Genomic DNA, 288,358 nt, shown 5'->3' with positions numbered 1-288,358 from the left:
ATCTTGCTATAATACGGTCTTTAAATTATGTTATAGTTAAAAACGACTGCATTCTGCAATGGTTTCAGGAGGAGGAGAGAAATCATGGTAAAATTCACCTTTCTTTCCTTATAGAGTTTTAACCTTTGTAGCATATTAATAAAAAATCACTAGTAAAGCAGAAAATAGATATCAATTTTTACGTCCAAATATTGTGGCCAATTTGCTCAGATATGCCTGCTGAAGTCTGACTGAGACCAGACATTGTTTTCTTTTACCCAAGTAAGATTTCAGGCCTGATGCAAACTCCCCTTTACAAGAGAGGGTTACTTTGTGGGTCTTTCTGCTGGGAAGAGTGAAGAAGTTATGCTTGTATATGTCTTAGAGGTGGACATTGGGCTTGGGCGGGGAGGAGAAAGAAGTACAAAGCCTTAGTTGTGTATAAACCAGAAGTAATGTATTGACCAGAGAACAAACTTGCAACAAATTAAATTGGAGAACTTATGATACCTGTTTTCAACACTCATCACAATCTTATAGTAAACAGTGTTCCACTGGCTTAAATGTAAATAAATACATCAACAACAACAACAAAATAGAGTGCAGAACAGGCACCCAATCACATAATTCATTGATTTTTTAAAATAAAAGTTGCCGAAGTGATTTAATGAGAATAGAATAGTCTTTTGAACATAGGATAACGAAAAATTAATAGCTGCCTAAAAAATAAAATGACCATATTTTATATCAAACACAAAAATTGATTTGCAATGGAATATAGACTTTAGTGTAAAAGCTAAAAGAAATAAGCTTCCAGGAGGAAAGAAGGTAATTTCTTCATGGTCTTGGAGTATGCACAGTTTTGGTTTTTTGTTTTTTTGTTTTTTTTGTCTTTTTGTTTTTTACAGAAGGCAGGTGCAGTACATATATCCGGCAGAAGGCTTCTATTTTGAATATATAAATACCTCCTACAACTCAATGATAAAAATGTCGACTGAATGAAAAAGGTAATTAAGTGGGCACTATACAAATAAACAAATAGAAATAATTCAAAAGCACATGCAATACTGCTTCACATGACTAATCATTAGAAAGATGCAAATTAAAACCACAGTGTGATACTCCTTTTCACCCACCAAAAAATGTCTGCAAATTAAAGGCCTGATAACATTCTGTTTATGTACGTCGAGCAACTGGAACTCTCACACCGTGCTGCTGCACAACCATTTGGGACACCATTCTGGTAGTTTCTCAGAGAGCTAAACATACATCCTTATGACCTACCAATTCCATATCTAGACATTCACAAAAGAAAAATTAAAACATATCCATAAAAAGACTTATACAAAATGATTATATCCTCTTTATGCATAAGAGCCCCCAGCTGGGAATTACTCAAGGGAACTATCAAGGGAGGAATGGATAAACACTTTGCATTAAGTCCATACAATGTGTCTTCTTGGTTAGCTCCAGTTGCTATCACAAAATACCTTAGACCAGGCAGCTACTTACCACAATTCTCAAGGCTGGAAAGACCAAGATGAAGGGGCCAGCCGATCCAGGCTTTGGTAGGGCCCTCTTCCTGGCTTGCAGACGGCTACCTTCCCACTGTATCCTCACATGGCAGCGAGAGGAAGCTCTGCTGTCTCCTGTCCCATCCAGAAGGGCAATAATCACATCATAGTGTGTCTCTACCCTCATGGCCTCACCTAATTACCTCCTTATGTCCACACCTTCAAAACCAGCACATGGGAGTTTCGGCTTTCAACATATGAGTTTTGGGGGAACACAAGCATTCAGTCCAAAACACCCAGCAGTAATAAAAATATGCTACTAAGATATGTAATAATATATATGAATCTCAAAAAACATGCTGAGTAAAAGGAAACGTGTACAAACAATACTTACTTTATGACTCAATTTATATGAAGTTCTAAGTCAGACAAAGCTAATCTATGGTGGAAGAAATTAGAACAATGGTTGTTTATTGGGTTGGGGGCCTGGGAAAGAAGGGGCACAAGGGAACATTCAAAGGTTCTATATATTGGTAAGACTGTGACTTACGAGTCTGTTTATCAAAATTCATCAAACTATACTCTGTATTTCATTATAATATAAATTATAATTTAGTTAAAACTTTAAAATATTTTCCATTCAGTGAAAAATTCTATGATAATAATTAGGTAAAAAAAAAAAAGAAACATTAATATACTTGATCAAATCCACCACCTATCGTAACTACAATTTTACCTCAAAATACACCAAGATCTAGCCATTTTCCCCCACTTGTGCTATTGTAACTCTCCCAGAACAATATCTTTATTAGATCACTTTATTAACCTCTTGATTTGACCCAACTATTTCAATTCTTACTCCCCTATAGTTATTTTATTCTTCAAGTAGTGTCAAAGATAAACAAAGCCAGACACTAGTTAGAGCAGGAAGGATAGATTATTCAGTAATAACTGTCATAATAGGGTTGAGGATCCAGCATAAACTGAATCCAATCAACTACTGTTGTGTAGACGTTACCGGACATTTTAAAGGGAGGGTGAGGGAGTAAGAGGAGCTTGAGAAGATTCAGGGAAATGAAAACTTTCAAAAAGTGAGAAGGGATATTGGTTAATGTGATTAGGCCATTTGAGTTTGTTAACAGTTACCTTCTGAAGTTATGCTTTTACCTCCCCACAGAGCCTGGGAGACAAAGGTCCTATCTTCAGGTGTTAGCTGGAACAAACAGTAAATTCTTTGGGCAGCCCTTGAGCTTTCCCAGGCAGGAAATTAAGGGGCCTGCAGTCATGCAGGAAAGGAGCTTTGAGCTATTAGAAATCGCTAGTGTTTGTTTAAATCTTACTGCTTTTGCATTGCTGGGGACAATGTGGATGGAGGTCGATGGACAGTCAGTAGCTTTTATAGGCTAAGCTTGAGACCTAGGTAAGGAAATAGCTCAGAGGATCCTGAGTAGAGTTTGGTTAGGGAGACAGTCTTTGTCACAGCTGGAGAAATCTTTTTGGCTAAGTCAATCAGTTTCCGTCATGCCCTACAAAAAATTCTCCAGTGGCTTGCCATAACACAGAGAGTTATCAAACCCCTTAATGTGGTATGCAAAAATTTAAATGCTCTTTCCCAGTCTGTCCATCCCAGATCAAATCCAACATTCTCGGGGCGCCTGGGTGGCGCAGTCGGTTAAGCGTCCGACTTCAGCCAGGTCACGATCTCGCGGTCCGTGAGTTCGAGCCCCGCGTCAGGCTCTGGGCTGATGGCTCAGAGCCTGGAGCCTGTTTCCGATTCTGTGTCTCCCTCTCTCTCTGCCCCTCCCCCGTTCATGCTCTGTCTCTCTCTGTCCCAAAGAAAATAAATAAACGTTGAAAAATAAAATAAAAAAAAAATCCAACATTCTCTTCTTGATTATTCTGTTCCAGCCAGCCAACCTTCTTTTTACTCACTGAATATACCAAATCTTTTATTATCTTAGACCTGTCTTACTTGTTGCTCCTTTTTTCTGCAAGCTTCTAATTTGTGTCTTTACATAGCCTGCTCCTTTATATCCTTCAGGATTACTCAATCCTTGTTATTCTTTAATCCATTTTACTCAATCCATTTTATTATTCAATTCCATTTTTCCTCCTAATGGCATATACTCCTAAGGACAAGAATCTGTCTCTCTTTTTCACAGCACTATTCTCTGTTTTTAGAAGAGTACCTAGTACTTAGTAGATGCTCAGTAGATATATGTTGAATGAATGAGTTTGCAATATGTGGTTTTATACTTTTACTTGAAAAAAATTAGTGATGCTACATAAAAGTATGACTTCATATCAAATTTCAAGTTAGCAGCTTGCTAGTCATTTAGAAAAAAGGACTGTTTTTGGAGAAATTGGTTTAAAACCATTTCCAAAACTTACATTGGCAATTTGAAGACATTATGAATAAGACATATTGAATCTGATGAAAATTTCATGAAGAATTAAAACATTTTTTATTAACAATACACTGATTAGGAAAATAAGTGGTAATCCAAACATGTGAGAATGGCAGGTAATGGAAAACATTTAGCTTACCCTTGTTCAGCGATATACTTTCCTGAATTAAAAACTCCTTTCTGTTGAGTCAGATTTATAGCACTACCTGTCCAGGATTTTGTTCTTATCTGATATTTCCTTATTTAGTAAATTAATAGAGTTATTCTGCCTACACAATGTCCATCTTGGACTTTTTTATCAACTTGAAATAAAGTAACCATTTACTTGAAAGAAAAAAGAATTGCCATTTGATGGCGGTGATAATGACTTCCGTACATTACATTTCGGTAGGATTAATGATTAGATATTCGTCCCAGGGACATGGATGCCTCCTGAATGATCATTAATCCCCAGAAAACCACCTGCACTTTGATTGTTATCCTTAAATTAAAACTTGGGGGCAACACAGAGGACAAGGCAACTGATCACGATTCTCTCAAATTCCAGCACCAAATTATGTTCTGATAAAGAATTCTATTCTCATAGAATCTCATAATAAATGACTGAAGAAAATAAATGAATGTGTTTTTTTTAAAGCTCTGGGTCAAATGATTGAGAAGTCTTGGTACACTTAAATATCTAAGCAGTAGCATGTTGTGTATTCAGATATTCTTAAAACTTATATAAAAATCACTTGATATATATTTTCTTCTCTGTTTTACTTAATTTCAGGCTTTAATAAAGGGATGTCTCTAAGAGAAAATATGTTTGAATGGTGACTATAAGAGTGGAGTTGCAGGATGGATAAATAGGGAAAAGGTCAGAGACAGAAGATGAAATAATGGCCATCTTTCTATAAGATGTCAATGCTAGGGGCGCCCGGGTGGCTCAGTATGTTAAGGGATGACTTCCACTCAGGTCATGATCCCAGGATTTGTGAATTCAAGTCCCGCCTCTATGCAGACAGCTCAGAGCCTGGAGACTGCTTTGAATTCTGTGTCTCCCGCTGTCTCTCTCTCTCTGCCTCCCCTGCTAATGCTCTCTCTCTCTCTCTCTCTCTCTCTCCAAAATAAACAAACATTAAAAAAATTAAAATAAAAAAAAAAAAGACGTCAGGGCTAAAAGGTAATAGACAACAGGAAGGCAAGGGCATTTATCTGCCCTTGAGAGCCTATTTGTGAGTCCGTACTCCTGTCTCTACCCCCAGATCTTTATTTCCCTTTTATGGTTTACTATTTTTCCAGAATATTTGTCACTATCTACATGCTATATATTTTATTACTTACTTTGTTTTAAGATAAGTTACTTCGTTGGGATTTTTGTTTCCTACTGTTTCTTTATCAGCTGGAAACTGACTGTTACATAGTGGAAACTCAATAAATATTTTTTGAATGAATTAATGAAGAATGTTATTTGTCAACTTCTACAAGATGATCATCAAATTCTGTGCCAGTTTTTCTTTAAAATAATATAACCAAATCACTCAAAGAGACTTCATCTTTACCATTAAGCATGGTTTGATTATCAACAAATTTTATGAAAATATGACAACAGTATCATCATTTGACCATTTAAAATTCCTTTTAAAATTTTTATTCTTTCCCTTAAAAAAAACATTTCCTCACTCTCTAGAATTTTTTACTCTCAGTCAATTTGTTAAATGGGCAAAAAATACTTGAAAGATCATCCATCTGATATGTATTCATGGAAATTCAAATAAAACAACACATGGATGTCATTTTTACCCTCATAATTTGACCAAAAACTAAAGGCAGACAAATTGCTGAGGGAGATGTAAATGGTAAAACAATTTTTAAAAATAAATCAACATTATTTTGTGATACGGAGGTATATACCTCATAAACTAGCAGCTCCAAATCTAGGTGTATCTGCCTAAAATAAACTCGTGGCCGTGAGAACCAGGACGTATTTACAATCCATTGCGTTGTTTATGATAACAAACAGGAAAAGTTAAGTGGAAACTGTTTGAAGTTATTTCTATTCTTCATTTATAATCATTTTCCTTCCTGCCCTTGCCACATTTCCCTGAGGGTAGGGTATATTTCCTACACTATTGATTTTAGGCTTTGACACATGAGCTTACATGACCAATAGAATGTGATCATAAACAACATAAGGTCTGTTAAATGCTTTCATTTAAACCATCTGAGGTCAATTATCTTCCTTTCTGAGATGTGAACTTCCTTACATGCGGTGTTTCTGAAATGCCATGATTTGTTTACCTATAGAATAATAATTGCACAATTTATGTTTAACTAAAATATGAATAAACTTGTCTAAACTGAACTAGAGGCCCTATTAAGTAAAGCTTCTGAGAGGTGAGCATACTGAAAAGATCAACAAATACATAAATGATTTATTACCAAGTAGTGTTTAGGCCCCAAGTCTTAAGAAGCTAGGATAGATCACATGAAATTCTCTCTCTCTCTCTCTCTCTCTCTCTCTCTCTCTCTTTCTTTCCCTTCTCTATTTTTTTTTCTTTGAAAACTAGCAAGTTTGAAAACTAAATACAAAGCTGGCTAAGTAGCTTCTTAGCTCTTTTCCATCTAAACTCACAAGTAGCCCTTGATATTGTATGTCTTACCAACCGTATAGTAAGGTAAGGTGATTTCAAACAAAATGAAATCAGTCAATGAGCAGGATAAACACATATTTATCCCCAATGCCAAAGAAGAGGTGCTGGTGTTGGCACAGCCTGGACAGCAATAACAGCCCCTTGTGTGACCCAGCCAGCCTATGTAGGAGAAAGAACCAGGGACAGAACTCTCTACCTCACTATGGGCAAATGAGTGGGAGGAATCAAGAGAAACCTTGAGTCATGTCTGACATAATAACGGTATCCATGCCTATTTCTAGGTCTTCAGGTCTCAAAAATAAGGCTGGTAGAGTTACTTCAGGTAAACAACTCATTAGATTAGCAAAAAAACTAATAGAATAGGTGATGGAAAAGAAAAAAAAATCCATATGGACTGAAGGTCTCTTTTTAATTCTTTGCATTATTAAAAACAATCCATGTATTTAGGCCAATAAAAGACTAGAGAAAGCTCAGTAGAAAGATAATGCTAATCACTTTTTTATAGGCATTAGATAATCAGGCAAATAACATGTAATTCTGCGTTCTTACAAGAAACAGAAACACTTGGAGATAGATCGATAATCTAATCTATATCATCTCTATCACTTACATCTATCACCTATCTATCTATATCTTTCACAAATTTGTCGTAAGCAATTGACTCACATGGTTATGCAGGCTGAGAAGGATCTGCAGTTTGCTAGCTGGAGACCCGAAGATGGTAAATTTTAGCCCAAGTTCAAAGGCCTGAGAATCAGGAGAACAGTCAGAGTTAAGTTCCTGACTGGAGGTTGGGAAGTTTAAGATCCAAGTAGGGCTGATTTTTCAGTTGCGGTTTGAACCCAGGGAAAGACTGATCTCAGTTCAAAAACTAATCAGAGAAAGGGAATTGTTTTTTTCCCTTTTTTTCCTGTTCAGGTTTTCAATGGATTGGATGAGGATCACCCACACTGGGAAGGGCAATCTTCTTTAGTCAGTCTACTGATTCAAAAGTTAGTATCATCTAGGAACACCCTCACAGATACATCGAGAATAATGTTAAACCTAATACCTGGACACCTGTGGCCCAGTCCAGTTGACACATAATATTAACCATCACACTCAGGCATCCATGGAAACACAACTTTTTAGGAAAGATTGTATCCTGTGTTAAGAAATCCTCAGTTTATGTTTCCATCACTACTTTTTTTCTAAGTTTTTCTTTTTTACTTCTAACATGACATATTTTCTTCATATGACTTTTATCACTCACAAAGAATATATTATGTTCAACAAAAGGACAAAAGGAAGTGAAAACTAAGCCCTAAAGTTAGCAATATTTACTTTAGCCTAGCGATGTGCCAACTAACTTGGATCCTTTGGGAAGTTTTATTAATCTTTTCAGGTACCATTTAGTATCTTATAGTTGTTCTTGATGGTGTGAAAAGATCATGACTGATAAGGAATGCACAAATTGAGAGATTGTCCTCTAAGGCTGATATTTAGGCCCTTCCATAATCTGCCGCGGATTATGTTTATCTCCTTATTTCCTGGTACGACTTCTCAAGAGTCTCCCTGTCACTCAGTTTGGCTGTCTCACTGTCTCTCGCTTTTGACCCTTGTCCTTGATTCCTTGGCACATATTTTCCCTGCATGTGGAGCTGTCTACTACTGATAGTCATAAAGGAAGAGGCACTTTAAACGGGTTGAGTGAGACTGGACTTGTGTTTCGGCACCACCAATACCACCTGCGTAATTCTGTGCATAGACATCTCCTAAGTGGATGCTCTTTTCTCCAGTCAGAATAAAGTTAGTTTGTATAAGTCCAAAGCTTTTTGGAAACAAAAAAAAATTCATTATTACCAAATGTTACTGCATTTCCATTGCCATCATGTTCTTGTCAATCCTATTAACTCCATATTAAAAAAAATTTTTTTTAATGTTTGTTTATTTTTGAGAGAAAGCAAGCATAAGTGGGGGAGGGGCAGAGAGAGAGGGACACACAGACTCCGAAGCAGGCTTCAGGCTCTGAGCTGTCAGCACAGGTCCCGACGTGAGGCTCGAACTCACGAATTGAGACAACATGACCTGAGCCGAAGCCAGACACTTAACCTACTGAGCCACCCAGGTGCCCCAATGAATTCTATATGTTAAAGGAGCAGAACAAGATTTTGAGTCATTTTAAGTCCCCCTAAAATAGCAGCCAAAGAAAATAGTAATTTAATTAATAAAAGATAGCAATCTTTGGTGATAATAATGGGAAAAAGTGACTTGAAGTATATAATTTTTTCTTAACAACTGTTTTGGAGAAAATGTGTTTTTCTTAATTCAGTCTAATTCTAGAGTAGCATGAAAGTTCAATAATATAATGACAAAGAACAGATAAAGAACAGATTAAATTCATCTGGAAAAATAAATATGTCTGGATTTATTGTCCAATGTAGAATACACAGAATGGTGACTATATCTACTTCTATGTATAGTATTGTATCTACCATATTAATAGGGTTCCATAAAGGTAGTAATAAAGTGTTCACTTTATGTGAAAGTGTAAAAGAAAGTTCTTGGAGTGGAATCACTTGATTCTACATCTTAAAATTTTATAGGATGGTGGGTGTATTATATCTCCAAAATAGATTTCAAAAATCACTGGTGCCTTGAATTTTAAAATGATCTTTCATGAATTCATGCATGAGTCACTTAAAGAAGTTACTATATCAAGCATTTCATTTACAAAGCAGCTATTTCTGCAGAGATAGAATAGTCAGAACTGTGAAAAGCTACAGCACTAATGATGATACAGAACTCAAGTTTATGTAGATAAAATGGATTTTGGCAACAAATAAAGCACAAAGTGACCGTAAAAGTAAATGTACACAAAAAAATTGTAATTAGGAATATATATATTTTTTGTAAAACCACTGACAATATGACAATACTCAGGAATTAAAGATTTGGAAGAAACTCTTTCCATGTTCATATCCACTATTGCTAATATCTCACCTGTGTCAGGCAGACATAGAACTTTTTCTTGCAGATTTTTTAAAACTATAAAAGATCTATTCTAAATGAAATGTAGAGTGACATATTTGTTTATAATTATGTAATTGATATAAAAACATCAGTTGTACGCAATTTTGAAAATGATAAATTATTTAAAATTGTTTTCAAATGATTACATTTTTAAATATCTTTAATATTAATTTGCCTCCATAGTAGGTGTTGTATGTAAGTGCTGAGTCACTAAATTCTACACCTGAAACTATTATTACACTGTATGTTAACTAACTGGAATTTAATAAAACTTGTGTAACGATTTCAAAAAAAATATTAGTCTGGCTCTAAATATGACATAAGCAGGTGACAAAATTCATTATTAAGAGATAAGATGGTTTCCTAAAATTAAATCATAGTATCCTTTATAAAGTGCATCATGTTGGTTTATGTTACAAAAGAAATACATAATATTTTCTCAGTATGACATTTCTTGACTAGCCAAGCATGGAATCTACACAGTTATTTCAAATGAGTTTCTTGAACATTAGAAATTATATTTCTGTGGTGCAGGAAACAATAGTCTTTTTTTCCAGAGAGGGTCATTCTCCAAAGACAGTTACTGAAATTGCCTTTAATTATTGAGCTGAATAGTTCAGGAAAACAAATTCATTTTTACTCGTGCATTGTATGCATATTTGCTATTTCTTATTTAAAATGCTGCGAGTCCCTTCAGTGTTCTGTTGATTACAATAGATTCCATCAAATTATATAAATCAGTGTCTGATCCAGTGAATAAACATAAGTAAGCATAGACTTGCTAATTCTTGGAAAAAATCCATAAACTTCTGACCTAACAGAGCATTGGAACACATGCGTATAATTCTTTTATGCCTTGGATCATGCTGTTTTCTGTTGTAGAAGGCTACTGTTTCTATTCTACACCAATTTGAACATGACATTGACACTGAATTGTTTCCGACTTCCTGGAGCAGGTCTGCTGCTTCCTTCCATATTGCTCCTGAGGACATTTGGTCATATCATTATTGCAGCATTTCTCATGTTATGCTGTCCTATTCTGTTTAAAAATATGACTCTCTTAGACTTGGACATCTTAAAGGCAGGAACCCTGTTGAATATGCATAGTCATGATGCCTAACACAATAAAGGAAAACTAGTGTTATACAATAAATAATGTTTAAGTATCTTATTTGTTAGATTTAAGTGTCTTATTTGTTATATACATATATGTGGAGCAGAACCTCAATGAAATCATTTTTAACAAAAAGAAAAGAATACTAGACAGATTTTGTAGATCTTGAAACATATACATTGGGGATCTTTTTAAAGAAAGAGGATGTGAAATTGTAAATAAAAATGATTAATGAAAATAGGTCATTGTTGGTTCTCAATCTCAGGAATTTCTCTGGTGAAATCTGAAACTGGCATCCATACATGGAAGGCCACTCCAGGTTGGTAGGTGGCAGATTTAATAAACAAGGGAACTTGTATACAAAGCTTGCCTTCAGTTGCCCCAAGACCAATAGATATCTGCATTTGTCCACCAGAATCTTAAAAGTTTTATATAGAAGCTTTAACTGCGTTAAGGCACATATATTGTCCAGAGGGTCTCAACAACACATTGCTTCTCAGGGCTGTGTCATTGAAAATGGCTCCCATTGTAGATTTGGTGGACAAAACATATATTCCAAGGACGGGGGGCAATAAGGAGCTTCCAATTGCTTGAGTCTAGCTCAAGAGTAAACTTGCCATCACATCCTCTTGAAGACCTCCTACAACAGTCATTAGAGCATTCTTTGTAGCCATTGCTACTTCCAAAAGTCCAGCATTAATAATTCATGGAAGGGACCAAAAGCCATATAGATATTCTCCATAAACTGAGCTAAATGTATATCCAACTCAATTTAGCTGATTGCCAAAAAATGTACTTGACCTCTGCAAAGACACTTATTGGAGAATGTGATGAAGGGAAGGTCAGAATGGAAAGAAATAGCATTATTAAATGATTGAATTAAGATCACTTCTGCAAAATTTACAAAACAAAAACAAAAACATATTTTACGTGAACACTTTGCTTGACATCTCCCAGGGCTTCAAATGGAGCCAGAGAAGGCCAAGGAACCTGAAGCTTCACTTTTTTTTAGCTTCACAATGTTGCTACCTCTGCCAGACAAGAAGCTAAGAAACTTGTATTCAAGTTCCAGTTTTTTCACTTAATAGTGTTATTAAGCTTTTTTTCAAGGTTCAGTTTTGTGCATTATCAACAATAGCCAAACTATGGAGAGAGCCCAAATGTCCATCGCTTGATGAATGGATAATGAAGAGGTGCTATATATATACAATGGGATATTTCTCAGCCATCAAAAAGAATGAAATCTTGCCATTTGCAACAATGTGGTTGGAGCTAGAGTGTATTATGTTGAATGAAATGAGTCAATCACAGGAAGACAAATACCATATGATTTCATTCATATGTGGAATTTAAGAAACAAAACAGATGAACATATGGGAAAGGGGGGGTTAGGAGAGAAGAGAGGGAAACAAACCATAAGAGACTCTTAACAACAGAGAACAAACTGAGGGTTGATGGAAGGGAATGGGTGGGAGATGGGCTAGATTGGTGATGGATATTAAAGAGGGCACTTATTTATGAAGAGCCCTTGGTGTTATGTGTAAGTGGTGAATCACTGAATTCTACTCCTGAAGCCATTAATACACTGTATGCTAACTAAAATTAAAAAAAAAAAAAGTTCAGTTTTGTTTTGTTTTGTGGGTTTTTTTCCCCCTATAGAATGACAAACTCTGAAGTCTGTTCTGATTTTGGTATTCTCTATCACATTATAATGCTATCACAACATTTTACTGTATTTTCAAGTTAGTTGAATCCTAATCAATTGAGAACTTAAAACTAATGCATTTAGTATATAACATGCTGCCTTCTATTAGTTGAACTGGAAATTTTATAAAATTAAGTTGCAAAAAAAAATGATTCACCTTCTGAACCAATGCAATCAACTTTTTCAATTCTTTCAGGTAACTTAAATATACAAAGAAATATAATCATTCTGTGTCACTCAAAGAAACTCAGACTTCCAAGTAAATACAATTCTCAATAGCAATTTAAAAGCTAATGTTTATAAATAAGGTATTGCCATAAAAATTGGAGATTGCTATTCTGTTACTTGCAATTTCAAATGATAATAGTATGTCTGCAAAGTATTTTATATTATAAATGCAGAGGTACATTGTTATTTTAAACTTAAGTTTTGTATAAATCTATAATCATTTATCCAACTAATTTCCCATTAATTGTCATATAATCTATGTTGAATTTTCAGTATTATAAATAATGATGACACTGTGCTAACGTATCAAAATATAACTTTCTAAGCCATTTTTTTTCCTTTGAGATCCAAATCCATACATTGAGCTACTTTCCTTACCTCCCTACTCAAATATAATAACGGGACTGGAGACTCAACATGTTCATAACCAATGAATGATATTCCATGTCTATCCTTGTCTTCTTCCAGGGCTCCTTCTCCATTTCCAAGAATAGAGCCACCATTACATTTTTGTAGAAGCCAAACCTTAAAAAATTTGTTATTGGAATTTCCTTTTCTGTTAAACTCTATATGCAATTAATATGCTACTGATTTTATTTTGTATATAGCTCTCCAAACCATTAGCTTCTCTCCATGCCCACAGCTTTCACGCCTGTTAAAGTCACTATCAGATTTTGGTTGGTTTCCAGGAAGTCCTATAATTCCAGCAAGTCCCTTTCTACCCTCTAACAACTTCAAATTATAGTTTATACTTCAATAAAGGTATTTTTGAAACACAACTTTGTTTTCACATATTGTGTGAAAACACAAAGTGATCATGTCACCTTCTGCTTAAAACTCTCATAGGTTTCTCCCTTGTCATTGGACTGAAGTAAATATTCTTGGAATAGCTTATGTCTTTGCATGGTATGACTCCTCCACCCCTTACCCGCCCTCTTCTCATAGCACCACCACCACACTGTCTGCACCATTCAGAAGAGCTTTGTTCCTCACCTTCACCATTCTCCTGCCTACTTCAAAATGTGTGGTCCTACTTTGTTCCGTTAACATTCTTTTCCCCCTTAACAAAGAGATCAATTAATTATTGTACAGTCTTCAACTGAGCACAAAAAGTGAAATTAATAAAATGCAGACCAAACAGAAATAGTAGGAAAGATAAAGAAATCTAAATGATAGGAGTTTAAATGACAAAATAATAAAAGAGTCACAAGTCTGAATTTAAAAAAAAAAAAAAAAAAGATTGAAAAAGAATGCTATTAAGCAAGATGGCAGAATAGGAGTTCCTGAGTCCTCATCCCCTCAGAGAAACAAAGATTTGGCAACTTTCCACAGATGACAATACCTTTGTGAAAGTTCTGGAACCAAGGGATGAGGTTGTGACACTGGGTAGAGCACAAAACACCTTAAAGAGGGTAAAGGGAACATATTCACGTTGTCATCATTGCCTCTCCCCCACCACAGGGCTTGCTGACAAGGATCTTTCTGGCTTATGATTTCTCTAGTGGGGAAAGAGAAAACAAGGTTCATGTCCAGCTTTCTTAGCAGTTTGGGGCACTGCCTGAGAGGCCCGCTCTGCCTTGCCTCACACAGAACACTGAGGAATTGGAACATGGACTATCCAAGGACAACAGGGAACAAAGAAATGGTGCAGGGACTCTTAGCCATCCTGTGGTCCAACAATCCCACTTCTGGGATATCAAAGAATTGAAATTAGGATGTGAAAGAGATAATCTGTGCTACCATGTTCAATGTAACATTATTCACAATAGACAAGATATGGAAACAACCCAAATGTCCATCATTGGATGAATGTCCATCATTGGATGAATTGGATGAATGGATGAATTTATATGCATAAAATGAAATATTATTCAGTGTTTTTAAAATAGGAAATTATTTGCAACAAGGGTGGACCTGGAATACACATCATGCTAAATGAAAAAATACATCAGCCACAGAAGGACAAACACTGCATAATTCCTCTTAGATGAAGGATCTAAAATAGCCAAGATATAGAAATAGAATAGAATAATGGCTCCTATGGCATGGGGGGTGGGGAAGGAAATTGGGGAGTTGTCCAATAATTATAAAGTTATAGCCATACAAGATTAATAAATTCTAGACACGTATGTATACCACAGTACTTGTAGTAATCAATAGGTATCATATACTCAAAATTATGTTGAGAGTAGATCTCATGTTAAGTATTCTTACCATAATAGCAATAACAAAAAATTCACAATGAGACTCAAAGCAACTTTTGTAGGTGAGGGATATTCTCACTACCTGGATTTTGGTGAGAGTAACCTGAACGTATACTTATGTCCAAACTCACCAAGTTGTATATATTAATTATATGTAGTTTTCTGTGTACCAATTATATTACAATGGAGCTGTGAAAAATTTAAAAGATTAAGAAGAGGGGCACCGGGGTGGCACAGTCAGTTAAATGTCTGACTCTTGATTTCGGTTCAGGACATGCTCTCATGGTTCATGGGATTGAGTCCTGCATCAGGCTCTGCACTGACAGGTGGAGCCTGCTTGGGATTCTCTCTCTCCCTCTCTCTCTGCTTCTCCCCTGTTCATGCATGCACAGGTGTTCTCTCTCTCTCTCAAAATAGATACATAAATGTATAAATAAATAAATAAATAAATAAGCATGATTAGGATAGGGAAAGAATTCTAAACAGCAGATATTGATGTGATTAAAATAATTGTGAGATAATTCTCAGTGCAAATATATGGTCAGAAAAATCAGTGGATTAATGAATGCCAAAGGAAATGATCTCTTGAAAACTAAAACTAACAAAATTAATCTCCTCAAATCATAATACTCGATTAGACCATTTATCATTAAATACAATTGAAAAGTTACTAAAGATCTACCTTTAAAAATAGCACGAAGGCCAGAGACACCTGGGTAACTCAGTTCAGCGTCCAAGTTCAGCTCAGGTCATGATCTCACAATTTGTGGGTTCAAACCCCGTGTCAGGCTCTGTGCTGACAGCTCAGAGCCTGGAGCCTGCTTCACATTCTGTCTCCATCTCTCTCTGCCCCTCCCCCACTTGTGTTCTCCCTCTCTTTCTCAAAAATAAATAAATAAATATTTTAAAAAATAACATTACAGCCAAAGACCAGTTAATTCTAATATTTTAAACAATATGAAGCCCTAAAAGATATAAAGATACAAACTACTATCATGGGAATGTTTGTGTACCCCCAAATTTATTTGTTAAAATCCTAATCGCCCCAAATGATGGCGTTAGAAGGTGGGGCTTTAGAGAGGCAATGAGGTCATAAGGATGGAGTCCTCAAGAATGGGATTAGTGTCCTTAAAATAGGTTTCAGGGAGATCATGGCTGTGAAAACAAGCAAGAAGTCACCAGCTTTGAACCCTCACCAGAAGGCAACCTTGCTGGCACCTTTATCTTGTACTGCCCAGCCTTCAGAACTGTGAGCAATGAATTTCTATTGTTTATAAATTAGTCAGTTGTGTGTCGTTATAGCAGCCTGAACAGATGCAAACATGAGTAACAAAGCTTGACTAAATAGTTCAAAGGGGTGCCTGGGTGGCTCAGTTGAGTGAGTGTCTGACTCTCGATTTTGACTCAGGTCAAGATCCCAGGGTCGTGGGATCAAGCCCCATGTTGGGCTCCTGGAGCAGACTTAAGATTCTCTCTTTCTCCCTCTGTCCCTCTCCCCCACTTACGCCCTCTCTCTGTAAAATAAAAATTAAAAAAAAAAAAGTTCAGTGAAGGAAATCTACATGTAAATTTATAATTCTTGTGATGAGTAAATGATTTGAAGTATACAGTTTTTAAGACAAGAAAACCCAAGGTATGATAGCTAAAAACCTCTTCTTTTTTTTTTATTGCTTATTTAATTTTGAGAAAGAGAACACATGTGTGAATGGGGGAGGGGCAGAGAGAGAGAGGGAGAGAGAGAATCCCAAGCAGCCTCCGAGCTGCCAGTGCAGAGCCCGAGCTGAGCCTCGATCCCACAGAACCTTGAGATCGTGACCTGAGCTGAAATCAAGAGTTGAACACAGCCGACTGAGCCACCCAGGTGCCCCTAAAAACCTCTTCTTTTTAATAGGAATGCTAAGACCACAATTACAGTATCAGCAAAGGGAATTGTACAAGGTATGAGAAGAGCATGTTATGACAAAACCAAGGTTTAATCCAGGAAACAAGGATAATTTAATATCAAGTATATAACATTTATATGAACAAATGAAAGAAAATGATATCAAATATTAAAAAGGCAATGTACAATTTGTGGCCATTCAAAAAATGTAAGTGTAAGAAGCATTTCTTATGTAAATATAATACTTGCTATTTACCCCAAATCAATGGCAAATGCCGCTACATATTGAAACTCAAAAGCCATGTAAAATAAAGCCAGAAACTTGGCAGGGATTTCTCATTATTACTTAATATGTACATGGAGATTTTAGAAAATGCCATAAGGCATTTTATTATTCAAAATAATAAATGCCTGATATAAACACTGGAAAAAATAGACAAAATATATTTTTTTCCGATTATATGGCTAAAGACCTTAAGTGATAGAGATGAAAAACAAAACAATAAAAAATGGGGCACCTGAGTGGCTCAGTTGGTTGAGTGTCTGACTCTTGATTTTGGCTCGGGTCATGATCACAGGGTCATGGGATCGAGCCCCGTGTTTAGCTACACACTGAGTGTGGAGCTGGAACCTGCTTGAGATTCTTTTCCTCTGCCCTTCTCCCCCATGCTCTTTCTCTCTCTCTAAAATTAAAAAAAAATTAATGAGACTTTGGTTAGTGGCTAGAGTCAACGCAAGTATCCATAAATCAATAATATTTCTCTACTCGGTGAAAAGTAGTGCATGTGTGAAATAAAGTGCCCATTAAGTAGCAAAAATATTACAACTTAAGAATATTAACATTTTGAATTATAAGATACCATGTTACATATCATGTATGTGCAATCTGAGCGATAGAAAGACATACCAAATTCTGGATGAGAAGACTTTATTTAACAAAAAAGTGAATTCTCCTTAAATTGACAAGGAATGTGCTAACATTCCAATTATATTCCTAAAAGGCATATTGCTGGAACCTGGATGGATAAAAGGATCTTAAAGTTTACAGGGTAGAATGAATGCCAGAGACTAAGAAATAAATAAAAAAAGAACTATGAGGGGGGCACTTAATTAACTAAATATCAACATGTATTATACTAATAAATCAACTGTATTTAAATCATTTGCTTTTGGCCTGGAAATAGACCAAACCAGAGCAATAGAATGAAGAATTAGACATTGATTCTAGAATTTCGAAGAATACAATATATGGCATTTTCAACAGTTCAATTCAGGAAGAAAATACATAGATTATTTCATAAAATTTGATGGTATACCTCACCAGGAGAAGGAGTAAACATTAACTAAATTTGAAAACTCATAATTAAGATTATAGTTTTTCTTTTAAAACAGGAAGTATTAAAAAAAAGACATGGAAAGATATATAGGAAAGGAAATATATATATTCACCCATACTAAATTTTTTTTAATATTAAATGCTAAGGTCATTAACAATATCATTAGACAAAGCCAAAAGCTAGAAAACATGTAATATAGAAGACAATGAATCAATAATCTATACTCTACAAAGCATCAAGTTGACACATGTCCAGACAAATTAGTAGAAAAAAAGAACTTAAGAAAAATAAATTTTTTAAAGAAAAGATGAGTGAGAAAAAACGTTCCTTATACTCAGGAAATGTAGCTTTATAATCTTTATATCCAACAGAGTAATAATAATCAACAAGGTCTACATCACTATTCTTGGAGGTGATGTGTGGAAAAGTACTCACATGTTACTAGTAGAAATGTAAAGTGTTATAGACTTTTCAGGGAGCAATCTGGAAATATCTACAGAAAATCACATATCTTCAATCACAAGTATTGTACTCCTGGAAATGTAGCTCATAACAATGATATCTATTAATCAATTGATAGATACACACAGAAAAAAGAATATTTTTGTAGCCCTTTTCAGTATCTGAGAAATGAAATAAAGTATATTATAATGAGCAGGGGATCACAGAATAATCTATACTATATGTACTCTATGTCATGTTATGCAATGATAAAATGAAGAATTAATTAAATCATACTAATTGGCAGGATTTCTCACTAGATAATGCTGAGCAAAAAAACTGTAAAAAAAAGTATTTAATACGACTAATTTTTTGTAACACTGAGTAGATGTTTTTATATTTTGTAAATTTACACTACATTGTAAATATGCATTGTATGCAATGCATACAACTGTATGCAATGCAAAAATATACAATGTAAATATGTTATCTGCATATTGGCATATATATGTACTTACATGTATACATACTTATACTCTCACCCAGAAACAAATACCCCATCTATATATGTACTTTTTTTTTTTTTTGGTTAGCTAATGTTGGTGAAGAGAAAATGAGAGAGGAAGCCAAGTAAAATAGCATTTATGGGGAAAAATAACAAATGTCATAATATTTATGCACCCATGCAAAATTATGTGAGTTTATAAATAATAAATAATTAAAATTATTATGATTAAAAAACTTCAGACAACTATACTAATAAGAATTGGTGAGTGACATGTAAAGCAGTAGAAACAGCAAGTGTAGAAAACGAGTTGTTCAAGGGCTATGATCAGGAGAAGCAAAGAAATTGGACTAGAAAAGGACAGATTTTTAAGATGAGCAAACACTATGGTACATTTTTACATTCACGAGAATGAGTCAGTAGAAAGGGAGAGAGTGACGGCACAGAGAGGGCCAGGTAAGAACTGGAGGAAAGCCCTTGCAAAGTTGAGAGGGATGGAAATCAAAGTGCAATGGAAAGATCCTCTTGAGAATTTCTGGTCCCTTCTAGGGGCAGAGGATCCCCCAGGGAGACCTTTCCTTCTTGTTTGGTAACAAGAAAGGGGAAAGTAAAATTGACCACTTGCATAAGCAGTCCTTCAGAAATCATAATGGAAAGGAGGGAGGTATGCCTGGTGGCTTATATTCTTTCACTGAAACACACATCTTTCCAAACCTTGAATTTAAACTCATAAGAAAATCACATGGGAACATGAGGTTCTTCTCCACATTTCTTTCAACAGTGACTATTATCAGTCTTTCAAATTTTTGCTAACTTGACAATCTAAAACTTCTATCTCGTTTCATTTGCATTTATTTGTTTACTACTTTGATGAGTGTGAGATAGAAGATATTATATATATATATATATATATATATATGTATCTGTCTCTGAACAGAGCTCTTGAAACCCTTGTAAATTCCTGACTCCTAAAAATGCCAGAAGTGTCCTGGTTCTCATATTAGGTCTTTGACCCTGACACAAGGTACTAAGCCCTTGGAATTTTCTGGGTGATAGCAGTGTCTTTGGTTCCAATGAGGTGGTGGCTCCAGGTGAGCTCCTGGATGGATCCTGGGTGGGATTGGTCATCTGAAAAAACAAGCCATGATTAGAAGCTCGGAATTTTCAGTCCCACTCCTCATTCTCATGAAAAAAGAAAAGGGCTAAAAGTGGAGTTAATGATAGGTAATGACTAAGTGATGAAGCCTCCATTAATGTCCCCAAAGTAGAGAGTTCAGAAGAGCTTTCAGGTTGGTGAACACATCTGTGTACTAGGAAGGTAATGGACGCCAGTTCCATGGAGGACAGAAGTTTCTGAGCTAAAGAACCTCTCAGACCTTACCTTATGTATCTGTTCATCTGGTTTTCATATGTGTCCTTTATCATATTCTTTAATAACCTGATAAATGTGTTTCCCTAAGTTCTGTGACCCTCAGTAGCAAATAATTGACTCCAAGAGGGAAAAGGTCACGTGAACCTCCAATTTATAGGCAAGTCGGACAGAAGTTGTGGGTAACCTGGGACCTACTACTTTTTAAAAAAATTCTTTTAAACATTTATTCATTTTTGAGAAACAGAGAGAGACAGAGTGTAAATAGGGGTGGGGCAGAAACAGAATCCTAAGAGGCTTCAGGCTCTGAGCTGTTGGCAGTGTCCGATTCTATATACCACAGGGAAGATAGTGCTATTTATATGGGGTGTGTGTGTGTGTGTGTGTGTGTGAGAGAGAGAGAGAGACAGAGAGAGAGAGAGAGAGAGAGAGAGAGAGAGAGAGAAAGAGAGAGAGATTGATTCTGTTTATATCCTTTTTTTTCAATATACGAAGTTTATTGTCAAATTGGTTTCCATACAACACCCAGTGCTCATCCCAAAAGTTGCCCTCCTCAAAGCCCATCACCCACCCTCCCCTCCCTCCCACCCCCATCAGCCCTCAGTTTGTTCTCAGTTTTTAAGAGTCTCTTATGCTTTGGCTCTCTCCCACTCTAACCTCCTTTTTTTTCCCTTCCCCTCCCCCATGGGTTTCTGTTAAGTTTCTCAGTATCCACATAAGAGTGAAACCATATGGTATCTGTCTTTCTCTGTATGGCTTATTTCACTTAGCATCACACTCTCCAGTTCCATCCTTGTTGTTACAAAGCGCCGTATTTCATTCTTTCTCATTGCCACGTAGTACTACATTGTGTATATAAACCATAATTTCTTTATCCATTCATCAGTTGATGGACATTTAGGCTCTTTCCATAATTTGGCTATTGTTGAGAGTGCTGCTATAAACATTGGGGTACAAGTGCCCCTATGCATCAGTACTCCTGTATCCCTTGGATAAATTCCTAGCAGTGCTATTGCTGGGTCATAGGGTAGGTCTATTTTTAATTTTTTGAGGAACCTCCACACTGTTTTCCAGAGTGGCTGCACCAATTTGCATTCCCACCACCAGTGCAAGAGGGTTCCGGTTTCTCCACATCCTCTCCAGCATCTATAGTCTCCTGATTTGTTCATTTTGGCCACTCTGACTGGCGTGAGGTGATATCTGAATGTAGTTTTGATTTGTATTTCCCTGATGAGGAGCGACGTTGAGCATCTTTTCATGTGCCTGTTGGCCATCAGGATGTCTTCTTTGGAGAAGTGTCTATTCATGTTTTCTGCCCATTTCTTCACTGGGTTATTTGTTTTTCGGGTGTGGAGTTTGGTGAGCTCTTTATAGACTTTGGGTACTAGCCCTTTGTCTGATGTGTCATTTGCAAATATCTTTTCCCATTCCATTGGTTGCCTTTTAGTTTTGTTGGTTGTTTCCTTTGCTGTGCAGAAGCTTTTTATCTTCATAAGGTCCCAGTAGTTCCTTTTTGCTTTTAATTCCCTTGTCTTTGGGGATGTGTCAAGTAACAAATTGCTACGACTGAGGTCAGAGAGGTCTTTTCCTGCTTTCTCCTCTAGGGTTTTGATGGTTTCCTGTCTCACATTCAGGTCCTTTATCCATTTTGAGTGTGTTTTTCTGAATGGTGTCAGAAAGTGTTCTAGTATCAATCTTCTGCATGTTGCTGTCCAGTTCTCCCAGCACCATTTGTTAAAGAGACTGTCTTTTTTCCATTGGATGTTCTTTCCTGCTTTGTCAAAGATTAGTTGGCCATACGTTTGTGGGTCTAGTTCTGGGGTTTCTATTCTATTCCTTTGGTCTATGTGTCTGTTTTTGTGCCAATACCATGCTGTTTTGATGATGACAGCTTTGTAGTAGAGGCTAAAGTCTGGGATTGTGATGCCTCCTGCTTTGGTCTTCTTCTTCAAAATTACTTTGGCTATTCGGGGCCTTTTGTGGTTCCAATGAATTTTAGGATTGCTTGTTCTAGTTTCGAGAAGAATGCTGGTGCAATTTTGATTTGGATTGCATTGAATGTGTAGATAGCTTTGGGTAGTATTGACATTTTAACAATATTTATTCTTCCAATCCATGAGCACGGAATGTTTTCCCATTTCTTTATATCTTCTTCAATTTCCTTCATAAGCTTTCTATAGTTTTCAGCATACAGATCTTTTACATCTTTGGTTAGATTTATTCCTAGGTATTTTATTCTTCTTGGTCCAATTGTGAATGGGATCAGTTTCTTTATTTGTCTTTCTGTTGCTTCATTATTAGTGTATAAGAATGCAACTGATTTCTGTACATGGATTTTGTATCCTGCAACTTTGCTGAATTCATGTATCAGTTCTAGCAGACTTCTGGTGGAGTCTATCGGATTTTCCATGTATAATATCATGTCATCTGCAAAAAGTGAAAGCTTAACTTCATCTTTGCCAATTTTGATACCTTTGATTTCCTTTTGTTGTCTGATTGCTGATGATAGAACTTCCAACACTATGTTAAACAACAGCGGAGAGAGTGGGCACCCCTGTCGTGTTCCTGATCTCAGAGAAAAAGCTCTCAGTTTTTCCCCATTGAGGATGATGTTAGCTGTGGGCTTTTCATAAATGACTTTTATGATCTTTAAGTATGTTCCTTCTATCCTGACTTTCTCAAGGGTTTTTATTATGAAAGGATGCTGAATTTTGTCAAATGCCTTTTCTGCATCGATTGACAGGATCATATGGTTCTTATCTTTTCTTTTATTAATGTGATGTATCACATCGATTGATTTGAGAATGAATCCCATTTGATCATGGTGAATAATTCTTTTTATATGCTGTTGTATTCGATTTGCTAGTATCTTATTGAGAATTTTGGCATCCATATTCATCAGGGATATTGGCCTGTAGTTCTCTTTTTTTACTGGGTCTCTGTCTGGTTTAGGAATCAAAGTAATACTGGCTTCATAGAATGAGTCTGGAAGTTTTCCTTCCCTTTCTATTTCTTGGAATAGCTTGAGAAGGATAGGTATTATCTCTGCTTTAAACGTCTGGTAGAACTCCCCTGGGAAGCCATCTGGTCCTGGACTCTTATTTGTTGGGAGATTTTTGATAACTGATTCAATTTCTTCGCTGGTTATGGGTCTGTTCAAGCTTTCTATTTCCTCCTGATTGAGTTTTGGAAGAGTGTGGGTGTTCAGGAATTTGTCCATTTCTTCCAGGTTGTCCAATTTGTTGGCATATAATTTTTCATAGTATTCCCTGATAATTGTTTGTATCTCTGAGGGATTGGTTGTAATAATTCCATTTTCATTCATGATTTTATCTATTTGGGTCATCTCCCTTTTCTTTTTGAGAAGCCTGGCTAGAGGTTTGTCAATTTTGTTTATTTTTTCAAAAAACCAACTCTTGGTTTCGTTGATCTGCTCTACAGTTTTTTTAGATTCTATATTGTTTATTTCTGCTCTGATCTTTATTATTTCCCTTCTTCTGCTGGGTTTAGGCTGCCTTTGCTGTTCTGCTTCTATTTCCTTTAGGTGTGCTGTTAGATTCTGTATTTGGGATTTTGCTTGTTTCTTGAGATAGGCCTAGATTGCAATGTATTTTCCTCTCAGGACTGCTTTCGCTGCATCCCAAAGTGTTTGGATTGTTGGATTTTCATTTTAGTTTGTTTCCATATATTTTTTAATTTCTTCTCTAATTGCCTGGTTGACCCACTCATTCTTTAGTAGGGTGTTCTTTAACCTGCATGCTTTTGGAGGTTCTCCGGTCTTTTTCCTGTGGTTGATTTCAAGCTTCATAGCATTGTGGTCTGAAAGTATGCATGGTATAATTTCAATTCTTGTAAACTTATGAAGGGCTGTTTTGTGACCCAGTATATGATCTATCTTGGAGAATGTTCCATGTGCACTCGAGAAGAAAGTATATTCTGTTGCTTTTTGTCAGAGTTCTAAATATATCTGCCAAGTCCATCTGATACAATGTCTCATTCAGGGCCCTTGTTTCTTTATTGACCGTGTGTCTAGATGATCTATCCATTTCTGTAAGTGGAGTGTTAAAGTCCCCTGCAGTTAACATATTCTTATCAATAAGGTTGCTTATGTTTGTGAGTAATTGTTTTATATATTTGGGGGCTCCTGTATTTGGTGCATAGACATTTATAATTGTTAGCTCTCCCTGATGGAAAGACCCTGTGATTATTCTATAATGCCCTTCTTCATCTCTTGTTACAGACTTTAATTTAAATTCTAGTTTGTCTGATATAAATATGGCTACTCCAGCTTTCTCTTAACTTCCAGTGGCATGATAAATAGTTCTCCATCCCCTCACTCTCAATCTGAAGGTGTCCTCAGGTCTAAAATGAGTCTCTTGTAGACAGCAAATAGATGGGTCTTGGTTTTTTATCCATTCTGATACCCTATGTCTTTTGGTTGGCTCATTTAGTCCATTTACATTCAGTGTTATTATAGAAAGACATGGGTTTAGAGTCATCGTGGTGTCCATAGGTTTCATAGTGCGATGTCTCTGGTACTTTGTCTCATAGGATCCCCCTTAGGATCTCCTGTAGGGCTGGTTTAGTGGTGGCGAATTCCCTCAGTTTTTGTTTGTTTGGGAAGACCTTTATGTCTCCTTCTATTCTAAATGACAGATGTGGTGGATAAAGGATTCTCAGCTGCATATTTTTTCTGTTCGTCACATTGAAGATCTCCTGCCATTCTTTCTGGCCTGCCAAGTTTCAGTAGAGAGATCGGTCACGAGTCTTATAGGTCTCCCTTTATATGTTAGAGCACGTTTATCTGTAGCTGCTTTCAGAATTTTCTCTTTATCTTTGTATTTTGCCAGTTTCACTATGATATGTCGTGCAGAAGATCGATTCAAGTTACGTCTGAAGGGAGTTCTCTGTGCCTCTTGGATTTCAATGCCTTTTTCCTTCCCCAGATCCAGGAAGTTCTCAGCTATTATTTCTTCAAGTACACCTTCGGCACCTTTCCCTCTCTCTTCCTCCTCTGGAATACCAAGTATGCGTATATTATTTCTCTTTAGTGCATCACTTAGTTCTCTAATTTTCCCCTCATACTCCTGGATTTTTTTATCTCTCTTTTTCTCAGCTTCTTCTTTTTCCATAATTTTATCTTCTAGTTCACCTATTCTCTCCTCTGCCTCTTCAATCCTAGCCGTGGTCATCTCCATTTTATTTTGCAGTTCATTTATAGCATTTTTTACCTCCTCCTGGCTGTTCCTTAGTCCCTTGATCTCTGTAGCAAGAGATTCTCTGCTGTCCTTTAAACTGTTTTCAAGCCCAGGGATTAACTTTATGACTATTATTCTAAATTCACTTTCTGTTGTATTGTTTAAATCGTTTTTGATCAGTTTGTTAGCTGTTGTTATTTCCTGGACGTTTTTATGAAGGGAATTCTTCCGTTTCGTCATTTTGGATCGTCCCTGGAGTGGTGCGGGACTGCAGGGCACTTCCCCTGTGCTGTCTTGAATATCTTGCGTTGGTGGGCGGGGCGCAGTCAGACCTGATGTCTGCCCACAGCCCACCACTGGAGCCACAGTCAGACTGGTGTGTGCCTTCTCTTCCCCTCTCCTAGGGGCGGGATTCACTGTGGGGTGGCGTGGCCTGTCTGGGCTACTTGCACACTGCCAGGCTTGTGGTGCTGGGGATCTGGCATATTAGCTGGGTTGGATCGGCAAGGTGCACAGGGGAGGGAGGGGCAGGCTCAGGTCGCTTTTCCTTTGGAGATCTGCTTCGGGAGGGGCCCTGCGTCACCGGGATGGAGTCAGACCAGCCAGAGGGATGGATCTGCAGAAACACAGCATTGGGTGTTTGCGCGGTACAAGTAAGTTCCCTGGTAGCAACCGGTTCCCTTTGGGATTTTGGCTGGGGGATGGGCGAGGGAGATGGTGCTGGCCAGCACCTTTATTCCCTGACAAGCTGAGCTCTGTCTTCCAGGGCTCAAAAACTCTCCCTCCTGTTGTCCTCCAGCCCTCCAGTTCTCTGAGCAGAGCTGTTAACTTATAACCTACCAGATGTCAAGTCCTGCTTGCTGTCAGATCACACTCCATCCAGCCCCTCCGCTTTTGCCAGCCAGACTCGGGGGGCTCTGCTTGGCCGGCGGGCCGCCCCTCCACCCTGGCTCCCTCCCGCCAGTCCGTGTAGCGTGCACCGCCTCGCCGCCCTTCCTATCTTCTTCCGTGGGCCTCTCGTCTGTGCTTGGCTCTGGAGAATCCATTCTGCTAGTCTTCTGGTGATTTTCTGGGTTATTTAGGCAGGTGTGGGTGGAATCTGAGTGATCAGCAGGATGCGCGGTGAGCCCAGCATCCTCCTATGCCGCCATCTTCCCAGGATCTGTTTATATGCTTTCTTTGAGATGTTTCTTTTTTTTTTATTTGCCAATGATGATATTATATCTGCATGAAAAATCATTTTCAAATTTGGTATCTAGTATGAAATTAGTTCCTGTCAAATAAAATGTAATGTGAACACCTTGAAATAGTATCCAGTGTTAGTGAAACAAAACTACCTTTCCAAACTAAACACTCACTCTGTGTGTGTGTGTGTGTGTGTGTGTGTGTGTGTGTGTGTTGAATTCAATTTAACCCTCTATGCTCAGAAGAAGGCAGAGCAGTAAAGTTGATAATCAACTCATCCCTTATTTGCCATGTGATCAGATGTCTTTATAGATTACTTTTTCAAGCACATGAACCATATTATATCTTCTTTTTTTTAACCCTTACTGTGTTTAGGATAATTGGTTAGTTAGTTGTGACATGTATTTTCTCAGTGCAAAATATTTACTAGATTCTGTCACTGTAACTGCTAGTTGGCCACTAAGATTGTCCCCAATTATCTGAGTCTCTTGGAATTCACACCTTTAGTAGTCCCCTCCCATATTTTACACACAGAGTTGGTCTGTGTGATCAAAAGAAAATGGCAGAAGTGACAATTTGTCACTTTTGAGATTAGGTTATTAATACCACTTCAGCTTCTGTCATTCTTTCATATTTTTTCTCTCTTTCAGATCACTTGCTCTGAAGGAGACCAGCTGCTATATCTTGAGGACACTCAGGCATAACTGTGGAGAGACTCATATGGTGAGAGACTGAAGCTTCCAGCCAAAAGCCAGCAAGGAACTGAGGACTCCTGGTAACAGCTATGGGAGGGAACCTTCTTGCAAGCAGGTTCACAAACCTCAGCCAAGACTTCAGCGCATAATGCAACCCAGTTGAAAAATTGACTTCAATCTTAGGAGACACTCTCAAAAAGACCCACCCATCTAAGTTACTCCAGAATTCCTGACCCTCAGAAACTGAGATAATAAATTAGTGTTGTTTTGAGCCATTAAACCCTGGAATAATTTATTATACTGCAATAGATAACTACCACAGTCTTGGTAGGTATAAAGAAAAACAGCCATAGACTATGTTTTCATCTTTAAAATGGGAACGATAGGACCAGACAATACAACATTTGAAGATCAGTAGATGAAAGACCTTTTTAATTAGAATATATTTATTTTAATTTTAGCACACACTGCTTGTTTTATTAGCATCCAGTATGTTTCAAAAATATTAAAGGAAGAACTTGAACTTAAAGTTAATTGACTAAATGGTTTGCATTTTATTTAAGTTTTGGGGTATTTTTTGACCATTTGACTTCCTTTTAGTTACCATAAGAGACCAACCGGTATTGGGTCGCCTGGGTGGCTCAGTTGGTTAAGTGTCCAACTTCGGCTCAGGTCATGATCTCGTGGTTCACGAGTTCGACGCCTGCGTTGGGCTCTGTGCTGACGCTCAGAGCCTGGAGCCTCCTTCCGATTCTGTGTCTCCCTCTCTCTCTGACCCTCCCCCCATTCATGCTCTGTCTGTCTCTGTCTCAAAAATAAATAAACATTAAAAAAAATTAAAAAAAAGAGACCAACTGGTGTCAATTCCACAAAATATCATCTTTCACTATCACCCCAAAAGTTTGGCAGGTCGGGCTACGGAAATCATCTTGGGAAGTTCCCAGCACAGGTTAGTGATAACAGGGCCTTTCCATTTCTGTGTTTTCTTGATCCTATCACTGTTACCTCAGTCTGTTTATTGTTTGCCTTCTCCAATTATAAGGACTATCCCAGCTTGTGCTGGGGCTCAGACAGGTTTTAACTGTCTTCTATATTCTGTTGACTTACCACTAATTAAGTGTTAAGGTTTTTGTAGTATCAGAATCAAATCCAGGCCCATGCATTTATTGGTCATAAAGACTCTCTTCCATGAAACAAATTTCCCCTACAGTTTGTTCTAATGATCGTTATATACATAAAATCTGAATCCTGAAGTTCATCTGCAAAAGCCGGCAAACATAGAAAAAAATACTATGTTGGATGATAGTAATTGGGTAATACAGATTTATTCTAAAACCTCAACTAGTTAAATTTTGGGTCAGAAGCCAAACTAATAATTTGACAGTCTTTAAATTGTGTGTTCTATAAGTGGTGAGTGACTTTGTCACTAAAGCTGTGAAGCATAGTTTTCAAATTTCACCAACCTCTATCATATAAATTTGATTATGCATCTACATTACCATAAACTTCCAGGAGTTAGAAGTTATCCTTGGTATTAATCTAAATTTGTAGTGATTTATTTACTATTATTTATCTTCATATTCAAGAGAATGCACAATATCCATGGGCTTATCAAGAGCTTTGTTTGTGCAAGTACCTAAATCTGTCATAGTAAATGTTTGAGAAAAAAATATAGAGGAAACTTAGAAACACAGAACCATTCAGCACGCTCCAGTGGCAGTATATATAGGAATTTAAAAATAGGCTGCAATGCACCCTTCAATGTCAAAAATTCATTTGTTTGTAAGTTTTGTCTCTCAGAGACCTTTGATCTGAATCCTATTTTCTATCTTGCAACTTCAATATGTATAATGTTGATTCATTATTTTCTGACATTTTGCTTCCTAGTGAGCAGGTAGAATTCTAAAATGGAATAAAAAAGCAATTTCTAATGGTGATTCCAACACATAACAGGCAATCAAATTTTCAATGGCTCATTTGAATGAAGAATCTCAGGTTTTGAGGCTCTGAATTGAAGATTTCAGAAAAATGGACTTTTTTTTTATCTAACCACTCAAAGGGATTTTGATGATTTAAAAAAAATCTAAGTGTGTACATTTTTACTATGAGAATTGGAGGCTATACATACTCATATTAGCTGACACAAAGTTTGGGAAGCCATTATTGTTGCCCTGAACATATCTGTTACTTTATAGTGAACAATCCTGAATTTATTTTATAATATTGTCCAGATTTCACTGGTTACAGAGAATACGAAATATAAAGTAAATTATACTTGATTAAATATGAAAATAAAAATGCTGATTATCAGTTAATATGGTTAAGAAAAAATACTTATAACTTGGAAGCAATGTAAAATGATGGCAGTGTATACTTCCAATGTCATCCTTCGTCATTGTTTATCGGGTCTACCTATGGCTTATTCAGCTTTCTAGGATAATGTATCTGTGTTTGACTTAGCCATTTACTCTTGGTTAGAGCTCACACCGTATGGAATTATAAATTAATTTGTAGATTTTTGTCTGATAGTTACGCAAATCATTTCTCTCTGATAGAAATAATAACCTCAAAGGTTAGGGTTATGACATCACTGCCTTGGTTATTAACTAGTTTTATATACAATGTAACAATTTTACTCTCTTGTTTATTTTTTATTGCTTATAAATTACTCATTTCAACAAATAATATTTGAATCAGCTTTAACATCTCACTGGTTTCTTCATAAATCAATGCAATAAATTTTTGACAAGTTTAAGTTAAGTTCAGTGTGTTTCACTACAAATCTACAAACATTCTTCAAATCATGCTACATTTACATAAGAATCTTTAAAAACTTTGTTTTTGAAAATTATAATTGGCATTTTTAATCATATTCTGGTAATTAAATATGTTTAAGTTTGATGCAGCCTTTCTGAACTTATTTCACCATGGAAACTTTTCATGTAATATGTATGAAATTCTGTAGTATTAGTAATGTAAAACTTGCCTGGAATATGGTTAAAAAGGCAGGCTCCTGACCGTATAACTTTTGTCACACTATTGCTACCATAGTGACTAAATGCCTTGGTCATTACAATTATCTCCTAATGCCTTGTTCACCACCTGCCCTCATCCAATGACATCCTACTGATAATTTTTATAATGATTCTTCCGCATGCAAGGATTACCAGTGCCTCATTTCCCCCAGGAAACAAGTTACAAGCAGTCATCAAACACATGAAGTTGCCAGATATTACCAGAAATATTTAGTACTCCTACTATTGATTACTGTTTTGAATTGCCTGGCAGGGAGAAGATAGATGCTTAAGTGGGATAATGGGAGAAAAAATTAATGGACTATTCATTAAAGTATAGCCAGAATGAAAGGGAACCAATAAGGAGGGTTGACCCACTCCCGGATTAGCAATAATAGGTGCCATTACCAATCCTACACCTGAAGGAACAATGAAAGTGGTGCACCTGGAGAGAGTTAAAGTTGTAGCTACAAAGACAAAACTGTTGTTTTTGAGAGAAAAGCCCAGCGACTGTCCACCTAAAGCCTAGTGGTAAAGAAGGCAGGGGTATGAACTTCCCTTTCCTGTGGCACTTCATACTGGAAATCAGAAGTCAGGAAGGTCCAGTTGCTGTAGCCCACAGAGGTCAGCTTCACAGGACATGGAAACATGTAGAGCATAGAGCTATAAGGACAAACAGAATACCCAGGAAAGCTCTCTATGACCTAAAATTTGCACAAATTTCCCTTGTCAGACAACATTTCCTAGTTAAATTCCCAATGTCTTAAAACAGAAACAAAGAGAGAGAATTGTGAACATAACAGTGACATGTGGGCAATGTCTTAACTAGAAAAATCTGTCAAGAGAATCCTACTCTATACCAAAATGTCCAGATAATGATCCATCAACCATGGAGAAAAAAAATACAAACCTATGCTTTAGTTGATTAACCTTTTTCACATGCAAAGAAAGAGAATCTCAAGCTAATCAAGTATATTTCTGTTTAATAGAATAGATTGCTCACTTCTCATAGCAGTATCCTGCTAATGGGTGACAAGAGGTGAATGCTTATCCAAGATCTAACCCAACATGTTAGTTAAATTAGAAAGATATCAGAAGTAGTATGATTTGATCTCCATATGAAAGTTAAATAACGCTGGAGACAAATGATAAGGAAATACAGAAATTGGTATCTGTGGAGTCACTTTGACATCTGCTCACTAGCTCATTCATTATCTTTTTGTCAATAAAGCCTTTGGGGGTTGAAGATTCAGGAAACTGTGTGACACAAGATCTTCAGAGCAGCAGGTCCCATAGTCTTCTGCTTTTATGGCTTTGTCATTCTCTTCCTCCATTTGTAAGGTCAATGAGTCATACTTAGCATCAAGTATCAGAACAAATTAAAAATCCACTAAGGTCCTAAATTTTGATCAATTTACCATTTCCAGCCAAAATGGTAATACAGGTAAAATTTGCCTATATGACTCATTTAGAGTTCTCCAACTCTTCTGTGCTATGGCTTTTTCTATTTTTTTCCCTCCATAATAGTTATTTCATGTCATTTTTAAAAAGTCCTATAGAATCCAAGAAACCTGATTAAAAAAAAAAATCAAACTAATACGTTTAGGGTTGACAAGGAACAAACATGGTACTTTTACAGATGGTTATTTTTCTTTTTAATATATTTGAATTTTGTTACTGGGCTCTGATGGATAAACCTGAAGCATAAGTATTTTGGAATGTCCAAGAACTTTGGTGAAGATAACCCCTCTGTGGCTGGGAGATGTTTTTTGTCCACCAATTAGAATGAGCAGCCATTTTGGAGACTGGGTAATTCTAGGCAATAGACGAGCGGCTGTGACTCATTCCTGGTAAATAATGCAATGCCCTAAATGAAGAAAGTGCCTTCGAAGTAAGAATAGCACTGTTTTAATAATAATAGCATCATTCCAGTACTTTTAGAAAACAACAAATGATATTTAATTTGTCCTCCCTCCATTTTTTAATTTCATCTTTCCCCTTATTAACACTTGTTTCACTTATTAACTGTAATCATTTTGCTTAGTACAGAGATATTTTTAATATAATTTTTAATATATTTTTAATATAAGCTCTTAGAGTTAACATAAACTTCCCTGTAACTAAATCATTTTATTTCCAAAGTAAAATCCTTTCCAACGTATACCACTTATTTTAGAGGCTGCTATTTAAAAAAATACAGCCTTGGAACAAATTGGATCTATAAAAAGAAAGAAAGAAAGAAAGAAAGAAAGAAAGAAAGAAAGAAAGAGGTAGGGAGGGAAGGAAAGAAAGGAAGGATGGAAGGAAGGAAGGAAGAAAGGAAGGAAGGAAGGAAGGAAGGACTGATAAATATACCTATATGTCAATCCATAGAAAACTTATTGAGATTTGTAATTTGCTCATTTTTGCATAATGAAAAATACTTTGGTGATCTAAAAAATGTATGGCAGTTTATAAACATGAATTGTGATCTGTAAATACATAATTGTGACATATTACACCTTACATATTACACAAATGTGACACATTATACACCTTATTAGTGCAACTGATTTTCGTTTCTGGATTTCTACATAATATGATACAATCAACTTCTTGTAATTTAGCACAATGTGCTTACATGGATTTTTAAAATGGATAATGTTTTGTAGAAAAAAATTTTATTACTAAAATGGAGATGCTCATATTATAAAAAGTTGTTTGCGTTACTTTCTTTACTTTCTAGAAGATTGCATCTTATCACTTCTTTAAAACTTTCTTCCAACATTTTTCATTTTTAAAGTAAACTCTTATTTTAAAGTAATTAAAATACATGAGTTTGTGTAAATGTATATTTCAAAACTTAAGAGATATGTCCCCCATATCAGCCACTTTTCAAGAGAGCTTTTATAGTCATTTCAGCCATACAACAAAGGTCACACTTCTTAAACTCACTATTGGAATATTCCAGAAGTACAGAGTACATGCAAATGGAGTGGAGATATGTTTTAATTTGGAAGTATAAGGAAAAGGAGGAATTCTTTAACATTTTAACACACTTAACAAAAACATATTTATTGTATAATAACTTCAAACTTCAAAGTTGGAGGAATAGGAATACTCATATACTCTTTACCCAGATTCACTACTGTAAACGTTATACTATTTGGTTTTAACAGAGATGTCTTTCCTCATTTTCATTTGCCTGGTGTTTGGCCATGATTAAACTCAGTTTATATGTTCCTGGCCAGAACATCATAACACAAATCTATGTCCTTTGCGGGTATTGCATCTAGAGACACTGTATCCATCTGACCTTTACTGGTGATGTTAATTGGTCAAGGTGGTGTCCGATTTGTCCATGTATAGGTACTATTTTTTTCTTGTAATTACTAAGCAATCTATCATGAGACAAATATCCTTCTTCTCATCAAAATTTCACCCTAAGTTTATTGTCCATCTATGATTCTTTTCAAAAAAAATTTTTAAAGTGATGTTTACACCCCATTTCTTCCTTGTTGGCATCTAATATCAAGATGTCTCCCTTTTTCTTGTATCATCTATCTATCTATCTATCTATCCATTATTCAAATGTATGTGTGTATGTATTATGTATAACCAAGGAAATAAATGTATGCATATTAATATAAACTGTATATGTTATATATATATATATATACACACACACATTGTTATGCACATTGTTAAAAAATCAGTTTTTTCCAAAAGGCAAATGCATGTTTCTTTTCAAACATAAAATGAATATGTGTCTTATGTAATTTTATTTGTTTTATTTAATTTATTTGTTAATGAGGACACAAGTAATATATTACCAGTTGGTTCAAACAGGGATTCAAAGAGCTGAGACATACAGGAATCCTTTTGTTTCCTGAAAGGTTGCATTACACTATTTCACTTTTATGAAAGACCTACGTTAATACATGTTTTTGCTAGTGGAAAATAATCTGAAGAGGGTTTTTGCTTTTACAAAAAAAACCTTTACCTTAATAATGTAGTGTTATTTATAAAAGCAAAATGCCCAAACGTGAGCTTTTGGAAAGCGGGCGGGGGAGATGAACACAAAGCTTGTTAAGATATTGCCACTTGCCAAATTTGCCTCCATAAAGGTTGAATTCTTTTGCATTTCTACCAGCAATGTATAGACGGCCTGTTTTCACGCAACCAAATAAACATAGTGGATTGTAAAGTTTTTAAAATTCTGATAGACAAGAAGTGATACTTCTCTATAGTATAACTTGCATTTCTCTTATTATGAGTGAAGTCAGCGTCATGTAACATTTAAGGATCATTCTTAAATCTATTTTTAAAAATTTTCATGTGTTTTGTCCATTTCTATACAATTTTTGGTCATTATTTTATCAATTTTAAAAGTTTCTGTAAATTAAGGCTATCAGTTCTTTATGTTGCAAATATTTTTTCAGCTTATCATTTCTGTTCACTTTGCTTACATATTGTCTTTAATTTTTGTAGTCAAGTTTATCAATCTTGTTTTTATATTGCATTTGGTATTTGAGTCAGAAGTAGAAAAGATTTTCCTCATTCAACTTGCTGTTAAATTGTCTTATTTTGCAAAAGCAGTTATCACCAGTTTCTAAATTAGAGGTCTGAAATCAAGAATTATTAATTATACTGCAAGAATGTACACATTAGCAGAGGAGAACGTATCAAGGAGAACAGTCAGAACAAAGAAGAATTTAGGGTATCCTAAAGTTCTATTATTTAGAATAGAAAATCTCCAAATATTTAAATTCTCATTTCTTAGAGGATCATATTAGTCCTGAGCTGCACCTCAGTGTAAACAAAGAAAATCTCTCTTTATAGATCATTAGGTATAATTCTCTAATTTCTCAGCTTCCTGTTGTCCTATCCTCTATGTAAACAAACAAACAAACAAACATTCCTTGGACTAATAACATTGAAATTGAATCTCAATTTATATTGCTTCTTAACTCCTACTCTGCTCAAATTATCAACTCACTACTCAAATTGAATTAATTCATACTTTCCCCTCCAATGCAATCTTTATTACTGCTAAATTGTCACTTTCAATTTTGTTCCTTCTCTTCCTCACCAATCTAAATGTCCCATAAGAACAAAGTTACCTTTATCTTTATCTATAAAGCTTTCCTAATGAGAAAATGGCAAGACCAAGGCTATCTAATTTAATTTACTTGACGAATTGTTATGAATTCATGCATCCCTCAGCAATTTAATACTAATATTGATGCTTAACCATACACTGAACTGTATTGGTGTCTTAACATTTTATTCCGCACTATTTAAAACCATCCAAAATAGAGAGTTTCTTGAAAGAAAAGAAAGTGTTTTACACTTCCTTTGGGGTAGTGGACATTTGCTAGTTTTGACTGGTTGTGGCAAAAACTCTCCAAGCTCTCCCTTTGCTTCACTGAAAGCTGATTTTCCTTTGAGGTAGGCATGACAGTCTGGCCTCAGCAAATGGAATAATCTCTCTCTTAGGCTACAGAAATAGGGGAAGAATGTCATGGAAACCCTACACTAAGTTGATCAGACTACAGCCCAGAACTTGAGTTTGAAATTGGTGGCAAAAGCATTCTCTTTTCTTAGACAAGAGTGAGGAACAATTTATCCTAGGGGTCATTGACAGTCAAGTTGGCTTCAAAAGTACAGATATTAAAATACATAGATGATATAGATAGATACAGATATAGATATAAATATAGATGTAGATATAGATATAGATGATATGGATATAGATATTTGAAGTGTATGGATTCTAGGCTAAGGCAGAGGAGTCAAAAAAGCAGAGTATCCTCCAAAGCTAGTACTACCTCTGGAAGTTCCATCTGTATTTCTAACCACTCAACTACTCACTTTAAAAAAAAAAAAAAATTAGACTCTGGCTTAATACAAAAATAACTTTATTTCTATTAACAGGTTTCTCTAACCAGGATTATTATTAGGTATTGCTGTTAGTTAACACTATGATATATTAAAATACTGGGCTATGATTTTCTGAAGCATACTTTCAAGCAATGCATAACATTTCCTTTGAAGTTTTGTGAAATAAAAATGTATTCCAAAGAATCAATGGGCCTAGGAAAAAATATAGTTTTGAAGGTTCCTAATGGGGAAGTAAGCTCTTAAATTTAATTTTTAATTAAGTAAGAATATGGCCTTGAAATTTCCCCCCTTCTGTCTCTATAAATATATTGAGAGAGGGGCGCCTGGGTGGCGCAGTCGGTTAAGCGTCCGACTTCAGCTCAGGTCACGATCTTGCGGTCCGTGAGTTCGAGCCCCGCGTCAGGCTCTGGGCTGATGGTTCAGAGCCTGGAGCCTGCTTCCGATTCTGTGTCTCCTTCTCTCTCTGCCCCTCCCCCCTTCATGCTCTGTCTCTCTCTGTCTCAAAAATAAATAAACGTTAAAAAAAATTAAAAAAAATATATTGAGAGAAATTGAAAAGAAATAGCATATTAATGTATATGTTATCAAATTTACATCATTTTTAAAAATTACAAATTATACATCAACATATAGGAAATCATTGATAAATCAAGACTCTTTTATTTACTGAGATAACGACATCTAAATTTTTGCTCTCAGAATTTTTTTTAACTTGATTTAAGGCTCACTGGCAACAGAATTCACTGGCGGAAGATTAGTAAGAGACTTAATATCAATTACTCCTAATATGATCTGATGTTTTTCAAGAGAGAATTGTGCTAATTATGATTATCATATTTTTGCTCCAGTTAAGGCCAATCTTTCTTGCCGTTTTCTCTTCTCTGTGCACTTTACACAAGGCATAAGCCCCAAAAGAAAATCTTGCTTATAAGTACAGCTGGTTTTCTCACAGAAATTAGTGTCATTCTTGATTCAATGAATTCAGATTATTGTATCTAATTTATTGCAAAGCTTCAAGCTGATTAACTGGTAAGAGAAAATGTGTCATCGCCTCAAGGGAAATTCTTTGATCAAAACTGTTTCTTTAAACTCTACCTGCACTGCAAATATTTCAGTAGAGAATAATTGAATATGGTATTGACAGTATGCATGTCCCATAAACAAATGCATGATTAAAAGTCAAGTAATCATGAGAACTTAAAGAACTTAAAACTTCAGAAATGCATGATGAAACCCAACAACAACAGAAAATTCAGAAATAGTTCAACGGAATCAGAAAATTAATTTTGTAAAGCTCACTCAGATATATCTCTTTAGTATTATGGCAAAGTAGGAGCCTGGAATAGAGTCTGGCTTTCTGCCAAATGAGGTTTTTAATGCTCTTGAAGTGATTAATTTTCACACATAAAAAAAGCAAAGAGAACATGATTTCCAGCCTTGGAAAGATACCATCAGTGCATAGAAGTTTCTACACTTTTTAAATTAAACTTTGTTGGATGTTAACACAAAAATGATCGGTAACGAAAATCTCATCTTTTAGAAGAATTTTGGATGGCATGGAAGAGAAAGTCTGGCTACAGTGAGTGATACTTCACTGAAAGTGGATTACTATTGTAATTTTCATTTTCTTTTGTCTAGAATTGTACATTTTAGTTGCCAAGTAATACTGACATCTTTTGTGAACACCAGGATAGACTTGGGGCCAGGTCTTTTCATTTCCTTTCTTGTTTTCTTTTTGGCTACTGAATTCCTAAAGAAAGAGTGAAAACAATCACCTTACTTAAAAAAAAATATTAAAAACAAAACAAATAGACAAAAGACTTTACATATATGATGTTTGAAAAATTAACCAGCCTTAAGTTTGGCTAAATACCCTCTTAGAAATGACCTAACTGAATAAAAAAGGACACTTTTGTGGCATGATATCCATTTATTGTATTTAATTTAAAAACAAAAAAGGAAACCTATGAAACATTAAAGAATGTTAGCAACTCTTGATCTTGGGGTTGTGAGTTTGAGCCCCACATTGTGTGAAGAGATTACTTACCTAAATAAACTGTGCAAAAATAAATAAATAAAATAAAAAATAAAACAAAAAAAATTAGTTTTGTTGCCATCAGATGTCACCGGAGTTATGCTTAATTCTTTTCAATACCTATTTCCATATCAGAATATAGTATAACCTCTAGCTCTCACTACGTGGGTTTTTAATTTGTGTATGTGTGTGTGTGTGAGTCCTGAGGCCTTTATTCCCTCACCTCCAAGCGTATTACATCAGTGTTTTCAGTACAGTGAAAGAGTTGGCCACTTAACTGCCTAAGCTTCCCAGGAGCCACACACTCATTTTTATTTTTTTTTAAACAAGCCATGTTTTAATGGCCTTCATTTTATTTATTTATTTATTTATTTATTTATTTATTTTAATGTTTACTTATTTTTGAGAGAGAGAGAGAGACAGAGTGTTAGCGGGGGGGGGGGGGGGCAAGAGAGAGGGGGACACAGAATCCGAAACAGGCTCCAGACTCCGAACTGTCAGAAGCCTGATGCGGGGCTTGAACTCACGAACCATGAGATCATGACCTGAGCGGAAGTCTCTCTAGGTTTCAGATTCTTTCTCTATGAAATAAATAAAATAACTTCCTGCAGCTCTGATGAAGGTTTACATGAAGATACATACATATATTACCTAGCACAATGCCAAGCACAAAGTAAGTATTCTATAAAAATATATATTATTAGTTTTAGTATCAGATTTTGGAACATTATTTGAGATTTGTATCTGTAACCAACTACTTAAGTTTTAACCAAACCTTAGTTAAGAGTCAATTCTTTTTTAAAAATTTTCTTTAATGCTTATTTATTTTTGAGAGAGAGAGAGAGAGAGAGAGACAGAATCTGAAACAGGCTCCAGGCTCTGAGCTGTCAGCACAGAGCCCCACATGGGGCTCAAACGCAGGAACTGTGAGATCATGACCTGGGCCTAAGTCAGACACTTACCTGACTGAGACACCCACGTGCCCCTTTGGGTCAATTCTTAAAAAGTTTTTTGAAATTGGAATCTTTCGAAAATGTGCCACATATAGTTTTTTCCTTTTCTCAGTCAATCAAGATATACAGTAAAATAATTAAAATTGTCCTTGATGTTTGGGTCTTTTATGGGGAGTAAATATCATGGGACTCTTCATAGCTGCTTACTCTATGCCATGCCTTATGCTAAACACTTTACACTAATTATCTCAGTTATTCTCAAACAGATACAATTAGATATTGATAATACATTTAGAGGCAACATAACTGAAGGTCAGAAAGATTAAAAAACTTGCTTAAGATCAAATAGAGGGAATAAACAGTACAGCTACATTTCAAATCCAGATTTGTCTAATCTAAAAACTTGTGAGTTTAATTACTATAACATCTGTTAAACTTTGAAGTAAATAGTGAACATCATTATTTTTTGTGATTTTTTTTTTACAAAGGGCTTTCATGATTTTTTATGAACAGGCAATTGGAAGCAGGCACACTTTGTTCGTATAATGGAAAAACTGCAATTAAAAGAGAGTATGTGTCTTACCAAGCTTATGTAACAATTGGTAGATATATTGTCACTTTTACCCCAATATAATATGTGGTCTAATTAAAAGACAGAATGTGTGAGAATATGTGGATCCCGTTTTCACCGAAGCAAATGAGAAGCATGTAGTTCTGAATTAAACTGATGCTTACTTGATGCCTACTTAGTGTAAAAACTAATTGTGAACTTGGACTATATTGATACATACATAGTGCTGGGGTTAAGGAAGTCCTTTGTCCTAATGGATAAGAGTAATATTTACTGCTGTTGGCACGCGTTTCAATAGGACACAGAGAGTGGAGATAAACTAAGAGCAGCGTGAACAATAGGATAAAGTACTTGTAACGCCTGTCATTGGGAAACAGTTACAGGTACCGAAGATACTCAGCCTTAGAGGAGTTGGCAGCACGATTTCTGCCTTCAAATATTTGAAAATCTGAAACGTGGAAGAGGAATTGGAATTTATGTTCCATCCAGGTACAAGAATGAGTTAGAAGAATTGAATGGAGACAGACTTTGATTTCAGTAAAAGGAAGAGCTGCCTGGCAGAGCTAGTCAGCAAGGTAATGAGTTGCTTATGTGACTGGAAGGGTCTTGTCCCTAAAATGTTTTGCCTTCTCAGTAAAATATGCTGCAAGTTATATAAAATTTAATGGTGCATAAAATGTATTCTTTGGTGACAGTTTTTTTTTTTCCTTCCTGAACATCAAATCTGTGCTCGTTACTCTCAACCCTTCATTCCCTGTAGAAATGGAAGGTAGGTATAGCCCATTAATGAAATCTAAAGCAAATCCCAAATTTCATTTGAACAATTAAATTCCAACCTTCTTCCCTTATCAAAATCTTCCTGGAGCTGTTAACAAGCTGGCCTACCAAATTGATTTACACTTCAGACTTTTTCATGTATCTGGTTTAAGTAAGGATGGGGGAAGGGGAAGATAAACAACAGAAAACAAACAAACAAATAAACAAACAAACAAAAATCCTGAAGATACCTGTGTTTGTACATTAACCTTCCGTAGTATAAAATCTACATTCTTATGTTTTTCTATTAATATATGTCTGAAAAGATTAATTGATATTATTTTACTTGCTTTCCCCTTTGAAAACACCTCTCATTTTATTTTGTCTTTTCCTCTTCTGAATATTTTCTAGTTTTCCAAGCCACTATTTCTCTGCAGATGACCTCATGCATAACTTAATAAGGAACTTATCGATTCTTTCATAAGCAATGTTAATTCCCACTCTTAGATCTTAACCTGTATATACTTGCGTCTTGAGTTGACTCAAACTCTATGCCATTGCCTCTCAGTGAGTGGTCCCAGGACCAGCAGCTTTACCATCACCTGGAGCTCGTTAGAAATGCAGAACTTCAAACCCGAACCCAGAAATTACTGAATCAAAATCTGGATTTTAACAAGATTCCAAAATGACTCCATTTTACAATTAAATTTGAAGAGCAATTCCATATGCTTATCCTCAGATGCTTTGGAAACTGTTAAATTTAATCAGTTTCTGCTTCTATGCTGATTTGTTAGTTCATTCAGTCATTCCTTCATCCAAGAAATACTTTTTGAGGACCTATTACGTGCAGAGCACTATTCTAATTGTTAGGCACACTGTTCTTAAAAATATAAACAAGACCCTGGCCCTCTAGTAGCTTATAGCAATGAAAAAAAAAAAAAAACAAGCAAACAAAACAAAAAATAGTTTCAGGTAAATGTTGTGCAAATATGTGTCCCAGTCTGTGATATGTCTTTTCATTCTCTTAATTTTTTTTTTGGAAGAGCAGCAAAGCTTCTAATTTTGATGAATCCTGGTTTACCAAATTGTTGTTTTATGGATGGTGCTATATCTAAGAACTTTGCCTAATCCAAGGTAAAACATTCTATTTCTCCTAGAAATTGTATAGTTTCAGATTTTATATTTAGATGTGTGTTTCATTTTGTGTTGTTGTTGTTTATGGTGTGCAGGATGCATGGAGGTCCATGCTTTGTTTTGTACATGAATATCCAATTAATTCAACACCATTTGTCAAAAAGATACTTTCTACACTGAATTAATTGCTTTGTACTTTTGTTAGGAATTAGTTGTCCATAAATGTGCAGGTCTATATTTGGGCTCTGTATTTCGTTCCTTTGATCTGTTTCACTACTTTTACACCAACACTGGATTCTTTTGATCACTGCTGCTTTATAGTAACCATGCCACTATTCGTGGAATCAGGAATCATGTAGCATTCACCTTCCAAATTTGTTCATCTTTCTCAAGGGAATGATACTTTTGTTTCAGCAGTCCAGACCCTGAGCATTTTGAATTTTAGAATCAGTTTGTTGATTTTTATGAAAAAAGAAAAGCAGAAACAACACAACTGTAAAAATTTTAATTGGTATTGTGGTGAATCTATACATCAGTTTGGGGAGAATTTATATTGTAACACTAATGAGTCTTTTGACTTATGAACAAACATATTTCTCTCTTTTTGTAAGATTTATTTAATTTCTTCCAGCAATAATTTGTAGCTTTTAGCATATATGTCTTGCACAGATTTGGCAAATTTATATATAAACATTTCATATATTTTGATGTCAGTTTACATGGTATTTTTTTTTACTTTCCATTTCTGATTGTTGCTAGTATATAAAATACACTTCATTTTTATATCAATCTTGTATTCTGCAATGCTGCTAAAATCATTTATTAGCTCTATGAGTTTTTTTAGTAGGTTCCATCACATTTTCTACATAGATGATCCGGTCTTCTTCAAATAAAGGCAGTTTCACTTCTTCCTTCCCAATCTGAATGCCTTCTGTATATTTTTTTTCATTTTTGTCTGAGGACACTTACTAGAACCTCTAGAATGTGTATTAAATATCATATATATATTATATTATAGAATATATATTATTGCAAATATACAATATATAACATATATATTATATATTGAATATAGTCTATATATTCATAAAACTCGCTAATAAAATCAGTACAATTAAAAATGGGCAAAAGATTTTAAAAATTTGCTATATAAGTGATATATGATGGCATATAAGCATGTGAGAATATACTCAATGTCATTAGTCAAAGGCAAAAGCAAATTGATAGTGCGGTGAACAATCAGTACACTATTAGATCACTACACTATTAGAATAGCTATAATTGAAACAACTGGCCATACGAAGTGTTGGAAAGGATGTGGAGGAAGCGGAAAACTGATGCATTGCTGCTGGGAATACAAAATGGTGCAACCACTGGAAAATTTGACATTTTCTTAACAAAGCTACAATGCAGCCCTGCCATGTAATTCAGACATACTGCTTATAAGAATTTCCCAAGGGAATGGTAAGCGCATGCCCATGCAAATACTTTTTACACGAATATTCAGGGTCGCTTTCTTTGTGACTACTCCCCAACTGAAAAGAACCAAATGTTCATCAACAGATGAGAGGGTAAACAAAGTTTGATATATCAGTACAGTGGAAGACTCAGCAAAAAAAAAAAAGTAATAAACTATTGATACATGCAAAAACCTGACTGAATCTCAAAATATTTATGTCAATTGAAAGAAGCCCCAGACAAAAGAGAGTGTGCACTGTGTGATTCCACGTGTACAAAACTGATCCGTGCTGATGGGAAGCAGTTCAGTTGTTGCCTATAGGTAAGAGGGACCAGAGAGGGGATTACAAAGTACTAGGAAGAAATTTTTGGGTGAGATAAACGTGTTCGTTATCTTGATTGTGGTGATGGTTTTCACAATATACATGCTGTCCACACTGAAGTATACAACTTGATGTTTAACACATATAAAACCACATACATGATACACATAACATTATATATGAAGCTATATATATATATATTTCTATAGATAAATATATACACGTCTACACATATACATATTTGCATATATGCATGCATGTAAATATATACATGTCTATACATATACATATTTGCATATATGCATGCATATATATATATATATATATATATTTGGCTTCATTTATGTCAAACATCAAATTGTAAACTTCAAATGTGGGTAGCTTTACTATAAAAAATAATCTCATCCTTAGATGATATAATATAGAATAACAGTTTTGGGGGAGCAAGAAACATTGGGTCATTGATTAACTATTTTGCTATAGTTTGAAGAGTGAATCTGAACTAAGGTTTTGTTAGAGTCTATTTTGGTCTCTCGAGCCTCAGAGCCATTTCCTACTGTATATGTCCTGTTTTGACATACCACATGCATCTACAACTTGTGCTCAAATCTGAACTTGTCATCTTTCCCCAGGAAACTGATTTCTCCATATTATCTCATTTAAAGTTATGTCTATCTTTTTAATTGCTCACGTTGCTAATTCATGTTGCTATAATACAGTTAGGCTAGGCAGTAAATGTTATTTGAGGAGGGACTTGAGAGAAGAACTCTTAAATTATCCTGGGATTTTCTCATTCTGTCTAATTCCACATCAAATCAGGCACTAAGTTCTGTTGCTTCAGCTCTGGAATGTCCTTCAAATTTGTACACCATTTGCTTTAGTTCAGAACGCTTTCCTTCCTCTGTTATAGGACCAGCTTCCTAACTGATATCCTGTGCCCTATTTAGTCTCTGCAATCCATTTCTAAACTGCAAATCTAATTATTCCAAGAGCCAAGAACAGTGCTCAATCATTATTTGTTGTATGAAAGAACAGATGAGTGCCACTCTCCCCATTAAAATTCTTCATTAGCTCAGCATTGCACCCAGGTTCAAATTAAAATTGTCAGTCGTAGCCCAAAAGGTCTTCCCAATCTAATTCCTTGTAGCATAATGATTAACAACATAGCTGCTGACCCCAAACTGCCTGGGTTCACTCCTGGTTTTGCCGTGTGCCGCTGTGTGAGGTTGTTGAACCTCTCAGCTTCCTCTATTTATAACCGGGCTAATAGTAGTAGGTGCCTCCTAGAGACTGTGTAGACCTCTAAAAGGCATTAAATGTTTTTAATATAAGTTAAGCATCTACCATGCCAGTTACTACTGAGTAAAAGATTCCACTGTTTATTTATTTAATACTTAGGAGCAGGCTTTGCCTTTCATAGCTTTAACACTCCGTCCCATTTCTTCCTTTTATTTTCTCTCTGGGTATACAAATTTAGGCACCTAGATGGCTCACAAAACATGTGTCTGGGACCTAAAGGGAGGCATTTGCAGCTGAATGAATTCAAATTCTCTGTAAGCACTAGGTGTAGAATGATATAATCAAATGGGAAAGAGTGTTAGTAGAAAAGCTCATCCAGCCTTTTTCTCCATAAAAACCTATGAATATAATAAATGATGCCTTCACAGCTGAAAATCAGCAGGCATTATAAACAGTCACAAAGTGGGTTAAGGAAATGTTTTTCTTCTTATGGGAACAGCAGTTTAAAAGGCCTAATGATGCTAATTATAATAAGTAGCTGGTAAATGTTTCATCAGAAACAGTGACCCACAGTCTTAGCAGGTGCTCATTAAATGTGGTAGATTTTATTCTTAATAACCATTTACTCCCTTGTAATGTCTACATATGTAGTAAAGAAAAAGAAAGCAATGAACGTTTTACTGGGGAGACTCATGAGGCTGTGAAAAATAATATGAATGCTATAGGAAAACGTTTTAATGTCTCAGGCATAAGTACTAAAAGTTAAGTCTTATAAATACATACCCTTGAACCACAAGATGACTTTAAGAGAATGCCACTTTTAGATAAGGTATTTAAAGCTCTGGCATTGTATAATTTTAAAAACTATACCAACAAATATTTGATTAGACAAGAGACATTTTGGAAGCAACCAGGATCTCAGTTCTTGTTTTATCTTATTTTTATTTAGGATTTATAGCATAAATTCTTTAAAAAAAAAAACAAAAAGAGTGGGCTGACTTAAAATTTATCATGCATAACATGTAAAAAAATAAAGTGGTTTTTAAAATATGTCATGCAGGATGCCTGGGTGGCTCAGTCATTTAAGCATCTAACTCTTGACTTTGACTTAGGTGGTGATCTCACCGTTCGTGGGTCCGAGCCCCTCATGGGGCTCCGCATGACAGCACGGTGCCTGCTTGGGATTCTCTCTCTCTTCTCTCTGCCTCACTCTCTGTCTCAAAATGAATAAATAAATAACTTTAAAAAATAAAATAAAATAAGTAATGCATTCACTTGTCTAAAAATGAAATAATATATAAAAGTTTACAATGAAAATCCTCATTCTCACCCCATCCCCTCCTACTTCACTACCTATAACTAATTTTACCAATGTCTCTCTTTTCAAGGAAATACAACCACACAAAACCATAAATTTCTTCATTTCTTTCACAAAAGTTAGCATAACATAAGCATTTTCTGTATAGTTCGCTTGTTTTAGAATAAGTAATATGAACCACAAAAAAATGGCCCAAGAACTATTACATTTGACTCCCCAATTTCATACGACCCAGCATATCTTCGAAATCTACTCACATTAGCACATGGAGAATTCCTTAGTTTTTCTTTCCTTCATGCTTTCCACAGTTGCAGAGCATTTCACTGTGTGGATATTTCATATTCTCCTTAATCAGTCCCATAACACTGAACCCTGGGTTGTTACCTATCTTTTGGAATTATGAATGAGTCAGCTAATACACTCTCAAGTGCATTTTAATCATAGGAAACAATATCTGTAAGATATATTCCTAGAAGTGGAGTCATTGGGTCCATGGTACAATGTATTCAGAACGTAGATGGAAAATGGTAGGATTCTTCTGTTTCTCAATTCAGTTATAACTAGAGTTAAAAACTAAAGCTACACAACCATAGCAGCATCCCCTGGGCAGCACTTCCAACTTTTTATTTTTTATTTTTTTTTTAATGTTTATTTACTTCTGAGAGAGAGAGAGACAGAGCACAAGCGGAGGTGGGGCGGAGAGAGACAAGAGACAGAATCCGAAGCAGGCTCCAGGCTCTGAGCTGTCAGCACGGAGCTGACTCAGGGCTCGAACCCATGAACCCTGAGCTCATGACCTGAGCTGAGTCCGATGCTCAGCCTACTGAGCCACCGAGGCGCCCCGGGACTTCCAGCTTTTGTCCAAGTACCTTGAGGATGGACTGGAAGTCTCTCTGTTATAGTTATTTTGGCCTCATGTATGGCAAGAGCTGTTTCTTGAAAAGTAGATAAATTTCTGATAATTCTTTCTTTTCATGTATTTGGTTTAACAAAACTTTTCTACACTACTGAAATATTTTCATCGGGGAAGAGCTCATAAGAACCTGAGTTTTCTTCTTAACCAGGCCACATAGGAACTCAAGCATAAACAAGCACTATCTAAATTAGGCGTTTGGGGACCTGCTTTTAGCCGATGAGGGAAATTACAAATTAGAATATCATTGTTTACATATAAAACGGTGCATCAAAATCTGTTAACAATGTTTATATTGTCAATTTTAAAGTAAAGCTATGCTCCCTAGGTAATGATGAGTTCCTTTCAAATTTATCACAAATTCTGACTAAATAGGGCTCAAGTTAATAACTTCTATTCAAGGATCAAATGATTTACCACCCACACTATTACCGAATTGACTTCTGAAGGACATCTTCACCTTATAAATCTTATTACATAAGATTCCAAGGGAACAGTTATTTTTATTTGTAATGGTGACTTTTTCTTTCATCTAGTAATGGGTGGGAATTTTATTTATTTTTATTTCCTATTATCTTCCACACAAGGAACTACTACTGATATATTTGTAAGTAAAATGGGAAATAATTTATAAAATATTAAATTATAATTTCAGAAAATGAGTCTGAGTTCTCTTTGTATTTGAAGGAGTCAAGAAACAAGGCTTCTTTGATCTTGTTTCTCCTTGGTGCTCCAATAACTTAGTTCAGGAGGGTGGCATTTACATTCCAGGAACCCAAGTTCTAAGCAGCAGAATGAAAGAATTGAAGATTACAAATTTAAAACTTACGCTCTTAAGAAAGGCCCCTGTAATCTGCTACGTGGCAATTTCCATCAACCTCCCACTGGCCAGAACTTAATCTTTTGGCCATAGTAACAAAAAAGCAATCTGGGAAATGGACGTTTGTGGCTGAACAGACATTTTCCAAGATAAATATGAATATGACTAAATAGAAGAGGCAAACTGCTGTTGGAGACCGCAAACAATTCTTTCCCCATGTCTTTACACAGTTCTTGAGAAAATATCACACATACTTAACAGTATATTAGAACTAGATTTAATCCCAGAAGATGGTATCTTGAAGTAATCATAAAATCCTACACAAAACGTGTATATCGGGGCGCCTGGGTGGCGCAGTCGGTTAAGCGTCCGACTTCAGCCAGGTCACGATCTCGCGGTCCGTGAGTTCGAGCCCCGCGTCAGGCTCTGGGCTGATGGCTCGGAGCCTGGAGCCTGTTTCCGATTCTGTGTCTCCCTCTCTCTGCCCCTCCCCCGTTCATGCTCTGTCTCTCTCTGTCCCAAAAACAAATAAACGTTGAAAAAAAAAAAAATTAAAAAAACAAAACAAAAAAAAAAATGACCAAAACGTGTATATCTTCCAAAATAAAATGTATAGCTAGCAGCCTCTGAAGTTCTGGAAAAACAGGGAGGAGGGGAAAATGAAACATGAAAACATTAAAAAGATAATAACTCGTGACAGCACCAAAAATCAACATGTTTTGTCAGTAAATTCTTCAAATCTGGGAAGAATTTTCCTTAATGAAAGAATTTCACTGGAACTCAGATGTGGCAAGCTTAACCACTTCCTCTTATTGGATTCCTGCCATCCCGAACTGTCCAAGAAAACTGGCCATCAATATATAAGGTTTTGAGTCTTTAGGTTCTGCTCCGGTCTCCAAATTTTCAGATGACAATTCCCACAAAAAATCAAAGTGGTGAACCTGCCTATGGTACAAGCAATACGGGGAAATGGAATCTTCACAAGTAAAGCCCTAAAGAATTCAGTGAAAACCTTAATAAGACCACATGGTAGGGATTGGTGTGTGTGTGTGTTAGTGTATGTGTATTTTTGAGGACAGGGTGATTATTTTTGCTTATTAACATCACATGGCCATAGAGCTATGCAGTTGGTAAAGGGGGAAAGTCAACCTCACATCAGTAAAGATGAATGCCTGATGGATACCATTAATTCCACTAGAAGCTGTGCATATCAATTGATTCTTCAGTTAACTAAAAATGAAATTATTATTCATCTATTCAAGAACACATTGAACACTTTTGGTAGAAAGTAGGTATACGGTGGTGATCCAATTAGCTATGGTCCCTGACCAACTGAAAGTGTCATTTATTTTTTTGGCAAGAGATAATTTACCTACTTCTTACTCTTCATTGTTTTGCAAATATTGGCAAAATCCTGTACCAGATAAAATGATGTTGACTTAAAAAAAATAAACCACTGTGGATTCTATGTCACCAACAATTACTTATGCATGATGATATAATAACGTATGAATGAGGCTATGGATAAAGAAAACACTTTTAGTGAATTTTACTAAAACCATAAGGAGAAAATTGTAGAAAGTTGTATGATGATTTCACTAAGATGAATAAAAAGGGATAGCAATAAAAAGAGAGAATGGATTGAAAATCAATTCTTAAATAGAAAAAGTTGCCTGAGTTCAGAAAAGTATTTAAGAGCACACAAAATGCACTAGGTACATAAAATACAAATTAGGAAATGTAGAACTAATTAACACTGAAGAAAATGAAACAATAAATGTGTAGGATAAAATTATGATTTTTTTATAAAAGTAGTGGTAAAAATATTAATGAAAATAATTGGATAAGATATATACACAAAAAAGACAGTGGAGGTCAAAGTCAACATAAGACCTACATATGGCTAAATGGGTTACAGTTGGCAAAAGACTTTAGCAGCTAAAATAGACCTGAGTATTTATTGTATTTTAGGTAAAATTAATAAAAGACATGTAATCATTATTATTTTCAGGCAGCATTACTTGAGCCATAGAAAGTCAATGGAATTCGATGGAAAAGATATTGAGAATTATTAAAAGTTTACTAAAGTGTCTAGTAATAAGACAAATACAAACACACCAAATAATAACAACAAGAAACTTTCTTATGTACAAGCAAAAGAATAGTGAAAATCATAATTCCACTTAAAATTACAAAAATAAACATTAAATACCTATGCGTCTATCTAGTAGGAAATGAATGGATATTATAGAAAGAAATTTATGAAACATTAGTGAACTCTCTACAAGATTTTAATACGTGGAAAGATAATGCCTCCTACAGAAACCTATGGCCATGAACCCCCCTTTCAGATTGGATCATGTGGATAGCACAGTCATTTTAGAGCCCACACCAATTTGCTGTGCTCCTTTTACTTTTGAGTAGGTGGTATTCACAATCAGATTAAATCTTTCAATCCCATCTGCCTTTGGCCTCATCTCTTTTTACCCATTCTTCTACTGCTGCAGTTTTGGCTTTTCTTTTTTTTTTTTTTTTTTTTAAATTTTTTTTTCAACGTTTATTTATTTTTGGGACAGAGAGAGACAGAGCATGAACGGGGGAGGGGCAGAGAGAGAGGGAGACACAGAATCGGAAGCTGGCTCCAAGTTCTGAGCCATCAGCCCAGAGCCTGACGTGGGGCTCGAACTCACGGACCGTGAGATCGTGACCTGGCTGAAGTCGGACGCTTAACCGACTGCGCCACCCAGGCGCCCCAATTTTGGCTTTTCACGGCTAAGTACACAAGAATGAAGTATCGGAGAAGAGACAGACGAGGTATAATTCTAAGACTTTATGTATAATATATATTCATTTATTTACCTAAGAGACTCTTATTTCTCCCTTTAAAAACAACTTTCTCTAAGTACATGCAAAATAATGTGAGCATCAAGAGCCTAAAACTAGAATTAGACAGACCTTGGTTGGAATCATGACTCATCATGTGATGATTTCATTATTTTTAACATTTTACATAGGCCCCTAGGCCTTGGCTCTTCCTCTGTAAAATGAGAACAACCTAACATATTAAAATCATTTCCCAGAACTGTTGCTACTGAATGTCACAATTATTAGTACTAGGGGGTGTTTGGGATAAAGAACAGATCTATATAACACCAAAATCACTATTCTTGAATGTTTTACTACAAATTTTGTGATATTTTCCAATTTTTCAGAGTTAAAGTTTTAAATCTTTGAAAAAAAGTAGAAATGGAAGAGTCAGTTGTAACCCAAATTCATCAGCATCATGGCAGAATCCATTTGCTCTGTAAAGTATTGGACAGGCCAAACTTTATGAGATAAACTAAGAATAAAATATCTCTAGTTGATAATCTTATAGTCCTATCAAAATGTGATGCAATCTATGTAGTCTTATGTTTAGAATATGTGGCACCAGACCAAGTGCATCTGGTTGATACGAAAGACCTTTATCAAGCTTTAATTCTAGAAATATTTATGTCTTTCTTAGTAGTTGGTTTAATTAGAACCAAGATTCATAGATTTAAATGAACACTTTTATTCTTTTTTTTTAAATTTTTTTAACGTTTATTTATTTTTGAGACAGGGAGAGACAGAGCGTGAATGGGGGAGGGTCAGAGAGAGAGGGAGACACAGAATCTGAAACAGGCTCCAGGCTCTGAGCTGTCAGCACAGAGACCGACACGGGACTTGAACTCACAGACCGTGAGATCATGACCTGAGCCGAAGCCGGATGCCTAACTGACTGAGCCACCCAGGCGCCCCTAAATGAACACTTTTATATAATATGAGCTGTGTTACATCTAGAACTACTTGAAGCAAAGTTTGTGGTAAATAAATAGTTAAGATATGTTATGAATCTCACCTAAGCAGAATAAGGTGAGAAAAATAGATGGACCATTGGCATCAGAAGAATTACCAGAAGAAAATGGGTTATGAGGGCAAAGAATGGAGAATGCTAATTGTTCAATGATTTAAAAAGAGCGACAATTGTCTCTAATAAGGAATTAATGTGTATTCCTCAGATTTCCTTGGGTCTGGAAAGCTACCCATAGGTAGGAGTAGGAATCAAGCACAAGAAGTAAAAACAGTTAAAAGTGGTACACTGAGGGTTTGGGTATTTAAAATTGTTAAATTAAACTTGAAAATTTTTATTTCTAACAAAGTAATTAATGACATTGTGGCTCCTGATTAAGGAATCTGTGATCAATTAAAGGTTAAATAAGGATTATCATGGTTTTATGATTTTGACTTAAAGTTGTATAATGGTTACACAGATAACATATTTTTAAGGTATATGTATATTTTAAAAGAAACTAAAATCAATGAAAACATTTCTTCTTGTAAGAGCATCCCTCTGTATCTCACACTAGAATGTGAGTGTCTTTCTGGCAGGGGCAATGCAAGTCAATTCATCTTTGCACCTGCAAAACTGGACACACTGAGAGTGCTCAATAAAGATTTGATTGATCAACCATGAATGAATGAAAAGCAACTGAAAGCAGTTACTTATGCCACACCAGAGCTGTGACTTTTCTCTTTTGAAAGGAATCAATCATTCCACTTTTTAACCATGAACCACATTTCTTCTAGATTTCTTATGACATTATGACTACTACAACTCCAACCCTTTGACACTTCTCCTTTATTTCTATATATATTTAATTCCTTACTTACTGAAGATCCTTACTTACTTATTGATGACCTTTCCATATCCATTATTCTTTTGGGATATCCCAAATTTTCTTATTTGCTGTCCTTGATTCCAAGACCCGTGATCTATGACCCTGCGCTTGCTCTGAACAAATGTAGTTAAATCCAAGTATACTTTCCGGTCTTACCCCCAGATTAAACTTGTCAGAGAAAACTCCCCATCTATACAGATTCATGGTTACAGTCTTCAACTAGAATCTCTGTACCTGCCCATCCAGACTGCCTTTTATGTTTTAGATTTTGTTCAGTTGCTAGAATACAGGAAGAAGGGTAAGACTTTTACTGAAGTATTTATAGTATAGAATGAGAGACAGCTAGCTAACAGACGTACAAGCAAATACATGTATAGGACAGAGACAGGTATTAACGAATGCCGTAAAGAACATGAAATAAGATGTTTGCAGTAACTCTCCTAGTTGGTGGACAAGGAAAAGATCTAAGAGGAGGTGTCATTTGAACTGAGACCTGGACTGGAAAATATAGGCAGCCTTGTGGAAAGAGCTTGAGAAACAGGAGAAGCAAATTTGTAGATCCGGAGATAGCAACATGTTTTTCATGATTAAGGAAAAAAAAAAAAAGTTAAATTTGCTGAAGTATAATGACTGATGTCAAGAGAGGAGGAAAATGAAGTTAGCGAAGCTGTCCGAGATGAAGTTCCAGCCATTGTTAGGGAGTTGGATTTATTTTAAGAATAATGAGAATGTTTATGAGGGTGTTCAGTGGAGCTGTATCAAGCTCTGATTTCTATTTTAGAACAATCATGCTGGCTCACACTTGAAGAGACAATAATGGTAGCAGGGAGATTAAGTGATAGACTATTTTTATGTTAGATGTCAGAGAGCGTGGTGATTTGAACTATAATATTAGTAGCTGAGACTTTGAGAATTGGTTGTATTTTGAAGACATAAATAGTATGACTTGCTAAGAGACTAAGAAAATACAAAAATATTTGTGAGAAAACTAGAAAAATGAAAGATGAATCAACTGGATAAATGATGGTATCATTTACTGAGTCTTAGAAGACTTTAGGTAGAGAGTAGTTTCAACGAGAAGAGATGAAGACTTCAGTTTCCATCATGTTTAGTGAAGATATTTATCAAGTATTAAAACAGAGTTTTCAAGTATATTTATGCATATACAATTATATATATGTAACTATAGCATATATGTTTCAGGAGCTCAAGGCTCAGGGGAGAGGCCAGGATGGAGAATCATATTTGAAGCTATAAAACTGGATGAAGTAATTTAAAATGCAGAAAATAAACTAAAATGCAGCTAAAAAAAGGTAGAGACCGAATATAAGGCCTCGGTTGCTATAATATCAAGAGGCTGATTAAGGACAAAAAGCCAACAGTAAAAGCCATGTGTAAGAAGGAACCCCATGGCAGAACAGGAAAAGAAGGAACACTATGGCAAAGTGATATCCTAGAATTTAAGGGAAGAAACTATTTAAATGAAGGAATTGTCATCTGTGTCAAATGTTGAAGAGGATTTAGGGAAGATAAAGTCAGACAACTGACTGTTGGCTTTTGCAAGAAGGAATGACATCCAGAAAAACAACAACAACAAAAGAAAGGAAGGTAGAAACACCTCTTGCATTATAATAAGAGGGAAGATAAAATATGTGGTACAGGTATCAGTGACTTGTTGGAATTAATGAGAAGAAGTCATCCGATACTTATATTTTCCTATGAAAAATAGAAAAGTCCATTACCAGAGATTCAGGGGAGCAGGAAGTGATTAAGAGTTAAGAATACGAGATTTTAGGGGGGTCGGTGGCTCAGTCAGTTAAGCATCGGCTCAGGTCATGATCTCACAGTTTGTGAGATGGATCCCAGAGTCAGGCTCTGTGCTGACAGTGTGGAGTCTGCTTAGGATTCTCTGTCTCCCTCTCTCTTTCTGCCCCTCCCTCGCATGCTCTCTCTCTCTCTCTCTCTCAAAATAAATAAATAAACTTAAAAACAATCTTCCCCAAAAAAGGAGATTCTAAAATCTTTTAAAAAAAAGAGAGAGAGAAGATGAGATTGTGTAAATAATAGTCATAGATTCTGGGAAGATGAAATTTTAAGGAAAAAGGCAGTAATATTTTCTGGTAGTATAGATTATTTGGTATTTGCAATCATAACTGCAAGTGATTCCAGTCAAAACTTCTATATACTTTTCTACAGCAACTTTTGGCTACACAGAAGTGAGATCCTGGATTTAATCTTGGAATTTTCTCAGGTAAGAAAGAAGAAGGAGAGAGAAGGAAGGAGTTGTAGGTGTTTGCAAAGGAATGAATGTAGTATGGGACCACAGAGGTTAGGATGAATTCAGAGGGAAGTGAAGATATGAAATTGTAATGTTTACTGTAAAAGTCATTGTGTTTACACTTGTCAGAATGGAATAGTAGCCAAGGGAGATAAAGGATAAAAATGGTGGCCAAAAATGGTACATTTTAAAATGAGACTTTGATGTATAGTTACAGAGGATAACAGTAAAGGTAATTAGATGATTAATTGAGGATATTAAGAAACTGTGGGTTATAGGGAATGGATCTTCAATGGACTTCAATGTTCAAATTACCATGGGGGTTGATCTTAATAGTAGGGCAGTGAAGGGAGAGTGTCGGTGATAACACGTGCAGGAGTATCCACTCAAGGATGGAGAACGACTGGAGCACCTGGGTGGCTCAGTCGGTTGAGTGATTGACTTTGGTTCAGGTCATGATCTCATGGTTCATGGATTTGAGCCCCACATCGGACTCTGTGCTGACAGCTTAGAGCTTGCAGCCCACTTCAGATTCTGTCTCTGACTCTCTGTGCCCTTTCCCTGCTTGTGCTCTTGTCTCTCTGTCTCTAAAATGGATAAACATTAAAAACAAAAACAAAAACAAAAACAAATTAAGGATGGAGAAGGACTGGGATGTCAGTCTTCAGCAAAAGAAGGGGATAATTTGGGTTGGGTCTAGGGAACTGGGTGCTAAATTCCTGCCTCATTCTGAAAAGTGTGGGTCTTAACATTTTCAGAAAAAGACAGATACTATACCAATGTCTGTTTTTACTTACAATCTGATAATATACTTTAAGAAAATATGTAGAATTTCAGATACATGGAAGTTAGCATTTAACATTTGTTTTAATCTAAGTATAAGTAAACATTGAGACTACTCAGGAATTCAGACTCTATTTTCTTGATGTTTTCTTGTTAACTGGTTATTATGTAGGCATCACTCTGAAAAGTGAAGGCTCACTGAAAAGCTATCTAAAACACATAAATGTACCTCTCTGTCTTAGGGAGCATGGAACATTAAAATATATCTTTAGTAGCTGAGGATGTTGCCATGTTGGAGATGCTCATGTTCTGAGTATGAATTTATTTACATAAGAGTATCATAAAGGACTTATCTATATAAGTATTTATTTAGCAAATAGGATAATGAACCTGAATCAAATAACTTCAAAATTGTTTTCCTCAAAATGTATGCATATATAATCTTATAGTATTAAAAAAAACCAAAATGCGACTTATGATTATTATTTGAGTGATTCTCAAACAAAATCCTAATTATTGAGCCCTCTTGCATGATTGCCTTTAGAAACAGAAGCTTTACCAAGACAAGACTTTTTTTTTTAAGTTTATTTATTTATTTTGAGAGAGAGAGAGAGGGACTGTGCAGGGGAGGAACAGAGGGACAAGGAGAGAGAGAATCCCAAGCAGTCTCCAGGCTGTTAGCATAGAGCCCAATGTGGGGCTCAAACTCGCAAACCCAACCATGAGTTCTTGACCTGAGCAGAATCCAAGAATTGGTTGCTTAATTGAATGAGCCACCCAAGCATCTGCAAAGACAAGTCTTTTAAGATCTTACACTGAGGCACCTGGGTGACTCAGTCAGTTGACCATCCGACTTCGGCTCAGGTCACGATCTCACAGTTTGTGAGTTCAAGCCCTGCATAGGGCTCTGTGCTGACAGCTCAGAACCGGAGCCTGCTTCAGATCTTCAGATTCTGTGCCTTCTTCTCTCTCTGCCCCTCTCCTGTTTGCACTCTCTCTCTCTCTCAAAATAAATAAACACAATTAAAAAAAATTAAATCCCGTGCAAACTACCTAAATTCCAAATATATGTTATTAAAATGTACCAACCACAGCACTTAAGGACAAAGAATTATTTTCAAGTCTAATTCTTAAGACATTTTGTCTTGAAGCAATGTAAGTTATTAAGATATTATTATATTTTAACATATTATATTCTAATATGATAACAAAGTCACTTTAATTCTGAAAGATGATGGTGGGAGGAGTGTGATGTCACTGTCGTGTGCACAGGAAGTGCTAGGAAATATGGTGGAAGAAACTGGAAAAATGTATAAGAGACACACAAACTAATTTCCTATTAAAGTATGAAAACTGTCTTCAGTTTGCCTAATTTGACAGGTTGAAAAAAATACTATCTCTAAAGTGATTTTCAATTTCAATGCATTTTTTTCATTGCTTCATTCTATTTCATTCATGCATGCATGCATTTTTCTCTATCTTTAGACTTCTCACTGAACGGACACCATAGTAACACATTAGATGGTTTTAACTGCATTTCTCAGCGAGTTTTTTTTTTTATGGAAATGAATTCAAAATTCTGGTTTGTTAAAAACTTCCTCTTGATTAATTTTTCTCCTCACGGTATGAATTTGAACAGAATGAACCTCTGAAATCTTTTACCTGGATTTAACTTTACCCTTTTTGACTTATCAACTTGCTGTGCATAAAACAAGAGTTTCCAAAAATAATTGACTGTCTTCATTAAAAATAAAAATTAACTGCTCTTCTTACTAAACTTGACTTATTAATCACAACCCACATATTGATCCGTGCAATATGTCAAGCATTGTACGTAACACTTCCCATATTTGTAAGTGTGCTCTTTGTGGCTCTTGTAAATCAGGAAAAAAAAATTTAAATTACCCACTAGCAGCATGTATTAAATAGCTATGCTGAGGTTAGAGAAAGCATGCCATAAGTATTCCTTAAAATAATTTCAAAGAGCTTTGTCATCATTAAGAAAAACAGTAAAAACTAGGCAAAGTAGGGCATTACTGTATCCTAAAAAAATAACAATAGTTCTTTATTCAATTAGTAAGAATGCTTCAGAAATAGTGGGGTGATTACTTCAAAATCATGAATGTGAAAAAACTACTCTGAAAAGAAATAATTAAGGTGGAGAATGTGTCACACCTCTTAACTTCTGCATAGTCCTCTGGATAATTTGCACATCAGATGATTTCAAATATTTTTAGACTCTAGTCAAATATTTATCTCTTACCAATTTTAGAAAGCATGTATCTCAAAGAGAAGAAATAACTCTTCCCAGAGGAGTGAGTCTCCACTACCTGAATAGGTGAATTGAGGATGAATATAATATACATGGAAATCTCAAGTAGTGTTGAACATCTCCAAGTACAAAATCACGTTAAAAGTGTATATACATACAAGGTTGATTTTTTTCAGGATAACAATTCATGTATCTTTACATAAAACCTCAGATAAGCCTGTTTACATGAGCTACTGTGGTGTATGTATTAGGCCACCACCCTTCTCCGGACCTCACCCCTTTCCTTACACTTAACAATTCAATCTCCTGAAACAGAAAATAAAAGAAAAAAAATGAATGAAGCCAAGACCCTTTCTCTCTGCTTCTATGTTCTTTGTTTCAAGGCAAGAGAGTGCCCTCAGCACAGCATTCACTTATGCCTCATTCCTTGGTTTCTTTGAATTCACTGGAGTTTTGATTTTCAAATTCCTTAATTTATTATTTTTTTAAATATTTGTTTTTGAGAGAGAGAGAGAGAGAGTACAGGGGAGGGGCAGAGAGAGAGGGAGACAGAGAATCCAAAGTAGGCCCTGTGCTGACAGCAGAGAGCCTGATTCAGGGCTCACACTCACGAACCAGGAGATCATGACCTGAGCTGAAGTCAGACACTTAATCGACTGAGCCCCCAGGCGCCTCTCAAGTTCCTTAATTTATGCTGCTATACTCTATTTCAGCAGACCTTCATTATTTACAGATTCCATATTTGCAAATTTGCCAGCTCACTAACGATTATCTGTAACCCCAAATTCAACCTACATGGTGCTTTGTGAGCATGCATAGAGTCATGAGAATTTTAGTTGCTTGATGCTCATGTTCCCAGCTAAGGTCGAACAAGGAAAGCAATGCTTTTTCTCAGAGTGAAAACAAGTACTCTTTTCAGGATCTATGTGATGCCATGATTTCCACATTTTTGTGCTGTTTTTTGTTGGTGATGTTGCTGTTTCTAATGCCTCCCAAGCATAGTGCTGAAGTGCTGTCTAGAAGTGCAAAAAGTCTATGGCAAAACTTCCAGAGAAAATATGAGTGTTACATAAACTTAATTTTGGTAAGAGTTACACTGTTACTGGCTGTGAGTCTGATGAATCAGCAATATATGTTAAATAAGGCATCTTTAAATAGAAGTACACATAAAACAAACTTATGTATTGATCAGTTGACAAAAATGAGAGTACAGAATCCAAAATTCCAACTCTATTTTTCCCCTAGGAACAGTTGTTCATTCACTAATTCAGTGTTCATGGTGATGCTATAGAACCTAATTATCATAAATAATGAGAATCAGCTATACATTGTTTTATGTTTCACTGTTAATAAATGCTACTCTTCTTTATTTTACTTTTCAACTTTTTAATCATTAGTCCTTACATTTGGTCTCCCGTCAATTTCTTGACTCGTGCAATGTATTTGTTCTTTTATTGCTGTGATTTATTCTCATTGGTGTAAATATTTATTTTTATATTTGAATTTTTGTCTATTTAAACTTATTTGTGCAGTGGAAAAGAGGCTGAATGTTGGACTTAAAATGATTCCTCAATTTTGAGCTGGGCTTAATTCTGACAACAGCATGAACAAGTGAGAATTTGTAGCCAAGGAACGTAGTAGAGGAATCAATGGATGCAAACTTACTAGAGGAAACATCAGTGGTCAAAGGGGCAGTTCTGGCTAAACTAATTGGACAGGATTCTTGCTAAAAGTGGGCCAGGGTGATGAGATATCATTTTGGAATGTGGAGAGAAAAAAAAATGTGATCAGGTATAGAAGGTAATCAGATAGTAAGAGTAGGGAATTCTCCCTAAACTTATTAAGCAAGATTTTTGCTCCTAAGGTCAAAGCCCAAGAATGACACCTCTTTGCAAAAATGTGACGAGGAAACTCAAACTCAGGTTTGGTTAAGAGGAGAGTTTTTAGAGTGTAAGGCTTGGGATACCTTGGGACCCTGCTTGGACTTCGTATTTCTCAACCCAGAAATATGGAGAGAATCCTTCTCCATGGGCTGACGCTTTGACTGATAGAAAATAAGAGTTGATAGATATGTTTACTATCTTCTGTCTCCATATCCTCCATCACAGTGAACTGTTCTGAGGTATAGTTATGTGATATTTTAACTTCTAAGATGCCAAGTTATTAGAATCGGTCACTCCCAGGGACCTCAGGTTGGATCTCTGTCTTTTCCTGTCATTTCTTTTGCTCCTTACTCTTGTTTTCCTGAACTTCACACATAATGAGACAGTGGCAAATGAGCATTTGGCTCAAAATGGGCTTTCTAAGAATCACAGATTAAGATATTCAGAACTTTTTTGTCATTATTACATAATACCCAAACCAGAACTATCTAGTGGTGTGTAGGCTTCAAAGATGACTCAGTTCAGGGCTCCAAAATTATCATCAGCCAAGATTTCTGTCCAATTCTTGTTTCTGTTTTGTAATTTCTTGTCTTTATTCTTAAGCACCATGTGCAACACAATGATAGTGTTTATTTGGTTCTGAAATCCTAGGTCCCATTGAAAAATCAACAGCTCATAGCATGCTGCCAAAAGAATTTGTATTTCATTGTCCTGATTGAGTCATATTTCCATCACAGAAGCAAACACTTCTGTCATACTAGCTTAAGTGTCAGTCATGTTCTCATCCTGTGAGTTAGAAGTGAACCCCGATGGCCTGTAAGGGCGGGGAATGATGTTTCCCAGAAGGAAATCAAAGCTTGTATGTGAATGGAGGCTGAAAAGTCAACATTTGTCCTCTACAAGGACACAAGTACAAGGGATAGAAAAGGCATTTTCCTAGTTCAAACAGCTCAGGTGCAGAAGCATCTAGATATTAGCTGTAATTGGTGAGGCAGTGAAGCACAGAAAAAAACAATACTTCTAGGTGAATCCAAATCCAGGTGGACTATTGTTATTGTGTGCATAGCTGAACAAGAGCATGGGGGCCTAGTAGACTGGTGCATTAAAGAAATGAGAAAAGAAACATCTGCCTACAGGCAAGAGAGGTGTTGGAAGCAGCAGTTGCAACAGATGTAAATGGAGGCAAAGCCACCAATAGGAATTACATGTTTTAGTAATCCCATTGACTCTCAGAGATTTAAACAAACAAAAAAAAACCAACAAAAAACAAAAACTAAGTAAGCTCAAATTTTGTTATTTGGAGGGTGAAATCTATTGAGTCAGTGGATTTAGGCATAAACTCCTTAATGCCCTTATCTACACTCCCCATATCACCAGATTCAATGGTCAAGTCAACTTAATGAAACTTAGCAAAGGCTGAGCTTTCATTTCTTTTGATTTTATATTTATTAGTCCCAATTTGCATTTTGAATTTTCTTCTATGTATTCTTCTTACAGGGTTTGGATTCTAGCTCTCCACTTACATATAATTAGGAGGAAATCATTTAATCTCTCTACCTCAGATTCCACATCTTATAAAATGAGACTGATAATGCCTACCTTTTAAGATTGCTTGGTTAAGAGACAGTGCTTTGGAGGCAGATCACCTACCAGATCTCAGCTTCATTATTTACAGCTATGTGATCTTGGTGAAATTATTATTAAATGTTCAGGTTTTATTTTCCCACAAGAAAAGAATCAGAGAAGTGTCTACTTTGTGGGTTGTTATGGGAATGAAATAAATTGGTGTTAGTAAAGTGTTTGAGAGTGTCTGGCATATAGAGGGGCTACATTGCTTAAAAATGGTCAATAAGCATTTGTTTCCATTTATCACAAATTATGGAAATTGGAAATCATCTTCTTTAAAAAAATGTGCTAATTATTTGGAGACATTAATATAGATACTGTTTTTGTAATTTATGTGTGCACTTTGGACAATCCTAGAATGTAATATTTCTATTATATATAATTTGAGATCAAGTGGAAAAATAATGTAGACTAAAAATTAAGACATTACCTTGCAATATGAAATGAATGTATCTCTGTAACAGAAAAATATTAGATTTGTTCTGGATGGCTATATATGGGAAAATTTAGTAACTAATTGTTACTAACATTTACTAATTGTTACTAAAATTTAGTAACTAATTGTTACGCTAATTGCGTTTAAAAGGAGGCAAACTAGAGGTGTGATCTTTCTTTAAACCTGAGTATCCAGGGATGCTATGTTTTCCTTGACAAATAGTGAATTTACCATTGTTGCAGGATTTTTTACCTCAATACCCAGGGTTCATTGTCTTGATGCTTTGCAGAATGAAGCGGTGAGCACAAAATGAGCAGCAGGCAAAAGTTAATTACAGTGTAAGAAAGTAAGAGTGGTATGAAAGCTCACTTTACAGAAAGGGGGAATTTGAAAGTGAATGCCCACGACTATTGGCAAGGGTCCTTGTTTTATAAAGTTCTTGTCAGCCCTGCCTTCCCTTCCCCCTTTTTGTTTCTCAGGTCCTACCATTATTGGCTTGATAACTCTAGGTGCTGGGTTGTCCATTCCTAATCGGCTTGAATCCATTGTATGAGGGGTGGTTTATGTCCATATCATTCCTTGTAGGTCATATGTTTTAAGGTCTACTTATTTTTAGCCAGGTCTTTTGTCAAATTCCTGAGAGGAACCTGAGGGGGAAGTAGGTGGCGGCTGTTACATTCCTAAGAGGAACCTCATGCCCGAGGGAATTTGCTATGGTCAGACCCTCCCAGCATTCCTCCAAAATATGTGTTTTCCCCACCCAGCGTCTTCAGGTCTTCTCCTTTCCCTCTCTGCCTACTGAATCCTAAATTTTCCTATCATACCATCTCTAGAAGTATGCAAACATGCACCAAATTCTACATAGCTACTGTTGTGGAGTCTACTTAAGAAATGATTGGAAATTGCTTCAATAAGTTTCTAATCTTTTCTATCTTGGAACATTATAATGTAAAGTTCATTCCTTCCAAATTTAAATAAGTTACACCTTTGAAGAGAGAAAGAAAAATGAGGGCAAATAACCATGTTTAACAAAGGAACTGAATCTACAACCAATTTTATTTACTTATTTATTTATTTTAATTTTCTTTTTATGTTTATTTATTTTAGAGACAGAGAGACAGAGCACGAGCGGGGTCGGGGCAGAGAGAGAGAGAGACAGCATCTGAAACAAGCTCCAGGCTTTAAGCTGTCAGCACAGAGCCTGACATGGGGCTCAAACTCACGAACCATGAGATCATGACCTGAGCTCAAGTCGGGCATTCAGCTGACTGAGCCATGCAGGCGCCCGTCCAACTAATTTTTAAGGAGTGATGTCAAGGCAAGTTCTCATCTGTTTTTTGAACCTTTTGAGAGATCTGAGCTAACTTTAAGGCAAATGAAGCAATTAGAAAGATAGCTGTGTCCATCAGATGCTCTACTTACCATTGAAGGCTTTTTCTTATGCTTTGCTGAATTTCTAAACACGTCTCACATTACACAGCTCTAGTGATTTAAACGTGTTTCTCTGTGACATACAAGTAAGGAAAGCATTTACTTTTTCTTTAAACAGAGCTGCTCATGGGGTGGGAAAGGTCTAAAACTTTTAATTTTCTTTTCTTCGTTTACATAGAGCCATAATCTGCCTGGAGACTTGGAGGCTTCCCATGGGCAGCAGACATAGAAAGATAATAAAAGCGGCTTTATGTTGAACCACGGCACAGTTATTTTAGAGAAAATCCATGAAAATCTCCTCTTCTATTGTTAATGCATTTTACTTTTCCTATCGAATTGTGTATTATTTAAGATCTAATGACCATGCACAACTGTAAAATACATTTTAACTATAAAATACATATGTTTACCCATAAAGATAATCTGTAATGTCCAAAATTGTTAATAACTTCAGCGAGACACCACCAGCCTCAACAAAATGATACGATATTTATAGCAAAATTACAAAAGTGATAAACTTGAATGGATCAACACAAATTAGTAAGAGGGAAATGTGTGCTATTGTTGAGTGCCTACAGATGTGCCAATTACTTTACATGCCTACGACTCTCTGCATTTATTATTTATTAAATTTTTTTAAAAATGTTTATTTTTGAGAGAGAGACACACAGAGCTCTAGTGGGGGAGGGGCAGAGAGAGAGGGAGACACAGAGTCTGAAGCAGGCTCCAGGCTCCAAGCTGTCAGCACAGAGCCCCAAGCTGTCAGCACAGAGCCCAACGTGAGGTTCGAACCCACGAACTGTGAGATCATGACCTGAGCCAAAGTCGGACACTTAACTGACTGAGCCACCCAGGCACCCCCATGCATTTATTATTTATTAAATAAATATTTACTGAACACCATTTATGTGCTGAATGTGGCACTCGCCAATAAGCGAGAGAGGCATGATCTCTGCTCCCATGCAGGTTCTAGGCTAATAGTCTCGGTTTTCCCATGACGAAATATGTGACCCATTAACCTCACTTTCAAAATAAGGAAACTAAGTCTCAGAAGAGTGTTGTAATTATCCCTATGTAACACAGCTATTGAGTGGCAGATATCAAAGGTGGGATTTAAACTCATTTTCAGGGGAAACTTGAGTCCAGCTCCTTCCATTTTTTCCATTAACTTAGGATTTCTACTTCAGCACCAACATTTTCCCTCATAATGTCTTCCTTTTTAATTTTGGATTAAAAAATATGCGTATTATTCTTTTGAAATTTCAGGGGGAAAGTGCCTATAACTTTGATTTTTTCATGAATATTTTGCCCGGAAAAATAGGAAACTACTGATTGAGTCAATTTTAGATAAATTAATAATTAAAGATGAAGATGAGGAAGAGAGGTTGAGCTTGGTGTTCATTTATCTACACTGAAAAATCATAAGCATGGACATATAAACCATGGGCACAATAGAATAAAATAGAGCTACATATAGTAAAAAAAAGTGGCAAATACATCTAGTAAAAAATTTTGCTCTCTCAAAGACAGGTTTTCTACTCTAGCTTATAAATTATAAATTGTGCTCACATTCAACAAGTGGATTCTAAAATACAGAATGAAATTTTATCTCTACATGGATTCGCAAAGTTCAACAGTAAGTCAGCCAAAAAATTCTAATAACCGTATCATAAAAAAAACTACATGTGTGTATGAATGTATGCACTAAAGTAACTTGAAGTTATGTTTATTTGTTTTGTTAATAAAAAATATTTATTTTTTTAAAAAAATGTTTATTTTATTTTTGAGAGAAAAGGAGAGAGAGAGAGAGAGAGAGAGAGCACAGGCAGGAGAGGAACAGAGAGAAAGGGAGAGAAAGAATCCCAAGCAGACTCCATGCTCAGCACAGAATCCAGCTCGGGGCTCCATCTCATGACTATGAGATCATAACCTGAGCTGAAATCAAGAGTCTGACGCTCAACTGACTGAGCCACTCAGGCGCCCCCCAAAATATTTCTTAATTTTACTACATTCAGTTGAGTGAAGTGTATTTTTGTTTTAAGAGTGGTAGAATATGTCATCCAAAACTATACTAACTAGACATAATAACAGATACAAGAAAAACTCCTCACCTTCCTCTCATTTACCTAAAAGCAAGACACATATTTTCAAAGATGTCTTTCCTCCATTCTCCACCAGGAAGAACAAAGTTAATCACCAGAGAAGACTTGAAATCCCATCATCCTGAAACAAAATCTACCTAACAAATTTTACTAATTAGTCTCTATCTACCATTAGTTTCCTTATACTTGCCTTCCCATAATTTACTGCCCCTAGAGATGTAGGGCCTTTTCCTTTGTCTTGCCACTTCTCCAAAAATGTATTGTCCCTATGCTAAGACACCATACAAACTCAAGTCTTAACTAAACCCTTGACTTACTCATTTTTCCTTGGGCTTCTCTCATGTATACATGAAGTATACATGTAAAGAAACTACTATTTTTCTGTTGTTAATCTCTCTTTTGTTATAAGGGCCTCATATGAGTACTTAGAAAGGTACAGAAAAAAATCTTTTTCCTCTTTTACACTAATTCATATTTAACTGACTCTTCTCAACAAGTCTTCAGTGTTGTGTCAATATAACTATCACTGTTTTTCCAAAATCTGTGATGAGCTCTGTGTGCCTTCCAACTCCAGATACTGGTTAAAACAAAGACATTTTCAATATAAACTGAAAAATAAGAAATATCCTCATGAGTACGTGCTCACATTGATATTACCTCTGAGATTCTAAAAGATGAAGTGAAATATTTGTTACCATCTGGTATAGTTTTCCTTCTTAGTGCATATTTTCATATTTTAGGTTATTTACCCTTTACTGATTCATGCATGCATAGAAACATTTGTTCAACATATTAATGAGCCCCTTTTGATGAAGGATCATGAGGTAGGCTGAGGGACAAAGCATAAGCTAGCACAACTCCCCCAGATGGGACAGATATGATATTCCTTGGGCACTCTTCGCTACCCCAAAATAAGAAAGGGCAAAAAGCAAATGGTTAAACTGATGAGAGTCTCCACCAGTTTATCAGAAGAAAGCAATCTCATCAATAGCCTAAAATCCAAGAACTCCCTACTGTCTTAATGTTAAGATATTAACATTAAAATTAAAGCTTTTCTGAAGGGAAGACGATTTTAGCATGACAATAGCTAGGTCTCCAGTAATCTGTGAGTCTTTAGTATATGAAAACCTCATTGGAAACTTCCCTTTTGACTTTGCCTCCCAAGTCCAGGGCATATAACCCCATTCTACACAACCTCAGTGCAGCTCTTTTTGCCCTTGAGTCCTGTCCCTGTGCTTTAATAAAATCACCTTTTTGCACCAAAGACATCTTCAAGAATTCTTTCTTGGATGTCGGCTCTGGCCCCCAAAACTCCACAATCACCCCAAAACTTCATCACCTCATATCTGCTAAGTACTGCTCTTTTGTTATAGACAGGAAAAAACAACAACTAACATTTACAGAATGCTTACTATGTTCTAAGAATTACACATGTAAAATTCATTTTCAAGCTCTGAAAGATTCCACTGTTTAGAAAAGGAACAGACAAGCCATTATGATTCAACATGGCATGTTAAGATAGATATATTTGGAAATGAAAGGGTTTGGAACAAATAAATGAGTGATTACTTCTCTTTTGGAGGCTGATTTGGGAAAGTTTACATGAAGTTTGTTTGGTTGATTTTTGTTTTACAAGGACAATGAAAGCATTCTCAAACTTAAGAGAAATGACATGATGGGTTTGAAGAACATCACGCAGTTCAGAATATTTGTTACACAGAAGATGTGGCAGTTATAGAAGGAAAATGAGCTTTGTAGCTCTATTGAAATAATTAATTTTCCCCCCAAAACCGGTATAGCAAAGATTAGCCATTGGATGATCATATAGGAACATGACATATTCAAACTGGCATTTTAGAAAGAGCATTCTGCTGGTAATGTGGTAAATTTAGGCAAAATCAGGAGAAGGAAATCAAATGTCAGCTATTTAACCAGGCATTAACAGAGAATCCTCTGAACAAAGGAGATGGTAATACTGTTGATAGAAGTAGTCTAAATTTTAAAGGGTTAATGAGCTATATTTGAAGGAATTAGTGATTGTTTACAAATGGGAATGGACAAGAACTGAAGACCAATGATGTGCCATGCACTGTTCTTAACAAGAAAGGGAAATCATATGAACAGGGAAGCACTAGTACAAAACAAACAACAACAAAGAGTAATGTGGTAGACTAACTATATCAATGATTTTACTGAATGTAAATATACTGAACTTTATAATTAAAAAACAATTTATCAGGGAGAGTGAAAAAAAATGCCTGTATGAATAAGACTCTCTTTAAGTACAAACACACTGCCAGAAACTGGGATGTTTACATTTCATAGGTAGAAGAGGTTGAGATGAAGCCAAGTTAAGAAGTACTTAACTTGGGAGAATGATCAGTATAAGAGGGATACGGTTTTTGAAATGTATAATTATGACTTTCTTTTAATTATTTCCTTCTAAATCACCTCTTATGCAACTGAAGACCTTGGTTTCTTTGAGGATGATTAGTAATCTAAAGTTAAAGGGAGAGCAGAAAAACAGTTGCTGTTGTCCAAATATAAGATTAGATAGAGTTGAAATCCACATACCTCAAGCAGAGACAAGCAGAAGCCAGAAAGACAGCAACTACAAAGTTCAAAGCAGACTGTGGCTAGCATTTTTCAATGAGACTTGCGTCCCCTTCCCCCATTCCTTTATCAGACACCTTATGGAATTAATTACTTTAGAAACTTTGAAGTCCCTCACAACAGCCTGATTGAAACTCTTGAAGTATTTGGTCACTAGTCAAAGTAATGTAACCTTATATGGTTAATATGAATGTTAATATTAATTGAAAACTAATTTCTAAAATATGAACAATAGTATTACGTCAGCAAAATAAAGATAAATTTTATAACCACAGAATTCTGATTAAAAAATGGACAGGAGTGGAAAAAAATCACTGGACTTGAAGTCAAAAACCATTGATTCTTGTCTTGACCATTTTAAATGGGTTCTAGAAAATCTCTAGGCCTAAATGTTCTCCTTTATAGTTAAGAGAATCAGATAAGAAATCCAAGGAAAACTTTTAAATGATCTGTGTGCTTATAATAAATTAAATGATCTAAAACACCCATGAAAATACAGTCAACTGACCTTAGACAAAGGAGCAAAGGAAATACAAAGAAGAAAAGATAGTTTTTTAGCAAATGGTGCTGCAAAGAATAATTGAATCCATTTAAAAAAAAAAGAATCTAGACACAGTTTTTATAACTCTCACAAGACTTAACTCAAAATGAAGTGTAAATAGACCTAATTGAAACAAAACACAGAAGTTTAAAACTCCTAAAAGATAATATTGAAAGTCTAGAGGACCTTGGGTTTGGCCATGACTTTTTATTTTATTTTATTTTATTTTATTTTATTTTATTTTATTTTATTTTATTTTATTTTATCTTATCTTATCTTATCTTATCTTATCTTATCTTATCTTATCTTCTATTTTAGAGAGCTAAAGAGAGAGAGCATAAGTGGGGGAGAGAGGCAGAGGGAGAGAGAGAGAATCTTAAGCAGACTTCACACTCAGTGCAGAGCCCAACATGGGACTTATCCTACCACCCTGGGATCATGACCTGAGCTGAAACAGAGTTGGACACTCAACTGACTAAGGCACCCAAGTGCCCCTAGAAATAACTTTTTAGATAAAACATCAAAGTCATGATTCATGAAAAAAATAATTAATAAGATGGACTTCACTAAAATTAGAAACTTATGCTCTGCAAAAGACATTGTCAATAGAATGAAAAGACAAATCACAGACTGGGAAAAAACATTTGCAAAAGACATATTTGATTAAAGACTATTATCCAAAATATATAAAGAACACCAAAAACACAATAATAAAAACAAACAAACAAACAAACTTTCCAATTAAAAAATAGACCATAGATTGAAGAGACAGTTCACTAAATAAGATATACAGATAGCAAATAAGGATATAAAAAGGTGCTCAATATTGTATATCATTGAGAAATGCAAATTTAAATGGCAGTGAGATACATATTAGAATGGCCTGAACTGAAAACAATGACCTCTCCATACTGGCAAGGATGTGAAAAAGCAGGAACTCAAATTCATTGCTGGTTGGAATACAAAATGGTACAGATACTTTGTAAGACAGTTTGGTTCCTTTTTATAAAAGTAAACATATTCTTACCATATGATCCCACAATCTCATCCCTTGGTATTTAAAACCAAAGGAGTTGAAAGCTTATGTCCACATAACAAACTACAAACCGATGTTTACTGCAGCTTTATTCATCATTACCAAAACCTGAAGCAACCAAGATATCCTTTAGTAGGTGAATAGATAAAATGTGGTACTACCAGACTATGGCATATTATTTGGTATGAAAAAGAAATGAGGTATTAAGACATGGAGGAAGTTTTTTTTTCTCCAAATTTTTATTTAAATTAGTTAGTTAACATACAGTGTAATATTAGTTTTAAGTGTAGAAGTATAGAATAAATTATCATATAACACTCAGTGCTCATCACAAGTGTCCTCCTTAGTACCCATCACTCATTTAACCCATCCCCCCACTCCTCAATATGTTCTCTACAGTTAAGAGTCTGCTTCTTGGTTTGCCTCTTTTTTCCTCCATGTTCATTTGTTTTGTTTCTTAAATTCCACATGAGTGATCATATGGTGTTTGACGTTCTCTGACTTATTTCACTTAAAATAATACTCTCTAGCTCCATCCATGATTTCATTCATATTTATGGCTGAGTAATATTCCATTATATATATATATATATATATATATATATATATATATACCACTTCTTCTTTATCCATTCATCAGTCAATGGACATTTGGACTCTTCATAATTTGGCTATTGTTGATAATGCTGCTTTAAAAATCATGGTACATATATCCGTCGAATCAGTTTTTTTTTGTATCTTTTGTATAAATACCTAATAGTGCAAATGCTGGATTGTAGGGTAGTTCTATTTTTAACTTTTTGAAGAAATTTTTTTTTTCCATTTGTATTCCCACCAACAATGTAATAGGGTTCCCCTTTCTCCACATCCTCATCAGCACCTGTTGTTTCCTGTGTTTTCCTTTTAGCCGTTCTGTCTGGTGTGAGGTGATATCACATTGTAGTTTTGATTTGTATTTCCCTGATGATGAGTGATACTGAGCATCTTTTCATGTGTCTGTTAGTCATCTCTATGTCTTCTTTGGAAAAATGTCTATTCAAAGACATGGGAGAAACTTAAATCCTAGTAATGCATATTACTTAATCTTAGCAATGCATGTTACTAAGTGAAAGAAGGCTATTTGAAAAGACTTTATGGTATATAATTCCAACTCAAAGACATTCTTCAAAAGATAAAACTATGGAGACAGTAAATGACCAATGGTTGCCAGGGATTTAGGGGGAGGAGTGATGGACAGTCAGAAAATAGATTTTTAAGGAAGTGAAACTATTCTACATGATACTAAAAAGGTGGATATACACCATTACATTTTTGTCAAAATACATAGAATGCACAATAGCAAGAGTAAACCCTAGCATAAACTGTGTTCTTTGAGTAATTATGATGAGTCAATGTGGGTTCATTGATTATATCAAACGTTCTACTCTGGTGTAGGATGTTAATAGTGAGGGAGGCTATGCATGTGTATGGGTAGGGAGTATGTGGGAAATCTCTGTAACTTTCTGCTCAATTTTGCTGTGAACTTAAAATTGCTCAAGTAATGTTTATTACAAATATAAAATGGTATAAATATTCTTACAAAATAGATTTGCCAATGTATAACTTCTTCCATTCTTTAATTTTAGACCCTGGCCCTATGTATAAATTTTGAAATCTTTTTACTATGATTTGTCTCTCTCTAATTCAACTAGAAAATAAACAGCAGCTGCAACATCTTATCATTCTACAGAGTATGAAGACATATTTCCAATTAAACATAATTTAAACAAAGGAAGAATATTTTATTATAGAATATTTTAAATTTTATTTAGATTAGTATTATTCTGAAAAAAAAACAGTTTAAAATAGAAGAGGTTTTCAAATAAGTAAACCTAGCACCTCATCTGAAGACTGTAGAAAATATCTTGTTCTGTTGTGTCTGGTTCATTCAATAACCCTCTTTATTCTGGGTTGTTTCTTATGCTAATTCCAAATACTATGACAAAGTTTTATTAAAAAAAATTATTTTCCTTATGGTCTTACATTTTCACTTCCATTTAATCACCAAATAAGTCTGCCTTGTCTACAGGATATATTTCTGTTCTTCATTTTCAGGTTGGGGAAGAGAAGCTCAGAGACTCAATGATTTTCTCAGAGCCACAAAATGACTACCCAGAATACAAGTCCAGATTTTTACACAATCTGACTTTGTTCCTACTGGGTTCCTTCTGCTTCAGAGTTATACTTAAGTAGAATTGAGTAGACTTTCTTGTTAGGATTCCTGCCTGTACGTTAGACGTCATCTCTTCTTTTTTTGTAATTCCTTAATGGGAAGAGAGAAGGGTGGCATTATGGATATACAATGAAATTACTTGCAATTTGAAGGCAATAGTATGCCTTTTTATTTGGAAATTTGCACTCAAGCTTTTTGCCTTGTATTTTTCCAGAAAAAAAGAAGGAAGTAGATTTAACAATCCAAACATTATGTGCTTTTCCCGCAAAATTACTCTCCTTAGAAGTTTAACCTCTCATCCTCATCATGTATTGTATTCTAGGACAATAGCTTCCAAATATTTTATGATTCTGTGTACACACCTCAAATACATGTGTATTTATTTATTTATAAATATTATGCATGTTCTACTAAAATAAGTGTTATCTATGTTATAAAACAAAATATCTATCTTAAAAGCTAATACTAAGTTACAAATAAATATAAAAATCTGATACTGAATAATTCTTAAATAATGAGTAAAATGTAAATATAGATATAAATTTATAAATGCATCAATATGATGCTCATTACCAATGGTTGCTCACAAACCAATAGTCTACACAAGTGAAACAAGGTGGAGTCGATCAAACCTAGACAAGTGTTAACTATTTAATAAAAGTAAACACAGATTTGTTCATTGCTTATATATCATAAAGTAACAGCTACCGAACTCTGGAGGATATAACCAAACCTTTTCTTCAAAAGCTTACACCTAAGGGTATTAAGTCGGGTACATAAGTATCTATTATACAAACATACGATAAGAGCGTATGAAGGAATCAAACATCATGCTGTGGAGATATAAAGGAATCCTAGGCTGGGGGGGAATTCTCATTCTCTCCCTCTGCCATCCCAGGTGGTGATAAGAAAATAGCTCTTTTCTTGAGGGTGAATATGCAAACTGCATCAAAGACATATATGACTCCATTAGAAGGAAAGGCTATGTTGACAGCAACCATGGCCATTTCAAAATTAGAAAGGGAGCAGGAGGGTGGGATAACTTGCCCAGGAAAATATTTCTTTACACTGGATTCTCAAAGTGTGTGCTAGGAGTCAGGAAGAAAGGAGAGAAATACAACTAAAGCATGCAACATCACTGCTTTCCTCCTTCACGTATCATACTTCTGTTAAAGTACCCAACAGGCACCTAATTCATGCTTTTGAGGGCACTTAGGGGTTTCAAAAACTCACACATTTATGAGTTAAGGATAATTTACATTTTTACTTTATGAGTATTGACATTAAAATTTTTGTACATCTTAAAAATGAGTGTTATATTCCCTGACATAGACATTTTGACATTCTGCTGGGGTCTGTAATGAAAGCTATGAATTGCCAGATGGATACATGCATAACATCTTTACTGACAGATAATCTTTACTATCTAGATAAAATTTAACATTGAAAACGAGGACAAGGTGCTTCTAGTTTCCTATTGATCTGAAAAAATTATTAGTGAAATCAAATTGTGAAATATTTGTAAACATCAGAAAAGGTCTGGAAAAGTCAGAACGCTGCTCGTGGGAGATTTCAATTACTTAAATGTTGACTGCAGAACAGCAATGCAGAAAATGTAACAATGTGTTTTTTAGAGAAAATTCCATTTGTTCATAATTCAATTTGAGGAACGACTATCCTGGCAGAAGAGAAAGAACAAGTTTGTAATATGCTGTAAGGCTCACAGCCAGGAATTACTGATAAATAAATATGACACCAGGAACCTTGATTGCATGATAATAACCATGATACAGTTTACAAATAAAGGGGAAAAAATCAGTTGCAAACCTATAGGTTACAAATGCAGTTTCATTTTCTCCAGATCTTAGGCTAAATTTGCTGCCCAGGAAAGGCTACATTCAGCCAAGTTCCTCAGCCAATTGTCTCTTTTTCCTAGTTTGGGGTGAAGTACAACGAGGAGTGCATTAGAAAGGAAGAGGAGATACACAGAGATTTCAAGTCAAGTTCTTTAGGCACAAAGTCAGATGAAAAGAAAATAGAGGCAGTCCTATTAATAATTTTTCTCAGGCAGAGGTTTCTTTTGGTGCTATCAAGCATCTTCTCTATGTTCTCCTTTCCCCCTTCTCTCCAGATGTAAGCCTGATACTCCTGACTTTTCACATTTAGAATCTTAGTAGAAAAGATATCAATAGATTTATTTATTTTGTATAAGACTGATTTGTTGTAAAGTACTCCCCTGTAAGGACATTTATATTCCAGTTAGTCACCAAAGCACTAAGCCAAAGGAGGAAAAACATAGAAATAGACATTAGAAATTAGAATCAGGGACACCTGGGTGACAGAGTCGGTTAAGTGTCCAGCTCTTGATTTTGGCTCAGGTCATGATCTCACCTGAGTTGATGAGATCCAGCCTGGTGTCAGGCTCTGTGCTCAGCCTGCTTGGGATTCTCTCTCTACCCACCCTCATGCTCTCTTTCTCTCAAAGTAAATAAATAAACATGGAAGAAAGAAAGAAAGAAAGAAAGAAAGAAAGAAAGAAAGAAAGAAAGAAAGAAAAGAAAGAATAGAAAAGGAAGGGAGGAAGGGAAAGAGGGAGGGAGGGAGGAAGGAAGGCAGAAATTAGAACCAGAGAGAGGAATTTAGAATAATAGCAACCAATGAAGGAAAGGAGAAATTGAATTTGAACAGAGCTTGATTCAGGCTGACTTGCTAAGCAGGTGTCCCAGGCACCAACAAAGAGGATTTACTACATCGTTGGGAGTCATAAACAACTTCTCTTCTGATAAGAATGATGCACACTAAAGCTATGCTAATTTGCCATTATTCACTTACTAGATTTGTAAATAATCCTATATTTGGTGACATACTTTTGGCAAGGAAGTGAAGGAATCCAAGACTTCAATACAATGCTAGTGGGAATGTAAACTACTCAATCTCTGTAATCAGAAATGTAGCAGTATTTATTAAAATTTCAAACACACATACTTCTGATCAGGCAATTCTGTTTCTGGCAGTTTAGTCTACATATGTGGGTCTACATATGCAAGATAACATAAATACAAGTTTATGTGTCGCAGCATTGTTTATAATGGCTAAAGAATAAAAACACCCAAAATACCATGAAAAGGAAAGGGTTTAAATGAATTATGATACATCCATAATGGATGGTATGTGGATAAAAACCAATAAGTAAGCTATCTGTGCACTGACAGGGGAAGTCTTCAAGATACTGCAAGTGAAAAATCATGTGCATAACCATGTGCATAGTTTACCACCTTTTGTGTAAACAGAGAATCAGGATCTGTATCTATGTTTCTTTGAATATAAGGAAACTGAAAAGATCCATAAGAGTTTATAACAGTGATTTCCATGGTCAGAGGGGAGGCATAGACAGAGAAGCAATCAGGAAGGGAAGGAGACTTTTCACTGGACACCATTATATATATATATATATATATATATATATATATACACACACTATATATATACATATATACATATATATGTGTATATAATGTATATATATAGTGTGTGTATATATATATATACCCTATATATATATATGTATTACCTGCTGGTAATAAATAAATGAATAAATAAATAAATAAATAAATAAAGCTTTTATCAAATATTATTGGAATAAAATTGGAATTGTGGAATCATTTAATTTTTGCACCTGTACAAAATGTAAATTGATACAACTCCCACTGACAAAATACTACATTCTTTTAAATTTTTTTTTAACATTTATTTATTTTTGAGACAGAGAGAGACAGAGCATGAACGGGGGAGGGGCAGAGAGAGAGGGAGACACAGAATCAGAATCAGGCTCCAGGCTCTGAGCCGTCAGCCCAGAGCCTGACGCGGGGCTCCAACTCACGGACCGCGAGATAGTGACCTGAACCGAAGTCGGACACTCAACCGACTGAACCACCCAGGCGCCCCACAACATACTACATTCTAATTAAAAAAAAAAAAAAAAAGTGTCCAAGGAACAAGATTCATTGTATTAGTCAGGGTCCAGCCAGAATAGGTTAGGTTATGTTGTGCTAAATAAACAACCACCAAATCTTAGTATTTTACAAAACACGTTTTTTAACTTTCTGCTGCGTATCTGTTGTGGGTCTGCTTCAGTTCTTTTCCATATTGCCTGCATTCCAGCTCAATGTTGATGAAACTACTCCCATCTAGGAGTCTCATGCCAGAAGCAAGATGGTGAACCAGAAACTCCTTAAAGCTTTCTTAAAAGGGACACACATTACTTATTATTTAGCAATATTTTATTGGCCAACGCCAGTCATATGGCCTCTCTTAAATTCAACAAGACAGAAACTAAACCTTCCCACAAAGGAGGGGTACATCTCAAGTCACACAATCAAGCTGAAATTAATGACGTAAGGAACTGTAAATCTGTCCCACGCAGGAAATAGTTTGAAAAATAATACTAATTACTATATATACCTTGTTACTAAAAGATCTTCATTTTCTCTTTGTCTTCTTTCAATATATATTGAAGCAATCATAAGACTAATGTTAATTCTAAGCTTGTATAATAAATAGAAGATTTAAGGAATCTGCCTAGAATTCCTACATTTCTCGTTGCTCTCTTGGCAGGAGCAGACCTTGGAATTGTTAAAAATGTCAGGAAAGGGATTACTTTGCTTATAAGTGAATTGGTCCTGTTTTTAAAGTGAGTATTCCCTGTTTTCTCATTAATCACATCACACAGTTAAGTCCTCCAGTGTACTGAAGCATCAGTAGAAATGTATGCCATTTAACAAAGTGAGATATATGTGAAAGATTATTTGTAGTTGTGAATGAGCAGATATTTTTTAACCAGCTAAATGAATAAAAGAAACTTGAATTTTAATATTCCCAAATAGGCAACCTGTTTCTCATACTGAAATAGTTGATTAAATATTATCTACAGAATATACTTCAATTAAAATTTTAAACTCCATCATTTAATTCTCCTTAGTCCCTCTTTAGTTATTATCAGCCACTCTATACCTTATTCAGATAAGTAGCACATAACATCTGGTATAAAAATTGAATACCAGTTGAATTCTGGATCTGCCTATAAAATTATATCATCTCTGAATCTGTTAACCAGGTAGCATATATGTGGATTTTATTAACCATAAAAAGCAGGAACCATTTTGACTCTAATAAAATCTTTTTTGGGGACCAAACAAAAAATCCTAAACAATAAGAATATTTTTTTACTTACAATCATCACCTGGGAAAGACTACTTGATCGCGATATGAAAGTGACCAAAGACTTGAATTTCATTTTAATGCTACTTCTTAAATTGTCTATGCTGCTGTGATTGAAACTGAGAAGTGAATGAAATTACATGACTAAAGTAGAATAAAGTAGGGGAAATGGTGTGAGCTTCGGCTTAGTGGTAAGATCTATGAAGGGATATTGAATAATGAGAAAAGCAGTCTGGCTGAAATAGAGGGATTATGGTGGTAAGTAATGAGAGGCAGGTTTGGAAAAGTAAATTAGGATAAATTGTAGAGGATCTGGAAATCCAGCTAAGAATTCTGATGGAAATGAGCAGATATGACAGGTTTTCAAATAGGAGGCTGAGAGAAAGAATGGAACAAAGCAGATTGGAAGGCATGAATGGAAGCAGAGAAACCATTGTCTCCATGTGCTAGAATTAGCGATGATAAGGAATCTGAGTTAGACAATGACATTATGGAAAGATACAAGAGAAGAATTGAAAGCAATGAAAACTATAAACGAACAGAATTTGAGTAAATTATTATGAAACAGAAAGAAGAAAGGAATCTGACTGATTTTGAGGCTAGGAAAATTGGAGGATGGGTGAGTAGGAGAATCAAAATCCACAGGGGCAGGGGGGGAGTGAAGACCAGGCTTGAAGATTAGAATAGAACAGGTATGTGTAGGTATATGTTTATGTGTAGGGAGAGATTTGTTAATGTTGAAATTAGATATGAGATTATACAACTTAAAATGTCAGCAAGATATTTCAAATGTGAAATTCAAATTTGAGAAATAGACCTCCTTCTTTCCTTCCTTCCTTCTTTCCTTCCTTCCTTCCTCCTTTCCCTCTCTTTCCCTCTCTTTTTTCCTTCCTCCATTCCTTCCTTCATCTCTCCCTTCCCATCCCAACCTCACTCCCCTCTCCTCTCCTCTCTTTTTCCCCCCTGATCATTCTGGCTGCTCCGTGTGCACTTGAAAATAGTGTCATAGTGTTCTTGTTGGGTGGAATATTCTATACATGTAAATTAGGTCGATTTGGTTGATAGTGGTGTTCATGCCCTTTATTTCTCTTGAATTGTGTGTGTGTGTGTGTGTGTGCATGCAAAAAATTGTTATAAGAATGTTAGATACAAAAATGGCTAGATTTGTAATACTTTGATTATTTCCTGCTTTATTAATATGAAACAACCTTTTTAAGCCCAGGTATATTCTTTGCTCTGAAATCTACTTTGATGTATATTAATGTAACCACTTCTGCCTTTTAAAAAATCAGTGTTATCAAGATTTATCTTTTTCCATCCTTTCCCTTTTAGTCTATTTCTGTCTTTATTTTCCACATGAATTTTTAAAGGCAGCATATTGAGTCTCGCCATTTTTCATTCATTCTGACAATCTCTGCCTGTTAATTGGCATGTTTCGTTCACATACTTTTATGAGATTATTGATATTTTGATATTGTCAGCTTCAATTTACCACTTCAGTATTTGTTTCCTATTTATCTTATTTGTTCATTTTTCTCTTTTTCTATTACATTTTTATTATTTTAGATTATATTTTATAGATTATATTTTATATTTTAGATTATATTGTTATGATTCCATTTTATCTCTTTTGTTGGCTTATTAGCTATAGTTTTTTGTTGTTGATACTTTAGTGGTTATTTAAAGGGTTAAAGTATACACTTTTAACTTATAATCAATCTATTTTCCTTGTAAACCATATCACTTTCATTAACATCTACAAATTTCTTTTTTTTAATTTTTTTAACGTTTATTTATTATTGAGAGACAGAGACAATTTATTATTGAGAGAGAGACAGAGCACAAGCAGGGGAGGGACAGAGAGAGAGGGAGACACAGAATCCGAAGCAGGTTCCAGGCTCTGAGCTGCCATCACAGAGCCTGATGCGGGGCTCAAACCTACGAACCGTGAGATCATGACCTGAGTGGAAGTCAGATGCTCATTCAGCCTGAGCCACCCAGGTGCCCTAACATCTACAAATTTCTAATAGTATACTTTCATTTTTCTCCTTCCAGTTATTATGATATTACTTTTGTGTATAGATTCTATAGATTCTCAGATTCCATTGCAATTATCCATTCCTTAATCACTAATCTTTTAAAGAGCTTTTTAGAATGAAAAAAATTATATATATGTTTACTCACATACTTAACATTTCAAGCGCTCTTCATTGTCTGTGTAGTTCCAGATTTCTGTCTGGTACCATATTTCTTCTGCATTAAGTATTTATTTTCAGATTTCTTGTAGTGTACTTTCCTGAAGATGAATTCTTTCAATTCTTGTAGGTCTGAAAAAGTCTTTATTTCACCTTTATTTTTACAAATATTTTTTCCGGATGTAGAATTATAGTTTGGCTCCTTTTGTTTGCATTTAATACTTTAAGGATATTTTCCTCTCTTCTGGCCTGCATTGTTTATCACAAGAAATCTTTGTCATCTTTGTTTCCCTTATGTAACTTCTTTTTTTCCTGGCTGTCCTTAAGATTTTTTTCTTTCTTATTAGCTTTGACTAATTTGGTTACAATGTGCCTTGCTATATTTCCATTGGTGTTCATTTCATGTTTCTTGTATTTGGAGCCTGTTGACTCTCTTGAATCTATGCATGTATCATTTTATCAAATTTATAAAATTTGGAGGTATTATTTCAATAAATATTTTTATAATTTTCCTTCTCTCCTTTGGAGACTCAATTTCCCTGTAGATTAGGCTACTTGAAGTTGTCCCACAGCTTACTGATGCTCTATTCATTAAGTATTCTTTTTTTCCTGTATTTTATTTTTGGTAGTTTCTATTGCTATGTTGTCAACTTAACTAACTTAAGTTTTACAATATCTTATCTTTCTTTTATCCTAGCCAGTGCATTTTTCATATCAGTATTATATATTTTTCATCAGTAGCAATGAGATTTGACCCTTTTTAAAAAATATCTTCCATGTCTCTACTTAGGATATTTAATCATTCGTATAGCTTTTTGAATGTGTGGAGCATTATAATAATAATATTATGATGTTTTCCGGATAATTCCAGCATTTCTTTCAGTTCTGAGTTGGTTTAGATTGACCAATTATTCTCATTATGAGTCATATTTTCCTGCTTCTTTCCATGCTTGGTAATTTCCTATTAGATGCAAGACATTGCTAATTTTGCCTTGTTGAGTGCAATTTTGCCTGAATGCTGAGTATTTTTGTAATCATATACATTTTCTTGAGCTTTTTCTTGTTGGACTTGTTTAAGTTATTTGTAAATAATTCAAGTCTTTTGGGTCTTCTTTCAATGTGTTTGTTTTGTTTTGTTTTGTTTTGTTTTATGTTGAATAAGAGCAGCAATTAATCTAGGAGTCATTCACCCCCTTGACTGGCAAAAGGTCCTTCTGGATGTACTACCCAGTTTTGCATGAAGTATGGATCTTTCGAGGGTAACTGGATAGCAGGCACTATTCTTGTACATCGGAGCTCTAGGTACTGCCCTTTTTATCCATTTGGGTGGTTCTTTACATGGCCTCCCACACGTGCTGAACAGTGCTCTGTGTAATCCTGCAAAAACACTTCAGGTGTTCAGAGTTCTTTTTCTGTTCAGCTCTCAACTTATAAATATTCTTCCATGCTGACTGTAGTTGCCCCTGTGTCCTTGAACTATCAATTCTGTGTCTTCCACTAAAGGCATCAACTAGTCCCTCCTTGGTTTTCCCTTTTCCAGCACCATAGCTTGGAAACTTTCACGGAGAAATATATCAAGTAATTGTTGAACTTACTTCATTTGTTTCCTATGAGAATAAGATATCTTTATAGCTTAATGTCCAGGATCCTGAATATAGCTGTTCTATCCATCTCGACTGGTTATTTGTGTGATTTGTGATTTGTGTGTGTGTGTGTGTGTGTGTGTGTGTTTTCAGGTAGATTGGTAAAATCTGTGTATGATAAATCTGTATTTTATCCAGAAGTAGAAGTCTCTTGGTTTTAAGTAATAGAAACCCACAGAAGGAAACAATTAAAAACTGAATGCAGAAGAACACAGCACAAGCCCTTGAAACTAGACTTGTTGGTTTTAAATCCTAGCTCTACCAATGTAACATTAGGCAATTTTCTTGAATCTCTATGATTCATTTACCTCATGTGTAAACTAAGATAAAAGTAACCACTTCACCAATTTCATATGAGGACTAAATCAGTTAGTATATATGAAGTGCTGAGAACACTGCCTGTTTCATGACAAACCCTCAATAAGACTAGTTATTCTCTTATTAGTTGTAGCAGTAAGGAGCTTTTTTTATTATTATTACTACAAGGAGAATGTACAATAAAGTTCTTCAAGGAACTGGAGAGAGAAAACAGAAATGCATCAGTAACCTAGGTTATTGTTTTTTTTTTCTCTCCAACAATGGATGTACCTCATCTATGTTTTCCTCAGTTTCTTCTTCATTCTGATCTTTCCCTGTGTAAACTAACTTTCTCTGCTTCTCCGAGTGATCTGGACTAAACACTCCTAACCTGAGTTTCTGAGTTTCTATGTACTAATGACAAGAAATTCACTATTGGAAAAATATACATGACTGACTAGGTAGGAGGAGAACTTTAACAAATAAATATTTGGGTCACAGAGGTGTTTACTACAGGGACAGATTTTTGTTAAGGATCAAAGAACCCACATTAGGATCACACATCTGAGTTTGCTTTTAGGGGGCTTGAATACCTTCAGAGGTTTTGGTTTCTTTAAGATATTGAGATCTCAAAGAAGTATGATTTTTTCTTATTTTTTTTATGTTTATTCATTTTTGAAAGAGTACAAGCAGGGGTGGGGTGGAGGGGGTGGGTGTAGGACACAGAATCTGAAGCAGGCTCCAGGCTCTCAGCTGTCAGCACAGAGCCCGATGCGGGGCTTGAACTCACGAACCATGAGATCATGACCTGATCCGAAGTCGGATGCTCAACCGACTGAGCCACCCACTCAAAGACGTATGATTTAAGGGTGGTAAAAGAACAAGGTTTCACAGGTGAATTAGGAATAATGTGGAAGAAAAGTCCCCAAGGGTGGTAAACTGTGCTTTCTATTTAAAAAATGTCTCCCTCCTTTTTGTTATTCAGTAAATCTCACTTTGAATCAATAAGTGCCATTGCAGTAATGCTCCATTTCTAACTAGCTGTCTAATTTTCAGAGAGATGAATGAAATAATTTCATGAGTAATAATTAACAAGTGGCAGAAGTTAGCTATAATTCTTTTTAATTATGAAAAATAAAATTTTCTTCCATTATTTGTTTAAAAAGTTTTGTTGATTGCTCTTTTCAAAGAGAAATGAGCTGTCTTCAGTTAATGTCTAAAAAAATGAATTCAATGAGAGCCAAAGGATGTTAATATTAGTCCTCTCAGTGTTGATTGTATTAGATTCTATATAATTTTTTTAAAAAGCTTCTTTGGACAATTTAATTATAAGTACCCTTCAGAGTATTGTTATAATATTTCTGTAAGGCAAAAAGAAGACTCTAACAGATCAATTCAAATATTTCTGCTTTTGTAGAATTATTTATGGGAAAGAGTGTTCAGAAATAGAATTGTCAGAATAGGTAGACAAAGAAAGAAATGTTTGGGTAAAAGTTATGAGGCTCTTGACAGACAGTCCTCTTAGTGGATGGGTTACTGCTCTCTCAGAACAAGATTTAGTCTCATTGTTGTTTATAATAAACCACTTTCTCATTTTATCAAGACTATGATTTGCTTCCTATAAGCAATTTATGCATTTTGTCACCCAAGTAGCTCATTTTCCAAACAAAGTTTTAAGTGTTTTTTCTTGTACAGATCCAGGTGAAAGAGAGATATTACTGTTCCCCAAAACTTAACCTTTTGTCTAATAAACACTGATAAATTTTTGCTCTTATGTACTGTTATGTTATGTAGATGAAAAATGTGATGTATTATGTAACATGGAAATTGAATCCAGTTTCAAATACAAGAAATGAACTTATTTTCTTTTTTTTATGTTTGTTTACTTATTTTGAGAGAGAGAGAGAGAGAGAGAGAGAACCAGCTGGGGAGGGGCAGAGAGAGAGGGAGAGACAGAATCCCAAGCAGTCTCCATACTGTCAGCACAGAGCCTGACACGGGACTTGATCTCACCACCAGTGAGATCCTGACCTGAGCTGAAATCAAGAATCGGTCACTTAACTGACTGAGCCACCCAGGAACTTGAAGATAAGAACTTTTTAAACAAATCGAGTGTGAATCCTTTTATGAAAGCAAAATTCTTAAGTCATTTAAATAAGCGTGTTGATAGGCCAGACAGGGTAGCATATTTGGATGGCTTATAAGATAAGACATAAAATGTTTAATAATACAAAGATCTTGTTGTCATTGTTTATTTTGTTGCTGCTTTTGTCACAGCTTTTTTTTTTTTAATCTATCACATTATGGGAACCACAGTCAAGACTATCATCTAAGCTTGTCATAAGGCTTATTATAAGCTTGTGTTCACTATGGTTTTATAAAATCGATATTAAATTATTTAAATAATTGTGTGCCTGCATTGTACAAATCGGAGAGACTGATTTCTAACAGAGAAATAGTGAAAATAATATTCTAAGTCAACTTGGAGGGTCAGAAAGGAAAACAAGAAAGCTATCATGCAAATGATCTTACACAAAGGCTTTCACAGCTATTCTGTGCAGAAAGAGAAAATGTGCAATAGAGAAGAAAGGGGTGACTCCAATGGTTTTGGCTTGTCAAACTTCAAATCAAAGTTTTTGTTAATATTCCTTTTCTTATTAGATATCCATAATTCACCCCTTTAATCATCTGTTTGGCAAATTTGTGTTTCTAGTCTTCTTTGCTATTTTTAAGCAAACAATTTTCTTTCTCTGATAACATAAGTTCCATAAAGGCAGAAATTTTTCACACTTGAGGTCACTGTTGTCCCTTAAGTCCAGAACAATATCTGACTCATAATAGATTTTCAATAAAATATTTATTGCTGAATGTTGAATGACTTTATAGTGCTTGGAAAGTCATGGAAACAGTCTCTCTGCTATACTTATGGGAAAAACAAGGAGAAAAGGAAAGAGAATGTCCAGCAAGCTCATAAATGTTTTGAGTATGGAAAATCTCAAATCTCTTTGTATATTCATAATATAAAAAGCTCTAGAAAAAAGTATAATAGCTTTGAACACAGAAAATAATCAATAACTGTCATTGATGGATTTTATTCCAGTAGTTTGTTCCCAAAGATGAAACACAGAGAATTTTGAGTGCTTTCATTTTTTTGCATGCTGCGAAAGACCAATTCAAGGTTTAACTCCGTCATACCACTTTTTCTTCACAGGTTTCTAAAAGAGAATAAAACAATCTGGGGACTAGTAGTTTCACAGTGTGGGTTCGGAGGTGATTGGTGTGGCATTTCACAGCTTTTGCAGGAATAAAGACCCACTTTGAGTTTACCCCATTAGGAAATAAAGCTTCTTTTCTCTTTTTGCATCACTCTCAGCACAGTTTTTGCAAATGAAAAATATTTATTGACAGAGTGAATGGTAATGGCAATTGTACAATGACCCTCACTGTAATAGACACTGGGAGGGGGGGAGGGGAGGGGCTGGGATAAAGCGGCCCATTCTTCACAGCTGTAGATAATCCAAGTGTCACTTTTACTTAGCTTGGGGTTATTAGTTTTGGATTTACATTTAAATATGAATAAACCTAAATTTTTGAGATGATTTGACATAGTAGAAACAGATTGGAGATCATTATCCTTCATTGCCTGATGTAAAATGGATTGAAAATGATTTTTCCCTCTTTTTCTTTTTTTTTTTTTTTTAATTCTTTTCAGGAGGAAGGTTTTTATCTGGCCCTTATTACTTCATGTTGGCTAGAAGCAGAAGTTGGAATACCTTTTAGAAGACTTAGAGACTGGGCCACTTTGGACTCTTCATGCTAGTGAATAAAGAAGCAAAAAAACAGGGGTGGGGGTGCTCTTGGTTGGCTCAGTCAAGTTGAGCATCAGACTCTTGATTTCAGCTCAGGTCATAATCTCACAGTTCCTGAGTTTGAGCCTGCATAGGACTCCATGCTGTCAGCTCAGAGCCATCTTGGAATTCTCTCTCTCCCTCTTCCCCTCCCCTGCTTATTCTCTCTCTCTTTCAAAATAAATAAACTTTATATAAAAAGCAAAAAAGTGGATTACTGTACTGGAGATGACAGTTGACCTTTAGAGCCAAAGGGAGGGTTTGTTTCTTACCAACATAATGATAAGAAGGAATACGTCCATAATGCAAAAGATCCCCTGGGGTGTTTCTCAGTACTCCCATGTCCATGGTTAAAGTCAAAGGAAAACTACAATAACCCAGTACAAGCTGGTCTGATGATGGTCCATACACTTCAACACTTGAAGAAGGAAGATTTGGCTCACTCCTCTTGAGGCAAGCAACCATGGCAAGCTAAGGTACCTGGGTAAAGCAGTTATGAATATCAGCTATGACCATGGGATTAGTTGTACAAGGAAGGGTTGAAATAGGTATGAGTTTTACTTATTCTGACCTGGATATATTTATGTATACATTAACCAGTTTTTTTCTCCTCCTCTTTTCCATTCCTCTACCGTCTGTCACAAGATGTGGTAATATCACCCACAAACAGATAAAAGGACTTTGTGTTCTTTAGGGGAAGACAGTTGGCATATTTTCAGTTATACAAGGGAGAGTTGCCAAAGTTTGCTGTCATCTTTCTTTGAATGCTAAGTATTGATAAAGGAGATGTTTATAGATTCAGGTTGACCAAGGAGGGGCTAGGGTGGATTTATATCATGTCAATTTAGCTAAGCTGGAACTCTGTTCCCAGAATTTCTTTGTTCGCTGTCAGTGTGTGCCACAAGAAACATTCGGCATAGACTAGGAAGGCGGAGGAGCCAGCAGTCACCTTCCTATTACCCGCAAGAGGTCAGGGCAGCAAGGAGTTACCGAAGCTTGTGCGGTGTGCTCACTACCTGCTGTCGGGCCTGCAGTGACTTCAGATCACGGCAGATATTCTTCTTTAGGTTCAGTGACTTCTGGCTGAGGTATGTGTTTCATTAGTGATGGAGGGTGCCAGCTTCTCCAGGCAAACACTGCCATCTTTGAAGCTGGAGACCTGGAGAGAGTGAGGCAGGTCGCAATTTATCTTCTTAGGTTCCAGTTCATCTTGTGTTTTCCAGCCCATCTTCACGTGTTCTAATTGGTCCTTGTTTCTTACACGACACACCCATCCTCTCTTCCTGACCACTTGCCTTGCTGAACTTCAAAACGTAACGCCAGATACAGAAGCAACAGTCCCATGTGAATTTTTCAACCAGTCGTGTAAGGCCAAACCTCCATAAAAATCATTTTGTTATAGAGATGTGTATATATGTGAGTTTATATGTGTCCTAGTGATTTTCTCCTCTGAATAAACCCTGACTGGGACACACTGCTATCTTATTTGAGGTGACCAGAGAAGACTTCTCTGATACCATGAAATCTGAGTAAAGTAAGGAAATTAAGAATGAATATAATATATCATTTAATGCAGTTGCGCGTGATTTGAGGAACTGCATGGAGGCTAAAGTGGTTATAGCACAGTGATCAAGGAGGAATAGATGAGGCCAAAATTACCCAGGGGAAATTTACTTATTCACTTATTGAGCATGTTCAGTAGCTTGGCTTTAACTGTCTGGGTGGCTCAGTCGGTTAAGTGTCCGAGTCTTGATCTCACCTCCGGTCACGATCTCGAGGTTTGCGAGCTTGAGCTCTGCATCGGACTCTGTGCTGATGTCATGCAGCCTGCTTAGGATTCTGTCTCTCCTTCTCTCTGTCCTTCCTCTGCTTGTGCTCTTTCTCTCAACATAAATAAGTAAAGTGGGGCGCCTGGGTGGCTCAGTCGGTGAAGCATCCGACTTCGGCTCAGGTCATGATCTCACAGTACGTGAGTTCAAGCGCCGCGTGGGACTCCGTGCTGACAGCTCAGAGCCTGGAGCCAGAGCCTGGAGGGATTCTGTGTCTCCCTCTCTCTGCCCCTCCCCCACTCATGCTCTGTCTCTCTCTGTCTCAGAAATAAATAAACACTAAAAAAAATTGATAATAAAATAAAATATTAAAGGGGTGCCTGGGTGGCTTGGTCAGTTAAGCATCTGACTTTGGCTCAGGTCATGATCTCGCAGTCCGTGAGTTCGAGCCCCGCATCGGGCTCTGTGCTGACAGCTCAGAGCCTGGAGCCTGTTTCAGATTCTGTGTCTCCCTCTCTCTGACCCTCCCCCTTTCATGCTCTGTCTCTCTCTGTCTCAAAAATAAACATTAAAAAACATAATAATAAAATAAATAAATAAATAAATAAGTAAACTTAAGAAAAATCACACAAGGGAGACTTCACCTTCTAGTTAAGATGGAAATCCTTGTAGTGGACGACGGTTTCCACCAAGAACAACTAAAGAAGTCAGTTGCAAAATAAAATAAACTAAACAAGATCTCAGACAGAAGTAAACCCTATATGAATAATTAACCTCCTGTCATTTTTCACTAATGTTATTTGATAGATTGTTAGATTGCGCGAGGCGAGAATCTAAGAGAAAAGCAGAAGAAAACATGTGCTTGACTGTGCTGTGGTACTGAAGCAACAAAATTTAGAATTTTGGACTCTCTCCTCAAAGAAGAGTTCTATTAAGAACACGTAGGCTCTCTGTTGGAACTCCCAGAGTTGGATGAGTGAGAGGTAGAAATAGCTTCCAAAATGAAGCCTCGCCTTAAGTCAGCTCAGTTTCTACCTGCATTATTATGATGCTGCCGAACTCTTAAGTGCCTATTAGAAGAGATGAACTTTCCCTGAAGGAAGGTAACGTCATCCAGATTGTTGGAAAGCTTCATGCACAATGCTCAGTGATGAATCTAGAATTGTGAAACGTATTTAGCAACAAAGCGAAGAAAAAAGCAGATGACAGAGACTTATAGATGACCCAGTTATTGGGGTTATAGAACATGGGTTTTAAAATAACCATGACCGCTATGTCCAAGAAAATAGATTACAAAAGAGAGATTTTCAGAATTTAAAAAAAAAAAGAAACCTCTATTATTTACAAAATAAAATTCAAATGAAAATTCTGCAACAGAAAAGAAAAATACCACCACAATTAAAAATTAAGTTTCCAGTGAAGGGTTCAACAGAAAATTAGGTACAGTGAGAGACGGCTAATGATTAGGATTGTAGGGCAAAGTAACTGTACAGATGGAAGTTTGAAGAACTAACAGGATAGAAAATATTGGAAAGAGTATAAGAGACCTTTCAGACATGGTGAGCACTTCTAACACCTGCATTTGGGAGGCAAAGGATGATAGGGCAGAAACAATATTTGAAAAAATATTGGCTCTGGGAGAATACTTCCCAAAATGATTATAACCATCAAGCCACAGATTAAAAGGATCCCGCTCCCAGGCATGCGTGGGATAGATTATGATATCAGGGACAGCAACCGTTGTCTATTGCAAAGGTCTAGATGAAAGATTATGGAGCCCAGGTCAGTTGCAACAATGTGAAGGGAATGAAAAGTAGGCTGGATCTGGATGTATTTAAAAGGAGAGAAGGAAGGGTGTGCTGATAGATTAGGGCATCTGGTGTAGACATGAGGGTGACACCAGTCTGAACTGGAAAAGTTGAACTGCTTTTACTGAGATGGAGACTAAAATGACAGTGATCAAATTGGAGATGGAGAGGATGTGAGAATTTGTTACAAAATAGTCACAGATAAAGGTTAGGAACTCTATTAAGAATAGGCAACCCTGATCAGAACACAGCCACACAGTATAACCACACTGAATAAAAATTCAATTGTAACCATATTCAATAAAGTGTCAAACACCTGTGGTCACATAAAAGTGTCAAGTAAATATAGGATTCAAAACGATATTCTAAAACAATCAATTAAAACCTGGCTAACGGATGAAGCCTAATCCCTCATCTTCTAGGAGTAAGTTTTAAATTGTGTTTGTTTAAACATTCCATTGATCCCCTTCATTTGTAGCTGGTCAGAGAATTTAGCTGGTTGAAATGTATCTGGTAATAGAGTTCTAGGTTGAAAATTATTTACTCTCACCATTATCCCAATACAATTTTATTGTCTTCTGACATTCACAATGAATGGGAAATCTGCCACTCATCTAATTGACATTTTGTTGTTTGGAATCTGTTTTTTATTTATGTTCTTTGTATTTAATGCTTTGCAATTTTATTAAAATGTGCTCATGTAAAATATGTTTTATTTTTCTGGTAGGGGCTCAGAATAATTCTTAAGTCCTTTTCCAAATATTGAAAATTCTTAGCCATTATCTTATCCCAATTCTCTATTTTATCCTCTTGAAAATACTGTTACATACCTGCTACAATGTTTCATTCTAGCTACCAAAGCTGTTGGGCATTTTATTACATTTTGTGTTTTCAAAAATTACTTGGTTATTTTATTCATAAATTCTCTCTCATATTTTCTTTTCTGATATCTAATCCATTTATTGTTTTTATTTCAATAACTATATATTTTTACTTCCAGATCCTTTCCAAATCCATATGTTTATAGTTGTTTTTTAGAATGTTCAATCATTTGCCTGTTCTCGGGATAGTAACCCTTTCAGCTATTGTTTTGACTCCTACTCATAGGGTTTGTGCTGATTGTATAATTTTAATTTTTATTTTGATTTAATCTTCTATGTATGTGTGTTTTAAATAGTAAGACCACTAGGGCCCAAAATTTACAAAACCCTTTAAAGAGTCATTTTGTGATTGTAGAATTTAAGACAAAACTGATGAACATGCTCAGAAAGGATAGGAATTAAATGGCCATCTCTTTATGATTAAAATCCTAGGAAATAACAATAACATGAACCTAGCGTAAGTCACATGGCCACCCCTAAGCCAGAAGAACATAAAGGTTCAATCGGTACTCCAAGTATGACTAAACGACAGCTAGAAAAGGGGAGTATGGTAACCAAAGATTATCTTTAAAAACAAAACAAGATCTTTATATTGTTTATCAAGCATAGTTTAAGTAATAATGTCTTTGCTAACTATGATTAAAAAAAAGAAAATTATGTTTCATTTTCCTAATTCCTAGTGGTCAAGAGATTCATTAAAATTTATATTCTTTGAAGAATGAATTTTGGCTAGGGAAAACAACAAATATCTATTAACATGCAAGAATGTTTAATATGTTAATGGTATAATTAGAGATGATGATGTCCTGATAAGAATCAAGAATTGATCAGAGAAATGGGCAGATACCAAAAAGCATTCCCCAGGTATAAGGTAGAGGAAAACATCATTTGGAGAGGGTGATCATAATTTGATATAGTTAGTATCTCAGGAACAGTGACTTGTTGAAATTGTCTAGATGTCAAACTTGAGTGATATCCAGGAGGGACGAGTGACTAAATTATAAGATCTAAAAAAAAAACAGTTTTGCCATTTTTGTGCCTGTGTGGTGTCTATGAAAATGAAAGCAACAGAAATAGAGAAACAGATAGAAAGGCAGAAATCAATATGTGCATACATTTTGATGTTAAGGGGAAACTGGTGCATTGGCCAGAGAACAAACATTTATATTTGGTCTTTTAATATTGAGATTAATATTCATAAGATATCTAACAGACATTTCAGAATGAAAGTCTAGAACTGTTCTGTCCAATACAATATCCACTAGTTACAAGTAGCTATTTAAATTTAAAATTTCGGGGCGCCTGGGTAGCTCAGTCGGTTAAGCGTTTGACCCAATTTTGGCTCAGGTCATGATCTCAGGGTTATTGAGTTTGAGTCCCACATCGGGCTCTGTGCTGACACCACAAAGCCTGCTTGGGATCCTCTCTCTCCCTTTCTGTCTGCCTCTTCCCTGCTTGTGTTTTCTCTCTGTCTCAAAATAAGTAAATACACTTTATTATTTTTTTTTTAATTTTTTTTTTCAACGTTTATTTCTTTTTGGGACAGAGAGAGACAGAGCATGAACGGGGGAGGGGCAGAGAGAGAGGGAGACACAGAATCGGAAACAGGCTCCAGGCTCTGAGCCATCAGCCCAGAGCCCGACGCGGGGCTCGAACTCACAGACCGCGAGATCGTGACCTGGCTGAAGTCGGACGCTTAACCGACTGCGCCACCCAGGCGCCCAGTAAATACACTTTAAAAAGGAAAATAAATAAATTTAAAATTTGGTTTCTCAGTTGCACTAGCCACATCAAAAGGGCTCAATAGCCACAATGTGTCTAGTGTACTATTTGGATAGTGTAGATAAAGAACATTTCCATCATTGTAGAAAGTTCTATTGGATTAGAGATAGGATCAGGAGAAGAGACAGAATAGGGAATCATTGACAGAGATGTATTGGGAGCATTGAGAGAGATGAATGAACAGAACGGAGCAAAAGAAAAGAAAGTAAAGAAAAAAAATCCTACAGGATGCTTTATTTTATATGAGATAAAAAAATGTGTAAAATTTTTACAAAGCAATTCATATATTCATTATTTCTATTATGCTTAAAGGTTGCTAGAGCTAAAGGAGTGAGGAAGGGGAGAATCAAATATCTTTATCAATTTAGACCCCATGAAAATAGACATGATATGGCAAACATTGAATCAAATTGCTATTCTTAGAAGTCTAGTTTTGAAACTTTAAATTCTGTACTTTTATTAAGGATGTCCAGGATAAACTCCGAACTCTCTTTTGATTGGGAAAAAAAAATCTTAAAATTTAACAGAGAAGAGGGGTCTGTCTATGCTTATAGAGTCTTCTTCGTTGTATATCCTTCTTTACAATGTCAGTACAGATTTGAAACAAAATCTTCTCTGGATCTTGCATTAATCCAGTGATTAAGAGACTATGTGGAAGAGGCTGGGAGGCAACAAAGTTGATTTTCATTTTTTAGTGACCTGATGCTTAGACTTTGCAAAGTTTTTTTACTGGGTGGTTGTAAAAATACCAATATGGATTTCAAAAACCTGTTTTAAAATTAATCTTTATAATTTACTAAGAAATTTTAGACTATCATATACTTCACCAACTGATAACTTTTTGCTTTATTAAAACGTAAATATGACCAAAATGTGTGTGTGTGTGCATGTGTGTGCTGCTTTAGTTAGGAAATGAGTTTGTATTGCTAAACCATATTTTAAACATCAATACTCAGAAAAGATTAGAAACAGAATAGAAATTAAAATAGTTGTTATCTCTGATGCCAAGATGAGCAATAGATATGCTCTCAATGTTATTTTTTGATTTTTGCCTGTCTGCCCTCCATCAGCTTTAGGCATACAAAATGGTTTCTGCTAATTTTTTTTTGATTGCCTAATTGTTATTTAAGTCTTCTCTTTGTTTATTTGCATTGAATTCTTTTGACGCTGATCCTAGTTTTGTTTTGTTTTTTTGTTTTTTTTTGAGAGAATGAATCCTTAAACCGTGGACCTCCTTAACCTCCTATGTAAAGTTCATACCTTGACCTTCTTATATAAAGTTCTTTTCATTTGGTAGCTGAGACTGCTTAAATTCTGCACCAGATGTGGTATAGTTATTGCTGTCAGCCCCATCTATATACAGATTAGCTGAAATAGTCATGCTTCATGAACTGTCCTATTCCCTTAAGATAGACTGTCTCAAAGTGTACGTTCAGATGTTATATGTGGCCTAATGATCCAGTTATCCCAAGTCACCATTAGAGTCTTGAGCTAAAACACAAAGAATATGGAATACTTTTCCAACTATCAATTCATTTTTGTATAGAATTAGAACTCTATTTTATTTTATTTATTATTTTTTTAATGTTTATTTATTTTTGACAGAGAGAGAGAGAGAGAGAGAGAGAGAGAGAGAGACAGAGCGTGAATGGGGGAGGGGCAGAGAGAGAGGGAGACACAGAATCGGAAGCAGGCTCCAGGCTCTGAGCCATCAGCCCAGAGCCCGACGCGGGGCTGGAACTCACAGACCGGGAGATCATGACCTGGGCTGAAGCCAGACGCTCAACCGACTGAGCCACCCAGGCGCCCCAGAAGTCTATTTTAAATGAGCAAAGCACATACTTCATATAGTCCTCATGATTTGAGCAAAAATTAAGATAAAAAATACCTTGGTAATTTTTTGAAGTGATCTTCATATTTTCTTATTCTAACTCCGATTTTTTTTTCATGTGCAATTAAAGCAAATTCACCTTTTTTTTTTTTTTTTTGAGGTTTATTGGTGATAACTCATGGTTCTGGAATCATAGCCTTTAAGTTCTGGCATGAGAGCGATTTAGGGTTCTCCTTCTGGTAACAGATGTAAAATAGACCACAGCTATATGGTACATGTTCTCAAGAAACATGAATTTCCCTGAGTGACTTTTTCCATTACCGGAGACTTTAATGAACTCTTGACTACTTCTCTTAAATTTAGTTTGTTGACTCTTGAGACGAGGCTTAATATTACTCCTAATTTATTTTCAAAAATGACGTTTATTTAATGCAATGCTTCAACAAATTTTTATAGCTACTGTTTGATGACATAACCTGCACTTTTTAAAAGGAATCATGGCTCTTTTCAGAGACATTAGCTTTTAAATTTATTTTAACCAAATATATCTACTTTAAATGGAAATAATATTAATTTCCAAAATGTTCGAAGTACGCGCAAGAGCGATAAGAAAATTCTATTGCGGATGTTTAGGAAAAGGGCATTTCTTGCTAGCAGAAGTATTAAGTACTTTGCCAACTGGTAGGTTAACAAAATAGCAAAGTATTCAAATTCCTCCCAAACTGTTCCTGAAAATATTTCCTTCTAACCAATAAAAAATGAGATGCTTTGTTTCCTTTCCCCAAATATTCATATTTGCTATTAACTAAAATAATTTGAACCTCTAAGTTTTCCAAACAGTGTGGACCATTTATCAACTTAAGTGACCTTAAGCAATCTTCATCAGGAAAATGGGAATAATTATACCCAACCTACAGAACCATAGTTGAGAGGATTAAAAAACGACAAGTTTATAAGCTGCTTAACAAAACCATCTGAGGATATGATGAGGTACATAATAAATGTCATCTCATTGTCCTCACCAATAACATCTCCATTTCAGGACAGATAGAAAGTTATGCATAAGTTTAATAGGAAACATAAAAAAGCTGCTACCCTGACCCACCCCACTCATGTGAAGCTTGCTGAAGTTTGAAGTCGTCTCTTGTTCATCTCAGAGACTGTACAGTTCTTGACGGCAGAGGTAGTGGTTTACTGGTTTTGTAGTCAGGAACCACCACCTAGCACAGAGCCTCACGCAGGTAAAGGGAATAAAATATGGTGTCAGAATTTGTCAAAGTGAACTCTCATGCTCAAAATTGTTTTTGGTTAGTAGTTTATATATTTATAATTGCAATAACAAGCAAGGCAATGGGTGAGCACATGCCTTAAGGGCGTCTCTTCCTCCAGAATAATTGAAATTTGTAGAGGTAAGTACCTCCAGAGAAACTGAACTATTATATATAATATATATAGTATTTCCAATATCTCTATATACATATAAAAATATTATATATATAGGATATATATTATAGGATATATACATATATGTGTGTTTATATATGCACATATATACACAAATTTATTATGAGAAATCAGTTTCCGTCATTATAAAGGTTGAGAATCCCCATGATCTGCCATCTGCAAGGTAGAGACTCAAGACAAGCAGTGGTTATAATTTATTTCAGTCCTAATACAAAGGCTTGAGAACCAAGGGAGCTGATAATATAGATTCCAATTCAAAAGAAGGAGAAGATGATGTCCCAACTCAAGTCTGTAGACAGGAGGAGTGAATCCTCCCTCTCTCCACTTTTTTTTCTTCTTAGAACCTCAATGGATTGCATGATGACCAACTACCTTGAGGAGGGCAATCTATGTTACTGAATCTACGAATGCCAATTTTAATCTCATTTGGAAACACCCAGGAATAATGTTTAATTGGAGCACCCAATGGCCCAATGAAATTGACCCATAAAATTAACCTTCACACTTATTAAGAGTCCATACTCCTGAATATCGGACCATGTTTCATTGGTAGCTACATTCAGGAACATGAAGGCAAATTAGTGGAAGTTGGACTAGATCACTAAATATGTTTTCTCAATCATTCTTTAATGAGGAATTAATCAGCTAGTACATAGCTCTTAATCACTTAACACTTTGTGAGTTTCTGTAAGCTACAAAATCTGCACAAGACACTTCCCCTGCCTATGTAGAGACCAGATACTTTAATGGGAATATGAATCATTTGTACATGAAATATCCAGTGGAAAGAGTTAGAACAAGGGATAATCTTTTATCCCTATAGTCTTGATTATCCTATCTATTGAAAACAAACAAGAGAAAAGATTGCATAAGTCTTATTGAAAATTTCCCAGGATCTAAAATATCAGACAGAACGTCTTCTTTACTGAACTCATTCTGTGATTGACAGTAGTAACCATTTCATGTATAAAACTCAGGAAATATTATTTGTCTTGTCCTCCTAAGCATAGAAAAACTCACCAGTTTTTGGTTATTGAATAGGAGTTAATCTTTATGTTAATTTCCATGAATTGTGTTGATGGCAATATCTTCAGAAGTTAGGGAAGAGGCAGGGGACAGGAGGATGCTACATGAAGAGATGCCAGAAAAATATTTTGTCAATGGGGCCTATTTTTACTCTCTTTGTAACTTGTAAGATTGTCTTAGGGTAAGTTTCTAAGTGTTTTGCTATCTTATGTATACTCTAGATAAAAACATTTGCCGCTTTCCCTTAGACTTTGTGATCATTGCCTTCTCGACAGTTCAACGGCTGCAATTCTTCCTAATTTCCTATTTTAAAAAAAAATCAGAAATTTCTTCTATATATTTTGGCACCTGTATTGATTTTTCACATTTGAGTAGCAAAATGAGAATGAATTTCTTTCATCTGTTCTCATGACCTGCTAGTTTGCAAGTTCAAATAAAGTTGATTCTGCAAATAACAGAATATTCAAGACAATAGTGCAATACTTCTTAGCATCTTCAAAAGAAAGGAATCCCTTTTAATTTGCAGGCCATTTGTTTCATTTCTCAAACATGTCTTGAGTACATTCTCAATTCCAGGCATAGAGGCAGACAATGAAACTACAGATTCAAATAAGGCACAGTATGGTCTCATACCCAAGTGTTTTGCATTTTATCCTGTGGTCTATGAGGAGTTCACTGAAAGGGCTCTTTTTTTTTTTTTTTTTTTAATTTTTTTTTTTCAACGTTTATTTATTTTTGGGACAGAGAGAGACAGAGCATGAACGGGGGAGGGGCAGAGAGAGAGGCAGACACAGAATCGGAAACAGGCTCCAGGCTCCGAGCCATCAGCCCAGAGCCTGACGCGGGGCTCGAACTCACGGACCGCGAGATCGTGACCTGGCTGAAGTCGGACGCTTAACCGACTGCGCCACCCAGGCGCCCCGAAAGGGCTCTTTATAAAATGGTAAAACGAATTTAGATAACTTAGAAGTCTAGATATTAAATTGGAATTTGGGCTGGGATCAGTGTTAAAGGCGGATTGTCAAGGTAGCAGAACAAGGAATAGTCTAGGGAAAAGTTAAGTAGGACTGATCGGAGGTAGTGGGCTTGGAGATTAAGAGTTATTAAATTTGAGACATCTTTCAGAGTTGAATCAACTGGAATTTGGTGATTTCTTGAATGTAGAGATATTGACTACGAGTTTGTGAAACTCTGCCTAGGTTTTCAACAGTAAACAAATATAATATATCCAAGGACAATAGACCAATTAATTAAGAATCCTATAGAAAACAAGTTAGACTTTGGGGCAACTGGGTGGCTCAGCCAGTTAAGCATCTGATTTTGACTCAGGTCATGATCTCACAGTTTGTGGGCTTGAACCCCGTGTCGGGCTCTGTGCTGACAGCTCAGAGCCTGGAGCCTGCTTCAGATTGTGTCTCCCTCTCTCTCTGCCCCTCCCTTGTCTGTGCTCTGTCTCTCTCTCAAAAATAAATAAACATAAAAAAATTTTTAAATATTAAAAAAAGAAAAGAAGTTAGGCTTCTATCTCAGTTGGGGATAGCAGTTTAAAGTTTTGTCTCCAAGAACCTAACAGGCTGCTAAAATCTCTTCTATTCTTACCATCTCAGTGAATATTAAGGAGACATTTATATATTGGAGTAAAGTTTTGTTTTTTTTTTTTTATGAGAGGCATAACGTGCAGAGATTAGGGTATCTGGAATCATTACCACTAGCTATAGACAAAAAGTGAGCTGGAATAAAAGATGGAATCAGAATATGAAGTGCACTAAGGAAATACTGGGGTGGAAGGGATACAGGCGGGTTAGAAATGTCTGCTAAAACATCTGATAAAACCAAATTTTAACAGGACTGTTCCGAATTTAACTACTTCTTTAAGAAGCTAGCATTCAATGTGGATTTTGACAGCAAATAAACTACAATATATTTTTAAAAATCATTAAGCTTTCAACTAATTTTGGTGGTAGACATTTTTTTGAAACCTAGTGCTATCTATTCGTATGCGTTGGTGGGGGAGGCTTTCTCCATGGCCATTTTTTTCTCCGTGCTCAATACATGTTTACTGTTATTATTCACTGAGGTAATGTTAATAAAAACAACCTGTCAAGTGATGGGTTTATCCGATGGTTTTGCTGACATGGATTTAAAAGGGGATTGATTTTGTGGGATGGACTGGATAAATACCTTTCATCCTCCCCCTCTCCCACATTTTAATGCGTTCTCAGATCAACTGCAGAAAGGAAATATGAGCTCCTTCACAGGAATTTTAACTGGGATAAATAACAGTGGTTAATAAATAAAAATCAACTGACATTTATTACAGAGCCCCACTCTTATTTATGATTTTTGGCTTTAGTTCAAAAAACACATGACTCACTCCTCCTGGGAAGATGCTGTCTTCTCTAAACTGCAGCTCTTATCTTTCTTTACCTGGTGTGGGAGGAATTTTCTGTGCTTCAGTTCATTGCGAAATGTGCATCTCTCTCCCATTAACATCTGTTTCAGCCTTTCCTTGCCCTGCTGCTTATCAGAGCTGCCTGGTGTATTTCCAAGATGAAGAATTGTGGTTTCCTCTTGCCGTTTACTACAGACGGTGCATTTAGGTAACAACACCTTTAAGGTGCCAAGAGTCCTAGAAATTTTGCCTTTAAAAAGTTTTAAATGTTGGCTTCAGCAGAATATGATACACAGCAGGACTTCTCAAGATGGAGAATAATCACAGTTAGAGGCCCAGTCCTCTGGTTATATACTATGAAGCTTATGTGCACTTTTGTACTTTCCATCTACTTTGGTGAATTGATTATATTGATAGTTCTTGTTAATGGCCTCCTTTCATCTAACATTTACCTTGCAACTTCTAATTGCCTCTGATTGGGTTCAGAACACACTACCCTAAAAAATTGCACCTTAGCACGTTAATTATTCAAAATAAAGGTATTTGAGAAATGACAGGTGCCAAATGGGCTCTCTGACCTCACCAGTCTCCCCTGAAGCAGGCCAGAAGACCCTCTTATGAGAGGTGCTCTCCCTGTACAAACAGGAAAGAAACATACTTACCTCTGAATACGGAGGGACCTTGAGAAGAATCTGTATGATCAGGGCTTGCTAAGTTTCCTCCAGTTTATTACTCTTTTGCTCATTTTTCTGTGACTTTCTATTTTTCATCAAACATAGTATAAAAATACTCAAGTTTGACCATTCATCAGGTATTCATCTCCTTATGAGGTGTCCTGTGTCACATAAAACTTATATTAAACAAATCTGTGTGCCAGTCCTGTTAACAGGGCCCCAGCCAGAGGACCTAGGAGAGTAATGGGAAAAATGATTATTTCCTCCACTACACCTCATACTTGGAATCTGGAATAGCTATTACTTTGACCAATGTGTTGAACAGAAAAGATTGAACATTTCTGAGATGGGGCCTCCAAAAGGCTCCACGTTTTCATTCTCCCTATTCAACCTTTGTATGTGACATGATGAAAACCTTGGGCTAAAGTGTTGGAGGATGGACCACATGGAGTACAGATGGGAAATCCATGCCAAGATCATCCTAGATTAACACATCCTCCATTGATCTGCAAGGTGCTGTCAGACAAATGAACAAGCTTAGCCAAGGTAAACTAAGTCTGGACCATATCAGTAGCACCGCCCAGCTAACTCATTGACTCATAAACAAAATTAACATTTATCATCCTATGCCATTGAGGTTTTCTGAGAGTTGTTACACAACATTGTTGGGCAAAAGACAGATTATAAAGAGACTTAATAGTAATAATGAATCCTAACTATTACATAAGTCCCATGACACTGTAGACCTTAAGAAAGTTGTCATTACATTTTATTTTGCCTTATACTATTATTACTAATAATGTTATTGCTAAAACCTAAAACTTCACCTTTCCCCTTTTTTGTGTCTCTTTAAAAGACCTAACGTAGATATGGGAGTGGGGGTATGGAAGACCCAACATATAATTACGGTCCCTGTTTGCGACTTCGGAATCTCTTATCCCAGAGGAAAGCCCTGGCCTTTGTTGAAGCATTTGCTTTCTGGTCTCCAGGGCTTTAATGTCACTGCAAACACCCTGCTTTCCCTATTTTCTTTTCAAAATATTTATTCTGATAGATTATTTCGGAGTCATCAATTTTTAAACAAATTACTACTAGCTAAATTTAGGCCAGAGGAGCCCAGAGACACTTTGTAAACTTTCGTGTTTATTCTACATTATCTATACATAGAAAGCCCCAAATATTATTAAATGTGTAATTTATGTGTGCATAAGTAAACACTAGACATGTTTAAAATTTTGAATTTAAATTACCTTCATTATATTGTTTGTAAGCCAATGTATTTGAGAGACATGTCATACTTTGATTCCATAAAATTTTACTGAAGAATCACATGTGAGAAACTATGTCATTGTAGTAATTAAAAATTAAGTGCAGATGTATATTTTTCTTTTCTTTTTTCTCTTTATTTTATATATATATACATAGTTTTTTAGTTTTTTTTTTTAATTTTTTTTTCTTTCAACGTTTTTATTTATTTTTGGGACAGAGAGAGACAGAGCATGAACGGGGGAGGGGCAGCGAGAGAGGGAGACACAGAATCGGAAACAGGCTCCAGGCTCCGAGCCATCAGCCCAGAGCCTGACGCGGGGCTCGAACTCACGGACCGCGAGATCGTGACCTGGCTGAAGTCGGACGCTTAACCGACTGCGCCACCCAGGCGCCCCTAGTTTTTTTTTTTTAATGTTTGTTTACTTTTGAGACAATGCAAGAGACAGGGTGCAAGCGGCCGAGGGGCAGACAGAGGGAGACACAGAATCTGAAGCGGGCTCCAGGCTCTGAGCTGTCAGCGCAGAGCCTGACGTGGAGATCGAACTCATGAACTGTGAGATCATGACCTGAGCCGAAGTTGGATGCTTAACCAACTAAGCCACTCAGGTGTCCCTATTTTATATATATTGTTTAGAGAGAGTGTGTGTGTGAGTGAGTGGGTGAGAGGCAGAGAGAGAGGGAGAGAGAAAATCTTAAACCAGCTCCATACTCAGCATGGAGCCCAACATGGGGCTCAGTCTTACAACCATGAGATCATGCCCTGACCCCAAATCAAGAGTCAGACACTTAACACACTGAGCTACCCAAGGGCCCCTACATTTTATTTCAGAACAAGAAAATCGAGCCTCAAAAGTTATGGACTAAATGATTCTGAAATACTTTATTTTTTTAAATATTTTTTTAAAGTAATCTCCACACCCAATATGGAACCTAAACCCACAACCCCGGGATCAGGAGTCCCATGCTCCACCAAATAAGCCAGCCAGGTGCCCCTGAAATACTTTATTTCCGATGATATATTTATTGTGAAGTGTTTTGTGAATGGAAAAATAAGACTTGTAAATGGAATAATAGAACTTCTATTCCTTTCAGTCTTGGAACAGTGGATGTTTTTGTACCTGGATTGCTATCCACCACATAAAATTTTTTTTAACATTTATTTATTTTTGAGAGATAGGGACAGAGCATGAGTGGGGGAGGGGCAGAGAGAGAGGGAGACATAGAATCCGAGGCAGGCTCCAGGCTCTGAGCTGTCAGCACAGAACCTGACGTGGAACTCGCAAAGCGTGAGATCATGACTTGAGCTGAAGTTGGACGCTTAACTGACTGAGCCACCCAGGCACCCCTTTTTAAATTTTTTTTAACACTTATTTATTTTTGAGAGACAGAGACACAGCGTGAGTGGGGGAGGCTATCCATCACATAAAACATTTGAGGGAATGACTTCAGTAAAAGTTTTATTTGACTAAGCATCATTGGGTTAACTTCAGGTTACAGGAATACCATTACTAATGAAATCTTGGTGATTACAATCTCTTGTCTCTGTTCCACAAAGGAGGGGAAAATTAAAATGACAGATGTTATCATGTTTGTAACCAGTTTTTCATCCACAAGTCATTTTTTTTTTACCTTAGGGTGTATGCCAATGCCCATCTGATGATTGCTGTGCAAAAAAAAGAAATAAAAATCCATAAAATCACTATCGTGCAATGTAATATAATATACTATGTATTGAGGAAAAATTTACAACAGATAAGTAGCAAGCTACACATAATTCCCTAAACTTTAATCATCCAACAGAAACATGTGTTTAGCCTGACAATATTTGAACTGGATGTACCGTGGAAAAGGTTCTAGCAAAGGAACTTCACCTCCTTAACTTTAGATATTTATAGCAAAAGATGATTAAGAAACATATAAGCAATTATGTAATAACAGAGCTTCCCAGGACAGGAAATGACCTTGCAAGAAAGAAATCTTCCTTACTCAGCCTGTTCTTCCATTAACCTACATAAGGCCAGTTGAATCACCTCTTTAATAAACTACAGGATAGGGGGGAGAAAACTAAGCCTTTAGGACCAACTGAATTACTCTTCTCTATGGCCATGGAATAAACTTCCCCCTTCATTTTGTAAATATATCATTGACCATCTTATATAAAGGTATGAAGGCACATATTTATTTAAGTAATTGCCCCAACAGTAGATAGAGATCTGTATTATAAAGTATTGAAATTGTGTGAGAAGGATAAGAGGAAAGGTAATAAGGAGGAAAGAGTTAAACAATGGGTTTGTGATCTACGACTCCTATTATTGGACAGATGCTCCTGAAAAGAAAAAAAGAAAGCAGGTAATCCAATCTAATCTACTTGTAAACTTGCTGAAAATTGACCTTATTAAGCAGACTAATGCTATTTGTCAGAAATAAAGCACTCGTCTATGGAATGTTTATAGCAGAATGTCCTTGGTTGAGGATTGCTTATGGTAAACAATTCTAGAATTTATGGTTTATGAGGCGTGGCTTCCTGGAAAAACATGTAAGCTGCAGTGCTACCTGGGTATAAAAATGGCAGTGTTTCATAACTAAATCCTCCCTGAAGTATGATGTAATTCACACACTTAATTTCTTCATCTGTCATTCTGAACCAAAGAGTGTGAGTCCAATATGGAAAGGGGAAAAAAAATGGGGAGCCACATTCAATTGTCTAGGACCTCTCCCTGTTTAGTTCTGTGTCTTTTGATTGCTTATAAATTAGAAAGTATTAGTGAAGTTGATCCTGGGTAAAATCTACAATTAATATGAGTTTATTTTTACAATTTGACATTTTGTCATGGCTCAAGTGGAAAATAAGGTGTTTACCTCCTATTCTATTTCACAGATAGGAAAGCTTTCTTTCGCCTTGCATAAATCTTCAGAATGTGAGGGTTCCCTTGATTCCTAATGACCCCATTCCTCCACTCACCTCTCAAGATGCTCCCTTTAAGGGGTTTCATTTTTCTCTTCTTGGAGAAATACAATCCATAAGCTTAGAATCATAACATAGAAATCCTTTGTCTACCCCAATGTCTTATCTATTCAGAAGACTGAGGCATAAAATTCACTAATGAATTTATAAATTTATTTATTTACTTATTTGATAGAGAGAGAGTGTGTGAGCAGGAAAGAGGGGCCGAGGGAGAGAGAGAGAGAGAGAGGGAGAGAGTCCTAAGTAGGCTCCATGCTGAGCATGGCAGACCTTGATCCTTAGACCCTGGGATCATGACCTGAGCCAAAATTAAGAGTTGGATGCTCAACTAACCTGGTGAGCTACCCAGGTGCCCCAGTGATTTTTATCTTGTAGACAGTTTTTCTCTGTGGTGAGCAGAAATGAGTAATGATCAGTGGCTCTACTGATTCCACTCTGGATGGCAGGGAAGACAGAAAAGGAACTTTGAGTATATGTGTGTTCTCATTGACATATGTAAAGAGCGAGGGGTTTTCATTCCAGGCTGAGGCTGGATTCCTTTCAACAAATTTGAAATCAACCATAGATTGTTTGATCCTTAAGAAGGATCAATTTCTTTCTAAAGACATTCCTTATTTATTTATTTATTTATTTATTTCAATATATGAAATTTATTGTCAAATTGGTTTCCATACAACACCCAGTGCTCATCCCAAAAGGTGCCCTCCTCAATACCCATCACCCACCCTCCGCTCCCTCCCACCCCCCATCAACCCTCAGTTTGTTCTCAGTTTTTAACAGTCTTAAAGACATTCCTATTTAACATAAATAAGAAATTCATTTATTTTTAACATAACTTCAAAAATGATTTTTTAAACAATATACTCATTTTTCCCCCCTGAGGCATGTATTCTTTCCTTTCCTTGGGTTTCATAACAGATGTCCTTTATTGGGTCCTCAAATTATTCACACTTCTTTCTGATTTGGCTACAAATCAAGGGTTTCCATGACTCCCATCTCAGACTTAATTATTTGTTATAAGGGCTCACAGAACTGAGGGAAACATTCACTTACTATCAGGAGTTTATTATAAAGAATGCAAAGAAAGAGATATTTAGGGCAAGGTCTGGAAGGATCCTGAGTATGGGAGCTTCTGTCCCTGTGAAGTTTAGGGTTCACCACCCTCCTGACATGTGTATGTGTTTACCAACCCAGAAGCTCTCCAGACCCTGCCATTTTGGATTTTTATAAAGGTCCCATTATGTGGACGTGGCTGATTAAATCAGTGACAGCAGGTGATTAACTCAATCTCCAGTGCCTCTCCTCTCCCAGGAGGACAAGACGGTAGTACTGAAAGTTCCAACCCTTTATTTTTTTATTTTTTATTTTTTATAAGATATTTACTTCTTTAGTAAGGTTTCCTTACAGTTGTGGCATAATCAATTTTTATAAATCTCTTCAGAAATATATAAGACAAAATTTATTTTCTATTAAAGAGCTAGTATATAAGTACACACAGACTCTATCCACTACATCACATTTTAAAATTATGTATTTCCAATCATTTATTAAAGTCTCACACTATAACTTTATTTTTATTTATTTTATTTTATTTTATCCAGCTTCTTTATTACAGTTCTACGTTTAAAAAATTATGCTGTCATAAATGGGAACAAGGGAAATAACATCATATTGACAAAAAAAAGTGTTGAATTCCCATGAAATAGGAACTCAGGATTGAGATGTTAATAACATATATAAATTGAGATCTCTTACTCACAATTGAAGTATGAAGTTTCTAGATAGTACAAGTTTTATCTTTGAATGAGACAAAAATATCCTAACACCAACTATTTTGTTTTTTGTGGGTTTGTTGTGTTTTTTCTTTTTTTTTTTGGTCTTTTCCCTTTTCCTCGCTGTTTTATTTTATTTTTTTTGTATTAAACATAATTTATTGTCAAAATGCTTTCCACATGGTTGATTACCAGCCTCCATCCTGAAGGTATCTAGAGACCACTCAAAAGTCACATTATTAACATAAACTCAGGTATGGTGGAAAGGGATTCATAAATAACAAAAGATGCTTTTCTCAGCCTTATCACTCAGGAAATTACTAGGGTTTTAGGAACTCTGTGTCAGCAACCAAAGACAAAGACCAAATATACGTTTCTTAGTATATCACAATATCATATTGAACATGTCATTTAATCTTCTCAGACTGTTTCCTGCCATTCCAGATGAGAAAAGAATGCCTGCCCTGTCTGCCTCATGGAGCTTGGTGAAGAACAAGCGAGATCACGTGCAAAAAACTCCTTGAAAACAATACACTGCTTTAAGATATAATGATTATGGCCATATGCTTGAAATCAATATCACCTGGAGATTGTTCTACCACTTTATATATAAATATGATTAATTATAATTTCCAGTATCGTATTCCATGGAAATCCAAAGTGGTTTCTAGGATCTTCCAGTACCTGGGAACTGACTGCCTCCTTGATCCTTCCTCTGCAACAGCAGTCCATTTTTGGACATCAGGAGAATTTTGGCTCTTTTCCATTTTTCACAAAGCAAAATAGTGATCCAAGTGATACAAAGCATTAATGAGTATAGTAGTCTTTAGCAAATATTTGGTTGTCATGATCTCCTAAATAGGGAAATTTACACTATGGTAATGAAATCGCTTATAATTCAGCACCATTCATCCCTGGTTCTTAAGTGTTTTGAGCATACAATAAAGAGAAAATTCCACTGACTCTTCCTCCGTGTAGTCCTATATCTCATACAGTTTCTTTTCTTTTCTCATCATTTTCTTTGATGATATCTTTTCTTTCCTCCAACATTTTAGAAGCAGAGTAAATTGATCTACTCTCATAAAGAATACTTTGCCCATATTTCCCTAGTTTATCAATATAATTTCCAAATACATTTCCTTCTTAAAAATAATCATTACTGTAACTGTTAATAAAATATTTATTGAATTTCTATACTCAATAATAGCAAATGAAAGCTACAATCTTTCTGACGTACCTCACGATAACCCTGTTAACTAAATTAGTATCCTCATTTTCCTTTTGAGGACACTGAGTCACAAAGATGTTAAATTACTTCCCACATTTCAGACAACTAGTAAGTAGGAGAGAACATTTCAATACTAACCTGACTGATTTATATTCTTTGCTTCTAATAATTACACTAAAGATTTTCACCGAATTTATTGGTTTTTGAAGGGATTTTAGAATGAAAATAAAATTGTGATCACAAAGATAAATAAAATACAACATTTATGGACCAAAGGACAATGTATTAGGTTCATGTCAGGAGTAGAAGATGTGTACTACGTACTAGAAATATCTCTTTAGACCTAGAATTTTTTTTTTTTACCAGTTGCTTTTGATAGAGAACCCAGATATGGGATTTAGTGCTTGTGCTCTATTTGAATCAGCCATATGAGAATTCCTTCCATCCTATACATTGCTCACTTCTAAGAAAGATTGTCTAGTTGACTTGTTTATAAGAATATTAAGGATTTTATTTTAAAATTTTTCAGGTATATTAATAATTTAAAATATAACAAATACATTTAAAATAAGTTTCTCATTTGTTTTATTTAGAGAAAATTAAGTTATCCTCATGAGTGGTAGACATATCTGATCCTGAAAATTATGGTCTTTAGGTTTTAATATGCTTAGCAGCTAAACTTCTGTGTTATGTTATATACTTATTAAGAGTTTGCATAAAAATTTAACGGCCAAAAAAGCTGAGGTCTTCAGTTGCATAATTGCTTTGAAGTTTAACTTGCTCCGTCACTTAACTTTTTCTCATTGATCTGAGCTGCATACACAACCAAAATAAGCGTAAAACTTCCCTTGTAGATATGTGCGCTAGGGTCAATGATGCTGAAGGACAAACATATAGATTTTGTCATTTGCTTCATCTGAGAGTAAAAAGATGGATTAAAACATTTTAAAATAAAAACATCCATGTATATTGCCTTTTTTTTGGTCCAGAAAGTTTATAGAAGGTATAAAGCTTTACTCTTAATTCATCTGGATTTCAAAATTATAGAAATAATGATGCTCAGCAGAAAAATCTATAATGACGATTGACTTTTCAACCAGCAGCCATACAACACTGTCATTAAACTGGACCCTGGCTTTTATCATTTATGTGGAGAGGCTGGATAATGCACATAGTTAATGGCAGATGGGTGCTTTAAAATGAGTAAAAGTTTACTACTAACTAATGAGTTTTCAAAGCAGTAAAAATTGGTGGGGGATGAATAAGTGCTGACGTAAGGGCATACTTCATAATAGGAACCCAGAGAAGTTGTGCGTTGTTTAGCTCACATAAGTCATTTCAGATATTAACAAACATAGTCTTGCTTTGAATATTTTTACATGGCCAGCATTTGTGATCACAAAGTTTCTGCAAAACAACAAACACTGTCTATATAATAAAGGAAGAATTCACAGAAAAGAAAAAAAAACATGCTAAATCTAATGAGATAAATGAATTATAGGACTATTAAAGAGAGAAAACTGTTCATATCTGTCAGAGATTTCTATCATGTTCTATTTCTAGAGTTTGAGAGAAATCAATGAATTTTCACCGGGAAAAGTGTTGACAAAATAAAAAAAAATCATCAGTAAAAATTGCATACCTTTCATTACTAGAATTTTTATCACTAAATTTCCAGGCAGCTTGTTTGTGTTATATGCTATAGATTTTAAATTAATACAGATAATTAGAAGGAAAAGACTAATTATTTTAAAGATTTTTTTTAAAAGTTTTTATTTATTATTGAGAGAGAGAAACAGAGCATGAGCATGGGAGGGGCAGAGAGAGGAGGAAACACAGAATCCAAAGCAGGCTCCAGGCTCTGAGCTGTCAGCACAGAGCTGGACACAGGGCTCAAACTCACAAACTGTGAGATCATGACCTGAGCTGAAGTTGGACATTCAACCGACAGCCACCCAGGCACCCCAAGACTGATTATTTTAGATTATCCTGGAATAGAAATTAGTTTTCTTTACAATTGATCTGTGTTCTAATTTGCATTTATTTATAGATAATAGATAACTAAATAGATATACAAGTTATATAATATGAGAAAAGTTTCTGGTTCGTAACATTATTTCAAATATACATATACAATTTATATTTGTGTGTTGTTAAAATAATCTTCATTTGTTTTACTGGAACTTTTCAATGTAATCACATTTCTTGAAATTATAACGATATAAAGATATGGACATAAATTGGGACCATACGTTACCATAAATTAGGGCTCAAAGTCACTAATTTACTCTGGAGATTTTTTCCTTTTAGATTACTTTTATTTTCATTTAATTTTATTTCTTTTTAAGTTATTTATTTATTTTGAGAGAGAGCCGGGGAAGGGCAGAGAGAGAAGAGAGAGAATCTCAAGCAGGCTTCGCGCTGTGAGGGAATAGCCCAACTGGGGCTCAAACTCAGGAACCACTCATGACCTGAGCCGAAATCAAGAGTTGGAAGTTCAACCGGATGAGCCACCCAGGTGCCCCAATATACTTTGAAATAGTACATAGAGTACAGGTTTTCCTGATACTGAAAGTGGAGCATTCCTATGATACTTTTCATAAACCAAAATGGTGAAAAGGGAAGAGATCCCTTGCGTTTTGAAAGTTTGTGTCATGCCAGTTCACTTTTACTGAAGGCTTTCATTAGTACCTGCTTTTGGTAACCATAAGAAGTATGAACAGGATTTTTGCTTTTTCTGAAAAAAAGTTGTTATTGTACTAATATAGGTCTTTCATAAAAATAAAGTGGCATAACTTTCAGAAAGGGGGTGGGGGATATCTGCATAATCCTAACTTTATAGAAGATAACACACATATACACTATATATGCTCAAGGAAAGTCTGAAATTATATCATTTAGAAAGTAATAGTGATCATATATAGGTGGGTGGGATACTTTTTTATATGCAATATGTTTTTAATAAACAGTATAATTTTGCAATATATTCCATATTAAAAATCCACTAATGGAAAGAATTTTAAACAGCTTTCTAAAGGATTTACAAATATGTGAGTTTTTCATTCAAGATCTCTCATTGGCAACCACAAGAGATGTCAGGACTACAGTTGAAAATAATTCCAAAAAAATGTTGAAATCCTCCTGCAAAATTATCTTTAGCCTTCCCCATTTAATATACGGTAAGGGCAAGGTGATTTATTATCAGCTCAAGGAATAACCACTTTGATTTGCATTTCAAAACTGTACTTGATGGCTTTCTGGTTTGCATTAAGCTTGATAATTTCTTTTAGGTCTTGGGCCAATCGATTTGTGTTAATATGCAGAAATGCATTAAATTAAATGCGTTGCACAGATGATAGTCATCAGATGATTGTTTGGCTATACCCTTTTGTAGCAGGTGAGTAGGAATCAGGGGGATTGCCTTGCTGTCTATTTCAAAATATCAATTGAAAGACGTAAGACATTTGATGAAATAAAAAGCAAAGTACCAAACTACATATTGTACGACACCTCTTTAATCAAGAATACTCTTAAAATATGTACTGATGTGTAGAGATAATTTGTTCTGGAAAGAGTAAATCTCAAATAGCAACTCTGTAGTTGGAAATTAGATTCTGCTGTGTCTTTCCCGAGGGCTTTGTCTGAGATCTAAGGGATGATTCAGGTATATATTTATGCTCAGTTGGCCTGCAGACTTAATAATTTCTGCCAATTTTTGTCTTTGCATTTGGTGACCCTCTTCAAACTGTGGTGTTGGTTCACAACCCTCTCAGGCCGGGTATAATCCGAAACCGGCCCCCAGCAGGTGGAGAGAAGGGAGACACTGAAGGAAAGGAGTAGGACACTCCCAGTTGGTAGGTGGCAGTTTTAATAAGCGAAAGGAACGTACACCCAAGGCTTGTCCTGGGCTGTGGCCAGACAAATGGATCTGTGTGCCGCCTGCCAGATTGTAAAGGTTTATAAAGAGGCCTTAACTGGGCTCACTTATATATACGATGCAGATGTTCTTAACATCCTCTGGCGATCTCAAGGCTACGTCTTGGGACCAGACTCTGGGAGCAAGAAAGGCAAACAGAACCTACATTCCAAGGGCAGGCCAAGGGTTGCGGAGCCTCCCTGTGCCCAGACCCGGCTCACGGGTCAGAGGTCAAATCGGCAGTCCGTCTTTTCGATGACTTTCTCCAACATATGGGAGCCAATCTTTCCCCAGTGTCACAAGCAGAGCTAAGTTTAAAAACAAGTCACAGCTTCTAGATAATGGAGAATTTCGATATCACTAGCAAGTTACCACTTCTCAGATACCCACATATTGTAATGCTTCTTTCACTTAAACACTGTGGTGCTGCCATGATGTGTTCCTTCAGAGCTGCCATTGTTTTTGGTAGTAAATACGGTTTTGAAGATGACTCATTTGGGAGGGCGAATAAACTTCATCTAATTACTTAATGTTGACACTTCACTCCCATCTGAACCATGAAATATAACAGGACTAAGGAGCAAAACATTAATTTCTGGCTGCCAATAATTTAGACATGCGCTTCAACAGGAATTTCTTCTGAGATTTCTCACCAAATTTTGCTTTTTCTTTTTTCCTTCAGCCAATATGACGCAGTGGATTGGTAATCATTGCAAAACTAGCCATAGAACCAATGAATTTTTCCTCTTTTTGAGCCCATTTTATACATCTGTATAAAATAGTTATATAATATTTATATATAACAAATTATGCATATTTTAAGTTTATTTATTTATTTTGAGAGACAGTGTGAGCAGGGGGGGAGCAGAGAGAGAGAGAGAGAGAGAGAGAGAGAGAGAATCCCAAGCAGGTTCCATGCTATCAGTGCAGAGCAAGACATGGGGCTCAATCTCACAAACTGTGAAATCATGACCTGAGCTGAAATCAAGAGTGGGACCCTTAGGGGCACCTGGGTGGCTCAGTCGGTCATGATCTCACTTCAGCTCAGGTCATGATCTCACAGTCAGTGAGTTCGAGCCCTGTGTTGGGCTCTGTGCTGACAGCTCAGAGCCTGGAGCCTGCTTCAGATTCTGTGTCTTCCCCTCTCCCTGCCCCTCCCCTGCTCATGCTCTGTCTCTGTCTCAAAAATAAATAAAAACATTAAAAAAATTTATAAAAAAATAAAAAAAAGAGTGGGACACGTAACCGACTGAGCCATACAGGTGCCCCATAACATGTAATATATTATTATATGTACTATTATTACATATCATATATAACATATATAAAACATATCAAAGATATATATGAAGGAATCATTTTTTATTAACTCTTGCTTTTCAATACCATTAATAGACTACCCTTACATATTAGTTAAGAATTAACTCAATAATACCAGAGAATGCATATAAAGGCATATTCTTAATTTAGAAATATTATTTATTTCCATTTAATTTCATTCTCTTGTTCTCTGTTGAGAAAGACTAATTGCATAGTATGAACTAGGCATTGTGCTAGACATTGAGAAGGAAAGATAAAAATATTAAGATGCTTAAATTATAAGAGGTCAAAGCCTGAATGGAAAGTCAATCATTTACAACGTAATTACCATTGACAAAGGCTAGAGTAGAAATGTTAATAGCATAGCATGTAAGCACATGTGATAGGACCCATAACTTCGCTTGTAGAGTAATGGAGAAATTCATAGGAATGGTGATATTTAAAATACCAATAATTCTGGCTCTGCCTGAGAACATACTATTTCTCACAGTCCGCATTGCTACAATGATCATCCCAGATACCCTCAAGTGTTGACTAGGGTCTCAATAGAGCTCCAACTGGTCTCCCTGCCTCATTCTTGCCTCTAGAGTCTTCCTCCCACAGCAAACTGACCCTCTTGAAAAAGCAAGCCATGCATTAGTTTCCCAAATGAGTAAAATAATGCATGTCTCATAGGTGCTTAATATTTGTTGAATGAATGAATGAATGAATGAGTCAGTGACTGGGAATTTGCCATTGAGACAATTTAGAAAAGGACATACTAGACTGATAGAAACACATGTAACAAATCAGACTTGTAGAAGCTGAAAGTGAAATTTAAAATATTAATAAAAGCAACATGACATGAGCCTTGACTTACCAGTCTGACCAATGACTGCTGGGACCAGTCACCATCCCAGTGAACACCAGCTGAATATCAGCCCAGTTGAGAGAAATTATGTCTTTGGTGATGAGGGCAAGTTATTTCAGCTAGAATTTAAGTGATTAATAAGGAATAGAGGAATGAAATGGAAAAGTAGATTGGGTCCCAAGTTTGGAGATCTTTGTGGAAAATTCTATGAGATCTGATTAGGAGCCATTATCCTCCTTTCCAGAACGCTAGCAGATTTTGACTTTGAAAAAAAAAAAAAAAGAATCCGCTCTATACTTTCACATGTTTAAAATGCTCCTATCAGAAACAAAAACTGGGTAAAATCCTTCTCAGTGGTACAGGTGATTATGCCTCGAAAAGTCAATCTATCTCTGCTATTATAGTTTGAAATTTTGGATTGACAATAACAGAAACCCAACTTGAGCTGGCTTTAGCATAAATAAAAAAAGACAAACATTTTTCTAGGACGTAAGGGTGCTTCATAGAACTCATGGACAAAGATGCAGCTGGGTCCCAGAAACAATTGAAAATAAACCGAGTGTCTCTACAGTTCATATTGCTTCTCACTGCTGGTCTGCTTCATCTTTCATCTTCAGACAAGCTATTTTTCAGAATAAAAGCAGAAAAATAGTGCCACCAAGGTCTCTTCAATCTATATGTCATCTCCTTGAGCAAAGAGTCAGAACCCCAACTCCAAATTTACATTCCTAGAGAATGTCCTTGATTGGCTTGGATGTTAGCTTCCTGACACTGGACTACTTAGATATAGCCGGGGGGGGGGGGGGGCGGGGGGGAAGTAACGCAAGATGGATTGGAATAGATATCCTATTCGGCTGGCAAATTAAATGTGTCTAGGAAGCAAGGTCACATTTTATGAGCCTATAATATGGAAGTTACAATCATAACTCGGAGTATGTGTTGAAAGATGAAATGGGTTGCCATTGTTATCTGCTATAATTGGACAGTAAACATCTAAGTTTTATCATCAACATCTGGTAAAATTTCTTGCGTTTAGTAAATGCTCAATAAATCTTTACTGTGTTGATCTAGTTTATCATTGCTTCTCAGCTACCTGCAAGTGAGGAGAGTCCTGGCCGATATCACAAATCTAGTGGGCAACAATATATTGTAACGCTTCATAATGGAAACTCTTTGTCATATTCCCCAGTTTTTAATTCGGCGTTTTCTTAATAGATGGGTGATCCTGAGCAAGTACTTCACCTCTCTCAGTTTTCTCTGCTGTGAAATGGTCGTTAAATTAGTACTTTACAGGTTTGCCATGAGTGTTGCATTAGATGAGCGATGTAAAGCACCTGGAAGGCTGCAAGTGTCCAATAAATGTCAACTGGCCTAATTGCCCCTGGTTATTTTAGTGAAAAAGAAAGATAGAAAGAAAGAAAAGAAGTGAAGCCAGCAGAGTTTTAGTTTTTGCTTAAATTGTTTTGGCTCTTAAAATGTCTTACTAAAAGTTTTGCTTTTATGAAACAAAATGAATATAAATAATTTTGAATGTACCAAGTTGTACTTTTTTTATTAAAAAAAAATTTTAACGTTTATTCATTTTTGAGAGACAGGGAGAAACAGAGTATGAGTGGGGAAGGGGCAGAGAGAGAGGGAGACACAGAATCTGAAGCAGGCTCTAGGCTCTGAGCTGTCAGCACAGAGCACAATGCGGGGCCTGAACTCACAAACTGCGAGATCATGACCTGAGCCGAAGTTGGACGCTCAACCAACTGAGCCACCCAGGTGCCCCAAGTTGTACTTTTTTAATTAACTTCAAAATCTTGGGCCTCACTTTACTGTTTATTTTTTTTTTAATCTACTAACTAGGAAAGTGCAATTTGAATTTATAAGTGGAGATGCTTGAAAGTAGTCAGGTACTCATACTTTGGTGAGGGGAATAAGATCTCTGAACACATTTTATTTTCAGTGCTGCTGGGATTATTTGTGGCTATTTTTTAGTTGTGTTTTGTTTTGTTTCATCTTTACACAAATATCTGTTTGGGGACAGTTTATGCTGGGGCACACTACATCTTTCCAGAACTCATTTCCAACTCCTTGCACTTCTTAGTTGAAAATACTCAGAAAGATCAATAGGAAAAACTGTAACTTTTACAAGGAAGAGCTTTTTATGATTCATATCTTCCTTTTCTTTTAGAAGAGGCTATTCTAAAAAGCTATTTTGGGATTTCTATTCTCAGTGCACCGTGATAAAGTAAACTTCAGGGAAGTTACAAAACCACCTTTTTCAGGATCAGTAACTCAAATGGTGCTTCAACTTTTCAGTGACAGAAATGATACCCAAATCCTATAATGGGAAAGCATTATTACTTTTGTGCTCCAGTCAGATTAGTTGATGAAATCTTGGATTTCTATATTTAAATTTCTCTGCATAAAATGTGTTGGAAACTGTACAGTCCTATGGTCACTGACATTTGGTCTGGTGGATACTGGACATTTATCTAACTAGTTAATCTATCAAATGCAGCGTGTAGCACTGTGTTACGTACGGCCAGGCAATTAAAGGCTTTGGGTCATTAGGAACAGTTTAAAGGAGCACCATGCTTAACAAATTCTAGGCTTTGAATCAGGATGCAGATAAATTTCACATAAGTATTTTAATTCAGACTTGAATAGCTTCTAACATTAAAAGGAAGCCCTGGGGACCAGGTGGGGTCCTGGCAAAATCTAATTGATTTGTAACAGTGATGGAGCTTTCTAACAACTTTCATTGAATATCTCAGTATGTATATTCGGAAGGACTTGTCAGAAAACATAATCAGTGGGAGATATTCAAAAAGGAAGGGATTTTAAAATAAAATTAGTGCTTAGAAAATTATTGAAAAGATAGAAAAATATGCAGCTCGCCTTTAAATTTTTCTGTAGCTTACAAGGAAGGAGAAAACTGTAGACACTTTTCTGATGTAGACATTTTTCTGAGTTGTAGACAGCTCTCTTGCCTATATACCTAAGGAAGTTGATTCCCAGAAAAAAATGCCCCAAAGTGCTGCAGAACCTCGTGTTGTCTGGAGTTTGTGTACTGCCTGAAGAATGGCTCCTGCTTTTCTTCCTCTCTTCATATCTCACCTGAGCCTTTTCATGACCAAACATGAGGAGGGATCTTTCCAGTAAGAGAGTGTGAAAATGTAGTTTTCAACTCTCCACTCCCTGCAATGCAGAGGAGTGCAGAGAAGGCATTGGACGTGATGCTGAGATGCCAAGACACCTAGCCACAGTTGAGTTCAATTTCCTTTTATATTCATAAAGAATTTCCAACAAAGTTGTAATGAACTTTGAACAGATGCCATTTTGAAGACTGTATCTAGGAGAAATGATGATTATCTTTACTTGTTTCTTTCCTACCCCTGTTTAAAATAGACTTGGTTATTTGTGCCATTTTTGTGAAGATAAAACCACTGGTTTTATTATTTATTTGGTCTCATATCCATATTTCATTTTTTTTGATTTTTATATACTCATCTTTGAAATTCAAAAAAATAATGTTAATTTCATTAGAATGTGAGGAAGATTAATCCTGTCAATTCCTACGAGATACCACATTATGGAGGATGAATAATTTTCCAATTGATTTTGCAAATACCCTAGTGCTAGTTCCTCCATTTGTATGTAAGAAATGTACAATGTAGAAATTCAGAACGCAAAATCAAAAACCAGTATGTGAATCATTTCTGATTTTAATGTCTCTTATTTGAATGAGAAAGCATTAAGAGGATGAATAGAAAGTAGCGTTCAGTTGCAGTAATGTAGATAATGTGATTTAAACTACCAATAAAATACTCAGATGAGGCCTCAGCTCCTTTTCTGCATGTTCCCTATAAACATGAATTCTGTCTCTATAATCATACCAGAAAAATGCAGCCTTACCAGAAAAACATGATGCTTGTTTAAAATAAAAGTCCCACAATAGGCATAGGAAGGGTTATTGTTAATGCAGAAGTACATCTCTACCCTAGTTCAATAAACGGCCGCCAATGGAGGAGATTAGAAGGATTCTATAGAAAAGGTAATTTTGATTTACTTGTGGGTCCATCACTAAATAGACAATAAAGACTCAAAGATTAACAACTCCCCAGATTTGCTGGATGATAATGATCAATAACTTCCTATATGATAGTGAATGATGTGGATACAGCATAAGATAAGAGCAGGAAGTAAACATTACAATGCAAACTGCATTATATTCTTAGCACATAAACAGGCAGAGCCAGATTTGAGGTACGTTTCCACATTGACAAGATTCTTGGGTATATCTGGGAAATAGATTATTAGACTCAGATAATTGCCTCTGGAAGAATAATAATTTAAGCATGTGGATTAGTGTCATGACAATTGTTATAACATTTATCATCATTAGTTTATCTTATAAATAGCGTAAGTCTCATGTATTAGTTTTTCTGGATCTCAATTCTAAATTGGACTGTGACATTGTCATGCTATTCTCTATTTTTGCTTGTTTGCATTAACCTTTTTTTAAAAATATGATGCAAAAACGTATGTGTGCCTATTCTAAAATATTTAATTGAATTGATATGACTCTTTTTTGTTTGGTTTTGTTTTGTTTTAATGAGATAAATAAACACATGTTTAATGACATTGTTGGGCATATTTGGCATCCTTTAAACTAAACAGAGCAAAAATTCAGTTACTAAGAATTCATTCAACAAGTGTTTATAGCAATTGAACTTAACAGCTCTGAAGAAGATAAAAGTTAGAAAATATGAGATTTTTTTCTCAAAGGTGTACCTATATGTTTGAGTTGCACTAAAGGGAAGGTTCTACTTTTGGTGCTTTTAACCGAAATTTTCAAATAAGTTCCTGAATAGTAAATTTACAGAATCATGATTATTTATAAGAAATAACAGTGAATAGAGTCTGAAATATAATTGACTCTCAAGCTTCTTGTTTAATTAACATTTTGACCAAGTTTCCAAAATGTGCCTAAGTCCCATTCTTGTATATTTCCTTTCACCAATAATTTAGCAATTTCCTTATAAAGAGTAACTCCAACTGTTATTTTGGATTAATCTTCTTTAATTCATTACTATTACTTCCTTCATGAAGAATTTATTTTAAAGTTGTCTATCTTATGAACCTATTCTGGTCATCAGTAAATATATATAAGTAAATACATATACACATATGTACATATGCTTCTTTTTTATTGTTTTTTTATTTTAAGGAGACTCTATACCCCACTTGGGGCTTAAACTCACAACTCTGATATTGAAAGTCACATGTTATACTGAGTCAGTTAGGCGCCCCTACCAAGGTTATTTTTAAGAGGCAATGCGATATGGTGACCAGGAGTTAGTGCGATGGATTGGGGAATGGTGTGTCTGAAAATTCACCAACTGAGCGACCTTGGACAAATTATTCGCTCTTCCACCTACAAAATAAGGAAAATAACAGTGTCTATCTTGCATGATTATTGTTAAGATTAAATGGGAAAATGCATACAAAGTAGTTAAAATACTGTCTGGCTCAAGTAAGTGTTCAACAAACATAATTCTACTAATATAAGATTACATAATTATATAGTCCTGAAACAGAACAAAGCAGAAACACATTTCAAATACTCATTAAATTTTGTCAATAAATTATTTTTTATAATCAAGTTGGAGATCAGTGGCTCATTGACTTAAGGACACAAGTATGAGAATCACAGAGAGAAGAGGTAAAGTTAAACAACTGCTCCAAGACTGTGTACAGCCCACTGCTCCATTATGAGTGTGACCCAGCCAGGGATTTATAAAGACTGGAATCACTGACTTAACCACGCTGTGTCAGTTTGATGGCTTTTTGTATCTCTGATTTTCTGAGTTAGTATAAAGGAGAAACTTGTTAGAATATTTCTTTTTAAAAAAAAATTAGTTATTTATCTTTGAGAGAGAGAGGCAGAGGGAGAAGGAGACAGTGAATCTCAAGGAGGCTCTGCGCTGTCAGCACAGAGCCTGATGCCGGGCTCGAAACCACGAACCATGAGATCATGACCTGAGTGGAAATCAGGAAGTCAAGAGTTGGGACACTTAACTAACTGAGCCACCCAGATGCCCCTAGAATATATCTGAACTGAAAGGTTCATAGAAATATGTTGTATATGCGTTATTAATTCACACAAATGAGATTTCTGCATCAATATTTTCTATACATCAGAAAACAGAATATCATTTCATGATATTAGAGTGTACTCACTTATCGATTATATCTTATGGAATGCTGCATGATACTGATATCAGTTAAAGTATTTCAACTTGATTGTGCTTTTCTTGTTGTTTTTTTCTCTAATACCACTTTGGTTTCTTGCCTATAACCGAGTTGAAAAGAAAACCAAGTAGGGATTAAAAACATGGATATTTATATACCTATTTCAAAATCCTATTTGCTGATTTCAAATGCAAAATGTTTTCATCTGGGAACTATTATGAAATCCTCCAATTTCTCTGAATTGTCATCAAACAATTGAAAATATATAAATGCAACATCTTCAATATGGCAAATATATGTATTTATCGCAACAATTTTTTCCTAAAGAGTCAAATTGACCTTTAAAATAGAGAATTCTTTTTTGAGTAATTTTACGTTTACAGCAAAATTGTGTGGAAAGAGCAGAGAGTTCCCACATACAACATTCCTTGCTCCACCAGACTTCCCCCCACCATTAACATCCCCCACAGAGTGGTATGCTTGTTATGATCAATGAATCAACAGCTTGACGCGTCATTATTACCCAGAGTCCATAGTTCACATTAAGATTCTCTCTTGGTGTTACACAGTCTAAGGTTTTTGGACAAATGTATAATGACATGCATTAACCATTATAGTATCATACAGAATAGTTTCACTGTCCTATAAGCCCCTGTTCTCCATCAAATCACCCCCTCCTTGCTCAATCTCTGACAACCACTCATCTTTTTTCCTGCCTCCACAGTTTGGCTTTTTCCATAGCGTCATGTTGTTGGGATCATGCAATATGCAGACTTTTTGTATTGGCTTCTTTCACATAGTAATATGCATTTAAGCTTCCTCCATGCCTTTTTATGGTTTGGTGAGTCATTTCTTTTTATTGTGGAATAATATTTCATTTTAAGAATGTTCCACAATTTTTCTTTTTTTTTTTTTCAACGTTTATTTATTTTTGGGACAGAGAGAGACAGAGCACGAACGGGGGAGGGGCAGAGAGAGAGGGAGACACAGAATCGGAAACAGGCTCCAGGCTCCGAGCCATCAGCCCAGAGCCTGACGCGGGGCTCGAACTCACGGACCGCGAGATCGTGACCTGGCTGAAGTCGGACGCTTAACCGACTGCGCCACCCAGGCGCCCCAGTTCCACAATTTTTCTATTGACCTACTGAAAGGCTTCTTGGTTGCTTCCAAGTTTGGGCAATCATGAATAGAGCTGCCATAAACATCCATGTGCAGATTTTTGTATGAACATGTTATCAACTCATTTGGGTAAATTCTAAAGAGTGTGATTGTTGGATCATATGGTAAGAATATGTGTAATTTGGTAATAGATTGCCAAGATGTCTTGCAAAGAGGCTGTACCATTTAGCATTTCTACCAGCAATGATTCAGAGTTCTTGCTGCTCCATATTCTCATCAACATTTGGTGTTGTCAGTATTTTGGATTTTTGCCATTCTGATAGGTATGTAGTGATATCTCATTGCTGTTTAATTACACTTCATTTCAGTTAACCTAAGTGAATTTAATTTCAATTTTAACTGAATCTAATTTTCAATTCATAATGGATATACAATCAGAACATAATTTCTGTGATTTTGTTCCCATCCCCATTTTTCAGTTGAATTACATGTAGCAGAAATTGGATAAGACTGTGTTTACACATTGACTGAAACCAATAAGGTTGACTCTTGAACAATGGGGAGGTCAGGGGCACCAACCCACATATAGTTAAAAAGCAGCATATAACTTTGAACTCTCAACATTTTAACTATTAATAGCCTATTATTAACCAGAAGCTCTACAGATGGCATAAACAGTAGGTTAACACCTATTTTATATGTTATGTGTGTTATATTCTGTACTCACACAATTAAAAACTAGAAAAAGAAAATGTTATTTAAAAAAATCATAAGAAAGATAGAATACATTTATAGTACTGTACTGTATTTATTGAAAAAAAAATCCATATATAAGTTGACCCATACAGTTCAAACGCATGTTGTTCAAGGGTCAACTGTAATAACAACTGCAACAGAGTTTTAGATTTTTCTATTTGCACATACTTGGCATAAACTTTAATATTGAGAACGAAATCCAATATTCTTGGATGACATGGTAAATAAAACATTTTAGCATGAATACTTTAGTGTCTATTCTAGTAGAATTTGGCCAAAAGACACGAATCATTAGAGATAAAATAGTGGAGTAGTTTATTTGCTCAAATATTTATGTAACAATAAAACATCAGATACTCAGAAAGTTCACACCCCCATGTATATGTGTTGAATAATTACAACTACTCTTCAACATCAAAACTAAAATCATCCTATAAATACTTATGAAAGGGTTATGTTTAACCAGCAAAACTAATATAATAAAAATATTTGGGGATATTTATATCTTTATTGTAATTACAAATGTATTTATTTTACTATGCTACTCCTCAATTTCACCCCAACCCTTCCCTCTACAGGGAGAATTTGTTCCTCTTACTTGACTAAAATTTTCTTTGTGGGTTTGTGGAAGTATGACATTTACTTTTTTTTTCTTCCTCTATAAAGCCAATCTATGGTTTCTTACAACTTTCCTTGGAATAGAAATAGCCATAAGAAAGTTGTAACTTGCTAGTGTTACAGTACCATAAACCAAAATGAAATTGGTAAATAAGACCATACATAATTAGTTACAAATTGACTTTCCCTTGCTAATTGATTTTATGTCAATCTTGAGCTTGGATCAGGGACTGAAAATTAATTTAAATGATATATTTACAATGTACACAATATAATAGTTGTTGCTGCCTTATTCCTAATACAAAGTATTAAACGTTGCTCTCAAGTTTGGGATTATTGGTATTATAGGAAACATAATTACAACTGATCAATGAGCAACTACTAAGTAGCTTCGTACATATATAAAGTCAAATTATCTGTTCTTGATTGATTGTTGAAAAATATAATTCTGTGTTTAAGTAATTGAATAGAATGTTATTTTTTAGATTCTTATAAGAAAATAAAACCTTGAACTCTTGGTTATTTATCAAAAATTCTAGTTGTAAGAGTTGATTTAATGTCAGAATACCTGAGGGGATTCATTTCTACAGGTACCCAAAATTTCATCTTAAGATAAAGCTAGAATATGAAAATCCTAAACCTCATAGCTTGGTCTCTAGTTAATATTGCTTCCAGTGAAATGAGCTTTCGGTCTATATCTTTGACTCACAATCACTTACAATGGAGGGTGTTATGGATTAAAAACTCTATTCATATCTGTTGTCAAGAACATCATACATACTTTATGAGAACCTAGCAGAAACATAATGTCTTAGAACGTAATTCTAAGAAAAGCTGTTTTTCTTCTAAGCAGTCATTTTTTTTATACCACTGTAAATAATAATAAAAAAGTCAAGAAAGTCATCATTTTTGGGGCAACTGGGTGGCTTAGTTTGTTGAGAGTCGGACTTCAACTCAGGTCATGATCTCATGGTTCTTGGGTTCGAGCCCCATGTCAGGCTCTATGCTGACAGCTCGGAGCCCGGAGCCTGCTTCAGATTCTGTGCCTCCCTCTCACTCTGCCCCTCTCCCACTCACACTCTGTCTCTCTCTCACTCTTAAAAATAAATAAACATTAAAAAAAGTCATCAGGTTTTTTCATTTTTTACGTATTAGGCACTTTTCTTTGCACTATATATGTAATAATACATTAAATTTTCACTAATTTTCTATGTCATAGAAAGCCTATGGAATAAGTACTATTCTCATCTTCTAAGCTATACAATTTGATGTTTGATTCATATCATACTTCATTAAAAATCTTAAAGCATCTTTAAAACATACATTATACAACAAGGTGAAATAAAAATAAAAGATAAAATTAGGGCAAATAAAATTAGGGTACAAAGCTAACTACATTTCTCAGCTGCTCTTGCAATAAGGTATAAACACAGGACGGAGGTCTGACCAATAAATGCGAGTAGAAATGAGGCATGGCAGTTCAAGACTGGGCCCTAAAACCCTTCTCATGTTTCATGCTCCATTTTCCCCAATCTGTTGGCTATATCTTGATGCCCAGGGCATTCTTGACAGCCAAAAATTACAGATGGACAAACTTCTGTCAACACAGGTCCTTGAAGGTTGATGTACAGAGTACAAAAGGCAAAAAAAGTGGTGCTGAAATTGCCCCAGAGATAAACCAACTCAAGGCAAAAGCACAATTTGTTAAAAGTAATTCTTGATTGTGGAAGGTTAAAAATTATATAGTCTGGTTATTCCATGATTGAATGTTAAGCTTCATTTGGGGACTCCTTAAAAGCATCCAGAAGTAGAGACGAATGGTCAAGACTTCAGGCAATCCTTAGGAGTACTCTTTCTTTCGATTTATTGTTTGTTGAATGTTGAGAGTCAGAATTTTTTTGTGTTTTTCTTCTTGAAAAGTTCCTAAATATAGATATATCATGCTTGTATTTAAAGGCAGAACTATGTGCACATAAAAGTCAACTGGAAGGGTATTTGAGTTAACATCCTTTTTTGAAAACTGAAGAATCCAAGAGGAGACACATCCAATTTGGGACACATGTGAAAACCATGGAAGTAAGATTCTGTTTTGTCTTTGTTTTTTTGTTTTTTGTGTTTTGGGTGTTTTTTTTTTTTTTTTGCCAAAAACAAGTATATGAACTTTGCACTATGAGTGGGGGCCTGTGCTCTGAAAGTTGTACAGAGTATTCATTTTTTATTGCTGTGAACCAAATTACCACAAAATTAGCAGTTTAAAGCAACACTTATTCATTAGCTCTTGGTAGTGTAGGCCAGAAGTCCAAGCACAGCACAGACAGGTTCTCTGTTCAGAATATCACAAAACTGAACTCAGGTGTTGAGAGAGCTGAGTTCTTGCCTGGAGGCTCCAGGGAAATTTATGCTCTTCTGCTCATTCAAGATGTTGGCAGAATTCTTTCCCTTGTAGTTATAAGACTCAGGTCCCCATTTCCTTGATGGCTGGCTGCCAGAGGCCATTTTGAGTTCCCACAAATTGTGTAACTTACCATGGAATCTCCTCCATATTCAGAGCTGGCTACAAAGAATCTCCCTCTTATTGAATCCACCTCACTCTTTGAATCTCTGACTTTTTTTTTCTAACCTTTAGATTCAGCCTCAAAGGGCTTGTGTGATTAGGTTAGGTTCACCTTCCAAGACAATCTACCCATCCTAAAGTTAACTGATTTGGGACCTTAATTTCATCAGCAAAATCTCTTTATAGCAACATCTAGACTACTGTGGAACTGAATAAACAGGCGAAGTTGTGAATACACAGGGATTTAAGAATTTTGCCTTAGAATTCTGCCTACCACATTCTATAGAGATGGCCAGAATAGTTGGAAACTGAAAAAAATAAAGTTATTCCTAATGTTGATCTGTGAAGTCTGGGGCATATTTGGGACTTGCTTTTATTGTTGTTGAAGATTGTTGAGGATCACTGGATATGAATTCTCTAATTCTCTATGCTAATCTGATTCTCAGCCTTATCATATTCTTAAACTTATCTTCCCTTAATCTAAATCATTTTATCTTTTGTAGTATATGTAAGCAATATCATGCCTTTTGTGGAGAGACGTTGAAGAATAAATACATTTCAAAAGAAGATCCTATTTCCATAACTCCATTTTTTTTCTGAGATAATATAAAAATGTTGTGATCTTACTAAGTGGAAAATAAGTGATATTAAAAAAAAAGTGGTAAAGGAGTAGCTTCACTTGGGGAAAAAATACATAAAGCCTGTTTGGTGAAGGATATAGACTGGGCTTCTCTCTCAAAGCTCCTTAAGTGTTTGCTTTACTAGAGGAAGGCATTGTACCAGAAAATCATTTTACTTCTATAGTCCTAGAATTCTATGAGAATAATTTTTAACTGTTGGATAAAAAATTATTAAAGGTGCAATAAAGTACAGTAAATTAAAATATTTGAAATATCATATATAGTAGTTTTATAGTGCCTAGAAATTGTGTAGATGTTTATAAAATAATAATGAAATAAATATGAGATCTTTTTAAAAATGTACTGGACATATACTACATAGCTTTCAAGGAAAGGGCAGAAGAAACACAATCTTTGAGTCCTTGAAATACTCATTATTCCAGAAAAGTACTGAAATTATATATCAGCTTAGAATGTCTAGTGTTTTTTTCAATTTAAAAATCACAAAACTGCATGCATCAGTAACACTGTTCTATTGAAATTAGATCCTATGAAATTTTCAAGTTGAAGGAGAGTTTGTGATTGATGGATGTGTAAAGTATCATCTTTCTATAATCCTCAATTTTTCTTCATTGGGGAGTAGAATCATTTTTGCAAGCATTATGCTCTGTTGGTAACTTTAGGAAAACAACACAACAAAAAAAACCCAACACTGAACTTAAGATCCCTGAAAGTTATTCATACATTTAAAAAAATATAAACACTTGGTGGAAAAAAATCAGTTAGGTTTTACAGCACCTCTATAAACAAAGGGAGTGTGTACATGCCTTATAACGGTTCACACACTTTGTGTGTGTGTGTGTGTGTGTGTGTGTGAATGAGAGAAAGAGAGAGAGAGAGAGAGGGGGAGGGAGAAACACATGCTAAACATATTAGTTTATGTGTCTGTAAATGAGGTGAATGCTGAGAAGACATCTCCTATCGTAATTCTTCTTGGTTAAACCATTTATCAAAATAATGACCTTTTTGTGGGGGTGATATATTGATTTTCTTGGGAAGGTTGTCTTGGACACTTGGAAAATTTAGGCTTTGATATGCTACATAACACTGTTTGCATTTCCTTGGAGAGCTAAGGAGAAAAACAATTATAAAGTATAAAGAAAATATTGTTGTAAAAAATCTCTGTCTTTAATTGAAATGTATCAATGTGAGGAACAACACTTTTTGGAATACATCAAACCTTCAGAAAGGTATTCATTATTTCTATTTCAAAGTAAATAACCACTGACAATACAATTTCCTCAAAGTAATAACAGACAATGCATCACGTCTGGGGAGATATATCTATCCATTTTATAATTGATAATTACATTGCAGACGTAAAGAATGAGCCCCATGTGAACAAACACTTATCCTAAAGCTTTTTTCAGGACTTTAAAATATCTAGTATGATACATTTTGGATACTAGAGGCAAAGAAAAACTAAAGACAAACCTGGTAATCAGGAAAGGGGCCTGACTGTGAGGTCCGTAACCAGCTCTAGGGTTCTCAGCAAGTTGCTAAAACTCTTTAAGGCTCAGTTTCCCCATAAATCGAGTGGGGCAAATAATACCTCCTGCACAGCGTTTTGTGAGAACTCAATACACATAGTCAACAAATAATTATTGAGTGCCAACTGATTCCATGACTATGATAGGTACTAGGGAGACAGAAATGAGCAAAAGTGTCACTGTTTGTTTTTTTTATTTAAGTTTTTATTTTAATTCTAGTTGGTTAATAGACCGTGTTATATTAGTTTTAGGTGTACAATATAGTGATTCGACAAAGGCATGCATCACCTGGTGCTCATCACAAGTGCCTTCTTTTTTACCTAATAATTTTTAATTTAAATTTTAGTTAACATACAGCGCAATATTGGTTTCAGAAGTAAAATTCAGTGATTCATCACTTACATGCAACACCCAGTGCTCATCACAACAAGCGCCCTCCTTAATCCCCGTCACTTGTTTAACCCAGTTTCCCATCCCCCTCCTCTCAGGTAGCCCTCAGTTTCTTCTCTATACTTAAGACTCTCTTTCTTGATTTGTAGATGATGTAATATTAACCCTAAATACTCCACCAAAAAACTATTAGAATTAATAAATGAATTCAGTAAAGTTGCAGTTTACATAATCAATATGTAGAAATCTCTTGTGTTTCTTTCCACTAATATAAACTATCAAAAAAGAAATTAAGAAAACAATCCCATTTACAGTTTAATCAAAAGGAATACTTGAGAATATCTAGGAATAAATTTAACCAAGAAGATGAAACATCTGTACACTAAAAACTATGGCAATGATTGAAGAATTTGAAGAAGACACAAATATACAGAAAGGTATTCCATGTTCCAGTCCATGCTCGTGTATTGAAAAAATTAATAATATTAAAATGTTCATACTACCCAAAGCAATCTACAGATTCAATAAAGTCTCTAACAAAATTCCACTGGCATCTTTCATAGAAACAGCACAAGCAATCCTAATATTTGTATGAACTACAAAAGACCCCTAAGAGCCAAACAATCTTGAGGAAGAAGAACAAAGCTGGAGTTATCATGCTCCCTGAGTTCAGACTACATTACAAACCTATAGTAATCAAAATAATGTAGTGCTGATATGAATACAAACACATACAGAAATGGAACCGAATAGAGATCCAGAATAAATTCATGCACGCATGGTCAATTTATTTACGACAAGAAGCTAAGAATATATAACGGGGAAAGGACAGTCTCTTTAATAAATAAGTGGTGCTGGGAAAACTGGAAAGCCACATGCCAATGATGAAACATGCCAATGGTGATGAAAGCCATCTAACACCTTACACAAAAATTAACTCAAAATGGATGGAAGACTTGAATGTAAGACCTGAAATAACAAAACTTCTAGAAAAAAAAAAAACATAGGCAGTAAACTTATTGATATATATAGTTACTTGACCCTCAAAGTAAAAGCAACAGAAGCAAAAACAAACAAGAGGGACTACATTAATCTGAAAAGCTTCTTCAAAGCAAAGGAAACCATAGACAAAATGAAAGGCAATCTACTGAATGGGTGAAAAAAATACGTGCAAACCATATGTTTGATAAGGGGATAATATCAAAAATATATAAAGAATTCAGTAGCAAAGAACCAAACAATACAATTTAAAAAATAGACAAAGAATCAGAATAGACATTTTCTCAAAAAAGACAAACAGAAAGGTAACACATACATGAAAAGATGCTTGACATCATTAATCATCAGGGAAATACAAATCAAAACCATAATGAGATCACCACATAGCTATCAGAATGACTATTGTCAAGACACAATAAATAACAGATGTTGGTGAGGATGTGAAGAAAAGGGACTCCTCAGAAACTCTTGGTGGGAGTATAAACTGGTACAGCCACTATGGAAAACAGTATGGAGGTTCCTCAAAAGCTTAAAAATGGAACTACCATATATGATTCAGTAATTTCCATTTCTGGGTGCATGTCTGAAGAAAACAACAATAGTAATTCAAAAGGCATGTTTACCTTCATGTTCATTACTTATATATATTTTTTTAATTTTTTTTTAACGTTTATTTATTTTTGAGACCGAGAGAGACAGAGCATGAAGGGGAGAGGGGCAGAGAGAGAAGGAGACACAGAATCGGAAGCAGGCTCCAGGCTCCGAGCCATCAGCCCAGAGCCTGACGCGGGGCTCAAACTCCCGGACCGCGAGATCGTGACCTGGCTGAAGTCGGATGCTTAACCGACTGCGCCACCCAGGTGCCCCTTTGTTCATTACTTATAATAGACAAGATATAAAAACAACCTGTGTCTAATGATGGATAAATGGATAAAAGAAATGTGATATATATAACGGCATATCATTTAACCATAAAAAAGAATGAAATATTATCATTTGCGACAACATGGGTAGACCTCCAGTGCATTATGCTAAGTAAAATGAGTCGATGAAAGATAAATGCCATACTATCGCACTGATATATCAATTATAAACAAACACACAAGTCTATAGATACAGAGAACAGATTGGTGGTTGCCAGCAGGGTGAGTGGTAGGCAAAATGGGTGAAGGTAGTCAAAAGGCACAAACTTCCAGGGATAAAATAAAGAAAGAAGTCATGGATAAAAATCTAATGTATAACATAAGAACTGTGGTTAATAATACATTATTCCAAATTTGACCGTTTCTAAAAGAGTGAATCTCAAAAGTTGTCCACTCAAGAAAAAATAATTTATAACTACGTATGGTGATGGATGTTAATTAGACGTACTATGGTGATCATTTCACAGTACATCCAAACATCAAATCATTAAGATGGGCATCTGAACCGAATATAATGTATGTCAATTATACCTCAATAAAAAAATAATAAACATGCAGAAACCATATGAAAACAGAGCTGTATAAGACAGGACAATAAAGAAACATGTCATGACTATGGTACCACTCAAACAAAAATACAAATCTATGTAAAATTGTGAAAAAAATTTTTTTTCATTTAGGCAGACTTTTTGTTCAGTGCGGAACAAGCTTCAAGATTTTAGTTCCTGTTCTAAGTTAAGACTCCTGAAAGTCATTGAAGTGTCGGTTCCTCATTTCTTTCCAGTTGCAATAGTGTCACTTAAAGCCACCTGAATGAGTAGCACCAGATGAAAAGAAGTGACTGCGGATAACAAATGGGAATGTAAATCATTTTCTCTATCTCTATCATATCTGTATCAAAGTCATGCTTTGATGTCCTTCTACACTGGAGGGAAATACACATATTAATTCAGGAGGAGGCAAGAAAGATGCCCCATGTGCTACCACAAGAAGGTTAACAGTTTAACATAACTCTGACTCTCCTGTGAGAATTAGCTTAGAAAGATAGAGTATAATTATTCATCATTATGGAGGTACAAGCCTGGCCTCATTAGTCAAGTTGAGATGAAGCAGATCACTTATTATTACTGTAAATCTTGGGTTTAAAATAACTAGCACTTTAAATATGCTTTATGTTTGGTCAAGTTGGAAAAGCCCATTTGAAATTTAAAAGGCTATACTGGACGTAATTTATTAGCCTTTTTAGAAAGGATTTCAGAGGAGAATATGTTCATTGTATATCAAGAAATGTTCAAGGACATAGAGCAGAGCTTGTATTTAAGAGACCACAGTGAACACAATGTGCAACGCCCTTGGATACATGATAAAGATAACAAGGATCATCTGAGCATTTAAATATCGCTAAGCAACTCCATAATAATTTCTTCTGACTGAGACAGATCACAATATCACACACTCTACTGACACAACGTTGAGTGAATGGGTGCAAACAACAAAGAAAGAGACTTTTAGGATGTGGCCGGCTGACAAAGATCCTTTAGTTGGCCTCCCTGGAAGTTTGCTGTGTGCCCCTTACGACTGTTATATATATGCAGCAAGTATAGTGAAATAAACTTTCCGGTAATCCTAGGGTTTTTGCTCTTCATCGTTGGTTTCCTTCACTGGTGGTAATTTGGATTCTAGAGGGAAGCATTACTTTTTCCAGTTCCTATAGCCAGGTTTGTCATTTGCCATTTTAATGTCGATCAAATAAAAGATACCATATCAAGTGACTTACTGTTGGAGTACAGCGTTAAGATCCATGAACACAACGACTTGTTTATATTGGTTAACCCTCTATCCTTAGTATTCAGTCTGCTACCTGATACAGTTTACGTTCATTTAGCAGTTGTTCAATAAGTGAATAAACAAATCATTTCGTTATAAATAGCTACTGTTAGGGGCACCTGGGTGGCTCATTCGGTTAAGTGTCCGACTTTGGCTCAGCTCATGGTATCGAGGTTCATGAGTTCAAGCCCCACTTCTGGCTCTGTGCTGATGGCCCAGAGCCTGGAACCAGCTTCAGATTCTGTCTCCCTCTCTCTCTCTGCCCCTCCCCCACTCATGCTCTCTCTCTCTCTCTCTCTCTCTCTCTGTCTCTCTCTCTCTCTCAAAGTTTAACTGGCCATACATTTGTGGGTCCATTTCTGCGTTTTCTATTCGTTCCATTGATCTGTGGGTCTGTTTTTGTGTCAGTACCATACTGTCTTGATGATTACAGCTTTGTAATACAGCTTGAAGTCTGGAATTGTGATGGTTTTCTTTTTCAACATTACTTTGGCTATTCGAGGTCTTTTCTGGCTCCATACAAATTTTAGGATTTTTTGTTCTAGCTCTGTAAAGACTGCTGGTGTTGTTTTGATAGGGACTGTATTGAGAGTGTAGATTCCTTTTAGTATCAACATTTTAACAGCATTTTTCTTCCAATTTATGAGCATGGAATGTTATCCCATTTTTTGTGTGTGTCTTCTTCAATTTCTTTCATAAGCTTTCTATAGTTTACAGTGTATAGTTTTTTTTACATTTTTGGTTAAGTTTATTCCGAGGTATTTTGTGGTTTTTGGTGCAATTGTAAATCAGATCAGTTCTTTGATTTCTCTTTCTGCTGCTTCATTATTAGTGTATAGAAATGCCACAGATTTTTGTACCTTGATTTTATACCATGCGACTTTGCTGAATTCATGTATCAACTCTAGCAGTTTTTTTTTTTTTTTTTTTTGGTGGAGTCTTTCAGGTTTTCCATGTAGAATATCATGCCATCTGTGAAGAGTGAAAGTTTGACTTCTTCTTTGCCCATTTGAACGCCTTTTATTTTCTTTTTGCTGTCTGATTGCTGAGGCTAGGACTTCCAACTTTATGATGAACAACACGAGTCATGTTTCTGACCTTAGGGGAAAAGCTCTCAGTTTTTCCCCATTGAGGATGATATTAGCTGTGAGTCTTTAGTAGATGGCCTTTATGATCTTGAGGTATGTTCCTTATATCCCTACTTTCTTGAGGGTTTTTACCAAGAAAGGATGCTGTATTTTGTCAAGTGCCTTTTCTGCATCTATTTAGAGGATCATGTGGTTTTTATCCTTTCTTTTGTTAATGTGTTGTATCACGATTGATTTGTGGATATTGAATCAGCCCTGCAGCACAGGAATAAATCCCACTTGATAGTGGTGAATAATTCTTTTAATGTATTGTTGGATTTGGTTTGCTAGTATCTTGTTGAGAATTTTTACATCCATGTTAATCAGGGAAATTGGTCTGTAGTTCTCATTTTTAGTGGGGTCTTTGTCTGGTTTTGGAATCAAGGTAATTCTGGCTTTGTAGAATGAGTTTGGAACTTTTCCTTTAATTTCTGTTTTTTGGAACAGCTTCAAAAAAAATAGGTGTTAACTCTTCTTTAAATGTTCGGTAGAATTCCCCTGAAAGCCATCTGGCCCTGGACTCTTGTTTGTTGGGAGATTTTTGATTACTGATTCGATTTATTTAATGGTTTACTTCTCTACATATTCTTCAGCATCTCTCATCTTTCTTGCACCTTAATCAAATCCACCATCACTTCTTACTTTAGTATGAAAAACTTGCTAAAGTGGCTTTGAGCATTTTTTCTTGCCGCTTTCAACCCACTATCCATAGTGCAATTACTCGGATCTTTAAAAAACGAAGTATACAAACCAACAAACACCAAAACTGGTTTTAACATTTTCTTGTATAAAACCCTCTAATGGATTCTCCATGTATTCCAAATAAAGTACAGGATCCTTATCCTGCATGACATGGTCCTATCTCTCTCTCTAGCCCTGTTTCCCATGTATTCCCCTGGGGTTTTTGTTTGTTTGCTTGTTTTGTTTTTGTTTTTTTAATTTCACAGTCCTTTTGAACATTTTCAGATCCTTAAATGCACCAAGCTATCTTCCACTGAAAGCCTTTTGCACATTCTCTTCTGTTGGACTGGAATTTTTCTGGTCCTCTTCTCAACCTGACCCTGTCAACACCTACTGATCCCGTTTGTCCATGGTTATATGTCACTATCATGGAAAAAAAAGTCTCCCCAAACTTCGGTCTAGGCTATGGCCCCCTGTTACACACTGTAGTAGAACCAAGCACTTTTCTTCCAAATATAAATCATAATTTAAATTTAACTTTACGTTTATCTTCTCTGCTCGAATACCTGACACATGAGGGTAGGATCAGGTCTTTTATTTTTAAGTAATCTCTGCACTCAACGTGGGGCTCGAACTCATAACCCTGAGATCAAAAGTTGCATTCTCTACCGACTGAGCTAGCCAGATGCCCCAGGATCAGGCCTTTCTGATTCATAACCATCTAACACAGTGCCTGCCTAACAAAAGTGTCCAAGAATATTTACTAGATATGTAATACGTTTGTAACTGAGAACAAACTAGGACAGCAGCAAATAACATCCACGGTAAATGTTGCTCAGTGGTATCTGAATTAACTTTAGTAATTTTCAAGTATGCGTTTTCATTTTTTTAGCTTCTCTACATAGTTTAACTATAATAAGCATTTCTTTTTCAAACCACAGACATTGAAAAGGAAAAACAAATGACAGAATCCCACAATTTTGAGCCTGTGGACAAAATATGGGCAGAAGTGGTACCATTTGTTCCTCCCTCTTAACTCTTGCTCCTGTTTCCAAAGTAAAAAATGTCCTCATTCTTGCTTCAGCTGGATGTGGGAGGTGAAGACTTTTCAAGACCCCTCTGAGACCAACTCTTGGTAGCCACCAGTTTTCTGTGGTTGCTCTCCTTGTTCCAAAAGGAAATGTTGCCAGTCGTCAAGTCTCAGAGTGTGAAGGAAAAAGAAAGGGGTGATCCACTATAGTCTCACCCAATGGTTCAAACATTTAACATATAACAGTTTTTTCTGCCCAGGCTCCCATCACTGCCTTTTGCAAAAAAGACAAGATCATATTGTAGATGAGCATGAGGGCTGAGAGCTATTGCCACGGCCACATTAAGAAACACAATCTGCCATGGGTCTCAGAAGATTCTTCCAATTTAATTCTCCTTCTAATTAAGGGATAAAGAAGAAATTACAAAATATCAAAAACCATCAGGCTTGTGTTATGAAGGAAACTACAAAATGTTTCTAATTTTTTGCAGGAGTAGGTCCATATCTGCTTAAATTTCTTAGGGATAAGGCTCTTAGCTTAGAATAATTTCAGGCCTAAACTGACTTTGTTTCCTTCACTCCATAGTCCCCTACTATGTCTTTTCTAATGGATGGTTGTTTGGGCAGTGACGTCCACAAGTCTCAGGTAAGACAAGTGGACACACAGGCTGACTCTGCCAAATTGTATAACTGAGCAGTAAAACCTTGTTTGCAGTTTAAAGTTTATATCCTGTATTTTGGGCACAGAGTAAAGTATGAAGAGAGAAAAACGTCAAGGAGATACAACTATTGCGTCTTATAAACATAGACTAAATTGTTTTTGCCATTTACACACACACACACACACACACACACACACACACATCTTATATTACCTCTCTCCTTCCTTCAAAATTCATTTTTCCTGGTGTAAAATGATAATAATAGTAACTTTCAGAGGATTTTTGTGACGATTAAATGAAATAGCACATATGGAATATTATGTTTCCTGAAAAACACAGGGACTCAATGAATTTTAATTATTATTATTATAGAGAATTTATTATTATTATTGAGGTTTCATTATCTACTATATCAAAGAAATCGAGAAAGAAAATTTTCATTGCTAAAACATGTAATTTTTACTTGAAGAGATTGTTATTTCCAGTTCCCTGTCATTTTTGAGGAATTATCTTATCATTTGCTTTTTACAAAAGAAATAAAGGGAGCTCAGAGGAGTTAAGTAGGTTTTCCGAGGTCAACCAATTAACGAATTCAGAGGACACAAATATTTTTTTTTAATTTTTGTTTTCAACGTTTATTTATTTTTGGGACAGAGAGAGACAGAGCATGAACGGGGGAGGGGCAGAGAGAGAGGGAGACACAGAATCGGAAACAGGCTCCAGGCTCCGAGCCATCAGCCCAGAGCCTGATGCGGGGCTCGAACCCACGGACCGCGAGATCGTGACCTGGCTGAAGTCGGACGCTTAACCGACTGCGCCACCCAGGCGCCCCCAGAGGACATAATTATAACTCACATCTTTTGTTTCTGGGTGTCATACTTAACACTACACCAAGGTGGTCCTCATAATGCAGATTTTTATTATCTTTAGAATGATAGCAAAGGATAGAATAATATTCCTTAAATGTTACATTCTTCTTAAGCACTTTTTTTTTCTCCATAGCTGTAGGAAGAAGGTACAAGATGTATTATTTTATTGCTGGATTAATGAGAAGTCAAAGCCTCGGGAAAGTCTGAGTATCCATTGAAGGTTACACAGTCACTAGGTGACCAAATTGACATCAGAACCCAGTCAGCCATTAGTGTTCTCTCCATCGCTACGCGCTGCTCAATGATAACATGAGGCTTTTCTCTAGAACCTTGTACTTTTCAAGATTCAAACATCCATTTTCTCAAACAAGTTGTCAAAAAGGGTCATAGGTCTTTATAGGTGGGAACTTCCTTGCAAATTAAGTCACAAATTAAATAGTTCAGAAACAAAAGATAAAAAGTGTCACAGCATCTTTCAGTATAAATACATGTGTCTTGAGCCCTCTCAGGTTCTGTATCACCACAATGTGACAGAGAATTGTTAAGCTCACTACTTTGCTGACCAAAAGCGATTAGGAAGACTGCATTAAATTTTTAATTTTTAAGTTGTCTCATTGTGTAGAAATCATTTGGAGTGAGTTATTTTTCACAAATTTAAATATAATCTTTGATTATTTATACATAACATTGGTCAAACTATATTTCATACTATGAAATAATTTTCTTAAACAAGTAAGACTTTTTAACATTTCTCTATCAGTATAATTATCCTTTGGCCCTGAAATTCTGGAATATGACGGCAGTACTGAAAGAAAGGATACTTAATTTAGTTGTGAATTTATAAGAATTAATAAGCAAATAGCTCACTATTATAAACTTTCAGTAGATCAGCAGAACTGAAATAAATACTTGATTAATATCTGTCAGTAACTAGATTGTTTAATGCCATAATATATTTGGAAGCAAATAAAATGTGTGTGCTGTTTGTGTGTGTTGGGGTGGGGGGGTGTTTACACACATATACACATACACACACACACAGCCCACACAAATTCAGATACACAGTCACAATTCTCATAACTTCAGATTTGGGACATAAATGTTTAGGATTTTTTAAAATAAGGACACAAGAAATAGCTGCTTATGTCTTCCAAATAAATTTCAACAGAGAATAAGATGACTGTAATTACCATTGTTAAATTATTGATTTTAGAAAGCACTTTATATTAAAATAGCTTGCTGAAATATAGTTCAAATATAGTTTCTAGTGGAAACAATCATAATTGCCATAGAATAAATGGATTTTTCAGGGGTGCCTGGGTGGCTCAGTTGGTTAAGCGTCCAACATCGGCTCAGGTCATGATCTCGTGGTTCCTGAGTTTGAGCCCTGCGTATGGCTCTGTGCTGACAGCTCAGAGACTGAAGCCTGCTTTGGATTCTGTGTTTCCCTCTCTCTCTGCCCCTCCCCACTCATACTCTGTCTCCCTGTCTCTCTGTCTCTCTCTCTGTCTCTCAAAAACATAAACATTTTAAAAAAATAATAAATCGATTTTTCAAAATAATGAAACCTAAGAAAATTGTTATTTTGAGATCAAAGGACTGATTTCTTTTTAGTGTCAACTGGCAAATTCTTCAAGCAATATAGAATATTCTATACTGCAATTTAATCCAAAAAAATGAAAATTTAATTCATGTTTTAAATTTAATCTACTAGAATTTTAAAATCTGGATCTCACCTTCTATAACAATGGCTTTAAAAAAACTCACATAGCTCTCGATAAAAATTACTTTTCTTTGATTTTCCATAATACCAGGACCACATGGCATTGATTTTACATCTAGAGTGCACTTTCAATTCTCACATCATAGTATTTTTTTTTTATTTCTCTTGGCCTGTTGTTTAAGTGCCAATGTAAAACTTTGAATACATTTTGCTTGTCTGTTTCTTATTTGCATCCTCCAAAATTTGATCGCTGTTAGTGACACCCCTCCTAGATCAAAATTTGTACTTTCAACCCTTTCTCGACAAGTCAACCTTCTTAGCAGTTTATTATTCTTACTGCTTTGCTTTGAGAAACTTCATCTTAATCACATTTTCATTTGACAAAAGACTGACTATGAGAAAAGAATCATTTTTTTGTACTTAGAGATGTTTCTAAAAGATTTTCTTAATCCATAGATTATTAGAGTTCCTAAGATATTTTAGAATCTGAGTAGTCAAACCAATGACGGACACTTTTTTTTTTTTTTTCAATGTTTATTTATTTTTGGGACAGAGAGAGACAGAGCATGAACAGGCGAGGGGCAGAGAGAGAGGGAGACACAGAATCGGAAACAGGCTCCAGGCTCTGAGCCATCAGGCCAGAGCCCGACGCGGGGCTCGAACTCACGGACCGCAAGATCATGACCTGGCTGAAGTCGGACGCTTAACCGACTGCGCCACCCAGGCGCCCCTGACGGACACTTTTTTATATGTTGTACCTCATTAAGTCCTTACCACAAACCCAGGATTCAGTAATTACTAATCACTGTTATACCAGAGATAACTGGGATAATAGTGATCTTAGTAAATTAGCACACGCAGCAAATGTGTTACTCCAAATTCTGTGCTATTTCTCTTATATTTCATTGCCTTCTTACTGATTGAACGTGCACATACCCTTCAACATGATACTCCGAGACCAAAAGAGTTGAAGGACTTGATTAAGATTAAAGAGTTAATTGAAAGACAAAGATGAGATTAGGCATCAAAATAAAAATATCCAAGTGCAGTTCCTAACAATACCCGGCACCATGCAGGACATTGGAGAACAAAGACAAATGACACACATTCCCTGCTTTTGAGAGTATCTCAGCCTGGAGGGAAATATAATCACACTATTAATAAAATGTGTGAATCGTGGATTCTATGGGATCAGGGAAGAGCAGGGCTGCTGATGCATAGACAAAGGTAGGAAAGCTTTTATACAAGAGGAGACCATTTGAATTGGGTCCCAAAAGCATGAGCATGAGTTCTGCAGAGCAAAAGGAAAGAGTATGTTTCAGGAAGGGGCAATGGCCCGTGCAAGCAGGCAATGTGACCACCGCATAGAGATGACGCTGGGAAGGAATTACAAAATGCTTCACGTGCTATAGTGCATGCCAGGGATTTTCATGCTTTAGGTAATAGCGTAGGAAACCGTCATACCTCTGTTCTTTTTTCCCAGAGAAGTATCATTTTCCAGTTCGTGGTTTGAAAGGTAACACTAGCAGCATTGTGACATTGATGTTCATAAAATTGGAAAGCCTTTACAGGAATAAACCCCTAAGGAATATATGACAAATAGTTGAATTATTTTCTTAAGTGTTATCCTAATAAAACTGTGTGTATGTGTATGTGTGTATGTGTATAATTTAAAATATTTAGGGGCACTTGGGTGACTCGGCTGGTTAAGTGTCTGACTTGAGCTTAAGTCATGATCTCGCAGCTTGGTTTGTGAGTTTGAGTCCCGTGTCGGACTCTGTGCTGACAGCAAAGAATCTGCTTGGGATTCTCTGTCTCTCCCTCTCTGTCTCCCTCCCCCACCTCAAACCTTAAAAAGCTATTATATCATATTTCTAAATATATATTCTTTATTCATAAATATATTTTTATGTATTTACAATATCCATTTTATTAGCTAGATCTGCATTTTTATATAATGGTAAGATTATTTTCTTTGAATATGTACATAACCTCTTAAAATATATTTTCTATCTCTAGCACTAAAAATAAAGATACTTTAAGGAATATTGAGTATCATATATAGCTATATATATTATTTATGTATTTCATAAGTTGTAAACTTTACCTTATTTGATATGGAGAGTCTGGGCATGTCTTTATTTTATTTCTTAAGTTTATTTATTTATTTTGAGAGAGAGCGAGTGAAGGAGGAGCAGAGAGAGAGAGAGGGCAAGAGAGAATCCCAAGCAGGTTCCTCATGCCCCCCCCCCCTGCAGCGTGAATCCCCACACGGGATTCAAACTCGTGAAACCGTAAGATCATGACCTGAGCTGAAACCAAGAGTCAGAAGCTTAATTGACTGAGCCACCTGGACACCCCTGGGCATGTCTTTCAAATCAACTTGCTGTCTCAGTAATCATTGCTCTAACAAGCAGATGATTCCTTTATGCCAAGTGATTGTGACTGATACAGCCGTCTCTGCCACTCTGTTAATAATTAGGTATAACTGATAGCTCCTTTAGGTTGAATCCTAGGTCAGATGCCTGACTAATATTTTACGTTAGCATATCTGTTTAAAGATATGAGAACGGCTGCACTGAGTCAGACTAATGATTCACTCAGGCTAGCATTCAGATTCTGACATCATCGCCTTATTTTTCTTCTTAACATCAACAGGGGGGTCTCCTCACCCAAAAAATAAACATTCAAGCTTCCTTCATGCCCCTCATTAGTGATTTGCGCCACAACCTCTTGAACGTAAACGTAAAAGTAGAACTTTTGTTGAGAAGGCTTGGAGAACAGGTCATTGCTTTCGAGCGTAACGGCAATGTGTTGGAAGTAGGCTAATTCATCGTCTATGGCTCCACATGATACAACTTAAAGCCAAAGACGGAAGAAGCAGAGAGAAAGATTTCAGTCTGCCATAGGGAAAGTTTTTAGAGATGTTGAACTCTGACTGGCAATATTCAGCGGATGGTTACTGAGAAGGAAGACAAAATTTGGCAGGTGTTCTCTAATGGGAATGTTAGATGGTTGGATAAATTAAACTGGGATAAATGGGAATTAAACTGTTAGATGGTAAGGACTGTCAAGTGCGGAGAAAGGGTTTAAGAAAAACTAGTGTACATATGGTTCAGAAAACGTTTGTTGAGGTTATTCTGATATTCGTAATTTCCCATTTTCCAGGCAGTTGTGATCCACTAGAATTGGTCTTTGAATTTTCTCTCTCTTTTCAAATGATTTCATTCTGACTTGAAGCAAGGCATTGCATCAATTTTAAGAGGATTGTTTGATTTCTTTCCTCATATTTGGTTCAGATTAAACATTTTTACAGTAATAGTTGAGATTTTAGGGAAAAAATAAAAGCTCTTCTCAAACCCTGAAACCACTTTTCAAAGGTAACTTTTCTAAGTTAATGGTACTCAATTTTATCCACCTCCATGTCTTCGTCTTCTCAGCACAAAGTCCTAATTTTTCAGGTGTATTCATGTGGAAAGCTTACTAATAGGCATAATTGTAATTTTAAGAAGAGTCTTTAATTTTTAAAATTCTTTATGATCCCAATTAAATTTCATTTCTGTTCCAGTACAGAAGACAGAGCATTTAAACTTAGGTCACATAAAGTGACTCATTCATTATAAGCTGTCTAATTTGATATTTCTCCAGGTGACCAAAGCAAGTATTAAAAGAATCATCATTTTTGGAACAAATGTTTAATAATGACACCAGTATTCTGCCATTTGAATTTCCCATAAAGAAAAATAAAAGTGTCTCTTTAATTAAAATCTCAAGAAATTAAGACTGTTTAATAGAATTAAACCAAAAAAAAAAAAAAAAGAAAAGAAAACTTGAAAAGGAATTGATTATACGGAAAATATTATTCTTGTATTTGCAACAAGTTCTGAATTGATCCAATATCATGAATACTGAGCTTTATTATTGTAATTCTTCAATTAAAAATTTATCATCCATTAAAATGTTTCATGGTCTTAACATTCACCACTGGTTATTCTTTCAAATACTTGTGATGAAGCTATTAGGTTAAGCAAATTAAAATACTCTCAAAGAAGCAAATATTTTATTTGCCTCTGAATTAACATATAACTATTCCCTCTAAATGTTTAATGCTGTTAATAAGACTGAAGTTCCAGTAATAGGTTTTAGAAAATTTTTGTCCTACATATAAAGTTACATTTAGTTACACATAAGCCATTTAAAAACCTCAGGTTGATTCTGTTACTTGTTTACACGTGTGCGCATCACGTCTATGGTGTTCTATGGCCTCCATATTGGCACAGCTACTTTTTTTTTTTATATAAATTTTTTTTAATTTTTTTTAACGTTTATTTATTTTTGAGACAGAGAGAGGCAGAGCATGAACGGGGGAGGGTCAGAGAGAGAGGGAGACACAGAATCGGAAGCAGGCTCCAGGCTCTGGGCCATCATCAGCCCAGAGCCCGACGCGGGGCTCGAACTCACGGACCGTGAGATCGTGACCTGAGCTGAAGTCGGACGCTTAACCGACTGAGCCACCCAGGCGCCCCGGCACAGCTACTTAAGAGCTGTCGAGGTGGAGAGACAAAGATAGAATAGTGCCCAGACTATGCTGACCATGCTAAGGAAATCCTCTATAATAGAGCTGAAGATTTCCTAGAATGTCGGGCTGTAGTTTTCTACAAAGAAGGTAAATTATGGACACTACTTCTTTGGTCCCTTTCCCAATTCTAATTGAGCAACTTTTTTTTTTTTTTTTGCATCAATTACAATGGCACATTAACACATTCGTTAGTCTCAATAAGTGAAGTCTGTGCTGACATAATTCTCTCCTCAATTTTCAGAGACTGTACTATATCCACAGACACTGAACTTGGTGAAAATATTTGAATTTTAATGCAGATTAAAATAGCTTATGAAGTAGGACTTTACAGCTGTAATCGAGAAAGACAACCATATAACAGTAACTATGGTTTAAAAAATAGATGAAAGCATTTGCTATTATTCTCGAACCCTGCTGAATAGGTTTGTACTCAGCATCATGCATAAAATGTAAATAGGTTAACAGTGCCATTTGAGATCACAGTTATTTAGCATTACTGAAAATATTCTACTTTAAATGTCAAGGATCCTGTGGGGGAAGTCAGGGTATGGAGACTGACTTAAGAGCCAGGCTGAGGGTGGAAGAGAGAAGGACATATATTTTTCTAACATGCTGATAATTTACCTTTTAAACTCTGGTCTTCCCATGTGTCACTCTGAGTTACACAAAAGATCCCTCCACACTTGTACACCTCTGTTCTAATCTTTTTAAATAAGTTTTAGGGCTTCTTTAATTCTCATATTACTTTCTTCCTGTCTTTCTTAAGATAATTTCTTTCTTTTTCTTTTTTTTTACTTTTTATGATAATAATTTGGTTATATTTCTCCCATACTTTGTAAACTCGCTTGAAGATAATGAAAATGCTTAACCATCTTTATATACCGCCTAATACATCACTTTCTTTTGTACGTGGTTGTTTCTTAATGTATAATTGAACAAATACAGCAAAATGGGGGTGCATTCATAAGCTATTGAGGAGATGTAATTGAGAGGATTGGGGAGCTCCTTGAAGGTACATCAGAGTTGATTCTGAAGTGAACACATACGTTTCATGGTGAAGAAAAGGATGCACTCATCACCACAATCATTATTATAGTTGAGGTGGAATTGTCAGAGTTTTAGATGCTAGGCTACTTTGGCAACATCTCTCTATTGCTTACTTTTAAGAAAAATAATACTAGAAGGTAATGTATGAAGTGAAGAATTTTGCTTTCATCGCAGAATGACTACTTTGAAATTGTAACAATTACTAATTTCTATGTGATGGTACTTTGTACCATAGCTGGCAGACTGGAAACACTGGATTTAATATTCCTGTTACAATTGCATCAGAGAAGCCTATCGTAGTCCACTAGAAAGAGCACAAATATCAGATTCAAAAACTGGTTTCTCCATTTATGACTCACATCAAATATTTCTCTGAACCCCTGTTTTCTTTTCTGCAGAATGAGTGAGATAACATACTCTTTACCAAGCTTCTAGGGGAATGTAGATATTTTGAAAGGCTTGCTAACAAGTAGTTTTAACAGTGAAGGAAAGATTGATATGACTGCAAACCTACGTAAAATTAGATTGGCTCTCAATTTTAGATATGTACACTGTGCCTTGTAAAATAAGAATATTTGGGGGGTGTTAAAACACTAACCTTATGATCTTGAATGTATACAATAAATTCATATAAAATTCACAGCATAAGGTAAGCACATGTTTCAAAAAAAATGTTTAAAGCAACAGATGTTTCTCTTGTTTCAAATACCCTTGATTAATTTTCATATAAACCAATTATGCTATGATCTGGGTTAATATAACATGTGCACATTTATTCAAGAATTATTATTATAAGTTATTTTTGGTGTGATAATTACAAGTTCCCATTTTTAAAGCCATATACTCTAGGATTGTGGGTAAAATGATGTGGAGACTAGGTTTTGTTTTAAACCAATTCAATGGAAAGGAAGAGCAATGGAGGGCATATTGATAAAATAAAATTTTCATCTGTTAATAATTGTTGAGGCTGGGATATATATGAATGGAGTTTATCATGCTATTCTCTGTTCTTTGTGTGTTTTTGAAAGTTTTCATAATAAAAGGTTGAAAACAAAAAATAAAAGAAAAGATAGAACTAAATTTGATTTGTGAATGGGTTGATACACTGGAAGCACCACCTGGGAACCTATCTTTCTTATCTTAAAGACTAGACATTCCCAAGAGTCATTTAAAACCTTCCCACTGTAAAGTACAGATGATCAACATTTATAATGAAAAGTCCTGAGTCTGATAGAGGCATCTGATATGTGCCAACATCATAAGGACAGGAGCTCCTCAGCGAGATAGGGAGAAGGAGAGTATTAGTAGAAAGTAACAAACATTCAGATTACAGTTTAAACAAAAACTGAATGGATTTTAGAGAAAGGCATTTCAAGACCTAGAAGACAAGAAGTGGGTTGGGCCTTGCATCTGGTCTCCTGTCATAGCAAACTAATGCCTTGGTGAGATAGAATTAACAAATGGATTCCCATGTAATTCTGTCCTTGGAAATATTTTGGGGGTCTCTAAGTGTTTTGTACAACTGTTCATAAATTTCAATTTTATTTTCTCCATGCTGTCAGCGTATATAGCCCCACAGGGGCCTCGATCCCACAAACTGAGAGACCATGACCTGAGCCAAAACCAAGAGTCAGCCGCGTAACTGACTGATCTACCCAAGATCCTCTTCAATCTAAACTTTTAATCCCTAAACCCCTATTTCTATTTGAAGACCTACCCTAAAGCATATTGTAGAAGACTAGAATCTATACATTTTAAAAATTGTGATGCTTATCTTTTTCATATTGATTTGTAGGAATTATTTATGCATTCTGGATAAAAGCGTGTTTTTACATATTATTGCTATGTGTAATATAGGTATTACTAAGACTTTCTTCCATCTGTGGTTTGCCCTTTCATTTCCTTAGTGGTGTCTTTGATTAGCATAACTTTTAATAGCCAACTTATTAATTTGATTAATTGAATTAAACAAGCAATTCACAAAGAAATATACATGAATGACCATCAAACATACGAAAAGCTGTCTAATATCTTTAGTCATCATGGACATGCAACTTAAAACTACACAGCATCCAAATGCATAAAATGTAAAATTCGTGAGGTGATAGAGCAAAGGGAATTTTCGTACATTGCTGGCGGAAATGTAAAATTGTTCAGCCATTTTGTAAAAGTACTCAGCCATTCTTTTCTTAGGTACTTAGCCAAGAAAAATAAGATATATATCCACAAGATTTGTAAGTGTATTTCCATAACAGCTTTTTTCCTATGAACTTAAAATGGAAGCAACCCAAATATCTCTCTCAATCAGTAGATTGGATTTACAAACTATGGGTTATAAAATGAGTTATTACTCATCAATTCAAAAGGAACAATACATTGATATATCTAGCAACATGAAGGAATTTCAGAATAAGCCAAGGAAACTAGACAAAGATGTATATACTATGTGACCTCATATATATATATATATATATATATATGTGTGTGTGTGTGTGTGTGTATATGCCCTCATATATATATGTGTATATCTAACTTGTGTTAGAATCATATGCTTTTAGATATTGAAGAAAACTTCAGTATAACCTACTGCAATCCTATAATTTTACAGATATGGAAAATGAGGTGCAGAGAAGTTAATTGATTTGAATCAAATAAAATATTAAATTAAGGCAGGACAGAAACTCTTACCCGTTTTTCAATATCCCCTATCAGGCTGTTTCCATTGTACTATTGCCTCTTTTGATAACAACAAAGATGGAAAAAAAAAAAAAAAAAGGAAAGAAAGATGAGAAACAAAATACCAATGGTTTCTTCCTAAGATACAATTCACATATATGTATAGCAATTTCATGAGAAATTTATATGTTGGGCCTTGACGATTAATTGCAAGATTATTTTAATCAAAAGTAAAAGCTGTGATAATTTCAGCAATTTAAAATAAATGTAAAGATTGAGTCCAGATTCTAAGCAGAGGTTTCTACAAAATGAAAATGCTTTGTTCTACTCCCTGTGAGAAATGTATTTTCCTTTTTATGCTTTCAGATTTTCTATTAGACATTTTTTTAAACCATACCTTTGTGATAAAACTGATTTTATGCTCAGCATGGAATCTCATTGAAAATATTGAGTGTGGGGCGCCTGGGTGGCTCAGTCGGTTAGGCGTCCGACTTCAGCTCAGGTCACGATCTCGCTGTCCGTGAGTTCGAGCCCGCCTCGAGCTCTGGGCTGATGGCTCAGAGCCTGGAGCCTGCTTCAAATTCTGTGTCTCCCTCTCTCTCTGCCCCTCCCCCGTTCCTGCTCTGTCTCTCTCTGTCTCAAAAATAAATAAACGTTAAAAAAAATTAAAAAGAAAATATTGAGTGTAATTGCATTATTTCAGAGAACAGTATGATTTCTGGTATAAACAATAGCACATGTACTCAAACCTAGCTTAAGTCTTAAATGATGCCAAAACCTATGAACTATCTAGAAGGACGGGATCTGGATTTCAGGAACAAAATTTCTCAAAATAAATACCTTCATCATAAAGTAAGTAAATTGTTAGAATGTCTTCAAAAGAAAAAAAAATTGTTCTGATTAAATGTAAAGCAGAATATTTCTATATAATGCTTTTTGAATAATAAGTAATCCCTAATTTGAGGTTCTAGATTAAAAAAACATTTAGAGAAATAAACTTTAAATTTTCTGTATATATTAATGCTAGTATCCCTTGTCCATTATTTAAATTTTAAAGTGTCTCTTAAATGTATATACTTAACTTAAGGAATCAGTATAGCAGATCAAGCACATTTTTTTTTAAATTTACAAATAAACTGATAATGTTTAATTGCTCTTTATACTACAAATTTTTTTTTCTCCCATCTTCACTTGCCATCATTTGCTATAAATTCTTTCATTTTTTTTCTTTCTTTCTAAATTTTATTTATTTAACTGATTTGGTTAATATCTATCAATCTATAATATAGCCTATCTCTGTAATTCAGATTCTATCCTATTTAAGTATGTTACCAATTAGATTTTAAGATCCTCAGGGCAAGTGCTCTATTTTTAATTTCCCTGGTATCTTTTAATTGCTGCATGTTGCAGGCGTTACATACAAATTCTACTTTATCTTACTCAGCAGTTACCAATTCTCATTGATGAATTGTTCAGTGTAGGAATAAGCTAATGCTGGAGCAGTGCTTTTCCCTCATGAATGTTTTTCTAAATCTGTAATTAACTATTTCTATGGCTTGCTCTCAGTCACTGCTATCATCATATACCTACTATAATCATCTACCATTTAAAAAATATTACACTGGGATGTGTGCTGCATGCTAACTGGCTGCATTTTATCATTAATTAACATGATATTACTATATATTTTTATATATTATATATTTATACTATATTTATTGTTATAGGAATATTACTATAGGTGTTAGATTTAGGGGATATTCTTATTAGTTTTTATTGGAATGTTCAGATATTTATAGCACACAGTTGGTTAAAAAAGAATCCACCTGATGTCTCTAATAAGATCAAACGAGCAAAATTGTCAAAAGATTCGGGGTGCCAGTGTGACTCAGGTAGTTGAGTGTTTGCCTTTTTTTGTTTTTTTAATATTTATTTTTGAGAGAGAAAGGCAGAGCATGAGCAGGGGAAGGGACAGAGAGAGAGGGAGACACAGAATCCAAAGCAGGCTCCAGGCTCTGAGCTGTCAGCACAGAGCCCGATGCCGGGCTCAAACTCACAAACTGAGAGATCATGACCTGAGCTGAAGTCAGACGCTGGACTGACTTAGACACCCAGGCACCGCTAGCATCCAACTCTTGATTTTGGCTCAGGACATTATCCCAACGTCATGGGATCAAGCTCCATGTTGGGCTCTGTGCTGAGTGTGGAGCCTGCTTAAGATTCTCTCCCTCTCCCTCTTCCCCTCTCCCCACTCATGTGCTCACTCTCTCTCAGATACAAAAAATAATAATAATTGTCAAAAGATTCAAACATAATAGGCAGAAAAATGTTTCTTGTTCACTAGGCATAAAGAGGATCTGAAAAGTTATAAAATTACACACTAAAGCTAAATTGTAAACAATGACCCTGCAGATTAAAGTAGATAGTTTAATTCAGAACTAAATATAAAGGCAAAAGATTATAATTTATGAACAACTATGTTTCAAAAGTATAGTATCAGCTGGGATCTTAATAGGAGATAAAGGTACATTCAAATCAAGGTAATTTGAAAATTTATTTATAAATATATAACTTACAGAGAAGTCCATGTAAATGAAGCATCTTGAAGCTTAAGCTTCATTGGCTTTTAGGGCATTTTATGTTTAGAAAGACATCTGTGTATTAAGGAGGCTCCCATATTTCCAAGTAAATATATCCACCTGCATGTTCTTGAATTAATCTTAGTCACAAGGTCAATTAACTGCAAACAAAGACCTTTATTCCTGGTCATGATATATTGTACTAAACATTAAGGTTTTCTTAACAAGGAGGAAAATAAGCTATTGATTGGGAGTAAGCGATGTATGGCACAAGAGTCAGTTTTTGATTTTCACAAAGTAGAACATGTATTTATTCCACTAACATTTACTCTTTTACTTTTTTTAAGTTTATTTATTTCTTTTGAGATGGTTGGGGGGGCGGGGGGAGAGACAACATTCCTGCATGAGCTGGGAATTTGCAGAGAGAAAAGGAGAAGGAGAATCCCAAGTAGGCTTTGTGCTGTCAACGCAGAGCCCAACGCAAGGCTTGATCTCACCAGCCGAACCGTAAGATCATGACCTGAGCTGAAACCAAGAGTCAGATGCTTAACCTACTGAGACACCCAGGAGCCCCCACAAACATTTATAGAACTTTTGCTGTGGGCTAGGTATTGTTCATACACTTCTGTTGATAGTATCAGCATCTGAACCTATTATGCTCTTCCTAATCAAATGTATGTATTTGTTCTTATTATCCTTTCAAAAAATGGAATACTTATGATTTTAAGCCCTTAAGTTAAAATTAACATTGTGAAAACCACCCCATTTGTGGCATTAATATTGTTGACAATAATTCTAAAGCCAGAGAATAGAAATGAAGAATTCATCAAAATTATTTAGGATATAATTTATTTAAACTGCTATAAAATTGGAAATAGGTCAAAATTATCCTTCCAAAGTAGGAATGCCAGGTTCTGAGGATGGTTGGAAAGAGAAAAATGGCCAAGATAGTTCCTCTTCTATCTGGTGATTGGTGAATGTTGAGATAAGTATTATTAATCAATAGAAGATTTAAATAGATTACTAATTTAAAGGAAGAAAATCCTAACGATTAAATATATAGATTATTGAAGCAAAATAAAATTCTTAACTTCTTTTTTTTTTTTTTTAATTTTTTTTTTTCAACGTTTATTTATTTTTGGGACAGAGAGAGACAGAGCATGAACGGGGGAGGGGCAGAGAGAGAGGGAGACACAGAATCGGAAACAGGCTCCAGGCTCTGAGCCATCAGCCCAGAGCCCGACGCGGGGCTCGAACTCACGGACCGCGAGATCGTGACCTGGCTGAAGTCGGACGCTTAACCGACTGCGCCACCCAGGCGCCCCAATTCTTAACTTCTTAAAAGACTATAAATTTAATAACTGTGGTCTGGTATTATTTTTAGTATAGACATAATAGTCCACTATTTCAAATCCATGAAACAAGCCAGGAAATCTTAACCAAGTCAAATCCTCCATTAGTGGAATTATGATAAAGAGTAAAGAGGAGCAGGAGCTTCTCAGAGGAGAAACACTCATTTGGTTTTAGATATGTTGGATGCTGGATCCCCAAAATATCATCAAACAACATGTTGATAAGACAAAGGTGAGTTTATTGTTTACTGTGCTAAGGGAGAGCAATGCCTCATAGTCTTAGTAGCACCTTGGAGAAAAGAGGGCAAAGCTGGCATATTTATGAGGTTTCGAAGACTAGTTTAAGGTGAGTCTTTGAGTTCAAGGATGGGGAATGGGGTGGGGAAGTTCAGGGCTTGTTTAGGACCGGGTAAGGTTCATGGTATAATAATTCATGACTGTTGGATTCAGTAAGGTAAGGATGTTGTAGCAAAGCATCAGAGAGTCTTGGGGTTTAAACTGCCCTTCAAGTTTTCTATTGAAGAATGGATAGGTCTTCCAGACTTTTCTTAGAACTAGCAATAACACTATTTGCAGCATTTCTCTTCCTGGCCAAGAAATTTTCTGAAAAAGTAAAGTTAGGTTGATAAAGATAGTGAAATAGTAAAATCATGTTAATGCAGACAATGAGTTCTGTAGATGGTTTATATTCTCTGAGATACTGGTTCTAAGAATTAGTAATGTGTTTAAACTGAGATGTATATATATAGAGAGAGAGCAGAAGGATAGGAAAGAAGAGAGATATGTGAGCTCCAGAGTTTCATGTGGAGCTGTCGGCACAGAGAAAGTTACCCAAATAATGAGCATTCTTAGAAGAGCTCTTTGTTCAGAGTCATAAAGGATGAAAATTCAAGAGTCAAGAACACAACCCAGGGAAAGAAAATTAAATCCAGAAAATAGAGAATGCAGGAGACTAGGAAAGAAAGAAGAAAACAAAAGAGAATATGTAGGAATCAAATTGAAAATTTCAACATTTCATCAAATGCTATGAAAACGAAAGTGGAAGTATCATTTCTCCTCCTACTTTGTTCTACTGCACAAAAATGCAGTATATGCTTTTTCTTTATCAATGAAACACCTTCCTCTACTGCATTATATACTTACTCTGTTACAAAATGTAATGCTGCAGAAAGAACTGGTCATTGTAATCCAGAATATAGTGGTAGAGGACAATTTGCTGTCAACTTGATAAATTTAAAATTAAGAGGATGGAAAACAATTGTCCTGGCCAAGTGTCCTGGCTAAGTGACTAAGCCATGTTATGTCTGCACTGAGCCAGAGTTAGGTGAAAGATTAATTAATGAATAAATAATAACTTGAAATATTGCTCATAATTAATCCAACAGAGGCAGATTTAACTAGTAGAGTTCAATCAACTTAATCCGAGATGCGAAAATTTTACATGAACAAAATTAGACGCAATTTTTTAAAATAAAACTCCAATCCTTAATGGTATGCTTTTCTATTGGGTACATACTATTACCATACTAAACTTAGCTTTGTTTTACTTATAACATAAAAATGTAACATTCAATGTCTTATGTCAGATGGTTTAATTGTAGGAGATAAAAAATTTGACACTATAGGATCCTAATATTATTTATCATGTGGTAGGCACTTTGATTTATGTAACCTAAATGTTTCTGCAAAGTAACCACTGCCAGATCCAGTGTTAAAAAGGAGAAAAATTAAATTCTGAAGGTCAATTAATTTATCTAAGGTGTCACAGGTAGCGAATGGTAAAATAAATATTTAGGTCTAATTCCAAAGTCCTTGTTTTTGCTGTTTTCATCTAAATTATGTGTGTGCACTTTTCATTGTCTTCAGAAATGAAGAGCCCATCTCATGTGCCTAAGTTATGTTCCAGTAATTGACCAGGTGGTAGGTAGGTGAATGGTTGGATTTTCCTGAGAGGATATACTCCAGGTAGCAGTTGGGCTAGGGAGACCAGAGACACTATGTCAATAAAGTATTTGTCTCACAGTTTTTATGTGAATCGCATGAGAATTTGCCAAAGTGTGCACAAGAATCTGAAATTACTGTAATAATTCAAGGATTGAATGTCAATATGGTGGAAAAGTGCATAAAGTTTACCCAGACTACATATGACCCGTATGGGACTTGCACAGCCTATAGTTAAAACTTGTCATTCCCTACCCTAACTGTAACACAGGAAGAGGTCTACCTGGAAAAGAAAGAATAAGATTAAGGGGGTGGAAATGTGTGACTTCCGTCCTCAGGAATAAAAAAGCAGAGAACAGGAGGTCTTTTCCTGCCAAGAAAGGGAATTTCATGCAGTCTTTAGTGATAAAGACCATGATCCTTTGGAGCATTTCTGAAATCCTTATTACTTTGTCATTTTCATTTTAGTGGCTATTTTTCTATAGTATATTTCTATAGTGTTTTCATGTGAGCATCTCATTCAACTTCCCCACCTCCCAACAAGTAACCTAGATACTACTACATTTGTACTAGTAACAAAATCCTTTTTTCCTATTGAGAATCAATTTCATCTGGCTGGAGTATATCTCATCCAACTCTTCTAAAAGCAGGAATGGTCACTTAGAGTAACATTTCCACCTGTCTACAAAATTGGCACAAAAGCTCACAACTCAAAACAGGTAAATTAGATTTCTCTCTTCAAGTTTTTATCAAGTTATGATTTTTTTTATTTTTCTTTCTGCAGTTGCCGCTAATCTGGAAGTATGGAAGCCAAAGTGTATATTGCCCACCATGTAGAACTAGGGTTTAGGCTTTATCAGTCATGTCTTCTGTCTTAACTACTCAGCTCTGCAACTGTAGCAGAAAAGCAATAATAGACAAAATGTTTTTTTTTTTAAAGTAGGTTTTTTTTTTGTTTTGTTTTGTTTTGTTTTTTTTATTTATTTTTGGGACAGAGAGAGACAGAGCATGAACGGGGGAGGGGCAGAGAGAGAGGGAGACACAGAATCGGAAACAGGCTCCAGGCTCCGAGCCATCAGCCCAGAGCCTGACGCGGGGCTCGAACTCACGGACCGCGAGATCGTGACCTGGCTGAAGTCGGACGCTTAACCGACTGCGCCACCCAGGCGCCCCAATAATAGACAAAATGTAAACAAATTGAAGTGATTGTGCTCCAACAAAACATTATTAACCCCAAACAGGTGGTAGGCTTGATTTGAAAAGCAAGTTGTCCTTTGTGGATCACTGATATAGAGTCCATGTAATAAAGAGACACTTCACGATTGCACCATTTGATCACCCGAATCCATTTGCATCTGTAATTGATGCAAGTTGACATAATCAGGACCAAGAATAGAAAAACTCTGGAAGAGGTCTGATAATATTGTTTGAGAGCTGTATTAGTTACCTATTGCTACATAACAAATTACCCCCAAAACTTAGCAGCTTGAAACAACACATAGTTCTTACTTCTGGTTTTTGTGTGTCAAGAATCCAGAAGTGGCTTAGCTGATGTTTCAGATTTAGTGTCTCTCATTAGCCTCAACTAGGGCTGGAATATCTGCGTTTTAACTCATCCACAGGGTTTTGGCATAGGTTTCAATACTCTGGACCGTTGATTAAAGACCATTCTTCTTCCCCAAGTGGAATTTTCATAACATGATATCTGATGTGGTGAACCAGAAAGAATGCCCAAAACAGAAGCCATAGCTTTCTGATAAGCTAATTTTAGAAATGGCTTACCATCACTTCTGTTGTACACTGGTGGTCACACAGACCAGCTCTGGCACAATGTGGAAAGAAACTACACAAAAGGGTGAATTCCAAGAAGTAAGGATCAATGAGTGCCATCTTGGAGGCTGGGTACCACATGATCCTAGACATATCCATGTTTGACTATGTCTGAATCCTTTCCTGCATTTTCATGGTAAGGTAACAAATTTTTTTAAGCTTATTTTGTTCCTAATAATGATTAACTTTTTGTCTCTCTTATTCTGTAAACCCTAAAAACCTTCCAAGCTGAGCATGGTGCTTTAAAGAGAAGGGCATGATCAAGGAAGGAACTGGTGTGGAGTAGAACCGATGATGTGTGTGCATTATTCTCTACTAGTAGTCACGTGCGGTGGAGGGCAGCAAGCTTGGGCAGCTCAGAAAAATAAGAAGAGTAAGCTAAATTCCGTTAACAAAGAGGAGGAAGAAAAGTGTTTCATATTGAGTGATCTCTGATCAGAGATGAGGTAATGAAAATATAGTTAAATAAAGCCCCATGTCAGGTAAGTTTATTTTCCCACACAGTCTTAAAAAGCTGAAAATAGTAGGGATCTGGGGAAGCATAGTTCAGACAAATTGTACAAGACAATGGGACTTCACTGGGATCTAATAAAACCACTGAAACTACTCAAGAATATCTGATTATTGGAAAGTTCGGGTTTGAAAAATGTATGTTTATTATTATAATGTAAAACACATTTGCTACATAATAGCTACAGCGACAGTGGTTCAGATTTTCTTAGGAAATATGAATAAATCACACTAACCAGGGCCAGAATAAAATGGAGTTATAAAAGAGGAATATTATTAGGATTTGTCTTCTGGCAATAAATCATTTTAATAAAACTGCTGTTAAAAATGCAGAATAAATGTCATAAGGCTTTTGTTTTTTTTTGCCAATGAATTGTTGAAACAAACCTCTTGAATGAACTAGATTTAAAAGGATTCTAAATGACAGAGATAACAGAGTTCTATTATAGTGGAGGTGAGGAATTTTGACTATATACACATGGGTAAAGGGAAGAACACTACTAATAAAATTAATGCACATACAAATACTCAGATATTTGCTCCTAGTTTTATTAACCATTACAAATCAGAGGATATATTTATAAGCAGTCTAAGCAAAATCAAAATGCTTCTAAATTTTGCAAAATTCTTCTACATGTATGGTTTACTCAGGCAAACGACATCCGAGACTAAAATGGAAATGACAGTTTTACCAAATAAGAATAATGAAATAATAGAGAAAAATATGATATCCAATTTGCTAAGTATAATACAATTTCAGTTGAGCACGAGGTAAATTTTATATTACCAGTAAAATATTCTTGATGTAATGGTTCATCATTATAAACACTGTACATTTTATTTGCGTAACAGAATTCTGCATATTCACATCAGAGTAATTTTATGGTAGATGGTGTTCTTCATTCAAACCACAGCTCAAACTGCATTATAGGAAGAAGTCATCTTCAACATCGTGGTTAACACACTTTATTGTTGAAATCTGCACATTTTCAGTGCCACCTATTGGTAGAAAGAAGAGATTTACATACAATTCTTTTACATATTTGTAGCAATGGATAATGTATGAGTAGTGAACAAAATGTACCTAAAAAGTATGAACTATTTTGGAGTGGTTTGATAAATTAATATTAGATTTGAGCGTTGATTTATACAGATGAGAAATTGCTGGTAATGAAAGTAGTTGAATGAATAAAGTAAAAAATTTGTGCATAAATTATCATAAAAACGTTTGCACAGAGAAAGTCTCATATAAAATTTGAGGTAAGTTTGATTGATTTGTCTTAATTTGCTTGGAAGAAAGTATAACTACTGCTTGATTTCACATCCATGCATTTTTCAAATAAATAAAATATTGTACTTCTTTGCGAAAATATAATATTTACATAGAAACTGACAATATTTAAATTCAAAACAATCTTTCCCTAAATATTTGGAGGTCCAATGAGAATTTCTTTGAAAGGTTGAACACCTATTGATTATTATTTATATTGTGTCAGAAAAATATCTTTAACACAGTATTAAATATTATGGTATCCAACTGCATCATTTGTTAAATCATATCATCTGCTATTTTATTTATATTTAAAATTTTTTAAAGGGCACCCTTATAATGCATAGAATAAAGTGTCAAATGAAATGCAATAATAAATTAATGATAATGACACTTGGTAGGTAAAACTGAAGTGACTCTATTTTTGAGATTTTAAAATTTTTCAAGGATCAAATGCTAGTTTTAAAAGTGAAATAAAACAATTAAAACTAACTAGTAAACCTGTAATAGTTAAATAAAAGTAGATGAATTATTAAAATTATGAATTGGGAAATTCATTAATGAAAAAAATAGTTTGTATCTTCCCCATTAACTAGTCCCATACAATAATTTTTTTCTTACTGCTTAATTTTTATTTTTTTAAGATATTTTTAAAAGTTTATTTATTTATTTTGGGAGAGAAAGAGACAATGAGTGGGAGAGAGGCAGAGAGAGAGGGAGAGAAGAATCCCAAGCAAGCTCTGGGCTGACAACAGAGAACACCACACGGGGCTTGAACCCAAGAACCATGAGATCGTGACATGAGCCAAAACCAAGAGTCGAACCCTTAACCGACAGCCACCCAGGTTACCCCTTACTGCTTAATTTTTAAAAATTAGTACAGAATTCTATTTTCCAAATTTCAAATGATCCAGTTATATAAAATAATTGTTTTGTTACTTTAAATAGAAGAAAAAGTCCTAACTTTTATCATTCCTCTACCTGGATTGGAAATAATTTTGAGGGGCACGTGATGGTTCAATCAGTTAAGTGTCTGATTCTTGATTTCAGCTCAGGTCACGATCCACAGCTCATGAGATTGAGCCCCACATCGGGCTCTGTGCCAGCAGTGTGGAGCCTGTTTGGGATTCTCTCTCCCTCTCTCTCTCTCTGCTCTTCCCCTGCTTGTGTTCTCTCTCTCTCTCAAAACAAATAAAGAAACAGGGGAAAAAAAGAAATACTTTTGATGAAGAAAGATGTGTTGTGTTTCTACTGTGCTCATTGGAGGCTTAGTGAGTACCTGGTGCTCCCTCAGGAAGAAGGGAAGAAGTGATTGAGGAGGGTTGAAGCAGGTATGAGATCTCATCTCTGTTTCTGCTTTTACTCATTCAGCAGTGGTGAGTTTCACTACTGTCCTGACCAAGCTCTCTCAGGGGGTGTGCAGATCCCAGGCAAGTATTTTTATGGAGTCCTTTTTACATAAATGATTTGGTTTTAAAATATTTACAACATCATGGCCTATGCTTTGGAGGATTTAGAATAATGGCTGAAAAAGTGGTATTTGTGTATTTATTTTCCAGTTAGTACACATGAAAAGTCTTCATAGCGTCCAGGTACCGTCGCTTCCTTTTCGTGATCAGGAACCATCTTTCCATGTTCTTTATTTTCAAATGCAACATTTCTAGCTAATTTTATATCTCCAATTACGAGAAGAAAAACAAAAACAAAAACATAGCAGTGATGTTATTACTCACAATGCTGTAGCCTGTTAGAAGCTATTCGTATTGAAACAACTGGGTCTTCTTGTCTGTGCAGCTTCCCAATGCCGTTCATTTAATGCTGATTATATCCTTACTCATCACACTGTCTCATCCATCATCCATCATGCAACCCATGACTATTGGCATAGAATGACTCTCTCCAATCCAAGTCTTACCTAGATAATGTATGGAAATGTAAATGATGATTCATTTTCTGGTCATGTTAAATTTCCCGTTTGGAATGGAATACTGTAAACATAGATTAGATAGCACATTGTTCAACTCCTCTCTTGAACTTTTTTAGGCTGTAATCACTACGTTCCTAGGCCTTGACCTGTTGATGTTGACTGCTATCTTCCGAACCACAACACCAACAACAGGCATTCTTTCCTTTGTGTGTACCACCCCTCCTCCAACTGGCACCAGGAATAGCCACCCAATCCTTCCGTGGGTTTGGTACCAAATGTCAGTCAGGCTCTTGGGAACGGCTGAAAGTATATTCTTGGAGGGTTTTCAAAATCTCTGCACCACACCTCCCTTCCTGTGGATGGATTTATGAAACTCTTAGAGAAGATGGGTTCAGCCAATCCCAGATAGGTCCACCCAGAAAGCCAATGCTTGGTCTGCAGTAGCCCATGGAGGAGTTAGGATCACTCCCCTGGGAGCAAGTGGGAAGGAGGTGGTGGCTGCACAGTAAATGATACCTATCACCAACCCAACGGCTTCCAGGTGCTGAGCATGGAGGTGGCATTATGGTTATATACGACAGGGGCAAGCGGTAGCACTCAGGTCCACACATGTGGCTCAAGGACCAGATGAGGCAGAGGACTGTTAGTAGCCCAGAGCCCAAGCATAGCTCGTGTCAAATTTAAGTGGGTCTCCCCCAAAGCCAGTGTGTCAGTAGAATTCTAGTAGCTCCTCTTCTGCAAACTTGTTAAAGAAAGATTTTACCGTCCAAAAGGAACACTCTCTAAACCTGAGCTGCCTCTACCCCATGTGAATTTATAATGAAGTTTTTGTAAGAGCTAAACAAGAGAATGCATGTAAGATAGGTAATAGTAAATGACAGATGTTAACTAATAACTGACACTTCTTTGAATTTCAAAATTATATACGCATGAAGTAGTAGAATGTGGAGTCAAACACACTTTTTTCTGAATTTCCTGCAGCAGAGGCCATGTTGGGCCTATGAATGCAACAGGGTTGAAAGGATCAGAGTACATGTAAACTTTTCTAAATAGGTAATATTTAAAGAATAGAAGATACCCAACTCACCGATAATGGTGGTCACATGGAGGCCTTGGGAGTGAGAATGGGAACTGAGAAATTGCTGTGAGAAGGCCATAAAATTAATACAGTTTGCTTTTGTTCCAGATTTTTTTTTCACTTTTCAATCCCTTTTATTTATTGTCTATGCTTTTCCCTGTATTAGATCATGGGGACCATGGGAACAGGTAGGGACGAGAACTATTCTGGTCCTTTATTTCCTAACTTTGCCACCCTACAATCAAGCACTGCTTTAAAACAAGGAAAAACAAAAAAACAAATCCATGACATAAAGAAACTAAGTAGCGCCTGTCAAACCATACGTGTTTTTAAAAGGAATATCATGAAGTATTCACTGATTGGCATTTATATAGCAGTTAATATTTGCTTTCAGAAGCATGCAGAAAAACAGGACACATGCATATTCAAAAAGACTCCTTTGACATAAAGAAGTAAACCACTTGGGGAGAAGAAGGACTAGAGTTGCTGGTCATTTTTTTTTAAACAGGCGTCACACCCAGAACTGAGCCCAATGCCAGGCCTGAACTCGCTACCCCAAGACCAAGACCTGAGCTGAGATCCAGTGTTGAACGCTTAACCAACTGAGCCACCCAGGCGCCCCACAAGTAATCTCTTATATAGAAAGAATATTCTAATGATTGTAGCCCAAGAAATCCTCTTATATACCCCCTTCCTATATTTACATTACTTTCTAAATTTAATCTTAAAAATAACACAAGTGAGAAAGTAAAAAGCTGTGCATGAAGTAAAAATGTGGATGAAATCCTTATTTCATCCCACAGTGGAAATTTTCATGTAACGCAGAGACATTTATCCAAACCATCTGTTGATTGTTCAGCCTGGCTTTACATATACAGAAGAGCTTTTCTTTTGCATGCATGCAAATGGAGATTCACAAAGCTCAATATTTATTAAAGATGGCTTATATTTTAATACATGTTGATGTAGCAACTCTTGTGTGTGGGTTATTCTGACAAATGTCTTTTATTGCCAATAAATTTAAATCTCAGTCTCTCTCTCTCTCTCTCTCTGTCTCTCTTGCTGTCTCTCTGTCTCTCTCTGTTCCCACACTCGTAGTGAAATGAAATGCTGCAAATTCTCTTGAGTTTTATCTAAATCTCACATAGTCAAATATCTTGCCAGATCAGACCATCCCACGAAGGAAATTACCCAAGTCAAAGCAAGTAAGCACAGCAGAACAGATCCAGTTGTTGGTCTGGGACATAATGATACTTCCTGATTTGAATAGGCAAGTTAACCTCATAGAGCTAGAGGGGAGATGACAGAGAGTGTGGAAATGGTTGAGGAAGAAAAGCCAGTCTTATTTCTGCTGGCAGCTAATTAAAGGAATATATCACTAATTCAGGTGACTGTCCAACTTTTTTCCCATAGAGTTCTGGATACTTATCTGTGTGGTATTGTGATAAACTTACAAATAGATATTGATGTTAAAAAGTCAGGATAATATGTAAAGTATATGAATATACACATGAAATAAATCAAATATTCAACCTCAATACTGTTAAAAGAGGAGGGGACATCTTATAAAATTGCATTGAAAGATATTAAGGGGACTCAGAATAAAGGTGTAAATTTTCCACAAATGGATCAATATATTCAATGCAGACATGTAAATAGATTTATTTAATCAATACATTGTGGTATATTGTAGAATAAAATGATCTGGAGCTATGGCAATAATGGAATTTTTTTCACACATCAACGTGGGTAAAACAAAAAAAAAACATGGCATTGAGTGCAAAAAGTGTATTAGAAAGGATATAGAGAATTATTTCATTTATAAAAGCCAAGTTAAATAGGTTGCTTACATATAAATATATAGGACATTAAAAAGAAAAACAAGGAAATAACAGCTATAAAATTCAGAATATTCTTATCATTTTCTTAAAAATTATGAAGTTTTTTATATTATCTTTTGTGCATATAAGACATTACACACACGCGCTTGTGTACACACACATGCACACACAAATGGTTTGTTACCTAGAATACAGATACAGCCTATGAAAACTGAAAGAAGAAAGTACAGTCTATTTTGTGGCATAAACATGAAAACCGGACATAGGTTTTCCTTAGGGATTATTGCCGAGGGTCACTTCCAAATTTAGAGAGGATGGACTAGGTTGGCATCCTTTCAAATGTTCATCATATGCATTATGGTCTGAAGGCTTTCCATACCTAATTCTGATTCCTGCCTCCATTTTTACTTTTTATAGGTTCTTACACTCCTGATATCTCTCAGGGTCTGCTTCCAGATGACCCAACTGATGTGTCCATGCACTTTTTATTGTACTTAAGCTAGGGTCTTCTTTTGTGTAGATGTCTGATATATGCTTCCAAATAATCATATTCAACTCACTTTGTGCCTGTTCATTCTAAACTGCTTCCCGCAATGCAGTCAGTGTTATCTATTAAACATGTGGTTATTAAATCAAGCCCAGCCTATAATCCTTCAGGTGTTTTCATTTTTTAAAAAAATCTCGAATCCTTGGGGTGCTTGAGTGGCTCAATCTGTTACGTGTCTGACTTCGGCTCAGGTCATGATCTCACGGTTGGTGGGTTTGACCCTGCATTGGGCTCTGTGTTGACAGCCCAGAGTCTGGAGCCTGCTTTGGATTTTGTGTTTCCCCATCTCTCTGCCCCTCCCTGACTCATGCTATGTCTCTCTGTCTCTCTTAAAAATTAGTAAACATTAAAACAATTTTTTAAAAAGCCAAATCCTTAATTATCTCCTAAATGTCTGCATGAAGCAGCCTATGCCTCTGCTAGAAGATTCACCGTTCTCTTATCCACTGGACCTCAGTTACAGTCTTCATTGTGTTCTTTGAAAATGCAAGGCTTCTAACCATTTCAGGGATGTAATAGACACTAATTATTCTCCTTTGAATATTTTTTTTCTCCTCAGACTTTCTTTATTTAGAAAACTCAAATCGATCCTTTAGACTTCATTTTGAGTGTTTAGAAACAAAATGAAACAATAACAACAACAAATTCCCACTCTCCTCTTTAGCTAATAATTTATTAGATCCCTCTTTTACACGGTTATAGCACTTTGCAATTATTTAGCAATTATCATAAAGGTGTCTAAATGATTAATTTTCTAATTATTCACTTAATGTCTGTCTCCTCAATTAGAATGTAAAATCCTTGATGGTAGGGACCCTTTCTGGGTTTCTTTTTATTTTTAATTTTTTTTTTAATTTTTATTTTATGTTATTGGTTTGTTTGTTTTTGAGAGAGAGAAAGAACACATAAGCAAGAGAGGGTCAGAGAGAGAGAGGCGGGGAGACAGAGAATCTGAAGCAGTCCCTGCATGCAATGCCTGATGCGAGTCTCAAACCCATGAACCATGAGATCATGACCTGAGCCAAAGTCTGATGCTCAATCAACCGAGCCACCCAGGCACCCTTCCGTTTTTTATTTTATTTTTATCAACTCATTACTGATGTCTATGGTGGTGCTTTGTAAATATGTGGTCAATAAACTGTATTTAAATACATATGTACATTCATACATGCATACATAAGAAGTAGTGATTCCTAATTTCTGTTGATGACTAAATATGTCTAACTTTCTCAATTTCTGAAATTTTGCGTGAAATCATTTTAGGAAAACTTGGAATTTTATGTATGTCAAGAAACAGCACATACAGACTGGGAAATTTGAGTAGATTGTATTCAAGGACTGTTTATAAAGTTGCGGGCCAGGATTTAGGAGCTCAAGTTGAAATAATTCAGTACCCTCAGACTAAGCATAGGGGGAGACATTACCAAACCCACATCAGAAGGGACACAAGAAGGGAACCGTTTCCAAAACCCATAGAGAGAAACTGAAGAAATCTGCACTACAGAAGTTGTAGATTTTGATGGAGTGAAGCTAGCTCAGCAGACAGAAAATCTGGGGACAATGCACCATACCTCCCTTTCCTTCCACCTTCAAATCTCCTGCACATGCCTCCATTGATCAAACCCTGCTGGAAGCCAAAAAACAAGGGAGACCTGTTAATTCAATGTATAATGATGGAAGATGTTCAGCACAAATCATGTCTCCTATTAAGGTTATTATCTGTCATCATTAACAGATTCACATGTATTTTTTGATAATTGAAAACATTATAATGTTAAATCTTGTTTTTAATATAATTTATTGTGACGTTAGCTAACATACAGTGTATACAGTGTGCTCTTGGCTTCGGGAGTAGAATCCGTGATTCATCACTTACATACAACACCCAGTGCTCATCCCAACAAGTGTCCTCCTCAATGCCCATCACCCATTTTCCATGTTCCCCGCCCTCCCACCCCCACTAACCCTCAGTTTGTTCTCTGTATTTAAGAGTCTCTTATAGTTTGCCTCCCTCTCCGTTTGTAACTAATTTTTTTTTCTTTCTCTTCTCCCATGGTTGTCTGTTAAGTTTCTCAACTGCCACATAGGAGTGAAAACATATGATATCTGTCTTTCTCTGTCTTATTTCACTTAGCATAATACCCTCCAGTTCCATCCACGTTGTTGCAAATGGCAAGATTTTATTCTTTTCATTGCTGAGTAGTATCCCATTGTATATATGCCACATCTTCTTTATTCATTCATCACTTGATGGACATTTGGCTATTGTTGATAGCACTGTTGTAAACATTGGGGTGCATGTATTTAGAATTCAAGATATTATTTATTGACCTTTATTACTGCAGGGATATTTAACTGAGTAGTTTACTATTAAAATTTAAATTATTTTCAATTGCTATGTTAGTATACATTATATTGCAATCATCTGTGAACATACTGGTGTAACCATTAGCCATATTGAAAATCTCTGCTTTTCAAGTCAGTAAAGGGAAGGAAATAGACAAAAATTCTCATGAGAATATAGGTAAATAATTCTGATTTGATAGATTGCTTAATCCATCTATCCAGAAGCAAAAATATGATAACAAATTTGGAAGAGTTTGGGAACATGTATTTGGCTTGAAATTTTTTAAAGGATGTTATTCTTTTTTAATATAAGAAAAAAATAGCATGGTTAATGAATGTCCAAATGTAGAAGCAGCAATTAAAACAATTTTTGAGAATAGAAAACTAACAATAGTTGCCCTTTGTTTTCATTTAAATATAAATGTAGCAATGTTGATTTCACTGTATTTAATTTACTTCTCTATTTTTTTCTTGATATTTTGTTGTGATCCTTCTCAAATTCCCACAATGAAAATTTAGGACAACTTCATGAGGAGATATCCGTATTTGGGTCCCCATAAACTGTAGAATTTCAAATGTTCTTAACCAATGTATTAAGAAACATTTTTATTTAGTACTCACACACATACCCATTTATATACAGCAAGTTTTATAATCAATATTTCTATTCACTTTGTAATGCACTCTGAAATTTTCAATTGGATGTTTCTTTATTCTTTTACAAGCTCTTAAAGCACTATGATTTATAGATAGTTTCAAAGACAAAACTAAGGACCCAGGTTTGAAAACCTTTGTTAGTGCAAAGGCTGAGGAGAGGAAGGAGCACAAATGTTAAAGCATTTATTAAGATTTATTTCTGCTTATCTCTGATCCCTCTCTTTCCCTCCATCCTTACTACCTATGTACAGATATTAGCATTATCCTCTTAAATATAAGTAATTTGACCTACTTGTTTTTTTTCCATCTTATATCTAGACAGTACAATTCATTTTCACAAAAAGTAAGTGAGAATTTTCGAAAATGGAAACCTAAACATGCATCCCACTTTAAAGCAGATCTGAATGCGATCCCCTTATGATTTTATTTTCTGCTACTCTCCACATTCATTATTTCTTTCAGCCACATTATCTGTGTATAGTTGCCAGATGAAGGTACTAAAAAAAAAAAATCCTTACTGTGAGCATTATCTAGGATTCCATGAGGGAACAAGATCAACTATGAATGATATGAAATAAAACATTTATTATAAGGATTAATATTTACACAATTGTGGGATAAGTTGGTGAAGTAAACTTCTAGAAGAAGATGGTTAGAGCATCAGAGAGAAGTCACTAACCAGAGACCAGGAAGGAAAACCAGTGAAGAAGTCAATGGAATGAATTGTTCATGTACCTTATGGTGGGTCTGAAGTTATCTTGGTCGGTGGTTAGACAATCAGGAAAATAGCTCTCAGTAAAACAAACAAACAAAGAATCAAAGACAAACTAGAATGCTTGATAATTAACTGGTGCCCTCAAGGACAGATCAGAAGTTGCCTCTAGCTTTAGTTATACAGGTAATCTGCAGAAGCAGCATGTGCCCCCCACCCCAGAATTGCACCTATAGCTGGCCCTGGACCTGGAGAAGTTCAGGGAAGAGATACAAAGCAGGTAGAGGAGCTGTGACTGTATAAGCACACCAGTGAGAGAAGCAAGTAGACTGACAAGGACGTGCCAAGTTCTGGCGGGGCATGGGACTTGCGCTCATTGTCTACAGGTAACGGCTGTCCGATCCTAACCATGAAGGGAAGGTGGTTCTGGAAAATTTGGTTTCTGCTTAGCTAAATTGACATAGTACAAAACCACCACACTCTAATTTTGCTCTCTTCTCTGCCTAAAGAGTCTCATCACCTCAATTGTCACCAATTTGAGGTAGCACTTCCTTCCCTACAGAGAATCCTGCTCTAAACCTGCAATTTGTTTTAGATGTCTTTCTTCATAAATCTTGTAACAAACTTTGCAAATTACTATCACTCTTACTATATTTCGTATTTATAAATTATCTTATTTTACAAGCTTAAATTTCATTCCCTTAAACCTAGTACATAAAATTGCTCAAAAAAGATTTGCTGAGGAAGTAAATGAATAGAATTTATCACATCCCACCCTTTATGTTGGTTTATTTATCAGCTGCTCCAATATATTATAATCCTCTTGTGACAAGCGCTGAGTGGTTTATTTGTGTCTCTAAAATCTTAGTCCCCACCAAATGCCAGAGATGTTTTATATGTTCAGTCGATTTTGTTCAGCAAATGATTTTATATACATCACTATCTTTCCTTCCAACAGTGGAAGAAGTCTTTCCTGACAGTTGTGTACATTTTCCACATGTTCACACTGCTAATTGGTCACAGAGTCAGAGGGCACCTAATAAGAATTGGTTGACAATGTTTCAGAGAGTTATATTAAAATCAATATGTGAGTTATACCTGAGAATTCCAAATGCCTGGTGTGTTCATGGTTAGGTGTTTCATGAATGGTACAAGGAATTTTAATGCGTTTGTGATTTGACTTGTCAGAAAGCCAAGTCATTGATCATCTTTATAATCCCCACAATGACTGACTCTAACTCATGCATAGAGACAGTTACAGTTGCTGTCACTAAATATGATCAATCATTTAAGAATTAATTTCACTTAAATGTTCACAGATAAATTAGATCACGTTTGCCATTTGGATATCTGTTTTGCCTCATCACTTTTACGGCTTCTCTTATCTTTTTGTGAGCCATGTAAGCTTTCTGCCTACAAATTCAACTGAGCAAAACAGACCATTTGAGACACACTCATATGTTCACTTCTTAGGGGAAAAAAAAATCATTAAACTATTCACTAGTTGAATACAATTTAGCACCAAGCAAGTTTACTAGGCAATGCATTTATTCAGTCTAATGCACTGTGTTCTGATTTCTAACAACAGAAGCCAGCTGATATTCACAGTCAATAACAATTTACAGATAAAAATCAATCTGTTTTACTTGACTGGATTGCAAAACACCTTATAAGTGCTTATGATTTAACTGTTTTTTTTTCCTCCGAAGCAAACACATTTAAAATCTCAGTTTGATTTGTTTGTAAAACATTTTAAAGCTATTCTTTTTTTACCTCCCTTTTCCCCTAGGAATCCCTTGCCCACTTTTCCATTTCTCATGCTCCCTCTATTTTGAATTTTTCTGTTTATACTTCTTATTAATAAAAAAAATCTTATTTAGGACGTTTTAAAGAGAGGCTTATACAACTTCCATTTTTGACTATGACAGACTATACTTTACAAGACCAATCTCCCTTTGAAAGTAACAACTATAAATGATGTATGAAATACAAAACAAAGACAACAAAATTGTTGCTTAAAGCCATCAGAGAATAACCTGGACAGTCAAGACGTGAGCGTCAAATTCCAGAAGAACAGAAATGTCATAAAATTAGTTGGAAAAGGCGTTTGCTGACTCTTTAGTGAAGCAGTGCCCAGAAGTTGAATAGAAAACCATAGCTCAAAATATTTGACAATCTTCCAGGACTAGGAGACAAAAATTGGAGTTCTGGTCTACCAATGCAGCTAAGAATTAGGAAACCTGTGCATTCTACTCTACTATTCTACTCATAGCACTTAGGGATTTGAAGACCTGTCTATAAAAGGACAGGTCACGCAGACAAGTATAAGAGAATAAGGAGAAGCCAAAAGCTAAGGAGAGCTCTTTGAAATTTTGCCAGGCTGAGGAGATAAAATTGTGAGTTCAGAGCCAGCCCAGGCTAAAGGACTCTAGTAAATACTTCAGGTTTTACTTGCCATCTCCAAAAGACACTTTAGGAGTAAAAGGAAATTAGAAATAGATTAGACCTCAACAATTTGAGTTTTTAAGTATATTTTTTTATTTTGAAAGAGAGAGACAGAGTGTGCAAGAGCAGGGTAGGGGCAGAGAGAGAGAGAGAGAGAGAGGAAGAAAGAGAATCCCAAGCAGGCTCTGTGCTATCAGTGTTGAGCCCAATGTGGGGCTCAATCATGACCTGAGCTGAAATCAAAAGTCAGTTATTCAACCAACTGAGTCATCCAGGCACCCCTAGACCTCAATAATTTAAAACCCCACCTCAAATCATTTACTTTCAGATTCGTACAAGAATATCTGGGCCATACTGGATTGACTTTCCAAAAGAAAATCCTCTGGGTGAAGATTACACCATCTAGAGTTTCTACAATGTTTTCCTATACAGGGATCTAAAATTACCAAGGCATGCCTGGAGACAGGATCAAAAAGAAGGAAGGAAAAGTAGACAATCAAAAAAAACCCTGCTAATCCAGATGTGGGGCTTTTCAGACATGGGAATTAAAATAATACCAATTTATATGTTCAAGAAAATAAAGACAATATTTAAATTTCACCAGAGTAATAGAATCTATATATAAACTCAAATTTTAGAACTAAAATATGCAATGACTAACATGAAGAAATTAACCAATGAGATTCATTTTTATTTTTTTAATTTTTTTTAACGTTTATTTTATTTTTGAGACAGAGAGAGACAGAGCATGAACATGGGAGAGGCAGAGAGAGAGGGAGACACAGAATCCGAAACAGGCTTCAGGCTCCGAGCCATCAGCCCAGAGCCCGACGCGGGGCTCGAGCTCACGGACTGCGAGACTGTGACCTGAATTGAAGTCGGACGCTCAACCAACTGAGCCACCCAGGCGCCCCTGAGATTAATTTTTAAATAAACAGAGCAGAAGACATTTTTGAATGTGAAAACGGGACTATGGAAAATATCCAGACTGAAGCATGGTCATCAAAAAAGGAGGCGAAAAAATAAAGTATAATAGCTATATGCAACTTAATGCAAGATCTAAGGTATTTTGTTCTAAAGTCTAAGAAAAAAAAAACAGAAAACAAGAACAAGGCAGAAGCAATATTTAAAGAGATACTGTCTTAGAATTTTCCAACACAGACATAAGCCATTGAGTCAGAGTCAAGCTCTAAATAGAGACTCATTTGCGAACCCTTCCAGCCATGTGCCATGTACTCTCCAGTGCCCTCTTTTGATGTTTCAGATGTTCATTTATGCAATTCTTTTTTTAATCTCCCAAGACATTCTTTTCAATCACATTTACTGATCAATGCATAGATACTGTGCACAGTTGTGAGTAAGAGAATCACCACAATACAAATGACCAACAATAACGTAGCTGCTTCACATGGTGGACGAGAATTAATGCTTTGAGATAAAGCATGACATCTCTTTTATGTAGCTAATTGTATAATAACCCACTGTGGCACAGAGGGAAGAGGAAAATTCATTCCTAACCTATGATAGTAATTAGCTTTTATGCCTGAGAATAAGGATTTATAGCATCTCTTAACAGCTATCTGAAGCCAGTGGGAAAGAATCATTAGAATATCTACTGTGCTACAGATTTACCTGAGCCAATCAGAAACTTGATTTTGTGTGTATGTGTGTGAATGTGTGAAATGTATTATTTTTCCCTCTGTCTCTTTGTTCTATGTAAGTGCACCTATTTATTAAGAACCTGTACACTTAAAAATAAAGGAAAAAAAATAGATCTCCCAATAGGGGATTTTTGAAGATTTCCTTTGTATATGAGTATCTTTAAACGTATCTTGTATTTAAATGTTTTGTAATAATTTAGTATCCTTATAGAATGCATTGTTCCATAATGATTCTCCGGTTGTTGGATATATGATTTTTCTAGTGCTATTATTATAAGTTACTTGAAGATTCAATCACACTTCCCTAAAGTGTCAGTACTTTTTTACCATTTCTTAGGAACTCAGTGTATTCTTAATTTTCAGAAACACCTTTACAAATAGTTCTTCTCATTTTATTTGGAAGCCTAATCATGAAGGATAATTTAAATGCTGATTTTTTTTCCGAGTTTTGGCCTGTTCAGTTGGATTTCTCAAGATCAGTAGGTCCTAATACTCAAATGTATTTCCTTGATTGTGTTGAAGAAAACGCACAGCCCTTCTCTGATGCATCTTGTAATTCAAAGATACGCACCCTGAGCCAAGTACTCCAAATTGTATTTTCCCGTCTAGGTAATCTCTTGCTAAGTCAGGGATTTGAAATGTGTTCTCCGTGGGACTTCCTTGGCAGCAGTTGTGTTCAGGTAGATGTTTCCATCTGTGACCCAGAGAAGCTACTAATGCCTGCCAATAAGAGCTATGAGCTGAAGTGTAAAAGAAAGCTCCATCAGGCTCCACATAAAACATTCACCTGAGATTCTACTGCTCTTACAAACTACGTCAGCTATTTTGCATGTTGTGAATTGTGTTTGGCTTTCAACGTATACTCTCTGACACAGGAGGATGAATTGTAGAACCCCAATAAGTGCATCAAAAATAAACAAAATCCCTTCAAGACAGTGTCACAATTCTGGAGTTTCTATCCAAACTTAGCATTAGATTTTGGAAATAATATTAAAGTATTTTTGAGAGTAGAGAAGATAAAAGAATCGAATACTTAACATTGTGTGTGCCTCCCTTCAGTACTACATCTAAAACACAAAACAAAACAAAATAAAACGATAAGTACATCTCCCCTTCGAGGAACTTAGAATATGATAGAGACATAATGCAAACAAGTAATTCCAATAAAGTTAGAGTGCTACAGTAGGGCTAAGCATATGCTGTGTGCTATGTGTCTCAAGATTCTCAGTCCAGAGTTTTGGGTTTGGTTAGTTGGTTAATTAGTTAATTTGTTTGTTAGTTGGTTTTTTTGCAATCTCATTACAACAAAAAATATTTCCCATGTATCTATATAAATATTATTCATCATCTGACCCTGCTAGAAAACCACTCAGGCTCTTCTCTTTAGTATAACTTATTCCTTCAAGAATGCTATATCCCAGTAATGATCAACCAACTCAAATCTTTCTAAAAACATGTATATTCTCTCTCTCCCTCCCTCCCTCTCCACCTCTCTCTCTCTCTCTCTCTCTCTCTGTGTGTGTGTGTGTGTGTGTGTGTGTGTGTGTGTATGGGCATTTGTGTGTATTTTAAATCTATTTAAAAATCAATTACACAATGATGCTCAAAAGAAATTACCAATGTTTCCTATAACTGTAATTATTTCAGGTTTTTTTCTCATAAAATAAATCAAAATAGAAGTATATTGGAAGTGATATAGTATCTTGAGGAGCTTATTAAGTTGGTGTTTCTAAGCATCTAGTAATATTTTAAGAGAAAACTTTTTTTCTGGCAAGATTTCCTTCGCTGAAATTTCAAAATTTCTTTTCAATGCTCATTACACTGGAACCATTTCTGTAAATACCATGTCCTCTGACTTTCATCAATCAAACAAAGTCATGCTCTCTCTGGTAATAATAAGACAATTTAAAAACTTCATTTCCATCAGAAGAAAACATTAAAAATCATTTACATACATATTTTTCACAAGGTGTTTTCATTTTCCTAAATTATGGATCTATCTCATGGCTATGAAGCAGAATCATGACATAATCTATCTGAGTGGAATTATGAGTTTAATATATCTCATTTGTGCATTGGAAACACTTTGGATTCTCTTTTCCTTCTAAGATTTGTTCTTTGAAAATATAGTTTTGGCAGCTGTTTCTGCTCACGGGTCCTGTCCCCGTGCTTTAATAAGATCACTTTTTTTGCATAAAAAAAGAATGAAAGAAAGAAAGAAAGAAAGAAAGAAAGAAAGAAAGAAAGAAAAAAGAAGGAAAAAAAAGAAAATACACTTTCCACACTTTTCCCAGCCACAGTAAACTTACCATTAACTGGCAACAGAATGACAGATTGCCCTTTAGAGTGCTAATGGTGATTTTTTCCAAAAAGAGATAATATTCACAGGAGACTGCACAGTTTTAAGAGTGGACAATCTGAACCCAAAAGGGAATATGTGGTAGCATATGTTGGAAAGAAACTCACATGTCTGTGTTATGAGGTCTCCAGGTGCACAATTTCATCCAGGAAGAATGTCAGAATGCCAAGTTCCTAGTCTCTATGAAATATTCCCAACACTTTATAAAACAATGAGCATATGGAAATACACAACTAATAATTAGGAAATTAAAAATGTACTAGAAATCACGACAGTGCTAGTGTGTAAAACATTATCTCCTGGGGCGCCCGGGTGTCTCAGTTGGTTAATCATCCAACTTCAGCTCAGGTCATGATCTCACGGTTTGTAAGTTTGACCCCCACATCAGGTTCTCTGCTGTCAACGCAGAGACTGCTTCGGATCCTCTGTCCTCTCTTTGCCCCTCCCCCTCCCATTCTCACAAATAAATAAACATTAACAAAATTCAAAAAACAAAAAAATCTCCTTAGCTCACATAAAAACACATATGTGCAGAGAATTTTCATTTACAACCCCAAAATGAGAACTGTAGGTGATTATTATCTCATTAACCATTCCTTTCACTTAGATATTGATGGCAAGAAGGAGAGCTCTACTTTTTCCAAAATTTGATCTCAATAATAAAAAGTTATTTTCTCTGCATGTACCGGTTTAAAACGTCACCTGAGGCGGCTTCTCAGGGTGGCCCATAGCACGCAATGAGCCATGAGACAACTGCCAGATGGCTTACGGGTATATTCATTATAAGACACAATCATAGTGTGTTAATAAAGAGAGGGAAGAAATGAAAGCAAGTTGGCTTTAAAGCGAAAAATAAGATATATTAATGAAATAGAACACCAGAAAATGTTCATGTAGGCCAATCAACACTTCTCTACACATTGACTTGGGACTCGAATACCCAATAGTTAACTAGGGATTTCTGTGCCAGGGCCAATATTTTTTGTGATTAGATATTTTAAGTGGTGGACTTTAATCGTTTAATATATTCTGGTTTTCAGGCAATAATGATCCATCTTCCACATGAATGAACATATGCCTTTATCTTGAAAGGTATTATGAACTGCAAGAATCTAGAGCTGTGTGAAGATACTCAGAGAGAATACAAGCAAATAATTTTTTTGTTTATTTTAATCAAAAGTCTGGTGGGTCAGAGATACACTCCTTTAATTCCAGGAATTCACTGCTTAGTTTGAGATCCTTGGCATTTTTTTAGTCTCTCCAACACTAGAAACGTGACCTTAGGAACTGGATTCTCATCTAGTAAACGGTGAGGGGCATTGAAGGGGTCAGTCTCCTATAGTTTTCTCAGGATATAGAAACCTTTTTTTTTTTTTTTTTTTTTTTTTTACCATTTATTTACTATTGAGAGACAGAGAGAGACAGAGCATGAGCAGGTGAAAGGCAGAAAGAGGAGGAGACACCGAATCTGAAGCAGGCTCAAGCCGTCAGCTCAGAGCCCGATGCGGGGCTCGAACTCACAAACCGCGAGATCATGACCTGAGCCGAAGTCGGACGCTCAACCGACTGAGCCACCCAGGCGCCCCAGGATGCAGAAACCTTTATTTCATGTGTGTGTGTGTGTGTGTGTGTGTGTGTGTGTGTATTTTTTTTTTTTTTTTACCTCGTCCTTCACACTTTCCTGCAGTGGTCTAGAGGTGTCATTTTTCTCAGGAGAATTGATTTGCCCCACGAATGGAAAACCATAAAATAACATATGTCGTTAGTGAGTTAGCACTAAATTTGATGCTCCGATTATGCCAAACAAGTGGAATGTTTTTCATTAAATTTTAAAGATAATAGTAATTAGAACTTTTAAAACAGATTTCTTTTAAACTCTTATGTGTCTTCAAAACCAAGATATTTTGATTTGCAAGAACTCAGTCAATATTTTCATAAGACAAAGCTGTTTTGATGGTTATGGTTTCAGAAAAATGGTTTTGAAAATTAAGAGGTAAGAGATTCAAGGAGTGTTTCATTCCCTCAACAAAATATTTGCTAAGAATGTATAGTGTACCTGTTGTATTGTGGGGGAATGTCACAGCAAAAAGACACAATCCTTCTCTATGGGAACTTGCATAGTGGAGGGAGTACAACAATAAACAAGAAAACATACAATAAACCATGTTTCGAGGCAATAAGCACAATGAAGAAACATATAGCCAGGTAAGTGAATGAAGTATATGATGAGAAGGTTGGATTTTATAAAGGAAATTGAAGAAAATCTTTGTTGATAAAGTGACATTTAAGCAAGACCTAAAGGAAATGAAGGGTGAGAGTTGCAGATCTTTGGGCACGTAAATTTCCAGCAATAAGTGCAGAAGCTAGTGGTTGGCATGTTTAAGAAGCAGCAGAAAGATCAATGTGACTTGATAAGAAAATAGGAGTGTGTACAGAGTGGCCAGGGTGAAAGTAGGGATTTTCTAATATGCTTAGTAAAATGCGAAGCCACTTAAGGAGGCTGAGCCAGGAGATCACTTGACCTGACAACGCTTTAAGAGATGACTAGGACTGCTGGGTAGGAAATTGACTTAACGTGAGGCAAAAGTGGAAGCTGAGTAACATTTTAGAGAAAATTGTAGTGGTCAGGAAAGGGGATAGATTAGAGTATAAAGGTGGAAATTTGAGAACCAGTCAGATTCTGTATTCAGAAGAAAAAGAAAAAAAGATTTAGTGACGGATTGGATAAAAGAGGTGGAAAATGGAAGGAAGCATAAGATGAATCCAAGAGTTTTGGCTTGAATGTGAAAACTGAAGGTACTAAGACAGGAAGCCTGGAGGCACATACATCTTTTTCATCACAAGATTTTTTATAAAAATTAAAATAGAATTGGAAAAAGCATATCTATCAGATTCTCCTTTTTACTAACCACAATGAGAAGAGAAAGCAAAAGTGACTTTTCCCTCAGACTTTGCCCCCAAGAGACAGAGATATGAGTAGTAGGACTAAGCATAAGTGGAAGTCACTAAGAAAGGTCTCTATATTTGGTTCACATGGATTCATTTGTGGTAAATTCTAGCGCAGTGACTTTTATCTCAATTGCTGTATTATAACCTGGAGGGATTCCAAGACCCTTAGAGAAGTCATGGGTCCATCATGGGACTAAAGTGGGAGAAACGTAATGGTCACTTGAGGATTGAAAGCCTCAATCAGCCTGGTGTTATGGCAATAAATGCTGAAGAACTAATGGAGACCCTGAGCATGAAGAGGTCTCAAGTTTTTGGTGAAGAGTTTACACAACTGGTTAACTGCTACCAAAATGGAATTGGGTGGAGAAAATTAAATCATCTCATTAGAAAAGCAATGGAGGATTTTTTCTTTTTTTTTTTCTTTTTTTTTTTTTTTAAGAGAGAGAGAGATACAGAGTGACTTACTTCAACAGCACTCCCCAGCACAAGACAGAAGACAACTTTTAAACACTGAGGGCTCGTTCTCTACTGAAATTATTACGTTTGTAGTGGCCACGATTAATTTAAGTCTGCTCTTGAGCAAAGCAGAAGCTCAAGAATAAATAAAATTGCAGAAATTAAAGGAAGTAACCTCTCTATGAACTTGATATGAAAATGAGAACATGCTCCAATGGCTATTAGTTGAGAGCTTCCTTGGGATAGGTTTTCAACTAAATCTATTGCAAAGATTTTAATATTTGATCCTGACAAGCCAATGGAAGAGACGGATTTATTACTTTCTTCTTATAAATGAGGAAATGGAGGTAAAGACAGATCAGGCAAGTTTCTCAATGTCACACATCTATCTGGTAAAGGGTGAACTTGGTTTTAGAACCCAGGAAGTCTAGTGACATTTGTCATCCCATTATACAGCTTCCAGGTATAGCACTGTGACAGCACAACAAGATTCACCGTGACTTAGGAGACTGTTTCTTGGAAACAGGCGCAATATATTTTTGCTTCCAAACTAGAACAACTCGTCATTTTTTAATGACATGTAATGACTTACTGTGTCTAGTAAACTTGGCCTTCCCTTTGATAGTCTGCTTTTCTTTTCCCTTGTATCCAGCTGGTTACCAAGTGCTGCCATGATCATAACTCTTGTACTCCACAATTCTTCACCTCCACAAACATTTTGCCCTGACAATCACTACCTTATCCCATCATTTTAGAATATCCTACAGCAAGAATAGGAGAGTATTCTTTCTCAAACACCACATTTATCACAAGTTTTCTTTTGTTCAAGTATTTACATTTGACTTCTGTAATTTTAATTTAAATTTGTTCATGCAATCTTTCAAGACCTTCTTGAATCAACTATGTATGAACATAGTGTGGAGGCCTGAGGATACAAAGATGAGAACAGTTTGTTCTAGCACATAAGAAAGTTTTCAATAGCTTGTTTGCTTTTGAAAGTATTTAATCAATTAACATTTAATAAGTAATCGTGTCCAGAACCGTCCACATTCAATCACTCATGAAAGCCTATGAAGCTGGATATAGATTTCATCTCTAAATATAACCTTATTTTTTCCCCTGAATTCTTCCATCAATGCGAAGACAATCCTAGTCAGTAGATAATGGGTGCATAGTAAACTTCCACATAGAATCTGTTGCTGTCTTAGTTACATCATCTAAAAGTAAGGACTGTGTGGGGCGCCTGGGTGGCTCAGTTGGTAAAGTGTCTGATTTCAGCTCAGGTCATGATCTCACGGTCTGTGGGTTCAAGCCCCGCATCGGGATCTGTGCTGACGGCTCAGAGCCTGGACCCTGCTTTGGATTCTGTGTCTCCCTCTCGCTCTGCTCCTCTCCCATTCTCTCTCTCTCTCTCTCTCAAAAATAAACATTAAAAAGATTTTTTTTAAAAAAGTAAGGGCCATGCAAGTGTCCTAGACTTAATGCAGATGGGAGTTATCTCAATTTATTCATTTTCCATCCAACCATATATGGCGAGGAGGAGCAGATGGTAAATGATGATGACTCTGTTGCCTCCTTTCCAATATTCTTTCATCAATCTAGGAAACTGTCATCTTGTTATTTGTAAGTACTTGCTAAATCTATCTCTACCAAGATCTCTCTCTCTTTCTCTCTCTCTCTTTCTCTCTCTGCTTAAGTGTAATACCAATTTAATACAATTGGAGCCAGCTCCCCCTGTAGCTACCTTGTCAATATGAAAAGATTTCAGTTCCTGAATTGAGACTGCATAATGTTAGTTTGTGTTTTAGTGTGTTTTTCAAGCATCTGTAGGTATTTTTTTCGTTATCTTTTTAAAACATTTTTCATTTGTTACAGAACACCATTTCTTGAGAAAGCAAGGCAGCAGCTCCAATATCTAAGTCAGTGGAATCTCTAAATTTATCATCTAGCATAGAGATCAATGAAACGTAGATTAGAAGAAATAGTTTGTCAAAAATACAATTTTTCAGGGGTGCCTGGGTGGCTCAGTCAGTTAAGTGTCTGACTCTTGATTTCAGCTTAGGTCATGATCTCACGGTTTGTGAGATTGAGCCCCACATTGGGCTCTACACCGACAGTGCAGAGCCTGCTTGAGATTCTCTCTCTCCCTCTCTCTCTCTGCCCCTCCCTAGCCCATTCTTTCTTTCTCTCCCTCTTTATATATATATATATATATAAAGTACTATCAGCACCACATTCTTTTTACAGTCTGTGTATTATGGCACTTTTATACACCTATAGAACAACAGAACCTCAACATCTTAGTTTTCTCATTTTCTTTCTACCATTTTGATGAACATTTACCTGGAATAATGCTGGAAATAATTACAAGAAATATAATAAATAATTGAACAAGTCTTTGGGCATTTATTGATCTGATGAGTGTCTATGGCTGCTGAGGTTAATAAAACATAGAAATTGTACTAAAAAGTCTATAGCCTAGCTGGGAAAATATAAATGGAAACAAGCAAATAAAAAACAAAGGGCTTAAACAAAGTGCCCTGGAAATATAGTGTTTCTATTAATGTGTGAAAAGAGAGGATAAAAGTGATGGTTATAATACATGGGTGCAGATGAAAATAATTATGTATGTGAGGGAGAGATATAAAAAAATAAAGATAATTTCCTTAACTCCTAAAAACATGCTTCCATCAGCATGGTATCTTACTAGGTTACCATTCTCTATTTTTTCTTGACAGTAAATATTCTTGATAGAATTATCTACTTTCATTGACTTTTGTTACTTGTTAGTAATTGGATTCTTAAGAATATTCAATCAGGTTTTCACCTCCAATATTTTTTCTGAGAGTATAATCTCAAAATGTTACCAATAACCATCTTGTCAGTAAACCAAGTAATATTATTATTCATCCTTATAATCTGTTATAACACAAAACTGTCAAGTTCTCCTTGTATATAGAAATTTACAACCTTTCAATGTGGTCATATTGTGCTCTAGTTCAATGGTTTTTTTTTCTATCTTCATCGAACTCCCTCTCACGTTGCTGAAGTTCCTCAATTCATTGCCACCTAATTTCACATGTTAACACATTACCTCCATAAAGATGACTTCAATCACTATTGGCAGTTTTGACATCTCTCCTTACTCTAAGGCAGAATACTGGCCTACTGGAAATCTACAATCTCTGTAATTAGTGTTATGGTCTAAAAGTTTGTGTGCCCCCAAAATTCTCAGGTTGGAATTCTCATGCCCTGTGTGATACATTAGAAGTTGGAGCATTTGGGAGGTGATTAGGTTATACACTTGTCGCCCTCATGAATGGGATTAATGCTCTTATAAAATAGATCTAACAGAACTCCCTAGGCCCTTCTACCACATGAGGATATAAGAGGTCTATGATCCTTACGACTTCACTCCTATGGGAAATTTAAGATACACAACAGATGAACATAATGGAAGGAAAGCAAAAATAATGTAAAAACAAGGAGAGAGACAAAATATAAGAGACTCTTAAAAATAGAGAACAAACTGAGGGTTGCTGGAGGGGTTGTGGGTGGGGCGACGGGCTAAATGGGTAAGGGGTATTAAGGAAGACACCTGTTGGGATGAGCACTGGGTGTTACACAGAGGAGATGAATCACTGGATTCTACTCCTGAAATCATTATTGCACTATATGCTAACTAACTTGCATGTAAATTAAAAAATAAATAAATTAAAAAAAAAAAAGAAGTCTATGATCCTGAAGAGAGCACCTGGGTAATGATGCTGGCACCCTAGTGAACTTCACCCTCTAGAGTGTGAGAAATAAATTTCTGTTATTTATAAACTGCCCATCTGTGGAATTCATTATAGCAGTCTAAATAGACCTAACTCCCAAGACTCTACAGACTTGTCCTGGCCTTCATAAATAGTCAAAATTTAGTTTTTTTTAATTTTTCTTAGCCACACAGAATTACTCAAAATGTCAATAAATACATGAAAATATCTCCTTTATTTGTTTTTAGCTTTGTTACTCTCTTACTATATCACCAAAAATAAAAACTTACTATACCTTGAAGTCTTCTGTGAAATAGTCAAAATGAGAGCACATACACACCTTTTAATAGTACCAAGTTTATTGTTTTTTACCTTATACTATAGGTATCTCTGTCCCTCACTTCTCTCTTTCACTATGACTGGAAGAAAGGTGTAATGTTTCTAAAGCTAAGCAAGCTTAAATGAAAACTCATGGTCTACAATCCACTTAGATATCAAACAGAAGGTGGTAATTTTTATCTTTCTTCCCTTACCTCCAGGTTCTCAAATTTAACTGAACATTGGAATCACTTGGGTACTTTAAAAATAGTTATCATAGAATTACACCTCCTAATATTTCACTTTAATTGATCTGGTATATAGAGTGGACGTGAGGAATTTTAAAACTTCCAAGGTTTTCAAAATGCTATTCCAAAGTTGAGGACACCACTGGAAAGTTAGGTGCCAATCTTTCTTCTCCGATTTCTGCATAGCACTTAGTGTGATAATTCTCACATGTAAAGAATAACTTAATAATCATTTGTTGAATGAAAGACTATGCTATTTCATGTTGATTGTTCACAGATATGCCTGAAAGAAAGAAAAACAGCCTAGAAGAGAACAACTATTCTTAAGACAGAGGTACACACAGAATTGTTAGTCACTTCAGAACAATGTAGTTAGTATCAATAAGCAAAATTGTGGGGAAAAAAAACCCTTGGGGATCATTCAGATCTAATTTCAATGATACTCAAAGCAATGAGTAAAAAGATGAACATTTATCTGGTAAGAAATTTTTGTTTAGCTCATAGGAGCCTTAGAGGTAAAGGCAATGTGTGATTTCTGTGAGACCTTTGCACGGTATCTGGCTTCTGAGATACTATTCAAGTGCTTACCATTCATGTCTCAGGTTCTTGATGTGGCAGGTAAACCCAAACAGAACTCAAGAAAGTTTCAGGAGATGAAAGCCCCCAAAATATGCGAACATCATCTTGGCTTTGACATTGGATGATCCAGTTAAATTCTCTGCTTCATCATTTGTTTATGGAATATGTTGATATTTGTGGAATTCTGTCTATATCCCAGACTCTGTACTAGAATGTGGAATTAAATTAGAAAGAAGACGAAATATATTCCCCAAATATATATAATCTGATGGAGAAAGTGAATGAATAAAGAAACTAAAGTAGAAAAATACAATGTGATTAATTTTTTGTATTAAGTAGGCATAAAAAAACAATGAGACCAGCCATAGAAAAACCAGGAAAGCAATTTTGCAAAAGAAAAGGCTAAAATGATCGTCTGTTCTCTCTTATTTTTTTGTGATTCTTAATTTTACTATTTTAGTTGTCTGCAAATTGAGTTCTATAAAATTACAAAAATTTTCATAAGTAGCAGGCATGTGATGCTAACAGTGGGTTGGCAATTTTTAAAGAAAATTAAGGAAAAGAAGAAGAGGAGGAAGAAAAAAACAACTGTAGTTAGGCTACTATTTTATTTTCCAAAAATGTTAAAGTTGATGTTTTAGGAAAGCTTTGACCATGAGAATTAAGATATTTAAATGCTGGTAATAATTACATCTAAATGTCTAATGAATTGTCTAAAGCATATGCAAGTTGGGAAAGACTTTGAATTAATAATCACAACACACACTTGCACAAATACACACATACAAACACAAAAAGCAGTATTGACCTCATTTTAGAAATATAGATAGTAGATCGAAGTCACTAGAAAAAGTTTTAGAAAACTTGTGAAAAAGTAGAGAATAAAATAAACTCAGTTGAGATAATGAGCAAATACAGGAATATTCTATTAGTTTTTTCCCCAAGAGTCTGGTTAAACTTTGCAGTTCTTGCTGGTGGAACAAGATGTGTGCATGCTCTGTTAGATTTAGCACAAAATCAAATTTCTTGTAGACAAGAGATTCTTTAAATTTTGATCACAGAAAGCCTTTATACTCTTAAAAAATAATGACTACCTCAAAAACATTTATTTTGGGGATTATTGCTCACAATATTCTCTGCATTAGAAATTAAAACTGAGAAATTAAGAAATTTATTTGTTAATGAATTTATTTAAATATAACAATAACACATCCATCACATGTAGGTAATATATTTTATTAAAAATGCATCTTCAAAACCAAAAAAATCATTGAGAAGCATAGCACTGTATGTTATTTCTATATATCTCTTTAATGCCTGGATTTATGGAAGACGGCTAACTCTCACATTTGTTTCTGTATTCAATGTATTTCAATATGTTTTGGTTGATGTCTATAAATAAAATCTGACCCCCACAGGTATATAGTTAGTAAAGAGAGTAATATGACAGATATTCTTCCTTGATGCTACTCCAGAATCCAAGCTATAGTCGTTCCTTATAGGTTAGTTTTATTGTCCCTTTTGCACTTTGAATCAACCTTGTGCCCATGTATAATTTTGTAACATCACTTATTGATTGGAAAGTATTGGTTCACTAAGTCCTGCAAGTCTTTCAAATGTTGACCCACTTCATTTCACAATATAAAAATATCACATTCATTAATACAATCACCAAATTCATCAGAAAATCTTGAAGTTGTCAGGTTTACGGTGATGCAAACACATTTTCCAAAGTTCTAACGTTTGCTTGAAAGCTTGAGTTTTATCATTGGCAATAAATCCTGTCATTCTCCTTGAAGAGACAGGTTTAATTGATTTCCTTTTGGCAAAATGTCTGCTGGTTAGCCAGTTTATTTGTCAGTTATTCTTTTTTTTTTCAATATATGAAGTTTATTGTCAAATTGGTTTCCATACAACACCCAGTGCTCCTCCCAAAAGGTGCCCTCCTCAATACCCAACACCCACCCTCCCCTCCCTCCCACCCCCCATCAACCCTCAGTTTGTTCTCAGTTTTTAACAGTCTCTTATGCTTTGGCTCTCTTCCACTCTAGCTTCTTTTTTTTTTTTTCCTTCCCCTCCCCCATGGGTTTCTGTTAAGTTTCTCAGGATCCACATAAGAGTGAAAACATGGTATCTGTCTTTCTCTGTATGGCTTATTTCACTTAGCATCACACTCTCCAGTTCCATCCACTTTGCTACAAAGGGCCATATTTCATTCTTTCTCATTGCCACATAGTACTCCATTGTGTATATAAGCCACAATTTCTTTATCCATTCATCAGTTGATGGACATTTAGGCTCTTTCCATAATTTGGCTATTGTTGAGTGTGCTGCTATGAACATTGGGGTACAAGTGCCCCTATGCATCAGTACTCCTGTATCCCTTGGGTAAATTCCTAGCAGTGCTATTGCTGGGTCATAGGGTAGGTCTATTTTTAATTTTCTGAGGAACCTCCACACTGTTTTCCAGAGTGGCTGCACCAATTTGCATTCCCACCAACAGTGCAAGAGGGTTCCCATTTCTCCACATCCTCATTTGTCAGTTATTCTTTAAGAGAAAACTGGTATCCCAAGAGAAAATGGTTCCTCGGGTCACAACTCGAACAATTACATAAGCGCATTTCTTCGTACCAAGACTGCAGTCTTGATTCATGCTAAGCCATCAGCGTTTTTATGGGTCATGCTTTTGGACCTTCAGTGCAAATATTGATAAAGTGAAGAAGCTAAATATTGTCCTACTATTGTTATAAAATACTCTTAACCTAGCAGATCCTTGAACATGTATCAGAAACTCCAAAGGGTTCCCTGAACACACTTGGCTCTAGACAGATAAGTAATACAAATATAAAACACAAATGTAGGAAAAAATTGATGTCTGTGTATACATGTTCACATGCATGTGATCTGCATAAACGTGTGCTATGGACGGCCAAGGGTCCCTCTAAAATTCAGATGTTGCAGTTCCAGCTCCCAATGTGCTGGTATTGGGAGATGGGGATTTGGGGAGGTAATTAGATTATGATGGTGGAGCCCTCAGGATGGGATAGGTGCCCCTATAAGGAAAAAAACCAAAAAACAAAAAAACATGTCTTTTTCTCTGCTATGTGAGGCTACAAGGAGGCGGAGGTCTGCGAGCCAGGAAGAGGGCTCTCACCAGAACCCCACCACACTCACACTCTTAATTTCAGACTCCCTAGCCTCCAGGACTGTGAGAGATCAATGTCTGTTGTTTAAACCACACCGTTTATGGTATTTTATTACAGAAGCCCGAGAAGACTAATACAACATGCAGACCCTACAAGTTAGTTGTGTTTTTCTCATTTATTTATAAGCATTTACTGAAGCCTAGGGATTATTACGAAGTCTTTCATAGGAGATTATTAGGAAAAAATCTTACTTGGCTTCTATTCATATCCTTCCCACTGGCATGATAGAGGGAACTTGGTTAATGTGTATCAAGATATGAAACAAACAATAATTTAGAAAGAGTCCCGTAGCATTGAGTGCCCACCTCAATTAAGACATAATTTAAGCTATGACACATCAGAATTTGGTGGACTAATTGTCTGGGCTAAGTTGGAAGCAGAAGAAACGAATAACAGGGGAGAGAAAAATAGATATTTTTAACAAAGAAAGGAAGAGGAAGTCGAATCTATTGGAAAGATAAACACAGACAAGCATTTATTTTAAAACTAAAGTTTTGAGTGCTTGTTATGTACTAGACATCTTTCCAGATATCAGCGTTGCAACTATAAACAAGACCGATCTGCTCTTTGCCCTCTAGAGTCTATAGAATGGTGGCTGCTATAGTTGAGTGACAAGCATTATTATAAAATGAGATGGGGGGTGGGGTGCCTGGGTGGCTCAGTTGGTTTAGCCTCAGATTCTTGGTTTCAGCTCAGGTCATGATCTCACAGTTGTGAGTTTCAGCCCTGCGTCCAGCTCTACGCTGACAGTGTGGAGGCTGCTTAGGATTCCCTCTCTCCTTCCTTCTCTACCCCTCCACTGTTCACACTCTCGTGCTCTCTCTCTTTCTCAAAATAAATAAATAAACTTAAAAAAAAATGAGACAGGTAGGATGTCACTAACAGAGAAGCATTTCGGAATAGTGATTGAAGAGCAGTGAGCACTTGATTTTAACTGATGTAATGCTAGGCCAAGATAATGACTTGGGTAAAAAGATACAAATCAGGTAGGAAATAATAGAGGCTGCAGGCTAGGAGCTAAGGAAGAAAGAAATAATCCTACTCAATAAGAAATTACTAGAGTTCTAGCCATACAGGAAGGACTGAAACAATAGGGACATCAATATAGCAAAGCCACAAGTTGAATGTCTTAATTGAATGGCAGCCCTGGGACAAACACAAGGCTCGCTTCTCTGTCATTGTTCTACTTGATCTCCTCCACTTTAGTTTAATTTTCTTTCCCAGAAAATCATGTTCTTCTGCATGCCTGCTGTACTGCATTTGTCAGGGTCCACACTAAAAAGTAGCTTCCTCCTTCCCCCTTCCAACCATAACCTAATCCTACCCTCCACTGTGCATCCGGGCTCTTTATATCTGCCTTAATTTTGACTGTTCTCATGGTGCATGATATTTATTTATTTACACGTCTGTCTTAATAGAATTTACGAAGTGAGCTTTGATTATAGCAGTGTTCTTACCAATAACTGAACTGTTAGGACTGACACCTTGGCCCTTTGAAACTTGTTTGGGGAGTTTTCTGTTACCTTTCCACCAGAGAAGAGAAATAATTTGGGAACATAGTTAGCACATTCCTGAATGCATTTACTCTACGTATACCACAACTTTACAGAAACAGATTTTAAATGGCTGTTGCAAATCACGAAAATTTTTCAGTAAATGTAAACATTCATTTTTTTTTTCTGAGTTGAAAACATTTCAAGGAATTCAGAGTTTATGTATCTAACAGATGGTTCAATTTGGTCTACAAAGTTCAGTGTATCTAGGGATAATTGGTTGCGAATAGCACAGTAATGTGACTGAACTACGGCTGAGTCTAGCACATAAATAAAACATACCTGCAAAACTGTTCAAAGCAGTTGTTAATTGTTCCACCTGGACTAGAACACAACAGTTGAAAGCGTTCTAATAGTACCATTTGTCTGCTAATTCCCTTAATCCTGGCTTTTTGCCACTTCAGATAGTATTTCTGCAAATGAAACTAACTTCCTGAACTCACAATTATTCTACATATTTCTGGTACGCAAACGAAAGAAGCCAACCTACATCTAGAAAAATGGAAGACAGATGCAGAAAGCCAATTAGTTAAGGACCATCTTACTACTATCCTCATTATAAGAAATAGTAATGAAAGGTTACCCTACGCTTACAGATTTCCTTTTATTGTGTAGATACTCTGATGCAACACATTTATAAAAAGCCCTATTTTCAGATGGTGGATTATTAACAAAGGTGAAAACAAGTTAGTATCAAAATAATCACATCGCAAAGATAACCCATGGCAGGATAACAGGACCAATGAATAGTTCTAAAACGTTATGAGCATTTTAGTTGCTTTTTGTATGCTCTGTGGAATTTGAAACTTGTAACAGTCCTGTGAGGTAAGCTAGTTTGTCCACATTTTATAAATGGACAGTTACATTTGAGAAGTCACCTACGTAATGTCACCCAGCACTTGATAGCAGGCCCAACTTCATAGCCCATGGACTTTCCTTCCAAATCCACTGTTCTAATCTCCAGACCTCACTGACTTCTCAAAATAATAAGAAACATAATTTCAAAGGATAAGATAAAATCACTTTATCTTTTCAAGAATTTTAGCTGAGGGAATTCGTTGGGTTAAACAGTCTAGGAAATGAAATCAAGCATTGTGGATGGGCAAGAAGAGACATATCGGAAACCATAGCCATTGAGCCGAAAACGGCGAAAACAATAATGAGGAAGTGATCTTCAGAAGAGAGGTTGAGTGCAACTTGGGAAAGCATTATGTTAGACTTTCCAGGTCGGTGGTTTCCATTCATATGCGGGAAATTCACTTCACTCTCTTCCAGATTCACAGTTACAACTCATGGCCAGTCATTTGCCAAGTTTGAACTTCCAACCCTTCTACTGAAAGCTCTCCAAGGAGTCAGTAGGAGTGGAGTGTGGGGTACAGCCGTCAGGAGAAAAATATTAAGCTCTCCCGGGGTTCGAGTCCTAGCTCCTCCACTTGAGAGCTGGTAAACTCAGCGCAGTTATTTAAACACTATTGCCTCTCCATTTTTTTCAGTTGTAAATGAAGCCTAATACTAGCACCCATCTAATACAATTCTGTGAATATTAAGGTAATACATGTAAAGGTTTAGAACAATATCTGGCACAGAGCAAACAATCAGTGAGCGTGAATATGGCTTTGTGCATGAAACAGATATCAGACACAGAAGGGAAGCTAGCATATTTGGGCTGTGAGGATGTAGACATTTGTTTATGCAAAAGAAAATGAAGGTAAAAGATGTAGATGTGGCTAGTGTAGGTTCTAGATTGTAGTAGGGATGAAGGAATGATGAGACATTTGGATATTGGAAGCTTAAGAAGCAGAAGGGGAAAACATATTAGAAAAGCAGAATTCTTTCCAGGCAGACGTGTAAGAAGTTGAGCTGAAGTTAAGAATTAAGTTAAGGGATATGCTGTCCGTTGCCCTTTTAGAGAACATTCTATGGAATTAGAATTCTTTTTTTTTTTTAATTTTTTTTTCAACGTTTTTATTTATTTTTGGGACAGAGAGAGACAGAGCATGAATGGGGGAGGGGCAGAGAGAGAGGGAGACACAGAATCGGAAACAGGCTCCAGGCTCCGAGCCATCAGCCCAGAGCCTGACGCGGGGCTCGAACTCACAGACCGCGAGATCGTGACCTGGCTGAAGTCAGACGCTTAACTGACTGCGCCACCCAGGCGCCCCTGGAATTAGAATTCTTAATGATACAATGTTCATGGTACATGTGCCTGCATATACATGCACGTACATAGAGGTAACGAAACTGAATTTAGTGAGAATTAGAGGCAAAACAGTTTGATATTTGATCGGCACAGCTTCTTGAAGTATCTGCCCCTCCCTACAACTTCTCTCAATTTCCAGATATTCTGTTTATGTTTTTAAAGTTATAATTTATCATCAGAACTACCCACACAGAAAAAATAATGAAGTCGGTTTGATTTCAAGAAAAGTAATCCGAGAATCAAGCTGCGAAGTATTACCAACATTATCTTTTAATGTGACACTATAAATTAATGCACCTGTTACTGATCCATTTCCAAAACCTGAAGTTTCATTCTTTCTTTGGCATCAGCCTATGATACAAATGATGGATCAAGAAGAATCTCGAAACTTTGTACACTTGTAAAAATGTACTTGGTGATTAACGTGAAGGATCCGAATCAAAGTTGTACTTATTCATTTGTAAAGACTATAGTTTCAGTTAATCATCACTGCTCTTCAGAAGATGATTTTTGTCATTGGGATTGGCTATTGTTAGGTCACAATAAGGAAACAAAGTCTTCATTCAGATGAAGTGCAACTTTGTTCAGTGATAACGACCCATAGAAAAGAGGTTTTTCCACGAGAGTATCTTCTCATCACATGCACAGTAAAATATAATTAGGCTGAGCCCTCATCCACAGCATCTGCATTTAAAAGCTCAACTCTGGGGGCGCCTGGGTGGCACAGTCGGTTAAGCGTCCGACTTCAGCCAGGTCACGATCTCGCGGTCCGTGAGTTTGAGCCCCGCGTCGGGCTCTGGGCTGATGGCTCAGAGCCTGGAGCCTGCTTCTGATTCTGTGTCTCCCTCTCTCTCTGCCCCTCCCCCGTTCATGCTCTGTCTCTCTCTGTCCCAAAATAAATAAACGTTGAAAAAAAAAAATTTTAAAAGCTCAACTCTGGATGAAGCTCCTCCTTTTTATTCTCCTCCACTTCACTCCTCCTCCTTCTGGATTTTGACCTCTGGGTCTTGGAACCATGCAAGATATATTGAGACCTTTGATCTCATTAACATGTTTTGCAATTCATTTTTTCTGTTCCTATCTAGTTAAAATAGATTAGTACTCATAGATATTAAGTTACAAAGCCCAGGTCAGTGCACTGAGATATTGCAAGTCAAAGCAGGCATTTAATTCTTGATTTCATTTAAATAATTATTTAAAGATTGGAACAAAAGGACCTTGAGAGGTTATTTAGCTGTTCTCTTGCATCTTAGGCAAAATTATTCCTAAAATAGATGCATGACAATCTTTTTTCACTCCTAAGGAATCCTCAGAAAGGGACTTGAAACTCTTACCTTGGCATCTTATTCTCTTCTATAAAAACACTCAATATTGTCTTAATCTCAGACTTAAATCTCAAATGTCATTTTATTCCTTCTTTGTCCTTAAAAGAAGGAATTGAATGGTTTTTTCTTGCATATTTTTTCCTTCATATTTTTTAATTCTTCTTCCAGCTATTTTTTTTATCCTTTTGCATCCTGTTTTGAGCTCTCAACTCCACTGCCAAAGAGTAGCATGTACAGCTACTGTGATAAATTCCGATAATATCCCAATTCCACAGATGAAGAAAATAATCTGACAAATATTTGTTTAATCTTCAGTTGCACCCTGCTTCTCCAGTGGAAAAGTATTCATGATCTTTCTTATGAACTCTAGAGAGCTGGTTTGGATGAGATGGTGATAATTTAAATGAACACTTCATGGAATATTTGTCAAATTATTTCACTTTTTGAGTTTTATGTCCCTTTATCACATGTGTAACCACTGAAAACTTGTGTGACTGTTAATTTAAAGCAAATATTAAAGAAACGCTTTTGTGGCAACTGGTGTCAGTCTAAAGTTGAGAAGGTCAGAGTAGAAGAAAGGATGATATTTGAGAACTGTTTTTACATTTAAATATGAGAGAGATTGGGAGGAAATTTTCTTGTATACCCTTACTCAGTACATTAATTTTTTTCCCTTTAATTCTCATACTCACTTATAGAATCATATTTACTGCTTTTTAAAATTTTTGTTTATTTATCTAGAGAGAGAGATAAAGATAAGAGTGGAAGAGGGGCAGAGAGAGAAAGAGACAGAGAGAGAATGCCAAGTGGCTTGAAACCGTCAGCACAGATCCTGATGCAGGGCTCGATCTCATGAACCATGAGATCATGTCCTGAGCTGAAATCAAGAGTCAGACACTTGGGGCACCTGGGTGGCTCCATCGGTTAAGCCTCCAACTTTGGCTCAGGTCATGATCTCACAGTTTGTGGGTTCGAGCCCCGCGTCGGGCTCTGTGCTGACAGCTCAGAGCCTGCAGCCTGCTTCTGATTCTTTGTCTCCTTCTCTCTCTGCCCCTCCCCCACTTGTGCTCTGTCTCTATCAAAAATAAGTAAATGTAAAAGAACGTAAAAAAGAAAAAAAGTCAGACACTAAACTGACTGCGTCCCTTTACTGCTTTGCAAACAACACTTTATCCAACCTCTAGCCATCCAAAGTTGTCATTGTCCCTCAAGACTTGGAATTAATTGTGATACCACTGTAAGGTGTGAGCTTTGTAGTATGCTCTAAATCTTTGCCAATTTCCTTTTTGAATAAACATAATTTATTCCAGGGCTCTGCATTGGCAGTGATGGGAATGATCAGTCCTTAGATCCTTCGAAATCATGGAAGCCTATTTGTCTATATGAATTCTTCCACCATGGAAAACAGGCAAATAGAGGCTAAACGTGACTCTGAGAAACCTTCAAAATGTTATAATGAATTCCACGTATACTAACGTTCATATTTCATCAACCCCTTTCATACTTCAGTTTTATTTCATAATTCAAAAAGAAGAGAAAAAACTTGCATCATAAGCAGAGGAAACTTGACTTACAGGGTCAGATTGTTGTGCTCATCTTTGTCCTTCGTCCAACCTTATCTCAGATTCTATGATAACCTCATTGCTTCTAATATTTTGTGCTTATAAGGATCTAACCATAAAAAAGGAACATACTGAGCTTTATTAAGCATCTTGATACTTTGCCAAGGTTTAAAAATTCTTCTAAATGCGTATAATTTTCATAGATGCATCAAATAGCTCAAGGTTGGGAAATATGTTATTTTAACAAAGATGTTCTACTTGAATGGCTGGAAAGGAAAGTAAACATGGAAGGAACTTCAAAGGCATCTAGCCTTACATCTAGCCCTACTTAGAAAATAGGGAAGGGCAAAAATTTGCCTCATTTTTCAGCTGTCTGTGTAATTGAGACCAAAGAATTCCACAACTGAAGATTCCCAGGAGATTGCTCTTCTCAATCTTAAACTGGGACTGGCAGCTGATTTACTAAGGGAAAAAAAGGAAAGACATTAAAGGATAAAAACATCCATGGGCAAATTATTCAACTACTTGGTCTATTGAAGCATTTACTGGAAATGTGTCCAAATAAGATTTATTTATATTCATAGTACCCTAATATTTTTCTAAGACATGTTTCTAAGACATTTAAAATATTTTGAGCCAAGTATGCTATAAATATTTAATTCAATATTAAAGGATGAGTGTCTAATCAATCACTTATATGAATAACATATTATAAAATAAATTTCAGTTTTTGTATTTCAGGACAATGTATTTTAAACAAAACAAATAAAACATAAAAGCATTCAGTTTTTTTATCAGTTGTCAGAAAAACCTTCACTTGTAAGAATTAAGAGTTTTATGGTTTGCATTGTAGGCATTTAATAAATATGTTTAAGTGATTTTTTTAAAGTAGTAGTTAAGCAGATATGCAACTTTTACATAGAATTCAATAAAATCTTCGTATCTGCACATGCAGATTTAAAATAATTTAGGAATACATATTTTATCCTTAATATATGCTATTTCCAAATATTATTTCCTTAGAACTCTCTTTTATGAAAGAAATGACATTATGAAACATGTTTTTTAATTAATTGAATACCAAGACTATGGTATTTTGTTGAACTTGTTTCCTTAATATGGATAACCATAACATCTTTGCATGCATAAAATTTTTTCAAGTGTACTCAGTCTCACTAACACCTTTTAAGATTAAAATAAAATTTAGTTGTCAAATAAAATAAAATCTAAATTGTTTAGAAAATTCTGGATTTACAGCAGACTAGCAAGCAGTTCACCTATGAATTTCATATACAGCTTCCTTAAGTTGTCAATTGAAGAAAACTAATTTGAATTGCTCAGGGAAAATACGTTACTCTGTTTATGTTAAAAGCTGCGAGCAAGACAACCTAATGGAAATTGGGTACGCTGACTGCTATGTTGCTTGAAGCTCCTTCCGTTCCAAAGCTGAAGAGATATTTAATTATAAGTTCTAATAAGAACAGCCACGTGACACAAGGAAAATACACTTCTTTTGAAAGTTCAAACACATTCAGGGAATAAGGGGAAATAGAAAACAAAAGCAAGGAGAACATACCTTTCTGGGTTCTTCAAAAATATGACCATTTACCTTGTAATTTAGAAAATTGCGGATCTAATCCAATGTTTTACAGGAAGATTCTAAAATGTTTGTCAAGTCACCCAACAGTTTTTCCATCACCAAGCTAACATTCATAGACTTGGTTGGGTCCTATCCTTCATAGATGCAGTACTGCTCCACATGATGTGAGCTGCTCTACCCATGAATGGTGGTTGTCCTGTTAGAGAGAAGGGGAGCAGGAGCACTGGCCAGGGTGATAGTCTGAAGAAAGAGCCCTGTTAGGAGAAAGTGCACTGCTAGAGCCCTAAGGGGGAGCACTCTGGAGGAGAGGACAAGAGATGCCTCAGGAAGAAAACTGCTTCTTTAGAACCTAAAACTAGATCTCCATCAGGCCCTCTTGACTGCCCCAGATAGCTGCTGACTCTCCAGAACGGACAATCTACTTACTACTCAATGGAAGCAAATTAGGAGAAACAAAAATCGTGTTTGTTCTGATGCTTCCATAAAAAAATGCATCGCCACTGCTGATAATTAATGTTAATGGGTGACATTAAAATTTAGAGTCTTGCATATTTAATACAATAGGACTTAGAGCTTTTGGAAAGACGTTTGGCACAGGAAGAAGATCCCTTATAAATGAGAATGACTTGGGCACCACAGCCAAAATGAGTGATTCAAAGGAGCATTGTTAACACTAGGCCTGGCCGACAACAGTAGGCAACACCGATAATGATTTAAAAAACAAAAACAAAAAACAAAAAAACAGGCACCTGGGTGGCTCAGTGGTTAAGCTTCCGACTTCAGCTCAGGTCATGATCTCACAGTTCGTGAATTCCAACACTGCATCAGGCTTGCTGCTTCGGATCCTCTGTCCCCTTCTCTCTCTGCCCCCCCTCCCCCACCGTGTGTGTGTGTGTGTGTGTGTGTGTGTGTGTGTCTCTCAAAAATGAATAAACATTAAAAAACAAAAAACAAAAAAAGAACAAAGCTCCACAAAAGCCAAAAATATCCATATAACAAAGTGATTTGTGTAACTAATCATGAAATTCCCAAGGCCTCTCTAGAAGACTCATGTGTTGTAAGAGGAGGAAGATTTCATAAGAGAAAGGACGGTACACAGGGCCACACAGCCACAAACTAGAATCCTTTTAACCATGGCCACTTAGAAAACTCTGGATTTATAGCTGACTAGCAAGAAATTAGAAACTATAAACCATTTAGAAACTAAATGGTTGCATTTTCATAAATCCGCAAAAATGTTTCTTCTCAATCTTGACACTCATCTGCTTTTCTTCATCATGGGTTCCCATGTTGGCTGATCCTACATTAACATGCAAATTTCAAATTTTCAATGTGTTTCTTATTTTCAACATAAAGACACTATCAAAGTTAGTATGAAGGTTACTGCCTTTGACATAGGTCTTTTACAATACTCTTGGCTTTTTAAATATAAATAACTTTAAAAAGAATAAGAGTTTTTACCCAAGTAAGACTTTCTATCACCTTGAAAGTGGTTTATTAGATCCTACCAACTCCAAGCTTAGAGAAAGTGCTGAAAAGTCTGTTAGGTTCTGGCTGGTATCACCTGCTTTTCTTTTTCTATTCTTTTTCCTACTGCATCACCCTCGCATTAGCCACCTGCACAGTAACAGAGAGTTTCCAGAGTCTTAAAACTCTACAAGTTTGGTAAATAGGCTGAAAACTATACAAGTTTGGCCAAAGCACCTCTCTTTGACACTTGAGGTGCTGTATGAATGGCAACATTTCCCCCCATTACTAGAAGATCCTCTTCTGACACTGAAAAACTCTTTGATGACAGAAAAGAAACTGTATACTTCCTAAGCCATGGAAGAATTGCCAGATGGTAAATGACACTGAGTGTTTTATCAGCAAACTGCCACTCTCTGACTAGAGGCCAATAAAATATACTGTGAGGATTCTAGGTATTACGTGAGGAAGAAGTGTTGGGAAGGCAGATGGCCGGTGAGTAAGCACCAGAGGACTTTCCACCCAGAACAGTACATCAGCAAAGGACTTGCTGATGGTCCTTTCACAACCATTCAGCATCGCTTCAAACATTAAAAATACGTGAAACATATTTGAAGATCAATAGATTAAAAATTAAAGTGCATAAATCAAATTTAGAAAAGCACTTAGAAAGAGTTATACTATGGATGATATGCATTAGGTTTTCCATGACTGTAAAAATTCCCCAAGGTTGTTTTCAGTTTTATGTTATCAAGTACTTTAATTTCCAGTCTGCATACAAAAATTAATAGAGGTTCATGTTATTTTCATGATTCTACAGAAACAATGTTCTGTCACTTATTAGCTGCATAAACTTTTCATAATATAGAAACTTACAAGAGTCCCTTAATTCTTTTGAATCATTTCTTCATATGTCAAGGTGAGAGCTAGAATAGCTCTTGGACAAAGCTGATCCATCAGAAATGTGATTTCCCTTCCCTCTTTATTTCCTTCCCATAGAGTTAAGTACATTAAGACCTTTTCAGAAAAATGCATTTTGTTAATGTTTACAACACTTTACTTGAAGTTTCATAACTTCCGAAAAGTTGAAAGAATAGGGTAGATAGAAGTATATAAGTCTATCAACAAATAGACTTTTTAATTTACGAAAACATCAGTGAATTCGGTGGAGTATAGGAGTGTTCTTTGTATTCAGATTGAGCCTCACAGAACTTCTTTTATACGTTAAAAGTACTCAAATATCTGCATTTTCGTGTGATTCAAAGCAAATACAACTAACACACTTATACCATTTGCCCAGGTTCACCAATTGTTCATGATTTGCCCATTTGTTCACCCTTCTAGACATAAAAATAAATATGGATATATTCATTCATGTGTCTATCTATCCCTTTATCCATCTGCCTGCCTATCTATGTATCTATCCCATAGTATCATATATTCAATCAATCATCTAATTATGCCACTCCCATTATTCTAAAGCACTAAACTCTCTCTCCACACACGCAGATGCACACATAGTATTCATATTTCTTGTTCTTTTTTATAGATCCATAGTACTCCATTATGAGGGAAGGGATGTACCACAGATTAGTCAACAAATCTCTGTGACAATTAACGATAGTCTCAGTATTTTGCTATTATAACTAATTTCATAATAATTAACATTATGCATAAGTTTTATTGTTGTTTTAGGGTTTTTGTTGTTGTTGTTCTTTAAATTGATGGAATTCACTTCCTAGAAGCAGAATTGTTGAGTAAATGGGTAAATATATATATCTGCTGAATGTCCCTCCAAAGAAAGATATTATTTTAAAATCCCATCAATGCAAGACAATGCCTGTTTCCTCATAGGGTATTGTCAGTCTGTGGTCAATCTAATAGCTGTGAAAGATTATCACAGTGTGATTTTGTGTTTCTCTTATTTAAAAGAAACTGAGTGTATTTTTGTTTGTTTGTTTGGTTGGTTGGTTGGTTAAATAAGGGCCATTTGTACATATGATTTAAGAATTTTAAAAATCATATTAAAATTTTTATGGGGCGCCTGGGTGGCGCAGTCGGTTAAGCGTCCGACTTCAGCCAGGTCACGATCTCCCGGTCCGTGAGTTCGAGCCCCGCGTCAGGCTCTGGGCTGATGGCTCAGAGCCTGGAGCCTGTTTCCCATTCTGTGTCTCCCTCTCTCTCTGCCCCTCCCCCATTCATGCTCTGTCTCTCTCTGTCCCAAAAATAAATAAACGTTGAAAAAAAAAAATTTAAAAAAAATAAAAAAATAAAATAAATTAAAAAAAATCATATTAAAATTTTTAAATTTTATCTTTTCTATATTGCAAATGTATATTAACTTGTTATTGACTTCTTTTACTTTGCATATGTATTTTTCCAGGCAGGTTCTTTGTTGTTGTTGTTGTAGTTGTTGTTGTAGTTTTGTGGGGTTTTATGGTAGTCAAATTTATCATTTTTTCTATATTGCATATCTAGGTTATAAAGAAAGTTGTTCATACTTTCTTTAAGGGTTTGTGTGTTTTCAGAGTTTGATCTCACACCCATTTTGACTCTATTCTCAATTTTTAATTTTTTTGTGAGGTACAGCTATAATTTTATCTTTTTTTTTCCAAATGGCTATCCAGATTATTGATATCATTTACTTAAATGTCCATCTTTTCTCTACTGTTTTGAACACCACCGTTCACATATACTAAATTTCCACTTGAACTAGGTCTATGTCTGAACTTCCTTTTCTGTTCTACCTATTCATGTGACCAATCATTTTGTTTTGTTTTGTCTTTTTAATTGAGGCTTTGTAATGGGTCAAAATCTAGGAGTTCTATTGACAGAACTTTTTTTTAACTTAACCCCCTTTAGAAGACTCTTTCTTTAGCTCTAGGGCAAAACTCAATCTAAACAAGCAAACATTTATTAATTTGGCATTTTGTGATGTGAAATTAACATACTTAAATTAAAATTTTATCTCTATTTGTTCAAGTCTACTTTGTTTTTTTTGTAGTGTTTGATAATTTCCTGTTTGAATAAAGCTTCTCCCCCAACAGGAAGTCCTCCCTATAGGAATGCCTCTTGAGACAGTCTTCCCTGAGCTCTTTTATATATAGTGTTATATTCCTATACATTTGATACTTTAAGAACAACTTAGCTTATCATACAACCCTTGGCCCATAATTTGTTTGCTTTTAATGTGTAATTGAGAAGCTGAAGAAAATCCAGGGTCCCTTCTTTTGCAACTTGGTCTACCTATTTTTTTCTTAATGTTTGAAGTCTAATAATTTTATTAGTCTGTTTCTCACTATTTTCTGTTCCAGTACATTTTCCCAGGTACATGGTGATTTTTAAAACGGAGTCGTTTATTTCCAGAATCTTTTTGTGGACAAAGGTTTTACGGGTACAATGGACCCTTTCCTATTCTCTGCATCAATTGTCTTGTCTGAATCTTTTTGCCTTTTTATATTTTTCATTTTGTTCTCAGAGATATTTTCATGTAATTTTTCAAGACTCTGATTATCTTTTCAGTCAAATGTATTTTATTCTGACACCTTATAATTTAATTTTTCTAAAGTTACTTTTTCTCTTTCTCCCATTTCTTTCCTGAGTTATATCAGCTCTCCTTTCACAGATTCTTATGGTTTTTCCACTTACATTATAAACTTTGAATCATGTATTCAATGACTTTTTCATGTCGATAAATGCCTGATAAAAGATATTTAATTCTATTCAATTGTTTCATAGTTTCATTCTGCTCTCTGTTGTCTGGTGGAGAGAATTTTCATCAGCTAAAATATTTTTGATCCCCCTTCTTTTATTAGTTTGCTACTTTCTGTTTATTTTTAAATGTCTTGATACAGTTTTATGTAGACAGTGGTAAGGGGTTTGGGCTCCAGTGGTCTTTTTGGTGCTCTGTTTAGATATCATCATATCTCTTTGCTGATTGGGTGTGTCATTCCTTAGGGGCTGTGGCTATTGATGCTAATGCTCATACCTCACTCTTTCAAATTTCTCCAGGAGATTGCTCTTGGACAACCGGAGGTACATCACCTGGAGATGCCTGTTTCCCCCATGAGAGCCCAATAACTACTCTGTGAAGACCTACAAAAAAACGGTTTCCTTGCCTTCAGGTACAGTGAAGTCTATGGTTCTGTTTACACACCAGAGTTCCTGTAGGATAGGACAAACCTGACTCTTAGCTGAAACTTCAGCGTTGCCTGTCATCTTCCCCTTCCCTACCATGCTTATCTTCCTGTGTCCTTCCATTTCTCTATTGCATTTTTCTTCCAGTTTATTCTGGGACTACTCATTTAATATCTCAATTGCCTATGGGCCCCTTTTGGTCATATCTTCTAGGCAACCCAACCTAAAACAGTCATTTACTATCTTTTTGTGGTAGTTGTTTTAGTCAAGAGCACCTTTTGAAGGGAGCTGGGGTGTCTTCCGACTTTGTAATTTAATTTTCTTTCTTAATTTCTTTCTTTTTTCTTTAAATTTTTTTGTAATGTTTATTTAGTTTTTGAGAGACAGAGACAGAGTGCGAGTGGGGGAGGGACAGAGAGAGAGGGAGACACAGAATCCGAAGCAGGCTCCAGGCTCCAAGCTGTCAGCACAGAGCTGGATGCCGGGTTTAAACTCACAGACTGTGAGATCATGACCTGAGCTGAAGTCGGACGCTTAACTGACTGAGCCACCCAGGTGCCCCTCTTAATTTCTTTCTTAATCTTAATTTCTATATTTTTCAACTTTATTTTTAGATTGAAAGAAAGTGAGCACAGGAGCAGGGGAGAAGGGCAGAAGGAGAGAGAGAGAGAATCTTAAGCAAGTTCCACACTCAGTGCAAAGCCTGACTCTTGGGGGCTCAATCCCACAAACCTAGGATCACGACTTTGAGCCAAAATCAAGAGTCGGTTGCTGCTCAACCGACTGAGCCACCCAGCTGCTCCTTAATTTCTATTTTTTAATACCTTTTCTTTACATACCAAAAGGATACATTACCCAACTCACATCCCGTTATTCCAAGCAACATGTCACCTCTGTTCTTACGTATTTTCAAGGCCTCACCTTTGGACTCCTCAGAAGCTGGTCCTTTGATCTATCAGTTCTTAATTGTGATCTTAGTATTTTCCCATTCACAGCAAGTCTTTCTCTTTCTAAGATGAATTCATCTATTATATCTTAAAGCTTTGCCTTCCTTTTTCACCAAGTCTCCACTTGAGTCTGTATTCATTGTGGGCTCTGGAGACAGTTCTGTTGGATTTGGTGATATTTGTCCCTATGTATGTATAATATAAATATATGACATTCAATTATTTAGTATTCTTTGCCATCTAGTTTTGTCGTAGACCTGTATTTTAGGGGGATTTATTTGCTTTCCCGCTTACGTTTTGCGTGTGTGTTGTCTGTCTTTCTTTCTTTCTTTCCTTCTTTTTTTCTGTCTGTATGAACATGCTTGATTTATTCCTTGTTTAATTTCTTTATTCATAAAAATCCATTTTAATAAATATGCGCTCAAAATTCACAGGATTAAATACCTTCAGGTCACCAAAAAACTAACACCAAGTCTCAATAATTTCCTAACAAAGAGTGCCAAAAAATAATAATAATAACCTTCTTCAGACTTTATCTCTACTGCTTTTATAAACTAAAACCCATCAATAAGGAAGCCATGAGAATCTGACAATTTTAAATAAAGTACATATGTCTGCTTTTATTTATGAAGGGCAGCCAAAGTTTACCCAAATGCAAAGAATTTGCTTGGAACCTAGCAATTGGGGTGGGGTGGGGGAGAATCCTTCTATAGGAAAGAAATCCTAGAATTCCTTAATCTGGAAAAGTTTAAAACTCTTTTTGGCTGTGGAATAACCATTTATCTTGTTAATTTGTTAAATTTTCAGAGTAACTATTTTAAGCATCTTATTTAAATTTTCCACATTCATACTTAGTTAATAAAATAAATTAGATAATTATAGCTAATTCACACAGTTTCTTTGGCACTATTTTACTCAAATGAAATTAGATACCAAATTTAAAATAAATCAGACAATTTTTGTATAATTGATATTCAAACATATCACTTAAATAAGTAACATAGTTTTTAGAGTTAACTTAGAATTTTAAAAATCTGGCTATAGTTTCATCATTTTCTATTTTTTTCATTTATTTGTCTCATTCTGGTTGTGTCATAATAAGAAACAATAAAAGGAAATAATCAAAAATCACTATTTTAAAATATTACAATTTTACATAAAATATGAGCCTAGAGATAATTGAAAGAAATATATATACTTTTGTCATTTATCTTCAGAAATGTAATATGTGCTATTTAATATCCTGATAATAATATCTTCCTTCATAGAGTAAGCTGCCTGCTCATTTGTATATCTCTAGATTCTATAATAGTACATGAAATAAAGTATGCACTAAAAAGTATTTAATGAATGATGTTTTAAAGGTTTACATTCACACTTTCCTTCTACTTGAACTATTCATTCCTTCTCTTTACACAGTTAATTTTTTCCTACTCTTTGGTTCTCACTTGAAGGAGAACCTCTTCTCAAAGATGCCTTCCCTGATTTCCCTGACCAGGATGACTCAACCTGCCTCTCAATGAACCCTTAAAGTCCATTTAGAATATTTGTTCCGGGTGCCTGGGAGGCTCAGTCGGTTAAGTGTCTCACTTGGGCTCAGGTCATGATCTCACAGCTCGTGAGTTTGAGTTCCACCTTGGGCTCTCTGCTGTCAGCCCAGAGCCCACTTCAGATCCTCTCTCCCTCTCTCTCTCTCTCTCTCTCTCTCTCTGCCTCTCCCCTGCTGGTTCTCTCTTGCGCACTCAAAAAATAAACTTAAAAAAAGAGTATGTTTCACAACTGCAATTTTGCTTTTGTTTATCCATATTTAACTAAATCCATATCTCTGAGTAGGGTCTTAGGGCAACCAGTGGCTTAAAAGTTATCCTATCCATAAAGTTATTCCATCACAGTTCAAGAGGTCAGATGTGTGAAATTCAGGTGTCAGCAGGATTGTTTCCTTTTGGAAGCTTTAAGGAGACTCTTAGTTAAGGCTGCTGTAACAGAACACCATAGACTAGGTAGATTAAACAAAAATGTATTTCTCACAGTTCTGGAGGTTAGAAAGCCAAACATCAAGGTGCCAGCAGGTGAGAGCACTCTTCCTCCTGTGCTCATGACCATCTTTTCATTGTATCCTGACATCTTCTTATAAGGACATTAATCCCAACATTTGGGCCAGACCTTATTATCTCATCTAAACCTGATTACTTCCCAAGATCCCACCTCCTTAAACCTCACTGAGTATTAGGATTTCAACATGAATTTCTGACAGGGTGACACAAACATGCATTACATAATATTTCATCCCTGACCCTCCAAATTTATATCCTTCCCAGAGGCAAACATTCATTCCATCTCAAAAGCCCCCAAAGTCTTCATTCCAACATTTGATGTCTAAAGTCCAAAGTCCCACCTAACCATTATCTAAATCATTTCATCCTGAAGCAACATTCTTCAGTTATGAACCTGTGAAACCAAACAAGTTATGTGCTCCCAAAATACGATGGAAGGACAGTCATTTCCATTCTAAAAGAGAGAAATTGAAGAGAAGGAAAGAGAAATTGAAGAGAAGGAAACCAACCAAGTTCAAGACATAACAAGGTAAATCCCATGAGATCTTAATGTTCAAGAATAATCCTCTTTGGTTTGATGCTCTGTCCTCCAGGCCACTGGGGCAGTAGTGTCACTCCCACAGCTTAACAAGGCATTGGCCATGCTGCTGCCCTTGACAGTGGTCCCATCCACACCACCACTTTCTGTCAGACACCCCCCAACTCCATGCTGCAGTTCTGCCTCGATGTGGGTCACATTCCCATAGGTCATCTGCCCTATTGAAATCTAGGGTACCTTGATGATTTCCAAATCAATTTCAGGGCGATTTTACTATTTTCTTGAAGAATAGTGCAAGGGTACAGCTGAATAGCTTTATCATCCTGTCCTGTACAATCTAAGAGTGACAGCCTTCTTTCAAGGAGTCTCTTTTCCCTTCAGTTCAAACTGGCAGTTTTCCTGCTGGGGTTGTTGATGAAGTCTGTGAGTTATGCCCATACTAATCTTCTTATCAAATGTTTGTTCTGCCAAACCCTTCGTGATCTCTTCAAAATATCCTTTGTTATTTCTTGCAATATGGATGCATGCAATATGGTTACTGCATGCTAACCTATTGTGCCACTGGAGATCCATGTTCTGGTTCTTTTTAAATGAACAATTCCTTCTTCAATTCATTTCTTTCTTCTTGCATTTTACTAGGAACCAAGCGACTCCTTCAACATTTTGCTTAGAAATCCTCTCAGCTAAGAATTCAGTTTCATCACTTGTAAGTTCTACCTTCTGCGAAAAACTAGAACACAAACACAATTCAGCTAAGTTCTCTACATTATAAGAATATTAGTTTTTCTTCAGTTTCTGATAATATATTCATTTCTGCCTGAGATTTCATCAGAATGGCTTTTATTTTCCATATTTCTACCAACATTTGGTTCATGATTATTTTTGTATTCTCTGAAAAGATAGATGCTTTCTCTCCAGCTCTCCTTTTTTTCTTTCTATGTTCTCATCAGAGTCACCTTTAAAAGTTACTCCATGGCAATCTCAGCTTTTTCTAGCATGCATCTCAAAATTATTCTAGCCTCTACTCTTTACCCATTTTCAAAGCTGCTTCCTCCTTTTCTGCTTTCAAACAGAACCTCACTTTTCAGTACCAATTTCTGTCTTAGTTTGGACTGTTATGACAGAATATAGCAGGGTGTATTAAACCACAAAAATTTATTTCTCACAGTTCCGGAGGCTCAAAAGTCCAAGTTCAAGGTGTGGCCGATCTCTTATCTGGTGAGAACACTCTTCCTGGCTTACAGATGGTGATCTTCTTGTTATATATATCCTCACATGATAGGAAGACTAATATCTGTCTTTTCTTTTTATAACTTTTCTTTTTTAAAGTTTATTTATTTATTTGGAGAGAGGCAAGAAGAGTACATGCATGTGCAGGGGGGGAGCAGAAAGAGAAGGAGAGAGAGAACCCATGCTGGTAGCACAAAGCTGGAGGAGGGGTTCAATCTTGCAAACCCTGAGATGATGACCTGAGTCAAAATCAAGAGTCAGATGCTTAACGGACTGAGCCGCCCAGGCTCTCTCTTCTTAGAAAAACACTACTTTCTCATTTGGAAAGACTTTATCTCCATAAGACTTTATCTAAACCTAATTACTTCCCCATGATTCCCCTTCCTAATACTATCTCACTGGAGGTTAGGATTTCAATATATGAATTGTGAAGTGATGCAGAAACATGCAGTCCATTATCCTGCTCCATGCTTCTCTCCTAGCTTTATGTACATTGCTAATCTTTGACATTCATTGGTTTGTAGATGTACCATTTTATTGTCTCCATTGTCACATGAACTTCTTCCTTGTATATCTTCACATGGCCTTCTCATATGGACAGTAGTCATGGGACTTAGGGCTCTTCATAATCCAGTATGACTTCATCTTAGCTAATTGCATCTGCAAAGGTCTTATTTCCAAGTAAGATCACATCTGTTTGGACATAAATTTGGGGGAAATAATGTTCATCCCAGTGTACTCTCCAGCTACATTTTAAATTATGTAAGGACAGAAATAGAGTAGGTTTTTGGTCACTGTTGTATTCCTATCACCCGTCTATGCAGATGCTCAATACATATACAGGAATGAATAACACATTCTGACTTTATCTGATTACAAATATATTGTGGTACTTGGGGTGGTAGTAAGAACACAGGATAAGAATGGTCTGCTATACCAGTCTTTCACTGATCAAAATTACTGAACATCTTCACTCTGATTCCTTGACATTTTTGCAACTGGAATCAAAACAAGGAGGGAACCAACACAATACATTTTTTGTTTGAGAGGAAAAATGAGATGTACATTCCAGAATTCCCTAGAATCACAACTTCTTAAACTAAATCTTTTTACCAGCCTGAGAGATCATTACAATTACTGTTTATAAAGTAGATAGTATAGGGATTTCAGATCGCAACATTAGTCTTTTCTTTCCTGTATGTGTCTGGCCAACTTAATGGTTCTGCTGTCATGTTATGCCTGAGATAGTGCCTGATAATGCATATGTGGCAAAGTGAGCTAGGATTGTCACAGTCAACTCTTGAGACTAAAATCAATTCATATTATTTTGAAGACATAAAATTATTTTTTTAGGAGAGCCAAGGATGATGAATATGAAATCTTGTCTTCATTGCCCTGCTTCATGAAAATGTTTTCTCAAACATGAGCAAGTTATACCAACTACGCTAATAAGAGCTAAAATCTTTGTGAACTTTTCATAACAGATCACAAGAAAAATCTTTTAGCTGAGGCATTAAAATAAATAATTCCTGGATATTCCTGCCATGAAACTGAAATAAAATATCAATTATCAATTCTTTTTTGGAAGGGGGGAAGATTAACTTCTAGAGGCACAAGGAGACTTTCTGGAGTGATAGAAACGTTCTAGATTGTGGGAGATGCAGGAGAGAAGCATCAAAGGAAAAGACGTCAAAAGGGCTGGAGAAGGTGCAAGGCCTTAGGACATGTTTACATAGCTGAATGCGCGGCTGTGGCTCCTAAGGAACGTCTAGAGCCATTAACATTGTCCAAGGCTGGATCCTCCTTCACAGCTGACCCTTCCTAGTGATATAGAAACCAGTTAACTGGAAATTCAACCTTGCAAAGCTAAACCATTATTGATTAACACACTTGCTTAGCTGACTTTATGCACATAGTCTTTAGCAATTATCCTAATAAAAAGAAGCTTCATTCTGGAGTGGGGCCTCATTCTGACTGAAGTATGAGGACCTTCACTTAACTGCACTTTGTTTGCAGGACTCATCTTTTGCGATTCCGGCCATACTCCCTGCAACACTAGATCATGACTGTGGGCCGGTTACATGACTATACACATTTTTTTTTAATGTTTTATTTATTTTTGAGAGAGAGATTGGGGGTGGGGGGAGAGAGAAAGAGAGAGAGAGAGAAGAGATGGCAGAGTCAGAGGGAGACACAGAATCTAAAGCAGGCTCTAGGCTCCAGGCTTTGAGCTGTTAGCACTGAGTTCAGTGCAGGGCTCGAACCCATGAGCCATTAGAGCATGACCTGAGCTGAAGCTGGATGCTTAACTGACTGAGCCACCCAGGCACCCCATGACTGTACACATTTTTTAAAAAATTATCATTTTTTTTACTTAAAACTAGTGAGTTTTGTTATATGCGAATTATACCTTAAGATAATTTTTGGTATTTTTATATTTTTATTGAAGTATAATTAACATAGAGCGTTATATTAGTTTCAGGTGTATGGTATAATGATTCAACAATTTTATACGTTACTCAGTGATGATCACAATAAGTGTATTCTTCTTTTTTTCAAATTTTTTAGTGTTTATTTTTGAGTGAGAGAGACAGAGTGCAAGCGGGGGAGGGGCATAGAGAAGAGGAAGACAGAATCCAAAGCAGTCTCCAGGCTCCCAGCTGTCAGCTGTCAGCACAGAGCCCAACGTGGGGCTTGAACTCACAGACTGTGAGATCATGACCTGAGCTGAAGTGGGATGCTGAACAGATGAGCCACCCAGGTGCACCCACATTAAGTATATTCTTAATACCCTTTATCTATTTCATCAATCCCCCACCCATCTCCCCTCTGACAACCACCAGTTTGTTCTCTGTATTTAAGAATCTTTTTGCTTATCTTTTTTCTTTGTTCATTTGTTTTGTTTCTTAAATTCCACCTATGAGTGAATTCATATGGTATTTGTCTTTCTCTGACTAGTTTCACTTAGCATTATACCCTCTATGTCCAACCATGTTGTTGCAAAAGTCAAGATCTCATTCCTTTCTAATATAATATTTTCTTTATCCATTCATCTGTGGATGGACACTTGAGTAACTTCCATACCTTAGCTAATGTAAATAATGCTGCAATGAGCATAAGGGTGCATATATCTTTTTGAATTAGTGTTTTCATTTTCTTTGGGTAGATACCCAGTAGTGGAATTACTGGATCATATGGTACTTCTGTTTTTAATTTTTTGAGAAACCTCCCTACTGCCTTCCAAAGAAGATATACAATTTGCCAACAGACACATGAAAAGATACTGAACATCACTAATCATCAGAGAAATGCAAATAAAAACCACAATATGATATTACCTTACCCCTGTCAGTATGGCGAGAATCAAAAAGACAAGAGATGACAAGTGTTGGTGAGGATGTGGAGAAAAAGGAACCCTCGTTCACTGTTGATGGGAATGCACATAACATGATTCTTTTTTTAAATTTTTTTTAACGTTTATTTATTTTTGAGACAGAGAGAGAGAGAGACAGAGCACAAACGGGGGAGGGGCAGAGAGAGAGGGAGACACAGAATCGGAAGCAGGCTCCAGGCTCTGAGCCATCAGCCCAGAGCCTGATGCGGGGCTCGAAATCACGGACTGCGAGATCGTGACCTGAGCCGAAGTCGGACGCCTAACCGACCGAGCCACCCAGGCACCCCGCACATAACATGATTCTTAAAACTTGTAAGTTCTCATGTTTTGCTTTGGGTCATCAAAGACATATTTAATCTTTGCCTAATCTTTGATCTTGACTCAAATTATGACAAAAGAGCTGGTCTGGTGATTTGTGCTTTGCTTGGTATTCAAGGCTGTTTTTAATTAGACTAAGGAGTCTTTCAATAATACCTGCCATTTCCTGAGTATATATATAGTGCAAACATGCTAAGTAGATGAGCACCAACTGCAAAAAACACTTTTGGTAAGGAATAAGGCAAGGTGCACCTGCACTCCAATAACTGTCTGACATCTGGGACCGGCTTCTCATGCTGAAAAGTTCAATCCTAAAATAGGTCCTTTCTCTGGTCATGAAGGACCTTAACTTTAAACATCTTTTTAAGAAAACTGTATTCCTTAAACTTACTTATAATATTGAAGTGCCTCTACAACATGTTTAATTTGTTTCTTTTACATAAGTGAGGTAGTGTCTTAACTCAGTGAGGAGGATAAGAGAAGCATGGAAAAAAATAGTGCAAAATATTGATAATTTATATTTTATATATTTTTCTTTTACCACTCAATTATCTTACCAACCTTACTTAGGCATCTGCAGTAGCATCATTGATAGTGATTTGATCATTAGCTTGAGTAATGCTTAGTTGTTATGGACTGAGTAATGCTTAGTTGTTTGTGGTGCTCCTAACTCCAAAATTAATAGATTAATTAATAGGTTGGGTCCTAATCCTTTGTGTAATGGTATTAAGAAGTGAGGCCTCTGGGAGGTAATTAGGTGGAGCCTTACTGAACGGGATTGATGCTCTGATAATAAATGAAAGTGATGAGAACTAAAATAAAAATTTTAAATAAAACAATAAAATGTGATTTTATCTATTAAAAATGAAAAAAAAAATATCTCTCTTTCCACCACATGAGATTATAATAAGAAGACAGCACTCTGCAACTCAGAAAGAGTGCTCTCACTTGACCCTGGATCTGCTGACACCTTAACCTTGGACTTGCCAGGCTCCAGAACTGAGAAACAAATTTCTGTGTAAACCCCCCAATGTATGATATTCTGTTTTGGCAGACCAAACTGACTATGGCAGTTGTACAAAGGCCTTCCCCTTCATCAAGATATTAGGGACATAAGTAACTGGAGTGATCTAGTCTTTTTCATAAATATTAGATTCTTGTGCCAAAAGCATAGGTAGAGCCAATTGACTTTTCAAGATTAATTTTTAAAATAATCATGTTTACATTGATTCATAAACTCTTCTTCAAATGTGACCTACATGATAAGGTTTATTTTTTACCTATATATATATTTTTTTTTTGGCTCAGTGACTAAATTCCAATTAAATTGAATTTGTGACTACTGATATATCCAAAGATATCTTGAGAAGTCTGAAACAGCTTTCTGTAGATAGCCTATTCCAACGAGGCTGTCTTTATAAAGTGATTTTTAGTGATACAAACCACTTCTTTCCAAAGAGTTCAAGTTTGAACGCAAGTGGAAGATTCTGGATTAAAAAATCACACTGCAATGCTATTGCATTGTTTCCAGTCTATCAAATGTATTAATAAACAAATTGTTCTAAGAGAGGCTGGAGCACATAATAGACTCCACTGATAGCTACAATCTTATATTTACCATTGTTATGATTATCACAGTCCTTGAATATAAGAATAGAACCTTAGGGGGCGCCTGGGTGGCGCAGTCGGTTAAGCGTCCAACTTCAGCCAGGTCACGATCTCGCGGTCTGTGAGTTCGAGCCCCGCGTCGGGCTCTGGGCTGATGGCTCAGAGCCTGGAGCCTGTTTCCGATTCTGTGTCTCCCTCTCTCTCTGCCCCTCCCCCGTTCATGCTCTGTCTCTCTCTGTCCCAAAAATAAATAAAAAACGTTGAAAAAAAAAAAAAGAATAGAACCTTAGTGTTGATTGCAGAAATTCTACACAAATTTCTAAAGAGGAGAAAAAAAATCTGCTCCATTAAATGGGTCTGATATCATATAGTTGATTGAAAATTAAATTCTGAGAAACATACTAATGCAGTCTGATTGGCTAATCCATTTTTTGAGCCAAAGTCAGTGTTTTTGTTCTTGAATTCTACTGAAAGTTCTAATAATTACAAATTAGTCTATCATGTCACATAAAACGCTCCTGATGTCTGGTGGCAGAGACACAGCTCTGGTGTGTAGCATTCTGTTCTTAACTTCCTTCAAATTATAAAGGAGAAATACAGATTTTGGTTGCCTCTGTTGATATTTTATTGTAAATCATAGAGAAGTTGGAAAACAAGAGATTCTTTCAGCAGATGCGAGAAGCAGTGTAACCCCTCTCATAGGTATTCATACCAAATAGGAATTCCAGTGATCCCAAGGCAGCACCCATGAGCCTGTGGTCAGGCAGTCAGCCTCAAGCACCCATTCATGTACCACCCTTCCTCCAGTGAATCCACTTCTTTGTGAGCCAGCTTGTCTCTGGTTCTTTCTTCTCAACCTCTCCTTCTCTTGCTTCTTCTGTAGCGTTTGCTTCTTTGCTACCAAAAGTGACTTCCCTGTGACCTAGCAGGTCAGGTCAACACACTTTCACAGAATACATCAGCAAAGCTCCAAAAGACAAGTATTTCAGTCTATTCAGGCTGCTAACAAAACACCACAGGTTTAGTTGCTTATAAAGAGAAACTAAGTTCTCATAGTTCTGGAGGCTGATGAGTCCAAGGTCAAAGTACCTACATGGTTGCTTTCTGATGGGAGGGACTTCTTATTGGTTCATTGCTGCCCTTCTTGCTCTGTCCTCACATGATGGAAAGGGGCTTACACACTCTCTGGGTTCTCTTTTACAAGAACACTCATCCCATTCATGAGGGCTCCACCTTCATGATCTAAGCACCTTCCAAAGGTCCCACCTTCTAATACCATCATCCTTGGGGGGGGGGGGTGGTCAGGATCTCAAATTATAAATTTTGAAGGAACATAAATATTCAAACTGTAGCAGCAATTATTTCTGATACATCAAACTCATAGTAGGGGACTGACAGATTGGAGAGAAATATTTTCAATTAAAAAAGATGGAATAATATTAGCTCCTATATATCAACAATAACAACACAAATGAAAGGAAAAAAAAAACAGTAAAAATGGAGAACAAAAATATTTAAAAATCCAGAAATTTTAGATGGAGAAGTGCACACGACTAGCCTTACTAGTAATTAGAGAAAGTAAAATTAAAATAACTAGAAAGGACTCTATACCCATCAGATTGGCAAAAGATAAAACAAGATATTTTAAAAGGCTGGTAATAACAATTATCGCCAAAAAATGTGGGATAATAGAAATCCTCATGACCTGCTGACAGTAGTGTAATAGAGTAAAGCCATTATATAATGGAACCTATCAGCATTTAGGAAAATCAAGTATATGTAAATTTTGTTATTCACTAAGCCTACTCTTGGGTATGGGTACCAGAAGAAATTTTGCCTGGACCTCTGAGGTTGCTCATAAAAGGCTACCCATTGTCATGAAATTTCAGTAGTTGAGATTTAAAACCAGCTGGGTATCTATAAATAGGGAAGAGGATGAATAAAATTTGGTAGATGCATAACATTGAGTAAATGCAGGGAAAACTTTTCAAAACATTCAAACATGAAACAAGAATAGTTAAACAATTTCTCTTCTTTATTATTGTTTCCTAAAAAAGTTGAGGCTGAAAATATTCTTTTGCTGTTAAAATATTGTTTAACATCATAAAGGACAAGTAGATTGAAAAAAAACATTAAAAAACAACAACAACAACAACTTGTATTCCCTTTCAATGGGGCAAATGCCCTCCAATATTCTAAAGTTCAATACCCTGGTCCATCAAAATAAAAATTTGCAAAGGTGTAACATATGCCACTGCTGTGAAATTTGCTTCTTGATTGAATAAAAAAATTATTTCATAGGCAGCCAACCCATTCTGGTAACTAATCTACTGTACCAAAAGACACACTTAAAAACAGCACACATTCATCCATTTTAGTCCTATTTTAAAAAGGTGAAGCTGGGTATCGTAATAATTTACGTGAAATACAAAATATTTAAGTGGTTTTTCTCAAATGCATTTATGTTACCCACTTAATCAAAAGCCCCAAGTCAAGTATCCTTTGGACCATGTAGGCACAATAACCAAAAAGCTGTATATAGCTATGAAATTTGTGCCCATAAGGTGGCTGATTTCACGTTTGCACAGCTCCACTGTAAAGAGGTATTTGTCCATATTTGTTCATTCCTCTGTCACACTGGTCAGAGGAAACTGTTTAACATATAGAAAACAGCATGCCCTAGATTATTCCAAAAAATAGTTCCAGTATAGTATAGGACCAGGTAAAATTGTGATGTACAAAATGGTTTTTTCTTTTAAGATTTGTTCCCTCTTCGCATATTCTGATGGCTATAATGCCATCCCTCTCACTTGCCATGTTTATTCCTTTTACCTGGCATCTTTGACCCATCTCACTTTTTTTCTTTTTTCTCTTTTTTTTTTTAACTGTAGGTTTGAGTAGGCTAGGGGGAAAGCTAAAATAGGAAGACTTGCAGCTAAGAAATTGATATTGACACTCAGCTACAGGCCTCAAGGGGCAAAACCAGCCTTAGGTTATGGGAGGGATCAAGACATGATGGAGGGTGGTTCTCATTGGTTTGATGATGCTGACAGGTGGATAATTACCCTCTGGAAAGTCCAGCAAAGAATGAGCATGTCCCAAGAATTGAAGAACCATGGTAATGGCAAATTCAAAAGTAGGAAATGCACAGAGGCTCAGGTCAGCAAGCTAGGAATCAACCTTTCAACTTTCAGCAAGCTGACAGAAACAGGGGCCAGGTCATAAAGGTAGAGATCAGTGGAAGGAAACATGGCAATCAGTGTAGGACTGGCCAAAGCAAAACAGGATAATCCACTGGACATGTATTTCAGGTAAATATTAAGAAATAACAAGACTGAGTATCATCCCCGAAAACCAACTTTTGAATCAGGTATACACAAAATATATGAAGTCTAGAATATATACTGTTGCTATGGAATTACTTCATTATTGAATGTATAAACTATGCTGTATAAGCTTGACAGGGACAAATGCCTTGGACTTGCTTAAGTACTTCGTATTAGTGATTAGAAATGAGCCAAAGGAGAAATAATGTAGAAGATTAACTATATGGTGAGACACTGAAGTATTGATTGAAGTTTCCCTTTCCATACTAAACCAAGGGCATGATTATTTCTAAAGTGCTGATTGTCTTGAATTTACAGTTCAGGGTCAAGGAGGCTAGTTCTGTGAACTACCAATCAGTCAGAGCTTCAGAACCAATAACTGATAAGATGTTATAAGAAAATGACTTCCAGATATATTTGCATTTTAATAAGAGAAATCTTCAGTACCCTAGGAAATTAATCTTTAAAGTTAGGACTATCAGGAAGTGATGAAGATATTTATGAGGAAGAAATCTTATCAAGGGACTCAATATGCATGTAGCATAGAAAACCATCTTATTCTCTTAAGTGTAAAGTTAAGTTTGTCACATATCTTAATATATGAGTAAGAACAAACAGAACTGAAGCTCTCCCTTATAGTTAGTCATTTTATCACAAACACACAGAAAGTTTAATACCAACACTTCCTCACATATGAACTAAAGTCTAGCTCAGATGCCATGTCTCAGTTGATGTTCTGACTTCTGCCATGCTTAAACTAGATTGCTTCCTTAATTCTATGTCCGTAATTTTAATAACATTCTTATATTATCCTGTGCTACAACTATACTCATGTTAGTATCCCCAGCCAGAACATGGTTAGTTTTAAGTATAAAGACTTGGAATATATATATATCTTAAACAAGTGGTATGCTAGTATTCAGTTCTCCAAAGGAAACAAACAAACAAAAAAACCTCTCTGATTTGCAACATTTGCCAATTTCTGAGATATAAATATTCCTACCAGGACGCACATTGAGTGACCAACCTGATTTCAATAAACTAAATGTAAAGGTGGGGAGGAATGTACACATTAGGTTCTTAAAGAGCTCATAAGATCTGGTTTCTTCAGACTTTAACTCTCTGGATTTGAATATTGCCCCAAATATTTACAAGCTATGTGATCTTGGTCAGAGATTTATAATGAAGATAATTATTGCTTTTCTATCACAGGGTTATTGTGTGGGCTGAATGCGTTTATATATTTGAAGTAAGTTAACAGTATCTAACAATATCTAATAGTATCTAACACATAGTATCTAACTCATATTTGTTAACTTATTTTACTTTAATATTATCATTATAATATATAATTAGAGAGACATCCTGGAGTCATACAAAGCAGAGATTCCCTGTTTCAATCATAAAAAGTATAGAATCATGGTTAAGCAGGAATGGGGATTTCAATTCTGAGAGGAGGGAAAATTCATATTTTCGAAAAGTGTTTAACGAAAATAATGAAAGTTTTTTGCTTAAATAGGATGCAGATTCTGCTGCTACATCAAAGATAACAAATAATGGAATAATTTACAAGGGAAAAGTTCATTTCTTTTTTATCTTAATAGCCTGAGTTTATGTAATCCAGGGTTGAAATCATGGCATCCCAAAGACATTCTGTTTTCTCCAATCTTCAAAAATTGCCCTTGTGTACATGGTCTACGTGTCTACATGGTGGCTCACTACCAAATTTAGAACAGAGAAGCTCCAAGAAGTCAAGTGAAGAATGAAAATAGGGCAAGACGGAGAAGATGCATAACTTAGCTCCACTCAGAGCTCATTGGTGAGAATGTATTAATTTGGGTTTATCTGTGGCTGTAGTCTGAGACACATGCACTTTATTCTGGGGTAGTTACGTATTCAGCTAAAAGGCAAGGTTTCTATTACTAAGGAAAGAAAAGGAGAATGGATATGAGGGCAAAGGAAGTCTTTGCCAGATATGTTAGTCATCTGTGATGCCATCTTCTTGTGTGTGGGTCATTTGTGGGTCCGTGAAATGTGAAAGAGTATGTGATCCTCTGGAAGACAATCCCGATATACACTAATAGCCTAATTACCATTCTTTTCTTTCCATATGACCTTCAGAACCATGGTAATCCCTGACTGCATTATTTTAGATACTATAATTATTTTGCCTTGCTGCTATTCTAACTTTAAATGCAATTTATACATCCTGGGTTGATAATGTAGCTAAATCCACTCAGGTGAGGTGGGAGTTCTCACGTCTCAGAAAGTAATGAACCTTACCATAGGCATAATCCAGCTGGTTCCAGCACCGTTAGCTATTAGCAGATGTTCCTTTTGGCTCTCCTTGATTGACAGCTCTCCTTGATTCTCCTCATCCTGATTTTTTTTTCACAGAGCCTAAACATCACTATCTCCAAGGAGACACCACAAATAAGGAAACAAGATTCACAGAAATTCATCAGTAAAGTTTATGTATTTTTTCACTCATGGTATGAAAGGAATATTCTACATGTTTCAGAATGTATGGCTGAAGGCAAGGTCTCATGGTACCTGAATTTGAGATGTTTAAAGCACAAGGAGTTTGCTTGAGAATTAGTGTCATAACGTGGTGTTTTTTAAGGGAAGGGGAGGAGAAAAAGAAATCTTTTTTTAAGTTTATTTATTTATTGAGGGGAGAGGAGCAGAGAGAGAGGGAGAGACAGTATTCCAAGCGTCGAACCCATGTTCAATGCTTGATCGTGAGATCATGACCTGAGCCGAAATCAAGAGCTAGACAGTTAACCAACTGAGCCACCCCAGCACCTCGAGAAAGAAATCTTAATTGGTAATTTATTTTTATTGTTTTATTCTGAACATTTCTTAAACTTAGTTTTTTAACCCAAGCTATGTCAAAGAACGTCTTTGACAATAGCTATCCCTTCTTATTAATAAGTTATTTTCTTAAATGTGGAACTTGTTTGCAATTAACCAATGATTTCCAAAACAAGCCATTAGCCATGTAGATTACATAATGAATAAAAAATATTTGTTCTGAAATAAAAAACTCAGATAACTTATTTTTTATTCATAATTCTACAAACCTTACTACCTTTCATATGCTCTAAAAGTTACCCATTTTGAGATCATAGCTAAATGGAAAGAACGGTCTTATTCATACCCCACCTCCCACTCCCAGTGCTTTTGTATGTAACTGACAGAGGCTTAGAGAGATCTAAGGAAAGAGTATGTGCTTTAGAAGCAGACATTTGGAGTTTGACTTCTGACCTCAGTCTTCTATAGCTTTGTGAGCTTGGATGATAGACATCTTTCTGTATCTTCTCTCACTCTCATCACCATTCAATTCCTCTATGACTTTTTCAGACAGACTCACCAGAGCTCTGGTTTCTGTTTGAGTTCAGTCAAGAGTAGGCACCTTCAGAAGCAGGGGCGTATCATGTGCTCAGGGGCCTGAAACTTTGAGTACCCCCTCATAGAAGAAGAATATAAAACTATATATACAAAATTAAGAAAGTATTTATTTACAATGAGGAAAGAAATCACAATAAATTATACATCTTAAGAAAACATAGGACAAATTCTGTTTTTTAACCAAAAAATTAAAATGTTTTGTTGGTTTGTTCTGAAAAACACTTTCTTTACAACAATTGTATTTGTTAGTATAGTTCTGATTTCAAGGTTTTTGGTTTGTTTGTTTTAGTATTTACTTAAATTCCATCTAGTTAACATACAGTGTAGTATGAGTTTCAGGTGTACAATTTAGTGATGGGTATTTTAAATAGGTGATGGGTATTAAGGAGGGCACTTGTGATGAGCACTGGGTGCTGAATGGAAGTGTTGAATCACTAAATTGTACACAGGAAAAATTCTTTAAAAAATGTTTGAGACAAATACCACCATATCACAAAATATAGGAATAGAAGCATATTTTTGTATTAACGCTTTGATGTTTTCCCCTTGTATTATCTTCACTGCATACTTTTCATATGACAAGGATTTTATCTTTGAATGTTTTGAAAAGTTTTCCCTGCATTTACTCAGTGTTATGCATCTACCAAAATTTGACAAAGATTTTAATAAAAAAAATTCTCTCTAGAGAGAATAGAAAGATAATTTTGTATTTATTCTTACATGGTTGAACATACAGAATTTTGTTGCTTACTATATAAAAAGTTTAGGAAAGTTTCTTCCAACCTCACAATTTTTTTGGTATGGGGGGGGAGGTAATATGTAAATATTTAAGATTCTTGTTGAAAATAAACAATAGGCCCAAATTGGAGTCACTTATGTTGAGTTCCACCAAGCTACTATACTTAACCCTATTTCTAGTTTTAGCCTCCCCTAGGAGTGGAATTTTAGATCACTCAGCAGTAGGGAAACCATCTGCATGATAACACCTCCTAAAGGAAGATGACCTTTCCTGAAACAATCCTTTCTTTTCTTTTGAAGTACCTTTCTTTTCCCACCCTATTTCTGCCTGTAAAAGCCTTCCATGTGTACAACTTTTCTAAGGACACTTCTATTAGAGGGGACGATGCCCCACAAATGAATTAGTAAATAAAGCCAATTAGATCTTTAAATTTACACTATCGAAATTTTGTATTTTAACATTGTCAAATATGGGGAAATATCAGGGGTTTTTTGGGTATTTTATGAGTTAGATATAAGATTTGGAACATATTTCCAAAGATAGATTTCAATATTTTAAACTTGTTGATCCTTTGTGTTTTTTTTTTCTTTCTTTCGTTTGTTTGTTTGTTTGTTTTGAGGATTTTTTTTTAAACGTTTTTTTTATTTATTTTTAAGACAGAGAGAGACAGAGCATGAACGGGGGAGGGGCAGAGAGAGAGGGAGACACAGAATCGGAAACAGGCTCCAGGCTCTGAGCCATCAGCCCAGAGCCTGACACGGGGCTCGAACTCCCGGACCGCGAGATCGTGACCTGGCTGAAGTCGGACGCTTAACCGACTGCGCCACCCAGGCGCCCCTGTTTTGAGGATTTTTAAAAACCAATCTCCACACCCAGCATGGGACTTGAAGTTACAATTCCAAGATCAAGAGTCAGCAGCTCTACCTACTGGGCCAGTCAGGTGCCCCGCCTTATTGATCCTTTTTAAACCTTGTTGTCCCTTTGCTACCTACATATTTCCTGTCCGAGGTGCCCTAGACATATTCTTATGCAACACAGCTCTGTTGCTGCCTTTTCTTGTTAGGAAGACCGGTGAACTGACACAGAAGTAGTAGGATTTCTGGAAGCCATTCTTACAGTGGTGTGACTGACTGACAATGACATATAAAAAAGAGACTGTGGGCTATAAAACTATATCCCATGAAAAACCCTGAATTTATCCCTAACTCAATGTTCCCTTAACTGGGCCCCCAAACTGCCAGTGAGCTCTCCCATACAACAGTCAGGAGTGAAAGGGCAATTAGAGGGGAAAAAGAATTCATAATGAGTAGTGATTGAAAAAATAATGCCTTTTCAAATTTTACAGAAAGTGTGAATTCTAAATATATTGACAGGCTTCTTCCTGAGAACTTGGAAGAGACTCATGTCAGACAGGGACCTGAGGCATAAGCGCTATTATTAGTTCAAGGAATATACATCCTTGGTCAAGAGATATATAAGTGGGAGATGTGAGAAATAAGCCCACTGACCCCAACAATGGAGAGACATAGAGACTAGGGGCACAGTGAGGTGAGGCTGTAATCAACGTTCTTGCAACAGCAGGTGTCTGATGGGCAGGCATACTCAGGGCAGTAACAGCAGGCAATTTATCTCCTAGTGTGAAGTCCCTCCCCTGATTCCTCATTGGCTGAGCACTACAGAGGTTACAGGCTTACCGGAAGTGGCCTATGCCCATGTAAGGCAAAAAGTAGTCTGATTGGAACAAATGTGCATCCCTTGAGGTGACACAGAGACTTCAGTTCTTTGGCATATGCTCATTGCAAAGCCCGTGAAAAATAAGCCCTTGAAATGGAGAGAGGAAGAAGAACCAGGAAGTGAAGTGTCTAAGGGTTTGGGACTCCACTATTGGTGTGTGTATGTGGGTGGTTCATACATATTTCCAGTAGGTCGTAAACCTATTATTAACTAAACAACACAGGTTTTAATTAATTTTTTTAAATGTTTATTCATTTTTTAGAGAGAGAGAGAGAGTTCAAGCAGGAGAAGGGCAGAGAGAGAGAAAGACACAGAAACCGAAGCAGCTTCCAGGTTCTGAGCTCTCAGCACAGAACCCAATGAGGGGCTCGAACTCCCGAACTGTGAGATCATGACCTGAGCCAAAGTCTGACGCTCAGTCCAACTGAGCCACCCAGGCACCCATAGCACAACTTTTATTTAGTATTTCTTTAAATGAATCATCTCACTTACTTCTCACAGGAGAGAAGGAAGTATGGCATATTTCTTCCCTGCTTCCTCTCAGCTCTGGGCTGTGACCACTGCAGTGGCTGTGTCTCTCCCTTACTGTCACTTGTTGTGTGTCCCTCTGACATATCTCCAGTTCTCATGGAGGGAGAGGTTGGTATTTATTACTTTGGCTCTCTCCCTGCCAGGCTGCAAATTGACAGGGGCTGTAGTCCTTCAGCTAATGGCCCAGTACCTATAGGACAGTCTTTCTCCTAATGGTATGGCTTTCTCTCCAGTAACGACTTTATTCTCTTGTCCACATAGACCCAAGTGTTCTAATGGCTTCCTGCTTTTGCTGGTTTCTAGGTACTTCAATACTCCTTGTTTCTTTGGATTCTGCTCACACCTTTGCAAGGAATCCCTTCACTAAGATACCTTAAGTCATCTGGGTGCAGGGTGGCTCAGTCAGCTAAGCGTCCAACTTCAGCTCGGGTCATAATCTCATGGTTCTTGGGTTCAAGCCCCACATCAGGCTTGCCCTGACAGCTTGGAGCCTGGAGCCTGCCTCAGATTCTGTGTCTCCCTCTCTCTCTTTTTCCATCCCCACTTGTGCTCGCTCTCTCTCTCTCTCTCTCTCTCAAAAATAAATAAATAAACATAAAAAAGTTTTAAAAGGAAGAAAAAAAAGATACCTTAAATTATCTGCACTGGATTCTATTTCCAGCAGCATCCTGACTAATACAGACTAGTTACTTTAATCCTCTTAAGCTCAGTTTCTTTACCTGTAAAATGGACAAAATATCTATTTCACAGATGGGTTGTAAAGATGAAATGAAAAATATATGCATGCAAAATATATGTCCCATTTAATCTGTAACATTTGTTATTTTTTTTCTTTTGAGAAAAAAAATGAAACTAATTCAGTTAAGCACACAGAGACAGAGAACCTAGGCGCCCAGTATAATCTCTCGTCCAACTGCACAGGCAGTGAAGGAATTCTCCAGAGCAGAGCATGGAGACAGAAGTTTGTTGAACACACTGCAAGGAAGCAGCAAGCAGGACAGCAAAGCAGAGACTGTCTGCCATGAGGCAGGAATGGGGGGGTGGGGGTGCTGTAGCTAAAGGGAGGAAAGGTGAGGAAGTATGGGAACGTATGGAATTTTCCTTTTTTGGTTTCTATGCCCTGGTGTAAGTAAACCATTGGTCAGCTGGGGCTTATGGAGATTTGGAGGTGGGTCACCTAATGGGCCTTTTGTATTCAGCCAGGGGGTCCCTCCACCTTACTCAGGTGTCCACTATTCAAGTTGCTTGCCTAAAAGTGGCCTCTGTATTAACTATACCGCACTTCTCACACATTAAGAAAAACAAAAACAAAAACAAACCATAATCTTATTGTGATATTATTATTGCAACAATACTTTTATAGTATACAACAGACATGAATTCTTAGAAACATAAAATTAAAAACATCAAAACCATACAAAATAGAAGCCCCATTTTTATTATCAGTCAATACACATACAATTGCATTTTCAATAAATCTAATCGTAATAAACATAATAGAGAAGAAAAGAATTAAACACACACACACACACACACACACACACACACACACACATTGGAAAATGTATGTACTGGCAACAAGTACAGACTGAATTTACCTGTAACAAACAGCGGGCAAAGCACAACCCCATCGCCCACATATCAAATAGCACTGCACTGCGGCATTGTACTGTGGGTTATTCATTTTGCTTGATATCTGCAAGGATCAATTTCTTTACACATCAGCTAACTCTTTCTTCCCCCTCTCTTTGTCTTCATTTATTCTTTTTTTTGTTTTGTTTTGTTTTTTTGCTCTTGGTTACTTTGTAATAAAACCCTCCTGACAAGGGGCGCCTGGATGGCTCAGTCCGTTAAGCGTCCGACTCTCGGTTTCCACTCAGGTCATGATCTCATGGTTTGTGAGTTTGAACCCCACGGAGCCTGCTTGGGATGCTGTCTCTCCCTCTCTCTCTGCCCCCTCCCCCCCCACCTCTCTCTCTCTCTCTCTCTCTGAAAATAAATAAATAAACTAAAACAAAAACAACAACAACCCTCTCCCAGGGAATTATTTACCAGAAGTGGCTTATGCCTTTATGAAATGCCAGCTACTAACAGCAGAATCTCTGTTTTATCAATATACAAATCACCCAATAATAAATCAGGAAGGCTGCCAATATGCAAAACACAGTCTGCTCTCAGCACAATTCCCATATTATACTACTTTATCTTCACACAGTCGAAGAAGAATTCCTTGTATATTGTCGTATGTTTGCAAAAGTCACATGCCCTAGCTTGTGTCTCAGGTTTCTAATTCAGAATGAAGGCTGAGCCCTCACAATTTTTTTCCATGTCCAAAACTAGTTCTGACTATTCTTCCTGTGATATAATAAAGGAGAATATCAATACCCAATGAACTCTTGTGTGTGCACATGTGTGTGTCTATGTGTGTGTTTTCCTTCTAAACATCATAGAGGGAAAATGGAGAACTGGGCCTCACTGGTAGATTTTAGCCTCTTAAAGATCAAGGTACTTATTTTTAATTAAAAAAAAAAAAAACAAGATAGGTAAGGAGAGGGAAAGGAAAAAAAATCTTGAAGGGACAAAGAGAAGTTTCATTTGAGTGCATACAGGGAGCGTTGCCATGGGAACCCTGCTCCAAGTGTGAGAAATTCGTCCGCCTGTTACTGGGAAGTCCATCATTCACTGGCAGCTGCAGGAAACCTGCTCTGATTAGTGCAAAAATTTAATTTTCCAGAGGGATTGGGTATGGATGAGTGGTTTTAATGGTGAGAAGGCCTACCCCCAAAAAGCTACAGTCCTTATCTAAAACTCTGCTCCCGATGACAGAATTATCTCTTATCTTCTCTAATTAGTGTCATTTTCTAAATGCCTCCAGTAACTGCTGTAGAGACAAGAATTTGAGGACCCAGAATCCCTTTGTAATCTCTTTATTTGTTGTTATTTGTCTTAGGCCAACCAAACTCTTATACCTCATTCATATCAAATTCTTCAGACTATCTAGTTGTATTCACAGAGAACAATAGAAAAGTTCTGCAGTATACTACAAAGATAGTGGATTTCCCTATCTGAACTGTAGACAAATAACAGAAAGTGACCAGAGGTTAGTTTTCAAATCTGTAGTAGCCCACAATCGCTAGGTATTTTATGCTTTGGGGAAAAACTATTAGTGCCCTGTCAATTTTTATTAATAGAAATATGTTTGGATAATTGCTCCTTCACAGGCAACAAACACAATTCTCCATCTGAGATACAGTTTAACATTGCTGAGAATGGGGACTGCAGACCAAGTCTCTTGTGTTTAATCCTGCTTTCCCACTTACGAGCAATGTATGACCTTGGGCAAGTTACTTAACCTCTCCATAGCCCATTTTCTTCCTCTTTAAAACAGAGATTAATATGACAGTCAGGGTGCCTGGCTGGCTCAGTCAGTTGAGTGTTTGACCCTTGACTGGCTCAGGTCATGATCCCAGAGTCAAGCCCTACATTGGGCTCTGCACTGAGCTTGGATCCTTCTTAAGATTCTCTGTCTCTCCTCCTCTGCCCCTCTCCCCCCGCTTCTGCTCTTTCTCTCTCTCTCTTTCTAAAAAATAAAAAAATAAAAAATAAGATTAAAGCGATATTCCACAGTGTTTAAGAGGAGATCAAAATTTTTAATAAAAGGACTGGCAAATTTCTGCAAAGTACCAAATAGTAAATATTTTAGGCTTCTTTGGCCGTATGATCTCTGTGGCAACTGGTCAGCTCTGCTATTGTAGAGTCAAAGCAGCAACAGACAATATGAAACTTAATGGATGTAGCTGTGTTCCAATAAAACTTTATTTATAAAAACAGGCTTGGAGCTGGATTTAGCTTATGAGATGTATTTTGTCAACCACTGATTTAATACATAAAACACTTAAAGTACTGCTTAATTTGGAATAAGTGCCAAATAAGTGTTAACTAGATGAGTTACACTGCAGATTTTTGTTGTTGATTTTAGTTTAAAATGAACACAGCACTTTGAAATTATCAATATATCTTCAACATTAGTAATTCAACTAGGTCATAATTAATTCAGGAAGAAATTTGCAAAGGTTGCAAATGACTCGAGTTTTGAGCTCCTCTGTGCAATAGAAGATAACACTATAAGGAAATATCACTGTGGAGATACCTCTACTGCAGTAGGAAAGAACGGTACAGTCTGCCTCTTATAAAACAGAAGAAATGAATAATTAAAATGTGATAAATAGAATAGGTTGCTCTCTAAAGATTTTTCATGTACCTTTGTATTAAGGGTATAATTTTAAAAAGCAAGAGTAAGGTGAGCAACAATAGGAACATCACTGACCTGAGATGGAATTAAGACTTTGAAAAAAGTAATATTTGCTGTAAGAGAAAAGTATCATCAAGCTGTGATCACAGTTGATTATACAAAATAAGCTTTTAATGTCACTGATAATTCTACTTGTGTTTGCTTTTCATAATTAAAATATGGAATCCACTTGAATTTGTAACCATGAAGTGGCAGGTGGTGAAATTTCATATGCCTATTTCAATAGCACTAGTGATGTATTAGTTGTAAAGTCTCAAGATTTAAAGGACCGTGGTGCCATATTTTCCTCCAGGAAGTAGAGTTATGGACTGCTCCTTAATTAAGTAATATTCTGACTACGGTTTACTACAATGGTCATGAAATAACCATCTTTCTCAAATCATTCAATCCCAAATTGTATGACTTGGATTCAAATCATTCAATCCCAATTGTATGATTTGTGTAACAAAAACAATATTTTTAATTTTTTTAATGTTTAATAGAGAGAAAGAGAGAGACAGAGCATGAGTGGGGGAGGGACAGAGAGATAGGGAGAAAACAGACTCCAAAGCAGGTTCCAGGCTCTGAGCTGTCGGCACAAAACTCCACCTGGGGCTCTAACTCATGGACCCCGAGATCATGACCTAAGCCAACATCAGATACTTAACCGACTGAGCCACCCATGCGCCCCAAGAACAGTATTTTTAAAACAAAATAAGGATTAGCACTAAGTAGCATATATTATTTCTCCTGGAACAAAATTTATTGACCAATAAAGACCCCAAAGAAACATCTGTAGTGGAAGATTAAATTTTCTTTTCATCTAGAACAGTTGTTTCTTTGAGTAATTTGATTACAAAGCCCCTGGAAACCTATATTCAAATTGATTTAACTAATCATGAAAATGCACAAAAACTTTAGATGGCTTTGAAGATTTATGCTTGACTCATCCCATGAACAGACACTGTCCACAGATTTGAAGTTGAGCTCTCTATAAATTGTTTTCTCAAGCCATATTTTGTAAATTTCCAATGATGTTCTGTTACAATTGTTAAAAAGGATACAGCAGGCCCAAAATGGAGTCACTTGTGTTAAACCCCAGGAAGACTTAATATTTAACCTAACTGCAGCTCTAGTTTCTCCCAGAAAGGTGACCTTTAATCAGCCAACTCGAAATTTCCTAGTCAGCAGCAGGAGGTAATCCACTGATACACCTCTTTCATTCCCTTTAGGAGGGTAACTTTGCCAAAACAATGCTTTCTTTGCTAATAATTTCCTTTTTTGTGTTTCCTCTCTGCCTTTAAAAACCTTTCCTTTTCTGCAGCTTGATGGAGCTCCTTTCTGTTTGCTAGACAGGATGCTGCCCGATTCACAAATTATTGAATAAAGCCAATTTGATCTTTAAATTTACTTGGGTTAATTTTTGTTATTTAGCACAATGATCATCACGTTGCTCTAGACGAATAAATTTAGAGATGCCTTTGAAAACCTGAAAATCTTACCTGTCAGTTTCTTATGCTGTACTTTTCATCTCCATGAATTGATTGATTGATTGATTTTAGAAAGACAGTGAGAGAGAGTGTGGGAGGGGGCAGAAAGAGAGAGAGAGAGAGAGAGAGAGAGAGAGAATCTTAAGTAGGCTCCACACTGAGCTTGCAGTCACACATGGGGCTGGATCCCACAACCCTGGGATCATATCCTGAACCGAAATCAAAAGCTGGTTGCTTAACTGACTGAATCATCATGTGACCCTTAATGTCTTATTTATTTTATAACAGGGAGCTTGTATCAGTTAATCCCTTTTATCTATTTCACCTAACCCCCCTCCCCATCTTCCCTCTGATAACCATCAGTTTCTCTCTGTATTTAAGAGTCAATGTGGATGGTTTTTTTTTTGTTTTGTTTATTTTGTTTTGTTTTTTAGATTTCACATGTGAGTGAAATCATATGGTATTTGTCTTTCTATGACTGACGTATTCCACTTAGCATAATACACTCCAACTCCATCCACGTCATTGCAATCGTCAAAAATGTCATTCTTTTTAATGGCTGAGTAATATTCCATTATATGTGTTTACCACATCGTCTTTACCCATTCATCTATCAGTGAACATGGGGCTGTTTGCATACCTTGACTATTGTAAATAATGTTACAATATACATAGGAGTGCACATATCTTTTGGAAGTAATGTTTTTGCTTTCTTTCAGAAAATACCTAGTAGGGGAATTGCTGGATCATATGGTAGTTCTATTTTTTTTTTTAATTTTTTGAAGAACCTCCATACTGTTTCCCACACATTTTTCTTACACGTCAATTTTTGAGTTCTGAAAGTAACCACTAACTCTAAAGGGAATATTCCATATTAATTATTTGGGTTTTATAAAGCATAATTACCTGATAACTAAAAGACACGGGCCACAAAAAGCACTATATTTATTAGCACGAATTTGTATTCCATTTTACCTTTGATCCATTTATGTCATTTTCACTGATACAGTATAGAAAATAATGTATGTAGATGCACTAGCTTTCAGTTACTTGTTTATTTCTATATGCTGTCGACAAATATTTTAGTACCTACCATGTACCAAGCACTCTTCTGGGCCCCATGTGTTTTTTGCTTGAATAAATTTATAAACAAATCTGTATTAATTATTGAAGAGCCCATAGAGGCTTTTACTTTCCCCAGGGTATTAAAGCAACCATTACAAGCTATTACTGCTCATAAGGAACTGCCTTGGCTTCTGACACTGACGGACTTCACTGGCAAGCTAAGTAGTCCTGACTGAAATTAGAAAATTAAACAGAAATAATTGTCACAGTTGGCTGGCATACAGCCTTGGCATCAATATAGCATCAAGGTCTAGAACAAAATTAAAGATTTCCAGCCTTTCATATAGCTGTGAGTTTTGCGCCACCAGGCATTACGTATTAATATGAACTTCCAAACAGGGATAAAGATAAGGTTGCCCTTCTAACACAGAAGAAATGGAATTAAATTCAACTTTACTAACCAGGACATGAGGAAGGCAAATTTGGAACAGGGTATTGAAATTGCCTTGTATGGAAATTGAAGTAAACAGCCTGGAAATAATCCAATAAATATTACCTAGCACAACGCATTGTCCATAACTGACTCTCAGATGAATTTCCAGATCAATCTTCAAAGGGCCCTGTGCTTCACACACTGCTTAACTTGATCCTCACAAAAATCTGAAGATGGATTTGGCCAACATGATCCCCATTTTACAGATGAGAGATCTAAGGTTTACAAAAGTTAATATACTGACTTTTTTAATGGAAAGAAGTTATATCGCTTATAGCAATGCAAGTATACAAAATGAGAATTAAGACACATTTTTTTATCATCTTCCGCATTTGGATGCTCAGAATTAAACTTACTCCTGCAGTAACAGTGCTGCCTGCCCCTGTATCTGCCCTCCATTCTTCAGAGATTTTACTTCTCCTTCCTGCCATGATGGGACCTGATCTCTTCTGTGCCCTATTCTTCTTGGGTTCTGCTAGATGTCCAAAGGATGGAAACCATGATCTTTTTATATCCTAATCACAGAAATGACATCCCATAACTCCCACATTCTTTTTGGTAGAAGGCAGGCAATAAATGCAGTCCAAACCCAATTGGAGTCCATATTCAAAGGTGTGAATACCTGGAGGCAAGGGTCACTAGATAACATGGTGGAGGCTGCCTACTGGATTCTCATCCCAAACGTGCAAATGATTCCTGGTTCATTTCATTTGTTTCAAGAAGGCACAGCACCAGATTGAGAAGAGGGTCGAGGTTGGGGGAGTGGTACTGTATGGAAGGTCAAAATTTCCTAAGAAAAAGATCTGGCTCATCTGACAATGGGAGAAAGAAAAATTCCGCAAATGCTTTGGTTTCTAAATGCAGCTACCGCTCTCAGACTATACCAAAAGGAGGGAGAGCCGTAGGGCCTTTTCTTTAAGAAGATGTCCAAGCTTTTGTCATGACTCTTAATCTGGAATGATCAGGCATTCAAGGTCTATGAGACTCAAGCAAGAATTATTTACCAATTTTTTAAATTATATTGCTGAAAACTGATTGCATATTCAATTTTCAAAAGAGTTTTGAGCATAAATTTAAATTTCTACACTATACACAAGGTGAATCAATCTGTTTTTAACTTGAAGCACCCAGGCTTCAACTAATTTAGAGAACAATTTATCCTCGTTAGGACAAAGGAGGGAGAAAAAGGAAAAAAAAAAAAAAAGGAAAAGGAGAGGCAAGGAGAAGAGAAACTTTAAAAAGAAAGAAAAAGAAAAGCCAATACCTCCACTAACAATACCACAAACATTGTCTTTTTTAAATCAAAAGGATTCATAAAACCATCTTTTCAAATAAAACATTCCCCCAAATGAGCATATAATCAAGTCAGAACCATATCTAGAAAAATGATACCTGTGCATGAAAATACCCTTTTTCCACTTTTTTACATAGCAAAATCCTATCTTTAGGGCCAAAGTCAACTACCATCTGCTCTAAGGAATTTTCTTTTTTTTTTTTTTTCATTTTTTTTTAACGTTTATTTATTTTTGAGACAGAGAGAAGACATATCATGAACGGGGGAGGGTCAGAGAGAGGGAGACACAGAATCTGAAACAGGCTCCAGGCTCTGAGCTGTCAGCACAGAGCCCGAAGCGGGGCTCGAACTCACGGACCGCGAGATCATGACCTGAGCCCAAGTTGGCCGCTTAACCGACTGAACCACCCAGGCGCCCCCCTAAGGAATTTTCGGTAATGTCATCCTCCCTCCCCAAACAGCAGAATCTAATACTCCATGTTCTGTCAAAGTTAGTTCCAAAGTTCCTCCATACTTCTTGCCATATTCCTTCCTTTTCTCCTCACTTCTTCTAGGAATTAACTCTCAAGAATAATAAAATCTCAAGAACTTACGATGTAATCAGCAGTAGAGTGGATACATTATTTTATTGTAAATCTTATCATTCAGCTTATACTAATTTATTTAGTTCTTTGTTTTCTGAAGAGGAAAGAAGCTGAGAGGAAGGATTTGTATAAGCCACAAATGTAGAAGGTTGTGGCAAATGGATTCAACCTCAGCCAATCTGATTCAAATGAATAATGACCTAAGACTGTGTTAGTCTAGCAATAGTCACTCAGGACACAGACTCATTCTGTCTCCTCAGATGCAAAGTGGAGTAAACTATTTCAAGAGGACTCAGCCTTCAATCATACAGGCATAAAAATGAACTTAAATGTAAATATCATTCATTTCCTTAACACATAATTGCAAACTCTGTAGTGGTATCTAGTTTCCAAAGGTGGAACCTGGGCCTCACACATCCAAGTGTCTCTAGCACGTAATGGGATGTCTGGCACATTGTCAGAACGCAGATTTTGTTGAATACAAGTATCCCCCACTTTTTGGAAGTTTACATTACGGCACTTCGCTTTTATGAAAGACCTACCTTAATACCTGTTTGCACTCATCTAAAGAAATCCCAAGAGGATTTTTGCCTTCAGGAAAAAAGGTGAAAAGGGAAAATAGTGTTCAGCATTTGTTTGGCAGAGGACTGTTTTAGAGGCAGAGGGAACCCTGAGCGGCGAGAATGGCCCCATCATGATCCTCCCTCCGGACCCACACTAAGCATCTCAGCAGCAAGCCGCCATAGCTTTGAACTGTGTCTGTGAACATCTGTGCTTTATCTTAATTTATTTTGTGCATCCATTAACAAGGTGTGTCCCAAGATATCATAAAAGCCTATGAGAGATTATTTTGGGGGTTTGGGAATCCTCAAAAAATTTTCCCTAAATTAATGGTGATTGCTTCTTTGCTTTATGCTACTTTGGCTTATGAAAGGTTTCATAAGGACACTTTATTTTCAGATAGCAGCAGACAGATTTATAAAAATAATTAATGAAAAATAATTTTTATACATACAAATAAATATATTTAAAGATTAGGATGTTATTCTATAGATTCTTTTGCTTTAAACTTGGCAATATGTGGTGAGACTTGTAATCCATGATTATTGATAGCAACGTAAGGTTTCACATATGGATATATCATATTAGATTCATTACATCTATTACCATATTATGGTATGTTTAGGATGTATACATATTTTTATTAGTCAAATATCAAAATTGTGTATTTCCATATATATGTTTTTATTACCTCCATCTTTAAATGCACTATCAGAAGTAAATATACATATGAAAGGTATATAGAATTTTATAATTTCTATTTGCCTTTCAGAAAAATGTCTTTACCAATTATGTTTTCGAAAGAGAGAGAGAGAAAGAACACTTGCACAAGTGGGGGATGGGCAGAGGGGGAGGGAGGGAGAATTTTAATCAGGTTCCTTGAGCAGAGCACAGAACCCAACACGGGGCCCAGTCTCATGAACCCCGTGCAACCATGACCTGAGCTGAAATCAAGAGTCGGTCGCTTAACTAACTGAGCCACCCAGGCACCTGTTTTTACCAATTTAAATTCCTTTTAATATTTAACCCAATTTTTGAGCAAAAACTTAATGATTTATTTTATGATACACTGGCCAGTTATGCTTGCCACTGTTGGTAAGATGGTGAACTAGACACAACTCCGGCTCTTAAAACCAAATGCACTGGACAACTGTCAGTGATATTCTTGTTCTATAATAAGTAAAACAAGGGGGGACAGTTTTGTGATAAGAGTGCGTTGGGGGGAAGGGGGGAAGTGAGCTTGGATGAGAGTGATACGTAGGGAGAAAAAGAAGGTGCTAAATTCATCTTGAACAAATGGACTTGAATTGACTCTGGGAAAGCAAAAGGAGTTACTTAGTGGGCAATTGGGTTTGTTATTCATGGAGCGAGGATTTGGTTCGAGACATAAATTTGGAAGTTAAGAATTCATGACACAAATTTTCACTCATTCCATAAATTCATTTTGACCTTCAAATTCTTTAGAACAGAACTATAAGCAAAACTGATAAATGGATATTTGTGTGTATTTATTCCTTGCCTCCAAGTAATTTGTGGTTTTTTTTTTCATTTTTCTTCATTTTTTTTTAATTCAAGGAAAATACTTTATCATAGTGCATGGGTCTTTGACAATACTGAACAATTTTTAGTTTTGCTTCCTGTTGATAATTTGCTAGTTTCTACTTTTAATTTTCATCCATAATTTTCTTTGTCAAGTTTCCTTAATATATTTCGCTAATTCCAATGGCTTATTCGGACTCCTTAGTCTATTTACATATATTATCTATTACATAAAAATAATGCTTCCAGGGTGCCTGGTGGCTGTCAGTTAAACATCCAACTTGATTTCAGCTCAGGTCCCGGTCTCACATTTCATGGAATCTAGCCCTGCCTTGGGCTCAACGTTGGCAGTGGGGAGCCTGCTTGGGTTTTACTCTCTCCCTCTCTCTCTCTGCCCCTCCATCCCTCCCTCCATCCCTCTCTCTCTCTTTTTCTGAAAATAAATAAACATTAAAAAAATAAAAATAATGCAACCACTCTTATATAACCATTTGCTTGATAGGTATTTTTCTGTTCACTCATTCATTATTTATGCTTCCACAATACTTTGTTTTAGGTACACTTTGTATATAGTATGAAGTTAGATTTTATTTGCTAACCCATTTTGGCATTTTAATGTATTTGAGCGTTTTTTTTTTTTCTGAGTTTATGTATTCAGGCTTATTTCTGTCATCTTTCATTATGCTTACTGTTTTCTTCCCAACATGTTTTAATTTGTGAACTGTCTTATTCTATTAGATCTATACACTGTTGTGATAATGGACATTATAAAGATCAAAAATGCAAGACCTTCCACCGATTATCCTCTGCATTTTAATTTCTAGCCATTCTGACCTTGACCATTTATAATCAACAATCTGATTTTGTTTTCTCTACCATGCGCTTTCCTGCCTCTATATTTTTGTATCGTACATTTTACCTAGAATTTTACTTTGCATACTACTGACATTGGCTTACCTAATGTTTATTTTGTAAACGTTTTTTCAATTTTGTTTACTACAATCTGAATTCTCCAGACCATCCAGACATCTTCAGTGTTTTCAATGGCGATCTCTAGTACTCTGTGCTTATTTATACCCTGCTTTATAATTAACTGTTTATGTTGATTTTCTTCATTGAACTGCGAAATTCTTGAGTGCATAAAACTGATATTATGTACGTTGGTCTTTTTTTTTATTTTAATTTTTATTTTTTTTTTAATGTACATCCAAATTAGTATATAGTGCAACAATGATTTCAGGAGTAGATTCCTTAGTGCCCCTTACCCATTTAGCCCATCCCCCCTCCCACAACCCCTCCCATAACCGTCAGTTTGTTCTCCATATTTATGAGTCTCTTCTGTTTTTTCCCCCTCCCGGTTTTTATATTATTTTTGTTTCCATTCCCTTATGTTCATCTGTTTTGTCTCTTAACGGCATCATATGAGTGAAGTCATATGATTTTTGTCTTTCTCTGACTGAGTAATTTCACTTAGCATAATACCCTCCAGTTCCAACCACATAGTTGCAAATGGCAAGATTTCATTCTTTTTGATTGCCGAGTAATACTCCATTGTGTATATATATATATATATATATATATGCGCCACGTCTTCTTTATCCATTCATCCATTGATGGACATTTGGGCTCTTTCCATACTTTGGCTATTGTTGATAGTGCTGCTATAAACATGGGGGTGCATATGTTCCTTCAAAACAGCACACCTGTATCCCTTGGATAAATGCCTAGTAGTGCAATTTTTGGGTTGTAGGGTAGTTCTATTTTTAATTTTTTGAGGAACCTCCATACTGTCTTCCAGAGTGGCTGTACCAGTTTGTATTCCCATTTATGTTGGTCTAACGCCTGGACATTTTTTGACATTTAATAAAAACATAATAAATGTACATTAGTATTGTTTGATTGAATATATTAATGGACTATAAGATTTCCTAGGTATATTTCAAATTATATTTTTCTGAAAATTATCATGGGTCCTTTAATATCCCTTTGGCATATCAGGCAACTTGCCTTTTTTCCCACTTCTGCCTTCTGGGCTTTGATATTATAAACTTTGTAGCTATAAGAATTTCTTAGATGTAAGTGTATATTCAAGATTAAGTGCCTGCAATTTCTGGACATGTGTTTTTCATTATGACCTTAGTTTATTTTTCTTTTCTCTGCATTCTGGATTACATCATTATATATATATATATATATATATATATATATATATATATATATTTTTTTTTTTTTTTTACTTTTTTTCTAAGAAGGTTACATAAGTGTGAGCTGTATCATATCTGATTGTTCTTGAAATGGCTTTTGCACATGAAATACAATCTAGCTATAAATGAAATTTTTGAGTCAAATCTTTTTTTTTTTCCCTTAACAATTATGTACTAGATGCTTCATCATCTTCCAACACCTAGTAATACAAATAAATTTTATGCCATAGTAATGTTTATCTGGAAGATATTTTTTTATGTTTATTTATTTTTGAGAGAGAGAGAGAGAGAGACAGAGCACCAGTGGGGGAGGGATAGAGAAATGGAGAGACACAGAATCCAAAGCAGGTTCCAGGCTCTGAGCTGTCAGCACAGAGCTGACAACAGCACTATTGTCCAAATATTCACATTTAATTCCAAAGATTTTTCTAGAAAACTTAGCATCATTTTTTTCCTGAGTTGTGGCTTTATCTTTCGGTGCCTACCTATACTTCCTTAGGTGAGATTGCCACTTTTTACTCTCCTTTTTTACAGGTATTATCTTTTCTTAATCATTTCTATTTACCACTCCTCCAAATTTTAAGGGTATCAATTCTCACATTTGTTGTCTACTTCACATTTGACAAAGTGTATGTTACTTTTTCTGGTCTTCATTTTTTTTTGAGGATCTTTTTTTAGATATTGTGATTTACTGTCCTTTTAATCCATATTTAACTTGGACAGCATCTTTGTAATTTAAGATTATTGCTTTTTCCCTTCAGTTTATTGATTCTATTGCTGTCATTTGGGTCGTGTTGAGGATAGTTTTCAGTACCATTTCTGGTAATACACTTTTAATCAGCATACAGTCATGAAGTCACTTCTGATTTAAAGGGAGCTGTGAATGTATTATTTTTTTCTTTTGTTTCTCTCTCTTTCTTTTGTTTTCTTTCTTTTCTTTCTTTCTTTCTTTCTTTCTTTAATTATTTTTTTGGTGGGTAAATACGCAGCTAGATAAAAATTGGATTTTGTGATACTATTGAAGAATAGAAGAGAGATACTGGGAGAAAACTACCAGTCTTTGTCATAGCTTCCAACTAGAAGTGGGAAAGGGAGAAATATATAGACAAACAAGCAGGATAAATATTGCATATATTTTTATGGCTGTTATTTAATTGCATTGTAGTCAAAGAACTCATTGGCATGATGAAATTATTTGAAATTCACTCAATTTCAGCCTAGATTTAGAAGAATCCATTTATACATGGACATCATATGCAATCTCTATGTGATGGTAACATGCAAGGTTAGGAGGTAAAAGTAAGTCTTCATGCATCTGTATCACATGTCAGTTTGAGTCATCTGAAAAGCTGATGCCTAAATAAGATTAGACACACACAACATTTACTTCTGAAACACCTGTGAAGAATAAAAAGAAGGTTTTCAGTTTGAAGACTAATCCACGTGAAAGAAGGATTAGCTTGGAAGAGAGATAGACTATAGAGGACATCTGAGAAAGTCTTGGCCACACCCTTGGTGATCCCTGAAGCAACAATTGGAGTGGTCCCCTGTTGGTGTAGTCGTTGGCTGGGACCAGTCTACAGGAAAAGTAATGGAGGGAATTCCAACATAGACCCTGACATGTAGCACATGGGAGTTACTAGTGAACTATGTTGGCTGCAGCAATTTCTCTTCCAGTAAGTCTTCCAGCAACCAACCTGACTGCCACACACACAGGCAACATAAACAGAACAAAATAATCCAATAAGAGACATAGGTTAAACATTTTGGTAAATAAATCTACTTATATATTTATATATACTCTTAAAATAGATACACCTAATAAATGACACTAAATTTTTATAAAAAGGGGTTAAAATATGCCAGGCAAACATTTACTAAGTAAGGTAAGTTAGTAATAAAAATGTCATATATCATATATCATATAATAAGCACAAATGTGGGTAAAAAGGATACATAGCAATAAAAGGAGAAAGTCAGAAATGGTATTTATAAATGAATATTTTATATGTATCTTGCAAAAAAAGTCTCAAATATGTAAAGCATGACATGACAGAAGAACAAATGAAATGAAAATTACATTATTATGAAAGATTTTGACACATTTTTATCAGAAATGACTATATCATGCAACAAACACCAGCAAAACTGTGACGTGTGTGTGTGTGTGTATGGGGTATATGTATATGTGTATATGCATACACATATAAATACATGCATCTTGCCAACATATAGACATCATACACGATGTTCAAGTATAAACGGATTCTTTTAAATCTAAAATTCAAGAAATTTCAAATAATTTCATCATGCCAATAAGTTATTTGACTAATTCAATTAAACAATGGCCATAAAAATATTTTTAAGTTACATTTAGCATAAACATGAAAAATTTTTTAACATTTTTGTTTCAATCAAAAAAGCAAACTTTAAAATGATCCTGGGATTTGAGGAGACAACTACAAGAAATGCAAAAATTTCTAGATGAATTTTAATGAAAGTACTACATATCAAAACTTGCTGAATGCAGCTAAATTAGTAGTTAAATTTATGACCTAAAATAAACTGAAAAAACAAGTGGATAACACATTAAAGTGAAAAATATATAAGAAGAGAAGGAAATTAGACCGAAGGAAAATTGAAGAATCTGTATAAAGATGAGTGGAAATTAATGAAATAGAAAACAAAAACAAAAAAAAAACTTTTATAAAAGATCAACAAAACAGTATTTTTTGTCTCATAATATTCTGACCTTATAAAGAGTTTTAAAAAATCATGTAACTTGGAAGTATGGGACATTTTTTTTTACATTTTTAAGAAACAATTTTGATCCTACTCACCTGTAATACAGATGAGCAGAGCAATTGAGAGGACTCATATGATTATGTGTGTAATTGTTTAGTTATCACCTGTTGCATTATACTATCATATCAAATTCTTCTTTGTTAGTTTCTATTAGTGATTTTCTGCAAAATTTTTACTACTTGGTTGAATTTTGTGTTAGTGTTTATCTTTTTACGTTGTTAAATGTTTGAAATGCGTACCATAAGTATTTAATAAAACGGTCATTGGGGTTTTGATTTAGATTTTCTCTATGTAAGAGTTGTCAAGGACTAATTATCTTCACAAAAGGGAACAAATTATAGATATCTAGAAGCTGGGTTGTCTGGCTCTTTGGGGATGATTTTTTACTTTATTAAAATGCCCTAGTTTCCGATTCTGTGTCTCCCTCTCTCTCTGCCCCTCCCCCCGTTCATGCTCTGTCTCTCTCTGTCCCAAAAATAAATAAAAAACGTTGAAAAAAAAAATTTAAAAAAAAAATGCCCAATCCCCTTCAAAGTAATTGTATAATTTTATGTTTCCATTTAGAATATTTTTTTTATGAAATTCATTCCAAAATTATTAAATGTCAGGTATGGTTGATGTTTTGCTTAATAGAAACCATAAGGAAAAAGAAAGTCTGTGGCTTAAGAGTCCTATAACTCCACAATATTCCCAGAGATGTCTAGTTCTACTCTAATGTAGAGCTGGCTTTTGAAATGATCTTAGAAGTACCAGACTTACACCAGAGTAATCATAGAGACAATGATATTCATTTAGGGTTCCTGTTCTTTATGTAAAGCAAAGTTTTAGTATTTCAGGTATTAAATATGTCAGTCTAAGCCACATTACACCATATTAAGAAACAGCTCCAAAACTTTAGTGATTTACCACAAGAATGGTTTTATTTATCTATTTTTATTTACTTACTTATTTGTTTATTTTAAATGTTTTATTTATTTTTGAGAGAGAGAGAGAGACCTGACAGAGAAAGAGAGAGACACAGAATCTGAAGCAGGCTCCAGGCTCTGAGCTGTCAGCTCAGAGCTTGACATGGGGTTTGAACCCATAAACCGTGAGATCATGACCCGAGCTGAAGTCAGATGCTTAACCAACTGAGCCACCCAGGCACCCCAAGAATGATTTATTTACCATCCATGTTACATATACTTTGCAGATCAACAGATTCTTATCATTTTATCAAGGAATGAAGATAAAGGAGTGGCCACCATTTCAAACATTGTCTAGTTTCTATGCTGGAAAGAGAGATTTAAATGCTGAGCTTAACCGTTAGAACCATCAAATGAGCCATGCAATCATGAGACTAAGAAAAAGTCCAGCCTTGTCCCTAGAAGAGGAGAGAACCAAAAATATTTGGTTAATGGATCTGTTGATTACCAGAGTCATCTAGTTATTGTATATTTATTTCTCTCCCTTTCTTGCTTACAGGGTACGTTTCGTTCAAAAACGAAACTGTATTGAAAGTTTAGCACCTCAGAAGATGAACACTTGCTTCCATAAGAAGTCTGGATGCTGCATGTCATGACTTGAAAACACTGTCATATAAAAGACTATTTATCTGCCTTTCACACATCTGCTGTATAAAATCTATTAGTTATCTATTGCTGAGTGATAATCCACTGAAAATTTAAAACGTCATTGTTAACTCACTGTGAGTTTCTGTGAGTCAGCAATCTAGGCATCAGTTAACTGGGTTCTCCAGCTCAAGGTCTTACAAAGCTCCAGTGCCTCAGCCAAGACCACAGCCTTCAAAGTTTCATTGGTGACGCGACTGACTTCCACATTCACTCAGTGATTGTTGGAAACATCTATTCCCTTTGGGTCATTGGACTGAAGGTCTTGTTTTCTCTCAGGCTATTGGATTGTAACCTCCATTCTCTCCTTATCAAATAGACCTCCCTACAGGTAGTTATAAAAATGGGATCTGACTTCAATAAAGCTAGCATGTGATTACCAGTTGAGTTATGATAACATGCTTACGTTTTTAGTACAGAAAATGTGTTGCTTTCTCGATTCTATCAATCTTAAAATTAGGAAAATTATAGCCATATATATATACTATACTATATTATATATTATAAAGGAAAGACGAAGAGAAAGCACAAACAAGATGGAAGTCTCACTCGTTTAAAATCTAATGTTTGAATTGACATCCAAACCTTTTTGCCATCTTCCATTTATTAGAAGCAAGTCATTATCCCCAGGCCAAGATCAAAGGGAGGAGAATTTACAAGGGCATTAATATCAGTAGGGCACAGATCCTTGAGAGTTACATCAAAACCACCTATCTCTGTTGCAGAAGGACAGGATAACTCCAAGTTTTATCCCTCCAAGTATTTGGAAGGATAAAAATGGAGACATAGCAGTTTTTAGTTCATAGGAGTTAAAAAATTTGACTGGGAAGATATTGCAAAGACTTGAGATGTAGACTGTTTCTTAACTAGATCCTTAACATTGTTTCTGGGATATGCATCTCAATCCTTTGTTTATGGTGGACCTTGGAAAAATTCTATTTTCAATATGAGTCTTCCTACTCCATTACCACATCCATGGAGATTATGCAAATCTTGGGGGCTGTGCAACTTTCCGAGCCCAGTTTCTATGGCTAGAAAGTTGGAAATCCAAGATTGTTTTGTGTCTTAAATAAATAATTCTTTTTAGCCCAGGTTTATGATTTTCTTTACAATACAAAGTTTGCAGAACTTAACGGGGTCATGTATTTCATTCCAGTCCTTGTTTCAAGAGCCATGATTGTAGTTATTTTCAACTTAATTGCAGATACTTTTAGTTTCCCCTCATCCCTTCCCCCAGCCATTTTGTTTAACTAAAAGAATTTTGGGGAAAAGCTTTAATCTAACTAGAGGTTTTAACAAAGAGAGAGCTACTCATATTTTGATTTGATTCTTCCAAAATGAACAATATCTAATTGGTCTCAGTTGTCTCAGTTTACTGTTACAAATAGGTGATAAGGAGTTTCCTGTCTTTGCCTCTTTGATTACTGGAAGTTTCTTTCCATTCTGTGTTCTTTCTATTCTCTTTAATCTCTGTTTCAAGTTGAGCTTATTTCTTTCTTTCTGTGCTTGTAATACCTTGTCAGATATAGCCAACAGCCTCTAAAATATGCTTTCTATTTTTAAACTTCTTTTACTAAAACTGCATTTTCATTAGGGACATTGTATCCTTTCCATGTTATTGCAGGAGCCAATTTTAAGAGATTTTGCGCTACAGAAGAAGCGTCCCCATCCATCTAGCATCTGGTAATAGTTTCTTCACTATCCATTAGCAAGTCTCTATGCCAATGTCACATTTAGGATTCTTTAAAGGCATCACCCACTTCTATCTATCAGTATCTCTATTATTTCATGATATTTCAACCTGAGAGGTTTACATGATGATAAAAAGAAGAAAACTCAGATCCTTAACTCAGCAAAAATTTACTATTCATCCATTCTGCGTGTTCATGAGTTTTCGAGGGGGCTGCAATTGTCATAATCACTCAGGGACCCAGAACAAAATAATAGTAACCATTTTAAATATTGTTAGCTGCTAAGACAAAGGAAAAGATGTTACTCTTATGCAGTCAATTACATGTTCTGGCCTAGAGGTAACAGTGCTTCCTCACAAGTTATCTAGCCCATTATAATCACAAAGAGACCATGAAAGTCAACCCTATTATGTTCCCAGAAAGAGAGAGAACCAGAAATATTTGGTTAGCAGCTACCAATAACTACCAAGCACAAGGTTTCGTTTAATTCTTATATAACTCCCTAGAGTAGGTATCAGTTTCATTATTTTAAAGATGAAGAAACTGGGGCACCTGGGTGGCTCAGTTGGTTGAGCATCCAACTCTTGGTTTCAGCTCAGGTCATGATCTCACGGTTTGTGAGTTCAAGCCCTGCGTCAGTCTCTAAACTGATAGTGTGGAGCCTGCTTGACCATCCCTCTGTCTGTCCCTCCCCCACTCACAATGTCTCTCTCTCTCTCTCTCTCTCTCTCTCTCAAAATAAATAAATAAACTTAAAAAAAAAAAGATGAAGAAAGTAAGCAGAGAAAGAGGAAGCAACCTGCTCAGTGTCTCCCAGACAGTAAGTAATGGGGCAGCAATCAAAACCCATCCAGTCTCACTATAGCTTCCTTCAGCATTACTCTAGGGTCCCTGACAAGGAGGAAAGAAGGTACTGAAAATTCTGTTAGATTAAAAACGAAGCAGCAATCCTGCTGCTACTGCAGATATGCCTCCCCTTTTTAACTGTTTATTTATTTTGAGAGAGAGTCCACACAGGAGGGGAAGGGACAGAGAGAGACAGAGGGAGAGGAAACAAGCAGGTTCCTCGCTGTCAGCATGGTGATGAAATCATGACCTGAGCTGAAATCAAGAGTCCGAGGCTCAACCTACTGAACCAGCCAGGAGCTCGATATAATGCTTCTTTTTATGCTTTACTTATCTAAACTGTTTTCATAACTATTCCAAGAAGGAATCTGTAGAAACTTGCTTGATCTTAGCCCTACTAAGGCCTTCCAAAATGTTTAGTTTATGCCTTGTTCTTTCTGAATTTTTGATAATGAACCAAAAGCGAGTGCCAAGGGCTGCTTGCTTGGGAATCACACTCTTGGGAGAAATCCCCATTTGTACTCTTAAATCTAATCAGAAAGAAGAGCTTTTATTACTATGAAGTTGATGTCTTTAACTCAAATAAAAGTGCTTCATTGGCACGAATCTTGATTTGATTTCTTTTCTATTTTATCTTTGAACCAGATATTTAAAGAAACTAGAGTGGCTTACATCAGTAAAGGACACTTATTATGCTAAACAAAAATATTTATAAAATATGGACACTGAACCTGAAGAGTAAAATAAATTAGGACAATAAAATATGACCAAGTATTTATGTGGAGAACTTAGAATTAGCATAGAGATAGCAAAGAATAAACAGCAATACAAAATTTGTGTGACAAAAATTTCCAAAGTACAGAAAAGGTAATTTAAATGAAGCACACGTGTAACCATCAAAGTGATAAAATAAAATCTCTATGAGCCACTAAGTTGCTCCTACATTTGCCTAAACAGATATAACAAACTATCTGGTGACTTATAGAAGTTTTAAAATTTTGTTCTCCCTAACTATTTTTAGGAGTTTCATTTCCTTCTATTTAAATACCATCAAAATTGAGGCTCTCAAGTCCATATTTAACTTTCCAGTTGAATCAATGCATTCAAGTGTCCTCATGCCAAGGATCTTGAGCTGTTCAATAAATCTGTCATAAAGAAGATGATCTAAAACCTGCAACAGATGCATTGATCTAATCAGTTGCAGCAAAATACCCCATTTAGTGTCATAAACATTTCAATATCCAAAGCATTGGCATTTAGTAGACCAGAAAGCTGACTCGTAGGAATACTTTTTTTAATGTAGCAAAAGCAGCAACCAATAAGCATCTTTCAATATACAGCAGTTATTGTGGACATAAAATATTTCTTATAAAAGACATAAGCATTGCACAAATAAAATTAGATGCTGTGCTCTTCAGAAAGGGAGCCAATACTGTAGACAGTAGCGTTATAAAATATCACTTTAGAGAATAATCATATTGAAAAGTAATTCCAAATTTAACAGTCTTATGCTTTCAGATAAATCCAGAATCACAATTTAAAAACTCTTTTAATGAATTTATGGTTGAATGGAAATCAGAAAACTAGGGCTGTATTCATAACTTTAATTTACTTACCCAGATGATCTTAAACACTGCACTTCAAAGCTAGTAAAAGCCATGAGCTGGACTATTCTTCAGTGTGGTCCTTCTTACTGTTAATTTTTTTTTTCTGATAGGAAAATTTTAAATGTTAGTCAATAAACTACTGTAGGGTTAACAAACATTACCAGAGAACGTGGCTCTAAAAAAAGCTGAGTCATGTTATACTATTATTTTTGTTTTGTGTCATGTTGTGTAATTCTTCTCACCTTGAAGACATGGAACAGAACGCTATTGCACATGGTGCAAAAGAACGAAATCAAAACATCCTGAGTTATGAAATTGAAAGGATGCTTTTGTCAAAATATCATTTTCAGGGGCACCTGGGTGGCTCAGTGGGTTAAGTGTCTGACTCTTGGTCTCAGTTCAGGTCATGATCTCACAGTTCATGAGATCAAGCCCCATGTTGGGTCTGCAATGACAGTAAGGACCCTGCTTGGGATTCTCTTTTTTTCCTCTGCCCCTCCCCCTCTCACTCACTGTCTGTCTCTGTCTCTCTCTCAAAATAAATACACCTAAATAATATATATATTATATATATCATTTTCAAACATATGAAAACATGATTCCCATACAAATTCTAATGACTGTATAGAAAAATGTATTTACATTATTAATGAGAGAACCAGTGAAATGCAGTATTTATGAACTTTTTTTTTAAGTTAGAATAAGATTGCAAGGATAGAACAAAACTGGTTAATGTTTTTTACAGGGTAAGAAAAACATCCTCTTTGAGGTTATTTTCCATGTCAGTCAGAAATCTTCAAGTTAATATGTACCTTTGTATTATCTGGGCTTTGTCAAACAGTAAAACCCAAAGCACTTTCTAGTTCTTATAGAGAATTTAATATTCCTTGAGTAGTAAAAATAATGAAATATTAATGCAGAGAAACAAGTTAGCACTGACTTGAACATCTACAGAGAACCTACATTTGACCTATCTTAAAAAACAAAACAACAACAACAAAAAAAACAGCATACAAAATCTCTGTGACCTCAGCTTGATGACAGATTGGGTTGGAAACTTTGCATAAAGCCTGGATCAATCACATAAATTGACCTTTGGGAGTAAAAACAATTCCTTATTGAAGAAGAAGATTTGGAGTACATGCTTATACCAACATTGCCTCTGGGAAAGTGGAAAGACAAAAATAATTTCTCAGATTTTCCAATGACAAGTATGTATACTTAACAAAGATTTGGGGTCAGAATTCAAAGAACATATGTGGCCAAAAGGATATTCGAGAATTAGAAGTTGTTGTTACTCTCGGGAGTTTGGGAATAACAACCAAATATCCTCTCTGGAGGAAACCATTTTAAACTTGGTCCTTCAAAGGGGCGCCTGGGTGGCGCAGTCGGTTAAGCGTCCGACTTCAGCCAGGTCACGATCTCGCAGTCCGTGAGTTCGAGCTCCGTGTCAGGCTCTGGGCTGATGGCTCAGAGCCTGGAGCCTGTTTCTGATTCTGTGTCTCCCTCTCTCTCTGCCCCTCCCCTGTTCATGCTCTGTCTCTCTCTGTCCCAAAAAAAATTAAAAAAAAAAAAAAAATTTACCTCCAGGGGCCTCCGGGTGGCTCAGTGAGTTAAATGTCCAACTCTTGATCTCAGCTCAGGTCATGATCTCAAGGCTCCTGACTTCAAGCCCCACACTGGGCTCTGCACTGACAGTGTGAAGCCTGTTTGGGATTCTCTCTTCCCCTCTTACTCTGCCCCTATGCCACTTGCACTCTCTCTCTCTCTCTGTCTCGAAATAAAAAAGTAAAGTGTAAAAAATTAATATTTTACCTCCAATTGATTAAAGAAACATCTGAAGTATATATGTGAAGAAAAAACATAATCACAAAATAATCATAAAATTTTCTTCAAGTGTTAAGCATACAGGTAAAAGTCTAAAGAAATATTGACTATATAAAAATAACCACAATGTCTGATTTGTGGAGTTAATAAAAATAAAGATAGAATTAAATCATGGATACCCAAAATTAATGAAGAAGTGATTTGAGGAAGTGCTTTAAGAATCTTTATTGTTTTGGAAGAGGGTAAAGATATTAATTAATTTTAGGAGTTTAATTTAAAAATACACATTAAGGGGCATCTGGGTGGCTTGGTCGGTTGAGGGACCGACTTCGGCTCAGGTCATGATCTCACGGTTTGTGAGTTCGAGCCCCACATTGGGCTCTGTGCTGGCAGCTCGGAGCCTGGAGCCTGCTTTGGATTCTGTGTGTCCCTCTCTATCTCTGCCCTTCCCCCACTCATGCTCTGTCTCTGTCTCAGAAATAAACATTAAACAAAAATTAAAAATACACATTAAAATGTCAAGTATAAATGACAAGTGATAAAAAAATTTGAAAACCCATAGAGGCAAAAAATAGAATAAATAGAAGAGTCCTTTAAAATGTTCAAGAAAAGCTTGGGGAGTAGGGAGAAAACAGGTATCTGGACAAAGAAAATACATAGCACCCCTGGAGGAGGAAGGACATACTCATCCTAGGCCTTAGCAAACACTATAAATAATTTTCTTCCATATGTATATATATACATACATGTATATATATCCATATGTGTGTGTGTGTGTGTGTATATATATATATATATATATATATATATCTTCACTGACTATTCTCTTCTTAATTCACATATCTCAAGAAAATTCTGCTCCTCCTTTTCAGCAACCAAATTAGGAAATCATAGTTTTTAGAAATTTCTAAACTTTATTTAGTCACAACACCCCTAGGCCAAAATAGACACCTAACTAATTTATCACAGAATGATATACCAACACGTTTAGTGGAAAAATACCAAAGGAAAAGTGTTAGTAAGAGATGTGGTCACTGAAGTTCAGGGTCCAGATCAAAGAACAGGAAAAGAAAGTCCTGAGGAAATAGCTCCCAGGATTTGTGGTTTGGTGGGATGGCTTGTGGTTTTCTAAAATAAATTTGCTCCTGAACTTTCCTAGTGGAGACCTTCATTGTCAAGATATCAGGAACAGATTTAATTGGTTATTTCTTGAGTGAGTCCTAGGGAGGCAAGGATAAGAACAGGATTAGTTGGCATATGACTTCACTCATATGGAGACTTTAAGAAACAAAACAGATGAACATAAAGGAAGGGAAACAAAAATAATATAAAAACAGGGAGGGGGACAAAACAGAAGAGACTCATAAATATGGAGAACAAACTGAGGGTTACTGGAGGGGTTGTGGGAGGGGGGATGGGCTAAATGGGTGACGGCACTAAGGAATCTACTCCTGAAATCATTGTTGCACTATATGCTAACTAATTGGGATGTAAATTTAAAAAAATAAAGAAAATTAAAAAAAAAAAAGGACAGGATTAGTTGGTGCCTAAGATCATCACCAGCTAATCATCATAGAGAGAAGAGGAGAATGTGATGGCTTTTGTCTGTGTGGAACAGTTTGATTGTGTTTTTTCCAGCAGTCCCTTTCCAGGTTAAAAAAAAAAAAATTTAAGTAAAACTGTACATGTAATATATCATGCATGTTATATATTTAGAGGGAAAACATCTCCCACAGATCAGGATGAGAGGAAAAATACAATTGTATTTTCTTTCAGAAGTGTACTCAGTATTAAACAGTGCCTTATACTGTCTTAACTTTTTTTTTTCCTAGAAATCCACTTGTTTAAATTATTTGTGTAGCCAATTTGATTCAGAGACCATATTTCTTAGGACGGGTTTCAGTTTTATAGAGTTCTGATGAATAGTTATTCAGCCTACATTGCAAGAATTTTGATAAGAAAATTAAGGCATAATCACTAATGCTGCCCTTTGTTTAAAGATGTAAGTGAAACTCCCCCCTAGAGTATTCCTAGAGATTGCTGCTTAAAATTATTAAATTGTGATAATAAATGACTTTAACTATAGAGAGTCCTCTTTAATTTTTAAAAATAACTTTGGAGAATTGGCTCAGTGGAAAACAATATTCACTGTACCTATTTTATGGGGTTAAACCTCAGGACAATTATCACCAAATTGATAAATTTGATATTTATGTTTCTTAATCATATACCACATAATGATATTTTCTTTCTCGTTTTTAAATTTATTTATTTAAATTCATGTTAGTTAACGTACAGTGTAGGATCGGTTTCAGGAGTAGAACCCAGGGATTCATCACTTACATATGACACCCAGTGCTCATCCCAACAAGTGCCCTCCTTAGTGCCCAACATGCATTTAACCCATCCTCCCATCCACCCCTCCATCAACCCTGTTTGTTCTCTGTCTTTAAGAGTCTCTTATGGTTGACTTCTTCTGTTTTTATCTTATTTATCCTTCCCTTCCCCTGTATTCATCTGTTTTGTTTCTTAAATTCCACATATGATTGAAATCATACATTTGTCTTTCTCTGACTGACTTATTTTGCTTAGCATAATACACTCTAGTTCCATCCATCTTGTTGCAAATAGCAAGATTCCATTCTTTTTGATCACCAAGTAGTATTCCATTGTATAAAATACCATATCTTCCTTATCCATTCATCTGTCAATGGACATTTGGGCTCTGTCCATAATTTGGTGATTGTTGATAGCACTGCTATAAACATTTGGGTGCATGTGCCCCTTCAAATCAGCATTTTGGTATCCTTTGGATAAATACCTAGTAGTGCAATTGCTGGCTCATAGGGTAACTCTATTTTTTATTTTTTTGAGAAACCTCCATACTGTTTTCCAGAGTGGCTGCACAAGTTTGCATTTCCACCAACAGTGCAACAGGGTTCCTCTTCCTCCACATCTTCACCAACATCTGTTGTTTCCTGAGTTGTTCATTTCAGCCATTCTGACAGGTGTGAGGTAGTATCTCATGGGGGTTTTGATTTGTATTTCCCTGATGATGAGTGATGTTGAGCATCTTTTCATGTGTCTGTTGGCCATCTGGATGTCTTCTTTGTAAAAGTGTCTATCGTGTCTTCTTCCTATTTCTTCATAGGATTATTTGGTTTTGGGATATTGAGTTTGATAAGTTCTTTATAGATTTTGGATACTAACCCTTTATCTGGTATGTCACTTGCAAATATCTTCTCTTGTTCTATTGGCTGCCTTTAGGTTTTGTTGATTGTTCCCTTCACTGTGCAGAAGTTTTTATTTTGATGAGGTCCCAATAGTTCATTTTTGTTTTTATTTCCCTTGCCTCCAGAGACATATCTAGTAAGAAATTACTGTGGCCGAGGTCAAAGAGGTTGCTGCCTATTTTCTCTTCTAGGATTTTTATGGTTTCCTGTCTCATATTTAGGTCTTTCATCCATTTTGAGTTTATTTTTGAGTATGGTATAAGACAGTGGTCCAGGTTCATTCTTTTGCATATCGCTGTCCAGTTTTCCCAGCACCATTTGCTGAAGAGACTGTCCTTTTTCCATCGGATACTCTTTCCTTTTTCATCGAAGATTAATTGGCCATACATTTGTGGGTCTATTTCTGGGTTCTCTATTCTGTTCCATTGATCTATGTGTCTGTTTTGGTGCCAGTACCATAGTATTTTGAAGATTACAGCTTTGTAATACAGCTTGAAGTCCAGAGTTCTGATGCCTCCAGTTTTGTTTTACTTTTTCAACGTTATTTTGGCTATTCAGGATCTTTTCTGGTTCCACACAAACTTTAAGATTATTTTTTATCTAGCTCTGTGAAGAATGCTGGCATTATTTTGATAGGGATTGCATTGAATGTGTAGATTGCTTTGGGTATAATAGAAATTTTACCAATATTTACTCTGTATTAAAATTCAGAGGGTTGCCACATTGTTTTCTTTCAATATAAAAGAATAAAATATAGGGGTACCTAGGTGGTTCAGTTGGTTGAGCATCCGACCCGACTTCAGCTCAGGTCATGATCTCACAGTTTGTGAGTTCAAGCCCTGCATCGGGCTCTGTGCTGACAGCTTGGAGCCTGGAGCCTGCTTCTGGTTCTGTGTGTGTGTGTATGTCTTTCTCTCTGTCCCTCTCCCACTCACACTCTGTCTCTCTCTCTCAAAAGTAAATAAACATTTAAAAATATGTATATATAGATAAAAGTAATCAAATACAAACAGATAATTATGAGGATCTTTATATTAGGACTCAGAAGGCTTCTTTGCCGAGAATCCACAGCATGCTTGAAGATTTTCTTTATATGTATATCAAATAACCCAGAAATTAACATCTTAATGTGTTTGTTGATTGATTTGCTCAATTATTTGACAAGCAATTATTTAAAAATGGATTATTGGAAGCCATTTTAACAAGCTTGGACTTTATTCTTCAGACTCAGTCTTTGAAAGGGCATAAGAGAGAGAATGGCATAGTCAGATTTTCTTTTTATAAAATTTATCTTGCATTTGAATAGATTACAGGAAAGAGGGACAAGACAAGAGTCATGGAGAACAGTTGGAAACATATTTCAAAGCCTGCATATGAGATGTGAAGGTGTGAGCCTGAGCTGGGACTGAGGTACCAAAAACGTAGAGAAAGAAATTTCTTTGGAGAAATATTAGGTGGCAAAATCAATAGGAATTGGTAATTGATTATATAGAGTAAAAGAGTGAGGTAGAAGTGACAGAGTTTAGGTGGGCCTGGGTGGCTCAGTCTGTTAAGCGTCCAACTTCAGCTTAGGTCATGATCTCACGGTTCGTGAGTTTGAGCCTCACTTCGGGCTCCGTGCTGAGAGCTCAGAGCCTGAAGCCTGCTTCAGATGCTGTATCTCCCTCTCTCTGTTACAGGTAGGAATGAAACTGCACCAGGTGGCAATCTCTCTTCATGGTTCATGTCTGGAGCACAAGAAAAATGTATGCATCCTGTCTCCCCAAATTTCAGGTAGCTTCACTGAGTATGTTCTCAGCAGATTTAAGGTAAGAATTACCCACCACCAGTATTCTTTGCTTACATGTGTGAAACTCATAGCTGCAATTCTTTGAAAACAAAAAATCACACAAACCCACCCTCAATTACCCTTCCTGAAATTGTTTTATATCCTTTTTAGTGGATTATACCTTCTGAGGTATTTAAAGCACTCTGGCAGGAGCATCGGCTGGAGTTTGTGATCATTTTCCTTATTTTCATGAACCATTGGAAATACAAGGTGTAAAATTATCTCCCTTCATCACTGAAAGCCAGCTGAACAAAAGTCCTTAGAAATATTTTATTAACCACTTTAGTTTTGACTATAACCATGTTATAGGCAATGCATTACATGATATAACTAGAAAAAAAGACAATTCATAATGAATAACTTTGTTGCTTTTATCGTTATTGAAGTACAATTAACATATAGTGTTATATTAGTTTCAGGTGTACAATATAATGATTCAACACTTCTATACATAACTCAGTTGTCATTACAATAAGTGTATTTTTAATCCCCTTGTGTATTTTGCCCATCCCCCCACCTACCTCCCATCTGGCAACGATCAGTTCATTGTCGGTATTTAAGAGTCTGGTTTTCTTTTCTCTTTTTTCTTTCTTTTTTTTTTTTCTTAAATTCCTCATGTGAGTGAAATTATATGGTATTTGTCTTTGTCTATTTCACTTAACATTATATCCTCTAGGTCTGTCCATGTAGTTGCAAGTGGAAAGATCTGATTCTTTTTTATGGCCAAGTAATATTGCACCGAACGTATACACCACTTCTTCTTTATCTGTTCATGTATCTTTAGACACTTGGGCTGCTTCCATATCTTAGCTATTGTAACTAATGCTGCAATACACATAGGGGTGCATATATCTTTTTGAATTAGTGTTAGAAATAGCACTGCTATAGCAATAGCAGAATTACTAATAGCAGAATGACTGGATCATATGGTAATTCTATTTTTAATTTTTTGAAACTCCATACTGTTTTCCGTCAGTATGTGGTCGCATCAATTTGCATTCCCACCATCATTGTATGAGGTTTTGTTTTCTCCACATTCTTGCCAACACCTGTTATTTCTTTTCTTTTTTATTCTACCCATTCAGACATGTGTGAGGTGATATCTCATTATGGTTTTGATTCGTGTTTCCCTCAAGGCTAGTAATATTGAGCATCTTTTCATGTGTTTGTTGGTCATTTGCAAGTCTTCTTTGGAAAAATGTCTATTCGGGTCCTTTTCAATTCTATAAATTATTCTATCTTGAGTTTTTAAGATGCTTGAAAATTTCAGTCCATTCATAGAGTATATTAAAAATCAATTTTGAATTTAATGAAATTGAACTGGAAAATAACAGAGAATTAAGGTTTTTGTACTCAGAGAAATCATTATATGCAAATTGTACATATCGCAAAATCACTGGGCACAGTAGGTTTCTGAGTTACAGCTTTGATAAAAGCATAATTTCAACTTTACAAACGTGAAGACGCACTGTTGAAAGACAACACCTGAGAGTTGTAGCAAAACTTTTCATTGATTAAAAAGCAAGTAATGGAGCATCTCAACACTTCAAAAGTGCTTTAAATTTCTTCCCTTATAGAAGAACTTCCCATTCATTAGATTAAGGTTGTTTTCTCATTTTTTCTTCTTGAAAATAAGACTGCAATGCGTAGTATTAATATTTTTGTCTGGGGGTTTAGAATAGATTTGAACAATATGCTATACGTTGTGCACAACACAATATGAATAGGAAGAAAAATAATGTTGTCATTGGCAAAAGTGTTATTCATTCATTAATCAAATAACATCTTAAGTCCTACCATGTATGAGGTAACATGGATACAATGTGATAGACTGGAAAGGGGTGAGGCCGGTGAGATCAATATGCACCTATAACAACAAGTGAGTAGGAGAACAGTTGTGGTGGGAACAGAGATGGAAAAATAAAAATGCATTGTGGGAATATCTTTAGAGGGTTACTTTCAGGAAGAAATCTATTGTACTCTCTGGCTTTAAACATATGCTTCCAGTTCATACTGTTGCCATGTGGACTGAGTTGACCTTGAGCCCTCAGCCCTCAACCTATCCCCTACAAAAGTTGTCACCAGAGGTTCTTGATGTCATCGTGAAAAAGAATTCAAAGATAGACACAACACAGTGATGATCAATACAAGCAAGAAAGTTAATTAAGCAAAAGTACAGTCTCAAGATGTGAGAGACAGGGAGCTCAAAGGAGAGCTGTGCCTATTATGGTACAGTTGTTAACAAAGAGGTGGAATATTCATTTCTTGAATGGAGGATTTCTTAGAAACAGCATAGTGTCTTCTAGGAATGTGGGTTATGCAGTCTTTCTTCCTTATTTAGTCAGGGGTTTCCTGTTACAGCACCCTTGAGGAGGACATTTTAGTATGTTAAGTGGTATAATGAAGGAATAATGTGACCTTTGGACTACTTTTTCAGCCATCTCAGGCCTGTCTGGTTTTATTTGGTTTCTTGTGGTTTTGTTTTGGAGTGCTGCCAGGATAGGCTTCTGGCTTCCTCATAGTTGCTGTCCTCCAGACAATCTTTTAGAACCTAACTAATTGCCTACAGTAACAATAGAACATCACAAATACAACATAAGTACAATTTCTGAAAAGACGTATCCTGAGTCAGCCCTTGACCCATATGCATTATATCTGTATCTAATCTCTTCTTTAAATTTGACCATTTACTGAGTCTTAATAACTTCCTGAATGTTTTTCTTTTTCTTGACCATGCTGCTCATTTCCCAAATACTGTTTATCTTCGATATCATCCTGAACACAAACTTTGTCTTCTTGGTACTGGGGCTCCTTCCTTTGAATTATGCTTCCCTGAGTCATACAGCAGGGCACAGCCATGGCCAAATGTCTCTATTTTTCTACAGTCACTAAGTACCCCAAACTGAGTGGAATAGAAGATTTCATAGGAACCATGAGAGGTGGTGATGATTTTTGCATTGATCAGTGTTCTTGCATTGATCAGAGAATCTATGTAGTTAATTTGAGCAGGAAAAGTCTTATAACAGGGTGATATGGGACATACAGAATTTTAGAGAATGACTCTCCATCTGAAACCACAGACTGGGACTCTAAGGAATCTAAGGAATCTGCTCTTACTGTTGCTATGGAGTCAGGAAGTTTGGGATATGGTCATGAGCTTCTTGTTCATTCCTCCTCTGCTATTGTCCATATCTGAAAATGGATGCCTTGCAGCCTACTTTTCTATGGAATTCATGGAGTGGGTCTGACTGGCAGATCTTAAATCAAATTTGCAACTATAATTGAAAGAGTATTAGGGATCTGGGACATGCATTCTTACATTTCCATCTTTGATTTCAGAAAGGCAGTCTATGTGAAGATTGGGACAGACTTTGTTTACATCCAATCACAGTATCAGTTCTACTATGGTTAATCAGCAGATTAAAGTTATATAATAGGACACATGGAAATTCATTATTACCTTTGTGTATGATTAAAAGTGTCCATAATCAAAAAAAAGGAAAAAGGGAAATGGATACAAATTTTTAAATACTACTTTAATCAGTTACCCAAAAATAAGCAAGAAGGTATTGCTTGTCTGAAAGAATACAACTTGTGCAGTCAGTCAGAAAAGCCTGACCAAGTCAAGGTTTTATTTTGTCAACTATATAGAAATTTGTTTATAAATGGAGAGATCGTTAGAAATCCATTGTAACAATCCAGGCAATCGAGATGGCCTGGACTGGATTAGTGGCAGATAAATGAAGATTTTGCCTAGATAGAAAATAAAATGTAACACATTCTGTCTGCTTCAATTTGACTGGAATCCTGTTAATTATATAAGCTCTAACATTAAAATAACAAGAAACAGGGGCGCCTGGGTGGCGCAGTCGGTTAAGCGTCCGACTTCAGCCAGGTCACGATCTCGCGGTCCGGGAGTTCGAGCCCCGCATCAGGCTCTGGGCTGATGGCTCAGAGCCTGGAGCCTGTTTCCAATTCTGTGTCTCCCTCTCTCTCTGCCCCTCCCCTGTTCATGCTCTGTCTCTCTCTGTCCCAAAAATAAATAAACGTTGAAAAAAAAATTAAAAAAAAAAAAAAGAGTAAAATAACAAGAAACAAAAACAAAAGCACCCTAAACACACACACACACACACACACACACACACACACACAGACACATTCTCTAGGCAGTTTCAGAAATAGAAATAGTTATCATTTACTGAGCTCTTGCCTATAAGGCACCAGACCTAGCTATATGTGTGTGTGTGTGTGTGTGTGTGTGTGTGTGTGTACATATATATATATATATACTCACAGATATGAGATTCATATTTAATCCACAATTAGAAGATGAGGAGCATGAGGCTTAAAGCAGTAAAGTACCCTGTCAAGGTTGCACGAGTGACAGACATGGGAATCAAAAGCAGATCTTCTAATCATACACATGTGTAAAGGTCAGCCACCATGTGATATGTATAAAGATGCAAGACCATAGTTAAGAAATATCATACATGGTGAGAAAATCCAGGTGGCACCCAGGTGTGGATTTCCTGTCTTCATGTATGCATTCATTCCAGATGACTTTTATTTGTTAAGCTCTGGAAAAAGCAGCGAACAAAAACATGGCTCACAAAAAAATTCCAAAAATTAAATTTACAAAAAAAATTACCAAGAATTAAATTTACAAAAAAATTACAAAAAAAAAATAGTGAGAAAGACAATACTTGCTCTAATAATTCTCACTTTGGGGTGGGAGAATACATTACTTTTTCTAAACATAAGCCGTATTTATTTTTGTTTCATGCTAGAAGATTTGGTTTCGGTGCCAGGAACTGAGCTTATCAAGACAGTGACAGTTCTCTGCTCCCCTTTATCATGTTGGTCCATTCTTTGCCACACAATTTCTTCTTCTACTGGCTGCCTAAGACAGCACATCTGTGACAAATCCCAACATTCTAATGCAGACAGGCTATCAGAATTTTTTTTTTTTTTTTTTTGGTTCTTGGTAACATGCGGGTCCAAAATAATGCTCTGGGAAGAATATAATCCAGAAGAGAATACCTGGGGACAAAATGGTCATTGTGTCTGAGGTTCCGGTATTTGAACTACACTCATTCTCGCCACACTTTTCTAGGGACAATGGAAACTAGCTTCAGCACCAACCCAATATTTAACCTTGCTTTCTGTTATTCCAGTTTTGACCAGTGTTTCTTGTTTCCATCTTATCTACTTTCCTCATCCTGTGCGCATTCCTGGTCTCTCTATCCTCAGTATTGATGTGCCAGAGTGAATTCATACTGAGTTACTCGTAAGAGCCATTTCTTAAATTTACAGGAATTCTGAGAGGCAGTTTTTAAACACAGTCACCAGTAAAAATTGAATTCTATAAATTTACAATTAAATAAATTATATTTTAAAAAGTAATAAAACCCACAACTTATAATTTCCTAATTATTTTACTACATTTTACTATAATATGTACTCTCAAGATTATTTACATCTCTTTTTTTTATTTTTTTTTAATGTTTATTTATTTTTGAGACAGAGAGAGACAGAGCATGAACAGGGGAGGGGCAGAGAGAGAGAGAGGGAGACACAATCTGAAACAGGCTCCAGGCTCTGAGCTGTCAGCACAGAGCCCGACGCGGGGCTTGAACTCACAGACCGTGAGATCATGACCTGAGCCGAAGTTGGATGCTTAACCTACCAAGCCACCCAGGCACCCCTATTTACATCTCTTATATCCATAAGGAGGTATTACTTTGTAATGGTGTGCTCCTGCCCACCTTTTTCCAACTGTGTTCAGTGACACCACATTAGGAGTTTGAAATTGGCCGTGGTGGGAGAATATTTACACCATGGAAATCAGTCAAAGCTACCAGTTAGGGCTTGATTGGTTGTTTTGTTGATTATTTACTTAAGTAAGTGATGGGGAAATGCTAATAATGCAAATTTTATTTAAAAGTGTGCTGTGTCTCTAGCTATTGCATTATGAAGAGCAAAAAAAAATCAGAAAATGGTTTCCCAATATTTGAAAAATATATGATTCAGCATTTGCTGAATCGAGAAATAAGTGAAACTGTGACATACATAGTGTTCAGGATAAAAGTAGCTTCATTAAAATGAATATAATTTGAATAAAGCTCAGGAATAGTTTAATAGTAGATCACATATCATATTAAAAGACAATAAAATTACTGAGAAAACAGTGGATTGAAATGCAATTCTATTTTGTCAATCCCTGGTTGAATTGCAGCCGTGGGTTGCCTATCATTCCACAAATTTGGCTAAAATCAACACAGCACTTTGTGAGAAGCAATTGGCTATATGGAATTTACAACAAAAGAACTACATATTTATGACTGCATATATATTAATATTATATTTATATTTTTTGAATTTTTTGCCAGACATCCTTCATATCAGTAACATTTACAGCAAATTGTGTGTATATGTGTATGTGTACTTATATACGTACATACATATATATTTTTTAATCTGCAAAGTTGTTAACATTTATGGGCACGTTACTGATTATAAAGCCCTCTTTGTTATTTGAAGACCCTTTGGTCTCAACTCGATCACTTTTAAATGTTCTCAGATGAACTTGAATTTTTAATTCTTATTGTTTCCTTCATGAATTAATGTGTTGAATAAAATCTCTGACGTATGTTCATCTTGAAAAATTATACTTTAACATCTATTATGATGCCATTATAGCATCATATTATGATGCTATTATGAGCCAGATTCACAAAGATTATTCTAAATAACTACTTCTCAATTTTATCATTTTGTTAGAATCAGCTTGAGAGCTTATTAAAATACAGATTGCTGGCACCAGACTTTCTGATTCAGTAGATTCAGGTGAGGTCCAAGAATCTGCATGTTTAATAAGTTCCCAAGTGATGACGATGTTGCTAACACTGGGAAAGGATACTGAAAACTATTGTTCTCAATTTATTTTGAACTGTCTAGCTGTTTAATATTCTTTTTAAGTTTTATTGAATGTTTATTTACTTATTGAGAGAGAGAGACATACTGAGGGAGAGGCAGAGAGAGACAGAGACACAGAATCTGAAGCAGGGTCCAGGCTCTGAGCTATCAGCACAGAGCCCCATACAGGGCTTGAACCCACAAACCACGAAACCATGACCTGAGTCGAAGTCAGACACCCAAGCGACTGAGCCACCCAGGCACCCCTGTAAATATTCTTTTTAAACTGCTAAACATCATCTATTACAATACTCTTTGTATAAGATTTGGGAAGTTATGACTTTATACAAGGAACGTTATATAATCTTCTCAGTAATATAATTTTCCACTTTGCCACATAGCAAATTAGAGTTTAATCCTCCCAAGAGTTTCATATCTTTGTTATATAGTGAAAATAATTGCTTATTTTTAATATAAAAATTATAGAATGTGCAAATTAACAAGTCTGGTGTTTTACTTCTCTGTTGTATTTTCGTAATTGTGAAGACCTTCCCTGCACTTTCATGATGAATGGGGCTCTTTATCTGCTAAAAAACAAGGGAATTAAATACTATTAACTAAATACTAGAGAGCTAATAGACTCCTATTTTGAAAATAAGGATATGTAAAAAATTTCTGTCTATAGCAGGATCCCCTCCCTTGATAAAGGACATTGAAAAATCACCTGGGAGTTTTGGTCAGAAGGGGTATTGGTTTCCAATAAATTCTCTATTATCAACCACCTCTTAATGTTTCCCAAACTTCATTGAGCTAGGAATCATTGGGAAGTACTTGTTAAAAATACGTATTCCGTCCCCTCCCCCATGGTCTTCTGTTAAGTTTCTCGGGATCCACATAAGAGTGAAAACATATGGTATCTGTCTTTCTCTGTTTGACAATAAATTTCATATTGAAAAGATAATAATAGAGAAATAAACAAATAAATGAAGCTTAAAAAAACAGATACTTAAACAAATGCTTAAAAGAAAAATACATATTCCGAGGCATTCTGCACAGACCCTCTAAAAGTCAGAATCTCCAAGAAAGGAGTTGGGGTTGATCAGTTATTCAGTAAAGTCCTGGATGACTCTTATTTTCAGGGAAACTTGAAAGACACTAAGGGACAGAGAAGGTGTCCCAGGGTCTATATGTGAATAACCACTTCCTTGAGACATTTTAGTCGTTCCCAAACTTGGCTTCATTGGGATCTTTTAAAAGTACTGATTCCTCTTACCCCCAGACATTCTGATTTAATTGGTATGAAGTGCCACCAAGGAATTCGGATTTTTTTTTAAAGCTCTACATATTATTCTAGCATACAGCAGAACTTGGGAATCACGGACATGGTTAGTAAGACTTGTTCCAACGCATCTCTAGGATATTAAGAATAAGAAACTTCTTTGGACTTGGTATCTCTGAGGTTTATTTTCTAGTGCCTTGTGAAAAGAGGAAAGGTTAAAAACTTCATCTACTCATGTCCTTAGAGAAGAAAAAGATGGCGGATTGGAATACTGACACTGACCCTTTTGGTTGGTTTGCTATATTTTTACATGGGAACTGAGGAGTCTTCAAAGCACTGCTAATTATTGGAATCTTTCACAAAAGAGGCAGTGAAATAACACCGAGAAACCGTTTTGTTTTTCTCTTTGCTTTATCACTTAGTGCTCTCCTTATGATCACTATGTTCTCTGGCCCTCGACATCCTGATCTTCAAGACTGGGCCACTATGTGTCAGGACCTTCTGCACAAAATTATTCTGAGTCTGTGAATGGAAGGTGTTGCGTGAAGTAAACAGTGCTAATGATAGGAAAGGGTGTCCCTCTCTTCTTGTGGCAGTAAGATTACTAAAGTAATCTATTTTATTTTATTCATCACATTCTAATCATTTTTTAATTAAAAAATTTTTATTAATGTTTATTTATTTTGGAGGAGACAGAGAACATGAGCAGGGGAGGGGCAGAGAGAGAGGGAGACAGAAAATCCAAACCGGTCTCCAGGCTCTGAGATGTCAGCACAGAGCCCAACGCAGGGCTTGAACTCTTGAGCTGTGAGATCATGACCTGAGCCGAAGTCGGACACTTAACCGACTGAGCCACCCAGGCGCCCCTAATCAGTTTTTCTTTTAAAAATGTTTCCTGAAGTACACCATGCATACTCAAGGGTGGCAAATTAAAAACATAGAGATAGAGGGTTCTTAAAATGAAGTATTCACAGTAAATGTAGTCGAAGTATTTTTAATGTTTGTGTGATTGGTTTTCATTGCATGATCATATTTATTATTATTTAAAATGTTCTATATGAGAAAAAGCAAAATATTTATCAAAGAGTTTCCTAAAATCCTTACCTGATTTTGTTGTTCTTTTGACAAGTATTCATATGTTACTCTTATTGAATTTCAGCAGGTTGCTTTTGAAATATTTACCTCTTTTGCTTCAGTTTGTTTTCAGTAAATGATATTAACTTAAGGCCATATTAAACTAAGGCCATTTAGTTTTTCCACATCTGTATGCTGTGCAAGAAACAGATTGGAAATAGTTCCATGTTACTCATGTGTCCTAGGCAATAGGCACTTAGATTCTGTAAAGATAAAAGATGGTCTTTGTTAATTTCTTTCCCCAGAGTTCCTATTTTCCCAACTCACATTTCAGTTATTTAAAAGGTTTTACCAGATCTACAGAAAAAGAAAGTAAGAGGGATTCTGGGAAGATGGCGGCGTAGGAGGACCCTGGGCTCACCGCGCGTCCTGCTGATCACTTAGATTCCACCTACACCTGCCTAAATAACCCAGAAAACCGCCAGAGGATTAGCAGAACAGAGTAACCGGACCCAAGTGCAGACGAGAGGCCCACGGAAGAGGGTAGGAAGGGCGGCGAGGCGGTGCGCGCTCCACGGACTGGCGGGAGGGAGCCGGGGCGGAGGGGCAGCTCGCCGGCCAAGCAGAGCCCCCGAGTCCGGCTTGCAAAAGCGGAGGGGCCTGACGGACTGTGTTCCGACAGCAAGCGCGACTTAGCGTCTGGGAGGTCATAAGTTAACAGCTCTGCTCGGAAAGCGGGAAGGCTGGAGGACAAAGGGAGGGTGAGCTGCGGAGCCCCCGGACGACAGAGCTCAGTTTGCCGGGGAACAAAGGCGCTCGCCAGCGCCATCTCCCCCGCCCATCCCCCAGCCAAAATCCCAAAGGGAACCAGCTCCGGCCAGGGAAATTGCTCGCTCCGCGCGAACACCCAACTCTGTGCTTCTGCGGAGCCAAACCTCCGGCAGCGGGTCTGACTCCCTCTGGCTGCCACAGGGCCCCTCCTGAAGTGGATCACCTAAGGAGAAGCGAGCTAAGCCTGCCCCCCCTGCCGCCGTGCACCTTGCCTTCCCACCCCAGCTAATACGCCAGATCCCCAGCATCACAAGCCTGGCAGTGTGCAAGTAGCCCAGACAGGCCACGCCACCCCACAGTGAATCCCGCCCCTAGGAGAGGGGAAGAGAAGGCACACACCAGTCTGACTGTGGCCCCAGCGGTGGGCTGGGGGCAGACATCAGGTCGGACTGCGGCCCCGCCCACCAACTCCAGTTATACACCACAGCACAGGGGAAGTGCCCTGCAGGCCCTCACCACACCAGGGACTATCCAAAATGACCAAGTGGAAGAATTCCCCTCAGAAGAATCTCCAGGAAATAACAACAGCTAATGAGCTGATCAAAAAGGATTTAAATAATATAACAGAAAGTGAATTTAGAATAATAGTCATAAAATTAATCGCTGGGCTGGAAAACAGCATACAGGACGGCAGAGAATCTCTTGCTACAGACATCAGGGGACTAAGGAACAGTCACGAGGAGCTGAAAAACGCTTTAAAGGAAATGGAAAACAAAATGCAAACCACCACGGCTCGGATGGAAGAGGCAGAGGAGAGAATAGGTGAACTAGAAGATAAAGTTATGGAAAAAGAGGAAGCTGAGAAAAAGAGAGATAAAAAAATCCAGGAGTATGAGGGGAAAATTAGAGAACTAAGTGATACACTAAAAAGAAATAATATACGCATAATTGGTATCCCAGAGGAGGAAGAGAGAGGGAAAGGTGCTGAAGGGGTACTTGAAGAAATAATAGCTGAGAACTTCCCTGAACTGGGGAAGGAAAAAGGCATTGAAATCCAAGAGGCACAGAGAACTCCCTTCAGACGTAACTTGAATCGATCTTCGGCACGACATATCATAGTGAAACTGGCAAAATACAAGGATAAAGAGAAAATCCTGAAAGCAGCAAGGGGTAAACATGCCCTCACATATAAAGGGAGACCTATAAGACTCGTGACTGATCTCTCTTTTGAAACTTGGCAGGCCAGAAAGAATTGGCACGAGATTTTCAGGGTGCTAGACAGCAAAAATATGCAGCCGAGAATCCTTTATCCAGCAAGTCTGTCATTTAGAATAGAAGGAGAGATAAAGGTCTTCCCAAACAAACAAAAACTGAAGGAATTTGTCACCACTAAACCAGCCCTACAAGAGATCCTAAGGGGGACCCTGTGAGACAAAGTACCAGAGACATCACTACAAGCATAAAACATACAGACATCACAATGACTCTAAACCCGTATCTTTCTATAATAACACTGAATGTAAATGGATTAAATGCGCCCACCAAAAGACATAGGGTATCAGAATGGATAAAAAAACAAGACCCATCTATTTGCTGTCTACAAGAGACTCATTTTAGACCTGAGGACACCTTTAGATTCAGAGTGAGGGGATGGAGAACTATTTATCATGCTACTGGAAGCCAGAAGAAAGCTGGAGTAGCCATACTTATATCAGACAAACTAGACTTTAAATTAAAGGCTGTAACAAGAGATGAAGAAGGACATTATATAATAGTTACAGGGTCTATCCATCAGGAAGAGCTAACAATTATAAATGTCTATGCGCCAAATACCGGAGCCCCCAAATATATAAAACAATTACTCATAAACAGAAGCAACCTTATTGATAAGAATGTGGTAATTGCTGGGGACTTTAACACCCCACTTACAGAAATGGATAGATCATCTAGACACACGGTCAATAAAGAAACAAGGGCCCTGAATGAGACACTGGATCAGATGGACTTGACAGATCTATTTAGAACTCTGCATCCCAAAGCAACAGAATAGACTTTCTTCTCGAGTGCACATGGAACATTCTCCAAGATAGATCATATACTGGGTCACAAAACAGCCCTTCATAAGTTTACAAGAATTGAAATTATACCATGCATACTTTCAGACCACAATGCTATGAAGCTTGAAATCAACCACAGGAAAAAGTCTGGAAAACCTCCAAAAGCATGGAGGTTAAAGAACACCCTACTAACGAATGAGTGGGTCAACCAGGCAATTAGAGAAGAAATCAAAAAATATATGGAAACAAACGAAAATGAAAATACAACAATCCAAACACTTTGGGACGCAGCGAAGGCAGTCCTGAGAGGAAAATACATCGCAATCCAGGCCTATCTCAAGAAACAAGCAAAATCCCAAATACAAAATCTAACAGCACACCTAAAGGAAATAGAAGCAGAACAGCAAAGGCAGCCTAAACCCAGCAGAAGAAGAGAAATAATAAAGATCAGAGCAGAAATAAACAATATAGAATCTAAAAAAACTGTAGAGCAGATCAACGAAACCAAGAGTTGGTTTTTTGAAAAAATAAACAAAATTGACAAACCTCTAGCCAGGCTTCTCAAAAAGAAAAGGGAGATGACCCAAATAGATAAAATCATGAATGAAAATGGAATGATTACAACCAATCCCTCAGAGATACAAACAATTATCAGGGAATACTATGAAAAATTATATGCCAACAAATTGGACAACCTGGAAGAAATGGACAAATTCCTGAACACCCACACTCTTCCAAAACTCAATCAGGAGGAAATAGAAAGCTTGAACAGACCCATAACCAGCGAAGAAATTGAATCGGTTATCAAAAATCTCCCAACAAATAAGAGTCCAGGACCAGATGGCTTCCCAGGGGAGTTCTACCAGACGTTTAAAGCAGAGATAATACCTATCCTTCTCAAGCTATTCCAAGAAATAGAAAGGGAAGGAAAACTTCCAGACTCATTCTATGAAGCCAGTATTACTTTGATTCCTAAACCAGACAGAGACCCAGTAAAAAAAGAGAACTACAGGCCAATATCCCTGATGAATATGGATGCAAAAATTCTCAATAAGATACTAGCAAATCGAATTCAACAGCATATAAAAAGAATTATTCACCATGATCAAGTGGGATTCATTCCTGGGATGCAGGGCTGGTTCAACATTCGCAAATCAATCAACATGATACATCACATTAACAAAAAAAAAGAGAAGAACCATATGATCCTGTCAATCGATGCAGAAAAGGCCTTTGACAAAATCCAGCACCCTTTCTTAATAAAAACCCTTGAGAAAGTCGGGATAGAAGGAACATACTTAAAGATCATAAAAGCCATTTATGAAAAGCCCACAGCTAACATCATCCTCAACGGGGAAAAACTGAGAGCTTTTTCCCTGAGATCAGGAACACGACAGGGATGCCCACTCTCACCGTTGTTGTTTAACATAGTGCTGGAAGTTCTAGCATCAGCTATCAGACAACAAAAGGAAATCAAAGGCATCAAAATTGGCAAAGATGAAGTCAAGCTTTCGCTTTTTGCAGATGACATGATATTATACATGGAAAATCCGATAGACTCCACCAAAAGTCTGCTAGAACTGATACATGAATTCAGCAAAGTTGCAGGATACAAAATCAATGTACAGAAATCAGTTGCATTCTTATACACTAACAATGAAGCAACAGAAAGACAAATAAAGAAACTGATCCCGTTCACAATTGCACCAAGAAGCATAAAATACCTAGGAATAAATCTAACCAAAGATGTAAAAGATCTGTATGCTGAAAACTATAGAAAGCTTATGAAGGTAATTGAAGAAGATTTAAAGAAATGGAAAGACATTCCCTGCTCTTGGATTGGAAAAATAAATATTGTCAAAATGTCAATACTACCCAAAGCTATCTACACATTCAATGCAATCCCAATCAAAATTGCACCAGCATTCTTCTCGAAACTAGAACAAGCAATCCTAAAATTCATATGGAACCACAAAAGGCCCCAAATAGCCAAAGGAATTTTGAAGAAGAAGACCAAAGCAGGAGGCATCACAATCCCAGACTTTAGCCTCTACTACAAAGCTGTCATCATCAAGACAGCATGGTATTGGCACAAAAACAGACACACAGACCAATGGAATAGAATAGAAACCCCAGAACTAGACCCACAAACATATGGCCAACTCATCTTTGACAAAGCAGGAAAGAACATCCAATGGAAAAAAGACAGCCTCTTTAACAAATGGTGCTGGGAGAACTGGACAGCAACATGCAGAAGGTTGAAACTAGACCACTTTCTCACACCATTTACAAAAATAAACTCAAAATGGATAAAGGACCTAAATGTGAGACAGGAAACCATCAGAACCTTAGAGGAGAAAGCAGGAAAAGACCTCTCTGACCTCAGCCGTAGCAATCTCTTACGCGACACATCCCCAAAGGCAAGGGAATTAAAAGCAAAAGTGAATTACTGGGACCTTATGAAGATAAAAAGCTTCTGCACAGCAAAGGAAACAACCAACAAAACTAAAAGGCAACCAACGGAATGGGAAAAGATATTTGCAAATGACGTATCGGACAAAGGGCTAGTATCTAAAATCTATAAAGAGCTCACCAAACTCCACACCCGAAAAACAAATAACCCAGTGAAGAAATGGGCAGAAAACATGAATAGACACTTCTCTAAAGAAGACATCCAGATGGCCAACAGGCACATGAAAAGATGTTCAGCGTCGCTCCTTATCAGGGAAATACAAATCAAAACCACACTCAGATATCACCTCACGCCAGTCAGAGTGGCCAAAATGAACAAATCAGGAGACTATAGATGCTGGAGAGGATGTGGAGAAACGGGAACCCTCCTGCACTGTTGGTGGGAATGCAAATTGGTGCAGCCGCTCTGGAAAGCAGTGTGGAGGTTCCTCAGAAAATTAAAAATAGACCTACCCTATGACCCAGCAATAGCACTGCTAGGAATCTACCCAAGGGATACAGGAGTACTGATGCATAGGGGCACTTGTACCCCAATGTTCATAGCAGCACTCTCAACAATAGCCAAATTATGGAAAGAGCCTAAATGTCCATCAACTGATGAATGGATAAAGAAATTGTGGTTTATATACACAATGGAATACTACGTGGCAATGAGAAAAAATGAAATATGGCCTTTTGTAGCAACGTGGATGGAACTGGAGAGTGTGATGCTAAGTGAAATAAGCCATACAGAGAAAGACAGATACCATATGGTTTCACTCTTATGTGGATCCTGAGAAACTTAACAGGAACCCATGGGGGAGGGGAAGGAAAAAAAAAAAAAGAGGTTAGAGTGGGAGAGAGCCAAAGCATAAGAGACTGTTAAAAACTGAGAACAAACTGAGGGTTGATGGGGGGTGGGAGGGAGGGGCGGGTGGGTGATGGGTATTGAGGAGGGCACCTTTTGGGATGAGCACTGGGTGTTGTATGGAAACCAATTTGTCAATAAACTTCATATTAAAAAAAAAAAAAAAGAAAAAGAAAGTAAGAGTGATGTTTTCAAGTGATTTCTGCAACTTCTGCCTATCATACCAATGTCCCGAGGCTTTCTACTTTTTCTTCTTCTTCCATGTCCCCTCTTCTCTTCCTCCTCATCCTCCTTCTCCTTCTTCTTCTCCCTCTCCCTCTCCATCTCCTCATCCTCCTCATCCTCGTCCTTGTCATACTCATCGTCCTTCTTCTCCTTCTCCTTCTTCTTCTTCAACTTACTACACAAGAGTAGTACAATCTTCCTCCAACATAAAAAAAAACAAAGTTGGGATGGATACAGTAGACCTGTGACCTTCCATTTCACTTTAGTGGAAGAGAGAGCAAAAATGCCTTTGAATAAATGTTCTAGATGATGGTATTTCAACTATGTTGACAGGGCCCTATTAGGTTTTGTTGCAGTCATCTATTCTTTGAAGTCACAGAAGTGACTATATATATGTATGTATGTATATATATGTGTGTGTGTATATATACATATATATATTTAATTTTTCCCATTTTTTGTTATTGTTGTTGTGGACAAAGATTCTATTTATGAGAGTTTAAATCCCATTTGATTGGCATTATTAACTAATTTTTAAATTTCCCAGGAATCTAAAGATCCTTACTTGTTCATAATTTGAGTGTATATTAATTTGCAGCAAAGCAGCCTCACAAAAACTCCATTGTGTGCATTCTGGGCTTGTCTATTCAGACACAGCTCACAAACCCGAGGATAAAGTTTTCAACAAGGAGCACTACAGAGGAGAAACTGGGCAAGTGAGTTTCTTTCTACCTCTGCAGATACCGACTTCTACATAGATAGCTGCATCTGTGCCTGTCTACATCTGCAGGAGACTTTCTCACGTTCAGTCTAACCCAATATTCATAAATATTGTATTAGCAGTGAACACATGGGTCTTAGCACCCAGTATATTCTGCACAATAAATTGGCAAATGTGCACTGAGTACCTGCTGTGTTGGAACCGCTATGCCATATGCTGAGGCAGCCTGGTGAACAGGAGAAATGTGATCAATGTCCTCAGAGAACTTGAGGTTAAATGGAAACAAACACATCATCGCAATAACCAGGAGACTAAGCTCCATAAGCCCAAGGACCATGTCTCTCTCCCACTGATAAATCTTTAAAATCTGGCTAAGTGAAATCTAGCAACACATTTTGTTCCTTCCAAATTAAATGAACGAATAAATTTAGGACAATTTTCAAGAAGGCTCTCCTCTTTTCTTTATTTTTCAATATTCTTCGTCATCTGAAGTTCACTTGAGAAATGCCAGAAGTCTCTTTATCGTCACCTTGCCAGCAGGGTGTGGAATTTCATAAGCCTATGAGGTCTCTGAATTACCATCCGGGTTCCAGTTCAGCTCAGTATAGTACTCTGCATCAGTACTGTGCTCAAAGCCAGCTAAATATGAGCCATGATTGTGTTTTCTGTTTGCCATTTCCCCATAGGCCCTGTTGAGGAGAGATAGCTGTTATCTGAATCAAAATTCATCTTTTCACAGGAGTATTGATTTAATGTTCTTTTGAACACTCATCTCTCACCAATATTTTGCACAAGCATGATAAATGTCCTTATAGGGAAATTAGGTTAAAGTACATAGGATGGACTGCTGACCTATGGTTGAGGCCCACAGGAAGGATTTCTGGAGGAAGTGATATCTAAATTGAACTTGTTGTCAAAGATGTTTCCTAAAATGTGAACATGGATTTTTCCTTTATCCAAATGAATTGCCACTCAGATACTGAAATATTTTGAATATCGTAAATTATCTAAATTTCTAAGCTTGAGTACGCTTCTTTTTCTTGAATAACTTTTCTATGCCTTTCCCATATTCCAAATAAAACAATTCAGCAAGCAAAATGAAAATAAAGTCATAGCAATTTCAATGAAATATTAGCACAGTTGTTGACTCGTTTGCAACCTATACATATGTATTTGTATAATTCAATTAATTTAATAAAAATAATCACTAGTAATATAGGTAGACTTGCAGAGGAATAAAACTGATTCTCTTTAATGCTATAAAAATTTTACTCATTGAGGTATGACATATTTAACAAACTAGTTAAGATTTTGTTATTAATATCATAGTCTGCATACCTTAATAAGGCTATGAAGTGTCATTAATTTGTGACATTACATAAAGTTAGATAAATTAAATAAATTAAGCCTTTGAAAACAGTAAGTGCAGTTCTAAAAGCGATTCAAATTATTTAGAATTGTGGACTTGTGAAGTAATCATACGAAACACAGCTTGCTCCTCCTGTGGCCACCAGGACATCCAGTGGACGGGCACAAATGGCTTCCAGAGCATTTCAATGAGAATAGTAATATGGATCACTGTGGGCTGGCTGAGTTTGTTGAAGGGGTCAGAAAGCAAATGTGTACACATTATGTCTAACAAATCAGTGAAAACACTTAATGGACTGAAGAGGAGTGAATGATAAGTTTGATGCTGTTTTAGAAAAAGTTAAGTCCAAAAAGAAGTCAATTTAGGGAAGACTTAAAAATGCAGTCGATTATCTCCATTGTCTGAATTCATTAGGTATCTGACCAGATTGTTGATTTAAACAATTATGGCCCTTGGCTGTTTTGACTTGCCCTCTGTCTGCCTCCATTTTCTCATCCATAAAACAGGGATAGTGATAATAATTATTCATAACATTGTTTGATAATTAATTATGTGAAAAGTGCTTAGAACAGTGGCCACCACATAGTAAGTACATGTAAATGTGTTAGTCTTAATAAAATGACTTGGCTTTTGTGCTTTTAAGATCCAAAAATGTTATTTCTGTCATAAAATTACTGTAATCACTTCCCTCTTTATTCTTACATAACTGTTTCCATTTCATTCTATGGCATTAAATCCATCCATTCATTCATGGGTTTTGTTTTTGTATTTCCCTTTCCACCCCCATCCTCCATGGCCCCCTGCCCAGGATTGTTTCCCTAGCAGTCTCAGAGTCTGTGTCCCTTTCCTTTTTCCCATTTGGCCAGACACTGAACCTCCACCAATTGTTTCTAGATATTTTTTCTCAATATTTTTATTTATCTTATCACACTTTATAGACTTGCATGAGTCTGTGGACCACACTTTAAGTGGCAGGGGTCAGCAAACATTTTCTATAAAAAGCCGGGGTGTCATAAAGTCTTTTTACAATTATCTAACTCTACCACTGTAGCTTGAAAAGTCTTAGATAATAAATAAATGAATGGATGAGGTTGAATTCTAATAAAACTGTATTTATAAAGTCAACCTGGCTGGATTTGGCTGTAGTTTGTCAACACTTGATATTATTATTACAGAGAATGAATAGGCTTTTGGATACTATCTTCAAGGCAATATGAGGAGAATGAAGGATACTAAAATGCAAATAACTCAATTTTGATTTCACATTTACTTTGTTCACTCTGAATAATGAAATGAAAAAAACAAAGTTTCTAGGAAACAAATGAGATATTATGAGAGGTATGAACTCACGTGATAACATTGGCTATAAAAGAACTATCTACATTCAAGAGATGTTTATGAAGGGTAAATTCATATAAAGTGATCAAATGTCCCAGTTTTCCTGGGACTAAGGAGTTTCTCAGGACCCAAAACTTTTAGTGCCAGGGTGTGGAGTAACAACTTACTCCAATAATTCTTTTTTTAAAAAAGTGGTGGCCATAATAATGGATATGTGTCACCATACATTTGTCCAAACCCAAACGATGTGTAACACCAAGAGTGAACTCTAATGTAAACCGTGAATTTTGGGTGATTTTGATGTGTCAATAAACGGTAATAAATGTACCACTCTGATGGGCACCATTGATAATGGGAGAGTCATTGCACGTATAGGGGCAGAGGATGTATGGTAAGTCAGTATACTTTCCCATCAATTTTGCTGTGAACCTAAAACTGCTCAAATAAAATGAAGTCTATCAAAACATGTTTGGTGGAAAGTAGTGTCGTAACTTAAAATAAATAATAATGGTAGAAATGCAAATGAGGGAGACATACAATGTTTCAGTTTGGAATTCACAAATTATCTACTACCTGGGAAGTAAGTCTTGGAAATGAACAGCAGACAGTTGATATATGGTTCTGGATTTCACAAAAGAACAATAACCTAGAGATAAATTCTGGGAAGTTAGCAGACTGTCAATGCCAATATGACAAAAACCATATGAAACACTTCTGTCATCAAATACACTTGACTCACTGACTCTTTTCAGTGAAGAAAACCACTCTCCATGGGGAAATGTGGGGTATGTCAGTGAGAGAGTGTTAGGAAGGGCTTGACTTAGGAGCTGGAAATTAATGTCTTTAAAGGTTTAAAGGTTTATTCTGTTTTATATTTTAAAAGATTTTGTGTGGAATAATTTTGGACAGGGTCCCAAAAATATGTTCCAGTCTGGGCACCAAGAAAGCAAGGCAATTCTATGATTGAGTACCCTCGTAATTTTTATCTATAAGGTAGGAAGAATGGAGTAATGCTAAAGCTAACTGGTAAAGAAGCAGCAGTCACTCCCATTAGCCCAGAGAAGGGTATGTTTTGTCCTTTCTTGTGCACAGTGTTCTAGCTTTTGTCTATACTCAAGCATGATTACAAAATGCTCTTATTGTTGTCTTACTTCATTAGTCACCCAGTGATCTTGTTTGATATTGGTATTCTATGAAATTGTTTATGTTAAGTAGGGAACCATTGTGGTCTAGTTTTTATGGTTGGGACAAATACCATCTGATAGATGTCAGAAGTTGTTCCTCTTTTTTTCCCCTCAAAACTGAAGCTTCTATTGAAAACTATGAGGATCTCAGAGATTTCCTAGGGACAGTGTGCAGATTGCAAGGCATAAAAGATATAGGGTAGAACTCTGAACTATATAATCAGTGCTTTGAATTCTCAGTCTCCACTCCCTTGTCAATCACTCCCATCCCCAACACCTAAGATCATCTTTAGGTCCTGGAGTAATTTAGAAAAGACCAATCAAGTTTTGCCTGTAGTAAATTGAGAAATTTGGTTGACATAAAACCAACTGTTTCCATATGTGACATCAGTGTGACATCTCAAACTCTTTTCAAAAGCAGTTACACTGTTTCAAAAATCTAAGGTTCACAGAATCCACTCCTCTCAACATTTGCATCAGGAAAAGAGGCTTCTGATTGTTATTTCTGAACACATTAAAAGAGGTATGGCGAACATTTAAATACTTTTGAGAAGTGTGAGAGAAAGCTGACTGGAGCACGAGATACTATTTAAGATATTATTAAGATATCATAAAGAATCCAAATGAATTTAATGATCCCATATTTGGCATCACTCAATTTAGAACCTCTTCCACAGTTTGACTGTTCTCTGTTGATCAGAAGTGTAGGATCTTAGAAGGTCAGCACATTTGGCCCTCATTTCCTAGCTAGCTGGTCTCCTAATGCTGATATCCTGCTTCCAGATTTAATTTCAGATATCCCTACAGACAGGCAGCATAATATTGTTAAAAACACAGATTTAGGGAACATTTACTAGGGTCCCAAACCTATATCTACGTCCTTCTTGATCTTTGGCCTTGGGAAAGTTAGTTTATCCATGTTTCACTTTCTTCATCTGTAATGGGAACATAATAGCCTCATAGGATTATTATGAGAATAAACAAGTTACTCCATGCAAATTTTCTTAGTATGTAGTAAGTGCTTTTTAATCATTTGCGATTAGTATTGTTTTTGTTGTTACTTGTATCATCATCATCATCATCATCATTATCAAGAATTAATCCTCCCCAAGGAGGTATCTGGCCTTTGTCCCAGCTCCTAGTAGGTGACCTCTAAATCCCTGAAATTTCTCGAGTTATAGGAGGGATTTTGTTATAGCGGGTCCATAAAACCACATCTGATAATTTATGCTAATGACACAACTAAAAAATGGGGGCAAATACATCTGACAATCTCAGTATGAGGGCTACCCATGTGGAGAGATCAACTCTGTGATTATAGCATCGGAATGTTGAGGCACATGATACCAGTCTGACCTCAGGGTTGGGGGGCGGGAGGAAGGGAGTTCAACCACATGGACCATGATTCAATTAATCATGCCTATGTAATAAAGCCTCAATAAAATCTCTGGTCACTGAACTTATAGTGAAGTTTCTTAAGTTGGCAAGTCTTTTTGCGTGTTACCATACAGGAATGCCAGGAAGGTAAGCATTTCCCTGAGGACATAAAGACTTCGTGTTTGGGAATCCTTTCAGTCCCAGATTCCACTATGTATCTCTTCCTTTGTCTGATTTTGATTATTTTCCTTTAGCTATAATAAAAGTGAAATCATAAGTAGAATGACAGTACTTTCCTGAGTTCTGTAAGTTGTTCTAAAGAATTATGGAAACTGAGGGTGGTTATAGAAACCCCCAACTTTGTAGTCAGCTAATCAGAAGTCAGGGTGGCCCTAGGGACCTCCCAACTTGTGGCCGATATCTGAAGATTTGGGAAGATATCTGATATCTTTGGGAAGATTTGGCACTGTGGAGGGTTATGCTCATAACCTTGAATTCGGCTCTTTGTAGAAATAAATTAATATATACAGATTTTCTTTTTTTATTTTTTTTAACATTTATTTATTTTTGAGGCAGAGACAGAGCATGAATGGGGGAGACACAGAATCTGAAACAGGCTCCAGGCTCTGAGCTGTCAGCACAGCTGACGCGGGGCTCGAACCCACGGACCACGAGATCATGACCTGAGCCAAAGTCGGACGCTTAACCTCAGCCACCCAGGTGCCCCAATATATACAGATTTTCTTACTATGTAGTGAGTACTGCCTAACTATTAGCTATTACTATTATTTTTATTATTGTTTCTATTATTATTTTCAGAAACTTGTTCTCTTTTTTTCTGGCCAAAAAAAAAATTACACTTGAATTTTCTCATGTGTTAAAACCACTGCTCTTCTCCCCAATTTCTGTGACATGTTAGCCTCCTAATTCAGGTACTTTTGATGTGACATCTCTACCTATCTCCAACCTTATCTTTGCATCCTACAGTATATTCTCTACATAACATTTGGAGTTATTCTTTAAAAATATAGGCCACACCAGGGGTGCCTCGGTGGGTCAGTCGATTAGGTGTCCAACACTTGGTTTCAGCACAGGTCATGATTTCACAACTCACGAATTTGAGTCCCACATTGGGCTCTGCACTGATAGCCCTGATCCTACTTTGGATTCTCTCTGCCCCTTTCCAGCTCTCTCTCTGTCTTGCTCTCTCAAAATAAATAAATAAACATTTAAAAATAAAATTAACTCTTTAAAAAAATATATAGGCCAGACCATTCTCTTCTGAGAAAAAAATTTTAATAGTGTCTAATATAACTCAGTACTGTATTTGTACTTTTCATGGAGGCCTGCGGGATCGTTGGTAACGTGGCTCCCATTCCCTGTCAGTCCTCATCATATATAATTTTCCCACTCTCAGGCTTCATTCTAACAAGCTGAATTTCTTAATCTTCCTCAAACATATCTTTATGATCCTCCTTTTTAAATACATAATTTCAATTTCTATTAATATGTCATCGTCTCAGAAAAAGTTCAATAAGTGTGTTTTGAATGAATGGATTAATGGATGAATGTATACATGAAGAAAAAGAATAATTGGGTGAATGAATGAATGAATGAGTGCATTCCAGGCCTGGTAATGAAAGTTGGATGGTACAAATAAAGCTCTTTGGAATGAATGCATTGACATTATTAAATATGTGTACATTTTTAATTCTAGCTTTTTTTATGTGAAAGGAAAATTGAGTGAACATTACAGCCCAAGGCAACTGGAAGATGGATTTGTCATTAAAGTGAGGGAAAAAAAATTAGAGCATAGGAATAAAACTTTGATTTTGTAAGGGGTATGGAGGACTTTAATTGCAGGTTGTGATGAAAATAATAGCTCTCAGCTCACATTAGTTCTAAGCGCAATGTTATAGGACACATAATTAGCACATATGTACATATACAATTTGGTATGAAATTAAATTTTACGTTATTATCCTACTGCACATTACACAATAGACCGCGTATTTAAAACTTATAAAGGAGAACCAAACTTTGTATGTTTGATGATGTTAATGTCTACATATTGTATTTCATTTTGAAAATAGTCCCTAAGATTACCAAATTAGAATTAGGTCAACACAATTTTTACTATGCACAAAGAATATTTAAGTACCACTCCTCTCCAACTGCAGATTGTTTTCATACATCTGCCTGTATAGGAATTACTTTAACATCTCTTGAATAAATAATCAAAGTTAACTAATTATTCCCACCACAAACAAGAAATGATAATTATATTGTATTATATTTTTTTATATAATTGTATTATAATTTACATATGTATCAGACACATGGCACACCTTAAATTTACACAATATTATGTGTCAAATATATTTCAATTAAGCAATTTAAAGAAAATTGGTCCAGCTTTTCCAAATGTATTTTCTAAGAATGTTTGAAAAGTAACAACATAGAAGCAGCATTGCTGATGTGTTAGTACTCGTGTACTTAATAAAATACAAAATCTTCATGTACTTAATACAAAATCTTCAAGTTTATGTATTATAACTTCAATCTATGACAGGCAAGACTATTTAAAAAATAAATAACCTTTAAATGATCTTGTGGACAGTATGGTATTGGCACAAAAAAGACACATAGAAAAAAATAAAAATAAAAAAATAAATGATCTTGCGGGTAAACAACTTAGTTTAATGTAAATAGCATTTAATATATATCAGTAGAAATACATATTTTTGGGGCACCTGGGTGGCTCAGTTGCTTAAGCATCGAACTTCAGCTCAGGTCATGATCTCGCAGTTCGTGGGTTCAAGCCTCGTGTTGGGTTCTGTGTTGACATCTCAGAGCCTGGAGCCTGCTTCAGATTCTGTGCCTCCCTCTCTCTCTCTCTCTCTCTCTCTCTCTCTCTGCCCCGTCCCAGCTGGCACTCTGTCTCTGTCTCTTCAAAAATAAATAAACGTTAAAAAAAAATTAAGAAATATATATTTTTTATTTGCATAGACCTCACAAAATTTTCATTTGAAGCAGAAAGTAGTTAAAAATAATAATTCTGTTTAAAAATAAAAATGTCCAGGGGCGCCTGGGTGGCTCAGTTGGTTGAGCGTCCGACTTCGGCTCAGGTCATGATCTCGCGGTCCGTGGGTTCGAGCCCTGCGTCAGGCTCTGTGCTGACAGCTCGGAGCCTGGAGCCTGCTTCAGATTCTGTGTCTCCCTCTCTCTCTGCTCCTCTCCTGCTCACACGCTCTCTCTCAAAAATAAAGATTAAAGAAAAAAAATTTTTTAATAAAAATGTCAGTACTCTTACAAAATTCTAGTAATATGAAATTTTACTAGAAGTTTTATTTTCTCTTTATTTTTAATCTATCCAGGCTGCCTTCCTGGAATTAACCAGTTATGAGTTCCCTGTGATGCTTCCAGATATTCATTTCATCTGTCCAATCCTTCCTTCATTAACTATTTAATGAAGATGTATTGAACACTTACTATGTGATAAATGCTTTTTTTCTCGTCACAGGGGACACAGGAGTGAACAAAACAAAATATGTCACAAGTTTTACAATACAGGCAGTGAGGCAGATAGTTAACGAATTCAACCAATAGAAATGAATTTTGGTGAAAAACACCATGAAGAAATAAATGTAACAGTATAACAAGGTAAGAAGAAAGAAATTTTGTGGGCTGATTTTCAGTTTGATACAGAGTTAATGAAGGCCCCTCTAAGAGGCAGCATGTGAGCAGATACGTGAATGAAATAAAATAAGCCCTACTAAACTTAAGGGAAGTCTCTCTCATACAGAAGGAACATCAATGATTATACCCTAGAAGCTTGAGTTGATGTGTACTTTCTACCAGATACTGTGAAAGACACTTGGAAGCCAAGATGGAAGATTTGGATGCAGCCCTCAATACGCTCACCAGTAAGCCACTTAATAATGCCCTGTGAAAATTGTCATGATGAAGGATCCAGCAGGCTAACTGGATTAAGGCAGAGATTTTCTGGAGGCAGTAAAATGTGGTGGCTAACAGCAAGACTTCTAGGACTCAAGAGACAGAGTTTGAATTCTAGCCCTGCTGCTAATTAGCTAGATCTCCAAAGGCGAGCGATTTAACCTCTGGCTGCTTCCGTTCCCTTATCTGAGAAGTGAGGTTAATACCAAAACCAATCTCATTAGACTGTTGTGATGATCAAAGAAGTTACTATATGTACAATGTTTAGGACTGTTCTTGGTACATCACAAGTACTCTGTAAATGTTAGTAGTAGTATTTTTGTTTGTTTTATACCCTACCTCCAAGAGAGTATAATGGGAAGATTTATCAGATTCATTTTTTGGGTTGTTTTTTTTTTTTTTAAATGTCTTACTTTCCCTAGAAAATCTCCTAGGGAAATAATATATCAAGATCAGAATCCCTGAAAGACAGGTGAGTAGACAGTTTATCCAGCTAACTCTGTCCCCAGTCAACAAAAGTATAATGGTTGCAATCATCGAAAAATAAAAGACAAAAAAAAAAAAAAAAAAGATGAGTATCTTGTCTATATCATCTTGTCTTTCCTGAAGGTATTTGTTGTAGCAGTGTTACCTGGCATTTAAGTCAACGGGACTAAATTCAACAGTTAGTAGATTTTTAACGCTAATGTTATTTCTTTGATAAAATCATGTTCTAAACATTTTGTTGTAGCAGACATGACGGAATATGCATTACATATGGGCAGTGATTTTTACAAGGAATGGACCTTAACCTCCTGTCTTTCCATAACTCAAATAGTCTCTTTCCTTCATTTAATTTCTTTGTAGGGTTGCTATGAAGGTTTAGGGTGTGAGATGAAGAGTTATAAATTTTTGTAGACTTCCATGAGTATAAAACTTGGATAGATTGACATCCTTTTAAAAGGACCTAAAAGTATTGCCTGGCATGAAGAATTGACCCCATTAACAGTGTGCTGTAAAGGGCAGAGATAAGCTATCGTAAACTTGTAGATTCAGCAGGAGAAGCCGTGTGACTATAGCCATAGTAATAGAATGATTTAGAGGTTGAGTCCCACTGGCAACGTGCCTGAAGCTCATAACATGAATATCAGCATGACATGAAGTCATAAAGAGGGTTTTCACTCAGGTTCATGTCTAAGTATCTCACAGTGTTCTTCTCCATCAAATTCTTCTTCCTCGTCTTCTTCTTCTTTTTTTTTTAAACCAACCTTACCTTTCTGTTCACCTACCACGTTTCTTCATTTAGGTTTCTTCTTTCTCAAACTTCCCTGAGCTCTGTCTTCATACCACTTAATAAAATTTAAATGGCTTTGTTTTGAGCCCACTTATAATCTTGGAATCTTCTTAAGTGGCTACATTATTTACATGAATATCAACAAAAATTGCATAGAGCATGTAAAAGAAAGTGCTTCAAATGTATCAATCCATTTCATCCTCAAGCCCCCCTATAGGAGAGAACAGCATTGTCGTCTACATTGAACAGATGAGGAAAGTTAGACATCAAGAATTTAAGTAGCTTTTTTTTTTTTTAACTTTTTTTCAATGTTTATTTTTGAGAGAGAGAGAGAGCCCAAGCAGGGGAGGGGCAGAGAGAGGGAGACACAGAACTAGAAGCAAGCTCCAGGCTCTGAGCTGTCAGCACAGAGCCTGAGGTGGGGCTCAAACTCACAGACCCTGAAATCATGACCTGAGCTGAAGTTGGACTGAGCCACCCAGGCGCCCAAAAATTTAAGTAGCTTTCTAATGCTCAAACAGCTTAAATAGTACTTAATCCAGGATCTGGATCTGTCTATCCTAGAATCTTTCTTTTTAAACTTTTAGTTTAATAAATTCTCTTCTGGAACTTCATATTAGTTTTACTCAGACCCTCTGACACTATGCAGGAACCTTAATGAAATGTGCTGATATTTTAACCTGTGGGGTTTTTTTAATATATAGCTTCTTCAATGGCCCATATTATGATCCAACCACATATGACACATACTACATATATCTGACAAGAATAAGAAGCTCAGATACCCCAGGAATGATGGTCTTATTTCCCAGGATATAAACCAATGCTAGGTCATGGCATTCTGCTGCCTTCCAGAGCTCTGCACTTGTTATAACTGAAAAATAAATTTCATAAAATTTCCATGGAGAATACGAAATTCTTTTCAAACTATGCTACCAAAGCTGAGTGAGCATGCTCTTATATGATAAATTCCTATGAAGTCTCTAAGTAGTACATCATGGCTAAGCGTGTGGGCTCCAGGAGATGTTCTTGAGCAAGTGACTTCACTTGCTCAGACTGTTCCCTATTCTGTAAATTGGTAAATGTAGTGGTACCCCAACTCCTCGGGCATTGTTTAGAATGCAATGCAATAATACATGTAAAGATGTATGTAAAAATGTAAAACACGTAAAAATATGTAGCATGAACTAAATACTTACTAACTGTGAACTGCTATTATTATGATCTTTAGCAAACTGGAGCTACCAGTTCCCTCCTTCACAGGTAGTGGCTCACTGATACCAGAAGTTAACAGGGCTCTTGCCTTCATTATCTTACACTTTTGGTCAATTAGGGATGTGGATGGCCCAATCACAAAATCAACAATAGACCATTTTATTAATGCTTTAGAATGATATTTCAGGGCTTCAGGATTTCTCAAGGGGGAACAAAGAATTATAAAAGAAAACACTATTTGCTATTAACTTCTTATTTTAAGTACTGTTTACCGTATTTTTCAACTTCATTTGAATATATTATTTAAATTAATTTTGTTCATTATACTTACATATAATATGACTAGAAAGGCTGGAATTACACTTATTTAGAGTGGTTATATGCTAATAATTATTAATATATATATATATCACTTTAAATAGATTTAAAAAATTAAAGAATTAATAAAAACACTACCTGCTAAGCTAATTGTTAAATGCTACATCTCTTGAATTGAATGACATATTATTTGAAGGATTCATTAATTCAGTCTTCTAGGTCTGTATGTGAGATTTAGATCTGGATTGGGGAGGTTCTGTAACGTTAAACCATAGAGGGCAAGCATTTTCACATCTACTCCAAGCATTCACATGAGTATATCTGTTAGTCTAAGTTGGTTAGATTTATCTCACTTTGCTAATTGACTCCCAAACCACAGTGGTTTGCTCCAACAGACATACCAATGACACCACACTCCAAGAGCTTTCCATATATCTTGTCAGTACTTCCCACATACTTGTCCAGCACTTAGACTTACAAATATTTTCTAGCACCTAGAAAATTAGAAAAGAATGTTAGAACTTCACTTCTCGGCTATGTCTCCTATTACTTTTACAGCCTTGTTTTCTATGCATTAGTTATTTCATGTAATCTATTTTTTTAATGTAATCAATTGTCAAGTTAGCTAACATACAGTATATACAATGTGCTCTTTGCTTTGGGAGTAGATTCCCATGATTCATCGCTTACATACAACACCCAGTGCTCATCCTAGCAAGTGCCCTCCTCAAGGCCCATCACCCATTTTCCCATCTCCCCCACCCATCAACCCTCAGTTTGTTCTCTGTATTTAAGAGTCTGTTATGGTTTGCCTCCCTTTCTGTTTCTAATTAATAACTTTTTGATGTTGAAAGAATCTGAAGACTCTGTTGGACTAAAATTTTAAAGATCCCCTTCCTTGCATAACCCTTGACCTATTTGCTGAAGGTCCAACACTTCTCTTTCCTTTTCTGTTACATACATAAGACTTCTTCTCATTCTTCCCCTCCTCTTCCTTCTTCCTTCTCTCTCTCTCTTTTCATCTTACTTCCCTCCCTCCCCACGACATCAAAAATAAATAACATATATTTAGCACTTGCAATGTGTGAGTTACCATGCTTGTTCCTTCATTTGTTTTATTGTATTTAATCCTTATAACATCCATAAGAAGCAGAATTTTATTTTCTACCATTAACATAATCCAGGTTGGCATAGTCCTTGCAACCCATTCAGACTAAGGAACTCATTTACACACAAAAAATAGAATTAAGACAATGAGCTGCTTTTTCTAGGATTCACTTCACTTCTCACATATCCCATTATCATTATCAAGAGGCAACTTTCCCACAAGATGTCCACCAGCTAACGCACCCTTCAGTGAATTTTTCTACTGTTCCATTGGGGTAATACCTGTAGAAGAGTAGAAAGAGTCACTGAAGGGAGCACCAGCTGGTGGGCATCTTGTGAAGTTGAGATTCTGTAAATAGTATGTGCGATGTGTTCTATCCCAGCAGCCCATGATATGGTTCTCCCGTTCTCAAAATTCATGATTCTAGAATCCAAGGGGTGGAAGTGAAAGTGGCCACTCTCACTATTCTTCCTCTCAGCCTCCTGGCAAAGTTTTTTACCGTAACTTCACTTATTTGTTACTACAAACTTTGATGTTACCCTCTAAGCTTAGAGAAGAATATAGGCCCTTAGAAGAAGATAGGGGCTCCTCTGAGGCAGCTGACAATACTGTCACATCCAATGGTTGAAGCACCTGGATTACTTTTTTTTTTTAATTTTTTTTTAACTTTTATTTATTTTTGAGACAGAGAGAAACAGAGCATGAACGGGGGAGGGGCAGAGAGAGAGGGAGACACAGAATCTGAAACAGGCTCCAGGCTCTGAGCTGTCAGCACAGGGCCCGACGTGGGGCTCGAACTCACAGACCGCGAGATCATGACCTGAGCTGAAGTCGGACGCTTAACCGACTGAGCCACCCAGGCGCCCCAAGCACATGGATTACTTTAACAACTTCATTTAGGAAGAGCCATCTGGGTTCAGACAACTCTAGAATGAAAACTCGAACTTCCCCCCAGGTAAAACATGATGACCAGCTGAGGCACTAGATGAGGAGGAGAGAGACGCTGCATGGTTATCGAGGTGATGAAATCTCTGTCTGGCCTCACGGTTGGCAGCAGAAACAGGAAGTATAATGTCTTCTTAACTCCTTTTCTGGTTGTGCCATTTAAATATCTATATTTACATACTTGACTTGATTTTCCCTTTCTTTATGGCCCTATGTGTCCTACCATTTTATACGTCGTATAGCAATGGTGGCGAATAGTTCACAAATTATCAAGATACGATTGTGATGGAAATAGCAACACCAAAACTAGAAGGGATTACAGTTTGCCATTAGATACTGCTATGTGCAGCTTGGGGGAAAGAGTAGGTAGGTATGTTCACTTTTGAATGAAAGGATGGGTGCCTACCCAGGTGGGCATCCAGGTGGGACCATGATGCAATTTTTATCGACGTTTGGAAGTCTAAGTGTGGCAGAAGGTATGTGATGATGTGAGGAAGGTAAGGAGTGGCTGCCATGGACATGGGTGACCACTTAACGTCTTTGAACACCTTGCCTATTTTCTGACCATCTTTTACACTGTGTGCTCATCTTTTTACGGTGGAAACTGGAGAATTGTCTTTTTCAACCTTCTTGACTGCACCAGCACAAACAAGCTTGGGCACAAACGTGGAGGTGATGTGAAGAAGTGGATACGTGAAGAACCCCTTCTTTTAGTGAAGGTGGCAATGTGGACAAGTAGCTTCGTACAGACAGATGTACATGAGGTGTCGAGCTCCACCTGTGTAAACTACAGCCGTGGCCCCAGAGTCGGTACCATCAGTAGAAGCTATAGCATTCTTGCTGGAACATTCTCAGAGGGCGTGTGGGGATTCTGGCTGCATAATTTAGGAGCCTGACTCTCTGACTCTTCCAGAGATTCTGCAATCTATCTAACATCCTTTACTAGGATCCTATTCTCCTAATAAAGCAGGCTTTATTCTATAGTTTGCACTAGGAGTTTCTATTGAATCTTTGAGCCATAAAATACATTTTAAAAATATTAAAATAAAAAGTACAAGCTATGTCAACTTTTCAACACAACAAAGGAAAGTCATGGGATAAATCAAGTTAACAACAAATTACCACTTTCAATAACTATTATAGCCCTCTTTATAATCACCTTTCATTCTAGAATAGAACGCAATTATAGGCATAAAATAATTTTCTTTTAATTGTATCGTGCAGTATGATAGGAATGACTCAAAGAAAAAGTATTGTGCCACTCAATACACAGAATGACTTTCATAAGCGAGAAGAGTATGAACCTATTAAGAATAAATACAGTGATGGAGCAAAAGGTCAGTAAAGAAAGAAAGAAGATGTAATGTAGGCAGAGAAAGCCCTTTCACTGTGGAAATTATTGACTGATTGCGTAAACAAAAAAGCAATGAAATAATGTCCTGTTAGGTCAGCTGGCGTATTGGTTATTGATGCTACAAAGATCTCATTTCACCCTGTAGTATAAATATTTCACAAGGTCAGGACTTTTTAAGTTTGATTTAGTTGGGATAAAACATTATTTAAAACAAAAACAAAAACAAAAAATTTCAAAATAAAATCTATTTTTAAAAATCAAAGAGGTTAGCAAGAGTAGGCAGAGTGCACGGGAATCTCAGATGGCAGTAAACTTTTGAAATCAATAAAAAAAAAGGATTTTTTAAAAAATATCTTTAAATAACACTTCAGCTAAGTTCAATGTGAACAAAGACAAAGGCAGAAAGTCAGTTTCAGGGGCTCCTGGGTGACTCAGTCGGTTGAGCGTCCGGCTGCGGCTCAGGTCATGATCTCATGGTTTGTGAATTGGAGCCCCGCGTCGGGCTCTGTGTTGACAGCTCAGAGCCTGGAGCCTGTTTTGGATTCTGTGTTTCCCTCTCTCTCTGCTCCTCCCCCCCCCCCCCCATGCGATGTCTCTCTCTGTGTCTCTCAAAAAAAAAAAAAAAGTCCGTTTCAGAACCAATTGTCAATCACTAATTCACTCATCAAACGTTTATTCAACACTGAATATTTCCCTGGCATAATTCAGAGCTCAGTGGCTTAAAGACAAACAGGTGTCTTTACATCCATGAATAGCTGCAATTAAGGGAGAGGACAGAATGCCCATCAGTGAATTTAGAAACACACTTAAGACACAGTTACAGCAGAGGGAACCACCAGATGACATGGGGGTCCGGGGCTAGGGATGTCTGGAGAAAGACCAGCTAACTGATGAGTAGACAGGAAGGAGAGCTGTGAAGAACCGATGTCAACGAAAATTTCCTATAAAAGTTAACTGAATTAGAAAGAGGAAGAGCATTAGATACACTGTTATTTTACTACCACTTGTTACCACCTTTTGCCACTATTATTGTCTTAGAACCGTTTGGTATAATCCGTTTGGAGCAAAAGGTCAGTAAAGAAAGAAAGAGGATGTAATGTAGGCAGAGAAAGCCCTTTCACTGTGGAAATTATTGACACAGTGATTCCTCTGATGATTCAGAGTTAGAAAAGTGTAAAATCCACTTGTTCCAACAACCATCCACCTGTTTATTCACCCAGCATTTGTATGTTAAGCACCCATGATATGCCAAACACCCTTCTAGACCTGGGGATGCGGCGCTGAGCAGTACAGACAAAAACTGTATCCTCTTTGAGCTTACATTCTGATGGGGAAAAAAAAATCAGACCCTCGCATACATCAGGCGGTGACTGTTTATTTGGCCTTTGCAGTACTAGTGAAAGTCAAGTTCTAGATTTCACGTAAGTCAGACACCTAACCTTTTTATGCTCCGTGAACTTTCCATCGCCTCACCTTTCTTACTTATCATCTAGTTTTTGGCTTACCCAACCAACATCTCTGTTATATCTGCCTCTCCAAGTTCTTCTTGGAACTCTGTGACTTCCTCTCTGTAACATTTAGCACATTAGCAATCACTTGTGTGTTCTTTTCTGGTGAAATATAAAGTTCAGAGGAAAAGGAATTTTTCCTGTCTTATGCACTTCTTATCCTCAGCCACTAGTATAGCTTGTGGCACATAATAGGTGGTTTATTTGTTATATTAGTTATATTCGTGAATGGAGTAATTATATTTTCAGTCTTCAGGCTGAATGAAGACTTTTCGTCTCTAATGACCATGCCACTATATGAGCTGTGGCTTCTGAATTTGTCCTTTACTCTTCAGCAAGTTCTCTTGTCCTTTACAGGAATCCAAGGTATAGAGTTGGGTGTATTTGGGAGTAAGTTTAGTCTCAAATGGAAATTCATTTGTTAATGCTTAGTTTATCTGTAGTGACCTAATGATTAAAATAGAAGTTTTCCTATTAATAACTCATTACATTTCTTCTTTTTATAAGTTTATTTATTTATTCTGAGAGAGCACACAAGCAGGGGAAGGGACAGAGAGAGAAAGAGAGAATCTGAAGCAGGATCCGCATGGTCAGTGGTCAGCCCGGGAGCCTGATGAGGGGCTTGAACTCACAAACCATGAGATCATGACCTGAGCTGAAGTGGGATGCTTTATCAACTGATCCACATTATATGTGCCGATTAATTCATTATATTTTCTAATTCAGTCATGCTTCAAATCACTTTCTAAGTAATAATTTTTTACATCATCATGTGATTTTTGTTCTTCTCTGATGAGGAAAAAATTTTTCCTCACTCTTCCTTTGTCTCTATATTCTATTTGCGTTAGATAATAAAGTGTTTGTGGGTGCCTGGGTGGTTCAGTCAGTTAAGCATCCCACTTCAGCTCAGGTTATGATCTCATGGCTTGTGGGTTCGAGCCCCGCATTGGGCTCTGTGCGGACAGCTCAGAAGCTGGAGCCTGCTTCGGATTCTGTGTCTCCCTCTCTCTCTGTCCCTCTCCTGCTCATGCTCTGTCTCTCTCTGTCTCTCAAAAAAAATAAAGACTAAAAAAAAAAATTTTTGTTAAGAGTTTGTCTTGAATTTATAGTAATTATATAGCAAGTAATTGGTAATGTGCTAAATGCTACAGAGAGTATAAATACGAGTGCCTGAGACTATTCTAGGAGCAATAGGAACAAAGAAACACAATCATATGCATTTCGTCTTGAGGCAGAAATCCTAATGATCTTTATGGTACTTTTATTGTCTTCAGAGCACTCTTAAAATTTAGTAAGGATCTCAAAAAGTTGTTGTTTTTTAAAATGAGGATTATAATCATTGTTTATTATATTGGAAATTAAAACTGAGAAACTTTAGTATATTTATTTATTCATCAGAAAAGAGTAATATTCATTTTAAGTGTTTATACATATAACATTATTATTAATGAAATAGTTTTAACCTTATTAACCAACTGAACAAGTATGACGGTCCTACAGTGTCAGTTGTTCTAGAATATAAAGAAGCAAAATTAAGAATAAACTTCCACATGGAATTTGATTTGTCCCCATCCATCATACCTAAGGCTGAAAAGAAGCCATGAAATGTGTTAAATTTTCACAAAGTTTGATAAATTTTGAAGTTCTTGATTGCTTACTTTAAGAAATTAAGGTAATGCCTTTACTTACAATATAAAAGGTTATGCTTTGTGTTTTGAATTTTGTATTATTTGTACAAAAGTCATATTTTTTTAATTTTAACTTTTAAAAAATTATCCTTTTATAGTCCTTAAAAATGATACTGTAAAAATATTTAGGGATGTGGAAAGATATGCATGATATAATAAGTTAAAAAGTGGGTTACAAAACAGTATTTATGTTAGGATACCAATTTTAAGTTTTGCCTGAAAAATCAACATATGTGCATTTCTTCATTTTATTGGTTTGTGGTCATTTACATAAAAATGTAAACAATATACAATATCGTATTTTATATGCATTTGCAAACACAGTTCATTTAAACTTCTGTTTATCTCTAAAGGTTTATATCCTGTTGTGATTTTCTACTTCTGATGAATGCCCAATCACACTAATTCCTTGTAGGGCACCTCCTTTCTTTAGACCTTCATGAAGCAGAGAATGTTTTCCTTAACTTCTCAAAATATTCTCACATATTCAATTTCTATGTAGCAAGTTTTATTCATGGTTCAGGGGCAGTGGAAGGTGCCTGCATTGCTGTATGGCACAGAAATTAAAACTGCACATAGATCATGCCTGACTACAAACTACTTTGGTCATTGCCATAAAATGAAATCTGTAGGGGTGCCTGGATGGCTCAGTCAGTTTAGCGTACAATTTTGTCTCAGGTCATGATCTCCTGGTTTGTAAGTTCAAGCCCTGCACCGGGCGATGTGCTGACAGCTCAGAGCCTGGAGCCTGCTTTGGATTCCATGTCTCTCTCTCTCTCTCTCTCTCTCTCTGTCCCTCCCCTGCTCTCATTCTGTCTATCTCTCTCAAAAATAAATAAACATAAAAAAAAAGGAAATCACTAACCTGCCATATTTTCTCCACAGCTTGGGCAATTTCCACCATATTGTTACTCCTTTTCTCTCCCTCCTTATTCTCTCATCACTGAGTTCTACATCCTCTCCTTTTTGAACAGATCTTTAAGCCTCGCTTACTTTACAATCTTTGTCTTATCCTAGCCCATCTTATTCATGCCTTGGGAACTTTTTCACAGCCCAAAGTACCTCCAATGAATGAAGCCAATGATGATGATGATGAGTAATGTATATTGAAATTTTATTATCAGCCAGATACTGGCTCAAAGACTTTACCTCCTTTAAATTAAAATCAACTCTAAGGAACAGAAAATAATAGTTTGTGCATTTTACAGATGAGGCCAAAAGATTTGTTAATGTTTCCAAAGGTACAAAGCCAGTAAGATCAATGATCTGGGTTTGCACTCACATTATATAATTCAAAAACCCATCATCAATATTTTTTTGATATTTTTTAAAAGACATTTTCCCCTCTCAGAGCAGTTACATAACCAGTTTTTTAAAATTTCATTTTTTCTTCCATGTTACATATTTTTGCATGTATATTTGGAAACAATCAAAACATTTTTAATAGAGGACAATGGTTATAATCATTTATTATTTTATCTTCTTTATATTTTTAAAATTTTCCATAGTAAAGCATATTGGTTTTCTAATATAAATAGGAGAAAACATCTTTAAATACTAGATTAAAGCAATTTGACAGAGGTAATGTTTCCAATAGATAATCTTGAGTGATGATATATCTGATGGTATGGAAATATTTAGAAAAATCTTTGTCTACTTTCTGGCTTTCTTAAATATATTTTTCTCCATTAGTGTAAGAAAAATAGTTTAAAAAAGAATACCTCAAACTTTACTCAACTATGTATATCACAAAATTGGAAATCAAAGCCAAAGGAACCAATTAATTGTTTGATCAATACACCAAAGTTTGAAATCCATAATCCAGTATTGCCATTGTTAAGATGGTTCAAGAGCTCCACATGTAAATATCTCTTTTTTATCTACAAGAGATCGTTATACTATATCTTGCCTTGTGACACCTCAAACAACTGTTTAGTGTACAACTTAATTTTTCTCCCCGTCCATACAAAGGCAAATTATTCTATTTTATTTTTTGAAAGTTTATTTATTTATTTTGAGAGAGAGATAGAGCACATGAGCAGGAAAGAGACAAAGAGGGAGATAGAATCCCAAGCAGGCTCCACACTGCCAGTGTAGAGAGCCTGATTCGGGGCTCTAGCTCCCCAAAGGTGAGATCATGACCTGAGCCTAAGCCTAAGTCAAGAGCCCAACCCGTAACCGACTGAACCACCCAGGTGCTCCAGAAAGGCAAATTGTTTTAAAGTGAAAGAAATACCTTTATTTTCTTTTTCTTTTTTTTAATGTTTGTTTATTTATTTATTTATTTATTTATTTATTTATTTTTTTTTTTGTGAGAGAGAGAGACAGACAGAGTGTGAGCAGAAGAAGGACAGAAAGAGAGACACAGACAGAATAAGAAGCAGGTTCCAGACTCTGAGCTGTCCGCACAGAGCCCGGCGCTGGGCTCAAACCCTCCAACCGTGAGATCACGACCTGAGCGGAAGTCTGACGCTCAACCCACTGAGCCACCCAGGCGCCCCTGCAAGAAATACCTTTAACAAATCATGTAATTTGCAATTTGATTTAAAGAAGAGAAGAAAGGCCGTCTAGGGTGCCTGTGGTGTAAATCTGGATACACTTGTTCTCCATGCTGGTGGGAAAGAGTACAGTAAAATCACCGTTGTTCTCTTTCCCCGTTCCGGGCGCCGCGGGCACAACCAGCCAGCACCTGCCCTCCTCCCCCAGGGTGCAAATGTTAGTCTGCTGCCCGTGAATTTATCTGTTCACATTTCTATGTAAGTAGTTCAAAGCCCCGTATCCATGATACCATTTCCACTTCCAATTATAGATACTAACACAATGCTGTTTTGAGGCTTAATATCCAGATTAATAATAAAAAATACACCATATACAGAGCCCGAAACTGAATAAATATTATTCAGACGAACTTAATTATCCAGATAATTCTTGTGCATCTCTTGATGAAACTGAAATGTACTAATGATAATCAATTGCTGTTTTAAATCAAAGAGCTGGAGCTCATTTGTGGATTAGATCTATTCATATTGTGTTTCCATAAGCTATTGCCTTGGATAATTGAGACCTAAATGTGTGCTCTAGAGGCCTACCTTCATAATATTTTTGTTTTATTATTTTAATCTACTAGGAAACTTAAAAGGAACCACATAAAAAATAACATCATGAATGTGGATGCTGTAGTCCTGCCCAGTTGAAAAGCCTGGAAAGGGAATGCCAATACGCTAGAAACCTAGGTGAGTACAAGAACTCGTTAAGGAGTGTGAGGCAGTCACTGAGACGGAGGAGAGGGAACCCTGGTTGTCAAGGTGGGTGCTGCATAGAGAGATGCTGATGTTCTCAGCCATGACACTGCCGGCTCGCCCTTCTCAGGGAAGACACTCTACTAGATGTGAGACCGCACTGATGCTAAACTGGATTTATTTAGTATGAAACCAAAGTCTATGGGCCACAAGGGAAAAACTAACAGGAAGACAGAATTGATCTCTAACTGAGATTTGGAAAACGACAGCGGAGAAATGACTCCACAAATTTGCAGCTCTGAGGAAACATCTCTCCTGGTGTCATCCCGAGACTGAATCAGTGGGGAGGAAAATGCCCGCTTGGATTCTAGAAAGAAAAACAAACAAGACCTGAGGGAATGAAGGAGTGAGGGAGCCAAGGGAGTGGGAGGGAGCGAGGGAGGGAAAGAGAGTGAGAGAGAGCTTGGCATGTTTCTGAGAGAGGATTGCACTGAAGTGTGACAAAGAAAATGTGTACTTCAGAGTTTTTCTTTGCTCTGATTGCAGTAACAAGAGTAGAACAAGCTTGAGATATCAAGAGTGGCTTCTGAAATGGAAAACAAAATAATTTAAACATTTGAAGAATCAGAAACCTAATACAAGTGTGTTAATAAGAAAATCCCACTGCAACAAAGATTTTTATTTGAAAAATCATATGTTCTTAAAATTAGGAAAAAAAATTTATTGCATGTGTCTACTGAACCCATAAGTATTCTGCTTATTTAAACAATACTTAGGGGGTGCCTGGGTGGCTCAGTCTGTTGAGCGACCTGCTTTGGCTCAGGTCATGATCTCACGGTTCATGAGTTCAAGTTCGGCTTTCAATATAGAGCCTGCTTCGGATCCTCTGTCTTCCTCTCTCTCTGCCCCTCTCCTTCCCCCCTCAAAAATAAACATTTAAAAAAAAATAAAATAAAATGAATAAAAAATAAAAAAATACTTAGGCCTTTGAATTACATTAATACACTTTGAAGGATAGAAGAGTGAAGCACATTATTTTCTGACTTTGAATGGAAATTAATCTTTCCACAAATATTTTTTCCCAAATACCAATGGTTAATTAATATTTATGTTATGTTTCCTAATAATTTCAATAATGTTTAAATTTTAGTACGTTGCAATCCTTACTCTTTTTTAACTAGGTGAATATGCTTTTCAATATTAACAAATGATCTTTTGATAGTTATTACTTATCCATCTAAAAAATAAACTAAAACTATACAAGCATTGAACTATATTGCAGAATGAAAACAAGAGAGAATTACTTTTGCCTCTTATCCTGACCTTGTAAATAATAAATACAACCATATTTATGACAGGCGGATTATCAGTTTTGAAGTAATCAGCAACAATAGCTGTGACCCTCTAGCATTCAGACTCTCTAGGCCACTCTTTGATAATAATTGCAAAAGTTGTTCTAATACACAATTCTTTAATAGTATCTAACACTTAATTATCAGAAATTAACTTAACATTTCTCGGTAAGCTTTCACTATCTTAGAGGAGTAGTCTCCAAAAATAATATTTCTTTTTGTCTCACTAAAAGGATAATATAACTAACCTGATTTCTCATGAGCATTCCCTGGAGTTTCTCCAGAAATATAATTTAAATTTAGATTTTTAGTTTCTGTTTGTCCACATTTTCAAAGGACTTATGAATGTCAGTGTGTGTGTGTGTGTGTGTGTATGCATGCTTTTATTCCCCCTTCAGAAATCACCCTGTATGCTGCCCTTACAGTAAGATTTGTTCTCCAAATCAGATGACCTTACCTTAATCTTAATTATGAAACCAACCTTTAGTCTCAAGATATTCTTTTATTTTTTTAAGTTTATTTTGAGAGTGAAAGAGAGGGGGAGAGAGAGAGAGAGACAGAAAGAGAGAGACAGAGAGAGAATGAGTGGGGGAGGGGCAGAGAGAGAGGGAGACAGATAGTCCCAAGCAGGCCCCGTGCTGCCAGCGTGGACCCCAATACAGGGCTCGAACCCACGAACAATGAGATCATGCCCTGAGCCAAAATCAAAAGTCTGACGCTTAACTGACTGAGCCACCCAGGTGCCCTTAGTCTGAAGATATTCTTAATTCTTACTCCTTCACAAAATAAATCTCTTTTCCATCCCAAGTCACAAAGCCATTTCTGGAACATAGATTTTGATGAAGGCAGGAGTAATCTCTCTGAAATATCCTGAAAGACTGAAGACAAATGAACTTTAGAAAAGTGCCATTTTCATAAACTGCAACTTGAGTCTATGCTTAGAATAAGAAAAAAAATGTATCTATAATGTATTGTGTGGTCTACAGAGATTTTTCCACTCTGAAATTGTTTGTCTAGACTAAGAAAGCGAAGATGGATAATAAAAAAAACAAGCTCCATTTGGAAATCTGTATAACTCATGATCTGTGTTAAGGCTCTATTTTTGTTCTGAACACTATGAAAGTTACTAATGAAGTAAGAACACTCCTAGGGGGTTTACAGTCGATGATCGGGAGATAAATAACCACATAAATAATAGAAGAAAATAAGATTGACATAGACAAAGTAGAAGCATCTAGTTCCATCTGTGAACAGAGCCTCAGAAATTCTTCTCAGAGAAAAGGGCACTTCAACTGCGTCTTAAAAATAAGAAGAGGTTATCTAAATTGGCAAGGTTGGCCACAGGGAAAGAATATAACTGTGGAAGTGTATATCTTGAGTTACAAAAGAAAAAAAAACCTTGGTTTATAAGAGTCTGATTTTTATTTATGAATGTAAATTAGTTTGGTTTTCCCAAAGCATAGGTTGTAAAGCAACAGGAGAAAAGCAAAATATTGTAAAATCTGAAGAAGTTAGCTCTAAGCGAGTGGCAGTTCCTGGGAAATCCTGTATATAGTAGCAATGCATCTACAATCTGTCCTGAGCAATGAATGTCAGAAAATATTTTTATTCAGGAGAAGAATCGTTAAGTTTGTATTTCACATAGAGCTTTTGTCTGCAATGTAAAGTGTGAATTGGAAAAGGAGGTGGTGTTGGCGAAGAGACCAGCTGCACCCATAGTATTGGTGAGAGCTGATGTGTGTGTAAGCTATAGCAGAAGTTATGAAAGTACAGAGGGGGAATTAGAGTTTAAGGAGTAGAATTTATAGGACTTGATGCAGGTTTAGTGGAGATATGGCTACTTAAAATATATCCCTTAAATAGAATTTGGATGGCTGGGTAAATAATGGTAAATATTTTGGGGAAAATAAAGATATCCTTTAGTTTGTGTTGTGTATGAGGTCTTTTGAGGTTATCTTTTTTACAAATATCCCCTATACTCTTAAATATACAAGTCCAGAGTTTAGAGAACAAATTTGGACATTAACTCTAGATTGGTTTAATAAACATTTATTGAGCACCTATTATGCAGCAGGGAGTGTTCTGGGGATGCAACAGTGAACAAGCCTCCCTCAAGGAACATTTGCTCTATTGCATTAGACTAGATATGGTGGTCAACAGCCGAAGTTGTCCCAATAGGGATAGAGGATCATTTTGATAAAAATTTAAAGGGGAGAAGTAAAGGAACAGAGAGAGAAAGAGAAAGGGAAAGAGAAGTGATGAGCAGAGAAAATTGCACATGGAAACTTGGTGAATATTAACCTTACGTGGCATCACAAGCAGAAAAATGCAAAAATGAATAAGAATATTTAGATGTAAAAAAAAACTAGAATTTTAAACTTATTGGGATCTTAGAACCCAAGAAAGGAGAAAAGCCAAGAATGATGATCAAAAAGAGTTAAATGTTAAACTCAAGTAATATGAAAGACAAAAATAATCTGCTGGAATTTAGCAGGCCAGAGTAACCGTTTAGAGAGGACTTTCAGTAAACTGGTAGAGGCAAAAACTTGATGGCAGAAGGGAAAGAAGTGACTGAAATGTGAAATATCCTAGTTTGAAGTAAAAGCAGCAAGCATCATCTTTTTAGCAAGAATTTTAGCGGTGGAAAAATGAAACAAGTATTGCAGAGACAATGAAGTTTTATTTTTAAAGTTGCAAAGACAAACTCTGTTGCACGTGTAAAAGTAGTGAAGAGGAAAGAGAGAAGAGTTAAAGACACAAGAAGATAAGGACTGATGAATCGTGACCTATTTTACGCATCCAGGAGTAAAATCAGAAATTTTTTCAAAAGCACAAGTCGAGGGATCTGCTTTGAACATGAGAAAAAGGACCATTTTTTCTGACTGGATGAAATGGAGTGACAACAGGTGATAAATGATAGATGATAGATAGATAGATAGATAGATGATAGAGATAGATGATAGATAGGCAGATAGATAGATAGATAGATAGAGGATAGGAGAGAGAGGTGAGAGAGAATTATCTCTAACACCCCAAATTAAAATTCCACATTTTAAATTATTTATATAGGAAGAAGAAGTTAGGTCTTATTTCCAGGTTGAGAAAAAAATATCCACACTTGCTTTCACTAGTTAAAATTCACCCCCTTTCTAAGTGTTTATTTGTTATAGAATCTTTTTGATTGCTAAAAAGATTAGCTGTTATAACCCTCTTAAATTGAATGACCTAGCAAGCAGCACATTATATCGGTCAATTGCACATGACTATAAGGGTGACTGCATTTAATACACTAGCATAATTGCAAATCTGCTCTTAATAAATTACTGCCAACATCCTTTCTACTAAATTACTTTATACTTGTTTAAAAAAAACTCAAACAAGTTTTACCAGTAAGATAGCTTTCCTGCTATATTTTAATTATAGTGTCTTTTTTGAATGCAACTTACATTCATTAGGACAGTAGAAATCTCCATAACTCCACCAGTTAACTGAAAGCACCTCAAATTTATATATCTTAAACAAAACTACTGGTATTCTCTCCATCTTCTATTTATCTCAGAAAATAGCACTACCATTCACTTTGTTGCTTAAGCCCCCAAATAAATGAACGAATCTTGTAATAATTCTTTACCTTTTTCTTTTTCCCACATTTACATAAATCCATCAGGAGATCCCGCATCCATCAGCTTCCCACTAGCTTCAACACTATGAGTAAAGGCCAAGCGATCGCTGACTTTTGCCTAAACTGCAACATCTTATTTACCTTATCCTTCTAATCTTGACCCCCCAGTTGATAATTTAGCTTTCAGTTGCTAATTCTTCTTAAAACCTATGTTATATCACATCCCTTCTTTCTTGAAACCTTGTAATGGATTCAAATAACATGAAGGAAAAAAAAAAAAAAAGCTCTTACTATAACCTGACAGGCTCAGTAGGAACTGACCCTGGATTTCTTTTTTTTTTTTTAATATGAAATTTATTGTCAAATTGGTTTCCATACAACACCCAGTGCTCATCCCAACAGGTGCCCTCCTCAATGTCCATCACCCACTTTCCCCTCCCTCCCACCCCCCATCAACCCTCATTTTATTCTCAGGTTTTAAGAGTCTCTTATGTTTTGGGTCCCTCCCTCTCTAACCTTTTTTTTTTTTCCTTCCCCTCCCCCATGGGTTTCTGTTAAGTTTCTCAGGATCCACATAAGAGTGAAAACATATGGTGTCTGTCTTTCTCTGTGTGGCTTATTTCACTTAGCATAACACTCTCCAGTTCCATCCACATTGCTACAAAAAGCCATATTTCATTCTTTCTCATTGCCAAGTAGTATTCCATTGGACATTTAGGCTTTTTCCATAATTTGGCTATTGTTGAAAGTGCTGCTATAAACATTGGGGTACAAGTGCCCCTATGCATAAGCACTCCTGTTTCCCTTGGGCAAATTCCTAGCGGTGCTATTGCTGGGTCATAGGGTAGGTCTATTTTTAATTTTTTGAGGAACCTCCACACTGTTTTCCAGAGTGGCTGCACCAGTTTGCATTCCCACCAACAGTGCAAGAGGGTTCCCGTTTCTCCACATCCTTGCCAGCATCTATAGTCTCCTGATTTGTTCATTTTAGCCACTCTGACTGGCATGAGGTGATATCTGAGTGTGGTTTTGATTTGTATTTCCCTGATGAGGAGTGACGTTGAGCATCTTTTCATTGCTTGTTGGCCATCTTTAGAGAAGTGTCTGTTCATGTTTTCTGCACATTTCTTCACTGGACTATTTGTTTTTTGGGTGTGGAGTTTGTTGAGCTCTTTGGATACTAGCCCTTTGTCCGACATATCATTTGCAAATATCTTTTCCCATTCCATCGGTTGCCTTTTAGTTTTGTTGATTGTTTCCTTTGCAGTGCAGAAGCTTTTTTATCTTCATGAGGTCCCAATAGTTCATTTTTGCTTTTAATTCCCTTGCCTTTGGAGATGTGTCAGTAAGAAATTGCTGTGGTTGAGGTCAGAGAGGTTTTTTCCTGCTTTCTCCTCTAGGGTTTGATGGTTTCCTGTCTTACATTCAGATCCTCTATCCATGTTGAGTTTATTTTTGTGAATGGTGTAAGAAAGTGGTCTAGTTTCATTCTTCTGCATGTTGCTGTCCAGCTCTCCCAGCACCATTTGTTAAAGAGACTTCTTTTTCCACTGGATATTCTTTCCTGCTTTGTCAAAGATTAGTTGGCCATACTTTTGTGGGTCCAATTCTGGAGCCTCTATTCTATTCCATTGGTCTATGTGTCTGTTTTTGTGCCAATACCATGCTGTCTTGATGATTACAGCTTTGTAGTAGAGGCTAAAGTCTGGGATTGTGATGCCTCCCGCTTTGGTCTTCTTCTTCAAAATTACTTTGGCTTTTCGGGGTCTTTTGTGGTTCCATACAAATTTTAGGATTGCTTGTTCCAGCTTCGAGAAGAATGCTGGTGCAATTTTGGTTGAGATTGCATTGAATGTGTAGATAGCTTTGGGTAGTATTGACATTTTAACAATATTTATTCTTCCAATCCATGAGCACGGAATGTTTTTTCCATTTCTTTGTATCTTCTTCAATTTCCTTCATAAGCTTTCTATAGTTTTAAGCATACAGATCTTGTACATCTTTGGTTAGGTATATTCCTAGGTATTTTATGCTTCTTGGTGCAATTGTGAATG

This window comes from Lynx rufus, unplaced genomic scaffold (assembly GCF_022079265.1).
Source record: "Lynx rufus isolate CCGP_SWC_20201006 ecotype Redwood Valley unplaced genomic scaffold, mLynRuf1.p SCAF_3, whole genome shotgun sequence".
NCBI lineage: Eukaryota > Metazoa > Chordata > Mammalia > Carnivora > Felidae > Lynx > Lynx rufus.
This window is presented reverse-complemented; position numbering follows the sequence as displayed.